Source organism: Dendropsophus ebraccatus, chromosome 11 (genome assembly GCF_027789765.1).
Source record: "Dendropsophus ebraccatus isolate aDenEbr1 chromosome 11, aDenEbr1.pat, whole genome shotgun sequence".
NCBI classification, from domain to species: domain Eukaryota; kingdom Metazoa; phylum Chordata; class Amphibia; order Anura; family Hylidae; genus Dendropsophus; species Dendropsophus ebraccatus.
The window spans coordinates 87289897-87532309 of record NC_091464.1 but is presented as its reverse complement, the minus strand read 5'-3'; the positions used below and the strand labels follow the sequence as shown (position 1 = coordinate 87532309).

The window sequence follows — 242413 nt, the reverse complement described above, 5'->3', positions numbered from 1 at the left end:
TTCACCTGGTCCCTGCTCCGGCTTGCTGAAGACATCGGGAACTGCCGGAGCCGGGATCAGGTGAAGTATCAGCTCCCGCGGCCGGGGGGTTAATGGGGTGGGCTGCAAACAAACTCGCAGCAGGGATGTACATCCCTGCTGCGTGTTTGTCTGCCATTAAAAGCATAGGGCCGGGATCTGCAGCGAGTCTCGCTGCAAAAACGCAGCATGGAGACTCGCTGCAGACCCGCCAAGTGTGTTTGCAACCTAAAAGGGATTTTGGTTATCCCTGGAGAAAATACTTAATGGGGTCATCACATGGCACATGGCACAGCAGTCGAATGAGTGTTGGACTCCCAACAGTCAGCTGGCTGGTATATACATAGCTATAGTATACATATCTATATATTATAATAGTATAGTATATATATACACACTATGGGGCTGATTTATTATTTTTTTTTTGTAAGAAAAATGCTGTGTTTTTGTCCATTTTCCTTGGTGGTTTAGTGTTCCGCCTTATTTACTTATGATGTGGCATACAAAATTTACCAAAACCTGAACAGGCCGTTGTTTCTGTCCAAAAACCCGAAAGGTGGCCATGTCCTTTAAAACCTACCATTAATAACATATTTTTTTAAATAAAACGTCATTTTTTTAGGGGTTTTCTATACTAAATAACAGTCGCTTCTAGTGAGACAGGATGGTCGGGTTTTAGTTTTACTATAAGCAATAGGAGATATTATTGAATTAGATGCAAAATAATATAACACAAAATTATGGCATAATGGGAAAACAAGGATATTATCTTGTAAATAGGGCCCAATATCTCTATATATCTACACTGAAACTCTCTCTCTCTCTATATATAATATATATATTAAATATATATATAAATATATATATATATATATATATATATATATATATATATATATATACATACATTTGACCGCTTTCCAGAGTAATGGTCAGAAATCTAGGCAGTGACCAATGAGATGGAAAGAGCATCAGGAGGAGGGAAGTTATTTAAAGCGTAACTGTCATTTCAGGGTCATTTTTAAGAAACTCAAGCGATTTTAAGAAACTCTGTTATAGGTTTTATTTACCAAAAGAGTTTCCTTCTGTACTCATAAGGCTGTTTTTCTAGCTCCCCCCTCACTTCAGAAGAAGCAGGATTTCTGTGTCTATTATGCTCTATGGAGAGGGGAGGGGTTGAGAGGAGTGAGAGAGCAGGGGGCAGTCCTGCACAGCACAACACCCTACAATCTTCTCTCAGCAAGTTCCTAGATAAGCATTGACCTTTCTGACCCCAGCGTTTTAGGTGCCCAAACAGTCTACAAACAGCTGACCTTCATGTCTCTTCTTCCTGTACACCCATCTCCCTCGGCCCCTCCCCCATCCATATAATGGACACAACAGAACGCATCTTCACTGGCATCTCTTTAATGAAGACGGATTTGCCTCATAAGGCACAGATAAGAAGTGAGGGGGGGGGAAGGCTGGGAAAATGCTTTTTGAGTATCGAAAGAAGCTTTTTTGCCTAATGAAACCTATTATAGAGTTTCTTAAAATCGCCTATACTACTGATTTCTGCAAAAAAAAAAAAAAAGGAAAAAAGAAAATTACAGTTACACTTTAACCCTTTGAGGACCAGGCCCTAAATGACCCAGTGGACCACGTAAATTTTGTTCTTTGCGCTTTCGTTTTTTCCTCCTCCCCTTCTAAAAGCTCTAGCACTCTCAGTTTTCTATCTACAAGCCATGTGAAGACTTGTTTTTTACAGGAAGAGTTGTAATTTGTAATGGCGTCTTTCATTTTACCATAACATGTATGACGGAATCCCAAATATATTATTTATGAAGATATAAATAGGTGAAATCGTAAAAAAGAATGCAATATGGTAACGTTTGGGGGGTTCCTGTGTCTACATAATGCACTATATGGTAAAAGCGACATGATACTATTACTCTATAGGTCAGTCCGAACACAACCATATGCAGGTTACACAGATTCTCTAATGTTATATATTTTATTTTAATGAAATCCTTTTTTTTTGACAATTAATTATTAATAAAATGGGCCTATTGTGAGGCTTATAGCGCTTTTATTTTTACACCTACGGGGCTGTATGGGGTGTCATTTTTTCCGCCATGATCTCTAGTTTTTATTAATACCATATTTGTGAAGATCGGACGTTTTGATCACTTTTTATTGATTTTTTTTTTTATATATAATGTAACATAAAATCGGTAATCCGCGCACATTTTTCCCTTTTTTCGTCTACGCCGTTCTCCGTTCGCAATGACGCTTGTTATATTTTAATAGATCGGACAATTATGCACGCTACGGTATATTATATGTTTATTTATTTTTATATGTTTTATTTATATAATGGGAAAGGGGGGTGATTTCAACTTTTATTGGGGGAGGGGTTTTGGGGTAGTGTATTAGTGATTTTAACTTTTTTTTTTTAGACATTTTAAGTCCCTTTGGGGGACTTTTACATACACTACTTTGATTTTCATCACTGATCACTGCTATGCCATAGGCATAGCATTGATCAGTGTTATCGGCGCTCTGCTCATTGAGCCTGCCTGTGCAGGCTCAGTGACCAAAGCGCCGATCGGACCGCGCGGAGGCAGGTGAGAGACCTCCGGCGGTCCGTTTTAACGATTGGTAAGTGTCTAATTCATTAGACACTTGATAAAGAGACCGGACCAGTCTCGAAACGCGTTGTGTCGCTGGCATAATTCTTTTAATAAATTTTATGATATTTTATATCACTATTACCTCTTGGACCTGCGCCTGTTTTACCCGCCTTGGAGTGGAGGAGGATACTGATTATTTTTAATGAGAGATACTCTTAGTTGAGATGGAAATACCCCATGAAGGCCTTTTTCCAGATGGTCAACCAATAATTAGCAACAATTTCAGTGATCTGTGCTTTTATAGTAAACCTTCACAAGGCTAGATCAATCATGTGAATGGGCCACACAAATGATCACTGAAATATTAGTGTGGTCCTTAAAGTGTCACTGTCATTATAACTTTTTAAAATCTAAATCAACAGTAGACATGATATAAAGCAAATTTGCAATATACATTAATTATTTTCTGTTGTTGTTATTATCATGCTGTAAAACAAATTTACCAGAAATCCAGGTCCAGTCTCCAGAAGGCATTGTTTTTTATGATAACAAAAAAAGAATGTATATTGCAAACTTGCTTTATATCACATCTACTGTTGATTTAGATTTTGAAAGTTATAACGACAGTGACACTTTAAAGGGTATCTGTGAGCACCTGTGCCCTACACGAGGTGCTGACAGTCCTCTAGTGAAGCATGTTACCTTATAGTAATTTGTCTGTGGAGTCTCCTACGGTAATGAAGAGTCAAAGAGGAATTGTGCCTTAGCATTTGTGCCGCACTCTGGCACACCTCACTGCTCCTTCCTCCTCTTTATGAATAATCTCTGCTGCCCAGCCTCCTGCTCGCTCATCTGTCAGCCAGTGTCTCTGATTGCAGATCAGTCTTCTTTAGGCGGTTTATGTTTGAAAGAAACACTCAGATATAGTTGAATCTCAGAGCCCAAATGTGTTGGAGCTGTGGCCTAGGGGTAAATCACTTATCTAGAGACCAGCACCAGTAGTTATTTATTTGGTTTGATTCCCCTAATGGAAATGAAATTGAATTATTAGTATTTTTTTGTAATTTAAGTTATTTTATTTTGTTTTTAACACAATGATGAAAAAAAAAATATATATATTCTTTTTCTCATCATATTAAAAAAGCTAAAGTAATTTGGACCTGTTTGGGAAGTCTTTGCACTTGATACAATAATAATAATATAAAAAAAACAATAATAATAAAAATAATAATAATAACAACAACAATAATTATATTTATTTCCACCAGGGGAATCGAACCAAAGAAAGAACTGCTGGTGATTTATCCCTAGATCACAGCTCCAACACAGGCCAGGAGTTTCAACTATATCTAATTTCAGATCAGTTCTCTTTTAATAGATACTAACTGACAGCTGAGTGAGAAAAAGGCCGGGCAGCATTGGTTATTTATGAAGAAGAGGGAAAAGGAAGGAGTGGTGAGGTGTGCCAGAGAGCGGCACAAACACGGAGACCCAACTCCTCATTGACTTTTCATTACAGTAGGAGACCAGAGATTGTGCATAATTCGCTCCACGGAAAAATTAACAAACGATCCCATGCTCACTAGGGGAGTGCCAACTACAGTACACTGTTAGCACCAGTGGTAGGGCCCAGGTGCTGACAGATTCCCTTTAAGTTCATCACGGTTGGCCACATCATCCTCTGCAAAGATGATTTTGATGAAAGCACAAAGGATGCGATCAGCCAAGTAGATCGTTGGCCCATTCAAACAGGTCAAATATTGAAATTTAATCTTCGAAGAAATGCTCATTCAGCCCATAACTGGTCCAAGTAAGGCTGCTCGTACACCGTGCTGTTTTAGGCTATGTTCACACTGCGTATGAGACTGGCCGTTCCGTGACCCCGGCCGGGTCATGGAACGTCCGGTCTCTGGACGGATCATCTCGGCCGGTACTTAAGTACCAGCCAGATGATTTTTCGTCCGCAGAGCTCTGATGCGGGCGCATCAGCGCGCGCCCGCATCAGAGCTTCCCATAGCCCACAGTGAAGCAAGCGGCCGGAGCCGCTTGCTTCACTGTGTGAACTGACAGGTCTTTCTGCGGCCGGAATTCACTGAATTCCGGCCGCAGAAAACTGACCTGTCAGTTGTTTGCGGCGGCGTATGGGATCCCGGCCGGAGCGCATCGGCATCGGCAACAACGGCCGTACTTTTAGGTAGTGTGAACATAGCCTTAGGCTGGGTTCACACACAGTATATTTCAGTCAGTATTTTGCAACCTCAACCAGGAGTGGATTGAAAACACAGAAAGGCTCAGTTCACACACTGTTGAAATTGAGTGGATGGCCGTCATATAACGGTAAGTAACTGCCATTATTTCAATACAACAATACAACAGTTTTAAAATAAAAGCAAATATTTGCCATTAAATGACCCACTTGATTTAAACAGTGTGTGAACAGAGCCTTTCTGTGTTTTCAATCCACTCCTCGGTTTGGTTGCAATATGAGGACCACAATACTGACTGAAATATACGTAGTGTGAACCCAGCCTTAGCATGTGTATTCAACTCAAACATAAGTTTTCATAACATTTCCTTCCATACTTACAGTATTATCTTTTCAGTCTCCTTCCCCCAATTCTGAGCTGCTTTCTGCTGATGACAGGAAAAACTGTGGGTGAATTTCTCTCTCCGTCTCCCCCTTCCTTCTAAGACGGCTGATGTAAACAAGTCCCTATCTGCAACTATCTCTTCTTGTACTAGTCTGCATGTCTGCACAAGTATGTAAATCCGTAAATCAGATATCACTTACTGATACCAGATTGGTAACCAAGTGACATAGCCACAAGCAGAGCTCAATATAGTGACTGTGTTGTTAACAACCTTGTATTGTTACTACCTTATGAATCCCAGCAGCAGCAGGAGGAGGAGGAGACTCTTCACAGGTACTCTCACATTCTTGTCTCTATATAGATGCTTGTAAAGGCAGGACGAAGTACTAGTCATACAGTATAACCTAACTGTAAATATAAATGTAAGGATGTCTCCCTTATATATGTTAGGTATCCGGACTGTAAAATGTAAGCATTTCATGATAATTTTAGCGAATGATAAATTTTAGTTTGGAATTCACTGTATGAATAAATGCTGTCACTGCTGTACCCTGACAGCACTGCGATTAACCTGCAATGGGAACACTTTGCGTAAAAACACACAATCAGATTGGGTTGTGGTTGCCCTGCGGTTTGTATCTGCAGCACATCAGTTTCTAATAGTAAGTAGAGTATTGTTGTACTGTGTTATGCTGCGTTTACACGGAGCGATAATTCGCTCGATCGTACGATTAACGATTTCGAAGTAACTATTTTTTTTTTAAAACGATCTGCGTTTAGACGGAACGATATATCGTACGGAAAAATCGTTTTGCGATCGCTTAAGCCTATCTCGCACATAGGTTAAATCGGTGAACGACTGTTTACACAGAACGATCTGCGATTTTTTTGCGAACGACCAAAGACGATTTGAGAACTTGTTCAAAGATCAAAATGAACGATTTCTCGCTCGTCGCTTGATCGCTCGCTGCGTTTACACGTACGATTATCGTTCGATGTTGATTGTTATCGTGCAAATTCGCACGATAATCGTTCCGTGTAAACGCAGCATTAGCCATAGAAATCAGTAGAATAGAGTAGAAATCAGGCGATACCTTTTGGAGGCTTACTGAGTATATTTGATTGTAAGCTTTCGGGAGTCTAGCCCCCTTTGTCAGACATGATGTTATACAAAACTGAAAAAAATCACAGAATTATATACACACTAGACAGAGCTCAACAAAGGGTTTTAGGAAACTTTACAAATAACAAAATGCAATATACACTGGGTCTGCTATTTACAACAGGTCAATAAACTAAAGTAAGTAATGGAAGAATTTGGAACTACAATGCAACTGGATGTTCATGTTTCACTTTGTAATATAACTTCTTTAAAATAAATGTATATACAGAGGTGCCTTGGATTACGAGCATAATTCATTCCAGGACCGCGCTTGTAATCCAAATCCACTCTTATACCAAAGCAAAACTTCACTTAAGAAATCTCAGATATGCAGACAATCGGTTCCACACCCCAAAAATAATGATTTATTATTCTGAATAACATGTAAGACAGATGAAAAAAAAAAAAAACTATGAGAAACAGCAGAATATAGGATATTATAAGTTACTGTACAGTATAGCAGCATGTGGTGTATAATGTATAGTAACTGTATAAACCTGATAACCGTATAAACCTGATGCAGGGAGCATGAAGGAATGAGCAGGACAGATGTGGGTACATAGAGGGGTTACAGCTATGAAGAGATTACCTCCACAGTCCTGTCCCCTGATGTAAGCCCCAGCCTGAAGTGGATCTGCTATGATTTGGAAGGTGAGGGAGACTTTCTTGGTCAGAGTACAGTGCTGCAGACCCCGCTATGCAGGCCATGCCCCTCCTCCACTCCCCCTCCAACCCAGTACAGGGAGCTCATACACCAAAGCAATGCTCTTAAACCAAGTCACAATTCTGAAAAGCTGTGAGCTCTTAAACCAAAACGCTCTTAATCCAAGTTACTCTTAAACCAAGGTACATATATATATATATATATATATATATATATATACAGTGGTACCTTGGTTTGATTTCTACTCTGAATGGTCCCCGGTTATAAGTGGTGTACCCCAAGGGTCAGTACTGGACGCCCTTCTGTTTAACTTATGATATTGAGAATGGAATTAACAGCAATGTTTCTATCTTTGCAGATGACACCAAGCTTTGTAGTACAGTACAGTCTATGGAGGATGTGCAGATGTTACAGGATGACTTAGACTCAATGAGTGTTTGGGCGTCCACTTGGCAAATGAGGTTCAATTTGGATAAATGTAAAGTTATGCACCTGGGTACCAATAACCCACATGCATCATGTGTCCTAGGGGGAGTAATAACCTGCAGCATCAGATGTCCTGGGGGGAGTTACTCTACCAGGCCAGCAGGATATTGTCATGTTTATGACAGGCATGGACTCTCAGGACAGGGATTTAATATTACCGCTTTATAAAGCTTTGATACTGTCTCATCTGGAATATGCTGTTCAGTTCTTGGCACCTATTTATAGATAGGATGTTCTAGAGCTGGAGAGGATACAAAGACGGGCAACTAAACTAATAAGGGGAATAGAGCATCTTAGTTATGAGGAGAGATTAAAGGAATTGCTGTATATTTGTTTAGTCTCTGGAAGAGACGTTTAAGGGGAGATATGATTAACTTATTTACTAGTGATGAGTGAATACTGTTCGATCGAATAGATATTCGATCGAATAATGAGATATTTGAATATTCGATATTCGTACGAATATCCCGCCCAGGGCGAATCTTGCTAAAAGTCAGTGACTCACAGGTGACGTCTTCTTTGATCTGAGGCGTCATTTTCCTTTCCCTCTCCATCTGGCCCAGGCCTCCATGATGATTTCTTGCAGCAACAATTCATCTCTTCTGAACCTGCCAGACAAACATCTTAGGCTCCGCACTTTTACAACAACTTCCCCTTTTTATGACATCTGGGCTCTGCCCCATAGTAATAACCCCCCCTCCCGTGCTGTCCCTATACTAATAATACCCCCTGTGCTGTCTCTATAGAAATAATCTTCCCTGTGGTCTGCCCCATAGTAATAATCCCTCCCCCCCGCGCTGGTGGCACCTTCCCAGACCTCACCTAGCTGCGCACGCCCCCGCCGGCCGCCAGCCCTCCCGCCGGCCACATTATCTGCCTCCGCGCCCAACGGCCGCAAGATCTGCCTCCCCCGCACGACCGCAGCTCCTGCCTCCGCGCCCGCCGGCCACATTATCTGCCTCCCCGGCCCGACCGCAGCTCCTACCTCCCCCGCCCGACCACAGCTCCTGCCTCTCCGCGCGCCGGCCGCATGATCTGTGCAGATTGCCGGACTGCAGCTCCTCCCCGGCCCATCACCTGACAGCAGGCCGCCGCCCCCGAACACATCTTCTCTATCCTCAAGCAGGTGAATGACGTCATATCACGGCGCCTGCTTGAGGATAGAGAAGATGTGTTCGGGGGCGACGGCCTGCTGTCAGGTGATGGGCCGGGGAGGAGCTGCAGTCCGGCAATCTGCGCAGATCATGCGGCTGGCGCGTGGAGAGGCAGGAGCTGCGGTCGGGCGCGGAGGCAGGAGCTGCAGTCGTGCGGGGGAGGCAGATCTTGCGGCCGTTGGGCGCGGAGGCAGATAATGTGGCCGGCGGGAGGGCTGGCGGCCGGCGGGGGCGTGCGCAGCTAGGTGAGGTCTGGGAAGGTGCCACCAGCGCCCCCTAGCTGTCGGCACCCCGTGCGGTTGCCCGGCCCGCCCGCCGCTAGAAACGGCCCTGATCCCGCCAATATTCGATAAATATTCGATAAGCGTTCAAATCCCCCAGGTTCAATCTCCGGAGGCGACAAGCCTTCTTTACCATGAGAACTGTGAATCTGTGGAACAGTCTACCACAGGATCTGGTCACAGCAACAACAGTAGAGGGCTTCATAACAGGGGGAGACAAGGTCTTACAGCAAAATAACATTAATACATATGTATAGAACCTATCATCATCTGTCCCCTTGCCTGTATACATCCCCTCCTTGTATATCTCCCTTCCTCCCATCCATCCCCTCCTTGTATATCCCCCTTCCCTCCACCCCCTCCTTGTATATCCCCCTTCCCTCCACCCCCTCCTTGTATATCCCCCTTTCCTCCATCCCCTCCTTGTATATCCCCCTTCCCTCCCCCCCCTCCTTGTATATCATCTTCCCTCCATCCATCCCCCTCCTTGTATATCCCCCTTTCCTCCATCCCCTCCTTGTATATCCCCCTTCCCTCCACCCCCTCCTTGTATATCATCTTCCCCCCATCCATCCCCTCCTTGTATATCCCCCTTCCCTCCATCCCCTCCTTGCATATCATCTTCCCCCCATCCATCCCCTCCTTGTATATCCCCCTTCCCTCCATCCATCCCCCTCCTTGTATATCCCCCTTCCCTCCATCCCCTCCTTGTATATCATCTTCCCCCATCCATCCCCTCCTTGTATATCATCTTCCCTGTATCCATCCCCTCCTTGTATACCCCCCTTCCGTCCATTCATCCCCTCCTTGTATATCTCCCTTCCCTCTATCCCCTCCTTGTATATCCTCCTTCCCTGTATCCATCCCCTCCTTGTATATCCCCCTTCCCTCCATCCCCTCCTTGTATATCTCCCTTTCCTCCATCCATCCCCTCCTTGTATATCATCTTCCCTCCATCCCCTCCTTGTATATCTCCCTTCCCTCCATCCCCTCCTTGTATATCTCCCATCCCTCCGTCCATCCCCTCCTTGTATATCCCCCTTCCCTCCATCCCATCCTTGTATATCTCCCTTCTCTCCTTGTATATCCCCATTCCCTTCATCCGTCTCCTCCTTGTATATCCCCCTTCCCTGTATCCATCCCCTCCTTATATATCCCCCTTCCCTCCATCCCCTCCTTGTATACCCCCTTCCCTCCATCCATCCCCTCCTTGTATACCCCCCTTCCCTCCATGTATATCTCCCTTCTCTCCATCCCCTCCTTGTATACCCCCCTTCCCTCCATCCATCCCCTCCTTGTATACCCCCCTTCCCTCCTTTTATATCTTCCTTCCCTCCATCCATCCCCTCCTTGTATATCCCCCTTCCCTGTATCCATCCCCTCCTTGTATATCTCCCATCCCTCCGTCCCCTCCTTGTATATCCCCCTTCCTTGTATCCATCCCCTCCTTGTATATCCCCCCTTCCCTGTATCCATCCCCTCCTTGTATATCCCCCCTTCCCTGTATCCATCCCCTCCTTGTATATCTCCCTTCCCTCCATCCCCTCCTTGTATATCCCCCTTCCCTCCATCCCCTCCTTGTATACCCCCCTTCCCTGTATCCATCCCCTCCTTGTATATCCCCCCTTCCCTGTATCCATCCCCTCCTTGTATATCCCCCCTTCCCTGTATCCATCCCCTCCTTGTATATCTCCCTTCCCTCCATCCCCTCCTTGTATATCCCCCTTCCCTCCATCCCCTCCTTGTATACCCCCCTTCCCTGTATCCATCCCCTCCTTGTATACCCCCCTTCCCTGTATCCATCCCCTCCTTGTATATCCCCCTTCCCTATATCCATCCCCTCCTTTTATACCCCCCTTCCCTGTATCCATCCCCTCCTTGTATATTCCCCTTCCCTCCATCCCCTCCTTGTATACCCCCCTTCCCTCCATCCATCCCCTCCTTGTATATCCCCCTTCCCTCCATCCCCTCCTTGTATATCCCCCTTCCCTCCATCCCCTCCTTGTATACCCCCCTTCCCTCCATCCCCTCTTTGTATATCCCCCTTCCCTGTATCCATCCCCTCCTTGTATATCCCTTCCCTCCTTGTATACCCCCCTTCCCTCCATCCATCCCCTCCTTGTATATCCCCTTTCCCTCCTTCAATCCCCTCCTTGTATACCCCCCTTCCCTCCATCCATCCCCTCCTTGTATATCCCCCCCTTCCCTGTATCCATCCCCTCCTTGTATATCCCCCTTCCCTCCATCCCCTCCTTGTATATCCCCCTTCCCTGTATCCATCCCCTCCTTGTATACCCCCCTTCCCTCCATCCCCTTTGTATATCCCCCTTCCCTGTATCCATCCCCTCCTTGTATATCCCCCTTCCCTCCTTGTATACCCCCCTTCCCTCCATCCCCTCCTTGTATACCCCCCTTCCCTCCATCCCCTCCTTGTATACCCCCCTTCCCTCCATTCCCTCCTTGTATATCCCCCCTTCCCTGTATCCATCCCCTCCTTGTATACCCCCCTTCTCTCCATCCATCCCCTCCTTGTATATCCCCCCCTTCCCTGTATCCATCCCCTCCTTGTATATCCCCTTTCCCTCCTTCCATCCCTTCCTTGGTTCAACTTGATGGACATGTGTATTTTTTCAACTGTGCTCACTATGTAAGGCTATGTTCACACTACGTATAAGACCGGCCATTCCGTGACCTGGCCGGGTCACGGAATGGCCGGTCTAAAAGATCATCCCTGAAAAGATTATTTCTTGCGCCGCTAAGTTTTGACGTGCGCGCATCCGCACTTGCAGGCATCGCACTGGAGTGAGCGGCTTTCGGACCGAAAGTTCCGTGCATCTCTACTTATCAGCTGCTGTATGTCCTGCAGGAAGTGGTGTATCCTTTCCAGTCTGACACAGTGCTCTCTGCTGCCACCTCTGTCCATGTCAGGAACTGTCCAGAGCAGCAGCAAATCCCCATAGAAAACCTCTCCTGCTCTCCAGACTGGAAAGAACCCAGCCTACCCCTTTAAGGCTCTATTCACACAACTCACGAGTCTCCAGTTGTGTTGCATACTATACTATTGTTTCTGTCAAATGGAGCCCAATTATAAGTCAGCACAGCTGTCCATTGCTCAATGTATCCTTGCTTTATCACCATGACAGTGGTGTGAGGAGGTTTTATGGTACATCTGTAGACTGCTGGGAGTTGTAGTCCGGCAGCACCAGTTCTCTGTACCAATCACCTAACAAATCCCAGCGCCTCTCTCCCGCACCATAACAACGCTACAGTCCTCCGGCCAGCCAATCACAGCTCTTCTATCATCCGCTGGTCGTAATGACGTATAAGACACGCCTTGCTATTGGTGTATTGTTATCAGGACATCGATTGGCTGCCTGAGAGAAAGGGGCGTGGCCAGGAGCCGCAGGAAAGTGTTTGCTGGGTTACCATAGAGTCGGCAGCTTCCGGTGTACACTACGGTGTCCGTCAGTCTGTCTGTAGCCGTACATCACAGGCTGTGGAGGACTGTCCGCTATGTAGACGGCTCTGTGTATGGCGGCTGGCCTCTCCACCTCTTCCTCACGGCTGCCGGGTAGGTCGTGTTGTGAATGCTGAACTACGGGCTGTACTGGCTGGATGTTGTCTATAACGGATTGTAGTGTGATCGGATTTATGTCACGTGTCAGTGATGGTGACCCAGGTGCATGCTGGGTGTAGACATTGGTTGATGTGGTGAAGTGTAAGCTCTCAGGTCAATAAGGAGTCCAATGGATGTGACAAGATGATTCCCAATGATATGTATGGTGTATGACATGCATTGGGCAGGTATATGGGGGTATATGCCAATCTGCCCTGGTCATGTGATCTGCTAGTGTGGCGGCATCTGCCCTGGTCATGTGATCTGCTAGTGTGGCGGCATCTGCCCCGGTCATGTGATGGTCTGCTAGTGTGGCAGCATCTGCCCCGGTCATGTGATGATCTGCTAGTGTGGCAGCATCTGCCCCGGTCATGTGATGATCTGCTAGGCGTATGTGGCGGCATCTGCCCCATCAATGTGATCTGCTAGTGTGGCAGAATCTGCCCCGGTCATGTGATGATCTGCTAGGCGTATGTGGCGGCATCTGCCCCATCAATGTGATCTGCTAGTGTGGCAGAATCTGCCCCGGTCATGTGATGGTCTGCTAGGCGTATGTGGCGGCATCTGCCCCGGTCATGTGATCTGCTAGTGTGGCAGAATCTGCCCCGGTCATGTGATGGTCTGCTAGGCGTATGTGGCAATGGTTACATGATGCGGATCTGCAATAAATGTCATGTACCTATGTTAAATTGGCAAGTGGGCGGTCCTTACTGTCCAGTGATTAGGGGAGTTCCCCATCCTGTGGGTGTCAAGCAGTTCCAAAAACTTTAATTCCCCTCATGCCCTGATAGCCAATGGGGGGTGTAGTCTTACAGCAGCTGGACATCCACAGGTTGGGGATCCCTGGTCTGAGGGGTACACACTCCCTCTGTTCTGGTGGAGGTCGGGGAGGGAAAGCAGGAGGAGGCTGCGGTCAGGACAGAGCGTGATCTTGTGATTCATAGCAGTGCTAGGGTACCCTAGGCCCCGCCTCCTTGACACTTTTCATGGTTTAAGAAAAAGGCTTGTTTAATGAAAATAAAAACACAGACCCAGACAACAAAGGTATGGTGTGAATGCGGTAAGTGATATCTGCCCAGTAATGCTGCCAGCTCGGCAGGTGATACAGTATTGTGAACTATTGTTCTGGTTGGTATCCCAACTACTTCCAGAAGCCACAAGCAGGTTGTCCTCTATGTCAGGATGTGCACAGGTGCCAGAGGGGGGACTTGCATCTAGGTGATACTTACCGCACATCCTATAATTATGCATTAAAGTGGAAGTTCACCAATTTATTTTTTTCTTTTGAATCAACTGGTTTGAAAAAGTTATATAGATTTGTAATGTACTTCCAGTACTTATCAGCTGCGGTATGTCCTGCAGGAAGTGGTGTATTCCAGTCTGACACAGTGCTCTCTGCTGCCACCTCTGTCCATGTCAGGAACTGTCCAGAGCAGTAGCAAATCTCCATAGAAAACTTCTCCTGCTCTCCAGACCAGATATAATACACTACTTTCAGCAGGACATACAGCAGCTGATAAGTACTGGAAGACTGGAGATTTTCTAATAGAAGTAAATTACAAATCTCTGGCACTTTTTGGCATCAGTTGATTTGAAAGAAAAACTATTTTGGTAAACCATTCCTTTAAATAGCCCAGATGAGCATAATCCTTTAAAGTGTTAAACAGCTGGATCTGGTGGCCCCCACTAGACGTCCCCCTCTGCTGAAGACATTATACGTGCACTGTGATACCACATGTTCATTTTATCAGATCCTCATTTGCTTCATCATTTCTTTATTTCAGGGTTCCTCTTTAGAGAACTTCATGAAGTGGAGGAAAGTAGGAGCGGCTATAAGGCGTCCATGATGTTGAAGCCATCTTAGGAATATCAGCACAAAGCACATCCTATTCCCGTCCCTTGTATCTCTCATGTTTAGCCTCATGGCGAATTGCTGTCGGAATTGGTTTAAACGCTGGCGTCAGCCGGTGAGGTGAGATGGATTGCTGACTCTATATACATTATATACCCATTCTGTGGTCATCCTCTGCTCGGCCTCCTCTCATTCTCCCACTGGCAAGGCCCATGCTGCTGTATAGAGAGCACAGCGAGGACTCTAATCACATTATATAGCACCAGGCACCCCTTTTTTGCATTCTGACTTCTCTTCATAGATGTAAAGGGTAAATTCAGCAGTTTTCATACCTTATTTTATATTATACATCATGGTGCCTGTTCAAGTGAAAAGTGATCGCTTATCATCTAAGGATTGTGCTTTATGGGGGGGCTTCATGCCTGAAGCGCAACTTAGCCCGCCCACAACACCACCATTGGCCCCCACCCCGTGACGTCATCGGCACATAGGCCTCGCCCCTCGACAGCCATTGGAACAGGTTAGCCTAAAGGTCTAGGCCCCACCCCTCTAGGTCGGCCCATACCAATGGCCACAGAGGGGGTGGGGCCTATGCGCTGATGATGTCACGAGGGGCAGGGCTAAGAGGGTTGTTATGGGTGGGGCTGCCCATGAAGCCCTGCCCATATAGCACAATCTGCAGTTGATAAAAGATCACTTTTTACTGGAACAAGCACCATGATGTATGATTTAAAACAAGGTATGAAAACTGCAAAATTTACTGTTTTCCCCTGTGTAGAGATGTCAGAATTCAAAAAGGGGGGACAGTGTCACTTAAGGGGTATTTCCAGTTCAAACATTTACAAGCTACAAGTCTCAGCTACAGTCCACATGATTGTGTAAAACGTGTACGGCTTTGACTCATGGCTGTGCCTCAGTAGTTAATTTATATTTATTTTTCTTAACATAATTTTATTTATTTTAATTCATACAGAAAAAAGGAAAACATTAATAAATAAATACCCAAATACAGTTCCCAATAGTTAAAATGAATCATGTAGGGCTATAGAAAGTAGCAGTGTAGCTCTGGCCTTAGCCATCAAGTCTAATACATGCTGGTCTCACCCTTGTGAGCCTCACAGCCAGTCATGAAGGGTCAAGATTTTGGGGACCCCCTTTTTTTACATAGAGACGGGACCCTAATCTATCAGAGATTTATGGCACATCCTGAGGAGACGCCATAAATGTCCATGTTGGGAATACCTATTCAACTGCCCATTGGCCTCTTATAGATCAGGACCCAACATACAGCAAACACTGTTCTGCTTGTGTGGGTTTTTTTTTTTTTTTTTTTTTTTTTTTTAGTATGAGCTTAGGGTAGAAGGGAGGGATTAGATTAAATGGGCTCTCCAGGCTTTTTTTGTCTTGCTGGCCTAACCTTAGGTAGACTATTAATATGCGATTGGTGGATCCAAACCAATTATAGTCTGATATAGGGACTATTGTGCTTTTGTGAGCACTGTGGCCTCTTCTCTTTCTACCAGCCAGTGCCGCACGCTCTGTAGCAGCTCTCAGGAACAGCTACTACTCATTGTACGGAGCAGCGGCTGATATGAAGTGAGCTAGTCAGCTGAGTGCAAGGAATTGACCCCCACCATTAAGGAGAGTATTTTAGGTTAGTCTATTGATGGCCTATTAAGGGAACATGTCCTCTAAATTTTCTTTTACTGATTAGAGCTAGATACTAAAGTTCTTTTTTTCCAATCTATTTCTATTTTCTGATTGTATTTTTTTTATATCACCCTTTATACATTGTTATGGGAGGCTGCCATATAGCCTGTGCTATTTTAACAGCGTTTAGTGACATGCTTTACAGCAAGCCTCATGGACATAGACAACAATAAACAGACTCTGTCCCCTTGGGATAAATGTACATTTTTTTCTGAGCGCGCTCTGTGACCTGTGAAGAGGTCATTCCACAAGGAGTTGCTATTGTCTCTATTATCTACTGGTGTCACATGACGCTGCAATGCTGTACAGATCACTTTACAGCAGCCTCCTCTTATCACCACAGACACAACAGGAAGTCTCAGCTTAGATTTAGCCCCAGTGGTGAGAATGAAAACTGCAAGATCTCAGGATTATTTTAGAATAAAGATAGAAAAATGGTAAATTTGAAAAAAAAATTTGCCCAAAATTCTTTAAAATATGTTTGACAGGACCCTTGCACTGAACTTAGGGGAATTCTGTGGTTAGAGATAAGTTTCTATCCTTGGTCAGTCTCTCAGAAGCTGTTGTGTGGGGATGTCAGAGAACTAGTGCCTTATAATGTGCACTGTGATGAGATTCATGGCTTTACTAGGTACATACAGGCCCTGAGTGTCGGAGATCCTTTGCTTTGTGAACCAGAGGACTTAGTATGGGGTTCATGGATGTGTTCATGTATTAGTGATGTATATCTCATAGGGACCCTTCTGCTGGTGTGGCTCAGGTACCTGATACTTGGTTGTACAATTAATAGTGTATGGCCAGTGCCCTCCAGCAGTGTGGTCAGTGTGAATGATCTATAGGCAGAGAGTTGCTGTGTGTTCCCAGCCTCCTGTGGAGTCAGCTGATCATCCTAAATCTCTGGTAATCTGTATGATCCTGTGTATTAGTTATTATTCATGTCAGCGGCTGTGTCTGAAGCTGGGGCATATGAGGTTACAGGGAGGCCGAGGCAGCCTGCTCCACATAATGGAGGGTTTAGAAGGGAGACAACATTGGAAATGTCTCTTTTGATTGGTTATATCTCCTCCAGTCAGAGCCATAGATGTAACTTCATAAGAGTCACTGTTTTTTGTGCATTGTTTTGCAATAGAAGCTGAGTTGCAGTTACCCAGCACGACCACTACACAATAGATGGCGCTGTCTGCACCCTGCTCTGTTTACTGTGTATTGCAGGTATTGTGGCTCTGGTAGATGTCTAACAGCAAGGGGTACTGGGTGTTGGTCCCTCACTGATCTAATACTGATATCCTGTTCTGAGAACATATAGATGAAAAAATCTCAAATCTATTTAAATCAGTTTTTTCCCCCCTTCTTTATAGAAAAGTGACCCTGGTTATGGTGGGTTTGGATAATGCTGGCAAAACTGCAACTGTGAAAGGAATCCAGGGAGGTAAGTCCCAGAAAATAATTTATGTGTGGGGTACAGAAGATATCGGTTAGCTGTGACTCCATGTACTCCTTTTGTATGTTTAGTTCATTTCCATTAGGTTACAGTTGTCATTTTTTGTTTTGTTTTGACCAGTCTCCTGTGCTGTTCCATCCAATAAAAATAAATAAGTAAAAGTGGAGCTACACAGACTAATATATAGTAAGTAGATATGAGCAAATTTACATTAATAACTAAGCATTTCAACACCTCAGCAGTCAATTTATCCGCCTGCTGCCTTTGAAGTCCGTGCAGCTCTGCTTCCCTATTACTGTAAATTTGTTTATCTCTAATGGTAAGGTAGGTCTCCTACACATGACCATAGTGTTTTTTCCTGACCGTTGCTACTCGGTGTCATCCCTGTGCTGCCCATAGTCACAGACTGTGCATATAATGCAAGTATAGGAGCCCAGGCCACTGCAAGTCACGGTTCTGTACATTGGCATGTAGTGGGTCCTATCCTATTCACAATTGAAGGAGTGTTCATGTATGCCTTTTAGTTTTATGCCTGTTTTAAGATCTATAGTTTGAGGCGAATCTGTACCGGCACGTAGCTGCCCCCAAACCACCGGTACCGCATTGTAGAGGTTCTCAAGCCACGTCTGGTTCGGGGGTCGGCCTTTCTCTTGATGTCGGTATTTTTAAGAAAAACTACTTTTGTTGCTGTGGCGGGAGGGGAGTCAATCTGGCGTGGCCTAGAGCATCCATGCCTTTCTCCCTGGCACCCTTCACTTTGAGCACGCCCCTTGGCTGGTTGGAGGCGTGGAGAGAGGCATCGCAGGCCTAGGGCACAGATGCTCTAGGCCAAGACAGATTGACTCCCCGCCTTGCCGCGCCACACCAATAAAAATTGTTTAAAAAAAAATAATAACAAGACAGGGAGAAGGGCCGTCCCCAAAACTAGGTGCGGTGTGAAGGGCACCTACATGCCCGTACAAAGTCTATTTAAGGGGTTATCCCAGGATAAACAGTTATCTCCTATGCACAGGATAACTAATAACTAGCTTATTAGTGGGGGTTTGACGTCTGATCACAGGATGAGATGTTCCCCATTCCTGTGATTAGTGGGGATCAGAGTGTTCTGACTAGGGATGGTCCGAACAGAGTTCGGTTCGGGTACGAACCCGAACCCTCTGTAATGATTCCCGCTGTCTGCCCACTCCGTGGAGCGGGCGGATCCAGCGGGAGGACCGCCTGGAAAACTGTGATACAGTCATAGTCTGTATCCCAGTTTTCCAGGGGTTCCACGGAACGGGCAGACAGCGGGAATCTGCTGCCGAGCGTTCGGGTTCATACGAACCTGAACCTCGGCAGGTTCGGACCATCCCTAGTTCTGACCACCACTGATACACCAGTTATTATTCATCCTGTGCATAGGGGATACATTTTTATCCTCAGATAACCCCCTTTAAAGTGACCCTTTTTGTATTCTGACTTCTCTACACAGGTGTAAAAGGTAAATTAAGCAATTTTCATACCTTATTTTTTATCATACGTCATGGTGCTTGTTGAAAGAAAAAGTGATCTTTTATCAACTGCAGATTGTGCTAATTGGGCGGGGTATGAAAACTGCTAAATTTAACTTTTACACCTGTGTAGAGAAGTCAGAATGCAAAAAAGGGTTGACAGTGTCACTTTAAGGTCTTAGAGCTTCAAATTATTTCATTTTTTTGTTTTTTATGTTGGGTGATGGTGGTGGTGGGGGTCCTCCTGGAATCCCCACAGATTATCTGAAGGGGACATAGTTCTGTGGCCTCTTCATTGTTTACCAGGCACAGCGCCGTAGATATTGTAGTGGCTGTGCCTGGTACTCCTCCATACACGGATATAGTGTATACATTACTGAGTGGTCACTGGAGTGTTAATCATTTTATTGTAACAGTATTGAAGTCTATAGAAACACATCCAGCGGGAGACTTTTTTTCTTTTGTCTTGTACAACAACAACCCCCGTGGTTACATAAAACATTGTCGGCACTCGTTCGTACAGCATCCATCCCGCTGTGTTATTGGAACATGGTGTCTGCATTCTTGACCATTGCTCTTTTGTAACAGAATCTCCACAAGATGTGGCCCCGACTGTGGGCTTCTCCAAAGCAGACATTCGACAGGGGAGATTTGACATCACAATGTTTGATCTCGGCGGTGGCAAGCAGATCCGGGGCATTTGGAAGAACTATTACGCTGAGTCCTATGGAGTGGTGTTTGTTATTGATTCCAGCGATGTCGACAGGATGGAAGAAACAAAGGAGACTGTGGCCGAGGTCCTGAGGCATCCCCGGATCGCAGGGAAACCAGTATTAGTGTAAGTAAAGCATCTGCTAATGGCCTGTGCATTCTTGTAGGCGCTGATGACTATCTTGGCTGTAAGCTTTTCCTGTGCAAAATATAAGACACGACCCAGAACCCTTAAAGGAGAAGTCCGGTTAAAATTTTATTATAGTGTTGTGTTGCCCCCCAAAAGTTATACAAATCACCAATATACACTCATTATGGGATATGCTTATAAAGTGCTTTTTTCCCTGCACTTATTCCTGCTTCAGGGCTTCACTTCCTGGATAACATGGTGATGTCACTTCCTGGATAACATGCTGATGTCACTTCCTGGATAACATGGTGATGTCACTTCCTGGATAAACATTATGATGTCACTTCCTGAACAAAATGGTGATGTCACTTCCTGGATTACATGATGATGGCACTTTCTGAACAAAATGGTGATGTCACTTCCTGTATAACATGGTGATGTCACTTCCTGGATAACATGGTGGTGTCATGACTCGACTCCCAGAGCTGTTCGGGCTGTGGCTGCTGGAGAGGATGATGGCAGAGGGATGCTCAGTGTCCCTCCAGTGCCCTGTGTCCCTCAGTGTCCCCTCCATCATCCTCTCCAGCAGCCACAGCCCGCACAGCTCTGGGAGTCGGGGCGTGACATCACCATGTTATCCAGGAAGTGACATCACCATATTATCCAGGAAGTGACATCACCATGTTATCCAGGAAGTGACATCACCATGTTATCCAGGAAGTGACATCACCATGTTATCCAGGAAGTGAAGCCTTGATGCAGTAGTAAGTGCAGGGAAAAAAGCACTTTATAAGCATTTCCGATAATAAGTGTATATTGGTGATTTGTATAACTTTTGGGGGACAATATAATTCTTTAATAAAAATTTTTGCCAGACTTCTCCTTTTAAGAGATGTAAGAAAATATGTCTGATAAAAAGTAATGGTTTGTGAAAGGCTATGTCCAATTTTTTTACTGTCCCATTGCATCTGAAGTGCATATTATTTTGTGCTTACAGCTCCAGAACAATGTGTAACCGACTGCTAACAAACTTTGCTTGGTCTGATCCTACAGTCACACCTCCTCCCATCTGCCCCCTAGTGACAGATTGGGTTAAGCTAGGAGATGGCACTTATTTACAGGGTTGCTTAGTCCCACTAATATGGCCTTAAAGAGGTTGTCCAGGAACATATATACTGTGGATAGGGGAAAAGTAGGGGGAGGTCGCGTGGGGTCCAACCTGTGTACTCACCGACGATCTCTGTATCAGAACCTGGCTTATGTATTATGAATAGAGCCGTGGGTATGGCAAGTGACGTGCGGCTCTATTCATTCCTATGGAGGTGCCGGAAAGAGCCGAGTACAGCGTGCGCTTGGAATGAATAGCACCGCAGGTTTGTGCAGTACCCACGGCTCTATTCATAATACAGAAGCCAGGGCCTGATACAGAGATCGTCGAGGGGTACACAGGTCGGACCCCCCGCAATCTCCTCCTTTCCCCTATCTTGTGGGTAGGGGAAACATTTATTTTTCCTGGAATACCCCTTTAAAAGATATATCAAAATGTTTCTTTTTTTTTCCCATATCGGTACTGGGAAAAGTATACGAAGCGGTTCCGAAGGAAGAAACCTATCTCTCTGTCGCCTCCTGTGGGTAGCTACCTTTGACATGTTTTAGAGTCCTCTGTTGAGTTGAATGTTGAATTACATGGTAACACCTATAGAGGGCACTGGAGAGACACTTTTCTATTACACTGCGATTTTTAACGACTAATGATAAACGATCGCTAACTAGATTGTTTATCGTTAATCTGAAATCGTTCACCATATTACACGGAACGATGGTTGTTAGTTACGACCGTTACTATGATCGTTATTGCGATCGTTACTATGATCTTTTATTCCTTCTAATCCCAGGAAAAAAATGAACAATGTGCAATTACACTGAACGATTATTGAAAAAATGCGGAACTTGAGCGAGCGAATGTGGAATTACAGTGAACGATTAGCGAACAAGTAACGATAATTTTAGGTTCAGATCTAAATCAACGACATACAAACGGTTTTTGGATCGTTGCCTGCAATTACACAGAACAATTATCGTTTAAATTTGAACGATTTAAAGATTTTTTACACGATAATCGTCCTGTGTAATAGGGTCCTGAGTCTGCAGGACAGTTATTTTATGCATGAGGAGGGTGAGTATCTCTCAAGAGTCTTGAGGAAAGAAATTGTGGGGTCCATCCCTCTTCTCAAGATTACAGGGGTCTCAGAGGTCAGAGGCATGTTATAAGAAATGTGATTTCCTGTGGCTTACCTGTTGGTAATGGAGCAAAACAACCATCAATCTCTCTAGAATTTCCATGCAAGAACTAAATCTAGATGATACCTGCTTTACTGGCAGTTACCTAATGAATGTAATTTTAATGTTCGTTTCTTTAAGGCAGCTATACACTTTCAGTAACTGATAGCCGAATGATCATCCAGCCATTAGTTAGCTCTTCCGTCCTCCCCATACAAATGAACATTCATCACAGATGAACTATCCTGTGTTCTCTATGGGGAGAGGAGGGGTAAGCTAATGCAAGAAAGCTCTGGTTGCGGCTTACCGCTCTCAGAGAAAGAAGTTTCCATCACACCCAACTCCTCCTTATCTCCGCCGACATTAACTGTTGGTGGACAGCCAGGAGAGCCCCATACACTGTATACTGTACCAAAGGCTGAATCCGCTGCAATCAACAGGCATGGCCGACTAAAGTATAAGCTTTATGGGGACCTTTAGATTATCGGCTGACCAGTGAAAAAGGCCAATGAGCTGATACACAAGAAAATGTCAATTCATATAGGTTCCTGCCCTCCTAAAAGGACTCTTACTTGTCACCTATTGAGGGATTTTTGGGGATGACAGATTTTTTAAATATAATTTTGTAACCTCTGGTGCCCTAATTCCAATGGAGTTTACTATTTGGTTGACTATATGCACTTTTCCCTGAATTGTCAGATAGTTTGGAACTTCATTCCAAAAAAGGTTTGTGATTGGTTCACACCCTCTTAGGGCCTTATTACACAGAACGAGAATCTGCCGACTCACCCATCATCAGCTGATTATGTCTTTTGGTCGTGGCTAAAAATCAGCGGCTGCCAACCGCACATCTTTATGTGTAATCGCAATGTGCGGCTGATGACTGTTAAAAGATATTAATAACAAATTACAAACTTTATACATATCTCTCCCCGCTCCTTGGTGTTCTTTATAACTTCTGCCCACTCACCACTGAACCTTCTACACCTTTCTTTAAAGTTACAGGCCGCTCACCCAAATTTGCCTATCACTTCAGAGACCAGCTCTAAGGTTCCAGCGGCGGCTGCGGGGAGCGGACAAAGTGAGAAGAACACTGGGGAGCGTATATACTTTATTATTTATTATATACAGCAAGGTCTGCACGGACCTCTCTAACAAAATATATATACACAACCCTTGTTGCACGATTATCGAGTCATGTAATAGAACGGTTCTCGTTTACCGAGCCTATCGCATCGATGCTCGCTCATCTGGAATATCGGACCAGCCCCATGCCTCATATTCACACCTGACGTTTCAGGAAATCGTGGAGTCAACCAAATGATAAGACTTCTAATATCTGTTAGTAGTCATATAGGGTGAGCACTAAGGGAAGAGATCAGGAGTAGTTACTTTCTGTATGATAGAAGTTCTGGCATTGGATATTGTTTGGACGCCAGTTTTTTATTTTGTCTGTAATGTGTAAGAAGACGAAGGAGAGAGTTACTGTCTCCATGCAGGAAATTTTCTTTTCCTCCCTTCCTTCTATAGCACTCTGCACGAAGAAGGATGTTGACGTCCAATTTCTCATGGACAAAAATGCTTAAAATTTCCAAGTGCCCTTGAAGGGTCTACTTGGTAAACAGGAGATGAACCCTTTGCAAGTCCAGTCCTATTGTCTACAGTAATAAGTCCTCATTGGACACGTCTCACTATATGGCAAAAACATTTTATTCTGCAACACAAACTATACAAAAAAATACATGCGGAATAAACAAATCGGTAGCTTATAAAAGGTGAAAGAATGTAAACAGCAGCCAAAGTCAGGTGACCCATCAAGAACATGGACAGCAGCAGCAGAACAGCATCTTGCAGGGGTTTTTCTTCTTGTATTTCACAGCTAGCTTAAACTTCTCATTGGTCCTTTGGACGTACTCCTCCGTGCCCTTTGTAACCATCTCTATGTTGTTTATAGCCTCTCCTTGTTCATCTACTATAATGTAAATTTCAAGGAAAATGTCTCTCAAGTCCCTGATCTGATTCTCGAGGGTGACCAGCTCCTTGTGTCTCTGCTCGATCTCGTTCAGCTGTCCTTTAGTAATTTTGACATCCGTGAGGAGGTTCTCATTGAACACGTCCCATTTGCCCTGGTCCACCATGTTGTTCACTTCCTCCTCGCTGACTTCTTTGCCAGCCACTTCTAGTTGCCTTACGATGAATGTTTTACATCGGGCCTGCTTGACCATTATGGCTTCATTATAACGGAACATGATGGACTGGAAGCTCCTGAACAGGGCGGCGTGGTGGTTTTTTAGGATCCTGGTAAGACTAGACGATGACCCCGTTTCGGTTTCCGCCTTCTGAATTTCCACCGATAAGGCGTCCAAGCGCTTTTTGATGCTTTCCGCTTGGACCTTAATGTCCTTTGTTACATCGCTCTCTTTCTTTAAGACACTGAATCGTCTCATAGAGGAAATGAGAACTTTTTGCTGCTGACCAAACCTATCCACGTTTTCCGATAGGTCTGTAATAGCATTTTGTATCTTTCTTATTTCATGCAAGTAGCCCTCAATGACGGGCTCTCTTTCAAAGACAACGGCTTGTTGCTGGATGACTATAGCTTCTTCTCCATTGTTCTCCTGCCCTTTGGACTCTTCTTCCAGCTCTTTTGCTCTTTGCAGTAACTCTTGGAGACGGTCCTTCATTGTTAATTAGTTCGCAGGTTAATCCAGGAGTAAAAGGCGGTGTAGTTCTAGAAAGGAAAGAAAGACGTTACTACATATTGCATGTATCAGGTCCTACTTATATAGTCACTAATAAAGGAGTTTTCTATGAATGGACTATTCTAATGTTCAGAGTTTAGACAAATCGTTAGAAAAATCGTTATTGCGATCGTTTTTAAGATTGCTTAAGCCCATCACACACATAGGGTGAATCTTTGAAAGACTGTTTACATAAAATGATCTGCGAATTTTTAGCGAACGACCAACGACGATTTGAGAACATGTTAAAAGATCACAATGAACAAATTTTCACTCGTCGCTTGATCATTCGCTGTGTTTACACGAGCCGATTATCGCTCAAATGCCATCGTTATTGAGAAAATTGGAAGGATAATCTTCCATGTTAATGCACCATTAGGATAACCCATCCATATCCAGTTGGTGGAGGTCGGATGCCTGGCACCTGCAGTAATCACATGACTGGTGGGGCCCCTTTCAAGGGGTTATCCAGGGTTAGGAGAAAATAAAAAAACAGAACCACCCCTGTCCTCAGGTTGTGTGTGTGTGTGTGTGTGATTACAATTCAGCTCCTTTCACTTCAGTTGAGCTGAGCTGCAAAACCACATCCAAACTAAGACGCTGTTTCTGAAAGAAAGTGGCCACGTTATTCTTAGCCTGGATAACCCTCTACACAGCCTTTCTGTCTGCAGTTCCAGACTGTATAGTACGCACAGCAGTCCATGAGCCTATGCACTCAACGATAAATGTCACAGTCCATGCATTGTCCGGGTTCTGTAGCTAACCATAATCACAGACCGTTCATTTCAGTCTCGTCTACAGATGTGTGGACATTTCGTAGATGCTCTTACTTGACTTGATGTAGTAAATATGGAAAGCACTCACTAATGTTTTTAACTAGGGTACACCAATCTGTACTTCCTCACCTAACATGACAGACATCTATAATTGTGGTTTCCAGCATTTAAAGCAGGGATGGGGAACCTTCGGCTCTTCAGCTGTTGCAAAACTACAATTCCCATCATGCCTGGACAGCTAAAGCTTTGGCTGTCCAGGCATGATGGGAATTGTAGTTTAGCAACAGCTAAAGGGCCGAAGGTTCCCCATCCCTGCTTTAAAGAGATTGTCCAGGACAAATTTACTTTTCCCCTATCCACAGAATAGGAGAAAAGTAGGAGATTGCAGGGGGTTTGACCTCTGTACCTCCCACCGATCTCCGTATTGGACCCCCCCCCAGCTTCTGTATTATGAAAAAGAGCCATGGGTACGGCATGTGACCCGTGGCTTTGTTCATTCCTATGGAGGTTTCGGAAAGAGCCGAGTACATCGCTCATGAATGGATATTGCAGTGTGAACAGTTAACCAAGTAATCCATCCATTCTTGCATTGCCCTGTGTGTTATGTTGTTGATCACTAGTTCATGCTATAATGGTATATGTGGTTTTCAGTCCTTATGCTCTGATATTTGGGCACAGGACATACTATGTGACCGGGCATACCATTTAATGCTGATTATAATTCCTCTCTCTCCACATTAACTAACATTAGTTTATGATATCCTGGCAGGAGTCGGTGACTCACAATAAAGTTCAGTTGAAGGGCATGTGAAAGTAAACTTACTATCAAGTGCCTGAGATACTGACTTCTCCATACCAGATACAAGCACATTCTTCTGCCAAAAGACTTTACATTAGTTGGCCTCCCAAATCTTCCCCCGATGAGAAGAATCGGGCATGTTGGATTTCAACTGCCTGACTCTCCAAAGCCCCTATCACATGGGGGACTGAGAGGAGAAAACAAGCGCTGTCAGTGCTCGTTTGCTCCTCGTTCCCCGCTCGCTGCCATCACTATTACATGTGTCGGCAGTGAGCGGGTGAGTATAGGGGAGGCCGTGGGGAGCTGCAAAGGGGCTGCCCAGGTGATCGCTAGATTGTCCGGGCAGCCCATAGAGGATAGTGGCGGTCTGCTGCCACCGCTCCTATTCCACAGAGCGACGGCAGCAGTTCGCTGCTATCACAGTCGTTTGTTTTTCAACATGGCCGATAACCGTTCCGTGGAATAGTGCCTTTACTTTCAGGGAGATAAGGCGCTGTCAGAGCTGTCTGGCAGTGGCTTATTGTTCCTCTTCCTATTAAGAAGACATAAACATTCAGCTGAGCTGAATATTTATGCATTGGGGTGAATGGGAGAGATGGCGTCGGCATAGTTGTTGAGGGTGCATGAGCTGCTTTACACAGAAAGGCATCAGATCCCCTACTGGCCCCTTTTACCAGTCCCATTAAAGTCCACCTGTGCAAACTGTTATTCTTTTAATGGGAATTTGTCATCAGAAAATGAATCTATATCTATAATATATAATATAATATATTCTAAAATTTTCTGGAAATCTTGCAGTTTTCATTCTCACCACTGGGGCTAAAACTAAGCTGAGACTTCCTGTTGTGTCTGTGGTGATAAGAGGATGCTGCTGTAAAGTGATCATTACAGAATTGCAGTGTCACGTGACACCAGTAGGTAGATAGCATCAGTACAAGACAATAGCAGCTCCCTATGGAATGACCTTTACAACGGTCACAGAGGTGTGCTCAGTAATTTTTTAATTCATCTTAAGGGGACAGAGTCTGTCTGTTGTCATCTATGTCCATGAGTCTTGCCGAAAAGCATGTCATTTAATGCTGTTAAAGCGACTCCGTACCCACAATATTACCCCCCAAACCACTTGTACCTTCGGATAGCTGCTTTTAATCCAAGATCTGTCCTGGGGTCCGTTCGGCAGGTGATGCAGTTATTGTCATAAAAACAACTTTTAATCCGGCAGCGCTGTGTCTAACGGCCGGGGCTTACATTTGTGTATGCATTAGGCTGGCACAACCTCTCCGTCCTTCCTCCCCACCCTCCACATCATTATGAATACTCCAGGCAGATTGCTTCCTATTCCCCATCTGTGGCAGCCTGGCACATGGGCTGGATCGTTAATACACCTGTGCAAAGCTCAAACAGCAGTAAATGTTCCTGGATCATTCCTAATAATGAGGAGGGTGGGGAGGAAGGACAGAGAGGTGGTGCCAGCCTAATGCATATACAAATGTAAGCCCCGGCCGTTAGACACAGCGCTGCCAGATTAAAAGTTGTTTTTATGACAATAACTGTATCACCTGCTGAACGGACCCCAGGACAGATCTTGGATTAAAAGCAGCTATCCGAAGGTACAAGTGGTTTGGGGGGGGGGGGCGGCAGATTGTGGGTACGGAGTCGCTTTAAGAACAGCTCAGGCAATATACAAATAGCCATACCCATAACAATGTACAATGTATCTATGACAATGTACAAATAGTGAAATAGATAAAAAGATTTGAATTTTTAAAAAAAGTATTTGTATCTGCCTCTAATCAGTAAAAGAAAATTTAGGTGATACTTTCCCTCTAATTTAATGCAAATAAGTTCCACACAGCTCATTATTTTAAGAAATTCCTGTTTGTTTCTACAGCTCCTGTGCAGATTATGTGTCTCCAAGGTAACAGACAACAAGCTAACCTTATGTAGTCTGATCCTGCAGTCATAGTCTCTTGTCTTAGTCTCTTCTCAGAAAGTAGAGAAGAAATGGAGGAAAGTATCAGTCTGCAAGATTACACTATGAATTTGTTTGCTGCCTGTATAGTTTGCATAGGAACTGTTGAAACAAAAGTATAGGATGTTTCTAAAGGGGTTGTCCCAAATTTGAATGTTATCTCCTATTGACAGGATAGAGCATAGATACCTTATCGGTGGGGATTCTACTGCTAGCACGCCCACTGACTACAAGAACTGAGGACAGTGGGAATGAAGGGACAGACCAAAAGCTTTTCCACCACTCCATTAATGCTTTATAATACTTCCAAACATTGCAGAGCATTTAACCCGGCAATATGTGGAAGCCCATTGGAGAATTAGTAGATCGGTGGCCAACCACACTTGACGCCCTTCCATTGACTTACAGACCATTGTCCCATTCTCGTGATTGGTGGGAGTCCCAGCCGTCAGACCCCCACTGATCAACTAGCTGTCCCCTATCCTGTGGATAGGAAATATTTAATTACTCTTGGGACAACCCCTTTAAGTAAGACCTATTGTAAAGCTGCTATATTTTTTGGGAGAGCATAGAATGGTTGTGAAGCTACGTATGTGTATTTATGAGCCCAACCATATCATTCCCAACTGCATTGGTAATTACTGAGGTATAGCGATTGCATGTGCTAGAATAGGATTGTGTACACTGCCAATACCTTCTTCCTTCCCCCAGCTTATCAGGCTGCCCGTCTGGTTATATTAATGAAGGGCATAGCAGTCACATAGTCCTCAGCTGTGTAACCACACAGAGCATGTGAAATATTCCTGCAAGATATGGGAATGAGGCATGAGGCAGACGACGTAATCATCTAGGACTTAAAGGGAATCCACATTCCAAACTGCTGACACTATGGGGAAGATTTATCAAACATGGTGTAAAAGAAAACTGGCTCAGTTGCCCCTAGCAACTAATCAGATGGGTGGGGAAGCAAGGATTCCACCTTTCATTTTCCAAAGAGTCTGTGAGGAATGAAAGGTGCAATCCTTGCTCCCCCACCCATCCCTGTCTGTGCTTGGTACTTGGCTTCCAGCCAGTCGAGATTGGTCAGGGAAGGGAGGGGGAGCGAGGATTTATTACAGCATGCAGCAGATCAGGAGCCTCCTTTACAAAGCCTTCTTGACACTTTGCACTGGAGTCATTCAGCCCAGAACGGCCATACATTGTGTGAACAGTAGCGGCCGGCACTAGTGGGCGCAAAGAATTAGCAAGTCAATTATTTGAGCAGCTCTAGCGAATAACGACCATTGTTCAATACAGCGTGTGAACAACGGCCGCTGTTCCCATAGTCTTCTATGCAGTGCAGTATTTTATGGCAACAATGGCCGTTCTCGTCATAAAAAATACACAGTGTGAACATGACCTTGTACTCCATCCAGTGCTCCGTTAAAGGGGTTGTCCAGCGAAAATCTTTTTCTTTCAAATCAACTGATATCAGAAAGTTATATTGATTTGTAATATACTTCTATTAAAAAATCTCAAGTCTTCCCATACTTATCAGCTGCTGTATGTCCTGCAGGAAATGTTCTATTTTCAGTCTGACACAGTGCTCTCTGCTGACATCTCTGGCTGAGACAGGAACTGTCCAGAGCAGGAGAGGTTTTCTATGGGGATTCATAGAAAACCGAGACACAGTTCCAGAGATGGCAGCAGAGAGCACTGTGTCCGACTGAAAATAAAACATTTCCTGCAGGACATAAAGCAGCTAATACTTCTATTAAAAAAGAGATTTTTTTAATAGAAGTAAATTACAAATCTATATAACTTTCTGATATCAGTTGATTTGAAAGAAAAAGATTTTTGCTTAACAACCCTGGTGAATGGTTGGCATGCAGAGCCTTCAGGAATTGTGTAACCTCTATTTACCTACATTGCAGACGGCCACCGTTTATAGGACGTCGTGCTTTGTCTAGTAGCATATTGGTTGCGCAATTTCAGGTTTTGGAAACAGAGTTTATTGTGTTTGTACTGTCCCCGCCCTTGTACCATGTGCACCCTATGGCCCATAGAAGTCAGTATAACATCAGCACATATTAGCTGCAGGCAGAAGCTATTTGTGTATTCAGAAGTTGCTTTTTAATCGTTTTTTTTTTTTTTTTTTTTAATGCATTTGCTGCAGTAACTCGGGTTTGTAAGATATATGATAGTATAAAGCACAGGTGTCAAACTCAGGCTCTCCGGCTGTTACAAAACTACAATTCCCATCAGGCCTGGACAGCCAAAGCTAAAGCTCTCCCCATACCTCCCCTAGGTATGGGGAGTATTTCCGAGAAAATCATAGCGCAGTAATAAGAGAGCCAGAGTCGTGTGTGTATTCATAGGACCACATTCACACCCAGAAATCTGGTGCTGTAAGTTGACTTCAGATAAAAAGTGCTACAGGTCTAATGTATATCTCCCATACAGGGGTCCCCATGTTCTTTCTCCATTAAAGGGGTAGTTCACCTTAACATATTTTCTTTTCAATCAACTGGTGACAGAAAGTGCCAGAGATTTGTAAATTCCTTCTATTAAAAAATCTTCAGTCTTCCAGTACTTATCAGCTGCTGTATGTCCTGCAGGAAGTGGTGTATTCTCTCCACTCTGACACTGTGCCCTCTGCTGCCACCTCTGTCCATGTCAAGAACTGTCAGGAGCAGCAGCAAATCCCCATAGAAAACCTCTCCTGCTCTGGACAGTTCCTGACATGGACAAAGGTGGCAGCAGAGAGCACTGTGGCAGACTGGAGAAGAATATACCACATCATGCAGGACATACAGCACCTAATAAGTACTGGAAAACTTGAGATTTAATTTTAATAGAAGTAAATTACAAATCTCTGGCACTTGCTAGGACCAGTTGATCTGAAAAAAAAATCTTTTGGTGAACTATTCCTTTAAAAAGAAACCCAACCACGAGGCTTTCCTGTTACTGTCTATCCCACAGGCTATATTACAGAGTGCTGCTAAGCAGGTTTTTGCGCCCGCTGCCTGGGGGTATTCTGGGTAATTGTGGCTGTTAAATTTCTTTTCTGTTGATCAGTAGCGGCCCCAGCGGTCTAAGGCTGCGGTCACACACAGTATTTTGGTCAGTATTTTATCCCTATTGTCTCCAATATTAGCCAAAACCAGGAGTGCAACCAACACAGGAAAACGAGAAAGGAAAATGTGCTCCTTTTTATGTGTTTTTGGACCCACTCCTGGTTTTGGCTAAAAATCCTTAAGGAGTCACTGTCGTATTTTTTTTTTTTTTGCAGAAATCAATAGTCCAGGCGATTTTAAGAAACTTTGTAATTGGGTTTATTAGCCAAATCTGCCATTATCTGCATGTAAAAAGCCTTTTCCCAGGTCCCCCCCTCCTTCCTCTTTTTCATCCACTCTGAAAAATCTGAAAATTGTGACTTGTTGCAGGAGACGTACCCTGTCTGCTCTAGGGAGAGGGGAGGGGGGAGGAGGAAGGAGGGAGTTAGCCGGCAGCAGAAAGCAGATAACAGAGGATTACAGGCACGGAGCTGGGTGACAGCTGTAATCAGAGCTCAGACAGGTCACTGGTGACTGTCACAGGAGATATCCCGTGAGGGATTTGTAGATTAACTCTTTGTTGTCCTGTTTTGGTCTTTTCTTTAGCTCTCTCCATAGGAGAACAATGAAGACAGGGGGGAGAGCTTCAAACTGCTTTTTCATGATAAAAATGCATTTTTCGGATAATAAACCCAATTACAAAGTTTCTTAAAATCGCCTGGACTATTGATTTCTGCAAAAAAAAAATTCACGACAGTGACACTTTAACAAATACTATGTTGTGATTTGCATCATGTATGGGCTGTAAGTCCTAGATACTGGCAGAAAGTTAGGCTGACATTTACCATTATAACTACTAGTGTCTGCATCCAGTCTTCATGAATACATGTACGTATACATTGAAGAATAGGCTAACAATACACACTAGTAGGCTACATCTGGTTTATTAAAGGGGTGCTCCGGCAAAAAAAAAAATAATTCAAATTTTCTTCTCCCAAAAGTATACAGACTTCTAGCACTTATCAGCTGCTGTATGTCCTGCATGAAGTGGTGTATTTTTTTCCAGTCTGACACAGTGCTCTCTGCTGCCACCTCTGTCCATGTCAGGAACTGTCCAGAGCAGTAGAGGTTTTCTATGGGGATTTGCTGCTGCTCTGCACAGTTCCTGACATGGACAGAGGTGGCAGCAGAGAGCACTGTGTCAGAATGCAAAGAATACATCACTTCCTGCAGAATATACAGCTGTTGATAAGTACTTGAAGACTTCAGATTTCTTAAAAGGAAGTAAAATACAAATTCATATAACTTTCTAAGGTCAGTTAATTTGAAATAAATGATTTTTTCAGTCAGTTATCTAATTAGATAACAGCCAATCACAGCTCAATCTTAGAAGCCAAATCAGATATGTGATCGGTTTCTATAAGAGAAGAGCCTCGAGCGTGCAGCCTTTCATCACCGGTGGCTGCAGAAGTTTGATGCAGTCTTGAGGCTACCTGGAAAGCATGGATACAGCCATAGGCCATAGGCTGGATCCTATTTTCTGTCACTCCTTAGGGCTGCATCCAACGTCTGCAGCCACCGGGGATCAAATACCAAGACTTCCAGGTTAGAACAAACCCAAGCACGCTCAAGGTTCACTCATCTTTACTTATTATCTGTAAAAAATCAGACAAAGTGTTCTCTCAGATGGATAACTCTGGGCCGATGTGTACATCCCAGTATATGTCAGCACATATTTTAGCTGGTATTCTCACACATACCGGCCACACACTATGTGACTCCGGCCTTTAGATCTTTACATCATTCCTCATCACTTTAAATAGATTATTACCCCTTCAGGCTGAAATCATGCAAGCAGTTTCATTTTCAGCCAAAGCCAGAAGTGGCATCAAAAGTAATGGTAAGTTCTCTCCTCCATGGAGATGGAAACTCAGGCTGTGATGGATCATGGACACTATTCTGTAATGGTCGCCATTGGGTTATATCATGATGTCCATCATTTAACTGGAAACAGTTTTTGTGTAAAATGTGGCAGAATCTGCAACTGAGCCCTTAAGGGTACGTTCACACTTACCGGATCCGCAGCGGATTTCATTTAAATAACTGAACACAGCATCAAATCTGCACCGGATCCTGTAGGTGTGAACGCACCCTAAAGGGGTTATCCAGCGCTACAAAAACATGGCCACTTTCCCCCTACTGTTGTCTCCAGTTTGGGTGGGGTTTTGAAACTCAGTTCCATTGAAGTAAATGGAGCTTAAAGGGGTACTCCAGCGGGGGGGGGGGGGGGGGCACTTTTTTGCTAAGACCGGGGAGGAGGTGGCCGAAGGTAAAGACGTCCACTCACCTCCCCGGTCCCAGCGGCAGGTCCCGCATTGCGGCGCTCCTGTGCCCGGATGCTTCCGGGTTTCTGACGTCTCAGGTCCGCTCAGCCACTCAGTGAAGGAGGTGGGATCCGTTTGAAGTCCGCTCAGATCCCGCCTCTGTCACGTATCATCTCAGGCCCGCGTCAGACACCCAGAAGCGGCCAGGAACCGGGCACCGGAGCGTCGCGATGCGGGACTCGCCGCTCGCCGGTCCCAGCAAAAAAGTGCCACGCCCCCGCTGGAATACCCCTTTAATTACAAACTACACCTGAACTGGAGACAACAGTAGGGGGAAAAGTGGCCATGTTTTTGGAGCGCTGGATAACCCCTTTAATGTGGATATAAGCGCAGCCTATAGGCCCCCATACACATTAGAATGTGTTGCCCAAACCATTTTTTGCATTTTGATTTTTTGGCAGTAATTGGTGATGTATCCCAAATGCAGATACCCCAAATGCAGCGTTTTAACATATAAACGGCCCATAAAAGGACTAAATGACTGTAAAAAAAAAAAAGCGACCTATGTGAGAAGGATTGTTTATGTCTCAAAACTTCCCAAATACCTATTGCCTTGGTGTTAGAGTATGTACACAGGTACTATGTACACCACAGATTCCTTTAAAGTATGTACATTGAAAGGGGTTGTCCAGCAGAATCTTTTTCTTTCAAATCAACTGGTTTTAAAAAGTTTTATATAGATTTGTAATTTACTTCTATTTAAAAACCTCCTGTCTTCCAGTACTTATCAACTGCTATATGACCTGATGGAAATGTTGTTTTCTTTCCAGTCTGACACTGTGCTCTCTTCTGCCACCTCTGTCCATGTCAGGAACTGTCCAGAGCAGTAGTTTTTTTCTATGGGGATTCGCTGCTGCTCTGGACAGTTCCTGACATGGACAGAGGTGGCAGCAGAGAGCACTGTGTCAGACAGGAGACAATACATTACTTCCGGCAGGACATACAGCCGCTGGTAAGTATGGGAAAATTTGAGATTTTTAAATAGTAAAAATACAAATTAGTAAATTACAAATCTATATAACTTTTTGAAACCAGTTGATTTGAAAGAAAAAGATTTTCGTTGGAAAACCTCTTTAAATAGCATGAAATCTGCAGCATATACAGTACATGGGAAGATAGGCTGGGTTCACACTGTGTTGTTGCAAACAGTTTTTTTTTTTTTCACCCATCTTATGCAAAAAAACGCATGCATTTGTGTGCCTCCGTTTAGGTCGATTTTTTTTCCAATGACTTTCATTATAAAAAGAAAAAGATTAAAAATGCTTCCCTTTTTTTTAACCATACACAAAATCTGGTCAACTACGTTTTTGTGTATGCTAAAAAAAAACATACATTTTGATTTTTTTTTTTTTTTTTGTATGAAATGCATGTAAATGCATTTGTATGAAAAATGCATGTTTGTTTTTGTTTTTTTTTGCTTAAAATGGATGAAAAAAAATGCATTGCAAAAACGCTGTGTGAACTCAGCCATACTCTAAAGGAAAGTCTGATCTATCAACTCTTTTTGGATCCACTCCAGAGTTTGGCTTAAAAAAAACTGTACTGAAAACTGCATGTTTATTTTAATAAAACATAACTTTTTTTCCAGCGGTGATAGGCCTATAACTTACTGGCTTCTGTCTATCACATCTGGCTGATAACAGTCGCGGCATAGTCCTGATATGACTCACGCTATGGCAGTGTTCACACACTGTTATTTTTTATTAAAATAACGGCCGTTCTTTTCAGTCTGCAATGTGTTCCATTGAAGTCTATGGAAACAACGGTGGTTAGTTCACACAAGGCTGTTTGTAAATTAATGTTTGTATTGTTAATTCGCCGCCGTTACTTGTGAACGGCGGCCATTATTTTACGTTCACACAGATTTTTTTTCCCATCGTCTTTTTAATTAAATTCAATGGACCTTTTTAAAATCAGCCTCATCCAAAAGGGCCATCATCCACCTGAACTAGAATAATGTACAAGCGTTATAATAACGGCCGCCAAAGTATGTTATACAACGGCCGTTATTTTGACTGTCAAATAACGGCCACTGAAAATCATTGTGTGATCATGGCCTATAAAGCACACACTTGTTCCCATCACACGGTTTATAGTCAGTAGCCCCCCTCCCCATGGACCCCGACCCTATAACCTCCATACATAAAGCCCTGGATGCTGCGGAATGTCCAGTTTATAAGTTTGTGGAAGTTTTACAGTTTAAGAGAACAGTACAGTCAACATCACTGGTGGCTGATAACAGAGAACAACAGATAGCACATTTAGAAATTCTAAGCTTTCAGTATCCTGTATTCTGTATATCTCCTCTATAGACTACAAGCAGCAGGTGAGATCGTCCCACTAGTAAGTATAGCCTCATTCGCTTACCCTCTGGCCGTTGTTGTCCTCCGTTAGTTTACTAGGAATCCATGGCGATGGTCACTTTCCTCAAGTCCAGCAATGTCCGCAGTCTGTTCCATGAGAGGAAGAGTAAGTATTTGCGGAGAATGACCTAGTGCTTCACATTCACGTTACTGCTAGGAATCTGGTCCTGCCTGTTACAGGGCTGTACTGGGTATACGGAGGAGGGGCAGGCTATATACCAGCCAGTCCCAGCACAGCAGGGCAGGGCTATTGTTGTACTGGTTGTACAGTAAGAATGTAGTCCTTCTGCTTCATGCTGATCACAATTACATCTAGTATCTGCTTATTTGCATATGTGTAGATGTAGCAGAGCTCATTGTGAAGGTGCGATGTATAGGTGATGATGTACCCCAGCATTCCCCAACCCGTCACTGTTGTAAAACTACCATTCCCAGCATGCCTGGACAGCCTTCGGCTGTCCAGGCATGCTGCGAGTGGTAGTTTTGCCACAGATTTGAAGTTTTTACAGTACACCGTTCACACTACCACCATGGCAGCGATGCCAAATATGTTATCATTTCGATCCTGATTCATCCCATTAACCTATATCAGGTTCCATCACGGCCGGTCACACCTTCTCGATTACAGCTTCGGCTCTGCTACATCTGCTGTTTACGGGACTTAGAAAGTTTATCGTATTTACTTTCTAAGGTGCCTCCCTGGCTGAAATGGTTAAAGGGCACAAATTCGGGAGCAGGCGGACAGATCTAGCAGACCGGTCGGGCTGGTTTGTGCATTCACAGTTATAAGGTAGGAACAGTGGTAGTGTTTGTGCCATGTGTTGGCTTCCGTGCCAGGCACCATCAGTATGGAAATTTACAGTGACTGTCAGATAGACGGCATGGGGGGGTCCAGTATAGGTTATTAGTTACTGAGATTATCCCCCTGGATTGTATTGCCAGTATATGGCTACGTGTACCGCGCTGCGGAGGAGTATATACATGTGTACTGCGGATAGTGTACCTGATTCCATCTCCCTATTGAAAGCAGCGAAATCTGCATGGAAAGATCAGCAGAGATCTCATTCACTCACAGAACTATAATCCGCTGCATTTGTACAAACCTGACAGTAACATCCACAGCGTTTACACCACATGTGACGTAGAAGATTGTCGACCACCAATAGGTCCATCTAGTCCGCCCTTTTAGTATTTCCCTTCTTATATAGATATATGTATACACCAGGCAGGCTGTTGTAGATTTACCAACCACATCTGCTGGAAGTTTGTTCCAAGCATCTACTACTCTTTCAGTAAACTAATATTTTCTCATGTTGCCAACTAACCTGTCACTGTGTTCTCTTGTGTGGCCCTGATGGCGTCACAGAGCATGATGCTGAGTCATTAGATCTATCTGTTATCTGCCTTCTTTTCCCTTTTCTTCCCCCTTTCCTTTCTTTCTTTCGCTCTCTCTTTCTCACACACGCACTCCCTCGCTCATTCTCTTCGTATCACTCTCTCTTGCTCACTCTCTCTCTCACACGTACATATAAGCACTGAACACACCTGAGTAGATCTCCCTATATTGGAGATAAATAAAGGTATATGACCAGCCTCAAAAATTATAAGGCTACGTTCACAAGTGTTTTTGACGTACTGATTTGTGTCTCAGAAACTTGTGTTACCTCTCCCATTTACTTCAATAGGAGCAGCTGATTGTAAGCTGTTATGGATCCTTATTTTTTACAAGCGAAAAAGATGGAATTTTATTGTGATCAAACAATAAAGTTACGTACCCTAAGAGGGCCTTCACACATACCGGATCCGCTGGGAATTTTACTCTCGATCCAGTGCTATTTCATCCCTATGAGAATACATACAGCAGGATTGACATCCCGCTGCTAGTATGTAAGTTAACACCGCGGCCGGAGCAAACATCGCCTGCTCCCTGCTCTGGCTTGCTTCGGGGGTTGCCGGCGTCTGCTCATCCTTCTTAGTCAATCAGTGCACTGCCCCGTCGCAACCACTGATTGGCTAAGTGGGACGTCCTGCTGTTAATCCCGCTGTGAGTATGTATTCTCATAGGGATGAACTGGCAATAGATCTGCTGCGGATATAATTTGTGTGAATGTACCCTAAGTTAGAGTATATCTGTTTGGCCGGCAAACCCAGCCAAAACCCAACACAAAAAAAGTCTTCCTGTGTTCTCAGTACATCATGTTCAGCCTTGGCATAAGGATCAGCGCCTACGTCGGTATCCTAAAAATGTCCCAAAGACAAGGCCGGAGCTCAGGCACAAAGTGTTATGAGACATAGATGTAAACCAGCACATGGATTGAATAAAAAGAAAAAAAAAAGGAAAAAAAAAAAAAAAGACACTGACCAAAAAAGTAAAATAAAGGGAAAGCATAAAGACCTTACCCCCTCTCATGTATCAGCATCAGGGTCAGTTCACACTGAGGAATCGGCACTGAAATTCTGAGCGGAATCCCCGTCGCGGACTCTTTATGGGACAGGTTATCTTTATTCTTGAGGAACAGTTTTTTCTTCTTCTTTTTATTGCTTGGCTTCTTGATCAACAAGGGTGCTAGGACCTGGACACCTATCATAATAACAGGGTACCAATACTACAATCCAAGAATACAATATAAAGACAGAATACCAAACCTTCTAAATATAGGATACACTAGAAAATGTACCCGGCGCTGCCCGGGTATAAAGTGTCAGTGTGTTAATTAGATTTGTTCTAAGGTGCCCAGGAGGCCAAGCTAAAGGTATTGTTTCATCTGAGTTAATCAGTGGAATTAGTGTATACCTGTAGTGCATAGTTGGAGGGGTTCTGTATACCCACAATGTATAGTTTTTAGGGGTCTCGCATATCTGTAGTGCATAGTTGGGGGGGCTGTATACCTATAGTGTATAGTTGAGGGAGGTCCTGTATACCTGCAGTGTACAGTTGGTGAAGGTCCTGTATACCTGTACTGTATAGTTTGGGGGTCCTGTATACCTGTAGTATATAGTTGGTGCTGTATACCTGTAATGTATAGTTGGTGGAGGTCTTGTATACCTGTAGTTTATAGTTTGAGGGTCCTGTATACCTGTAGTGTATAATTGGTGGAGGTCTTGTATACCTGTAGTATATAGTTCGGGGGTCCTGTATACCTGTAGTAAATAGTTTGAGGGTCCTGTATAACTATAGTATAGAGTTGGTGGAGGTCCTGTATACCTGTAGTGTATAGTTTGGGGTCCTATATACCTGTAGTATATAGCTGGTGGAGTTCCTGTATACCTGTAGTATATTTGGGGTCCTGTACACTTGTAGTATATAGTTGGTGAAGGTGCTGTATACCTGTATTATAGAGTTGGTGTAGGTCCTGTATACCTGTAGTGTATGGTTTTGAGGTCCTGTATACCTGTAGTGTATAGTTTGGGGTCCTATATACCTGTAGTAAATAGTTGGTGGAGTTCCTGTATACCTGTAGTGTATAGTTTTGGGGTCCTGTATACCTGTAGTGTATAGTTTGGGGTCCTGTATACCTGTAGTATATAGTTGGTGGAGGTCCTGTATACCTGTAGTGTAAAGTTTGGGGTCCTGTATACCTGTAGTATATAGTTTTGTGGAGGTCCCGTGCACTTGTAGTGTATAGTTTTGGGGTCCTGTATACCTGTAGTGTCCTGTATACCTACAGGGTTGTATTTACCCGTATGGCAGTGTTATTCAGTCACAGTGTGTCGGTATTGGTCATGTCTGGTATGGGGGTGTTATCCAGTCACAGTATGGCGGTATTGGTCAGGTCTGGTGTGGCGGTGTTATCCAGTCACGGTATGGTGGTATTGGTCAGGTCTGGTGTGGCAGTGTTATCCAGTCACAGTATGGTGGTATTGGTCAGGTCTGGTGTGGCGGTGTTACCCAGTCACAGTATGGCGGTATTGGTCAGGTCTGGTATGGAGGTGTTATCCAGTCACAGTATGGCGGTATTGGTCAGGTCTGGTATGGAGGTGTTATCCAGTCACAGTATGGCGGTATTGGTCAGGTCTGGTATGACAGTGTTATCCAGTCACAGTATGGCGGTATTGGTCAGGTCTGGCAGTGTTATCCAGTCACAGTATGGCAGTATTGGTCAGGTCTGGTATGACAGTGTTATCCAGTCACAGTATGGCAGTATTGGTCAGGTCTGGTATGACAGTGTTATCCAGTCACAGTATGGCGGTATTGGTCAGGTCTGGTGTAGCAGTGTTACCCAGTCACAGTTTGGTATACCTGTTGTGCCCTGTATATACATGTACTGTATAGATGGAGTAGGGGGTCCTGTATATACATGTACTGTATAGATGGAGTAGGGGCTCCTGTATATACATGTACTGTATGGATGGAGTAGGGGGTCCTGTATATACATGTACTGTATAGATGGAGTAGGGGGTCCTGTATATACATGTACTGTATAGATGGAGTAGGGGGTCCTGTATATACATGTACTGTATAGATGGAGTAGGGGGTACTGTATATACATGTACTGTATAGATGGAGAAGGGGGTACTGTATATACATGTACTGTATAGATGGAGTAGGGGGTCCTGTATATACATGTACTGTATAGATGGAGTAGGGGGTCCTGTATATACATGTACTGTATAGATGGAGTAGGGGGCCCTGTATATACATGTACTGTATAGATGGAGTAGGGGGTCCTGTATATACATGTACTGTATAGATGGAGTAGGGGGCCCTGTATATACATGTCCTGTATAGATGGAGTAGGGGGTCCTGTATATACATGTACTGTATAGATGGAGTAGGGGGTCCTGTATATACATGTACTGTATAGATGGAGTAGGGGGTCCTGTATATACATGTACTGTATAGATGGAGTAGGGGGTCCTGTATATACATGTACTGTATAGATGGAGTAGGGGGCCCTGTATAAACATGTACTGTATAGATGGAGTAGGGGGTCCTGTATACATGTACTGTATAGATGGAGTAGGGGGTCCTGTATATACATGTACTGTATGGATGGAGTAGGGGGTCCTGTATATACATGTCCTGTATAGATGGAGTAGGGGGTCCTGTATATACATGTTTTGTATAGATGGAGTAGGGGGTCCTGTATATACATGTTTTGTATAGATGGAGTAGGGGGTCCTGTATATACATGTACTGTATAGATGGAGTAGGGGGTCCTGTATACATGTACTGTATAGATGGAGTAGGGGGCCCTGTATATACATGTACTGTATGGATGGAGTAGGGGGCCCTGTATATACATGTAGTGTATAGATGGAGTAGGGGGCCCTGTATAAATGTACTGTATAGATGGAGTAGGGGGTCCTGTATGTACATGTACTGTATAGATGGAGTAGGGGGTCCTGTATATACATGTACTGTATAGATGGAGTAGGGGGTCCTGTATACATGTACTGTATAGATGGAGTAGGGGGCCCTGTATATACATGTACTGTATGGATGGAGTAGGGGGTCCTGTATACATGTACTGTATAGATGGAGTAGGGGGCCCTGTATATACATGTACTGTATGGATGGAGTAGGGGGTCCTGTATATACATGTACTGTATAGATGGAGTAGGGGGCCCTGTATATACATATACTGTATAGATGGAGTAGGGGGCCCTGTATACATGTACTGTATAGATGGAGTAGGGGGTCTACCAGTTATTACTGTGGATGTTGTGAGGCAGCTTTCCTAGCAACCATTGCTCCCTGTGAAAATGAAAGCAGTAATCCTATTGGTTGCTAAGGCTCCAACTGCCGTCTCTGCTGCAGCTAATTATATCACCTGTGTTTGCAGTGAGGAGATTTTCCCATTCATCTCTATGAGGCGCCTCTATTTCCCCTCCCCCTCCCCTCCTGTACATCTGGCGGGGACGGGACCTTCGCAATAACCTTCCCGAGCACCCAATGTATCTGTGGGCCAAATTTGGGGTCAAACGGTTCAGGCGTTTGGAAGTCTATAGAGGACAGACAGACAGACAGACAGAAGGACAGACAGACAGACAGACAGACAGAAGGACAGACAGACAGACAGACTTTGATTTTTATGATATAGATGATTAAGGGTCAGTTCACACTGAGGAATCAGTGCCGAAATTCCGAGCAGAATCCCCATCGTGGACTCCGCTCTGAATTCTTCCTGCCCAGCGCCTCAATGTAAGGTATAGGGCGCCTCCACTCTAAGAAATGACATATCAGCTCTTTGAATGGAGAGCCACGGAGGCGCCCTATACCTTACATTGAGGTGCTGAGGCAGGTAGAATTCCGAACAGAGTCTACGACGGGGATTCTGCTCAGAATTTCGGTGCCGATTCATTGGTGTGAACTGACCCTTAATTGTGTATCCTATATTTAAAACATTTGGTATTCTGTCTTTATATTGAAGTATTGGTGGCTTGTTATTATGATAGGTGTCCAAGTCCTAACACCCTTGTTGATCAAGAAGCCAAGCAATAAAAAGAAGAAAAAAAAACTGCTCCCCAAGAATAAAGCTAACCTGTCCCATAATTGGCATGAAGAGGCTGCCCTATACCCGGAAGGGCTATGTACTGCCTGGCAGGGCACCAGCGAGCAGCCAATGCCTCCAGTATTAGTAATGTTCTCTATTTTAAGCCATAATCATTTGTTATCAGGTATTTGTCAGCAAAGCCAACAGAGCGTGGGTGACGTTCCCTCTGTGTATCCTGCCCTCTCCTGTAACATGAGGAATAGATCACATATCCGCCATGGTCAAGGCAGCACAACCATACATTATACTAATGGAAGCCTGGATTATATATTATACGTTGCTCTATGTAGATGTTTCAGGGCTGCCTGATACTAGACTAGAGCGCTGTTCCCATTGTGAGTGTGTGAAGACGGTGACCGGGCTGCTTACATGTGAATGAAGCCTCAGGAATGAGGAGAGTTTCATTCTCTTTCATATATAAGTGAAGAAACAATGGACGTGTTGTGCCGTGTCATGTGTTTGTTGTCATTGTGTCGTTGCGTTGTTTTGTATCACGCCTTGTTGTCTGAGCTGATGTTTATGTCCCCGGTGTGTGCTCTCTATACATTGTAATCCCATTACATACTCCAGGTTTTACATATCGGCCTCGTGGGATAACTATTACCCCATTACCAAGAGGAACAGCCCATTACTCAGTCCTAATAGTTTAGACTCCCCTACTTCACCACTGCAAACAAAGGATTCTAATCTGAAGCTTGTATGAATGGCGGCTGATGACATCATGTTTTATTTATCCTCGGTTTGTCTGAATTGTATGGACAGCTGATCATACAAGCCTTAAAGGGGTTGTTCACAAAAAAAAAAAATCGTTCAAATCAACTGTTACCAAAAAGTGTCAGAGATTTGTAATTTACTTCTAGTAAAGACACATTATACACAGGACCAATTACTTTTTAAAGGGTACTCCGGCAACAAACATTTATTGCAAATTAATTGATGTCAGAAAGTTATAAAGATTTGTAATTTATTAAATCTCAAGTCTTCCAGTACTTATCAGCTGTTGTATGCTCTGCATGAAGTGGTGTAATCTTTTCAGTCTGACACTGTGCTCTCTGCTGCCACCTCTGTCCATGTCAGGAACTGTTAATTGGACTGACCACTACAGTATCCCGTCCGGTCTCCCCATGCATGTGAACAATTGGCATGGCTGAACATTAGTAATGATAAGTGAGGCGCCTCCGTTAGTATCAAGTCTGGCTGCATCTCGAGGGGGGGTATTGTTTCACTAGGGGAGCACAGGCCGAAGTGCACATGAAGAAGCCAGCTCTGATGGGGGGGGTGGAGGGTGGGGAATCTCTGCGCCAACCAAGTAGTGCAAAATAAAAATACACTAAGCGAACTGATCCATTCTCTTTAATGGTACTAAGAATGAATTCTGCTGGTACTGTAATGATTTTGTTGCATAGCATTTTTTCCGGAGTTCACCAGTTGTTACTGCAAAGTTTTCCAGTTTATTTATTGGATCTCTGAGCTTAGAATAGTGATAATATACAAGGTCTGGAATATCAATAACCAACAGGGGATTTCTATTTTTTTTGTATTTTAACCTATAGTTTGGCAAATAAACAGGATCGGGAGGGTGCGATGGCCGAAGCCGATATCATAGAGTTTCTGTCTCTGGAGAAATTGGTGAATGACAACAAGTGCTTATGTCAGATCGTGAGTAGTATTTCACTTTGTATATTATAGTGTTGTGTACTGAGGTTTATATAGATTGTGTGACCCCTCATATCTATCTATAGTGTGTATATAAATAAATATATACAGAGGTGCCTTGGATTACGAGCATAATTCATTCCGGGACCGTGCTTGTAACCAAATCCACTCTTAAACCAAAGCACATTTTCCCATTAGAAATCATTGATATGCAGACAATTGGTTTCACACCCCAAAAATAATGATTTTATATTCTGAATAACAGGTAAAACAAATGAAACAATGAGAAACAGCTGGATATGTGATATATAAGTTACTGTACAGTATAGCAATCAGCATGTGGAGTATAGTGTATAGTAACTGCATAAACCTGATAGCACAGCAGCAGTTTGTAGATACAGAATGGAGCTGTAGATCCCCATAATGCAGTAGGGTAGTACAACAGGCTAGAATAAATAAGCAGGGCTGCTGTCAGAGGTCTGAGTGGTCACATGACTGCAATATGGAAGGGTGTGTGTTCAGCATGGACCAATCAGGAAGTGAGAATCAGAGCTGTGCAGGAGGACAGTGACAGAAACTTTATATACAGCAGTGTGAATGGCTGAGAGTAAGTGCAGGCAGATTATAGCAGCAGTGTGTATAGCTGTGTGAGTGCAGGCATAATATAGCAGCAGTGTGTATAGCTGAGTGTAAATGCAGGCGCATAGCAGTGTGTATAGCTGAGTGTAAGTGCAGGCACAATATAGCAGCAGTGTGTATGGCTGATTGTAAGTGCAGGCACATAATAGCTGGAGTGGAGAGGATGGGAAACACAAGGACTGGCAGAGACTGCAGGGAGCATGAAGGAATGAGCAGGGCAGATGTGGGTACAGTATAGCAGCACTCTCTGTACAGGGAGAGAGGGGTTACAGCTATGAAGAGATTACCTCCATAGCCATGTCCCCTGATGTAAGCCCCAGCCTGAAGTGGATCTGCTATGATTTGGAAGGTGAGGGAGACTTCCTGGGTCAGAGTACAGTGCTGTAGACCCCGCTATGCAGACAAGGAGCTCTTACACCAAAGCAATGCTCTTACACCAAGTTACAATTTTGAAGATATTATACAGATATTATAACTGTATATGTTCTTTTGGTTATACTTGCACTCTATTTTTTATTTTCTCTTTTTTTCTTGATGTTTAGGAGCCGTGTTCAGCAGTTCTCGGCTATGGGAAAAAAATTGACTCGCATATAAGGAAAGGTCTTAACTGGCTGCTAGAGGTCATAGCAAAAGATTTCGAAGCACTTCATGATCGTGTCCAGAAAGAGACGGCAGAGCAGCGAGCCCAGGAGGAACAAGATAAGCAGAAAATAGCCGAGCGAGTCAAGAGGCTGCGCGAGGAACGGTAACTTACCCCATACTGTGATAATACGGCCTCGCCATAAACTGCTGATCATGTCTGATGTATACATTGAGGTATACAGAACACATTGTAATATACATGGGGGTCTGCACAGCACATTTTTGTGGGATATGTATCAGCTGTAACGTACTAACAAAACTCTTAGGTTCTGGCTGTTTAACCCCTCAAATACCGAGACATTGGTAGCCCAACATAACAGTGAACTCTAGATCTACCTTCCACACAAGCCCAATGGGCCCTGATCTTAAAAGAGGTTTGCCACCATGGACATCCTTATTCCTGATCCACTTAAAGGGGTTGTCCAGCGAAAATCTTTTTCTTTCATATCAACTGGTGTCAGAAAGTTATATAGATTTGTAATTTACTTCTGTTAAAAAATCTCAAATCTTCCCATACTTATTAGCTGCTGTATGTCATGCAAGAAATATTTTATTTCACAGTGCTCTCTGCTGACATCTCTGGCCAAGACAGGAACTGTCCAGAGCAGGAGAGGGTTTTTATGGGGATTCAGAGAAAACCGAGAGATGTCAGCAGAGAGCAACAATAAAACAACATTTCCTGCAGGACATACAGCAGCTAATAAGTCTGAGAAGACTTGGGATTTTTTAATAGAAGTAAATTACAAATCTATATAACTTAATGATATCAGTTAATTTGAAAGAAAAATATTTTTAGTGGACAACCCCTTCAATGGGCATAAATATCTGATTATGTATGATTTGACCTCTGCCCACCCCTCCCTCCCTGGCAGTCTCACAAATAACACCCGCACTAAATGGTGCAGCACTGGTAGTTAATTGCTAAAAGTTACCAAGAGCAAAGCTTGACTATCTTTAGCACTTCCCTAATGGGTGAATGGAGCTTCAGGTGTCCCGTTCTCAAGACCTTGGGGGTCTGCCATGGCTATAGAGCATCTAGATATTGATAGACCCCTTATTTTTAGCAGCCCATATACGTCTGTGTTTTTGTTTTGTTTTATTGCAGAACTATCTTTAGCAGTAGATATTTTTGATGCCTGAAGGCTACAGCCGTCATTCATACCTGTGGGGAGGTTGCGGAGGGAATTAGCAGTGTTGGATTTATTTGGCTCATCCTATACTAGTTTACCTGGGAGTGAGTCATGGGCTGTGTCACTATGTTTACCGGGACGTATCAAAACACTGACCATAAGTCACGTCAAATGATGATTCAGCTTCGCTGTATTGTTTGGCTACATCTGCATACTCTCTACCATACAAACAACATTCGATCTGCTACAGAGTTAAAGGGGGACTCCGGTAATATATATATTTTTTATATTGAACTTTTACTAAAGTTTTCAATCACAAAAAGAAAACAGGAAAGCGAGTAAAACAAGCTCCTTATGTCTGTCAGAGATGATATGGCAAAAAAATAAAAATTATACAGGGGGAGTGGAGGCAAACCAGGAGAGGGGAAGGTACCTGGGGAAGCTCTGGTAATAATATTTATTTATTTCAGATCAACTGGTGTCAAAAAGTTTTATATAGATTTGTAATTTACTTCTATTTAAAAATACCAAATCTTCCAGTACTTATCAGCTGTTGTATGTCCTGCAGGAAGTGATGTATTCTCTCCAGTCTGACACAGTGCTCTCTGCTGCCACCTCTGTCCATGTCAAGAACTGTCCAGAGCAGTAGCAAATCCCCATAGAAAACCTCTCCTGCTCTGGACATTTCCTGTCACAGACAGATGTGGCAGCAGAGAACACTGTGTCTGCACTGCAAAAAATACCCCACTTCCTGTAGGACATACAGCAGCTGATAAGTACTGGAAGACTTGAGATTTTTAAATAGAAGTAAATCACAACCCTGTAGAACTTTTTGACTTACTGCCAGTTGATTTGAAAAAAAAAACCAAAAAAACACTTGAGTACCCCTTTAAGGATTGTTCAGAAAGATTTGCCAAACCCGAATCTAATAAATTTATTTAATCTTGTTAAAGTTGTTCTAACTTGTCTATGGTTGAGTTTCCGTGATGGTAAATCCAGCAATTATATGTGTTCAAGCTAAATTTATCTTTAATTCTGCTACCTATAGAGAAGAAAGGGAGAGGGAAGAAGCCGAGCGAGAGGGACGACAACTGGTCGATGAAGACACATCTGTCCCTATGGTCAATCCATTCCAGCCGATATCGACCGTTATCATTGAGGTATACATAGTATTACACAGCGCTGTATTTACTGTGTCTTATCTTTATATCCTATTGTATTGGACTTTGATCTGGTTTTTATCATTCTGAAATCTTCTTCACAAACCGTCCATTCATAGAAAGTTGGCAGATGACAGCTTTATAGCCGTCTCCTAATAACTTCCATAGAGAACACCTGTCTAGCTGAACTCCAGGGATGCGCGGAGAAGAAGCTGTATCTATCTGTATATCACAGCATTATATTATATAAGAGACAGCTGCACAAACAATACACGCCCGTTTGACCAAACTTCTTTACTTTATGACCAATGTTACTCTGCAAGTTGACAATAAATTTCCCTTTTTTTCCCCTCTTATTTTTGTTAACAGAATGAAGAAAAAATCCGAAAGGAAAAGGAGAAAAAGCGTCAAAAAATGGTGAATGGCCAGAATGGTATAGACATTGCCCTGGAGCCTAACGCGGAAGAAGAGATGGATTCTGGAAGTGATGGGAATGAGAGCGGCCGGACGTCTCAGGATGGACAGTTATTAGAATCATACAAAGATGCTTTGGCCCAGAAGTTGGAGCAGGATGATTCAAGTGTAGATCCCTCTGAACGGAGGGAATCGGGTACTTTTATTTTTTTTTTTCTGTCTGCTTTGCTATGTAGATTGGGACAGAGTCAGCAGAGGATGTGCATTTAAGGGGGGGGGGGGGTATGGAGAGATAAGCATAAGATGTTTATTATAATTTTTTATAAGGGCAGCAAGATATAAAAAGTTTTAAAATGCCGGAAAACCCCTTTAAATTTAAAGGAGTTTTCCTAGGATAGGATATCAGAACGATGGGGTGCTGACAACTCCTACCCTGTTGATCAGCTGTTTGCTAGAGCTCTCAACACATCATGAACAGGCATCCTGGAACATAACATGAAAAATGACATGATACTTTGTTTAAAATTAACTATTTGTCTTCTGGATTTTTTTTTTTTCATTAGCTCAAAGCAAAAAGAAGAAAAAGCTTAAAATGAGAAGAAATAAAATAGAACCTTTAAGCGCAGAGGAGTCTGATTTAAAGAGCCCAGCTACACCACCGCCACAGTTACCCGGTGAGTAAAGAAGTGCGCCTCCTGCTGGAAGGATATCCGAGCAAATTACAGACTATTAGTTTTATTGTGGACAATACTAAAGAAGGCTTCTATATCTACCTTGCTGTAACACCTGGGCACTGACAGTCTCTATCAGAGCTTAATAAAACGCACATCTACTAGATCATACAACGCGAACTACATCAGACTGCGATAAAATCTTGACGTTTTTAGCCGCTCTTAATGTTGCCTGTTGAGAACTTGTATTTTATATGCACAATTATTGTATATACTGTTTGTCAGTGTAATATTATTGCAGATTTTTACTATGTAATATTTTGTTAAAGGGGTTGTACCACCAATGAGCTGTATCCCCTATCCTGTGGGTTGGAGTTGGGAATGATTGCAAGGGGTTTGAACACTGGGAGCTTGTACAATCTCAATAATCTATAGCGCTCTTATAGACCGTGGAATGGCAATGGGCATACTCATTGGGAGCTTAGGAGTCCTCTTCTTCAGATCATGGGAAAGACGGGTTTTGGCAGTCTCGCCCCCTGCGATCTTACACTTTCCTCCTATTATGTAGAGATGGAATTGAGTTTTAGAGGGGTTGTCCAGGCTTAGAAAAACTAGGCCACTTTCTTCCAGAAATAGCACCACACTTGTCCTCAGTTCGAATACGGTTTTGCAGCTCAGTTGCATTAAAAGTAATAGAGCTGAAATGTAATACCACACATAACCTGAGAATAGGGATGGTGCTGCTTTTTGCAAGAAAGTAGCTGTGCTTTTTGTAATCCTGGTTAACCCTTTTAAGGGTGCCATAACCTATTTAAAGGGGCACTCCAGTGAAAACCTTCTTTTTTAATATTCAAATCAACTGTTTTCAGAATGTTATATAGATTTCTATTAAAAAAATCTCCAGTCTTCCAATACTTATCAGCTGCTGTATGTCCTGCCGTAAATGGTGTTTTCTTTCCAGTCTGACACAGTGCTGTCTGCTGCCACCTCTGTCCGTGTGAGGAACTGTCCAGAGCAGTAGCAAATCCCAATAGAAAACCTCTCCTGCTCTAGACAGTTCTTGACATGGAGAGAGGTGGCAGCAGAGAGCACTGGAAAAAATGCACCACTTCCGGCAGGACATGCAGCAGCTGATAAGTATCGGAAGACTTGAAAATATTTAAATAGATGTAAATTACAAATATTTATAACTTTCTGAAACCAGTTAATTTAAAAGAAAAAAGTTTTCACCGGTGTACCCCTGTAAAGAGGTTTTCCCATTGCTGACTTTTATAATATGTCCAGGCAGCCGATTCTCTCTCCTGTGTAGTAACAGAGTGGTTTGGAGGCCTGGCCACCTTAATTTAAAACTGGACACAGGAGTCCTGTGACAAGGTATTTTAGGGTTCAGTATTTATAGTTTTTTTCTAACCTGTAAAATGTATTATTTGAAGAGTAAATTATTAATCAGTTTTATAAGATTTTGACAGGTTTTTTGTCTTTTTTATAGTAGGTTGTTTCCATATTGTAGTTAACCTCATGTTTTATGCATTTACAGCCTCCGCAGAGCCATTTACTAGCAACTTCATATCTATTAAGTGAAATTCTGTTTGTTTTCCTGTAGTTGGCTGGGGAACCCCAAAAGTTACTAGACTTCCAAAACTTGAGCCTCTTGGAGAAACACCTCATAATGGTAACTGTAGAATGCCTTTATCTTCTGTTTCTTCGCATGCAAACCCCTCACCATCCTCCATAACACGGCGCTCTTGTTAACACATTGCTTTCTTCACGTGTGGCGGTTTTATTAACAGGCACAGCTATCTGTCATCTCCGTTTCCTGTACCTCACATTTCTTTCTGCTTCACCAGTATGTTAGATACTAATCGCATGAATCCCCAAGAAGGTCATGTCATAAGGCATCCATGTTGGGAAAGCACACAACATGTACCGAAACTCATAAGAATTGGTAAAATCCGTCGACTAATAACTCACTCAAAAAGCCTCATAGAGTTCTATCACTTCTATTGCTTAGACATAGTGAGACCATAAAACTCCTGTATTTCTTTATGCAAGGGATGACTGAATTACAAAAAGGGCTGAGCCCACTAGGGTAAGGGCCCTATTCCACCGGACGATTATCGTTTGCATAATCGTTAGCGATTAATGATCTCAAACGACCGCTATTGCGAAAGACCTGAAAACGTTCAGTCATTTCCATGGAACGATAATCGTTACTTATGATCGTAATTGCGATCGTTTCTCTTCGCTATTTATTCGTATCTATTGCGAACGACCGAACGATGTCTTATTCAATGCGAACGATTTGCGAACGAGCAACGATAAAAATAGGTCCAGGTCTTATAAAGCGATCAACGATTTCTCGTTCGGTCGTTAATCGTTAACTGCATTTTAACCGAATGATTATCGTTCAGATTCGAACGATTTAACGATAATCTGAACGATAATCGTCCGGTGGAATAGGGCCCTAATGCCCCTATTCCACGAGTCGTTTGAAGGAGCAAACGAGCGCTATTAGCGCTCGTTTGCTCCTCGTTCCCCGCTCACTGCCGCCGCTATTCAACGCGGCTGCAGCGAGCGGGTGAGTGCGGGAGGGGGCGGCAGGGAGCTGCCCGGGGGATCGCTGATCGTCCGGGCAGCCCATAGGATACAGCAGCGCCTGCTGCCGATGCTCCTATTCAACTGAGCGACGGCAGCAGATCCCTGCTATATCAGTCGCTTGTTTTTCAACATGTTGAAAAACAAGCGACTGCAACGATCAGCCGACATGAACGATGTCGGCTGATCGTTGCACTCTATTCCACGGGACGAATATCGTTCGTAGCGGTCGATATCGGCCGAATACGAACGATATTGCTCCTCTAAACGACCCTTGGAATAGGGCCTTAAGGCCTTTAGGGTGCTAACACACATGACTGATGCGCAGCAGATTTGATGCTGTGTTCAGTTATTTACATCAAATCTACTGCGCATCGCAGCAGAAAATTCACTGCAATACGGTGTGTGTGTGAAGCTACCCTTAAAGGGGTTATCCATTGCTACAAAAACATGGCTACTTTTGTTCAGAGACAGCACCACTCTTGTCTCCAGTTTGGTTGCAGGTTTTGTAATTCAGTTCCATTGAAGTGAATAGAGCTTAATTGCAAACCGCACCTGAACTGGAGACAAGAGTGGTGCTGTCTCTGGGAGAAAGTGGCCATGTTTTTGTAGCAGTTTTATTCCTGTTCTTGTGATAGGTGGGGTCCCTCTTGTAACAGACGCTATTACTGCAAAAGATTATCGGATGGAGCTGCTGGTAATGGGCCAAGTACGGACGATAATCATTTGGTGTAATAGGGCCTTTACTCAGGTCTGTATTTCAGTGAATATTGACATTCCCTTGAAGCATCTCTCATTAGATCTCTGCATTGTAGCATCCCGTTTTTTTTTATCCTTGGGTGTAGCTATGCAGAGTTCAATCCTATCTGTGTAAGGTCACGCCCCATTGACAAGCTATTCAAATATTTCCTGGAAGAATAATGGGGAACAGCACAATCCTGGTTAATTATACACTTAAATTCCACTGGACATGCACCACCTTTTCTCAGTATAATACTAACTAAATGTCCATTTAATCAAACTTTAGTCCATAATAACACCTTATATACAAAAAAAAGGACCAAATATAATAACAAGAAATCTTTATTTATCAATAACACAACTCATAATCAAAAATATTAAAAAACTACATTACATGATGTTTTATGGCAATCCAGATAAACTGACACAGTGAGATGGGTAGCATAGGCTCAAACAGGCAACTGCTCCGAAAGTGCTCAGTGCAGTATAAACATGGGTTATACACAGGGGGATTGGATAAAACTAAGTACAAGCTTCCCACAATTGGGACTATCCACCTAACTTGCACCCAAAAGAACCATAAACCCTGTAAGCCTGTAATCAAATCACCACTCACCCATGCCAGCGTCTCCCCAACGTACGTTTCACATTTGGCGCTTCCTCAGGGGGCGTGTCTACAAACTGTCATGTGCCACTTAAATATGCTGTAAGATGGAGCGTCATTTCCGGGGGTAGCGGCGCTTGTCCGAGAGAGTAATGTAGTTCTGCACAGACAACAGATCCTCTTTACAGTCACTAAGAGAAAATAAGGAAAAGCCTAGACCCTACCCACTCCTCGCCGCTCTGGGTATTGGGTGTGTTGGCACTGGCTGATGCAGAGGACCTAGGACTGCTCTGAAGTACACGTCACTAGAGCATGGAGACCTGCTGGCTGGGTCTAGGTGTCTGCCAGAACTCATAAAAGGAAATATAGGGCTTATTTATAAGGAAGTCTGACTGGTAAATCCCAAATAATTCCATACAACAAGATGACTATTGCACTGATATTCCTATTATATAGAACTAATTTTATAGTAATCCTATATTTTTCTATATGGTTTGTTACACCTTTAATAAATCAGTTTTCAGCCTCTTTTGTGTTTTGTGATATTCATTTACTTACACTTGGTTACCCCCATGGTCAGAGTAAGCATGGCATTCTTGACGATGTTAGGGTAGTATCACACGCAGCATGTTATCCAGAATGTTTACTTATGCCCTGTAAAATGGAAAAACCCAAATATTAAAGATTTGTCTCACCCTGTAGCATTCTGATGCTACGCGCTCAGTAGTGTAGAGAAGGTGCGAGTAACTGAGTACCTTACACATCAGTTTAAGGGGCCATTTACACAGAGAGATTATCTGCCAAAAATTTAAAGCCAAAGCCAGAAACAGACTATAAACAGAGATCAGGTCATAAAGGAAAGCCTGAGATTCTTCCTCTTTATAAATCCATTCCTGGCTTTGGCTTCAAATCTTTGGCAGATAATCTGTCAGATATTCTTTCTGTGTAAATGGACCCTTAGTTGGGGCCTGTATAAATAGGTTGGATAATAAATATATTAAATATTCTAGAAGAGGAAATGGAAAATGAAAGAGGTTTACATAATGGAGTAGTCCTTTCCATTATGTGCATGAGCCCAGTAGTCCTGGATATTCATGGGAAGCAGAAAACTCCCACCAGCTGCTGATTGGCAGTTATCTATCTATGCTGTGTATAGGCAGTCACCTGTCAATCAGCAGCTGGAGGGCGGGGGAGGGGTGTGGCAAGAATCCTATTCTCCTGCATATTAGGAGAACAACTGAACAGAATTATACAAGTAATACACTGATCTGCTCAGCAGTTATACCACTAGTTTATGCTGCCCTTCTTTAAGGCAGTAACCTAGTGACAGATTCCCTTTAACCTAGCACATTCCAATCTGCTTGTAAAAAAAGAAATCCACCATTTAGATGAATGGGACAGTCAATGAAATTCCTGCAACACATCTGCTGTGAACTGTACATAAGATGCCTTGTCCAGGATTTCCTGGTAACATTTTCCATCCATCTGACTAACCCTCATGGATTCCTTTTCCATGTAGCTCTGGTTCATACTGCATCTGCATGCGCTGCCTATACCAGTGGGGATGCTTGCACCTTATAACACTAATCGGACCATTCTTTCTTGTGTTTTGCCGTTTGTCTATTTATGTCTTTAGATTTTTATGGAAAACCACTCCCGCCATTGGCAATGCGGCAGAGACCCAACAGTGACACACATGATGTCATCTCCTGAATCACACAACAGTGAATGGTAACTTTACACGTGTCCTCGCACTGGTGACCGTCCTATGACGTCAGTATTTTATACTTACAGAACTAAGAGGCAACTACTGAGTTGTGTCACCAGTCAATGGGCCCTCTGTGGGTTGGCAGATTCTGGGTTACTGGAATGGCCGTTGTGAATCGCCACTAAGTAAGATGGTAAAATGGCACCTCGGATGGAACAGCGTGGGACACCGTCTGTTTTCTTCGACCAAAATGTCAAAACTATTTTGATCCAGTATTAAAGTTTTATATTGTTTTCTTTAAAATGAAACATTTTACAGGTTTTAAACTTTTTTTTTTTTTTACAGCATAAAAGCACAATGCCTACCAAGTGTTTTATCATTGCTAAATGGGGTTTCCTCTGCAGTATTGAATGACTGTCTATGTAATGTAACCATAGCTAGATAGAGTCACTACAACGGGAGCTGCTTATAGAGGAGCCCCCCTTTATTATGCCCATATGCCCCATCATAGATTGGCTTCTAATGCTACTGAATTGGTACAATTTTTTTCTACAGGTAAAAATTTTTAGTTGTTTTCTGCAGTGTGATCTCAGCCTAAGGCCGGGCCTACAAGGTGAAACATTGCACCTAAGGGAAGTAAATGGAAACTCACTAATGGCTGCAACCCAGCGCTTACAAGAAACTCCTCTCGGATTGATTTCTTGCAACTGCTAGGTTGCCATAACTGACACTTTTGGGTTAGGCTGGGTTCATGCTACATTTTTGCTGTGTGTGTTTTTTTTTTTTTTTTTTTTTTAATCCATTTTTGCCTAAAAAAAAAAATAAAAAATGTGTTTTCTTTTAGCACACACAAAAATGTGGCCAAACACATTTTTGTGTACGCCAGAAAAAAAAAACATCTGTTTTGATCTGTCACACATACACATCCGTTTTCCATCCGTTTTTTTGCAAAGACGGATTGAAAAAAAGACTGCAAAAACGTAGTGTAGCCGTAGCCTTATGGGGGAACCGTTTCTGGTTGTGTGACCCCTGTTGTGGCCAACATTACTGTATCCCGGCCTTTACGGTTCTGTTACAGGGAAGTAAATAGAATATAACCGATTTATCCATGTGATTTGGAAAGTGCAACTCCCATTTCTGCTAACAGACATTTAGAGGAGAAAAAAAATCTATAGCCCTGTTCGCACTGTGTAGTTTGATGTCATTCTTCCTACATTAATGCAGAACTGTAAGTTAGGCTCTGTTTATATCATGTCTTCTATACAGTCCTCCTTAGGTACATAGTGGATGCTGACGGTGCCCTTATGACATACACCAGGTCGGTGTGTTTTTTACTTTATAGGAAGGCCTAGTCTGGTACGATTTCCTATACAAAACGGTTCAGTTCAATAACTCCTACAGTATACTGTATAATATCAGGAAAGAAAAAAAGATCTGAACAGAGGCCTTGCATCGTCATCACTTCTCTTATTTAAAATTTTGACCTGGTTCCATAGGCAACATAGATAAATTTCCTTAAAGGGAGTCTCATCTGAAATTCATGTTCCAACCTGCTGACCCTGTTAGATGGAGGAAGGACATATATCCTTTCCAGAAAGTAGACAAATGCTTTTATGTTTTGGTGCTTAGTGTCAAAGAGCCCTTTCTGAGCCCCTGAAGTGTTGGAAGCTGGGAGGGGGAGCGAGGAGGCATTCCAGCATAATTATCAGATGATTTCTGCTTCCAGACCTCACTGTGCTGTACATACAAATGGTGTGCAGGTGTAAGATTTGGTAACAGGACCCAGCTTCCGGCTAGCTGTCAATCAAGCAGGGATGGGATGCGGAGCGGTGGGGCATTCCAGCCGGCAGCAGTAAAGCTAGGTGTCAGTGTCAGAAGTTTGAAACGTGATTTGCAGCTGACAGATTTACTTTAAGGGTGCCCTCACACCTACCGGATCAGCTGCGGATCCAGTATCAATTCACCCCTATGATAGCACATACTCGCAGCGGGATTGACATTCCGCTGTGAATATGTGCTTTAACCCCCCGCTGTCCGCAGCCCCGCTGCATCCCCCATCCCTGGCCGCATCCTGCAGCCCGCCGCCGAGAGCATACAGTACCTGCTCGGCGACGCAGCTGCAGTGAGGCTGCCGGCTTCGATCCCGCTCAGATCAGCTGAGTGGAACCAGAGCCGGGAGCCTCACTGCAGCCGCACCGCCGAGCAGGTAATGTATGCTCTCGGCGGCGGGCTGCAGGATGTGGCCGGGGATGTGGGATGCGGCCTGGGATGGGGGGATGCGGGCGGCGGCGGGCTGCTGGATGCGGCCGGGGATGGGGGGATGCGCCAGGGATGGGCTGATGCGGCGGCGGGGGGGCTGCGGACCGCGGGGGGGGGGGGGTTAAAGCACATATTCACAGCAGGATGTCAATCCCGCTGCGAGTATGTGCTATCATAGGGGTGAATGGTACCGGATCCGCAGCGATTCTCGCTACGAATCTGCAGAAGTGAGACCCGCTGCGGATCCGGTAGGTGTGAAGGCACCCTAAAGCGTTGTCCAGGAACGGTGCTCACCTTCCCCAATAACCTGCTGCTGTTGTTCCATTGGTGCCCAGTAGAGCTGAGCTAACTTCAAGCATGCGCAAGCCTGTCCGAACTCAAGCGTGCAGTATTTGATTACTGGTGAATGCTGAAGTTGGATGCTGCCCTAGGGAGTCCATAAAAAACATGGATACAGCCATAGGCCATAGGCTTTATCCATGTTTTCCAGACAATCTTAGCACTGCATCCAACTTCTGCAGCCACCGCTAAACAAATGCTGCACACCAGGGTTCGGATAAACTCGCGCATGCTTGAAGTTCGCCCAGGTTTAGTGCCCAGTCCTATGGTGCAGCAGCTCCTGTTCTTAGTCTTGACATAAGTCCCTGCTTAGACGATCATGGCTGAGGTATACCCCTGCTGTGATTGGCTGAATGAGCACTTCTTTGCGGACAACCGAGACCAGGAACTGTTGCACCCTGATCCCGGCACTTTTGAAACAACAGCAGTAGTAGTGGGGCATCTGGTTGGGTGAGTACACACTTTTTTTATGCCAACTTTGGCATATTTACTATAGAAAAAACCAAAAAGCTCTATCAAACCCCTTTGAAAGCATAAAGGCTTCATGTAGCCGATAAAACGGTTTGTCTGGTTTTAGCAATGGGGGTAGCAGCAAAGTCATGGGGGCGGAGTAATCTTATTATTTAATAAAATTGTTCCCTGTGACAATTTAGGCAACACCGCAACATGGGTCCCAAGACCAACATATTATTGCACCTTGTTACTGTGCAACTTTGTTACAGTTACAATTGGACTGTAAAAAATAAATAAAATTGTAGACAAATGTGACTGCCATTGAGGTGAGTGCCAGCGTTACCTGACACATTGTGACTGGCAGCCTGACCACATAGACACTTGTATGATGCAAAGTCACATGACCTAGTCTGCCATATAGTCCGCCTTATCCATACCATTTTGGTTTTCTGGCCTTCACCATTATGTAGCCACTATCTTTCTACTGCTATATATACTCTGCAATGGTACTGTATATAATAATTGTATAGAATTTTATCAGATATATTGGTACACTACAGAACCTGAAGTAAAGCTGTGTAAATAATGCAGTGTGCACTGTATCTTATCTCTTTCTATTGCTGATAGACAAAGTGTGCAAAACATAGCAGCCAATCACAGCTCAGGTTTCAGCACTGGTAAGGCTGGGTTCACACTACGTTTTTGCAATCCGGTTTTTTTTTTTTTTTTTTTGTTTTTTGTTGCAAAAAACGGATGCAACTGTGTGCATCCGTTTTTCCATTGACTTCCATTATAATAATAATAATATTTAAAAAAAAAAACGGATCCGTTTTTTTTTTTTTTTTGACGGACACAAAAACATGGTCGACGAACGAAGTCAATGGAAAAACGAATGCACACAGTTGCATCCGTTTTTTCCATCCGTTTTTTGTGAAAAAAAACTTATTGCAAAAATGTAGTGTGAACCCAGCCTAAAAGGAGAGCGGTGCTGTGATTGGTGGCTATGGGCAGATTACACACATTGATAGACTTGGGCTTTAGGCGGCATGCAGACATATGGGATACATGGTTTGTCTATATGCGCCATCTGAACTCTTGACCTTCAGTGGAATTTTTTGTATCATAATGTATTATGATGCCGGGAGCTACTAAACAGTAAAGGCTCCGTGCTCCTGTACTGACACAGCCGTGTCAGTTCACCAGCAAAGAAGTTAAGCTGTTTCAGAGCTCTCGGCATCATAATAAATCATGATACAGAGAGACCCATAAAAGGTCAAGAGTTCAGTCCATGACATAGAGTCGGCTTATGCACTGTAGGCCCTGTTCACACTACGGAATCCTGCCTTCTAGCACTTTAAATGGGAGGGCTCACGCACCTCTGCTCTTCTCGTCTCTCCACTCAAAGAATTGACATGTCAATTCTTTGAGCAGAGAAACGCAGAGGCGAGTGAGCCGTCCCATCCAAACTGATAGCAGGCAGGATTCAGCGCTGAGTCTGCGCGGTGGGGTTCCACATGGAATCTTAAGCCTAAGTGTTGTGGGTTAACTTTTTTTTATTTTATTTAGGTCTCTGCTAATTGTGGGCTAAGCAGTCATGGGGGGGGGGGGGCAACTCAGTGACAGCTCTCTATGCACAGTTAGGCTGTGTTCACACAACATATCTTTTGTATCAATCAGGGCTGTTGTTACTGATTTACAACAACGGCCGTGATTAATACAAAAGATACATGGCATAGAAGTCAGAGGGAATCCCGGCCGCAGTGAATACACATATGGGGGCAGATTTATCAAACATGGAGTAAAGTGAAACTGGCTCAGTTGCCCCTAGCAACCAATCAGATTCCACCTTTCATTCCTCATAGACTCTTTGGAAAATGAAAGGTGGAATCTGATTGGTTGCTAGGGGCAACTGAGCCAGTTTCACTTTACACCATGTGTGATAAATCTCCCTCATAGTATACACTCCAGCCGGGATCCCAGCCGGCCGCATGAAAAACGGTCATGTCAGTTTTGTGCGATTACTATTCATTGAATAGCAGCCGCACAAACCACTGTCAGTTCACACGATGGAGCGTGGGGCTCCGAATAATGGACATCCTGACAGGTTGGCTCAGCACTACTTCTGACCCATTATTTATCAGCTGTGTGAACATGGCCTAAGTAAAGTGTTACAGCCATAAAATAAAGTGCAAGGTCCATTGGTTGCCCAAAAATGGCAGGTTTGCAGTAGCAAAAAAAACAAAAAAAAACGAAAATAAATTGCAGAAATGGAATTTTTTTTATTTTTATTACCTGTTACAATGATTCTCCAGATAGCTCAGTGTGCTGTTGCTGCTGATACTGGATGATTGTCCCGTCCGGTGAGTTTCATGCGTTAATCCTTTTAGGGTGCGTTCACACCTACAGGATCCGCAGCAGATTTGATGCTGTGTTCAGTTATTGAAATGAAATCTGCTGCGGATCCGGTAAGTGTGAACGTACCCTTAATAGGGCTCTTGCATGGGACTTATTGGACGTATCATATTCTGCAGTATATTTATAAAATTAGCTTCTCTTAAAAAGAAGTCAGGCCCCATTGTGTTTGTGATATTTTGGGGCCTGCTGGGACTAGTAGTTCTATAACTGTACAGCTCTCTAAGGTTATAAGCCTTTGTCTTCTGTACTCTAGTAGCGGCCTGTAATAATAGCATAGTGATATTATAACCAGCAGTCTCGGGATTTAGAGTGAAACATTAGCCCAAACAACACTGATCCTATATGACGTCCACACTGCTCCAACCCTGCAGCTGTGAATACAACAGGCTGCCAGGAGCGACCACATCGTTCTAACAGGAAGACGGCCGGTTGGACTACAATTCCCAGAATGCAGCGGTCCCGGAAGTGACGTATAACAGTAAGCGGTCACATGATCACTAAGTCTCGTCTGGATGTGACCCTTTCCGTTCCGGATTGTTTTTGTACACGTGGTTAGAGGAATAATTGGGCCGCTTGTAAAAATCGCGATATAATTGGAATCCCATCGCGATAGGTGAGTGATCAGGATTACAGAGCTATCCGTCCCCGTGTACACCGTGCACTACCAGTTCTCTATAGACAGGTCAGTGTGTAGGAGATGACACATAGGAGGACCAAACCGATAGGATAAGACACGCCCACAATAAACCACGCCCTATAAAAAAAAAATCAAGCTTTGTATCGGGCAGGGAACCTTGGCTGTTGCAAAACTACAACCCCCATCATGATAAAGCTTTAGCTTGATGGGAGTTGTAGTTTTGCAACAGCTGGAGAGTCAAGGTTCCCTACCCCTGTTTTATATACATGCTAGCATTGATCCTCAACCTGTGGTTCTACAGCTGGGCATGCTGGGGGTTGTAGTTCTGCAGCAGCTGGCAGGCTATAGGTTAGCTTTGGCTGTCCAAGCATGATGGGAGTTGTAGTTGTGCAACAGCTGGAGAGCCGAAGGTTCCCTATTCCTGTTATAGGGCACAGTACTACTGTATATACTCATATACTAGAGCTATAAGAGGGGGGATAAGCCATCACTAATACAGACAGCTCCACAGGGGGGACACGTTAACGGTGAACATACAGCATTCTCCACACTTTTATGGTATACATTTCTCACATATACATGTAACATGCACTAAAAACATTATACAGCATTAAGATGCAATATTCAGTATATACGGGGATATATATGCTACAATACTATTACTCACAGTACAATGCAAAAATTTCTCCTGATCCATTAGTGTCCATAGCTGTAATATCCGACTGTATTACCCCTGTATTACTGAGGTGCATGCACTGACTGGCAGTGTACAGTAGGGGGGGACACCACGTGTTCTGTACTACTCTGTACCTCTACCAGAACGAGCTCCCCCCCCCCCCCCCCGCCTAATGGTGTGTACTGTACAGCACCTTGAAGACTATCCTGCCCTTAACCCCTTAAGGACCGGGCTAACTCTCGTTTTTGCATTTTCGTTTTTTCCTCCTTGTGTATATAAGGCCATAGCACTTGCATTTTTACACCTACAGACCCACTTGAGCCCTTATTTTTTGCGTCACTAATTGTACTTCGCAAGGACAGGCTGATCTTTTGCATAAAATATGCTGCGAAACCAGAAGAAAATTATATGTGCAGTGAAATTGACAAAAAAAAACAACACAATTATTTTTCTTTGAGGGGGGCTTCATTTTTACGCTGTGTGTCCTATGGAAAAACGTATTTGTTATAAATGTTCCTCAAGTCGTTACGATTACAACGATATATAACATGTATAACATATATTTTATCTGATGGCCTGTAAAAAATTCAAACCATTGTTAACAAATATATGTTCCTTAAAATCGCTCCATTCCCAGGCTTATAGCACTTTTATCCTTTGGTCTATGGGGCTGGGTGAGGTGTCATTTTTTGCGCCGTGATGTGTTCTTTCTATCGGTACCTTGATTGCGCATATACGACTTTTTGATCGCTTTTTATTACAATTTTTCTGGATTTGATGCGACCAAAAATGCGCAATTTTGCACTTAGGTTTTTTTTTGCGCTGACGCCGTTTACCGTGCGAGATTGGGAATGTGATTAATTAATAGTTCGTCCGATTACGCACGCGGTGATAGCAAACATGTTTATTTATTTATTTATTTATTTAATTTTTATTTGTAAAATGGGAAAAGGGGGGTGATTCAGACTTTTATTAGGGGAGGGGGCTTTTTATTAATAAAAACACTTTTTTTTACTTTCACTTACAGTAATATGAAGCCCCCCTGGGGGACTTCTATATACAGAAAACTGATCTCCCATTGAGATCAATCCTGTGTATATAATAGAGCAATGATCCATCAGATTATGGCTCTATTATAATGGTCTGCTGCAGACCATCTGAATAGATTGCCGAGTCGGGAACAGCGTCGGAGCGACGCTGAGCCCCGGCCGGCTCAGTACAAGTGATCTCCCCTCCGTGATCGCATCGCAGGGGGGAGATCCCCCACTAGACACCAGGGACAGGGAGCACATATACTATCCAAATGCAGCTGTCAGCTTTGACAGCTGCATTTGAATAGTTAATTAGCCGGCCGCATGACGGGTATACCCGTCATGTGTCATTAAGAGGTTAAAGGAGAAGTCCGGTGAAAATTATTATTAAAGTATTGTATCGCTCCCCCAAAAGTTATACAAATCCCCAATATACACTTATTATGGGAAATGCTTATAAAGAGCTTTTTTCTCTGCACTTACTACTGCATCAAGGCTTCACTTCCTGGATAACATGGTGATGTCACTTCCTGGATAACATGGTGATGTCACTTCCTGGATAACATGGTGATGTCACTTCCTGGACAACATGGTGATGTCACTTCCTGGATAACATGGTGATGTCACTTCCTGGATAACATGGTGATGTCACTTCCTGGATAACATGGTGATGTCACAACCCGACTCCCAGAGCTGTGCAGGCTGTGGCTGCATGAGAGGATGATGGCAGGGGGACACTGAGGGACACAGGGCACTGGACGGACACTGAGTATCCCCCTGCCATCATCCTCTCCAGCAGCCACCGCCTGCACAGCTCTGAGAGTCGGGTCGTGACATCACCATGTTATCCAGGAAGTGACATCTCCATTTTATCCAGGAAGTAACATCACCATGTTATCCAGAAAGTGACATCACCATGTTATCCAGGAAGTGACATCACCATGTTATCCAGAAAGTGACATCACCATGTTATCCAGAAAGTGACATAACCATTAGAGATGAGCGAACCGGATTCGGGTTCAAGTCCAGCCGAACCCGAACGATCGGCATTTGATTAGCGGTGGCTGCTGAACTTGGATAAAGCCCTAAGGCTATGTGGAAATCATGGATATAGTCATTGGCTGTATCCATGTTTTCCAGACAACCTTAGAGCGTAATCCAAGTTCAGCAGCCCCAGCTAATCAAATGCTGAACGTTCAGGTTCAAATGGACTCGAACCCGAACCCCGGTTCGCTCATCTCTGATCACCATGTTATCCAGGAAGTGACATGACCATGTTATCCAGGAAGTGACATCACCATGTTATCCAGGAAGTGACATCACCATGTTATCCAGGAAGTGACCTCACCATGTTATCCAGGAAGTGACATCACCATGTTATCCAGGAAGTGAAGCCTTGATGCTGTAGTAAGTGCAGGGAAAAAAGCACTTTATAAGCATTTCCCATAATAAGTGTATATTGGTGATTTGTATAACTTTTGGAGGGCAGTACAATAATTTAATAAAGGACTCCTTTAATGGAGTATTCCATCAAATTCCAATTATTATTATTTTTACCTTTCTTTCATAAAGTTATATAGCTTGTAATATAGGGGGCACTCTGCAGGGCTGTGTCTGGCCTGGAGTTCACAATCCATTGTTTTTCTCAAGCCCTGTTCCCCGTGTACTGACTATTCTTATGTACAGTACATAGGGGGCCGGGGGGCTCTGCAGAGGGAGCGATGATTACTATTACTGCTTACTGTGCTAGAAGCTAGAGGAAGGGTGAGCTGTGATAGCAAACATCACTCCGCCATGTGTATTGTAAACAAGAATATACAGTATATCAGGGGAGTGGGACTGTACTCTAAAACAGAGCAGGGGATCGAGAACCAGAGGACTTTATAGCCCTGCAGTTCCCAACACGAACACTGGTGGCAGCAGAGGGCGCCTTGTGGCCACTTACTGCTAAAAGTACATCTGTAAATAATGAAAAATAATTAATTAAACCCATATAACAAAGTAATATAACTTTATTTAGAAAAAAATAAAAAATTAGTCTCTGGAGTACCCCTTTAAAATATTTTTTTTTAATTTATTTATACATAGACTGGTCTGGCTGCAGTAAGAGGCACTTCTGGCATTACTAGTGAATGTGCATGGTCACAGTCCACACGCATCTATCTACTATCTATCTATCTATCGCATCTATTCATTATAGGTCTATGGAGTTATTACAGTTTTCACTGAAGTTTCCTTGTAGCATCTTATAGAAACTCCAGTGTCTGTGGTGTCATCCTGCAGTATCTGCCATCAGGAGGATTGGCTGACAGATCCTGATTGTCCTATAGCATTCCACAGGTCACATATGAAACTGATCCCGATGTGTCACCCGCTGCTGCGTCACTGTACAGATCAGCATTACACTGATCTCATGTGATCAGGCAGTGACCTGTGTGTAGCTGGAGATGGATGATCCCTCCTCGGAGAATGAGGAAGAGACTGCCATTGCACAACACTTTTCTCCTTCTATATTCATGTGCACAACCCAGACATCGATGGCTCATCCACAGCTACTAGAAAGCTTGTAAATACACAAGTGTGGTGTAAAAGGAGAAGTCCGACAAAAAAATGTCATTTAAGTATTGTATTGCCCCCTAAAAGTTATACAAATCCCTAATATACACTTATTACGGGAAATGCTTATAAAGTGCTTTTTTTCCTGCACTTATTATTGCATCAAGGCTTCACTTCCTGGATAACATGGTGATGTCACTTCCTGGATAACATGGTGATGTCACTTCCTGGATAACATGGTGATGTCACTTCCTGGATACCATGGAGATGTCCCTTCCTGGATAACATGGTGATGTCACTTCCTGGATACCATGGAGATGTCCCTTCCTGGATAACATGGTGATGTCCCTTCCTGGATAACATGGTGATGTCACTTCCTGGATAACATGGTGATGTCACGACCCGACTCCCAGAGCAGTGCGGCTGTGGCTGCTGGAGAGGATGATGGCAGAGGGATGTTCAGTGTCCCTGCAGTGCCCGGGCGTCCCCCAGTGTCCCCCTGCCATCATCCTCTATTCAATGCTATCCAATGCTACTTCTGCCTTTATCATTATGTTTGTTTTTTTAAAGGGGTATTCCGAGGGAGAGGAAAAAAAGTTACTACAGTTAATACAGGATTTGGAAATTACTTCTATTAAAAATCTTTATTCTTCCAGTACTTATCAGCTGCTGTATGTCCTGCAGGAAATGGTGTATTCTCTCCAGTCTGACACAGAGCTCTCTGCTGCCACCTCTGTCCATCTCAGGAACTGTCCAGAGCAGCAGCAAATCCCCATAGAAAACCTCTCCTGTAGTTCCTGGCAGGGGCAGAGGTGGCAGCAGAGAGCACTGTGTCAAACTGGAAATAATACACCACTTCCTGCAGGACATATAGCAGCTTATTAGTACTGGAAGGCTTGAGTTTTTTTTAAATTGATGAAATTTACAGATCTATATAATTTTCTGACACCAGTTGATTTGAAAAAAAATTGTCTCAAGAGTTCCCCTTTAACAATACATATTTGTGTCTGTTTTGTGTCCTCTGCAAACCAGATGGCGAGACTGAAGAGACAGATTTGCCAGGTGGTGCTGGATTACTTTGATAAAACTTATACCAATGAACTGGGGGATCAGTGGAAAACAGTCAAGTAAGTTCAATAATCCAATTATAAGATGTTTGCGGTAATAAGTCCAGGGATGAATATCGCTTCCGAGAGAAATGAGCCTTGTTGCTACCTATCCCTATAGGCCGCCACACAGTAGCACAATCTCAGATGTCTTCACTGTTCAGCAACCCTTCTTCGCCACCATGTCACTGAAATATTGATTGGGAAGCTGCAGCCGCATCCCCCTCCTCCCTCTCTACTATGTGCTACTACCCTGTTTCCCCATAAATAAGACGGCCCCAGAAAATAAGACGTGGTAGAGGTTTTGCTGAATTGCTAAATATAAGGCCTCCCCCGAAAGTAAGAAATAGCGAAGTTTTTTTCTTTTTTGAAGCATGCCTGCAGAACAGAACACGAGGGCGCGCAGCTGGGATTCTTTTTAGCCCTCTGCAGTTGTCCCCTAACTTCACCATGCGTTGCAGAGCAGCTGCATGCAGGAAGTGAAGACCGTCACCTGCTTACAAACCCCATGTTCCCTTCCGCGGCCGTCACTTGTAAATGTGCAGGTGTGTCAGTGGTGTCAGTGGTGTGCGCCTCCCATAATAAATGACATGATAAATTGCTATGATATGATTAAACCCCAACCCATGTAATAGCCCCCCCCCCAATATTGCCCCATGTAGTAGCCAACCCAACCAAAATTGCCCGACTTAGTAGTCAGCCCTCCTAGTAGTGCCCAAATAGTAGCCAGCCCCACAAGTGTCTTATATAGTAGCCAGCCCTCCCCATAGTCTCTTAGTAGCCAGCCCTCCCCATAGTCTCTTATATAGTAGCCAGCCCTCCCCAGTAGTCTGATATAGTAGCCAGCCCTCCCCAATAGTCTCATATAGTAGCCAGCCCTCCCCAGTAGTCTCATATAGGAGCCAGCCCTCCCCCTTAGTCTCATACAGTAACCAGCCCTCCCCCATAGTCTCATATAGTAGCCAGCCCTCCCCCATAGTCTCATGTAGTAGCCAGCCCTCCCCATAGTCTCATACAGTAGCCAGCGCTCCCCATAGTCTCATATAGTAGCCAGCCCTCTCCAGTAGTCTGATATAGTAGCCAGCGCTCCCCATAGTCTCTTATATAGTAGCCAGCCCTCTCCAATAGTCTCGTATAGTAGTCAGCCCTCCCCAATAGTCTTTTATATAGTAGCCAGCCCTGCCCCATAGTCTCTTATATAGTAGCCAGCCCTCCCCAATAGTCACTTATATAGTAGCCAGCCCTCCCCAGTAGTCTCATATAGGAGCCAGCCCTCCCCCATAGTCTCATACAGTATCCAGCCCTCCCCCATAGTCTCATACAGTAGCCAGCCCTCCCCCATAGTCTCATATAGTAGCCAGCCCTCCCCATAGTCTCATATAGTAGCCAGCCCTCCCCAATAGTCTCTTATATAATAGCCATGGCAGGCCAGATGTAATTCAAACTTGGAATTGCCTGGCGGGCCAAAAATAGTGGCACCACGGGCCAAAGTTTGACATGACTGCTGTATACTGTCTTTGCTGTGCTGTATGAGTGTGTTGTGGTGAGCTCCCCCTGGTGGCTGGAAGCCGCCATACTGTACGCTGTCCCTGCTGTGCCTGTGACATGTAAATTCTGCTTCATGGAAAAATAAGACATCCCCTGAAAAAGACCTAGTGCATCTTTGATAGCAAAGATTAATATAAAACACTGTGTTATTTTGTGGGAAACACGGTGTTACCTTACAGGGTAGATACATTATCCTTGCAGAGTAGATACAAACTACCGGAAGGTGGAATGTTGTATTGCTATGAGATATTATAGGTATTATTTTAAAATTCTAGTTACTCTTTAATTTTCTGAGGATAAGATAGACAAGGTCTTTGCACCATACAGGACAGCAGTTCTTTGAAGCCTGAAGTCACTGTGAATTGTTACAAGATTAAAGGGGTTGGGCACTTTATAGTAATGGTTCAGTATACAGTATCAGTCAGTGTATTCACTGCACTTACTGATAGCAGCTCCCTGTGTACCTCATAGAGCTAAAACCAGACTCCCTTCTCCAGGCTGTTCTGTCCTGCTCTGTGGTGATTCTGTCCATAAGATGGCTGGCGTGGAGGACCATGTGACCATGCCCAACCCCCAGTGCCCTCCATATGCATGTACAGGCTCAGTGGTGGACACAGGCATGGTAACATGCTCCTCCATGTCGGCCATCTTATGGACAGAATCACCACAGAACAGGACAGCACAGAAGGGGAGTCTGATTTTAGCTGCTCTATGAGGTACACAGGGAGCTGCTGTCATTAAGTGCAGTGAGTACAGTTACTAATACTGTATACTGAGCAATTACTAACACAGCAAATCCCTTTAAATCCGTGTTTATGCTGCAAATATTAATATACATGTATGTAACCCACAGGGAGGTGCTGACCACCCCTGGCCTCTGGCAGTATGCTGTGTTACTGAATAATCTCCACTGCAGTTCTGAGACCAAGAAGCAACTATTGCTGCGCGGATACCAGCGGCTCACTCATCATACTTTCCCAGAATCGTTGGACTGCTATATTAGTAGGAATCCTGGAAAATTTCCTTCTCAGCGCCATCAGACTGGCAGGATTAAAGGTTACTACATCCTGAATGCCTCTTCCCTGCTGCCAGTGCTGGCAATGGATGTCCAGCCTGGAGAGAGAGTCCTGGATATGTGCGCTGCCCCCGGTGGCAAGTCTATAACAATGCTGCAGTGTGCCTCACCAGGTAACTGGCTGGGATTGTCATCAAATTTGTGGAAAAGATTTTCATCTGCTTTTTAATTTGCTTGTCTGGAAAATCTTTAAGGGGTACTTCAGCAAAAAAAAAAAAAAAAAATCAACTGTTGACAGGAGATATGTAGTCTTCTGTAGTCTTCTGAAGTCTTCCAGTACTTATGAGCTGATGTATGCCCTGCAGAAAGTGGTATATTCTTTCCAGTCTGGAGAGCAGGAGAGGTTTTCTATGAGGATTTGCTACTGCTCTGGACAGTTCCTGATATGGACAGAGGTGGCAGCAGAGAGCACTGTATCAGACTGGAGAGAATACACCACTTCCTGCAGGGCATACAGCAGCTAATAAGTACTGAAAGACTGGAGATTTTTTAATAGAAGTAAATTACAAATCTGACACTTTCTGGAACCTGTTAATTTGAAAGAGATATATATCAGAGAGTTACACAGATTTGTAAATCACTTTTATTAAAATGAAAAAAAAACAAAAACAAAACTTAAGTCTTCCAGTACTTATCAGCTGCTGTATGTACTACAGAGAGTGGTGTTTTCTTTCCAGCCTGGAGAGCAGGAGATGTTTTCTATGGGGATTTGCTGCTGCTCTGGACAGTTCCTGACATGGACAGAGGTGGCAGCAGAGACCACTGTGTCAGACTGGAAAGAATACATCACTTCCTGACTTCCTGCAGGACATACAGCAGCTGATAAGTACTGGAAGACTTGAGATTTTTAAATAAAAGTAATTTACAAATTATAACTTAAAGTAATTTACAAGTATAACTTTCTGACACCAGTTAATTTATAAACAGTAATTTCTCTGGTGTACCTCTTTAATCTTTGAGAGAGGGTGTGGGATGCCCTTGTTGCTACCAAAAGAGTTGTCTCCATCTGGGGCTCGGATATAGGTTGCCATCACCAAATTGTGGTACCGAGGCAGCGAGCAGGAATCCAAGCCAGCCAATCCAAGGGCAGAAGCCATAGGCTATAGACTGGCAGAGGTCAGGACAGGTGTCAAACAAGAAGATTTCATCAAGAATACAAGCCAGATTGATACCAGATATCAGAACGGTTACCGTTCACATTGTTCCCAATAACAGTATAATAATTATTTTCCACTGTGTTCTGTACCTTCTTATAGATCTGCTTACCCACTTGATGTACAGTGTTGCCCCTTGTATTATATGCCTATAGGTTATATGTATTGCTGGGTTTACCTGTGTCTCTATGGTGGCGCTTAGGAGAGTACAGAATCCTAAAGGGACTCCTCTCATGTTCTCAGCAAAATGTGCAGGTAGCTTCTTCAGTCTGATAAAGTATTTTTATTACTTTGAAATCCATCTTTAGGACTGTGGATAAGATATGATTGTCTGGGATGATAGAGAGGAGCACTTGAAAAATTTTTGTTGCTTTTTTTTTTTAGTACATGTTATTCAGTGACATTGTTATCACTTGTCTTCTTGTTTAGAAGAATAAACTGTCAAGGACAGGTATACATGGGGTGGGGGGCACATGAAAGTTACACTAGTCCATTCCAGCCCTGGTTTGTTTAAATGGGTACTCCACATAAGAAGACTTTTCCCTGTTTGATCCCCACCCATAATCTAAGCTTGTGTGTAATCGGTCTCTATTACATGAATTGGGCCGTTTGTCTGCAGCACATCCTGACTCACAGCCTGAAGCTGCAGAAAATCCTCACTTCCTGGTCCACCTGGTCCAATCCTCTGTCCTCCCCCTCCCTTCTGAGACCAAAGTCACATGATCTCTGTTTGTACTGTTGCCAGGCAAGCTGTAACACCTCATCTGTAACCGCACCCACCACTGACATCACACCAATCAGTGAGCACCTTGCTAAGGATGAGGGAACAACAGAAAAGTCACAGCCTTCTGAGCAGTGTAAAGGAAAGGAAAAACAGTTGTTTTCTCTCTTTTTATCTTTTTAATCTATCTATGTAGATCAGTAATGGGGAACCTTCGGCCCTCCAGCTGTTGCAAAACTACAATTCCCATCATGCCTGGACAGCCAAAGCAAAGTTTTGGCTTTCCAGGCATGATGGAAATTGTAGTTTTGCAACAGCTGGATGGCCGAAGGTTCCCCGTCCCTGTTGTAGATGGATAGATAGATGATAGATAGATACATACATAAATGATAGATAAATAGATACTGTGTTTACAGTGTAAAGCAGAAGCAGATTGAGCCAGCAATGGGCAGATACTTGGCAGTTTTGAGGTATAATGCATACTGGGATATGTAGTTTCCTGGCCGGTGCCATCTTGGATTTAGATCGTCTTTCAGAAAAACTTGTAACTCAGGAACGGCGGCAGCTAGAAAGACGGTACACTGCTCAAAATACTCAGCGGGACATGGTAATTAAGACCAGCTAGGTTTGGGAGTATTTTATTTTTAACTCTTGGGTGGAATACCCCTTGAAAGTGTCAGGATTGTGTCTAATGAAAGTGGATCTCTGGCCTTTACCATTGTGCCATTCAACTGGTGGGACCCCTGACACGAACCTGGTTTTCCTTAAGTAAAGGTTCTATTTGAAGGCCTTAGGCCAAATATACTCTACTTGCCCAAAAGGTAAAACTTAGCTTTTATTAGTATGTTTGTGATTGTGTATATACAGTGTTAGTTTAAGATAGGCATACGCTGATATATCATACTTGCGATTTTGGGTCTTGCAACTAGGAGGTATTGTAGTACCACAGTGTTCTTGTGGTTATATTTATTGTATAGTGATCCAATCAAGGGTGTATGTCTTATTCAGATCTTGATTAATATGTAAGGGTTAATAGATCTGGTATTGTGATATCGCGGGCCCGCGACAGCTTCACCGAGAAAAGATAAAACCTCTCACATATAATAGGAGTATTGGAGTATTTGCATACCCTCGATATGTAGGATCAATTAGCCTGCTAGTGCGTCGCACAACACAATTAGTGCATATACTGTACGGTATAGATATGTGTATTCAGAAGCAGCAACTGCAACCGCCAATACTTTGAGAAAGTCGGTGATGACCGATGAAACTAGTTAGAAAGATGGCAATGGCAAATTTTAATTAGTCATACGCTGTATAGATATCATGTTATAGCCGATAAAAATCGGGAAGATACAATAGGCAGATAGAGGTGACACTAGAGGGAGTCGGGGGATTGGAGTTAGACCGCAATTCACAAACCCGCCGTTGTGAGCGGTCAGCGTTATAAGAGGCCACACGGCCCACAATAGGGTACAGTCAATAGTCCGCTTCTGAGAATTGTACGCGCAGATAGCGATCAATTCCAGTCGGACTCTGACTCCACCAACCCTTTGACAGCGGTTAGCACAAACTCAGACCGCATAGTCCATTATCAATAGTCCGACTCTGGAAATTGTGATCGCATATTTTAAGCGGCGATCAACTCCAGTTGGACTCTGATCCCACTGCTCCTTTGATAGCGGTTAGCACAAATATTAGACTACACAGCCCATGTATGAGGCGATATCTATAGTCTGCCGCAGTGAGCAGTGATCGCATGCAGTCAGCGGCGATCAATTTTTATCCGGACTATCCCGCAATAGTGTACCCTCAGAAGTGACTACTGTACCGGTATCTACACTGAGGCTGTATACCACTGCCAGCCCCTTAACTAGGTGGCAGTGATACTATAGCAGACAACAGTTCTATGCCATAAAGGCAGTTGCTGCTTCTGAATACACATATCTATACCGTACAGTATATGCACTAATTGTGCATATACTCCAATACTCCTATTATATGTGAGAGGTTTTATCTTTTCTCGGTGAAGCTGTCGCGGGCCCGCGATCTCACAATACCAGATATATTAACCCTTACATATTAATCAAGATCTGAATAAGACATACACCCTTGATTGGATCACTATACAATAAATATAACCACAAGGTCACTGTGGTACTACAATACCTCCTAGTTGCAAGACCCAAAATCGCAAACACTTTTTGATATATCAGCGTATGCCTATCTTAAACTAACACTGTATATACACAATCACTTCTTCTCTTCACTTTTATAAACATACTAATAAAAGCTAAGTTTTACCTTTTGGGCAAGTAGGGTATATTTGGCCTAAGGCCTTCAAATAAAACTGTAATCTAAGTAAAGGTTCAGTGGGTTATTCTTCTCCCCCAGCTGTGGCCTCCATCTAGGAAATATAATATTCATAGCAGTCATTCAGGTGTATGCAGGTCAGACACCCTTCGCTCCGGAGCAGGAGACTCCCCCATCATATGGATATTATTGTGTCACTTTTTTGTACAATAGAAAAATGTTGAATTATGGCATAAATGATCCTGTGGATATACACTGTATATATGCCATTAGTCTATTTGCCTCAGTGTCAGTACAGTAGCTTGAATATTTAAACTGATTCCGTGCTCCCGGCATCATAATGAATCATGATGCCGAGAGTTCCTCGGTCCGTAACACACCCGTCTGTTCACGGACTATGTTATCAAAGAACGTGTAAATGCCCCTGTTATGGTGGCCACAAACCTTAAACAGAAGTCAGCCACACCTGTCTAATGTAGGGGGGATTCTTCAGCTGTCTATGTATATGGGGGTCTCCCAACTCTCCCCCGACAGATGATGTACTGAGTGTTCATATATATTGGTAGGTCGGGAGATGTAACTGTCGGCTGAACTGTCTAGGGTAGATTGACATTGAAATATATGACCTCCATATGACTCTGCATGCCTTTTGGTTAGGGCTGGGCGGTATACCGCAAAAATACCGATACCGTCACTGGGGTCGGTTAACCGACCTCAACTCTGCCAGGACGGTATCTGCGGTAATTTTTGGATTTTTAGCTCCCAGAGTACCTTCTTTCCTGTATCCTCAGAGCGCTCCTGCACGCAAACTCGCGGCCCGGCGTGATCGCTGCACTGGTGCCAGTCTACCCCCCCCCCCCCCCCCCCCCCCCCCGCCCCGAATCCCCCGGCCGCGTGAGCACTGCACATGCTAATGTCCTGTGTGTGCAGGAAGGAGGCCATGTCACAGCTGAAGGTGGAGGAGCAGCACGTGGGGGCGGCTGTCCTGTAGTTCCCTCAGTAACAGTACAGGACTATAATATAGGAGGGATAATTGGCTGCAACAAGCAGTATAATAATTGGCTGCTGCAGCCCATGCATTCCTTCTATGTTACAGCCCTGTACTGTTACTGAGGGAACTACAGGTCCCAGCATGCAGCTTTCTGTATAGTAATACACCCCTGCCCGCCCCCCTATACAGCAATACACCCCTGTCCGCCCCCCCCCCCGTATAATCATACACCCGTCCGCCCCCCTGTTTACCCATACACCCCTGTCAGCCCCCCCCCCCCGTAGTCATACACCACTATCCACCCTCCCCTGTATACTCATACACCCCTGTCTGCCCCCCCCCCCCGTAGTCATACACCACTATCCACCCTCCCCTGTATACTCATACTCCCCTGTCTGCCCCCCCTGTATACTCATACACCCTTGTCTGCCCCCCCTGTATACTTATACACCCCTGTCCGCCCCCTCCATATAGTGATGCACCCCAATCTGCCCCCCCGTATACTCATACACCCCTGTCTGCCTCCCCGTATAGTAGGGCAGAGAGATAGATAGATGGATAGATAGATAGATAGATAGATAGATAGATAGTACTGTACTGTCACCTGTATATACTATATACCCATCATATATACTCTGGGTACCTATAGTACATGGCTATATACCTGTATATAAACGTCCTGTAGTGTGTACATAGCTGTATGCTGTATATCTGTATATACACGTCCTGTAGTGTGTACATAGTTGTATGCTGTATACCTGTATATACACGTCCTGTAGTGTGTACATAGCTGTATGCTGTATATCTGTATATACATGTCCTGTGGTGTGTACATAGTTTGGGTTGCTGCTCATTAAGTTACTGTACTTTTTTTTAACTTTATAGAAACAAACTATCCCCAGTTTGGCACGGCCAAGTGGGTGTGGCTTGTAAAAGGGTGTGGCTTACAAAGGGGGCGTGTCATAGTTATCGTCCAATTATCGTTACCGCAGCTACATATGCGATAAACCGCGATATTAATTTAGGCCAATATCGCCCAGCCCTACTTTTGGTGCAGTGTACGGAACTCCCTTGAACGCCATAGATTGCATTGCAATGCACGTGCACTGGCTCAGTTGCCCCTAGCAATCAGATTCCACCTTTCATTCCTCACAGACTCTTTGGAAAATGAAAGGTGGAATCTGATTGGTTGCTAGGGGCAACTGAGCCAGCGTCACTTTACACCATGTTTGATAAATCTCCCGGAGCAGGAGTAAAACATGATAAATCCGACGTGGGAAGATGCTATGCCTCCTCCCCTCTTTGCCGCGCCCCCCCTGCCCACCCATCAGGCGAGCAGGCCTTACGTCGGGGGAAAAAGCACCTTTTTCCTGGTGGACACAATATTGGGAGAGATTTATCAAACATGGTGTAAAGTAAAACTGGCTCAGTTGCCCCTAGCAACCAATCAGATTCCACCTTTCATTTTCCAAAGAGTCTGTGAGAAATGAAAGGTGGAATCTGATTGGTTGCTAGGGGCGACTGAGCCAGTTTCACTTTACACCATGTTTGATAAATCTCCCCCTATATTGATAAGTTCCCCTTATTGTCTCTAAACGTAGAACTCAGACCCCGGCACTTATACGGTGATGGCTCCAGGCCGATGCTTTTTGTTATATATTTTGTTTATTTAAACAATATTCGTTCTGTGTAATTGCAGGCAACAATCGAAAAATCGTTCGTATGTCGTTGATCGTTAATTTAGATCTGAACCTAAAATATCGTTAATCGTTCCCTGTAATTCCGCATTTTTTCACTAATCGTTCAGTGTAATAGCACATTGTCCATTGTTTTCTTTAGATCAGAAGGAATAAGGCCTTATTCACACGTTCCGTAATTTACGGATCCGTATTTCCGGATCCGAGTTAGTGCACATTGAAGTCTATTGGGCTATTCACACGATCAGTAGCAGAAATGGATGAAAATCAATCCGTAAAAAAAAAAGGACATGTCCTAGTGCGGACCCGGTGCGGACCCATTTTTTTTTGCGGATCCTCTCATTGAAATCAATTGGTTACGGATTGTTTACGGATTGTAACATGTTGGCATCCGTATTTCCGCAAAAAAATCCGGATGAAGTGCATTGAAAAGCAATGAGTAGTAAAAAAATTGAATTACGGAAATACAGATGGAATACGGATGGAATACGGATGGAATACGGATGTCCAATCCGCAATTTCTCACGGGTTGTTTCAGGACCAGAAAAAAATACTGAACGTGTGCATAAGGCCTAAACGATCGCAATAACGATCGCAAAAACCATCGTAATAACGATCGTATCTAACGACCATCGTTCTGTGTAATATGGTGAATGATTTCAGATTAACGATAAACAATCTCGTTTGCGATCGTTTATCGTTAGCCGTTAATCGTTAAAAATCGCTCTGTGTAATAGGACCCTTAGCTGGTTGTTTTAGTGAGCAGACAGATTGACCTGTTGAGAATAACTTTATTATCTCTTCGCCCCCGTAATCTTTTGTCTATTACTGAAGGACTTCATTATACGCCGCTAATGTTCGAACCCTGCAATTTTTTCCGCCACATCTCTAATTCATCTTTCACGGTCGGTAGCGTTGACCCTTCCCTACCTGCGATCTGCACTCTTGTGGTTATACGGACATATTGCAATCTCAGAAATGACATTTGGGAGAGAGTGATAGTGGAGTCAGTCGGGCGCAGGGGAGACAATAGTCCTTATCTAGCTGCCAAGATCAACTCACTTGTCAGAATCTTTGCTCTGCACGGGCGCAGCCTGCTGATAACTGCGTCTGAAGTGCATCGCTCCAGCAGTGATTAATGTTACACCGTGTCAGGCAGGAACTGCTTACTAGGACGTTACGGGGAAATGAGCTGAAAGAGACATGACCACTTTCTGCAACCGCATCAGCATTTTCCAGATTTCTGCTCTGTAATTAAGTGCCAGTAAGTTCCTGAGCATTTTACCTTCAGCTAATTGTCTTACTTCCTCTTTTTTTTATGTTACAAGGTATATTGATAGGTCTCCCGCCGGCTCCAAAGTTCTTTGTAGTTCATGAAAAAAAAAGTTAAAAATTATCTTCACAATTGTATTAGGAACAAAGCTTCAGCTGATGACTAATATATATTACTAATAACAGGCACGACATTGACTTAAAGGGAACCTGCCACCGGGGACGCGGTCACAGAGCCCGCCCAACCCCCCGGTGCAGCCCCCGGATACTTACCCTTTCCGACGAGTCCCGTTCCTGGAGCCGGTCCCAGGACGAAGATATCAGCGCCCGAAGCTGTGTGCATGCGCCGCTGAGATGAATCCGATGCCCATAGAGAATGCTGGCACAATTCATTCTCTATGGGTGTCGGACTCAACTCAGCAGCGCGCGTGCACGGCTTCTGGCGCTAATATCTTCGTCCCGGGACCGGCTCCAGGAATGGGACTCGTCGGAAAGGGTAAGTATCCTGGGGCTGCACCGGGGGGTCAGGTGGGCTCTGTGCCTGCCCCCCTGGTGACAGGTTCCCTTTAAGGCCGTACACAAAGCGATTATCGACTGTATTTGGCCAATATCGTCCGTTATGGCTGATAATCGTCTCGTGTAATGGAAGACATTGATCAGTCAACATGAACTATGTTGGCGGATGGTTGTCTGTTGTCTTTCAACATGTTGAATAACAAAACGACTAAGATAGCAACGATCTGCTGCCATCACCCTGTGCAAGAGACCGCCACTATCTTCTAGCGATCACCTGGGCACCCCCCCTTCAGCTCCCTGCGGCCCCTCCCACACTCACCCGCTCACTGATGATGCTTGTAATAGCCCCAGCAGCGAATGGGGAACACTGACAGGTCGGCGCTCGCTTGCTCCCTCTTGTCGCCCCGTGTAATAGGGGCTTATTCTTAGTAACATAGTTACTAAAGTTAAAAGAAGACAAGAGTCCATCAAGTTCAACCTAGAGAAACCCTACTGTGTTGATCCAGAGGAAGGCAAAAAACCCCTATGAGGCAGATGACAATTGCCCCATCACAGGGAGAAAATTCCCTCCCCAACTCCAATGGCGATCAGAATAATCCCTGGATCAATGTATCACCAGAAATCTAGTACCTAGTTATTTAATGAATCAGCCATGACAACATCATATGGCAAAAAGTTCCACAGTCTTACCGCTCGTACAGTAAAGAATCCACGTTGATGATGATGATAAAATCTTCTTTCCTCTAGACGTAGAGGATGCCCCCTTGTCATGGTTACAGACCTAGGAGTAAAAAGATCGGTACAAAGATCTCTGTACTGTCCATTCATATATTTGTACATTGTGATCAGATCGCCCCTAAGACGTCTTTTTTCTAGCGTAAATAACCCCAAGCTTGATAACCTGTCCTGGTCCTGTAACCCACCCATTCCCTTAATGACCTTTGTTGCCCTCCTCTGCACCCGCTCTAGTTCAGCTGTGTCGTTCTCATATACCGGTGCCCAAAACTGTACACAATATTCCATGTGTGGTCTGACCAGTGATTTATAAAGAGGCAAAACTATGTTCTCATCTTTAGCATCTATGCCTCTTTTGATGCATCCCATTATTTTATTAGCCTTGGCAGCTGCTGCCTGGCACTGATCACTAAAGTTGAGTTTACTTATTATTTCTACGGCCCAAATGCATAACCTTACATTCATCCACATTAAACTTGATTTGCCATTTCTCTGCCCAAGCCTCTAACTTCTCCAAATCCCTCTGTAATATGATATTAGACTCCTCTGTGATGATTACTCTACCCAGTTTAGTATTATCTGCAAAAATGGAGATTCTACTCTGTAGCCCCTCTACAAGATCAATAATAAAAATATTAAAAAGAAGTGGACCCAACACTGACCCCTGTGATACCCCACTAGTAACTAAAACCCAATCTGAATATGTTCCATCAATGACCACCCTTTTTTTTCTGTCACACAACTAGTTACTTACCCATTTGCATATGTTTTCCCCAAGTCCCAGCATCCTCATTTTGTAGACCAACCTTTCATGCGGCACAGTATCAAATGCCTTTGAAAAGTCCAGATACACAACATCCACAGCCTCCCCCAGGTCCAGTCTATAACTTACCTCTTCATAGAAGCTGTCATGTTTTGAGGATTTCTTTGGTATTTCACAGGTGATATAATTATACTCAGTGCATCAGGTATTATCACAGCCATTCTTTGTATGGGATATCCTCAAAACCTGACCTGTTGGTGGCCGTGAGGACTGGAATTTAGAAGCACTCAAGGTCTTATTACACAAAGCAATTATCTGCTCAATTGAGTAGGTAGCTCACCAGGTAATAGAGACGGCGATCAGCAGACGAGCAAACAAACCTGATATCCCCTTTAACTTTTATTTAGGTGAGAATTCTTGGAAGTAGTGGCTGTACAGACAGGCTGAACGCTTCCTTCAGACCTCAGCAATCAGCTTGCTATCCTCTAAGGGATAATGAGCTAAAATTGGAAAACCCCTTGGTTAATCAGTATGTAAACGTTTCTTGTGTGTAGGTCTGTGCTGTGCTGTTCTTCTGCTATTCTTATCAGAAATGTATAACTAAAGTGTCAACTGGGTGGGACCAGTGGGGGCGTGTCCCTACTCTCAGTTTTGATTGATTAGTTACAGGTGGTGTCGGGAAGTAAACATAAGCAGTGGAGTGGTGTCAGAATACAGGTAAGTATTTTATTATTTTATAGCTAGCAGGCTGTAATTTATATCATAAAATCCCTTTAATATCACGTCCCAGCCATATGCAGTCATTGTCTGTGGGGGGCGATGCAGGAGCGCGGGCATCTTGCATCTTTAGTGTGGAGGACAACCCTCCGTGACACTGTGACCACACCACAAAATGCATCTTTATAAATAAACTGGCTTCAGAAAGTTATATAGATTTGTAATTTACTACTATTTATAAATCTCAAGCCTTCGAGTACTTATCAGGTGCTGTATGTCCTGCAGGAAGTGGTGTATTCTTTCCAGTCTGACACAGTGCTCTCTGCTGCCACCTCTGTCCATGTCAGGAATTGTCCAGAGCAGGAGAGGTTTTTTTAAGGGGATTTGCTACTGCTCTGGACAGTTCCTGACATGGACAGAGGTGGCAGCAGAGAGCACTGTGTCAGACTGGAAAGAATACACCACTTCCTGCAGGACATGCAGCAGCGGATAAATACTGGAAGACTGGAGATTTTAAAATAGAAGTAAATTACAAATCTATGTAACTTTCTGAAAACAGTTGAGTTGAAAGAAAAATATTTTCACCAGAGTACCCCTTTAATACAGAAACAGCCACCGGAAGCTTTGATACCATTGTTACTGTGCGTGGATATTACTATTTATACCTATTACTATTACTGTTTATGTCACTGGTTAGTTTATAAGTGATTCTATGATGACACAGTTTCCCTTTAAGTGACTCACTTCGTGTAAGTGAAAACAACAGGAAAATTGTAAAAGAAAGAAGTGTCTGCCAGACATTGCTAAACAATCAGTATTCATTGTGCTTGCGTTGTTATTGTTGTTTTTTTGCCTAGGGCATCTTCATTGTAATGAACCGGATAGCCACAGATCCCGATGGCTGAAGGAGACATTGGAATCCTTTGTGCCAGCGCCCCGCATGAATACCATCTGTACTTCTGAACTGGACGGGAGACTCATAGGAAGATTACATGCCAATTCATATGACAAGGTTTGCATTGTGTTAGGGTGACATGTTTTCTTCTCTCTGCATAGTTGGGGTTTTCATCTTCTGGCTATGTGCTCAATGCAAAAAGGCAAAAAAAAGTAAGCATGTCTGTGGCTTTATAAGTGCATTGGAGGTGATCGGAGTTCCCCTTTAACACTATTTCTATGGGGTTCTGTTAACTTAAATAGGTACTTCATTAAAAATCTTTTTCTTTCAGATCAACTGGTTTCAAAAAGTTATATAGATTTGTAGTGTACTTCTATTCTCAAGTGTTCTCATACTTATCAGCTGCTGTATGTCCTGCAGGAAGTGGTGTATTCTTTCCAGTCTGACACAGTGCTCTCTGCTGACACCTCTGTCCATGTCAGGAACTGTCCAGAGCAGCAGCAAACCCCCATAGAAAACCTCTCCTGCTCTGGGCAGTTCCTGACATGGACAGAGGTGGCAGCAGAGAGCACTGTGTCAGACTGGAAAGAATACACCAATTCCTGCAGGGCATACAGTAGTTGATAAGTGCTGGAAGACTGGAGATTTTTAAATAGAAGAAATTACAGATCTTTATAACTTTTTGAACCAGTTGATTTGAAAGAAAGTGATTTTTCCTGGAGTACCCCTTTAATCAGCTCAGACTATTAGATCCAAATATAATATGATGAGTTAACCCTTTATATGTTGTTTGTATGTATTTGTGCCCTAGGTCTTAGTAGACGCCCCATGCTCCAATGATAGAAGTTGGTTGTTCTCATCTGATGCTTTACAAGCAGCCAAACGAATATCCGAAAGGAAAATCCTCCCTGCAGTACAAGCAGAGTTACTCAGGTACAGGAGGCCCTTCATTTATTCTCCCATATAGATTGATGTCTTTCTTTACTCTGTTATATGTATAGTAGTTCTATACACTTATACTGATATTCGTAAATTATTCCATTTGTGACGCCTGTAAATCTGTTATCCCACTTTATTGCACAATTGCAGCATGGGTGAGAAGTAGTTAGCGTCCTATGCAGAGATGAACCATAGGTTGTATCCATGTTTCCAAGCAGGGGGGTTGGAATGGAAGACAACGATCAGCTGACATGCACAATGTTTGTCTTTCAACATGTTAAATAACGTCAACAATCTGGATGGTGGCAATCTGCTGCCATCACCCCAGGTTATAGGAGCGGCGGCAGCACACCGCCGCTATCTCCTATGGGCTGCCCGGACGATCTAGCGATCACCCAGGCATCTCCACGAGCATCCCCCCTGCACTTACCCACTCACTGCCGATGCATGTAATAGCGCCGGCAGCGAACGCGGAAGGGGACGAACAGAGGGAGCAAGCGAGCAACGACCTGTCAGGTCAGCACCTGCTGGCTTCCTCTCTTCGCCCCTTGTAATAGGGGCTTTAGTGACCCAATGCTTACTTGCATCCTGCAATACAAAAAAAGGTTAACAAGCAGAAGACAAAGAGATCTCTGCTTCCCTTCACTGATAACCCCTGACCTCTGTTCTCAGCTGCCTGCTGCAATCAAGTAGGAAAATGTGCAACGCTCTGTGAAGAGATCAGGAATTATCAGTGCACCAGCATTAAAGCAGATCACTCCTTGTCTTCTGAATTTTGGGTCACTTACACACTGCAGTACATAAGGGGTTAAGCAGAAGGTAGTCTGCTCCTGCACCTATGTATTTAATCATAAGGGCTCCTAATGGGCCCTTATAGTTAAAAACAGTAGACTGGCAGAACAAGGAGCCATTGGCTCTCTGCTCTATCAGTCACTCTTGTGGCAAGAGATTTTTTATTTTTTTTTGCCACATCATATATATATACTCTGTATACAGTCACACAGTACTTTGTGTTGTGCGTAGGGGAGGGGGGCCCTTTACAGTTAGTTAATTTGGCGGGGCGGGGGGGGGGGGGGGGGGGGGGGGAGGGGGGAGACACCGCTTCTAGCTTGCCTGAGTGTCAGCTTTATGAAATTGGTGGTGGTGGGGGCCGATCAGCGGAAAATTGTGCTGATATGGTTCCCAAATTCATAGTATACAGCTGCTGTGCAGAAAACTGTATGGACTGTTCACACAAATTTGGGAAGACAGAGAGTCCCAGTTACTGATTCTTATACAGAGTATTATACAGTTATAATGGATTTGATGGCAGTTCTGCCATACTTAGTCTTTTAGGCTTATTTAGTCATGTTTAGAGATTAAGATTATTACACTGGAAGATAGTACCGGCTCTAGCTGCCAATGTGATGCCGTACAGAAGCGCTGTGATGAAGTTTTTAATCTGAAAATTAAGATGGTGGCTGATCAGAGGCCACATGAGACAGATGCAGTAATGAAATTTACTGGATGCAGCAGAGCTGCGATGAAACAGATGACACAGCAGGAATAGTGGTGCTGAATGTGCATTATATGGGCAGAATATTGCTTCTTTAAAGGGGTATTCCAGGAAAACTCAACTTTTCTATAGGGGAAAAGTAGGAGATGGCAGGGGGTCTAACCTCCATACCCCCCGCCAATCTCCTTATTGGGCCCCCAGCTTCTGGACTATGAATACAATACAACAAATGACCCCCAGCTCTATTCATTTCTATGGAGCCGACAGATAGAGTACGCCGAGTATGCTGAAAGAGCACTGTACTCAGCTCTTTCCGTCAGCTCCAAAGGAATGAATAGAGCCGTGGGGTCACATGCCGTACCTGCGGCTCTATTCCTAATATGAAAGCCAGGGGCCCAATACGGAAATCAGCAGGGGGTACAGAGGTCCGACACCCGTGATCTCCTACCTGATAAAGGGGTAGTGCGGCACTAAATAATTATTCACAAAATAACACACATTACAAAGTTGTATAACTTTGTAATGTGTGTTATGTATGTGAATGGCCCCCTTCCCCGTGTTTCCCACCCCCCCCCACCCCCCCCACCCGTGTACCCGAAAGTGTGCATTATACACACCGCATCTGGTGTCGACCCCCGTCCGCCATCTTGGGACAATGACGTAGTCTTCGGGAGGCCGGCTGAACCGCTCCATCCGTCCCTCATGCCGGCCTCCCTCTGCCGCGTCATCAGCAGCTCAGCCGTGATTGGCTCAGCATAACTGTGCTCTGCCAATCGCGGCTGATCACAGTTATGACGCGGCATAGGGGGGCCGGTATGAGGGACGGATGGAGCGGTTCGGCTGGCCTCCCGAAGATTACGTCATTGTCCCAAGATGGCGGACGAGGGTCGACACGAGATGCGGTGTGTATAATGCAGCACACTTCCGGGTACACGGGTGGGGGTGGGGGAAAACACGGGGAAGGGGGCCATTCACATACATAACACACATTACAAAGTTGTATAACTTTGTAATGTGTGTTATTTTGTGAATAATTGTTTAAAGCCGCACTACCCCTTTAATTGGGGAAAAGTTGTGAAACTTTGTGACTTTTGTACTTCTGGCGTCTTTGACTTTCAGATTGTTTTCCTTCAGGTTCTGCTCCACTTGTATCATCTGTGTTAGCTTTACATTTGTGATAGTTTTTTTTTATCCAGGTAGCTTTATTTTGGTTGCTGCTAGCCTCGTGCCCCTCCACTACCTTCCATTTCCCAGAGTCTGGCAGCATCCAGCGTGAGAGCGTGACCTCTTGTTCTTGCATTTGTCTTCCTCTGAAATATGCTTTCCTACTGGACTGTGTTAAATCCATTAACGTTCTTGAGAGCTTCTATCCCGTCCACTTCTCCTCGCTGTCAGCCAGCCAGCCCTGCTATATGGAAATGGGTTGGGATATTTTTAACAAGATAGAATGTGTCTTGAGTTTTTTTTATATAGAATTTATTTGCTTGAATCTAATAACAACCTGTCTGGCCTCCATGACTTACTTTATATAGGTTCCCTAATTCATTTATAGGTGAGTACAAGTTTCCTGTTTAATACAGAATAGTTACTAAGGTCTCCAGTGCCCTCAGCTCACAGATTGCCGCAGATACAGACACCAAATTTTATGTCGGTATCAGCGTATATTCGCGGTTCGCACTACGGCCGAAAATATATGTAGTGTGAACATAGCCTAAGGCTGGGTTCACACTGCGTTTTTACCATACGTTTAACGGATCCGTTTTTTTTAACGGACAAAAAAAATAGTGTCAGTAACGTTTGTGTCCGTCAAAAAAAACGAATCCGTTTTGATCCGTTTTTTTATAATGGAAGTCAATGGAAAAACGGATTAAAACAGATGCACACAAATACATCTGTTTTTGCAATCCGTTTTTCATCCGTTTTTTTTTTTTTTTTTAAACGGATTGCAAAAACGCAGTGTGAACCCAGCCTTACATAGTTAATAAACATAAAAGACGACAAGAGTCCATCCGGTTCAACCTACAGAAACCCTACTGTGTTGATCCAGAGGAAGGAAAAAACCCCTATGAGGCAGATGACAATTGCCCCATTACAGGGAGAAAATTCCTTCCAGACTTCAATAGCAATCAGAATAATCCCTCGATCAGCATCCTATCACATGTAATTTAGTGCCCATAACTTGTAATATTATATTTATCGGGAAAAGCATCCAGGCCTCTCTTCAACTTATTTAATTAATCAACCACAACAACATCATGTGACAAAGAGTTCCACAGTCTCACTGCTCTTACAGTAAAGAATCTGCATCTGTGCTGCTGGTGAACCCTTCTTTCCTCTAGACGTAGAGGATGCCCCCTTGTCATGGTTACAGACCTAGGAGTAAAAAGATCACTACAAAGATCTCTGTACTGTCCATTCTTATATTTGTACATTGTGATCAGATCGCCCCTAAGACGTCTTTTTTCTAGCGTAAATAACCCCAAGCGTGATAATCTGTCCTGGTACTGTAACCCACCCATTCCCTTAATGACCTTTGTTGCCCTCCTCTGCACCCGCTCCATTTCAGCTGTGTCCTTCTTATATACTGGTGCCCAAAACTGTACACAGTATTCCATATGTGGTCTGACAAGTGATGTATAAAGAGGCAAAACTATGTTCTCATCTTTAGCATCTATACCTCTTTTGATGCATCCCATTATATTAGCCTTGGCAGCTGCTGCCTGGCACTGATCACTATACATAAGTTCACTGTCCACCAATACCCCCAGGTCCTTTTCCCAGTGTTTTATTATTTATTACCTAACTGTACTTACTATTTCTATGGCCCAAATGCATAACCTTACATTTATCCACATTAAACTTAATTTGCCATTTCTCTGCCCAAGCCTCCAGCTTCTCTAAATCCCTCTGTAATATGATATTATCCTCCTCTGTGATGATTACTTTACTATAGTTTCTATGAAAAGCAGAAACCACAATGCTAATGTGAACGGAGCCTTTAACCCCTTAGCGACCCATGACGTATCTGATACGTCATGGCGCCGCGGGGGGTGTTCAGAGCGGGGTCCTGCCGGGACCCCGCTCTGAACGGCGCTGATCCCGGCTGACACGTGCAGCCGGGCAGTGCCTCTGTTAGCCGGCGCGGGTCCCGTTGCCGCGCCGGCTAATTAAGCACTTCAAAGCAGCTGTCAAACCTGACAGCTGCATTGAAGTGCTTTATGCACAACATCCCTGGTGTCTAGTGGGTCGGATCTCCCCTCCGCGATGCGATCGCGGGGGGGAGATCCGTTCTTCTGCCCGTGCCGGGCCTCAGCGTCGGAATGACGCTGATCCCGGCTCGGCAGTAGATTGCTATGGCCTGCAGCAGGCCATAGCAATCTATGACCGATCTCATGGATCTTTGCTGTGTATATACACAGCACTGATCTCTCATAGAGATCAATGCTGTGTATATACAAGTCCCCCAGGGGGGCTTCTAGTCCATGTAAAAAAAAAGTAAAAAAGTGTTTTTATTAATAAAAAATCCCCTCCCCTAATAAAAGTCCAAATCACCCCCCTTTTCCCATTTTATAAATATAAATTAATAAATAAACATATTTAGTATCGCCGCGCGCGTAATCGCCCGAACTATTAATTAATCACATTCCTGATCTCGCACGGTAAACGGCGTAAGCGCAAAAAAATCCCAAAGTGCAAAATTGCGCATTTTTGGTCGCATCAAATCCAGAAAAAATGTAATAAAAAGCGATCAAAAAGTCGTATATGCGCAATCAAGGTACCGGTAGAAAGAACACATCATGGCGCAAAAACTGACACCTCACACAGACCCATAGACCAAAGGATAAAAGCGCTATAAGCCTGGGAATGGAGCGGTTTTAAGTGACGTATATTTGTTAACAATGGTTTGAATTTTTTACAGGCCATCCGATACAATATAAGTTATACATGTTATATATCATAGTAATCGTAACGACTTGAGGAACATGCATAACAAGTCAGTTTTACCATAGGGCGAACGGCGTAAATGCAAAACTCCCCGAAATCAAAACAAATTCGTTTTTTTTTCAATTTGACAGCGCAAATGATTTTTTTCCGGTTTCACAACATATTTTATGGAAAAATTATGCCTGTAATTGCAAAGTACAATTGGTTTCGCAAAAAATAAGCACTCATATAAGTCTCTAGGTGAAAAAATGCAAGTGATATGGACTTTTAAACATAAAATGGAAAAAGCAAAAGCGCAAAAACGAAAATTGGCTTGGACCTTAAGGGGTTAATAACCAGCCTGGTCCCTGTTGACAGGTGTCCCTTTAAATGTCAGCACACGCATCGATTATAACATATTCTCTTCTTTTTCTGTGTTTATTTTCCAGTCTATGGAGTGGCGTGATTTAGACATTGAAAATATTTCATAAAATGGAACATAAAAGCCACCGTGGAATTCTTAACAATGGTGATTTTTTTCCTTAGTAAAATGAAAAATGCTGAGTTCAAAGAACCTTCTGATTGATCTGTGAAATACTGGAGTGTCTTATTGGGGTAATGCATCATGTCACTTATTTCTTAGGGAGGAATCAATCAAAAGCCTTAGCCCTCCTTTATAATTTTCTCACTCCGTATTTGACATGAAAAATCAAATCTGTGAAGCTGTAGGGAAAGCTGAGGCATACATCATTGTTACTTGGGCTAACCCTCCGTGTTCTGCCGACACGTCACTGCGAATATCTCTCCAGCTGGATGATAGTGCTGATCGCTATCCTAAGATATTAAGCCTCTGCCGAGCTTGTAAGCCTATGTGACTACATGTTGGAAGGTCTATTGGTGGAAAGAAACTTATAGTGGGAATTGTGTGCAGTGTCATTGCATTATTTAGGTATCTATCTATCTATCTTCTATCTATCTATCTATCTCCTATCTATCTATCTATCTATCTATCTATTATCTATCTATCCATTATCTATCTATCTATCTACCTACCTATCTATCTCCATTATCTATCTATCTATTATCTATCTATCTATCTGTCTCCTATCTATCTATCTATCTATCTATCTATCTATCTATCTCCTATCTATCTATCTATTATCTATCTCCTATCTATCTATCTAAAAATTCTATCAAATCCGCGGCACTCAGGTGATTGGTGATTTGCTGGGTGCCAGCTACCACACCTTTGATCCAAGAGGTGTCTATTCAGATAATGCAAACAAAGCGGTTGCGGCACTCCAGACTTCAGTGAAAAGGTGTTTATTGCATCAAAACACACGGAAAAAACAGCGACGTTTCGCTCTCACACTGAGAGCTTTCTCAAGCCAGTGAATACATTCATGAAAAGCAGTGCTATATATATGTGACAAAGTGATTACAGAATCTAGTGCATCTGTGTATGCGTGATGCGTCAACATTGTTGACCAATCACGTTATATTCAATTAACATAGTGTGTAAGGGGAGATTTTCCACAAGCAAGTGAAAGTGTACATATAATATATGCTCATAATCATACAGTGAATAATAGACATAATACTAATCAGAGTAGATCTGGTTCGCTCACAGGTACGGCAGCAGTTCCATCAGCATCAACCACATGTAGATTACTTGGACCACACGCTCGGGTGGAACGCACGGCCATCTTGGATGTGTCAAGGACAAGGGGAGGTGTTATAGTATCCAAGCAACCGTATACAACCATATGAATTGTGTGAATCTGTGAGCTGAGGGCACTGGAGAACTTAGTAACTATTCTGTATTAAACAGGAAACTTGTACTCACCTATAAATGAATTAGGGAACCTATATAAAGTAAGTCATGGAGGCCAGACAGGTTGTTATTAGATTCAAGCAAATAAATTCTATATAAAAAAAACTCAAGACACATTCTATCTTGTTACAAATATCCCAACGTACAGCATCACCAAACATATAAATTTTTCAAGTTTCTGTTATGAGGTGTGAATATCAACCAAGATACTGACCGAATTGGAACAAGGCAACTGTGTTTTGGATCCTTGGCCGCTGCATAACGAGCCCCCACAGATTACTGGGGATATCCTGACGTGTGTGCTCCCGGTAGTAGGATGCCCTCGGCTCGTGACTCCCCTTTGCCCATCCTTCCATCGATGGTGATCTGTGCTAATCGGTAGGTCTCAATACAGCACAACTGGCCACATAACGGATTCTACATATGCCTCCAGTACAATTCATATGGTTATATACGGTTGCTTGGATACTATAACACCTCCCCTTGTCCTTGACAAATCCAAGATGGCCGTGCGTTCCACCCGAGCGTGCGGTCCAAGTAATCTACATGTGGTTGATGCTGATGGAACTGCTGCCGTTCCTGTGAGCGAACCAGATCTACTCTGATTAGTATTATGTCTATTATTCACTGTATGATTATGAGCATATATTATATGTACACTTTCACTTGCTTGTGGAAAATCTCCCCTTACGCACTATGTTAATTGAATATAACGTGATTGGTCAACAATGTTGACGCATCACGCATACACAGATGCACTAGATTCTGTAATCACTTTGTCACATATATATAGCACTGCTTTTCATGAATGTATTCACTGGCTTGAGAAAGCTCTCAGTGTGAGAGCGAAACGTCGCTGTTTTTTCTGTGTGTTTTGATGCAATAAACACCTTTTCACTGAAGTCTGGAGTGCCGCAACCGCTTTGTTTGCTCTATCTATCTATCTCCTATCTATCTATCTATCCATCCATCTATCTCCTATCCCCTATCTATCTCCTATCTATCTATCTATCTATCTATCTATCTATCTATCTATCTATCTATCTATCTATCTCCTATCTATTATCTATCCAACTTCATATCTCCATATCTGCCCCTGGCTTCTGTGTTATGAGTAGAGCCGTGGGTACGTTAAGTGATCTGCAGCTCTGTTCATTCCTATGAAGATGCCAAAAAGTGCAGAGTAAGCCGGTAAAGCTCTGTACTCGGCTCTTTATGGTGGCTCTATAGCAGGGGTACTCAACAACATTTAGTGAGGGGCCACTTACCAGGGTCTTTTGTCAGGTGAAGGTCCGAGATGCACATCAGTAGGAAACGTGTTTTGTTACTTTTCACAAACGTTGTTCAACTATTTACATACAGAATTGATGCTTATTAGTGGGAAAACTGGCATTTTCTCTCTCTCACCAGCCCTTTCAAATTAGGTACAAAGGGGGTGACTGCCCTAGTAGTATATAGCCCCCCTGTTGCTCCCTCCTGAAGTATATAGCCCCCCTGTGCGCTCTTCCCTGTAGTATATAGCCCCCCTGTGCACTCTTCCCCTCCCATATAGCCCCCCTGTAGTATATAGCCCCCCTGTGTGCTCTCCCCCTCCCATATAGCCCCCTTGTAGTATACAGCCCCCCTGTGTGCTCTCCCCCTCCCATATAGCCCCCTGTATTATATAGCCCCCATGTGCTCACCCCTGTAGTATATAGTCCCATGTGTGCTCTCCCCTGTAGTATATAGCCCCCCTGTGTGCTCTCCCCCTCCCATATAGCCCCCTTGTAGTATAAAGCCCATGTGTGCTCTCCCCCTCCCATATAGCCCCCCCTGTAGTATATAGCCCCCCTGTGTGCTCTCCCCCTGTAGTATATAGCCCCCCCTGTGTGCTCTCCACCTCCCATATAGCCCCCTTGTAGTATAAAGCCCCTGTGTGCTCTCCCCCTCCCATATAGCCCCCTGTAGTATATAGCCCCACTGTGTGCTCTCCCCCTGTAGTATATAGCCCCCCTGTGCGCTCTCCCCCAGTAGTATATAGCCCTCATGTGTGCTCTCCCCCTTTAGTATATAGCCCCCCTGTGCTCTCCCCCTTCCATATAGCCCCCCTGTGTGCTCTCCCCCTGTAGTATAAAGCCCCCCCATGTGCTTTCCCCCTCCCATATAGCCCCCCTGTGTGCACCAGTGACCTCAATGTACGCCGCCGGCCTGTACTTCCGGTGCGCGCTCTGCTGGGGAATCCCCGGGACGTCCCCAGAGAGCGCGTATCAGCCGGGGGCCGGGCCGACACTGCCCCCAGCCCCACAGGCGTACTAAAATCTAAGGACAGTACGCCTATGGGGCGGGAGGCAGTGCGGTGGGGAGCGGGACATATGGGGGCCACCGGATCCGGGCGGTTGGGAGGTCTGGGGTCCGGACAGCTGGCCTCCGCCAGTTGAGGACCCCTGCTCTATAGGAAAGAATAGAGCTGCCAGAAAGAGTACTTACTTTGCTCTCTCCTGCACCTCCATAGAAATGAACAGAGCTGCAGGTCTCATGCCGTACCCAGTTATTTTTTCTTCGAATAAACCTGGAAAGGATAGTTTCTTATGCCAGTGTTCGGTGCTCTTTTCCTCTTGACGTGTTGGCGGCTAACTGTTCACTGCAATGAATATTTTTAGAGGGCGATGTCTGGAAGTGACATGTTCAGAGGGAAATGGAACATCAGTTTTCATTACACCTTACATGCCCATGGGATATATATAGGTTGTTCTATAAGTGTAGTACGGAGGATTTCGGTGAAGGCAATGGTTGAGTCTGTTCAAGTGAATATGAAAGTTTTTCTCCAAAGTGTCTTCTTAATATGCAGTCACTTGTGCTGGGGTTTCTGCGTTCTTTCCTTTGTTACTCATCCTGTTATTGTCTCCTTGTAGACATTAGTAAGTCAGATTCTCCGTAAGCAGATGTTGTAGTCTCAGAACTGCGCCTGATGGGGTTACGCATCAGTCAGACTATTGTCAGCGCTTGTTAAAGAGAGGAGATCATGTATTTCATATTAGTTTCATTAAAGGAATATTTCCCAGGATATGGTATATATGCCTGATACGGAACTTTACTTATGAGTCACTTACTGCCCAATATAGCCTCCGCATATATGTCGGACTGGCCCACCAGAGGAATGGGGGATCCTCCAGTGGGCCCCCAGCTTTAAAACCTGCACAGACACTGACTGACATGTCATTTCTTACTGGTTCTTCATTGGTGGGCCCCCAGGATCATGTCCTCTGATGGGCTTCAGATACCCCAGTCCAACACTGGTTAGAACCCATAGTGCGAGACTAAGTCGTGTCTAAGTTCTAGAAACTAGATAAGGAATACTGATGTACTCCTATAATCAGCCAATACACATGGACATATACACATATTCCTTATAATAAGTAATACCGCCAAACTGTACACGTAAATCATCACTCTAAATGTTCTATATCCATGTGCACAAACCAACATTGCTCCATACAGTACAGATGGGTAGAGCGACCTCTATCTATCCACCTATTTCATAGCTCTCCTTTTTTGCCTTCCTCTAAATCAAACACTACAGGATAATAAGCTGAGCTGCATGGACTTATGTCTTTTTTTCAGCCTTATAGTATTTAATCATAGAAACATAGAAGATTGTCAGCAGAAAAAGACCACTGGGTCCATCGAGTCTGCCCTTTTAGTATTTTCTTTCTTATTATCTTTGGATAGATGTATGTTTATCCCAGACGTGTTTAAATTCTGTTATTGTAGATTTACCAACCACCTCTGCTGGAAGTTTGTTCCAAGCATCTACTACTCTTTCAGTAAAATAATATTTTCTCACATTGCTTCTGATCTTTCCCCCAGTAACCTCTCACTGTGTCCTCTTGTTCTTGAGCTCAGTTTTTTTTACTAAAAACACTTCCCTTCTGAACCTTATTTAGTCCTGTAACATACTTAAGGGTTTCCATCATGTCCCCCTTTCCCTTCTTTCCTCCAGACTATACAGATTCAAATCCTTAAGTCTTTCCTGATATGGTTTATGCCTCACACCCTCCACCATTTTTGTAGCCCGTCTTTGGACCCGTTCTATTTTATCAATGTCCTTTTTTAGGTGAGGTCTCCAGAACTGGACACAGTATCCCAGATGTGATGTCACCAGAGCTCTATACAGCGGGATCACAATCTCCCTCTTCCTACTGGTTATACCTCTAGCTATACCGCCCAACATACTATTATATATACAGCCCAGCATACCATTATATATACAGTATACAGCCCAGGACACCATTATATATACAGCCCAGCATACCATTATATATATACAGCCCAGGATACCATTATATATACAGACCAGCATACTATTATATATATACAGCCTAGCATACCTATATATATATAGAATTGTAAAGTGCTGCGGAATCTGTTGGCGCTATATAAATAAAAATTATTATTATATTATATATATATATATATATATACAGCCCAGCATGCAATTTGCTTTCCCCACCACCTGGTTGCACTGGTGACTCATTTTAAGGCTGTCAGAAATCACTACTAGAGATGAGCGAACCTGGAGCATGCTTGAGTCCATCCGAACCCGAACTTTCGGCATTTGATTAGCGGTGGCTGCTGAACTTGGATAAAGCCCTAAGGCTATGTGGAAATCATGGATATAGTCATTGGCTGTATCCATGTTTTCCAGACAACCTTAGAGTTTTATCGAAGTTCAGCAGCCCCAGCTAATCAAATGCCGAAAGTTCGGGTTCGGATCGACTTGAACATGAACCCGGTTCACTCATCTCTAATCACTACCCCTAGATCCTTCTCTTCTGAAGTCTTTTCCAACACAGAACTGCCGATGTGATACTCGGATTCCTCCTTCCCAAGTGCATTATTTTACATTTGGAAACATTGAACTTCAATTTCAACAGTTTGGACCACTTAATGCTTCTTTCTCCTATCTATCTATCTATCTATCTATCTATCTATCTATCTATCTATCTATCTATCTATCTCCTATCTATCTATCTATCTATTTGTATCTATCTATCTATCTCTTTGTATCTATCTATCTATCTATCTATCTCTTTGTATCTATCTATTCCATATATATTCATGTCTCTCATATCTATCCCTTTTTATTATTATCAGTATTTTTCTATCAATCCTTATCTCCTTTCCGTCCTTCCACATAAAAATGAAATACCTGCATCCTCCATGTTATTGGCCTACTTAAATAAAACCCTGGGTTGCGCACGAGACTTACACATTTTATTTTCAATTGACTTAGAGTTTATGAACATATTCGGCTACTGCTCCTGGGAGTAGATTGAAATGTTTTGTGTTGAAATAAAAAGAAAAAGGTAATTGGAAAAAAAAAAAAAAAAAGAAAGTAGCATCCTTGCCGCATTGGAAAGCAAACAAAATAAAACTGTAAAATGAGCATTAAGCAAATAATTGAAAGAAAGCCGTGAATGGCTGCAGATATGAGCCGTGGTGGAGAGGGCAGTATTTCCGAAAAGTTTATGAGCTGTATCGAGCGGCTGTACAGTAAGGTCTGCAGTGGGGTGTAATGAGGGTGGTGGACCAGAAGATGGCAGTGTTAGCACACCTATGCCATGCCGGGAATACGAGGGAGGATTTAGCCGGAGTGACTTGTTTCAACTTTCTTTTAACATTGAAAACGGTTAAATTATAGTATCATTAAATCTGACCCTTTTCTCAGAATACGGCATATCTGTTCTTACATTAGAGTATACTGTATATTTAAGGAGACAAAATACCAAGGACGGAAAATACAGGTTTAACAAGTCAAAGGAAAAAGGTCTTTTTTCCCCCCTTGCTTTTTTTAATCTCTTTTGACAGAGGTTTTTATGCCGGACATGTTTAAAGGGACCGTCTCTTCTGGTGTGATTGGTGTGGTGTATGTTAAAGGGGTAAATATATTACGTATTCAACAAGGTTTGTCCAGCGAAAAACTTTTTCTTTCAAATCAACTGGTGTCAGGAAGTTATATAGATTTGTAATTTACTTCTATTAAAAAAATCTCAAGTCTTCCCATACTTATCAGCTGCTATATGTCCTGCAGGAAATGTTTTATTTTTAGTCTGACACAGTGCTCTCTGCTGCCACCTCTGGTCGAGACAGGAACTGTCCAGAGCAGGAGAGGTTTTCTATGGGGATTCAGAGAATTGAGACAGAGTTCCTGTCTCAGCCAGAGATGTCAGCAGAGAGCACTGTATCAGACTGAAAATAAAACAACATTTCCTGCAGGACATACAGCAGCTAATAAGTATGAGAAGACGAGATTTTTTTAATAGAAGTAAAATACAAATCTATATAACTTTCTAACACCAGTTGATTTGAAAGAAAACGACCGTGTGAACCGCGAATATACGCACGTAGTTTTGAGGTTGATGCGTTTGCTTGAAAGTATACGATATACGGCTGCACAATGCACACTACGTATGAGCTTACGGCCGGATCATATACGGCGCCGTGAAAAACAAGACCATTGTTTGAGGACGGAAATGTTCCAACTCACGGCCGTGGATTTCCATGCGCTCCCTCCCGTACGGAGTACTTATTTCAGCCAAATTGAACGTGATTTTTCGATCCAAAAGGTTCTGTGTGGTTTATTGGGCTGGGCGAAGATTTCCAAGTAAATGACCTGTTTCAGATCGCTTCGAAACAAGCTAGGGAAGCATAACTCTACTACGGGCGTATGTTCGCGGTTCGCCCGCATGTTCGCAATCCGGCCGCATGTCTATTTTTCCCTGGCCGTACTTTCAGCCGCACATGTACGGCTGCGTACGAACTACGGCCGGACTCATACTTAGTGTGAACATAGCCTGACTCTGTGCTCCCTGCTGCCACCTCTGTCCATGTCAGGAACTGTCCAGAGCAGCAGCAAATCCCCATAGAAAACAACTCCTGCTCTGGACAGTTCCTGACATGGACAGAGGTGGCAGCAGAGAGCACTGTGTCACACTGGAAAGAATACACCACTTCCTGCAGGACAAACAGCAGCTGATAAGTACTGGAAGAGTTAAGATTATTAGATAGAAGTAAATTACAAATCTATATAACTTTCTGAAATCAGTTGATTTGAAAGAAAAAGTTTTTCGCTAGATAATCTCTTTAAGCTCCATTCACTTCAGTAGAACTCAGCTGCAAAGCCTGCAACCAAACTGGAGACCAGAGTGGTGCTGTGTCTGGAAGAAGGTGCCATGTTTTTCTAATGCTGGATAACCCCTTTAAGAGACAGTAAGTTTAATAAGAGATGACATTATAGATGCATGAATTTGACAAGGGTTTATGGGTGATCTGTGAGTATAGGTAGTGAAAGTTAAAGGGGTACTCCAGCAAAAATCTTTTTCTTTCAAATCAACTGGTTTCAGAAAGTTATATAGATTTGTAATTTACTTCTATTTAAAAACCTCCAGTACTTATCAGCTGCTGTATGTCCTGCAGGAAGTGGTGTATTCTTTCCAGTCTGACACAGTGCTCTCTGCTGCCACCTCTGTCCATGTCAGGAACTGTCCAGAACAGGAGAGGTTTTCTATGGGCATTTGCTACTACTGTGGACAGTCCTGTCATGGACAGAGGTGGCAGCAGAGAGCACTGTGTAAGACTTCCTGCAAGACATACAACAGCTAATAAGTATGGGGAGACTGGAGATTTTTAAATAGAAGTAAATTACAAATCTATATGACTTTCTGAAACCAGTTGATTAGGGGAAAAAACTGCCAGAGTACCCCTTTAAATAGGAAGATTGCAGCAGGGTCCAAGAGGATCTGCTGGAATAGATATTCAGGTAAAGAGCTGACATTAAACCCAAAGGAGACTATCAGGGGCAAGACCAGAAAGTGTTGAGGGAGTGTAGGAGTGCGGGTGTATGGTACCAGTGAGTAATAAGCTAATACAGATGGAGGTCTTGGATGCCTGTTGAGAGGGGGTGTCCCATTTTTCCATGTACATAAGGTGTCGCCTTCTAAAGTGGAAGGGAAAGAAGCTGATAGATAAGCGCTATGAAGCCCGTTGATGATTGGTGTAATCTGCAGCTATTTATTACACTGGCTGCTCATATATTTATGGGACGGGTGCACAATATTTCCTGATCCAAGGGCCACATTCCCAAGGACGTAACATATTTTCATATTGACCACTTCCTGCAGGACATACAGCATCTGATAAGTACTGGAAGGCTTAAGTTTTTTTAAATAAAATAAAAATTAATCTGTATAACTTTCTGAAACCAGTTGATTTAAAATGTTATTTTTTTCCTTTGTAGTGCACCTTTAACATAAGAGATAGGTCCCAATTAGGGATGGTCCGAATCTGCCGCGGTCCGGGTTCATATGAACCCGAACGCTCGGCATCAGATTCACACTGTCTGCCGGCTCCGTGCCGCGGGTGGATACAGCGGGAGGACCGCCTGGAAAACTGTGATACAGCCTATGGTTATTGCTGTATCCCAGTTTTCCAGGCGGTCCTCCCGCTGTATTCACCCCCTCCACAAAGAGGGCAGACAGCGGGAATCATTTCCGAGAGTTCGGGTTCGTACGAACCCGACCCGAACCAAGTTCGGACCATCCCTAGTCCCAATGCATATGTTAAACATATCCATAGACCACAATATGCTCAGTAGAAGCCAAAAATGACTAATTTTGGCCTGCAATGGGGTCTTTTGTATGGATTAAGGCCTCATTCACATGTCCCGTAAAACTGCCTGTGGTTGCGAATCGCGACCACGGACAACTTTAGGGGCCATTGAATCCAATGATACCATTCACATGATCTGTGCCCCAATAGAAGTCTATGGAATCCGTAGCTGTCTGCTGTCCTTTCACAACCCTCCACCGTTAACCCCTTTACTGACCGGAGGAGGGGGGCTAGATTCACTCGCCGTTCTCCCCACATCTACATGGGGTCTCCCTGTATGCTGGCCCCAGGAGGGTCCTTCCCCTCTGCCAAGGGCTGGTGGCAGGCTGGGCTCTGGAGACTGAAGTGTGGCTGGGGGACTGCCCGGTGCTGGATCTCTGCTGCGTCTGCTACTCCCTGGGTACGTGGAGGGTCCTGCCATCTCCCTCTGCCGGGGCTGGAGGAAGGCCAGGCACCAGAGACTAAAGTGAGGGTTCTGCAATCTCCCTATGCTGGTGCCTGGGGTTGCAGGCGGATCAGTCACCGGAGACCAGAGACTGTACTATGGCTGCAGGATCACTAGACCTGCATAGGTGAGGACAGGGGAATTAAGGGGACTACAACGCTCAGCACAACATGGGAGGGGACAGCATGTTATATACAGGGGGACTACAGGGCTCAACATGTCTTCTGTATGATGCCTACACATTGTAGAATATATACTGGAGTGATGTGATGCACATCAGTGAAAAAAACCAACAAGGAGGTGAAAACGGATGCAATCACGGACTGTTTTTCACTGATCACGGATTAGCCAGCTGATTAAAATGATAGTCCTTTAAAAACACTAAATGTATGATAGAAGCTTAAAGTAGAAGTCTGGCGAAATTTTTTATTTAAGTATTGTATTGCCCCCCAAAAGTTATACAAATTACCAATATAAACTTACATAAAGAGCTTTTTTCCCTGCACTTACTGCTGCATCAAGGCTTCACTTCCTGGATAACATGGTGATGTCACTTCCTGGATAACATGGTGATGTCACTTCCTGGATAACATGGTGATGTCACTTCCTGGATAACATGGTGATGTCACTTCCTGGATAACATGGTGATGTCACTTCCTGGATAACATGGTGATGTCACTTCCTGGATAACATGGTGATGTCACTTCCTGGATAACGTGGTGATGTCACTTCCTGGATAACATGGTGATGTCACTTCCTGGATAACATGGAGATGTCACTTCCTGGATAACATGGTGATGTCACTTCCGCGATAAAAGGGTGATGTCAGGACCCGACTCCCAGAGCTGTGCGGGCTGTGGCTGCTGGAGAGGATGATGGCAGGGAGACACTGAGGGACACAGGGCACTGGAGGGACACTGAGCATCCCTCTGCCATCATCCACTCCAGCAGCCACAGCCTGCACAGCAATGGGAGTCGGGTTGTGACATCACCATGTTATCCAGGAAGTGACATCACCATGTTATCCAGGGAGTGACATCACCATGTTATCCAGGAAGTGACATCACCATGTTATCCAGGAAGTGACATCACCATGTTATCCAGGAAGTGACATCACCATGTTATCCAGGACGTGACATCACCATGTTATCCAGGAAGTGACATCACCATGTTATCCAGGGAGTGACATCACCATGTTATCCAGGGAGTGACATCACCATTTTATCCGGGAAGTGAAGCCTTGATGCAGTAGTAAATGCAGGAAAAAAAATTTAATGGGTGCGGTCACATGTACAGGATCTGCAGCAGATTTGATGGCGCATATTTGAAGCTGCAGATTCAAAGCAAATCAATTCTGGGCCATCAAATCTACTGCAGATCCTGTACATGTGAACGCCCCTATAAGCATTTCCCGTAATAAGTGTATATTGGTGATTTGTATAACTTTTGGGGGGCAGTACAATACTTTAATAAAAATTTTCGCTGGACTTCTTCAACTTGGACCTCCGCCCTATTCTGTTTAGCCACATACATCAAATGGGCAGATACTGAGAAGTATACGTCCTTTTACTATGGGCCCCTGTATATGACGGCCACCACTAAGTGGAATCCATAGTGATACATTAGATAAAACATCAGGGTGTGATAGCAGCCTTACTCCATTATGGATTTGCTGTACAATAAGTGCTGCCCGCAGAACTGAAATATCCCGCGTTCTTTCTTCTAGCATTTCTGTATGACCTTGGAGGCTGAAGTTCAGCTAAGTCCTAACCATGTCAAGCTGCTTATTGTTTTTTAGTCTCTTTGCAATTATTTCAGTTCCGGTATAATAACAGCATTGAGCCTTGTGCGCAGCGTGTAAACTACAGAGGACTGGCTGATAGATCGCAATGTATCCGAGCGGCCAGGAGAGATTTATGAGAGTGGAAACCGGACTCGGGCTCCAAGTCACATTCAGTATTGATACCGTTCCGTTCTAGTCTCCTGCGGCTTTCCAGCATTGCCATTTTGTGGGATTGGCAGAAAACAAGAACTTGTAGTCTAGAGTCACTTCTTGTGAATTATTCAACCGTTTCCAGCCTTCTCATCAACCGTTATTAGAAGAAAAGACCGATATCCTGTGCAAATATATCTACCCATACGCTGACTTTATGCTACAAATGACCACCACCACCACAATGACCGATATTGATGTTTTTTTTTTTTTTTTTTGTTGTAGCTTCCTGATCAATAACCCCCAAATGGGGAGTGAGCCGCTGGTGGTCGGGGGGGGGCTTCCTGAAGACAGTGTAAACTAATGTAATGACAAAGTCATGGCGGATAACAATGACAGAACGTACTGCTCTATAGCTCCGGTCTCACTATATTGCGTCCAAAAGAGGGAAATATTATTTGTTAATGGAATAATTGCCTTAAAGGGGTTACACCTCTGTGATCCGACTGCACAGCCTGAGCTCCAAAACACCAGATTTTCCAATTTCGCCAGCCATATGTTCTGCCAGCTAGGGAAAAGCAGGACTGTTTACAGAGAGAAGCCGGAGCAGCCCCTGTGTGACCATACCGGACTGTTTTGGCATTTCTTCTTACACTTACTGATAAATAAAGTGTTGCCACTTGCATTTAACTATTAACGTGCCCTGCGATGAAAGCACATTTTCCATCATGTACTGTACAGCACCGACAGATAGTGCCCCATAGTGTAGTAATACTAGGAAAAAAGGAATTGCTAGGAAACAAAAACATTTAAAAAAAAGTTTAAAAAAGATTCGGAAGGGGCAGGGTTACTAAAGTATGGTCTCAATAAGATATGATGATACAATGTTAAAGGACAAGTCTGGCCAAATCCTTTTTTTAAAGGCTGGGGGGGGGAGGGGGACACATAATAGCCAGTTCTTAATTGGCATTTGAATACTGGTGGCTGAAGAAGTTGGATGCAGCCCTAGGGAGTCTGGGAAAACATGGATACAGCCTATGATATGTTCAGTATTCTCCTCCACTCCAAGGCGGGTAAAACAGGCACAGGTCCAAGAGGTAATAGTGATATAAAATATCATAAAATTTATTAAAAGAATTATGCCAGCGACACAACGCGTTTCGAGATCGGTCCGGTCTCTTTATCAAGGGTCTAAGGCAAGTGTCAAGTCAAGCGTTGTGTCGCTGGCATAATTCTTTTAATACATTTTATGATATTTTATATCACTATTACCTCTTGGACCTGCGCCTGTTTTAGCCGCCTTGGAGTGGAGGAGGATACTGACTGTCTTTAATCCCTGTGGGGATTAGTCAGGAGTGGCTGTGGTTCATTCACATGCTATCAGTAAGAGTTGTGCCTTACATCAGCACAACCTACTCAGGTGAGAGTTCTATGTGCTTTCTGTCACCACTTCAGCCCTGTCTGAATTACGCTATGGAGCGCTGTCTTATATTTTGTTCCTAGTACTTGGAAACTATGATATGTTCAGGTTGTGCTCATCTCTAGTTAAAATGCATTGTTTTCCGCAGTAAAATAGCACACTCCGCACTGTGTAAACATGGCCTAAAGATTTTCTTACACTTTGGGGAAGATTTATGAAAGGGTGTAAATTTAAACCTGGTTTAAACTGCCCACAGCAACCAATCACACCTCAGCTTTCAGTGCTGGTAAAATATAAGAGGAGCTGTGATTGGTTGCTGTGGGCAGTTTACATCAGGTGTATCTTTACACCCTTTCATAAATCTCCTCCTTTGAGTATAGTGATGGATGGGCTACTGAACGATCATTTTGAAGACACAACTCTACACTCTTTATTGTCACTGTTATAACTTTCAACGTCTTAATCAACAGTAGATGTGATATAAAGTAACTGAACTATACATTGTTTGTTTGTTTTTTGTTATCATGCTGTAAAACAAAGCTATACTTACCAGAAATCCAGATCCAGTCTCCTGAAGGCTGCTATATAACAGCTATACTTACTGTATCCAGGTCCAGTCTCCTGAAGGCAGCTATATAACAGCTATACTTACTGTATCCAGGTCCAGTCTCCTGAAGGCAGCTATATAACAACTATACTTACCAGAAATCTAGATCGAGTCTCCTGAAGGCTGCTATATAACAGCTATACTTACCAGAAATCCAGGTCCAGTCTCCTGAAGGCAGCTATATAACAGCTATACTTACTGTATCCAGGTCCAGTCTCCTGAAGGCAGCTATATAACAGCTATACTTACTTATATCCAGGTCTAGTCTCCTGAAGGCAGTTATATAATAGCTATACTTACTTGTATCTAGGACCAGTCTCCTAAAGGTAGCTATATAACAGCTATACTTACCTGTATCCAGGTCCAGTCTCCTGAAGCTTTTTAGTCTTGTTTTGGTTGAAAAAAAAAAACAAAAAACTAAACACTTGATGTCCCAGCCAGTACAGAGAGTCACAGCTCAATGTGTCCATCATTCACTTAACGTCCTGTGTTTAGACTCTTTGGGGGGGAAAAAAGACTCAGAAGACAGGAAGTGTCGTGTTCTCCATGATAACTAAAAAAAATATATAATGAATGTATATTTCAAACTTGCTTTATATCACATCTACTGCTGATCTAGGTTTTGAAAGTTATAAGGACAGGTACAGATAGGCTGCTGTGCATAAGCACAAGCCCACCGGGAAGTACAATGGAAGTCTAAACTACTACAACAAGAAGTGAATGGTTCTAGACTGCTAGTAATAGTAAGACCACCCGAGAGCAAGTACTACCAGAAAGGCTCCACATATATACTGTAGGAAAGGATCTACTTTAAATATTCACCTAAAAGAGTCCCAATAGTCTAATATTAGTGAGTGGTGTATTATCCTCTCCGGAGTTTGACCTCCTAAATGACCCTATTTGTTTACAAAGTTCTTTGCTCTAAATTGAAGGACATTGAAATCCAGGTCAGTTGTTAGTGAGGGTCAAACTTGCACCATTACAGGTTAGAACATAAATGTTTGAGACCTTATCAGATGATGGACTTTTTTCTGTGCCCTTGTATGCAGGATAATCTCCTTTTTATAACACTAGTTTGTCTTGGCTCTTGTTCCTAATTACACACAGGTCTGCCATCCATGCCCTTCGCCCTGGAGGATCGGTGGTGTATTCTACCTGCACATTATCCGAGGCAGAAAACAGTGCTGTGGTTTCCAATATCTTGAACTCTTGCAGAGAAGTCATCCCTGTGGACCTGAGGGACATGGCCAATACATTATCTCATGAGTTCACGTTTGCAGCTCATGTAACTCATGGACTTTTAGTTCTACCACATAAAGGAAAATCCTGGGGACCCATGTTTGTATCTAAGTTAATAAAACTATAGTTTCTTGTATATGTTTGGTGATCTTTTATGCTGCCTGAACCATGAGTCATTGGGGCGGTCCCCAACAGCTTTGCCCCACCCTAGCAGCCTTGATTGACAGATCGCTCCCTATTTGGTAAAGGGTCTAACAATTATGTTTGTGCAAAACTACTGACAGCCCTATAAAGAAGTTAAGGAAAGGAGTGTAACAACAGTGTCACGTGATGCAACTTGCATGGCCAAAGAAAACCATTGTTTAATCTCAAGTGCCCAGGAGGCCGGCTCTTCTCTGTAGGTCCATAGGCTCCCTGGACTCTCTGTATGGGGAGCATTCCTGGCCTCTCCTTTTAGTTATGATTGACAGCTGTAGTCTTCAGACTGGATGCATACTAAAGCTGTCAATCATAGCTGAAAAGTTGGACTAAAGAAACTCAGTACAATGAGTACACTACTATAAGAACACAGGGCACTTGCCTTAGGGCCCTATTACACAGAGCCATAATCTGTCGTATCAGGGAGATCCTTACTCCGTGTAATAAAGACAACGATCATCGACTGATTGGGTCTTTATGTCCTGACTTAAATCATCGGCCACCGGGTGCGCATCGCTATGTGGAATAGGGGATGTGCGGCCGACGGCTGATGACTGTGTAAAAAGAAAATAATAAACTTATACATACCTCCCTGGGCTCCCTGCCAACGTCGGTCCGCTCCCCACAGTGTCTGAAGTGACTGCTCAGCCAATCACTGGCCACGGCACTGTCCCAGTGATTGAGCAGCCTGTTATTTCAGACACTGCAGGGAGCGGTCAAAGCTAGTAACACATTAGGGAGGGGGGGAGGTATGTAAGACTTTATTATTTTCACTTATTAAGGCAAGGGCTGCATGGACATCGGCAACTATATATATAGCCCTTGCTGCACGATTATAGAGTCTTATATGGAATCAAAAAAGCACAGATCTAGCAGAACGGCGCTCCCTTACATAAAGTCAATGAGCCTTAGTGGCAACTGGAAAATTGACATCCGGTATCATTACATTCCCCTCCCTCTGTATAGGGCTGCCAGTTTACAATTACTGACAGATTCCTTTAAAAATAAGATAAAAATGATTGGACTACAAGACTTTCTTGCTTCAGCTGCACTGATCAGGTCAGGATCTGGCCTAGGTTACACATACCAGGTAATCCAGTATCAATAACATGTAATAGAAGGCATCTTATTAGCTGAAGCAGTGGAGATGTTGGTAAAGCAATGTATGGAAGAATTATTGGGTCTTTTATTTATTGATAATCTAGTGTATGGGCTTTCCAACCTTTCTCACGGGTGAGGGGACATTTGGCTGTTAGATTGCTATTACAAAGGATTATTATTGGCTGAACAGGCTGGTATCATATGAGCAATATCGATCAGGTCCGTCTGTCCTGCTGAAAATCATCTCCCAGTGTAATAGGTGATGTGCAGCTGAGAGCAGGAAACGGCCACACGAACGATCCAGCACTTGTTTATATGACCTGGACACATGACTGATCACACCTTGTGAAGGCTTTGTAAACGATTACCAAATCCCAAGATCAGCACTCGTTTCCGAATAGATCCACCCATCTAACACGGCCCTTAGAGATGACTCTTCCAAAGTCTGTTGTTTCACAGGAATAGAATCCAGATAAGTAGGAATAGAGCAAGTAACAAAGAAGCACACAACTATGCCATTTGGTCACACAGTTTTTTTTTTTTTACAAGAACGGCTGGTTTTTTTTGTCATAGAAAAACATTTTGCATTGAGGTCAATGCAAACAAAGGCCGTTGTTTACACAGGTTATTGAACAACGTCCGTGAAAATAATGTAAATTGTTTTAAGCCGTTGTGCATTGATTTCAGTGAAATTTTTAATGCAGCAATGGCCGTGTGAACATAGCCTTAATCTAATGTCTATGAGGGTTAAGTGTAAATTACTATCGGTGTGCTTGTTTTTTTCTTTTCTTTTTTTTTTTTTCTCCAATTGGCAGTTTATCCCCTGCGTTTTTTTTAACCACAAGTCATGTGATTCTTTCATCGTGTGATTCCAGAATTTCTATTGAAGAATAAACACCCATATTCCTAGGGACCTCTTATTGCTAACCAAAATCAATAACTCAAATTGCCCTCAAAAATAGATCACACAATTAATAAAAACAGGACCTTAGAGGTGGGAGACTGGGACATAACACGGAAAAAGTGCATGTGCAATTAATGAACAGCCCTTGTGTAAACTCATCAGCATAAATGCATTAAAGGTAATAAAGTGCAAGTGCCTAAAATGCCCACAGTACGCTGTACAGAGTATATGCGAAATGCAATCCAACAAATTACATGCAAGGAATAGAGTGTCCCAGTCCACTGGCCTCCCACCTCACTCCCAACCCCGTTTTGCTTCCGCTTCCTCAGGGAGTTGCCCGGTGGGATTTTCCCCTAAAAATGATCTTTACATTTTTTTTGCTAAAACAAAAATATATATTTTTTTTTCAAAGCTAGCTATCCTGTATCGATTATCCCAATGATATGTTGATAGGAAAGGTCGACCACTATCTACTATCTGTCTTTTACTAAGGAGTCCGCTGTCTGTTTGTCTGGAGCCCACTCCGTATACCAAGATTTCCATTTACACAAGATGTGTGATACCTTGTTGTGGCTCTTTGTATCCCTAATACAATAACATACCGACAATCGGGGACCCTGAGAAGTAGTAGTCTCTATCTGCCATTACCATCATTCTTGTTTCCGTTTTTTCAGTCAAGCTTTATGTATACATTAAAGGGAACCATTCACCCCGTGGCGCCCGGCAGAAACTGACATACAGTGACATAAAGGTCAATATACTTACCACATCGCTCCCGGTCCCGTCCCGGATCCCGTTGTTGACACGGAGAAATCGCCGATTCTTCTTCTCCCGCCCATTATGGTAATGAGCTGAGATGAGTCCAACGTCCATAGGAAACGACGGACGAGTCCAACTTATTAATGAGGTCCTCTTCTCGTCGCCGCCCATCCACGCCTCCTGGAACTTGATTGACGTCTTCAGTCTTCTGCCGAATTCCCGCACAGGCGCCGCTGTGATGGTCTCGTCACCTCTTCTGCGCCTGCGCGGTAAACAGGATACGGTCTTCGAGCAAATCGGCGCACGCGCAGTAAACAGTGAAGCTGCGGAGCGGCTTCAATTGTGAACTGCGCATTCGGCAAAAACGACTGTCACGGCGCCTGCGCGGGATCCGGCGAGAAGAAAGAAGACGAGGAGGAAGAGGACCTGGCGTCAATCAAGTGTCGGAGGCGGGGAGAAGGCTGGACTTCGGACCCGGCGGCGCTCATTACCATAAAGGGCGCGAGAAGAAGAATCGTCGATTTCTCCGTGTCAACAACGGGCTTCGGGACGGGACCGGGAGCGATGTGGTAAGTATATTGAACTTTATGTCACTGTATGTCAGTTTCTGCCGGGGGCCACGGGGTGAATGGTTCCCTTTAACGTTAACTGCAGATGCTGTACTATAACTCATGCGTGAACATTAAGCCTCCTTTCATTTTAAATTCATAAAGACCTGTATTTTAGACCGATGATTTATATTCAGCCGCTGTCATAGGAAGCCAAAAACGCCGTATTTGCTAAGTTGTTTACTGGTAACGAGAGACTTGTGTTTACTGCAAAGGTCAAAGCCTCCATTGACATTGCCTTTCATCTCTCTTAGATTTACTAAATAGGAATTGAAAGGTTAAACTATGTCGAAAAAATAGTTTGAAGCTTCCGCCTCTTGCTTTAAGGAATCGGTTTCAGCCAGGATGTAAGTTGAATTACCAAAGATGATTAGTAACAATAATTGTTTTGTGCTCTTTGTGTTTTGCATATAAAACCCTCCAAGCATGAGAAACACTTTATAGTCTGTGCCTTTTCCCTTTGTAATTATCATGGTTATGGTTTTTTATAGCCATCACCCTTTTCTATATACAGTGTACTTTAGCTAGCCTTGGTCTATGCTCGCCAGCATGTTCAGTAGTGCTGTGCTGAGTGCTACCATTCTCATGGTTTGGATCCAGTGGTTTTATGTTAAATCAATTAGGATCTAGAGTCTAAAGGAGCTTAAAGGTTTGGACTTTAGTGCAGACTACTGTATCCCCAGGTTGCAGTTTTTAGAGAAACCACAGGTTTGCAGATGGATGTAGCAGCAACGGAACGTGAACATGACCACGAGACTGAAGTGTGAATCACATAACGCAGTGAATACAAATCTATACATTTTTTATATTTAAATTTTTAATATCTACAGAGCAGGTGTTTGCCGTGTGTATGCTGGGAGGAGTATATACGGTAAGCCCTTGCACCTGTGGGTTGCTGTTGCACCTTTTGTTTTTTGTCTAAAAATATATACAAATCATAAAAGCTAAGTGATTCTAGTAAAAAGAAGAACCCCACAAACATCAACAAAGACCAGAAAATAGAATCAAAAAGGCACATCAAAGTACACGTTATAGTAACTAAAAACACCAGGAAAACACACCATCATATCAAAAACTGTCAAGTCATCATTATTAGGCAAAAAAAAAAAAAAAAAAAAAAAAGTACAAATGAGGGTGGGATATTGGGTAGGGGTGTCTTGCATCCTGGGTTTGGGACCACCTTCCCTTGGTACACCATATGCAGGGGAAATGTTGTTACTATCGGGGTGGATTAAGGGTTCCATGGACTCCAGGCTGTACAGAAATTGTGGGCCCCCTGCTAACCATGCCCCATCTAGCCCTGCCCCCACATGAAGGGAACGTAAAAACTCCATGCAGATGTCCTTTGTCATATTTGAACCCAGGACTGCACCACTATTATGCAGCGGGACAGGCAGGGTTATAATGTAGACAATTTCCCTGGGCCCCCTGCAGCTAAGGGCCCCGGGCAGTAGCCCAGATTGCCCTCATTATAATCTGCCTATTGTTACTACCCCTACTCGCACTGGAGGGAAGCAGGGCACTCTCCCTAATAAGAGGGCGACCCCTACCCTCAACTACACCTTGGAAACCGACCCCTAGTAAACCCTGAAAGAAAAGTCGTTCTTTTACCCTCCAAGGGCAAAAGTGGGGTTTGCACTGGAGTTGGAACATAGGAAAAGAGTATGTGTAGTACTTCAGGTACCAGGCAGTAAATAGGATAGGATAAGTGTGCTGACACTCAGGCAATGAATGAGAGTACTAGCTGGGTTTATATAGCAGTTCTTTATGAGATCAATAAACCAAATGGTAGTACAGGAGCCAAGTATAATGGTGTGAAGAAAGACAAAACAGAATCACTCTTATAAATTACTCCAGGATAAATGCCAGTCTGATATCGCGGCGCAACTAGTGGCACGAAGGAGGGTGGCCCTGCAATGGAAAGCTTCTTTGGGACACCGCTTTAGACATGCACATTCTTTTCAAAGCAGATAGACGTTATACTTCTAGACACATTTTGCTGTGGTGTATCTCCCGGATACTTTGTTCCTATAGGTGATAACCCAGAGATGCCACTTTCCATAATGTCTGCCATGTCAAGAGCCAACAGACATGCACATGATTATAGGTCAATCCTACTAAACAGTTGAAATATCAATATATAGTCACCTGATCTGAGAGGATAATCGACAACAGGAATGGTACATGGAGTTTTCTAAATTAACCCAATGAGCTTTTGTAACCAAGTCATATGGGATAGGACATGCATGTCAGTCTATGACTGTTTATGGCTGCCCTTACGCTGGCCATTCATATTTTCTCACATTCTCCTTGTCAATGACCAATTGTCTTTTCCTATAGATACAGTTGGATCAAACCTTTCGAGTATATTCACACTGACAAAATCCAAACAGTGTCAATGTCGAAAACTCTGGTCCCATTGACTTAACTGGGAGAAAGGGAAATCATACAAAAAAGAAGAGACACATCAATTGTTTTCTACCTGGATACTTACTAAAGCTTCCACGGAGGTCAATAGAAGCTTCATGGCTCAGAGAAAGTCACAGCTTTCAAATGTCCAATTATTTGCCCATGTAAATATACTCTCACAGCAATGGGGGTGGTGCAAGATTGTCATGGGGTCAAAGAATGGAACACAAGCTGGTCATACACAAGGTTTCCTTTGGGCACCCCCATAAACTAGCATGCTCACTTCAGTGGGGGCAGTATATTCTTAGATACATGTGGCAGTGGCTTGTCATGGGAACAAGGGATCATGTACGTTGGATTTCAGCAAACCTCACACTTTGTTCCCCTTGGAGATAAAACTGGCAACATCTGCCATCGCAAAGGGGTCTGGAGCCATCAGAACAATACCAAATTGTCTGTCGATTTCACCAAAATCAGCTTCTTTGGACAACTTTGGTTCTCCATGCATGTTCTGTTTCCAGGTATTGTGAGATATTCCAGTTTTATGTGTAATCAATGTTTATTAAGTTTCATAAAGTGTCACGGTCGTTTCAATTTTTTTTTCTTCCAGAAATCAATAGTACAGGCGATTTTAAGAAAGTTTGTAATTGGGTTTATTAGGCAAATATGCCATTATTTGCATTAAAAAAGACTTTCCCCAGGTTCCCTCCCTCCCTCCTCTCTCATCCACTGCTCATTATCAGGAAATCTCGACTCTTTTCCTTCAGTCGGGCCCTGTGTAATCTATGGAGAGGGGAGGGGGGAGGAGGGAGATTAGTCGCCAGCAGAGAGCAAAGGATTACACAGCGGGACCTGTGTGAAAGCCAGTATTCAGAGGTCAGAGAGGTCAGAGCTGACTTCAGAGGAGATGGCCCTGTGATGTAGCTGTAAATTAACTCTTTGTTGTCCTGTATTGGTGCCTCATCTCCCTCCACCCCTCTCCTCTCCATAGAGAACCATGAAGACGGATATATATATATATATATATATATATATATATATATATATATATAACAAAGAAAGACTACTTCTGTAAGGTGAACGAACTCCTAATCCAGCATCTATGTCCTTTTGCCTTTTGACAGCAACAGATCCCGAATACGTCTCCAAAACTCCCATCTGTTTGAAAGTAGTTCCAACATGCTAATATGATGGAAATTGCGGCTCTCAGAAATAGAATCTCCTATATTTGAAAGCCTCTTGTTGTTGCTGCAGTAAACCATTAGACGTAACATGGGTCGCCAATGATCCTCGTTGTTTTTCAAGGTACAATGTTATGTTCAGTTGGAATAATCAAAACAGTGTAATTACATGTAAATCGTATAATTTCCATAGTAAACGCATGGAGACAAAAACCTATTGTGCCCGAAATAGATCCATATTTTTCAGTATGAACAATTCTGTATGTCGATATCATTATCGTGTTTTCCTCTTCGGCGTGCTAATCAGTCACGGCTGATCTTTCATTATGCAGGTTGTCTCTGGAATAAGATTGAGCTTTTACCATAAAATGACAGGCTCTGTCCCTGTTAAATCACTTTGTCCATTCCATGATACAGCCTGTAAATCATCATAAAAAACATAACCATTAGCAAAGCCCATTACTAATTCCCACTCTGGGTGATGGATCACGCTCAACAAACCTTTACTCTACGCTTCTCAAATGCGCAAATATGACTTGCCCCACAATTATCGGAGAACATCCTCCTTCCTGAAAGTCGTACTGATTCTAGTCTGCTGTAAAAACTGATAGAATAAAAGTTAAAAATAATGCCAAATTGTAACTAGTGTCATATAGCCCAATGGCCAAATTTGGCCAAAAAATCATCATAAGTAAAGATGATCGAACAGCGAAACCTCGAACCTTGTTGAACCTTCCGCATTTGATTCCCGAGGCCTACCCGGTCCGTGGGAAAGGAGGAGACAGCCCGGGTACTGCCTGGAATTCCGGGATTCAGCCTTGGTAATAGGTGCTCGGGATGTCTCCTCCTTCCCCACGGATCGGGAAGGCCTCGGGAATCAAATGCGGAAGGTTCGACAAGGTTTTCCGCTGTTCGATCATCTCTAATCATAAGCCCATAAATACAGTAAACCTGCAAATTTAGACTTTACTACAGCTCCTACTTCATGTCATACAAAAAGGATCAATAGCGGCCAATCAGCTGTCCTGCACAGGCAACAGCATATCTTAAAGGAGAATTTTAGTGTTGAACTTTTTTTTTTCCAAAAAGACCCGGGGAGAAGGTGGAAGAATATAACAACATACACTTACCTCCCCAGCTGCTGTCCCCCACTCTGTTTCCCGGTCCTCCGGCAGCTGACTAGCTGAGCGGGGATGACTCAGGTCCTTGCTCAGTCCAGGAAGCAGCTAGGGGCCTGGGAGCAGGGACAGCGGACCCAGCGCTGCAGCTCGGTAGGTTGGTGCATGTTGTTATGTTCCTCCACCTCCTCCCCGGCTCTTTTGAAAAAAAATGTCTTGACACCGGACTTCCCCTTTAAGGTGCCCATACACATTATGCTAAAGGCGGGCAAATGCTCCCCTGTTACCAGATTCAAATGACTGTCAGAGATGTATGGCAGCCTCCTGAATGTTCACCGACAGATACTAGACCTTTATTTTAAATTAAGAAGGAATAAATTAATAATTTTTTTTTTTTTGTTAATGTGTTTTCCCTATGTCCCATTGGCAGCACAAGGCATGTGGTATGAGTGTTGCGCTGCCAATGGGAAGTTAGGGAACCTACTAAAACCTAAACTTCAATACCTTTCCTAGCTTACCGCGGTGTCTCTCTTTTCCCAACCTCTTAGTAGACCTCTTAGTATCAGCCAGTGTCTCACAAACTTTTGGGCATTTCAGCTTTAGGCTGGCACCCTCCGTGCCCATACTGATCCAGAAGACTTACAATCTTCCTGCCTGCCAGCAGAATGCCTGCCTGCCACTGTGCGGGGCCTTTCTGCACATCATCAGACTCTCAGGTTCTTCTCTATCCGAAGACCATTGCTCTGTCTTATGGCAGCTATACTTGGACCCCGCTGCACAGCCTTTGTCTCCGGTCCACCAGTGTTCCTCACAGAATTTGTACTTAGATTTAATTTCTCAATAGATCTTCATGTGGTTGCTTCTCCTCTCTGGTGCTAAACTACATTTTCCCGTCCTCCCCTCTCGGCATCACAAGAGATTATTTTTTCCCATTGCCGGGTCTGTAAAACTATAGCAGAGAATCTGAAATTCCTCACAGTACCAAAGGAGTTAATAGAATTGATCACAATGGTAACATTATATTAGAGACTGTCGATTCAGTTTCGTTGTGCGCGCTAGAGCTGAACTCCGCAGCAAAGTGCCCCTCTAGTTTGGAAGTACGCAGTGTAATATTCTAGGTAATTGTATTGTATGAAACTCCCTCATGTAGGTTCATTAGCTGAATTACTTCTCGTATAAGCAGAAGGAACTAGAGCATAGAAGACATGAGGAAGTCCAATTTCCCGTAGCGTAATAATAGCCTGCCAACAGAACTCATACGATTTTGTAATAGTGATATACAACTGAATACAGACCATAGGAGCAGACCATGGGACTGCTATGGGGCTATTGGAGAATGAAGGCCCCGATCTGTTTGGTGGCATGAAAAGTGGTGGGGGACGGGCCAAAGGGTCATGGAGAGGACGTGGACCAGAAAAACATCAGGACCTTCTGTTCTTTGTAAGAAAAAAATATATGTTATAATGTGAGACCCATTTTGAGATCTCCACATGTCAAGGGCAGGTCTGGGGAGTTATTGCTTGTGCATATTAGAGAACTACATATAATAGAGTTCTTTAATACATTATCTATACAAATAAACTAAAGGTATACAGCTGTCTGTATTAGGAAATGCTTCTTCCTGAGGAGAATTCCTTAACTGGGAATTCTGGGAAAAGGGATATGCAAAATAGTTCTCTGGTGCCACCTTTTAGTTGTAGCTTACAGATGGGTCATTTTCCCATATAAAAGCTTTCTGAATTGATTTGTAAAATCCCCAATATCAATGCTTGATTCTCATAAGAAGCGTTAGAACATGACATTCTAAGGCTTCTTATGAGAATCAAGCATTGGTACTTCTACAGAGTGGTGCCAGAGAGCTACTTTTTACCCTTTACCTACTTATATGTCTCCTTTATTAACAGGCACTCTAGTTTGATACGATCCTAGTTCAAGATATCTGGTACTAAGGCTTCCTAACCCCGTAACGCGCGGCGACCCCGCTCTGAACCGCCGCGGTCCGGAGTGTCGCATGTAGCCCGGGACCGCGGCTATTAGTGGGCACGGTCCGATGGCCATGCCCGCTAATTAAGTCTTCAGATGCAGCTGTCAAAGTTGACAGCTGCATCTCAATCCTTTATGCAGCCGATTCCCTGGTGTCTAGTGGGGTGGATCGCAACGTCCCAGAGGAGCGATCCACACATCCCGCTCAGGCCGGGGTCTGTGCCGTAATGGCGCTTATCCCGACTCGGCACTCGATTGCTTCCAGCTGCAGCAGCCTGACGCATTCCACTGCTTATCTCATTGATCTATGCTGTATAACTATACTGCATAGATCTCAATGAGAGGTCAGTGTGCTTATACTAGAAGTCCCCCAAGGGGAATAACCCTAACCACAGGGGGAATAACCCTAACCCCAGGGGGGCTTCTAGTATAAGTGTAAAAGAAAAAAAAAAAGTGTTATTATTAATAAAAAGCCCCCTCCCCTAATAAAAGTTTGAATCACCCCCCTTTTCACATGTTATCAATAAAAATAAATAAATAAATAAACATGTTTGGTATCGCCGCGTGCGTAATCGCCCGAACTATCAATTTATCACATTCCTGATCTCCCACTGTAAATGGCGTAAACGGAAGTGCAAAAATTAAAATTGGCCCGGTCCTTAAGGGGTTAATGAAGCCAAGCATTGCTAGCTCTCTAAGGTGGTGCCAAAGAGCTACCTTTCTTCCCTTACCAATGACGTGTCTCTACACAGTTTGACCCATCTTCAGATCAAACGCCCCCCAACTTTGGCGGCTGGAGGTGGTCAGATGCCAGACTATTTAACAGGTTAAGTACCAACCATTTATGTTATTAGTAGTTGCTGCAACAGTAAAGTGCCACAAGTGCTACATTGTTTTGGCAACTCCCATTAATATTAATGAGAGCTTTGAAAAGTCTATTGGCTATTTCAAGCTTCCTGGTCACTTTCCGCATCGGCGACCAGTCTGGTGGTCCTCCATCCTGATACATGAGTTGGTTTCACATCAGACTGTGAATATGACATCCTGTGGATATGTCACAAATGCTCAAGATGGGAATAAGCTTTTCCATCATGACGCACCCATTTAACTCTATGATGGGATCTGGCTTGGGACAGCTGTTGGTTTCCGCACTGGAAAAGTGTCCATCAGAATGAATGGGTTAAACTATGTATGTTATTTTTAGCTGCTTCCGTCTCAGGAATCTCAGTGGTTTGCAGAAATCTTTTCTTTGTTGCATTTTGTCCGTTGTTCACATTTCCCTGCCCGTGACACTCACTTAAAATACACAATTTCGACTACGTGCTGTGATTTTCTCCCCACAAAATCCTAATCTTTTGACTGCTTGCTGGGATTCCCTTTTTGTGCTCTGGGTAGAGACATCATTTCTGAAAGCTACATATTGGCTGGAGTCCCAGAAAATGATTGTTAATGTCCAACTGAGACAGAATGGCACCTCCAGCTATAAAGGTTTTGTATCTCTCTTATCCGTGCCAAATTGTCTACAGCTAAATCCTAAACAAATCTATAAAAGTGAAAATGTTATAAATGCTTTTTTACAGAGGAGTAATATGCTAATGAAATAATCCGTATTGTCTTGACGCGAACGCAACGGCCGAAAACTGACAGGCGGCTGGTGGATGTAAAGAGTATAATACAGTATAGTGGCTAGTATATGAAGAAGTATACATAGTATTACACACAACACAAATCTCACTAAGAACAGAATGACACAGAGCCGTGTATAACCCTCAGCCCTAGAGTTGTAGATAGGATAATTTTTTACTCACCGTAAATTTTCTTTCCTGTAGTCCGAAGCAGCAGCACAAATGGGGAAGATCCTATTTTCCTGCAATGGTAGGACAGATGGTACTAATAAAAGAAGATTGACTAGGAGCCCTATAAGAAGGCCATACAGACCCCTCCTCCTTGTGTCAATTCTAACGACCAAAAAACTCATAATAAAATTTTAGTTAATAAGGCATTGAAACAATCAAGTTATGCTGCATAAATAATAGTTTGTTTAAATCAGGGCGGGAAGTCTGTGCTGCTGCTTCGGACTACAGGAAAGAAAATTTACAGTGAGTAAAAAATTATCCTTTCCCTTACGTCCTCAGCAGCAGCACAAATGGGGATATAGCAAGCTCTGAAAACAGACTAGGGAGGGCCATTACATTACAGAAGACAGAATGGCTGAGCCAAAAACTGGTTGATCAGACTCGTGAATATCTAGTCTATAGTGCTTGACAAAGGCAATGACGGACGACCATGAAGCAGTCCTGCATATTTGTTCCAAGGGTACAGATCTTTTTTCAGCCCATGTGTATGATATTGCCCTCATTGAATGTGATTGCATCAGGTACTTGTAATCCAGCTTCTTGGTAGCATATGGAGATGACTTCCCTTATCCATATGGACAGAGAAGCTTTGGATGACTTGCATCCTTTGTTTTTCCCTGCAAAGGATAAAAACAAGTGGTTAGATTACCTGAAGGAGTTTGTCTGTTCAATATACATGCTCCAAGCCCTTCCCACATCTAAGGGATGAAGCTCCTCCTCTCCAGTGTTGGCAGGAGTAATGGATTGTAACAATGTAAATGTGGAAGAGACTTTCACCCACCAGGCTTCAAACTTCTTCTTTACCTTCAGGTAGGTTCTGTAGGCAGTTGTGGCTCTGGACTGCAGAAGAGTGGTCACCACTTTGACAGCATATCAATTTCCATCTTGTTGATGGCAGTCAAGCTTCGAACAGGCCTGCCCTCTTAAGTTATTAACTGAGGGTATACAGAAGCCTCCAGATTATTCCTATGGAATTATCAGGAGAGAACGCCCCAGTAGCTGGGGAGACTGGGAGACTTCCCAGAAGATTCTTAGGCGGGGGCTCACCATTGTGAACCACACCCTCTTGGGTCAATAGGGGCAAATAAGGCTGACCAAGGGCCAATCTTGTCTCAGATTCTGCAAGACTCTGGGCTTTATAGGAGTGAGAAAAAAAGGGTTCCCAATTTGAACCTTCAATAGGAATAGGTCCATCCTCCATGCGATTTACCAGAAAGCTTCTGGTCCATAGACTGTTCCTCCGACAGGGTTACATCGCAGCATAGATTGCCAGCAGACAAAATGCCCCTGCCTCCAGTAGTAATACTACTGATTTAGTGCCCCTATAAAGATCGATATGCGCCATCCTAGATGCGGTTTTCATCTCATACTGATAGCTTTCCATAGATTGGTGTGCTGGAGTGGACTAGTATTCCCTTCATATGTTGGATGCCAGCAACATCTCTGATGGGGATTAAGGCTCCTTTGCTGGTTGCTCCTGCATACAAGCGCCCCACTGCTTAATATATCAATGGTTTTCTCTACCCACTTCATTGGGAGACTGTTGCCATTGAGCAGGGAAAGCTATCCTTGTCTCTGGGTGTAATTTCCAGAGCAGACCTAAGACCCAAGGGTATCAGATGAAGTGACAGCAACTGGGGAGTACTGAGAACCCCGACTTGTGTCAACTTCTCTAATCTCTCTGGAGGAAGAGAGAGTCACAGACTGGGGATCTATTCTCTTCTCTAGGAATTGTCCCATGCCAGAAACAATGATGAGCTTCAATTTTCTCAAACAGTCAAAAGTACAATAGACATCACCTTGGTGACTGTAGATGGAGCCAAGATGATTCCAAACAGAAGGGCTGTAAATTGAAAAGAATGCCGATTGCCTTGTACAAAGGGTCTTGATGTAAAGGAATATGCAGCTTTTGTCTGTAGACAGGTACATGCGGGTATACATGGTCAGGTGATCATATACCCTCCATACAGGTACATGCGTGTATACATGGCCAGATAACGTCCTTCTTCTAGGAGGGAACTACAGAGCATAAATCCTCCATACAACTGCTTTCTCAGAGGAGGCTGTATACAGGTATACACGGTCAGATAACATCCCTCTAGGAGGGACCCACAGATCATAGATCCCACATACAGCACCTTCCTCAGATTGTGAAATTCAATATGGTAGCCTTTCCTATCATATAACACTGGTACAGACCTCTCTCATTATGGAAATAGTCAGAAAAGACGTAGTCACAAGTTCTTGTCCCCATCCCCAAGGCCTCCGAGACGTCTGGTCCTTCTTGTGCAGGATCCTTTACCTTCCGTACTAGAATTCCTACGGAATGGGGAACAAAAGTAGAAGTTCCTTCGCCTCTTATTAGACTGGGGCAGATAATGGACCTGATCATAAGAAAAAAAACACTTTCATGAGAATGTCCAATACAGATCCAACTATCTTTATATTGGAGTGAACATCTGCCCCCAGGACCAGTCTCCAAACTGTGGGGATCGGGCAGCCAATTATACTGCTCAACTGTAGTAAGAGACAATTATTTATTTATTTTTATTTTTTTATTTTTTGAAAATTTCTAAGTTTTTTTTTTTTTTTAAACAAGGTCTTTGTTCATCTGAAGGAGCCATGACCTCTGACTCCATCCGGTTCAGCCTGTAGATTATCATTCAGATGTAAAATCTTAAGTTGCAATCCACAAATAAATTCTCTGCCACCTGAAAGTGGAATCTTGCTGGATCTGTACGCCAAAGAAAGCTTTTTCCCCTCCAGAAGTTCTGTCACCAGAATCCTGCAACATCCAAGGATGGAAATTGTGCCGACTAATGGTGCGTTTACACAGACAGATTTATCTGACAGCTCTTTGAAGCCAAAACCAGGAACAGACTAAACAGGGATCAGGTCATAAAGGAAAGACTGTGATCTATCCTCTTTTCAAATCCATTCCTGGCTTTGGCTTCCAAAATCTGTCAGATAAATCTTTCTGTGTAAACGCACCATTAGGTTACAAACCCACTTGGCGGGTCTGCAGCGAGTCTCCATGCTGCGTTTTTGCAGCGAGACTCGCTGCAGATCCCGGCCCTATGCTTTTAATGGCAGACAAACACGCAGCAGGGATGTACATCCCTGCTGCGAGTTTGTCTGCAGCCCACCCCATTAACCCCCCGGCCGCCGGAGCTGATACTTCACCTGATCCCGGCTCCGGCGGTTCCCGATGTCTTCAGCAAGCCGGAGCGGGGACCAGGTGAAGTATATGCTCCAGCCAGCCCCCCGCAGCCCCGGCCGCCCGATCGCACGCCCCCCCCCCCCCCCCCCGCAGCCCCGGCCGCCAACCCCCCCCCCCCCCGCAGCACCGATCGCTTACACGCCCCCCTGCAGCTCCGGCCGCTCGATCGGGGGGGCGTGCGATCGGTGCTGCTGGGGGGCGATCGGGCGGCCGGGGCTGCGTGGGGCTGGCTGGAGCATATACTTCACCTGGTCCCCGCTCCGGCTTGCTGAAGACATCGGGAACCGCCGGAGCCGGGATCAGGTGAAGTATCAGCTCCGGCGGCCGGGGGGTTAATGGGGTGGGCTGCAGACATACTCGCAGCAGGGATGTACATCCCTGCTGCGTGTTTGTCTGCCATTAAAAGTATAGGGCCGGGATCTGCAGCGAGTCTCGCTGCAAAAACGCAGCATGGAGACTCGCTGCAGATCCGGCAAGTGGGTTTGTAACCTTAGGGTGCATTAACACAGAAATATTTATCTGACAGATTTTGGAAGCCAAAGCCAGGAATGGATTTGAAAAGAGGATAGATCACAGTCTTTCCTTTATGACCTGATTTATAGTTTGTTCCTGGTTTTGGCTTCAAAGATCTGTCAGATAAATCTGTCTGTGTAAACGCACCATAACAGACTAGTGCAGAGTGCCTGGAATCAGACACACAGGTGCACTGAATATGCAACCAGCAATCCTAAAGCAGTGTTCACACATAGCAGCTTCATAGCTTTACTGCATCCTTCAGTACACAGAAGTTCCATAGGGTCACTGCATCATCTGATATCAGTATAACAGAGAGTAGCTAGACAGCAGGTGTACACAGTATTACAGAGTAATTATACTGCAGGTATACACAGTACACATCCAGCATCTCTAAGGATGTAGCTTCGTAGGTCACTGCATTATCTGATAACAGTACTAAAGTAATCAGATAGGATTGTAGATGTGTACATCTGTGTACTAAGGCCATGTTCACACACAGCAGCTTTACTGCATTCTTAAATAGCAGCACTGGAACAGCGTAAAAAAGCTCCATAGAATCACTGCATCATCTGATGGCAGTATTAGGCAAAATAATCAGATAGCAGGTGTATCCAGTACACATCCAGCAGCTCTAAGCATCTGCTCACACATATATCTCTATATGGTTACTGTATCATCTGATAGCAGTATTATCATGTCATAGCAGTATTAGTGGAAGTAATGAGACAGCAGGTGTTACACAGTACACATCCAGCAGCTCTAAGGCTGTATTCACACACAGTAGTCTTGTATGTCTACTGCATCATCTGATAGCAGTATTAGTGGAAGTAATGAGACAGCAGGTGTTACAAAGTACACAACTTCAGACTCCAAGGCTGTGTTCACACACACAGTAGCTTCATAGGGCACTGCATCATCTGATAGCAGTATAGTGAAAGAAATCAGACAGCAAGTGTACACAATACACTACAATTCTAAGGCAGTGTTCACACACAGTGGCTTCATAACTTCACTGCATTCTTAAATAGCAGCACACAGAAGGTCCACATGATAACCATCATCTGATAGCAGTATTAGTGAAGGTAATTAAACAGCAGGTGTACATAGTACACGACTAAATTCTAAGACAGTGTTCACACACAGAAGCTTCACTGCATTCTTAAATGTCAGCACACAGAAGCTCCACATGATCACTGTATCATCTGATAGCAATACTGGAAAAGTAATCAGAGAGCAGGTATACACAGTACACAACTACAATTCTACACAACTACAATTCTAAGACTGTGTTCACACACGCAATTAGCTTCACTGCATCATCTGGTAGCAGTACTATAGAAAGTAATCAGGCTGCAGGTGTTCACAATCCACAAATAGCAGCTCTAGGGTTGTGTAAACACACACAGTTTTATAGCTTCACTGCATCATCTGATGGCAGTACTATAGAAAGAAATGAGGCAACAGGTGTACACAATTAGCAGCTCTAGGGCTGTGTTCACACACACACAGTTTCATAGCTTCATTGTAGCAGTACTGGAGAAAATAATGAGACAGCAGGTGTACTAAATACACAACTAGCAGCTCTAAAGCTGTGTTCATGTACACACATTATAGTTACATAGGTCACTCATATAGTAAAGCAGTCTAACAGGACTTGCACAACAAATTTTAAAAAAGTGAAAGATATTGAAACGAAACATTTGAGGCGTAAAAGCCTCATACAACATTATATATATATAAATATCCGATTATCCTCCTGACACACAGGCCAGGCTTCAAGCCTGTTTTTTCCTGCTCTGCTGTATCAGAGAGGAGATTTACTTTTTAGTAGAGCTATCACTCAGCTTTTCTGCTGTATGGAGCCGCTGTGTCAGGGAAGCCATGAAGCTGCTGCAGTAAGTATCATGGTGCTGTCAGATCTGTGTCCTCACCTGGGTGGCTGCTGATGTTTCTTTATACTTCAGCAAGGTAAGATATGCTGCTTTTTCTTTTTGAGCTTGAAGCCTGGCCTGTGTGTCAGGAGGATAATCGGATATTTATATATATATATATATATATATATATATATATATATATATATATATATATATATATAATGTTGTATGAGGCTTTTACGCCTCAAATGTTTCGTTTCAATATCTTTCACTTTTTTAACATTTGTTGTGCAAGTCCTGTTAGACTGCTTTACTATATGAGTGACCTATGTAACTATAATGTGTGTACATGAACACAGCTTTAGAGCTGCTAGTTGTGTATTTAGTACACCTGCTGTCTCATTATTTTCTCCAGTACTGCTACAATGAAGCTATGAAACTGTGTGTGTGTGAACACAGCCCTAGAGCTGCTAATTGTGTACACCTGTTGCCTCATTTCTTTCTATAGTACTGCCATCAGATGATGCAGTGAAGCTATAAAACTGTGTGTGTTTGTGTGTGCACACAACCCTAGAGCTGCTATTTGTGGATTGTGAACACCTGCAGCCTGATTACTTTCTATAGTACTGCTACCAGATGATGCAGTGAAGCTAATTGCGTGTGTGAACACAGTCTTAGAATTGTAGTTGTGTACTGTGTATACCTGCTCTCTGATTACTTTTCCAGTATTGCTATCAGATAATACAGTTATCATGTGGAGCGTCTGTGTGCTGACATTTAAGAATGCAGTGAAGCTTCTGTGTGTGAACACTGTCTTAGAATTTAGTCGTGTACTATGTACACCTGCTGTTTAATTACCTTCACTAATACTGCTATCAGATGATGGTTATCATGTGGACCTTCTGTGTGCTGCTATTTAAGAATGCAGTGAAGTTATGAAGCCACTGTGTGTGAACACTGCCTTAGAATTGTAGTGTATTGTGTACATCTCAGGCTCCCGGAGGTGCAGCGCAGCCAATCTGCACAGCCCTGCCGCAGTCATTGATCTGGGATCTCTGGAAGCCTCAGAACTGCATTGTGGAACAGGTAATGTATGACCCCGGCGGCAGGGGGTTACCCCAGATACCAAAACCCCATAGGCTGACCAATCCTTAGCACCCCTTACCCTAACCCTTACCCGTTACAAAGAGCTAGAAAAATTTTAGTGAACTGCCCTTTCAAAAGCGTGTATCTATGGGAGAGTGTAAAACCCTTCTCCCTTAGATGCTGGGTTACCATTGGAGAAGCAGATCACTGATCTCAGGGAGACCAACCAAAGATAACACTGTTGGCTGCTGGCTAAAGCGCTTAATACAGTGAAATCCTAGGTGCATTGCTCCCTGGGATAGATGAATATGCAAAAAAGAGTGGAGCCTTATTTAAGAGTGTTGAAACACAGGACTAGCCAGATATCTTTCCAGGAACGACCAAGCCAAGGGGTGGCTCCTATAGGGAAACCATCATAACCACCATATTAAGTGGCCCTATAAGTCAATGTAATGACAAGGGAAAAACCAAGGTCAGGTATTCATCCACAGACAGCTGTTTCGGGGAGTTGCCCCTCATCAGTGGGGACCAGGATTCTAGCTAGGTGGGAACAATGCCTAGTAGAGCCATAAGAGAAACTGATCACTGATATCAGGGAGACCAGCCAAAGATAACACTGCTGGCTGCCGGCTATAGCGCTCAAAACAGTGAAATCCTAGGTGCAATGCTTCGACTTACCATTGGCCTTTTCTAACCTCACCTTTCATGATGAGAGCTCTTCACCTTACCGACTAAATTAACACACTTACCCCCCCTCCCCCGCTCCTTGCTGGATATCCCTTCATGTTAATCCCTCCATAATGGTCCGGGGTTAACCAGAATATTTCCAGCAGGTAACCATAACTTATAACCGGCAGGGTATTCACCCTCCTTGGCACCTATAGAGACAGTTAAATGAGCACAGTGGAAAGTCCTTAGGCACGTCTCACACTTGTACAATAAATATTAAACACTACCATCCGTGTTGTTACGTTTCACGCCACTCCATGAAGATTAGGGACGATTTAGGACCCGACTCCGTAGGCATATTGTCTTAGATTTCAGCGTGATTTTATCCGTTTACTATCAGGAAAGCTGGAAAATAAATATGAGACTTATTCCGTTACCCAAGTAAATCGTATCTTAAAAAATTCTTGTGGTAGCCTTGAGGGACATTTCCAGATGAAAATTAGCGATAAACTTTTCCCAGGTAATAGAATAAGACTCGGCCAAGAGGGAAAGTTGTCATTTCATGCTAATGTTTATGTTAAGAACACGAGGAGCGCGGCACATTCTTCAGGAAGACGGATGAGGAAATATAAGATTATTGTCTGCCGCTCTGACACTTATGTGTACAATCAGATTTAGGAAGAGCTAATGCAAATAAAATGTCTGTGCAGCCAGCTGCCGAGCTTCAGTTTAACAGTTTGATATTTTTACGTCTTTAAGCCTTTTGTGTTAGACAAAAGAATGATTTGGGGACGAGCACTTACCAGACTCCTCACGTGTCTCCATTTTCTTCGGCGGTGTCAGGAAAATATGATGCCGCTAATGTGGTATAGAACCTATTTGGAAATTGACAGATGTTATTTGGTGGTAAAAGTAAAGCGCTTCGAGATACCTTATGAGATTGGAGCGACGAACAATTCTGATGATTTCAACTTTACCATTCTGAGAGAAATTGTTCTTAAAGAGAAGCTGTCGCCGGTCCTGATATATCTGTTATACTAAATAATTGCTTTCCCTATGTAATATAAATGCTGGCACATCTCTTTGTAGAACTCTTCTTCTGCTATCCTCCCTTCTCGGAGTGCTCCACCCAATCACACTTCCAGTTGGATGCCGACACTGTAAATGGTGGCTATTTATTCTCTTCTGCAACTGTTGTTTTATTTTTTAAAGGAAAAGTCCCATGGAAGAACAAAAACTGCAGGCAGGCTGCTGGGGGCAGGAGAAGAATAAAGACATGAACTCACCCGTCCTCGTACCTCCGATGAGCTGCTCCCGGGTCCCGTTCACTGTAGCCAGCTATCAGCTTCAGCTGGAAACCAGGTACATCACGAACCTGTCTTCACCAGCTGAAACGTTACGGTCAGGCTGAGCGATCGCCCGCTCAGCCAGTCAATGACTGGGGAGTGTCCCACCCCAATCACTGATTGGCTGGCCGGGCAATCACTCAACTGGGGTCATGACGTTGCAGCTAGCAGAGCTGCAAGTCACCAGCTGATGTAACAGGACCTGGGACCAGCGCATTGGAGGTACAAGGATGGGTGAGTTCACGTCTTTATTATTTCCCTGCCCCTCACCAGCCTGCCTGCAATTACAATGACTATTACTTTAAAAACTATTGACATGCCGCACAGTCAGGGTCTGGATGTTCAGACCTCTAGATAGACCCAGGAGATTTGCTCGGCTGAGATCTTCACTCCCTGCTGATCTTAGGATAGCAGCACGTCTCAGGCGTGAGCAATCTGTAACTTTAGACTTAAGAGGTCTTAATTGAGAACTGGAAGTTACTTGAAATAAAATTAACACTTTTCAAGTTTATTTTTCTTCCTTGCATAATAAAAGCCATAACATTTTTATATTCACATGCACATATAAAGTCATATAAAGACTTTTTTTTGTACTTTTCAAGCCACCCTTCACTTCTCCAGAAAATTTATTATAAGGGGAAAAAAATGTAGGGTTACAATTGTGCAAATTTGTGAGACATTTGTTTTCTGGGCAGTTACCTTTATTGGGACCATTTATGGGTAAATGCAAACTTTTTAGTCCATATTCTTGGGGATGTAAAGTGACCACAAAAAATGCAATTCTGGCATTGAGTGTTTTTTTTTGTTTATTCCATTCACCATATAGGATCATGGTAGATTAATTTGTTTAAGAAAGTTGGAGGGTAATTAGAATTTTTATTCTATTTTTTTTTAAATATATTTCTACAAACCTTTATTTTATATTTTACTTTGTAGTACAACATGCCTATAGGAGGCTACACCGGGAGGTCTAAGAAGGCAGTTGTGGAAGTCTTTAGACAGAGAAGTTTTCTGAGTTATATAAGTGAGTATAGGCTCTTTGATTTATTTTAACATGTTCTTAGTGAGTAGGGAATATTTTTAAAATACATTGGACTATTCTGAGAGCAATTTGTGATTTTTTTTTTCAATTTTTCCAACATCATTGTATTACAGTAGGACCTTCTTTAACTCTGTAGTGGCATCAGCCATCTTTTTCGGAGTGGCCTGCTGGGGAGCAGCATATCGACCAGCGATAGGAACAAACTGGACAAGCCCTCTGGAACCGGTGCAGGTGGTGGGGGAGCGAAGGATTTTGTTAGTGGTCAGCTCCATACTGGAGAATGACTCCCATCCTATGCACAAGACGTGATAGCACTGGGCAGTACTCTCAGTGACCGATTAATTCACCCAAAGTGCGAGAAGGAGCGATATCGGAAGTCTTTCCTTCCTGCAGCGGTTAGGCTGTACAACCAACACCGACCCATGCAGAGATCACTCCATAAAAAAAAAAATAGTGTAATGTTTTTTATTGTATCTTTGTTAACTTTTCTTATTCTTCCTTCCCTTGTCTTCCTTAATCGTAATGCCTTTACTTTACCTTTTAGTATGTATAATACCTATGCTGCTGTAACACTCTGAATTTCCCCATGGTGGGACTATTAAAGGATTATTTTATCTTATCTTATCTTTTAAAGGCATTCCTATGGCAGGCCGTATGAGCAGATCTAGCATGGCAGCCACAGAGGCCTTCAGAAGACCTCAAGCTGTTATGACAATGAAAAGGCATGCAAGATGCTGGTGAGAACCTGGACAGCCCCCTTGAAATAATGGCCCTGACCATTGCCTGTGGCATTTAGTATATCGAATGGACTGATCTCTGTTGCAGATAGTACCCACTATATATGAGGTGGGATCAATTCTTCAGCCTGCTTGATGTCATATATGTACGTCATACATTGTACATTGGACAGAGTTTTATTGGGTTGTCCAGAATAAGGGAAATTTTTTTTTTGTGTGATAGCCCCATCCTTGTCCATGGATTGTATATTGAAGCTCAGCTCCATTAAAGTAAAGGGGCATCAATACCACGCATAACTGAAAGACAGGTATGATGCCGTTTTGGAAGAAGGCCGCCATTTTTTCCAATCTAAAAAGACAAACACAGGTCAACAAGTCACCGTGAATCCCGTCTCTGCGTTGACCATCTCCAGCCGCCGTTCCTGAGTGACCTATTGTTTTGAAAACACATTGATTTAGCATTCCCAGAGATATATTTAGAAAAGATTTAGCTGGTTACATACACGGCTGGCTCCATAACACTGAAAAATAAATCAGGACTTGCAGCAGATGTCAGGAGTCTTGAAACGAATCTATTCTCTCTCTGCTAGCAGATGTCACAGTGTGGTGGAAATTTATAGGAAACTATAGGGATTCTTCCAGAGATTCAAATTAGCGGCACTGAAAGATGTCAACAAAAGGAGAAATGCTACCTAAGTACCTTGTGTCAACATCCTAACCTAGACATATGCTTATTTGTATTCATCTCCGAATTTTTTGCATAATAAGGAGTTTAAACTCTACTAAAAGCTCCATTTGTCTTGCTGTGAATGTGAAGAGAATTGTAACTGAACTTAAGATTCAGACACATTCTATCTCCCTGTCTTGCTTGATCACTTTGAGTATTGCACCTCTCATTACACAAAGCTGAAATTATTTATGCCAGGGATGCTACCTAGCAGAACATAGGACTTTTAAGCTGGCGTTGAGAGCCCAGGGTTGAATGGTTGTCACAAGTAATGTAATTGGTAGAGAAATGACAGTCAATATGCATAGAGAGCTACTTTTTCTGTTCGGTTCAATGGGAAAAGTCTTTAAACTAAGTTATTTGTGCCAGGACCCAGGCAGTGTATAATTTATATCAGAAATTAGAAAAAAAAAACATTTTTTTTGAAGAAGGGATGATAGTCTTGCCATGACCAAGTGTCATATATTTGTAGAACCAGATATGCAAAAGTCTGGGGTTGTCTAATACACTACATAGGCAGTTTATGTTTCCACGAGTAGGAAACATGTTCATGTTTCCACCAATCTAGCATTAATATCAGCACAAAATCTGTGCCCTGTGGGAGCTTCCCGGCATTGGTTTCCATGGTCCAGCAGCTGTATGCAAGCCTTATATCACCAAGCACAATGGAGGGGTGTAGAGATGTCACCACTGCACTCTGTGGCCTCCCAAAGAGGCACTATGTCTTATTTTTGGGGGATGTGTTAATTCTGTCCCCCGGCCACTCCCCTTGGCTCTCTCCCCCTAGCTTATCCCTGGGGCTCTCTCCACCCACGGCTCTCTCCCCCCACAGCTCTCTTCCCCTGGAACCCCCCCAGCACCCCCCGGCATACTCACCAACATCCTGTAGAAGTGCAACAGGACCAGGAGTGTGCGGCAGGACATCGGGATGTGTGGTGGCGCAGCAGGACATCAGGATGTGCGTACGGACGTTAGGGCCATGGACCATGGCCATGTCAATTGTCCAGAAAAGGATTAGGTGAGTGGGGGGGCATGGCTGGGTCAGTTGGGTGGTTAGAAGCCTTTCTGTTGGGGGGTGCCCTAGTTCAGGGTGGGGGAGCCTTACTTTTTGGGGGGGTATGCCTTATTTTAAGCTAATTGGTAGGCTAGCTGGGGTGTCTTATTTTAGGAGGATATCTTATTTTCGGGGAAAGACAATAGTTCCATTAAATGGAACCATAATGCTTCAACATGCCAATATCTGGGAACAGTTTGGGTTTGGCTCTTTTGTGTTCCAGCAAGACGGTGCCCCAGTGCACACAGAAAGGTCCATAAAGACTGCGAGAGGAAGTCTGGTGACTGGTTGTAAACAGTCCTGACCTCAACCCTATATAACACCTGCTAGATGAACAAGAACAGAGATGGTGAGCCCGGCCCTCTCATCCAACATCAGTGCCCGACCTTACAAATGCTCTTCTGGATAAACACCTGGACACCACCATATCTTGTAGAAAGTCTTCCCATAAAAGTGGAAGCTTTTCTAACTACAAAGGGGGAGCAAGTCTCAATGAATGGACACAGAATGGGAAGTCCTAAAAGCTTCTGTAGGTATAACGTGTAGGTGTCCTAAAACTAATGTCCGTATAGTATGTGTATATATTTATAAATTCCTTTAGTCTGACACCATTGGGTCCTGCCAGATACTGAATAATCAAACATGTTGAGTTTTTGGATGGTCAAAGAAAAGCATAAAATACTTGCTTGTAAGTGTCGGGAAACTCTTGGGATTCAGCCTTCAATAACATACTAACACACTGACAGAGTATATGATGCTATGAAGATTTTTTATTCAGACAAGTCTCGGTTGCTCTCCTGCCTTTGCATTTAGAAAACTCCAGATTATTTCTTTAGAGCTGTGCCAGGCTAAAGGCAATTCTGTATTATTGAATTCAGCATAAAAAAAGAAATTCTGGTGTATAAATCATATTGATAGTATATATTCATCCAATTATAGGTGCTGAAAATGTGCAAAATATATTGTCATATTTAATATCCTTTGATAGAAATGATATAAAGAAACATTCTCTAACATTCTCTGACTATGTCTATTATAAGATGACCATGTCATAATGTAATATACATCAGGAGCATTCCTGAAGGGGCAGTAGACATTTGCAGGGTGTCAGGGGAAGAAGGGACTCACTGGGGTATTCCGATACAAGTAAAGGACAATAAACTGGATCTTTGTCCTGGATGAATCTCTTTAGCTACCACTCTGCTATAGCCATTATGTTTATTACTAAATGTTCCATTTCCAATTGCTTACAGCAAGCATATGTTAAAGGACTCCTAAGGGTTAAGTGTGTACGTGACTTTTTGCACAGAACTTGTCTGCCACCCACTTGTGGATCCGGCTTGTCTCTTTCCATCTCTCCTAGTGAGTTTCCTCAGGTCTTTCTCCACCAATAGGGAGAAAGCCCCCTTAGTCTATAAGCAGGATTAGAGGGGGTCATGTACTCAGTCTAGTCTAGTCCAGTTTATTTTAATTTTATTCTATGTAGGTGTTAAGGTGTATAGACTGCTTTCTGTTCCTGATTCCTGTATTCCTGTAGACCAAAGCATGGCTTGCTAAAAACACTAGAAGTGCGACTACCACCAGAAGGATCCAGCATGTCCACGCTGCTAGGGTCATCAGTGTCAAGTCTTCAGTTAAGTTCTGCATTCCACAGTGTTTCAAGTCAGAGACTAGAGAATCTCTATCTCGCTGAAGGGCCTCTAGGTAGAGTCACCATAGCACTCCAACTTATTTTATTTATTCATTTATTTTATCCCAGGCAAAAAAGTAAGGTTTCAACTCTTCATAGGATTCTTTTTTAAGCAGTGTTTGAAAAAGACTCCTATGAGGAGTTGAAATGTTACATTTTTTTGCCCGGGAGAAAATAAATGCCTTTTGAATTGAGAGTTGGAGTGCTGCAGTGATTCTATTTTCTTCTATCTGTGGTGTCCCACTATCAAGTGCCTTAGGCACCTGTTGGTAAGTTCTCACTCCAAGTAAAGTGGAGATGAAGGTATTTCTATAGTTTCGAAGGAGTAGACGTGTGGTAGGTCAGTTCAGTTCAGTGAAGTCTAGTCTAAGACAAGAGTGTGTAGAGATGCAGCTAGAGACGACCAGTTCTTTCAGTACTTCTACTCTATCTACTATGCGGTCTAGGAGAAAAGTCTAGGAACATCCTGATCCATGCCATAAATCAGTCTTAAAAGTGCAGGGCAGTATCCTAATACACAAAAGGAACTAGCCTGGATAGGACAAACCTACAAAGGAAGGTCTACCTATCCTACATATCTCGCAGTGCAGGTTACTGGGACACCCCCGGGAGCTTAGCTTCACCCAGATAACCACGGCTGGGGCTTGTATCACTCTATTAGGATGGGTCACTCGACACTGTAGGGCATAAGGTGGTCAGACCAGAGTCTATACACGGGTACAAGTAAACTTCTCACTACAGTATGGGAAAGATTTATGAAGACCGGCGTACAAGTACGCCGGTTTTATATAAGGCCCGCCCCCTTTTCCCCGGCAGGATTCACTAAGAGATGCATGCCTCTTAGTGAATCTGGCTGGCCGGACACCCGAACCTTTGGCCGGCTTCCAGCAGGCGAGATAAATGAGGCGAGGGAGGAGGCCACGCCTCCTCCCTGCCTTGTCACTCCCCCCAAGCTTCCCCAGCCTGCCCATCAGGCGTACGCCAGGGAGAAGGGGTGAATCTGCACCTTCTCCCTGGCGTATGCCTTGGGCGGACCATTCATAGTTCCAGCAGAGTACATTGCTACATTGGGTTAGGACTCCCTCAACAAACTCTTCTCCTCTACTCTACTTTTAACTCTCCAAGCACCGCTGCAACTACCTCTCTACTCATCTATTTTACTAAAGTGTATTGTACTACTAAGAGACTGTACAGTAAAGCTGTCCTATTTTTTATATCACTGGGACTATTATTATCAATCTATCTATCTATTTATTATCTATATCTATCTATCTATTTATCTATCTATCTCCTATCTATCTATCTATCTATCTATCTATCTATCTATCTATCTCCTATCTATCTATCTATCTATCTATCTATCTATCTATCTATCTCCTATCTATCTATCTCCTATCTATCTATCTCTCTATCTATCTCCTATCTATCTATCTATCTATCTATCTATCTATCTATCTATCTATCTCCTATCTATCTATCTATCTATCTATCTATCTATCTATCTATCTATCTATCTCCTATCTATCTATCTATCTATCTCCTATCTATCTATCTCTCTATCTATCTCCTATCTATCTGTCTATCTATCTATCTATCTATCTATCTCCTATCTATCTATCTATCTATCTATCTATCTATCTATCTATCTATCTATCTATCTCCTATCTATCTATCTCCTATCTATCTATCTATCTATCTATCTATCTATCTATCTATCTCCTATCTATCTATCTATCTATCTATCTATCTATCTATCTATCTATCTCCTATCTATCGCCTATCTATCTCCTATCTATCTATCTCTCTATCTATCTCCTATCTATCTATCTATCTCCTATCTATCTACCTATCTATCTATCTTGAGGTATAATCAGCAGCACAGTTGCAAGTAGCGGGTGCCAGTGCACAAGTCCTCCAACCACAGGATTCTCAGTAATATTCAAAGTAGTTGTCACGGCACTCCCAGTAGGATGTAGCAAAAAGGTGTTTTTATTCAAACAAAAGTCAGCACAGCAAACATGAAGTGGCAACGTTTCTGTGGCTTGAAAATGGTGGCGAGAGGCCACAGAAACGTTGCCACTTCATGTTTGCTGTGCTGACTTTTGTTTGAATAAAAACACCTTTTTGCTACATCCTACTGGGAGTGCCGTGACAACTACTTTGAATAATACCTATCTATCTATCTATCTATCTATCTATCTATCTATCTATCTATCTATCTCCTATCTATCTATCTCCTATCTATCTATCTATATATCTATCTATCTATCTATCTATCTATCTATCTATCTATCTATCTATCTCCTATCTATCTATCTATCTATCTATCTATCTATCTATCTATCTCCTATCTATCTCCTATCTATCTATCTATCTATCTTTCTATCTCATCTCTTTCTTTAGTTCTCTTAACCCCTAGACGACCCTGGGTGTACCGGTACGTCCTGACCTATGAAGCACGCTCCGCAGTAAGCAGCCCGGTCCTCACTGTATTGACAGGCTGCAGCAATCGCGCTGCAGCGTGTCATTAACCCCTTAAATTGCGGTGCAACTGCTGCGTTTAAGTGTAAGCGACAGGGGGAGTCCCCTGTCACTTAACGTTTGGGACCCCCGCAGTGTGACTGCAGGGGTCCAGATCGTTGTAACGGACCGACCGTTGTAACGGTCTCTCACCAGCCTCCTTGCAGTCTGAACGGCGATCTGCTCACTGAGCCTGCACAGGCAGGCTCAATGAGCAGATCACCTATCACACTGATCAATGCTATGCCTATGGCATAGCAGTGATCAGTGTGAATAATCTAATAAATGAATGTAAAAGTAAAAGGGACTTCAAATGTGTAAAAAAAAAAAAAGTAAAAAAATCATTATTACTCTGCCCCAAAGTCCCTCCTCCAATAAAAGTTTAACCCCTTAAAGACAGAGCAATTTTGATTTGTAAGTTTTAATTTTTTCCTCCTTGTGTTTAAAAGGTCATAGCACTTGCATTTTTTCACCTAGAAACCCACATGAGCCCTTATTTTTTGCGCCACTAATTGTACTTTGCAATGACAGGCTGAATTTTTTCATAAAAAACACTGCGAAACCAGAAAAAAAATAAATGTGTGGTGAAATTGAAAAAAAAAAAGCATTTTGTTTATTTGGGGGGTATTTGTTTTTACACCATTCACCGACATGTTATATATGTTCCTCAAGTTGTTACGATTACAACGATATGTAACATGTATAACTTTTATATTATGTGATGGCCTGTAAAAAATTCAAACCATTGTTAACAAATATATGTTCCTTAAAATCGCTCTATTCCCAGGCTTATAGCGCTTTTATCCTTTGGTCTATGGGGCTGTGCGAGGTGTAATTTTTTGCGCCATGATGTGTTCTTTCTATCTGTACCTTGATTGCGCATATGCGACTTTTTGATAGCTTTTTATTACAATTTTTCTGGATTTGATGCTACCAAAAATGCGCAATTTTGCACTTTTGGATTTTTTTGCGCTTACGCCATTTACCGTGCGAGATCAGCAATGTGATTAATTAATAGTTTGGTCGATTACGCACGCGGCGATACCAAACATGTTTATTTATTTATTTATTTTTATTTTAACCTGGGAAAAGGGGGGTGATTCAGACTTTTATTAGGGGAGGGGGCTTTTTATTGACAACAACACTTTATTTTTTTTTTAAACATATACTAGAAGCCCTGGGGGGCTTCTAGTATGTACACTCTGATCTCTCATTGAGATCTTTGCTGTATAGATATACAGCAAAGATCAATGAGATAGGCACTCGTTTGCTTTCGCCTGCTGCAGCCGAAAACAAACGAGTGCCGAGCCGGGGACGGCGCCATCTTGGAGAGGTCCCCGGCCGGCATCAGGTACAGAGATCGCTCTTCCGGGACAACGTCCCGGAGGAGCGATCTCACCCACTAGACACCAGGGAAGTGCTGCAGCCGGTAATCGGAGGCAGCTGTCAACTTTGACAGCTGCCTCCGATTACCTGATTAGCGGGCACGGTGATCGGACCGTGCCCGCTAATAGCAGCGGTCCCGGGCTACATGTGGTACCCGGGATCGCGATGGTTCAGAACGGGGTCGCCACGCGGCCCCGTTCTGAAGCCCCTTACCGGCAAAGGGCGTAAATATATGCCCTTTGTCGTTAAGGGGTTAAATCACCCCCCTTTCCCATTATATAAACAAAACATTTAACAATAAATAAACATATAATATACCATAGTGGGCATAATTGTCAGATCTGTTAAATTATAACAAGCATCATTGCGAACGGCAATGGCGTAAACGGAAAGAAGGAAAAAAGTGCCAGGATTATCGATTTTTTTGTTACATTATATATATAAAAAAATGTATAAAAAGTGAAAAAAAAACGACCGATCTTCACAAATATTGTATTAATAAAAACTAGAGATCATGGCGGAAAAAATGACACCCCAGACAGCCCTGTAGGTGAAAAAATAAAACTGTTATAAGCGTCACAATAGGCCCATTTTATTAATAATTAATAAAAATAATTAATAATAATAAATAATTAATTAAAAAAAGGATTTCATTAAAAAAATATATAACATTAGAGAATCTGTGTAAACCTGCATATGTTTGTGTTCGGGCTGACCTATAGAATAATGATATCATGTCGCTTTTACCGTATAGTGCATTACGTAGACACAGAAACCCCCCAAACGTTACCATATTGCATTCTTTTTTACGATTTCACCTATTTATATCTTCATAAATAATATATTTGGGATTCCGTCATACATGTTATGGTAAAATGAATGACGCCATTACACAGTACAACTATTCCTGTAACAAATAAGCCCTTACATGGCCTGTAGATAGAAAACTGAATTTTTGTGCATTACCCTGGTATATTTCTCAGTCTCAGATAACTTACATTGCCTCCTTCCTAGATGAAAAGTAAATCATACCTTTCCAGCTCCCTGATCTGCTCTGGACAGTCCCATCCTTTAACCTGTGGCTGCGGGATCCGTCCTGTAATTATAGAAGGTCCCGGGTAGTGACATGTGGCATGACCCCGCTGATAAAGCTAATTGAAATCAAAGGCTGAGGAGACTCCGGTGTTAGTGTGCTGGCATCGCACGGTAATGTGTCCTGCCACGTCCTATTTCCCTCTAATGAAATTACCTTGCATTTGGAGGATAGGACTTGAATAGGAGCAGGTAATGAAGGAAGTGAGTACCAAATCAATGGGTGCAGTTGGCATTTCCATTAATGCACTGAGGCCATTATTACTTTCATCACTATAACGGTGGAGATTAACTCCGGCATGCGCCACTATTGACAGATGGTGCAAGTTAAATTAAAGTGTTTCATATCTGTTTTTTTCCCCAAACATATTCTGGCAGATCTAAGTGCGCTTCACCCAAAAAATGTGTATTTTTATTGAAGCTATCAAGATCTCATTACATTAGGCAAACAATGTGCTATGAGAGGAACAGAACGTGTAAGTAAGCCTAATATTATTCATGATTTTTGTCTTCTGCACCAAATAGGAAATATGATACACACATTCTCATACACATGACCTTGTCCCGTAAAGTGGTTTTATTAACTTTTTATTTAGGAATTCAGAGTCTGTCTTACTAAATGCCAATATGTCAGACTCAATGGCAAGTATCTGTCATCTGCGGCTCATTGTACAGGGAGTATGGACCCAGGTATCAAGCAGCGTATTAGAGAATAATCGGGAAATGTCGGTTTAAAGGACAACGCCATTGTCTCTTTAAAAAAAACTGTGACAAATATATTTTTTATACTTACCCTCACTCCTGGGTCCATCTCCATTTGAATTTCTTGGCAATCGCGGTTCCCGGGAACTCCCGTCGGCATCTTCATCTCTCCAGCACTTTCTTGTTCTTTGGCTGGAAGTGTCAGATGACTGACAGCTTGCTCAGCCAATCGGCAGCTAAGCAAACTGTGAGTCATAAAGAGAAACTAACAGCAGCTTAGAAGCATCTAACCTGCTGATATGTCCCTCTGCAGTGCTGAGTGCCAGAATGATGTCACTGCAGAGAGAGATATGCAAAAGAACACTGCAGAGACACCATCACGTGTCTCGACGTCAGTGAACAAGCCAAACCTACCTCCAGGAAGGAACAACCAAGCCAAGGAATGTCTCCAATTAAGGAAACCACCTAAGCAAGGTATCTATCCACAGACAGCTGTTTCGAGTTTTTTGCCCCTCATCAGTGTGGAGTAGGTTTCTGGCTAGTGGGAGCAATGACTAGTAAGTGCATGCAAAAGGACGCTGGTTGACCTCAGGGAGATCAACCAAAACACCGCAGAGACACCATCACGTGTCTCAATGTCAGTGTATTCTAGAACATTGCCCCCCGGGAAATCAAATATGCAAAAGAACACTGCAGAGACACCATCACATGTCTCGACGTCAGTGAACTAGCCAAACCTACCTCCAGGAAGGAACAACCAAGCCAAGGAATGTCTCCAATTAAGGAAACCACCTAAGCAAGGTATCTATCCACAGACAGCTGTTTCGGTTTTTTTGCCCCTCATCAGTGTGGAGTAGATTTCTGGCTAGTGGGAGCAATGACTAGTAAGTGCATGCAAAAGGACGCTGGTTGACCTCAGGGAGATCAACCAAAACACCGCAGAGACACCATCACGTGTCTCAGCGTCAGTGTATTCTAGAACATTGCCCCCTGGGAAATCAAATATGCAAAAGAACACTGCAGAGACACCATCACATGTCTTTGCGTCAGTGTATTCTAGAACATTGCCCCCTGGGAAATCAAATATGCAAAAGAACACTGCAGAGACACCATCAGAGTGTGTCTCCGCGGTGTTTTGGTTGATCTCCCTGAGGTCAACTAGCGTCCTTTTACTGCAGAGAGAGAGAGACGGATGCATATTCTTTAGAAGGGGCTTGCCAGATGGGGTGCTTTGGTCACCCCAGTGCACCAAACCACCTCACATATATAATAAACTATGAAATTTCTGATAAAGAGCGCTCAGGATCAAGGTAAAAAATGTTTTCCAGTGTCCTGGTATGCAGTTTACCACCTTCCCCTAGTTCCAAATGTGGCTTCTGTTGGAGTGTCCATCCCATTAATATATATTGAATGTGAGGATGCTGCTGGCTTCAGAAGCTCTCCTACCTGACACAACTTTTTCCCGTACTGTTTTTCTCTTTCTACCCCAATCCGCACCACAACGCACAGTTACGTCATGGTGTTGGTAAGGAAGTATAAAAAGAGCTCACGACTCAAAAACTCTCTATACCAGCGGCTTCCGACTCCTATTAACCGGAACAGTTATCCCAGATAGGAAAAGAAGAGTTGTTTTCTTCCAAACACAGCACGCTGTGTGTGGTTTTGTATCTCAGTTCCATTAAAATTAATGAAGTTGATATGATATACCACACACAACCTGAGAACAATGGTGGCTCTATTTTTTTTTTTTTTTTCAGCAACCAACAAGAAGCTGGTGACGGCAATAGGAACGTTGCTAGTCCTATGGCTCAGGGGGCTCAGTGTCAGTCCAACTCATGCAAGATATGTATGTAGAATAAAGATGTGGCACTCACCTTTACGGTTAAAAATAGACGTTTATTCCATACATGGATGGGGGAGCAGAGACTTGTGGATGGGAGCTTTTTTTTTTTATAAACCAACTGTGTTTTCAAAACCCATTAAAGGGAATCTGTCACTAGTTAAAGGAGAAGTCGGGAGAAAATTTTTATTGAGGTATTGTATAGGCCCCAAAAGTTATACAAAGACTAGTGACAAAAACTAGTGACAGAAATTCTGAACAGATGTATTACTTACATCATTCTGTTCAGCCATTCTCCTAATATGCAGGAGAACAGGATTCTAGTCACACCCCTCTCCCCGCCCTCCAGCTGCTCATTGACAGTCGACAGAGTTTTTCTGCTTCTCATGAATATACAGGTCTACTGGGCTCATGCACATAATGGAGAGGACTACTTATTGTCCATGTTATTCAGGAGGAGATCTCTGAATAAGCTGCACAGAACAATGTAAGTGATACATCATTCTGTTCAGCTTCTCTGTCACTAATTTATGTTACCCTGAGATAGGACACCACAAGCCTACTGACGAATCTCTTTAAATGCTCAAGTATAGATGTATCCTGTAAATTCCCTTCAATGCAGGATATGTGCCTAGTAGTAATGTGCCACTGTGGTAGAAATGTGGCACAGACATTAGAGTTCAGCATCATGGCCTATGTGTAAAATATCTATTCCGTATAGCTCCACATTTATTACATTGCCTTTTACATGACATATAACGGCACTTTATCAGGCCTCTGAACTCTATTCTTTAGTAAGAAGTTATTATAATTAGTATAAGGCATGGTAGAATCCTCTGTAATTGGATTGGGATAATGGGTCAGTGAACCAGAACATTTTTTTTCATTGTATTAATTACATTCTCATTTGGCATGTTTTTTTCTTAATTTGCAAGTCAGCAATTAGTATGTTCCCTTCCATTCTGCTAAGAATCTCTCATTGTCCAGGAGCAGCAGAACAACACATTACACTTCATTCTAATGCCGAGGAATCCCTCTCAATCAATTACTTGCTAATGCTCATTAATGCAAACCTAGAGGAGCTGTAGAGCGATGTATCATCAGTGTGCCAGAAGGGCTTAGCGTCCACCTTATCGGCTGAGCTATTCATAGTCAGACCTGATAGAAGCCTTAGAAGCAGATTTCTTTATCAATTTAGAGCTGCTCATAGTTTTTGCAGCTATAACGCCCCAGCTAGGATTAAAGCCTTCTTCACACACTTTATTTATGCTATCCTTTTATATTCCTTGTTAAACTTGTCATAAATAGCATGCATTTTTTGCCTTTAAAAATAATAATAATAAAAAAATAATATATATATATATATATATATATATATATATATATATACAGTATATATATATATGTGTGTGATAATCCTTTAATAGTCCCACCATGGGGAAATTCAGTGTGTTACAGCAACATAGATATTAAAGTAAAGGTAAAGTAAAGGCATTACGGTTAAGGTAGACAAAGAGAAGAAAAGATAAAAAAAAAGGTACAATAAAAACATTAGACTATTTTAGCTCTTTTAACGGAGTGATGGGGGCGATGGGGGCGTTGTGCAGCTTCGGGGCCGGCCGTGCTGAGCTTCTGGCACACACTGCCTCTATTACAAGCCGGAAGCTCATAGCTGCAGCCCCGCGGTCCCAGACTTCTCTCCTGCTCGGCGGCATATGTGACGTCATCGCGCCGAGCAGGAGAGAAGTCCGGGACCGTGAGGCTGCAACTATGAGCTTCCGGCTTGTAATAGAGGCAGTGTGTGCCGAAAGCTCAGCACGGCCGGCCCCAAAGCTGCGTGGGAGGGGACCTGCCCAGTCTTCCTCCTAGATGCTCCCCAGCTGCTCTTTCTGCCCCCCAGGTTATCCCGCTGACCCCACCCCCATCTTCTCTCCCTGCACCCCCCAGCTGCTCTCCCTGCCCCTCAGCTTCTCCCCATGCCCCCCAGGTTCTCCCCCTGCCTCCATCTGTTCCCCCTGCCCCCCCCCCAGCTTCTCCCCCTGCACCCCCATCTGCTCTCCCTGCCCCCAACTTCTCCCCCTGCCCACATCTGCTCCCCCTGCCTGTCCCCCTGCCCCTCCAGCTTCTCCCCTGCCCCCCAGCTTCTCCCCTGGCCCCCTAGCTTCTCCCTTGCCCCCCAGCTTCTCCCTTGCCCCCCCGAGCTTCTCCCCTGCCGCCCAGCTTCTCCCCTGCCCCCTCCAGATGCTCCCCCTGCCCCCGAGCTTCTCCCCTGCCACCCGAGCTGCTCCCCCTTCCACCCCCAACTTCTCCCCTGCCCCCATCTTCTCCCCTGCCACCCCAACTGCTCCCCCTGCCACCCCAGCTGCCCCCATCTTCTCCCTGCCACCCTAGCTGCTCCCCTGCCCCCATCTGCTCCCCCTGCCTGTCAGCCCAGATGCCCCCCAGCTGCTCCTTCTCTCGACCCACAACCCCTGTCCCTGCCTACTTGCCCCCTAGGCTAACCCTAGGGCAGGAACTGGGTGACAGCTGTGGTGTCCCACCACGGGTGGTGCTATTAGTTACAAACTTCATAAAAGCCTGTATTTTATGAATGTAAGTGGTGATGCAGTAGTGTTAAAGTTTCGCCACAAGATGTCGCTGTTGTAAGTACTGTATGTGTACAGCTGTAGTATTGGAAAGGTTTATTGTTTATTTGTGTGTCACATGGATCTGTAGACTAATGAGAGTACTTTCTTCTTCTATCCTATCATTACTCTCTTTACTTCTTACCTATGCACTCTTCACCCATTCACAGCACACCTTACAAATCTGTCAACTTTCTGACACAAGTAGATTAAACAAAAAAAAAACTCTGGAGTACCCCTTTAAATGAAAGAGCCTTGAGCTTGTTTCTGCCCCAGCCTTATACCTCCATGTAATAAAAGATGATATTTGCTGTTCTGGAATGGACACTTAAAGAGGCACAATCAGCAAGTTAGACAAATCTAACCTGCTTATTTGTCCCTTTTGCACAGGAGACGCAGAGGAGGAAGGTATGTCTCTTACCATCATCCTCGGTGCTGTTCCGGTGGAGTTAGCCGTGTGCTCCGAGGTCCGTTGAGACCGTTAGGAGCACTGGAGGGGGGGGGGGGGTTAGGAGCACTGCTCGCCCCCATAGCGCTGATCTGGCCTGCCCCTGGCCGGCCCTCTCCATACATTATTATTAGAAAGGGACAGGACAGCTAAGAGCCCTACCCCCCCGTAAACTCCTAACACGCCCCCCCCCCCAGTGTTCCTAATGCGCTTCCCTCCAGTGCTACCAATGCGCCCCCCTCCAGGGCTCCTAATGTGCCCCCCTCCAGTGCTCCTAATGCACCCTCCTCCAGTGCTCCTAATGCGCCCCCCCTCTAGTGCTCCTAATGCGCCCCCCTCCAGGGCTCCTAATGTGCCCCCCTCCAGTGCTCCTAATGCACCCTCCTCCAGTGCTCCTAATGCGCCCCCCCTCTAGTGCTCCTAATGCGCCCCCCCTCTAGTGCTCCTAATGCGCCCCCCTCCAGTGTTCCTAATGCGCCCCCCTCCAGTGCTCCTAATGCACCCCCCTCCAGTGCTCCTAATGCGCCCCCCCCTCCAGTGCTCCTATTGATCTCACAGTGAAGTACAGGACTAACTGCACTGAAAGGGTGCCGCGGAGGAAGATAAGAGACATACTGTAAGAGACATACCTTCCTGCTTGGCGTCGCCTGTGCAATAGGGACATATCAGCAGGTTAGATTATCATTGATGAGACAAAGCTTATAAGTATTAATCAATACTTTTTCTTTGATATATACCAAACTAGAAATAATCTATTCAGGCGCTGAGACTTTTCTCCTCATGGGAAAGCACACATTGTTTTTTGCTTTGGTGACATTATAAGTGTTCAGCGTGTGATATGATGTAGACACTAATGTGCCAGATGGTGTCAGCCGTCTGCACCTGTAGGTACCTCCATTCATACTGTTCCCTGATGATCATAACTTTCACTTGTCAAAAAACATTCTTTTAAGTCTTACTGACTGATTCAATGTCAAATGTAATTGGGCAAATAATCTCCAAAATATGTTTCCTGCATCACAATGATACAGTGGGGATTATAAGGTTTCTGCCATGTTTGTGCTGATAGGGCTGAAGTCACACGTGTGGTCACTATGACAAATGGTCATTGCAGTCAAGGACTGGAGATGTGGATCCTCTAGGATGTAATCGATTTGGTGCTGGCTACAGTGGGGGGGGGGGGGGGGGTAGTCTAAGTGATCTCCTGGTCTTTACCCTCAACCCTCACAATGGACTTTGCCGCAGCCTTCAGGGAGATTCCAGGTCACGGTCGCACAGTCAAGGATTGATGGTTGTAATCCCGTAGTAATATAGGCAGGAAAGGACCTAATGGTTGTCACTAGGAGAATGGTCAGCAATGAGTAGTAAAAAAAATGGAATTACGGAAATACGGATGGAATACGGATGGAATACGGATGGAATACGGATGTCCAATCCGCAATTTCTCACGGGTTGTTTCAGGACCAGAAAAAAATACTGAACGTGTGCATAAGGCCTAAGTCAGTCCAGGAAACAGGGCAAGTAGTGTAGTCAGGGATAGAGCCAATGGTCAAAGCCAGAAGTAGAATAAAATGTACAAGATAAACAATCCAAGGGGTGAGGCTTAGAGAATATTAACCCTTAGAGGACCAGGCCAATTTAAATGTACGCGTTTTCGTTTTTTTCCTCCTTGTGTTTAAAAGGCCATAGCACTTGCATTTTTCCACCTAGAAACCCACATGAGCCCTTATTTTTTTGCGCCACTAATTGTACTTGGCAATGACAGGCTGAATTTTTTTCATAAAGTACACTGCGAAACCAGAAAAAAATTCAATGTGTGGTGAAATTGAGAAAAAAAACACATTTCTTTTATATGTTTTTTTTTTTGTTTTGTTTTTACGCCGTTCACCCTGGGGTAAAACTGACTTGTTATATATGTTCCTCAAGTTTTTACAACTACAACGATATGTAATATGTATAACTTTTCTTTTATCTGATGGCCTGTAAAAAATTCAAACCATTGTTAACAAATATACGTTCCTTAAAATCGCTCCATTCCCAGGGTTATAACGCTTTTATCCTTTGGTCTATGGGGCTGTGTCAGGTGTCATTTTTTGCGCCATGATGTGTTATATCTATCTGTACCTTGATTGCGCATATGGGCCTTTTAAATTGCTTTTTATTACAATTTTTCTGGATTTGATGCGACCAAAAATGCGCAATTTTGCACTTTGGGATTTTTTTGCGCTTACATTATTTATCGTGCGAGATCTGGAAGTAATTAATTAATATTTTGTGCGATAACACACGATGCCACACAACCAAGCATGTTTATTTATTTATTTTTATTTATAACATGGCAAAAGGGGGGTGATTCTGACTTTTATTAGGGCTTTTTATTGATAATAACACTTTTTTTTCTTTTACACTTATACTAGAAGCCCCCCTGGTGTTAGGGTTATTCCCCCTGGGGGACTTCTAGTATAAGTGCACTGATCTCTCATTGAGATCTATGCTGCATAGATATGCAGCATAGATCGATGAGATAGGCACTTTGATTGCTTCCGGCTGCTGCAGCCGGAAGCAATCGAGTGGCGAGCCGGGATCAGCGCCATTACGGCGTTGACCCCGGAAGCAGTAATATGTGTGGATCGCTCCTTCAGGTAACGTCCTGGAGAAGCGATCCACCCCACTAGACACAAGGGATGGCTGCATTCAAGTAATCGGACTTCGACAGCTGCATCCGATTACTTTATTAGCGGGCACAGCGATCTGACCGTGCCCGCTAATAGCCACGGTCCGGGGCTACGAGCGGCACCCGGGACCGCGGCGGTTCAGAGCGCCACCGCCGTGCGGCCCCGCTCTGAACACATGGAGGCGGCCCTGGACGTACGGGTACGTCCAGAGTCGCCTAAGGGTTAATGTGGTATTCCAGGGGTAAGTAGGAGAATGTGGGGGTGCAACCTCTGTACCCCCCCCCTACGATCTCTGTATCGGGTCCTGGCTTCTGTATTATGAATAGAACCGCAGGTACGGCCTGTGACCCTCGGCTCTATTAATTTCTATGGAGTGATGGAAAGAGGCGAGTACGCCAGAAGAGCACTGTACTATTTATATTATATATTTATTTTTCCTGGAAAACCTCTTTAACCCCTTCACGTCAGCAATCTGTATATATACGTTCCTATTGCACATACCGCGTGCAGTAGGAATGTATACGTTCCTGCTCTGACGGGGCTTTATGATGAGAGCGGGATCGCTGCAGAGATAGCAGATAACAGATAACAGAGTACAGCACCGGAGATAATGAGAATCAGCTGCGATCCCGCAGATGACCCCCATTAACCCCTTAGTGACCGCCGAAACTAATGGGCCGGTGCCGCCGCTGTATTTCATCTCCCCCCACCGTGAATCTACGGTAGGGGGAGATGAAACAAGTAAAATCAGACCCCAGATCAGCCCCCCTTGTGCCCCGATCACCAACCCCCCCTCCCCGCCGGGGCCATCTGATCCTAGATGGCCACCACCATCACTGTGAACAGATTGTCTGTAACCACCCCCCGTTGCCTCTAACCACAGCAGGTTGCCTGTAACCACCCCAGATTGTCTGTAACCACTGCAGGTTGTCCGTATCCACCCCACGTTGCCCGTAACCACCCCAGGTTGCCTCTAACCACCCCAGGTTGCCTCTAATCACCCCAGGTTGCCGTAACCACAGCAGGTTGCCCGTGACCACCCCATGTTGACCGTATCCACCCCAGATTACCCGTAACCACCCCAGATTACCCGTAACCACCGCAGATTACCCATAACCACCGCAGATTACCCGTAACCACCTCAGACTGCCCGTAACCACCTCCAGATTACCCGGAACCACCCTAGACTTTCCGTAACCACCCCAGACTGTCCGTAACCACCCCACATTACCTGTAATCTAATTTTTTTATTTTATTTTAGTAACTGCGCTATTCTAATAACTATTACTAGCTGCGGTTTTGCTCCAGCAAATTGGCGCTCCTTCCCTTCTTAGCCCTGCTGTGTGCCCATACAGTGGTTTATGCCCACATATGGGGTACCGTTGTACTCAAGAGAACCTGCATTACAGATTTTGTTATAGATTTTTTCTCCTGTTCTTTGTGAAATTTAGAAATTTCAAATTAAACCAACATATTATTGGAAAAATTCAAGTTTTTCATTTTTACTGGCCAATTTTGAATACTTTCCTCTAATACCTGTGGGGCCAAAATGCTCATCCTACCCCGAAATGAATTCTTTGAGGGTTGTACTTTCTGAAATGGGGTGACTTTTGGGGGGGTTTATTCTGTAGACATTACAGGGGCTCTGGAAACGCACCTGGTGCTCAGAAACTTCTTCAGACAAATCTGCACGAAAAATGCTAATTGGCGCTCCTTCCCTTTTGAGCCCGGCTGTGTGCCCATACAATGGTTTATGCCCACATATGGGGTACCGTTCTACTCTGGAGAACCTGCGTTACAGATTTTGGGGTGAATTTTCTCTCCTGTTCCTCGTGAAATTGAGAAATTTCAAACTAAAGGAACATATTATTGGAAAAATTTGAGTTTTTCATTTTTACTGTCTACTTTTGAATACTTTCCTCTAATACCTGTGGGGTCAAAATGCTCACCACACCCCAAAATGAATTCTTTGAGGGTTGCACTTTCCAAAATGGGGTGACGTATAGCGAGATTTTACTCTGCTGGCACTACAGGGGCTCTGCAAACGCACCTGGCGCTCAGAAACTTCTTCAGCAAAATCTGCATTGAAAAAGCTAATTGCCGCTCCTTTCCTTCTGAGCCCTGCTGTGTGCCCATGCAGTGGTTTATGCCCACATATGAGGTACCTTTTTACTCAGAAGAAGCTGCGATACAAATTTTGGGGCACTTTTTTTCTGTTGTTCCTCGTGAAATTGAGAAATTTCTAACTGAATGAACATATTATTGGAATTTTTTTTTTTTCATTTTTACTGCCTAATTTTCGAATACTTTCCTCTAACACCTGTGGGGTCAAAATGCTTATCCTACTGCAATATGAATTCTTTGAGGGGTGTACTTTCCAAAATGGGGTGACTTATGTTTTTTTTTTTCTCTCTGCTGACACTACAGGGGCTCTGCAAATGCGCCTGGCGCTCGTAGACTTCTTCAGCAAAATCTGCAATGGAAAAGCTAATTGGCGCTCCTTCCCTTCTGAGCCCCGCTGTGTGCCCATGCAGTGGTTTACGCCCACATATGGGGTACCGTAGTACTCAAGAGAACCTGCGTTACAAATTTTGGGGTGCTTTTTCTCTCATGTTCCTTTTGAAAATGAGAAACTCTAATCTAAACTTATATATTATTGGAAAATTTTTATTTTTCATTTTTTTTACGGCCTAATGGTGAATACTTTCCTCCAGCCCCTGTAGGGTTAAAATGCTCATTATACCCCTAGATTAATTCTTTAAGGTGTGTAGTTTCCAAAATGGGGTCACTTATGGGGGTTTCCAGTATACAAACCTCCTTAATCAACTTAAAAAAAGAACTGGTCCCTAAAAAAATCAGTTTTGGAAACTTTCACGAAAATGTGGTAATTTGCTGATAAATTTCTAAGCCCCGTAACACCCTAAAAAAGTAAAATATGTTTATGAAATGAAGCCAGAATAAAGAGGACATATCGGTAATGTGACTTAGTAACTAATTTATGTGATACGACTTTCTTTTTTTAGAAGCAGAGAATTTCAAAGTTCATAAAATGCTAATTTTTTTTATTTTTTATGATATTTTGATGTTTTTCACACAAATTTTGCCACTAATATAAAGTGCCATATGTGACGAAAAAACAATCTCAGAATCGCTAGCGTATGTTAAAGCATCATTGAGCTATAAGCGCATAAAGTAAGACAGGTCAGATTTTGAAAAATGAGCCTGGTCTTTTAGGTGCAAATAGGCTTGGTCTTGAAGGGGTTAAAGAACAAGGTTGTGGTCAGGTACAGGACAGTCAGAAGTCAAACGAGGATTGATAGCACAAGGAATGAGAACCAAGTGACGGTAAGTTTGATAGTAGATGGACAGACTGCTGCCTGATGCCAATGGGGAACAGTTTCATCAGCGATTGTTTAACCCTTAGACGACCCAGGGCGTATAGTTACGCCATGGAAGTCTGTCCCCAGACGACCTAGGGCGTAACTGTACGCCCTGGGTGTTATTCCCGCTATGAAGCGCGCTCCGGAGCGGAGCGCGCTTCATAGGAGGTGGGGGCCGGCTGCAGTGAGCAGCCGGGACCTCACCGGCAATGACACGCTGCAGCGATCGCGCTGCCGCGTGTCATTAACCCCTTAAACGCCGCGATCGCGGCGCGACCGCGGCGTTTAAGTGTAAGTGACAGGGGGAGTCCCCTGTCACTTACCGATCGGGACCCCCGCAGTGTGACTGCGGGGGTCCCGATCGGTAAAACGGACTGCTGGAGGTCTCTTACCTGCCTCCATGCGGTCCGATCGGCGCTCTGCTACTCTAAGCCTGCACAGGCAGGCTCAATGAGCAGATCGCCGATAACACTGATCAATGCTATGCCTATGGCATAGCATTCATCAGTGTAGAAATCCAAGTAATGTATGTAAAAGTCCCCCAAAGGGACTTCAAATGTGTAAAAAAAAAAAAGTTAAAAACACTAACACACTACCCCAAAACCCCTCCCCCAATAAAAGTTGAAATCACCCCCCTATCCTATTATATAAATAAAACATATAAAATAAATAAATAGATAAACATATAATATACCGTAGCGTGCGTAATTGTCCGATCTATTAAAATATAACAAGCGTCATTGCGAACGGTGAACGGCGTACACGAAAAGAGGGGGAAAAGTGCGCAGATTACCGATTTTATGTTACATTATATATATAAAAAAATTAATAAAAAGTGATCAAAACGTCCGATCTTCACAAATATGGTATTAATAAAAACTAGAGATCATGGCGGAAAAAATGACACCCCATACAGCCCCATAGGTGAAAAAATAAAACCGTTATAAGCGTCACAATAGTCCCATTTTATTTATAATTAATTGCCAAAAAAAAGGATTTCATTAAAAAATACATATATAACATTAGAGAATCTGTGTAACCTGCATATGGTTGTGTTCGGACTGACCTATAGAATAATTGTATCATGTCGCTGTTACCATATAGTGCATAACGTAGACACAGGAACCCCCCAAACGTTACCATATTGCATTCTTTTTTGCGATTTCATCAATTTATATCTTCATAAATAATATATTTGGAATTCCGTCATACATGTTATGGTAAAATGAATGACGCCATTACACAGTACAACTATTCCTGTAACAAATAAGCCCTTACATGGCCTGTAGATAAAAAACTGAAAGTGCTAGAGCTCTTAGAAGGGGAGGAGGGAAAAACGGAAACACTAAGATCAAAATTTGCGCGGTCCACTGGGTCATTTTGGGCCTGGTCCTCAAAGGGTTAACACCAACCCTTATTATTATTATTATTATTATTATTATTATTATTTCAATAACCTTCATTGCTGAAAGCAGAATATCCTTTAAAGTGTACCTATCATTTGTAAAAAAAAATCTTTTGACATGTGATAGAGACTGGTGCTGAACAAACATGTTTGTAACAAACATGGTGCTAATTGTTCGTGTTCGCTGATCACAAACAATGTGTTTGAGGATCGGAATGGCTATAAAGATAATTTTCGAATATATTCGACCTGCGAATATACATCTTACGCAACTGCGTAATTTATGCTTTGCACCTGGTAATCGGTACGCATGTGCGTAGACCGAAACGTACTCTTTTGCTGTACATTAGTTATTTGTTCGTGAATGTTCGGCGAACATAAACACAAACTGATGCTTTTTTTTTTGTCAAAAGTTTTTATCGGTCTGGGTCTGAGTGTGCAGACCCGTACCCAGGGCCGTATTTACCACTAGGCACCCGTGGTCCGGTGCCTAGGGCAGCACCTTGCAGGAAGGCAGCACCAGGGAGCAGGGGGAAAGGAAAAAAAAACATTTTTTTGTTTTTATTTTTTTATTTTCCCTCCCCCCGTTCAGATTTACCAGTAAATCTGGTGTCTTTTCCAGGGGGGTGGGGGGTATGGTGGTATTGGTCAGGCCTGGTGTCGCCAATAGGTCTTCAGGTTTAGTGCCTAGGGCAGCAGCAGCTGTTAATACAGCCCTGCACGTACCGGTATGGAGAACAAGCCGGGCAAAGACCGCACTGCAGCACGTCCACTCCCGCTCTGTGTAAGAAAAAAACTAAGAAAAAAACAATTGGATAGGATGAGGTGCACCCTGTCTTCTCCTGGCTCGTTCTCCCGATCGGTGTGGGTGTGAACTCTCAGAATCGGACCGATCAAAGCTTTTGACATGTCTATATGACATATGAAAAGTTTTCCCAAACCACAGTGACACTTTAAGTTGAAAGGTATGGCATTCACTTTATAAAACAAACAAACAATTGCTTTATTGGGAAGTCATATTTTTCTAATGGATCTTGCTCAAATCCCTGGCAATAAGCTTTAAGCTGTTAACATTTTCAGTTCTGTGCCGATGCTGGAGGGATAGATAAATGCTTTTACCACTCGGTGTTATCCTATGGGTCAGCCTCAATCTCTTTCAAAGCTGTATTGAAAGCTATGTCAGAAAGGGTTTTGTAATTAGTCGGAAAAGCACGCAATTCAGTTTCACTCTGCTGAACCCAATCTACGGGATTGACAGAGCTCCGCTAATAGATTCTTCCACCAGATAATTAGACCAGTGTAACGCAAGCCCAAAATGAATTAACATTTGCACTTGAGTATGAATATTCAATGGCGGAGTGTATCCGGTGCTGTTTGGCCTGTTTTCGATGATTACTGGTGTCGCTTATTAAAGACTTGTAATATTTATTGCTGCTGAATGGTTCCAATTAAACATTTTATAAAGTTCCAGGGGTCCGGTGCTAAAGATAGTTACAACCAATTTACCTGGTGGGGAATTAATGCTGCGGTGGAGACGGGAGAAAAATCCTCACTAAACAGCTGGATGCATACACAGCCGTCTACGTTACTGTAGGGTGTTAGTGTCTGGATAGAGCTGGTCTCCATATTCGTGAAAAATCTGTATTTAAGGGAGAGGCAATGCATCTCATTTTCTAATTATACAACAGAAACATTAGCTTACCCAGGCTTGAAGCCTGAAATGATAAAAAGATACAATTACAGCGGGATAACATTATGGCGCGCACAAAGTTATTTGTAATGGGATTTGTTTCTTTGTAATCTGCTCCTTAACAACAATAATATAGTCTCACTTGTCCGTAAGGGAGTCCTGGCAGGAGAATTCTCTTAAGGTGGAGAGGGCAGAAAGCTGGAATTTAAGTTTAATTGAAGTATGCGTCTAGGCCAGGGATTCGGGGTTCTGTCTTAGAAGAATTGAGCTTTGACTGCTAAAGAGATATAACAGAATTTGGGTGTTTTATGTAGAGTTTGGGTTTCATGGAGAATAAACGCATGGAAATACATTTCACAGCAGAAGTGTCCTGGAGCCAGAGCACAGGCGAATAATTTATGATATAGGCAAATATCCATTCAAAAAGTTTAAAGTGTCACTGTCATTATAAAAAAAACTTTTGACATGTCAAAAGTTTTTTATAACAACAGTAAGGGTGGTATTACATGGGACGATTTTTTGGCGATTAGCGATAAACAATCTCAAACAACCACTATGATGTTACTTAGGGTCATTCTTGCGCTCGTCCTTTCCTGGCTGATAGACCAGGGAACGATCAAACGATGTGTTATTGCACAGATCGATGTTCAAACGATTTGTGTATGATCAACGATGAAAATACAGTCCAGATTCCATCACCACTTCTCGTTGGTCATTTAATCGTTGCCTGCTATTACGCGAAACGATTATCATTTAAATCCAAACGAGCTAATGATTTTTTGAACGATAATCGTCCCGTAAAATATGGCCCTAACACTGGGGCAAATGTGCACAGGACTTTTTTTTTTATTTATGCACTGACATTTTTTATACTAAAAAATAAAAACATTTTTGAAACGTTTTAAAATTCATATGGGGACTTCTATTTCTTTTTGTATTAGCATATTTCTGTATGTAAATACATCCTGTGTGTCACTGCGAATCAGGTCGCCATGAGCCGTGGTCAGCGTGGTGGGATTTTGGCCTAAAGACCCCAGTTTTATCAGTGTTGTCGTTTGGCTGGTCTCCCTGAGATCAGTGATCTGTTTCTCTTATGGCTCTACTAGGCATTGCTCCCACCTAGCCAGAATCCTGCTCCACACTGATGAGGGGCAACACCCCGAAACAGCTGTATGTGGATGGTTACCTAGCCTTGGTTTATCCCTTGTCATTACACTGACTTATAGGGCCACTTAATATGGTGGATTTGGTGGTTTCCAAACAGGAGCTGCCACTTGGCTGGGCCCTTCCCGGAGGGATATCTGGCTAGTCCTGTGTTTTGAGACTCTTCAATGAGGCTCCACGGACTCCTCTTTTGCATACTCATGTTTCCCAGGGGGCAATGCACCTAGGACTTCACTGCATTGAGCGCTTTCACTAGCAGCCGGCAGTGTTGTCGTTTGGCTGTTCTCCCTGAGTTCAGCAATCTGTTTCTCTTATAGTTTTATCAATGGCAGATTCATAGCAGGACCATGTCTTTTGGTCATGTGAACCCTTTCTTTGCCCTAACAGCTTTAGGATCAGACAACCTGCACATGGTTTTCCAACATGTCTAGGTTACCGACCACAGCTCTGCATTAAAATCAGTGGTCTGACTGGTGTATATATAGCTATATGTACACTATAACTATATGTTTCCAAAAATATTCAGCTTGATAAGTCCTACAAGTAGAAATATGTTATTTGAGATTCGAGTACACCTTCAAAACAGCACTGCATCTGTCTTGCTAGTGTAAAATGTGCTTTACTGAAATATGTGTTTCTAGTAGTAATATAGAGGGCATATGATGATCAGAATATGCACCTGTCTCCTCCCTCTCTTGGAAGATTTACTTCTGAAATCACCAGAAGTGGGTGCCAGGGACCAGAAGGTTTCAGCTGTCTTCTGCTCCCCAATTAACCCATTTAACAGTACTATCCTTGGCCTTTAGTGCTCTTAGATAGCATTATATATGTATATTCACTTATTGGTGAAGTTCGGGTCTCTTATTTCTACTCCTAACAGAGCTGTTTATCCATCTGATCACCACAGGAGGCTACAGTTCTTCAAATAAGTGAACCCAAGGAGCTAGAAACCCCCCTCGACCAAAATATATAACTGCAGATTTAAAGAGGTTATCTGACATAAGCTGAAAATCTACTATTCTGGTGGGGCTGCGGTTGACACAGCAATGGGGAATACTTACCTGTCCTGCTGCACTGCAGCTGCCAGTACCCAGCTCTCCACTGCTGTCATTGTTTTGACAACATCCGCTGATGTGCCACTCCCACCAGACATGGCTACTTCACATAGTGTATAGCACAGTATCATACAGTCTATGTTGAACGGAGCACGTTAGCAGGAAGCGGATGTTATCAAGATGATGACAGCGGCAGAGAGTGGGCAGCATGGGAACAAGCAGCTGTGGTGGAGAGGGACAGGTTAGTATGCCACACTGTTTTGTCCCCCGTAGCCCGGGCAGTAGATTTTCAGTTTATGCTGGACTACCCCTTTAAGACCCACACCACACACCATGTAAAAACAGTGGGTGTTTGTTAAAGGGGTTATCCAGTGCTAAAAAAAACATGATCAGACAGCACCACTCTTGTCTCCAGTTTGGGTGAAGGTTTTGTAACTCAGTTCCATTGAAGTAAATGGAGCTTAATTGCAAACCACACCTGAACTGGAGACAAGAGTAGTGCTGTCTTGAAAGAAAGTAGACATATTTTTGTAGCACTAGATAACCCCTTCAAAGGGGAACTATCAGCAGATTAGACATATCTAACCTGCTTATAGCCCCCTATTGTGCATGGGACACTGAGGGTGAAGGTATGTCTCTTACCTTCCCCCTCGGGCCATTCCTGTGCTGTTAGCAGGGTAATCCTTGGTCCAGACCACAGTAAGGAGCACTGCCCCCTCCTCATTGCACGAGCCGTCCTGCCCGCTCAATTGATTATCATTATAAGGAGCAGGCCGACTTGTGCAATGGGGCGGGGCAGTGCTCCTACCAGTCCTCCAGACCAAGGATTAAACTTCTAAAAGCATGGGAATGGAGCACAGAAGGAAGGTAAGAGGGATACCTTCTTACTCAGCACCCCATGCGCAATAGGGGGCTATCAGCAGGTTATATTTGTTCCCCTTTAAGAGGTTAATCGTTTTTACCTTCAGAAACATCTCCTGCTTTTTCAATCTTGCTCCCAATGAGTTATGAGTTTTCATTGATCAAAAAAAAAAAACTTTCCCCATATTAAAACCCATTAATAAAAAGTAATGGCATCAACAGATCGTCTCCTTCTCCGAATGATTCAATGAGTGGAGGGCTTAGTTACCCTTTTGATTGCCAGCTGTTCCTCAAATGAAAGATGAAAGAACATATGGTTGCCAATCAATGAAATGTTACTGAACCTTAATTGTTTCGGCTTTAATGCTGTCGTAAAAATTCATCAGTGTTAACAGAGTTATCTTTTCCTTTTAAATTGTAATTTAAGAAGCGATGGGGGAAAAAAATTGCAGAGTTTTTCTTTATTTTTTTAAGTATTAAGTTTGATGTTTTACTTCTGGAAGTTATTTCATTTGTTCGCAATATCTATAAATCTGTGCAAGCTTCACTACCTACGAAAATTGTCTTTTTTTTCTTTCTTTGTTTCTAAATATATTTGCGGGTAAATGTTTCATTAAAGAAGAAGTTATGTGAATAGAAAATGTCATTATGTGAAGTGACCGATATCTCGCATGCAAATTTATTTTAGATTTACGGCCTGATCGGTGTAACATTTAAGGTTGTATATCCGGGACGGTTCAGCATCTAACGTTTTTTGGCAGAGATGAACAACATCCTATTAATGTATATAAATTAATTCATTGTACGGGGCTGTCAGCAAGCATCTCACTACAAAAAACACATTTATTAATGTTTCTAAGCCTCGATAAATAAAACTTCCAAACTCTTTTTAGTGCCGCTAAGCTATAAACAATGGAATAATTTCTAACAAAAACTACACATGAACACGCCATAATGTGTAATTAAGCAAATAAAAATTGATGAAAGTAAATTGAAACGCTGCTGCTTTCTGTAACCGGGCCGATGTTCCTAATGGATGGCACAATTAAAAGAAACTGTACGTCAGCGAAATTTTAAATCTACTTGGCAACGGAGGTAAATGCTAGGTGAAGCAATTGGAAAAATAAGTGATCAGTTTTTATTAGTGTAAGCCAAGCCCCCCCCCCCCCTAACGTTTTCCAGGCTTGGATCACACATGTGCATGTTCAATCTAAAAATACTGCAAGTACCTTATAGTGCATAGAGACCCCTGGGGTATACTTATGACAAATTGAGAACCTAGAATGTAGAGTATCCTATAGAACAGGGGAATTAGGATTGTGACTGACTAGGCCCAGAGGGGAAGGAGGACCCCCAATGCCTAATTCTATCTTCAACAGTGTCCTCATAACCAAGATCCATTGGCTTACTGGCCTGCCACTACTTGTTCAAGCCATAGGCAGATTAAAGTGGACTAGAAATGTAAACAGTCATCAGGATTTTGGGCGTACCTTTCTTATCTCCATCATTCTTTCCAGTGAAGAGATAGGCCTTTGAAGGTGTCCTGCAGGATCTGGCATCACAATATTAGTAGACATTTTAAGTCCTCTAGGTTTGCAAGAGTGACCTTTATGGAGGTTTTTTAGCACATTCCCTACTAATCGGTCCTGCTTTCTCTAAGCTCTCCCCTCTCCAGTCTATCCTGAACACAGCTGCCAGACTCATCTTCCTCTCCAGCCGTTATACTGACATCTCCCCCCTGTGCCAGTCACTGCACTGGTTACATTAAATACAGAACACAGTTCAAACTCCTCACCCATAAAGCTCTCCACAACTCTGCCCCTCCATACATCTCCTCCCTCATCTCCACCTACCATCCTTCCCGTGCTCTGCATTCCGCTAATGACCTTACACTAACATCTTCCATAATCAGAACCTCCCACTCCCGCCTCCAAGACTTCTCTTGTACTGCACCAGTTCCCGGGTTCAGCATTGGCATAACCTACGGTAGATGTCTTTCCTTGATGCTAATCACTGCATATCGGGAACACCACATGTGACCTGTTGCTTTGGGGACACTAACCAATTTATCTAACCAACACACATGTCAAGGTCCTTTTGACCCCTACACCTTCGCATTTCTCTTAGTTTAACCACATGAGTTTGAACAATTGCTACCTGTGGATGCTCTTACATGTGCATTGGTGGCTACAGATAGCACTTTAGATTCTCTCTAAATTGCTACACTGCATCAGGACTTGCACAGCAGGCCATTAGTGCTTAGTCACACATGCTCCCTGTGACTACTACTGTATGTGTAAGGGCACTATAATACATCTCTTGGCAGGCACCATTGATATAACATTTTTTATTCAATTTATCATTCAGTGGTTCCTCATTATGGATGATTGGTTGATGTTGTTTTTCTTTCTTTCTTTCTTTTTTGTTATGTGGTCATTTTCGCATTGTCATCTCGTGTTAAATTCATTGGGAAGACCCAATATTTGCCAGCCCTTGTCAAGGTTATTAAATTGAAGAACATCTAATTTTACATGGAGAGCAGTAGGATATTAATGATTGTCTTAACACAGACACAGGGTAGAGAGGAATTTTGTCTAAAATGTTAAAGATGTTTGACCTAAAAGGATCCACTGTGAGAATTTCTAAGTGAGTTCATGGATGTAATTCTCAGCATGCCTTCCTTGATTTATAATTGAACACCCTACTGAGAGACTTTCCGAGCATTACTTCACCTTGTAATAATTGCACTTATACTTCCAGCAGCATCTGCAGGACACGAATGCTCATACAGCAAATGGGATGATTAAAGACACCTTTGCCGCAGAATGGCAATCAGGAGATTTAGCCGCTAAGACAAAAAAAAAATCACATATAATCACAGCCTGCCAAATTGGACATGGATAGCATTTAGGACATATACTTAATTATTCAAAAGCTGAAAAATGACTTTATTATGGGCCTTGTGCATTCAAGACGACTGGAGTTTTGTGTGGATTCCAATTAATTCTTTTATGTTCTTCACTAACACACGCCGAGCCCTTGAATGGTAATACGGTATATTTTCTTTGATTTTAATACCCACACTTCTGTCTTCATGCAATATTTTTAAGTGTCTAGTATAGGACATGTGCCTTATTAAATATCCTGCACTTAGTCTATATTGCTACTACAGCTCACTAATACAATACCTCCAAAGAAAAAAATGCTGAAATTCCATAGCCCAAAAATTAATCTTTATTGAAAAGAAATATTAAAAACAATACATATAAAAAAGAGACAAAAAACCAACATTAAAGAACAGTGGCTATCCCGGAGGAGATGATAGGTTTATGAACAAATAATATTACACATGCCCGGTCCCTGACCAATTACACTTGCACAATGCAAATAAATAGGTAATAGTGCAAAAAAAATTCATTAAAAGGTGGTAGTAAATACTCAATATATATAATTCATTATCATATTGCACTTAACCCATAACTATTATTGACCCCAAAGGTCCTAGAGACGTAGCACAGATACCTATAGGTAAAACGTATTATGTATCCTCCGGGACGCCACCACCCCGACGTGCGTTTCGTAGTCTTCGTCCGGGGGTCAGACCCCCGGGTCAGACCCCCGGACGAAGACTACGAAACGCGCGTCGGGGTGGTGGCGTCCCGGAGGATACATAATACGTTTTACCTATAGGTATCTGTGCTACGTCTCTAGGACCTTTGGGGTCAATAATAGTTATGGGTTAAGTGCAATATGATAATGAATTATATATATTGAGTATTTACTACCACCTTTTAATGAATTTTTTTTGCACTATTACCTATTTATTTGCATTGTGCAAGTGTAATTGGTCAGGGACCGGGCATGTGTAATATTATTTGTTCATAAACCTATCATCTCCTCCGGGATAGCCACTGTTCTTTAATGTTGGTTTTTTGTCTCTTTTTTATATGTATTGTTTTTAATATTTCTTTTCAATAAAGATTAATTTTTGGGCTATGGAATTTCAGCATTTTTTTCTTTGGAGGTATTTTCTTTGATTTTAGAACGTTGCTTTTAAAGTGAACCTGTCATCTATTTCATGTTGCCTGAACCATGAGTCATGGGGGTGGTCCCTGGCGGCTTCTCCCCACCCACCAGCCTTGCTTTGTAGATCACTGGTAGAGATGAGCGAACTTGTCAAAAAAATCGGCTCGGCAGGTTCGCAGAACTTTAATTTGAAGTTCACGTTCGCACTGAACTAAGCTTTAACAAGCTGATCATTAGACATACATAAAGTACCCAGAGGGAACGCGGACACATAAGTATAATAAGCGGCTTGTTTGGCACAAACCGGAACTTTACATTAAAGTTCAGCAAAACTGCCAGACCAAATTTAAACAAACCACTTATTATACTTACATGTCTGCACTCCCCCAGCATCCTTTTTCTCTGGTCCAGTCCTGTCATCTTCTCTGGTGAAGGCCGCTCAGCCAATCACAGACTCACTGGGATGGGACAGCACAGCAGCCTGTGATTGGCTGAGCAGGCTGTCTCTCTGGTTTCTACAATGAGAGCTTGCTCAGCCAATCACAGGTCATGATGCTGTCCTGTCCCAATCAGTCTATAATTGGCTGAATGGGCTTCCACTTTTGTTTCAGGAGTGAAAGCACTGTCAGCCAATTACAGGCTCACTGGGACAGGACAGAATCAGTAGTGAGCGGCCAACCTGCAATGTGCTCTACTGCAGTAACAGCCTTTATAGTCCTCTCCTTTCCTTAGGTTGTTGACTGTCCTTTGTCTAAGTAAATGCAGGGCGTAGGCAAGAGGTGAGACTCCCTGTCTTCCCTGGGGGTGGGGGGGGGGGGGTTAATCTAACAACTAGAGATGAGCAAACCGGGTTCGGGTTTGAGTCCATCCGAACCCGAACGTTCGGCATTTGAATAGCGGTGGCTGCTGAACTTGGATAAAGCTCTAAGGTTGTCTGGAAAACATGGATACAGCCAATGACTATATCCATTGTTTCCACATAGCCTTAGGGCTTTATCCAAGTTCAGCAGCCCAGCTAATCAAATGCCGAAAGTTCGGGTTCGGATGGACTCGAGCATGCTCGAGGTTCGCTCATCTCTACTAGCAACCTATTAAGGTTTGGTCCTTAGCTTGAGAATAGGTGCAGCCCGTCCTCTCTCCTTTCTGTCTGGAACTAGACTAGCTAACTCAAGGAAGTGCTCACTAAAGAAGGAAGGTGTGTGTGTAGCTAAACCTGGGTTTGTTACCAGCTGTGCTGTGAAAGAGTGTGACACCTAGTGGTTTGAGTAAGGAAGAGCAGCTTACTGTCCTAACTGACAACGAATGGATACACTTTTACATAGGTGTAAGAACAAAGAAAAAACACGTAGTGGGACACTACAAAAGCGAAAGCCCCACTTTTCAAGACAGCTCTGCAACAACTGCCTTTGCCCTCTCTTAGGCTGGCTCAAACATTGGTTTATGTTCCTTGAGGAAAAGAGGATCAGGCAGCTAGAATCCAACATGGCGATCTTTTTCTTCCTTGACATCATCTCTCAGAGGAGTTGGAAGACACCCATACACTCTATAGTGAAACTTTGCCAAGCCTAGCCCCTTGAATGGATTTTTGGCATTAGTATTTGCACCACTGCTGGTTATATTATTGCATTTATACCTTAATGGCCACATTTGATTTACTTAGCAACTAATGTTTATATGGTGATATACTTTTTACTATTGAGACTTGTTACTCTTTTACATGTTCCATCTTTTTTTCTTTTTTTTTAAACAATAAAACTATTAAAATAGAAAGTTTTACAACATTATAGTAGACTTTTATTGAGAGGAATTCACAAAACGTGGTATCTGCTTCCTCTATTGCCTGCATTGACCTAAACTTACAGCAAAACCCATTATGGAGCAATATTACATGGTAAGATGTTCCCAATGAGTGCACTATGTGCTCGGTTTGTTTTATAGCAATTACATTCCATGTGAAATGATGATTACATCAATCAGACAGTAATGAACACATACGGCTGTTGCTCATCTGGTGCACTCATGTCCAGGTGCATCGGCATTGGCTGCAGATGCAGAGGGAGGATTGGAAATGAAGCAAATATTAAATTGTTCATTTTTAATAGAGAAATTCAGGAAGACCATGCTCATCGAGTGGATCTGTCACATATAATGAGCTGTAGATGCCATTTACTAGTGAGCTTTGTTTTACCATATTTTTATTATTGCTATTAGATTATTTTCCAGACATTGTACAGTAATATTACTTCGATCCCTTCCAGATCAGTTTACCAATTTTTTTTCGAAATAATGTGAAAATAGAATGTATTAGGCTGGGTGTCACAGAACGGACGGTGTCAGTTAAAGCATAACTGTCATTTCAGGGTAATTTTTTGGAAAACATTAAATATCAACAGTTCAAGCGATCAACAGTTCAAGCGAAGAAACTCTGTAATAAGTTTTATAAACCAAAAGAGTTTCCTTCTGTAGTGAAAAAGCAATCTCCCAGCCTCCCCCCTCACATCAAATGAAGCAGGATTTCTCTCTCCATTATGTGGCTATGGAGAGGGGAGGGGCTGTTAGGAGTGAGTGAGCACGGAGCAGTCCTGCACAGCACAACACCCTGCAATCTTCTCTGAGTAAGTTCATAGATAAGGACTGACCTTTCTGACCCCAGAATCCTGAGAGTCTACAAACAGCTGACCTTCATGTCACCTCTTCCTGCTCCCTCATCTCCCTCGGCCCCTCCCCCCTTCATAGGCTTATAATGGAGAGAGCAGAGCCCGTCTTCACTGGCTTCTCTGTAATGAAGACGTGTTTGCCTGATAATCCACAGATAAGAAGTCGGGGGGGGGGGGGGGGAGGCTGGGAGATTACTTCTTGAGTACAGAAGGAGGCTTTTTTGGCTAATAAAACCTATTACAGAGTTTCTTAAAATCGCTTATACTACTGTTTTCTGCAATAAAAAAAAATATGACAGTTACGCTTTAAGTTAATCCCTGCCAGTACTGCCGTTACCTTACCTTGTTACATTACCAGTTACGTTACCTTGCTGTCTATGGGATCCGGGCAAGAGCGTATACACATGGACCTGTCAGTTTTCTGCGGCCGCTATTCATTGAATAGCGGCCGTAGAAAACCATGTCAGTGCACACTATGGAGAGAGCGGCTCGGGACGCTCGCTCCATAGCATGCAGTGGAGAGTTCTGATGCGGGTGCACACGGATGCTGGTGCATCAGAACTCTGCGGCTGCAAAGATCATCTGGCCGGTACTGCAGCACTGGCCTGGATGATCTTTTCAGAGACCAGCCAATCCGTGACCCGGCCGGAATGTTGTGTGAACATACGTTGTGCGAACATAGCCTAATAGTGCATGCGCCAAGAGTTATGGTCATTTTACATGTCCCAATATGGGGCCATATACGGATGTAAATGAGTGCCAATCAGCAAGATAGGTGCTTGTTTGCAATGCCTCTACAAGGCAGGGAAAATCAAAGGATCGCTGAATCGTTTGTGTGGCCATTAACATTCATTGTTTTTTTTCGTTTACACAGAGAGATGTGCAATAACGATAAATCTTTCCACTGCATAAAAGATCCAATCGGCACTTTAACACTCTCATTGCTGATAGTCGTCTCATAGGAAAGACGGCTTGAATCACACAACCATAAAATGGCCCGGTACAGTAAATATATGATCCTTACTAAACTCCACAACAGCTACTATTGTACGTTTACTGAAGAACAGATGTTTTTTTTTAGTATATTCACTAATTACAAACGTGTGTAGAATAACGTACAAAAAAGTTGGTAATAGACAAATATAAAACAAAATAAGTTCAGCTCACCACAGATCCCAATGTCCTCCACCTGCACAGACCCAATTGACTACAAATCAAATAGAATAACATCCAGGAAAAAGACCAGCTTTGGCACAGAGGATCAAGTTTTTTGGTTACTTTATTTCTCAGGTTGAACATGCCATGTTTCTAAACAATTGAACATTAAACGAAAGGTCCATCAGACAAGATACTGTAGAAAACGGTAAAATTTGTTAAGCATCACTGTAACGCATTTCAGGAGACTCTCTCCCTTCATCAGATAAAGTGCATGGGAGAGCGCTGACCTTTGCCAGGACCTTTCTTTTAACCTTTTATTATTACTGCATTATACAGGCCCCATTCTGGGAGTATGCCGTCCATTGGTACAGTCAGCCATTGCAGTTCCTACAGTCCTGGAATTATGCCTGTTAACCTGGACAAAGAGAAGAGTACCTATCCAACTCCTGCATCGCAACGTACCCCATATCTGGTCAGGGGTGATATGCACAAAGCCCAAGGGGCAAATAGGGGAGCATTATTGCATGTATCTTCTTCTATATCTGAGGTAATACACGAGGCGCCTGGGCCTTTTTTCTTGTACATTTCATGGCATGTTTCTGGCATGGATACTGCCCTTAGGTTCCTATTTGACACAGCAATTTTTAACGATTAAAAATAAACGATCGCAAGCGAGATTGCTTACCGTTAACCTGAAATCGTTCACCATATTACATAGAATGATAATCGTTAGTTGCAATCTTTACAACCATTGTTACTATGATCGTTTACTCCATCTGATCCCAGCAAAAGAATGAACGATGTGGAATTACACTGAACGATTAGTGAACAAATGTGGAATTACGGCGAACAATTAACAATTATTTTAGAGTCAGATCTAAATCAACGATCAACGACACACAAACGATTTTTCGATCGTTGCCTGCAATTCCACAGGATAATTATTGTTTAAATTTAACAGTTTTACGCACGGTAATCGTTCCGTGTAATAGGGCCCTTAGTCTGCAAAAGTATAAAGTGTTTCATTCATCTATTGATGAAAATTTTTGACATCTCTTCAATGTGTCAAAATTTTTTTTTTATTTTTTTTTAAGTAACAGGCAAACTTTAAGGATTATTAGCTCTCTCCAAAGCAAGAAAAAACATCAAACCACTACTATATAGCTTCTGCCTATCCTTTGCCTACCTACCCTCCTAACTTTATTTCATCTATTCCTTTATTCTCACTTTTAGATACAAGTTAGGCTATGTTCACACAACATCAAAAATAGAGAAAAGACGTCCTATTTTGATATTTTGAAAAACATCCGTTATTGCTGCGATTTAACTGACTGCAATGTCAATGCATTGAAGTCAATGGAAAGACGGACGTCCAATGTGCACAATGTATTGAATAACGGACATTTTTACAGCCGACGTCAAAATAATGAACATGATCATTTCTTTTGGGCGTCTTTTGCCAACAGCGGGCGTTTTTTCTTAGTTGTTCACGCACAGTTTTTCTTTTTCCACTGTTCTCTCTCCGTTTTTACTATTAAATTCAATGGACTTTTCAATTAAGACACACCCAAAGGGCAATTAGTAACCAGACTAGAATAATGTACCAACAGCCGTCAAGGGGAGGCCAGGCAGCTAAATGACGTCCGTTATTTTACACTCAAAATGACGGACGTCATTTTAAACAGAGCTAAAAAAATGTTGAACATAGCCTTACGGTGTTTTAAGAAACCCTATCTATCAAACAGAAATAAGAGGCTTAAACTATGTAGAATCATCCTCCTCTCTCATTAGGTATACTTTACGTCTTGCAGGAAAACAGTTAAATAATCAGCCATGATTAACTGTAATTCCTGTTTTCCTACCCGATACACATAATTCCTCATGTATCCATCATCCATACTATCGAACTTTATGGACGGCCATTTCTGGGTAAATTCTATCACTTTTTCCATTTGTTAATAAAAAAGATCATTGAAATGAAATCCAAGACATCATTTTCTTTTATTCCATATCGTTGTACTGACAAGTATTTCCCGTCTCCTCCGGTAAGCGTACTATCCAAAGTTATTTTAATTATGTGACATTTATTACCGTATTTCTGCTTCCCGGACAGATCTATAGTCTTAATAAAGTTAGTTTTATTTAGATGTTTACTCATTAGGATAGAAATTTTAACACAAGTTGATGGTTTAAGCTAAAAAAAAAATAAATAAAAAAATCCTCATTTCACCCCAACAAGTTCTCATATCATTGAAATTAAGCAATGAGTCATGAAACTGTATGTTTAAATGAGTCCTTTGAAATTCCCCGAGTGCATTGTTTGTGTGTCTCTATTAAGCCATCCAAGAAGTGCTTAAATTGACTATTTACACGAGCCCTAGAGTTTGTTAGTGTTATTGTAATGTGGAAAACAGTATCACATAGAAAGATTGCACAGCTGCACGATTTGATGACTTGTACGGGGAATAGTAATCTCGACCTCTCGCCATTCCCGCTACTTTATTTTCATGTTTTCAGCTGAAATATTTTGCTTATGGAAAAAAAAATGACAATATACTGTAATTCATATACACTCAATGATGGGAATCAGAAATGTAGACAATAAAGACTAACTAGCGGTAATTTGTTAGCCCCAGAGGGTTCATCCATCTTCTGTGGACTCTAACTACCGCATTCTGCCTATGTTACGAGATTGTCTTTTTTTTGTTGTAACATTTGCCTGGATGAAATACTACTTGATATGTAATGACCCCAGAAATTGATGGCAAAACATTCATCCAGAAGGAAAAACACGCCTTATCAGCTGCAGGCCGGTACCGGCCGCCAGGGCAGTATAAACTCTATACTTCATTTACTCTCATGCTTTCTTTCAGTAGAGAAAAGCCTCGCTGTTAGAGAATCGGGACTAACTTAGGTTTACATACACTTAAAGGTCAATTTATTACAGACAGCCATCTAGCACATTGGGCCTCCTTGGTTTTCAGGATCGCAACCATTAGCCATAGCATAGATTCGGCTAGGTCATTATGTAGGGAAAACGGCCCGTGTGGACGGGATAGTGTTTGCAATTTCCTTTTAGTTTTAAGATCTGGGAAGTATAAAGGCTGGGGAAGCAAAGTCAGTCAAGTTGCTTGAACCAATCCATGACTATATGACCCTTGTTAATGGTGCATTATTCTGATTTTAAACCCACCTGGTAGAGACGAGCGAATCGCTCATCTAAGCAAAGTGAAGCGCTCCGCTCCCTGTCACTCCTCTCAGGATGCCAGGAAAAGCTGGATCCAATCTTAGGAAACACCCCAATTTCCCAGGATTGGATCCCGCTTTTCCCCGGTAACCAGAGTGGAGCGGCAGGGAGCGGCGCTTTGCGATTCGCTCATGTCTACTGCCTGGGATAAAGATATATCTTTCTTAGGATAATAAGAAAGGAAATACTAATAGAGCAGACTAGATGAACCAAGCAGTATTTTTCTGCCAACAATCTTCTATGTTTGTATGGTGAAAGTGTCCTTCATCTATAAGGTAAAGTTGTCACAAAGGGGTTAAATCGGTCCATTTCAATGCTTAAAGGGGTTATCCAGCGCTACAAAAACATGGCCACTTTTCTCCCTCTCTTGTCTCCAGATTGGGAAATTGCAAATTGCAAACCACACCCGAACTGGAGACAAGAGAGGGGGAAAAGTGGCCATGTTTTTGTAGCGCTGGATAACCCCTTTAACTTACTGTATAAACAGACTATGGTATGAGAGCACATGGGGTGTGTTAAAATTCCCCACAACATGATGCCACCTCCACTAGCCTGAACTGGTGAAACCTTGCAGGAAATGTTCATCGATCCATGCTTTTTGCTTCAGATTCTGACCATCCTATCAGCCAGGTGCAATAGAAATCTAGATTCTCCTGACCATTTTTTTGTGAATTTTTGTGCTTTTTTTTTTTTTTTGTTCTCATCTAGACAGAATTGGCACTCATGTTGGCATCCATGCTTAGAAATGACAAACTGTGAGTTTGGATATGTTAGTTGGACACCAGCATTGTATTGATATACTGTTACAACCATCTAATCATCAGAACGATTCTTGTTATCAAATCCCTTTTGTCGATGAGACATATACCTACTATAGAGCTCATTGCAAGTGCTAGCCCAGATGTCTGCAACCCTTTTCATAGACATAATATCATGAGCTAACAATAACCCACTGTCCTTTTCTCATGCATAGGATTCATTTGGCCGTGCCAATATTGGGATTGTAGTGGCGAGAACCTTGAAAAAGTTTAAGCACCACATATTAATTTTGCTATTGGGCCCCTTTTCAGAATGTAAAAAAGTTGGTTCCAATGTTGGTGCGCTGCCACCCAACCCTTTTAGTCTTTTTTAGTTATAACATTGGCTGGTAAGTGATCAAAACTGGTGGAGGAATTACATAGTAATAGAAATAGAAAAATGCTTACGGAAATTTTTGCTATATGGTCCCTTTTTTTATTTCCATGCCCCTTCTTAGAACCAATAGAAAACAGAATGATTCTATGTTTTCTTTGTCTCAGAATCCCATAAGCTCCTTCTGAATGCAAATCAGCAACTAACTGGCATCAGCTAGCTTCTTATATGCATACATTTCTGTGTGCCCAGGGTACAAGGAATAAGATTGATTAAATTCCTACAGACTGTGAAAGGTACGTACTTATAATCTGTGAACGGTGCATGGCTTCCGTGAACGTCCATTGACTAACTGGCCTGTTTCCATTATCGTCTGATCATTGTGACTACAGACTGGGACTGTTTATTTACTTGGCTCCTTGTCTCGGACTTCATTCTTATTTTTTACTCTATGGCAGCGTGGAGTCAGACTAGGAGTGCGGAGTTCCTTCCTAAGTAAGATGCCGTGCCAAGAAAACAAGAGCAACACAATTGATGAGGTTCTCAGCTTTGCTGATAAATTGGGTGGCCTCATCAAAAGGTTTCAGTATATCACCGGCATCTCTGATCAGCTGCCAATGCCAAGGATTTAAAGCAGTGTTGGTCATCCTCAACCGCTTGTCTCTGCTCGTACAACCTGGAGAGCAGAGGGAGAACATGAAGCAGATAATAGGAAACCCTGTCACTCTCCAGAAGGCTGTATAGAGCCTGGTAAAATAGAAATTCACCCTCCTGCATGGCAGCAATCTTCTCACTCCTTTAACCCCTTCCTGTTGTCCCCGTTTTGTTACTCACTGTGTTCCCGCTAATAGATTCCCCCCCCCCTACAGACACACATGAGCCCTTATTTTTGTAAAACCAATGGTACTTTGTAATTACATGCTTCATTTTTCATAAAATATGCTGCAAAAACGGAAAAAAAATGTAAAAAGCAATATTATCCGTGTTTCTCAAGTCAGTATAATTACAACAATAGGCAATTTTTATAGCTTTTATTTAAATAAAAAAACGAAAAAAAAAAAACAAAACAATGGGAGACATGTATAAAAAGGCGAAAATGTCTTTTTTAGGCACAGATGGGGCTGTTTGGCATAAAAATATTTGCAAAGGGTAATTTTTCTTTTCACATCTGCCCCATCTGCGCCACCTTTGCCAGTGGGGAGGAGAGGGGGTGCTACGCGGGGTGCGGCAGCATGCAGAGGGGGCGCGGCCTCTGCGCGTGCAGCATTTATCATTTATTCATGATACTGAAACCTACGCCAGCTCAGAGCTCAAAATTTCTGCACAGACGGGAGTGCGCCTTTACATAAATCCCCTGAGCTCCGGAGCTGCGGGGACATTTGTAAGCCCGGTGTAAAAAACACCGGACTTCATAAATGACCCCCAATGTGTTTAAAATTGCTCTATTGCCATAACGGACGGACATAATTTTTCCATTCAATATGCTGTGAAACCAGAAAAAAATTATTTACGCGCGTCCTATGAAATTGCGCTTTTTTGGTCGCAGATGCAGAAATGCAGAAAAACAGTAATAAAAAAACTATCAAAAAGTTGCATATGCGCAATCAAGGTACCGATATAAAGTACAGATCATGGCGCCAGAAATGACACCTCACACAGCCCCATAGACAGAAAGGATAAAAGCGCTATAAGCTTGGTAATGGAGCGATTTTAAGGAACATATATTTTTTAAAAATGGTTTGAATTTTTTAATAGCCATCAAATAAAATAAAAGTTATACATGTTACATGTCGTTGTAATTGTACCAACTTGAGGAACATATATAACAAGACAGTTTTACCCCAGGGCAAACGGCATAAAAACAAAGACCCCACAAATAATTTTTTTTTTTTTTTTAAATTTCACCACACATTTAATTTTTTTTTCTGGTTTTGCAGTGTACCTTATGCTAAATCTCAGCCTGTCATTGCAAAGTACAATTAGTGGTGCAAAAAATAAGGGCTCATGTGGATTTCTAGGTGAAAAAAATGCAAGTGCTATGGCCTTTTAAGCAAAAGGAGGAAAAAGCGAAAACGCAAAAATAGAAATTGGTCCGGTCTTTAAGGGGTTAACCATCCTGGGGTTAACCACCATGCTTTTATTTGTTGGTCTATGGAATTGTTTGAGGTGTCATGTTTTACGTCATAATCTTTACTTTCTATTGATGCCTTGATTTCTTATATGCGACTTTTTAATTACTTTTTATTACAATTTTGCACTTTGGAATTTTTTGCACTTATGTTGTTTACTGTGTGACATCAGGAATGTAATAATTTAATAGTAAGGGTTATTTTGCAATGCGGCGATACCAAATATATTTATTTTTATTTTATTAAATTGGAAAAGGGGGGTGATTCAAACTTTTATAAGGGGAGGGAATTTTTTTTATTTATAAAATCATTTTTCCCCCTACTTACATTAATTAGAAGCCCCATGTGGGATTTCTATATACACAGTGCTGATCTCCATAGGGATCAATGCTGTGTATATAATACAGCACTGATTGATTAAATCAGTGCTGTATTACTAAGGGTTGCTGCAGCCCAGATCTATGGATTAGCGAGCCAGGATCAGCGCCATTCCAGCGTAATTGGCCAAGTGGGCAAAACTACATGCTGTCCTCAAACCTGGAAGCCTAAGATGTGGGACTAGAGGTGGGAGGGTGGACGAGGAAGGTGAGTATAGATTTTTTTTTAGTATTTCCCACCTGCCTGAGCAATAGTTAAAGGGGTATTTTCATCCAGTAAACTTTTATTATAGAGAAATAAAAGATATAATACAGAAGTAATTTTTTAAGTGCTTTTTATTAACAAAGATTGCTTACTTCTGTATTTTGTCTCTATCCTCCTGTCCTAATGTGTACAGCTTTGTTGCCTATGCTAGTGACCACCTTTTCCTAGTGGTGACCGGGCCGCTGAAATGCTTGGGTGGACTGGACCTCAGGAGATGGTAAATATGCTTTTCCAGCTCCTGTTTCACACACATGTGTAAATTAGGTGGGAGATGCAGATGGGGCATAGCTAGAATTTATTGGGTCCCATAGCAAAAGACTGTAAAGGGCCCCATGAATCCTGTATGCTCCCTCCCAATTCTTACCTTGCCTGGCACATTCCCAAAGCATTCCTTTGTTCTCCCAACTGGTGCAAGCAACTTTCCCGGGTGAAGGGAGGCCTGGTTAGGGGTGCTGTCAGTGGAGTTACATGAAGACAGACCACGCTTTGTTTACCCCCCAGGCCCCCTAGCAGTTGCATGGTCTGCCTTTATGGTAGCTACGCCACTGGATGCAGAGATGCAGAGCTGATTCAGCTCAGCATTCCTGTGTCCTGTCCTCATTCCACAGCCCCCCTCCCCCTGTGAAACAGGAAGCCAGAACAGGGACGTGGCTGTGCTGAGCTGAATCGGCCAGGTGAGAATACTCCTTTAAAAAAAGTTACTCCTTGGAAACCCCTTTAAAATCACACGACTCTGTCATTTATTTAATATTTTTAATACATAATAATGATATGAAGCTATCTGCTAGATAGATTGATTTAAAGATATACTTCATGCTGTACTTTAGGTTATTATTTTTTGCTTTTATTTTACTGCAAAACTAAATAGGACTTCCTGGCATTTCAGAAGTGTAGCCATGTAAATTGGCAGATAACACAAATGTTAGCTGCATGAATTTTAATAAGGTCCCCTAGACAGATGAGGCATACGATGACCCAAGGATAGCGTCTGGTCCTGGTGGTGAAAAGAATTGTTCTGATAATGAGGACATAAGATGGAATGTGCTGTAGAAGGAATTCTTTAAGGCTGACTTTATAGACTTTTTATTTGATATGGATTCATTTTTTATAAAAGTGCAAAAGGGTATTTGCTCTGCGTCCATCAGTATGAGGATTAAACTTCTTAAAGGTCCTCAAGATCTTTTTATCCTGGCCTCTTTATTTAATGAGTAGAATATGGTATTTCAGGTGCTCAGTATTAATTTTGATTTTGGATGTAACCCTGGCTTTACCCTGAACCGAACACTCTTTTGCTCTTTGCCTAATTCCTAACGTAAGACATAGGTTATGCTTTAAAAATGTTCCTAAAACAAGTATTTATTTTGTCTCATAATATAGAAAAATGGAACTAACTTTTTATATACTTTCAAAAAGTTCTGGCTTGTATCCCATCTACTGGTTACATTTGTTATATATGCAGGGAAAACCTTATATGTTAACATAATCTTGAATGCATTGTACCAGTAAACTGCTGAAACATCTTCTTTTATCGGGGTGCTCCCACTAGCTGTCTAAGGGTCAATTAGTAAAGGGCATTGACTAGCAGCACCTGGCCACTACTTACCCTCTTAATTCCCGCAAAAGCATTAAATGTGCGGGCAAATGGTGATAAAAAGATTAAACAAATTATACCTCTCTCTTTGATGTAGCATGCACGACTCCTTCGTCACCACCCTACCTGCCCTGCATGATTGTTGTACAGGGCATAGGGAGGAGGCATGCATGCTGCCGCTCAGAACCACTTTTTTGGCAGGTATAATTTACCTCCCTATTAGCTTCCTGTCCATGTTTGCAGCTCTTGGCATGATATAAAGTTGACATAATCCACTTCAATTTTCACACATGGATTTTCCTAGTTTTTGTTAAATAAGTAAAAAAAATAAAACGTGAAATCTGTAAGACCTTTTATGTCCTTATATGTAAAATACAAGTAAAGTTCATAGCAGCACAAACCAAAAAATAGAATGGGGCGGGTGCCCGCATGTCTACTCCGGCACCCGCCCCATATGATTTTTAAAAATTGTAATTTATTTTTCCCATGACTGTGTATGCCGTAAACTTACATCACCAATAGACTGCAATTTAAAATGATTGTATACCACAAAGGAAACTATACCTTAAAGGGGTACTCCATAGTAAAAAAAAATGTTTAAATCAACTGGTTTCAGCCCCTTATACAGATTTGTAAATTATTTCTATAAAAAAAAAATCTAAAAAAACTTATCAGCGACTGTATGATCCACTTAAGGTAACCAGACCATCGTGAGGAAGGCTAGAAAGAGAGTAGGAAGTTTGTGAGGTAAATATCCAGGTTGCTGTGAGTGAGAGGGTACCAATAAGGTACAAAATAATTTCATACAAGAAAATGTTCTAGTCTAAAAAAAAAAAAAAAAAAAAAAAAGGGCACAGCCAAAGGCTTAATACCAATCCATTATCAGGATTGCATCCCTCTAACGCTGACTCCTTATGCCTTGCTCACCTGCAACCACAATGTGCCCAGACCACCCATACTACTTAAAGAAGTAGTCAAATGAAATAAAATAATCGACTTCAGGCAGGAGGGTGCGGAAGCATAATAAACAATGTATACTTACCCACCCCCTTGCCCTGGTAGCGCCACTTTCACCTATTCTGCACAGCCACTGAGGTCATCTTCTGACGAGTTCCATGTAGGTCATTGCCCTGGCTCCTTCTGCTGCAACGTCATGAACCAGTTGATGGATTGAGGAAATCCATTAGCTAGTTATGTGACGTTTCAGCAGGAGCTACTGGAGGCTGGCGGCATAAGGATATCAGGAAGGCAGCGCTGCCAGGGCATGGGAATGGGTAAGTATACTTCTTTATTATGATCCCGCACTCCCCTGCCTGCCTCTTTTTTTTTTTAACTCTCCTGAGACTTCTCCATTAAGCTCCACCCCAGCAGAGCACCACCTACTGGTAAGCATAGGCTGTCCATAGTCCTGGGGGAATTAATAGTGTTATATCCTGTACATACAGTTCTCCTTCCCTCTCAGTCGTGTGTGATCAGAGACCGTCCACCAAATAAAGCAGAGGGCTGTTGTTTATGCAATTCCCTAATGTATTCATCCGAGTTCACCGAAGGTTTAAGTGTGAATATATTTATACGTTTTTGTATGCACTGATGTACCGTATGAAGATTTCCCTTAATTCTGATTAAATAAAATGACATTTTCCTTTGATGTGGAATCACTAATGAATTATTAGAATATCTGATATATTATAGGAATGTTTCAGGCTCAGAATAATTCAGCTTCTTTTATTTATAAATGGTCTGATGTTTAACAAGATAGCAGTAACGGGTAAAACATTTCTGACAACTGGAACCTTTCTATATTCTCTCTGTTCTGTTCTGTGGAGAGAATTTTTTATTTTTTTTTGCCACACATGCAGCAAATGTCTCTGCAGTAAGGTCATATATATTCTGTGTGTTGTTCCATCGATTTCATTCACTTCAATGGAATCCTGACCGGAGTGTATACACTCTGTATACACTCTGGACGAGATTCCTTGCAGCTGCAGAAAAAACTGACATGTCATTCATGCTATTCATTGAATAACGGCTGCACAAGACTGACAGAGCAGACAATGTAAAGTGTGGCTCCGGACATACTTTACATTGTCGGCTATGAGTAATTGGAATGCGGGCACACTTAAATTATTATTATTTTGGTATATACTACAATAAAATTACTGAATACTTAATTTGAGTAACTATTTTCCCTACTGTGCATTTGTGTGTGTGTGTGTATATGTATATATATATATATATATATATATATATATATAATTTTTGATTCTTTTTAGGAGTTTCATGACTAAAGAAGTGTATAGCTATATCTCATTGTTATTGGCACTTTTCAGAACTCAGCTTAATCTTTAAACGGTTAATCCGGATTTCTCCATGATGACGGCCTAACTTTTCGACTCCCTACTATCAAAACTTTATATAAAAGTCAAAGAGATTTATAACTTTGCATAGAGAAACAAATCACTATGAAGTAAGGTAAAAATACAGTAACATTAATAATAATCTTGCAGCTGCTCTACCCATTAATCTATGGAGGAAGTTTCAAACTCTTGCTAGGTGAGATAATAATGTGTCATTTACTAAGTACCAAATAGACCGCTAGGTAATTGAGTAGCTGGCATGAGTTCTAGCTGCAAATGAAAAATGCTTACAGTATGACACTTCCTCAGGAATAAAAATCCCAAGAGACCAGGCTGAAAGGCAACTTGCACAATCTTAAATGCTGTATGGCTGCCAGATCTGTGTGTGTGTAAGACAGGAGAAACGCGTGTGTAAAGTGCAAATCATGCGTGGAATAAAAAACTTATTTTATAAAGTTATTCTGAAGTCATTCATTTTGTTGAGCAGATTTTATGGACTTTGTAATCTCTTCATTAAAGGGGTACTCCAGGGGAAAATCTTTGTCTTTCAAATCAACTGGTTTCATAAAGTTGTATAGATTTTAAATTTACTTCTATTTAAAAATCTCCAGTCTTCCAGTACTTATCAGCTGCTGTATGTCCTGCAGGAAGTGGTGTATTCTGTCCAGAACAGGAGAGGTTTTCTATAGGGATTTGCTACTGCTCTGGACAGTTCCTGACATGGACAAAGATGTCAGCAGAGAGCACTGTGTCAGACAGAAAAAAGCACCACTTCCTGCAGCTGATAAGTACTGGAAGAATGGAGATTTTTAAATAGAAGTAAACTACAAATCTATATCATATTTCTGATACCAGATGATTTGAAAGAAAAATATAAGTACCCCTTTTGTAAAGGTTCTCATTGAATCCTTGCATGTACAAGAGTGATAAACTAGACCTGGAGTGTTTATCCAGATGGAACTTAATCTTTGGTGCTACAATAGTAGTTTGGATCACTTCTGATCAATCCAGCTCTTTAAAGCATTCTCTAAGTAACTGAAAAAACTCAAATCATATTCTTCATAGCTTCATTCATTCAGAGGAGACTTATTGCAGTCCTTTACTTCCTCCCTGCTGATAATAGACAGGGGCAGTCCCCAAGCAAAGTCATGTCCAGGGCCTCCCACCGCCCCCCTCGACATGCGCTCCCCCCCCCCCCCCAGTAGTCCTCTTATAACCCTCCTACCACCATTTAGAGATTACAAATTTCCTCAAAACTGCTCTGAACAAAACAGGAAGATATTACCAATGATACTATTACATAATACTGCCACTCTATGACCCCTATCACTACAAGCCTATAACAGAGTGCAGTTACATCCAGTCACTCACAGGGGGCGTCTTCTCTGATCGGCGTCTTTTACTTCTTTTTCTTTCTCTCTCCACTAAGCGTGGGCCACCTTGGAGTCTGAGAAATATTTTAGGCTCCAACACATACAGTAGTTAGGTCCCCTGTACCCCTCTATAGTAGTTACACACCTCTGTGCCCCCACAGATTTAAGGTGTCCCCGTGCCCCCACATAATAATTAGGTATGTTCTGTGTCCCAGTATAGTAGTAAGGCATATTGGCACTTCTGTGCAGTCCCAATGTAAGAAACGACGCTGTGTGCTCCCCCCAGTTATATAGACCACTTGTGTGCTGCCCCCAGTAGTATATACCCCTTGTGTGCTGCTTGCCAGTAGTATATACCCCTTAGCATACCTCTGTGTGCTCCCCCAGTTATACATAGCCCCCCTGTGTGCTTCTCCAGTATACTATATAGACCCCCTGTGTGCTGCCCCCAGTCGTATATACCCCCTGTGCACTGCCCCCAATTGTATATACCCCCAGTGTCCTCCCCCCAGTTGTATATACCCCCTGTGTGCTCCCCCCAGTTGTATATACCCACTGTGTGCTCCTCCACTAGTATATAGCCTCCTGTGTGCTGCTCCCAGTTGTATATACCTCCTGTGTGCTGCCCCCAGTTGTATATACCCCTGTGTGCTCCCCCACTTGTCTATAACCTCCCTGTGAGCTCCCCCACTTGTATATAGCCCCCCTGTGTGCTCCCCCTTATATAGCCCCCCCTGTGAGCTCCCCTACTTATATATAGCCCCCCTGTGTGCTCCCCCGTTCATATAGCCCCCTTGTGTGCTCCCCCCCCCCGTTTATATAGCCCCCTGTACACTCCTCCCATTTATATAGCCCCCTGTACACTCCTCCCGTTTATATAGCCCCCCCTGTGTGCTTTCCACATTTATATTGCCCCCCTGTGCGCTCCCCCCATTTATATAGTCCCCCTGTTCGTTCCCCCCGTTTATATAGCCCCCCCCCCTGTTCGTTCGTTCTCCCGTTTATATAGCCCCCTGGGTGCTCCCCCGTTTATATAGCCCCCCTGTACTCTCCCCCCATTTATATAGACCCCCTGTGCGCTCCCCTCCGTTTATATAGACCCCAGCTGTGTGCTCTTCCTTTCATAAAGAATATAACACAAAAAAAAACTAACACTTTTACTCACCTGGGTCCGGGCGTCTCCTCTTTTTTTGTCTCTTCTTTTCCCTCTTGTGGCCGCGGGAAGTGTTTTCCCTGCGGTCACAAGAGGCTGCTCTCCCGATGTCATGGCACCGGCGCTCCAGCGACTCCTCTAGAGCGCCGGCACCAGAGACACAGAGTATCTTGTGACCGCAGGGAAAACACTTCCTGCGGCCACAAGAGTGACTGACAGGGAGGGAGCCAATGGCACCGGTCTTGGGCACCAGAGCAGGGCCCCCCTGGATGTCGGGGGCCCCAAGCAATTGCATGGGATGCTTGGTGATAATCTAGGACATTGTTTTATTAGTCCCCTGGTCTTCAAACTTTAACCATTACCAGTTGAGCATCTAGATTTCACTTCAGGGGGCTGCCAGGCCAGCTGGTCAGCTGTAGGTTAAGACACTGCTGCAAGGCACCAAGGGAAAAGGGAAAGACAGGTAGAGGTGGAGGTCTGATACAGGCACTGAAGAGGTAAGTATGGTACAAAGAAACAGGCAGAAAAAAACTGAGAAACCAGGCTGGCATTATACATAGTGATGAGCGAACATGCTCGTCCGAGCTTGGTACTCGATCGAGTATTAGGGTACTCTATGGTACTCGTTATTTGGACGAGCATCTCGCGATACTCGAGAAAATCTCATCATCTGTTTCCTGTAAGTTTCGGTGCTTTTTCTCAGCCAATATACATGCAGGACACTCTTTGGTACATCCTGCGATCACGTGGGACTCATACATGTCGATAGCAGCGATTCGTTGGCCAGATCAGATGACCCTGCCATATAAAAATCTCGGCCGCTGAGGCTCGGCTCACATGCATGCTGGAAGAGATTAGGGACAGAGCTGCTGCTGGTCAGGGAGAACGTTAGGGAGGGAATTAGCGTTCCAGTAGGCAGGGAGTACTAGTGAAACAACCAAACAGCCCTTGTAAGGGCTTCAAATTGTTTTTAGATTGTATTACTACAGACTGCTGGCTGGGACTTGCAGTGCAGCTACCACGATTTCAGCAGCACACTGTGGTGATCGGCTGCTGGCAGAAAGGGGACATAAGGTGTTGCATACAGACGCCTAGGAAGTGCTCAGTACTATTTTATTGGGATCTCTACTATATTTTCTGATTTCTGCATTTCTTACACAAGGCAAATCTAAGTTCACTACAGCTTGCACAGTGTAAAGGGGGCATTACAGAGTGTATATATGTGTAGCCACCAACAGATTGTATCCCACAGCCCCCTAAAAACTAGTGGGCCCTCTACTATTTTTCCTGATTTCTGTATTTCTTACGCAAGGCATATCTAAGTTCCATACTGTGCAGTGTCCATAAAATGGTGAACCCCAGGGGTAAGGGTCGAGAACGAGGGCATGGGCGTGGGGTTCCAAGCGATGCAGTTGGCAGAGGCCATGGTTCAGTGCAGGGTGACCCAGCAGCACCCGTTAAGGAGGTAGCAGTGGCACACCGCAGACGTTCACTCCCTAGCTTCTTCGCCCAGCTTAGGGGTCTCATGGTAGACCGATATTGAAACTGCAGCAGTGTGAACAGGTGATCATGTGGATAGGCGATAATGTGTCCAGTAACTTATCCACCACCTAGTCTTCCACACAGTCCACCCACGTTACTCATGGGAGTGGAACCCTTGCTCCAGCAGCTCAGCCTCCTTCCCCACAGCCTGGCCCCTCTGTCGACCACCTAAGAAAAGGGATGGACAAACTCAAGACTGGACCTGAAGTACAGTACAGTGCAAGCTCAGCACCTCGATATTGACAGGACGCTCAGCTTTGTAGGAAGGATACTACAAGCCGGCTCCACCCAGAGCAGAGACCTGGGACTCGTACTACCCCAATAGGAGGCCAGTGCCCATTAACGCTATATATAGACTATAGTGGTTGTCTAATTTTTTGCATTATGGACTGCTGTAAACATCTATGGCAAGATACTGTAGATTTAACTGTGTGACTTCTGCTGCCAACTACTGAAGAAGGGATATTCCTATCACAGAAAGTAATGCCATGACCTAGGATATTCTATCACATATTTTCATTAATGACAGTCATTCTGCAAACAGAGCTATCTCCAAAGTTGTTAAGGCAGAAGTCACTCTGTTATGTTTGTAACATTCTTCACCAAGAAGAAGAGCATCTACTTGCACAGTGTAGGGAAAACCAGTTCCTAATAGTAATGTCTCTTTAAGGCTATGTTCACATTGGTGCAATTTGCAACAATGGCCGTGATTCATTCAAAAGATACTTTGAAAATAAATGCAATCCCGGGCGGAGCGTGTACACATAGCATACGCTCCAGCTGGGATTGCAAGCGGCCGGATGAAAAACGGACATATCAGTTTTGTGCGGCTGCTATTCCTTGAATAGCAGCCGCACAGAACTGTCAGTTCACACAATAGAAAGTGTGGCTCCCGCCACACTTTCCATTGTGTACTATGGTGAATTGGGATGTGGGCGCATCCGTGTGCCCAATTCAGCATAAATGAATATCATCCTTCCGGGACTGCAGTACTGGCTGGGATGATCTTCACTGACACTAGGGTTACAGAACGGCTGGTGTCATACAGCGTGTGAACCCAGCCTAAGGCTATGTTGACACTACGCAAAACAACGGCCGTTGTTTTGAGGCCAAAACAACGGCCGTAGAATTACGAACGTACGACTCAGTAAATTTTTTACATTAAAATCAAGTTTAATTTGGGCGAAATTTTTTTTACGTGTCGGCTGCATTGAAATCCACGTCCGTAGTTGTAAAATTACCGGCCGAAAATAAATGTCATGTTCATTTTTCACGGGTCCGTACAAACTACGACTGTAGTCTTATATGTAGTGTGCATCGTACAACCGTAGTTCGTACGAATTGCTGTATCGTACCATCCTCAAAACAACGGCCGTAGTTTTGCAGTGAAAACTACGCCCGTTGTTTTACGTAGTGTGAACATAGCCTAAATATCTAATCTGGTGATAAACCTTTATCTAGCATGATTTCCCTGTTGCAGTTATATACCTGTGCAATATATTTGCTCTACTGTTCCAGTCCCGTTCTGTTTTCCACTCTCATCTACGCCCTCGGTACGTTCGGTAGTTCATTTTTTTCTTACTGTCGTCCCCTATCTATATGTTTCTCTCTGCGCCATTTTATGTCAACGCTCCAGCTGCTTTCGTAAGATTGAGGTGGGTCTATCACTTCAGCTAGCATTCAGATACCCCTCTGTCTGCCGTATCCTCCTTGCATGGGTGTAGTGAAGATGCGACAGGAGGGGCCATGGGCACAAGTCAACACTGCTGTGGGAGTGTAATGTGGGATTTAAAGGAGGGGACAAGAGAAAGTGGGATGTGCAGAGGACGAGTAGGAGTTGCAGAGAGAATGAAGCAAAGTCGCAATGCATGCCGGCAGCTGTAAAATAGCGAGTCAGACCGAAATAGGAAATCAGGGAACGGCTGCCCCAAGGTCAAGGAAATGCACGTTTTCTAGCCAGAATGACCGCACGTTAAAAAGTTAAAACATAACGACAATGTCCGTAGTTTTTTTTTCCCCCACACATTGGATAACCCCTTTAAGGCAACATCATTATGCAAATGACTTTAGTGTAACTTTTAGACAATCTTATAAATGATGGACACTTCTGCCTCTTCATTAAAACCGACTTTCAAATCTGAGCCTTCTGTTTATGTGTTTTTTATTCTCTAAACAACTGTAAAAGTTGGCGATAATAGGCACCACTCACATCATTAGGTAAGGCATCTCTGACACATTGTTATTACAGAACAATAAACTATGCACGCTCTACGAAACAGAGTGCAAATGTATTAATTGTAACACTGTTGATTTCAGCCACAGCTCGGTGTTTTAAATTTGCATAATTAGGCTTAAATATTTTACTGCTGACTTGATCTTAACCTCACAACAGCGCTAAACAGATCTCCATGCTAATGAGTACTTTGTTATAATTTCCAATCATGGCTAATGAAGTGTTTCTGTTTTGCAATGAAATAAAGTTTTATCTGCTACTTATTAAAAACCATGTGTTATGCTCTAACTCTATAGAAAACCAACCATTCCTGTAAGTTTTTTTTTTTTTTCCCTTGCATTTTTGCTCCATTTACTCCATTCTTCATTTCTTCATATTCACAAAGGTTGAAATGGGAAATGAAATGAAGAATGAGTTACTATGGGCAATGAAAAAGGTCATAACATTCTCGCTGGATAGTAACTGGTAGAAAGTGACCTAAGTTTCTAGAGGAAAGTAATGTAATTAAAAATAAGTTTCATACTTATAAAAAGAAGAAAAGAAATTCGCCATTTTGGTTTTATTTAATATGTAGACAAGAAGTCTCGATTGAAGTGTTAACTGCAGCAGCTTCTTAACCCTTTAGGACGGGGACAATTTTCGTATTTTCCTCCTTGTGTTTAAAAGGCCATAGCACTTGCATTTTTCCATGTAGAAACCCACATGAGCCCTTATTTTTTGCGTCACTAATTGTACTTTGCAATGACAGGCTGAATTTTTGCATAAAGTACACTGCGAAACCAGGAAAAAATTCAAAGTGTGGTGAAATTGAAAAAAAACTACAAAAAAAACGCATTTCTTTTATTTGGGGGGAATTTGTTTTTACGCCATTTGCCCTGGGGTAAAACTGATATGTTGTGCATGTTTATCAAGTCATTACGATTAAAAAGATATATAACATGTATAACTTTTATTGTATCTGATGGCCTGTAAAAAATTCAGGCTTATAAACACCAACACCAATTATACTTTGCAAATAAAGACTTAATTCTTCTATAAAATATGCTGCAAAACCAGAAAAAATTATATTTGCAGTGAAATTGGAAAAAAAAGGTGGAATTCTTTTTATTTTGAGGGGTTTTGTGTTTATGCCGTTCGCCCTATGGTGAAACTTACATGTTATCTATGTTCCTCAAGTCAGTACAATTAACTTTTATAACTTGTATATTATTTGATGGCTTTTAAAAAATCAAAACCTTTAAAAAAAACAAACAAAATAAGTGTTAAAATTGCTCTATTCCCATCCTTAGGCTATGTTCACACAACGTATCAGACTGGCCGTTCCGTGACCCCGGCCGGGTCACGAAACGGCCGGTCTGTGCCCGGATAATCGCGGCTGGTACTTAAGTACCGGCCGGATGTAGCATCAGTGCGCGCCCGCATCAGAGCTTCCCATAGCGTTAAAAGGGGTTATCCAGCGCTACAAAAACATGGCCACTTTTCCCCCTACTGTTGTCTCCAGTTCAGGTGTGGTTTGCAATTAAGCTCCATTTACTTCAATGGAACTGAGTTTCAAAACTCCACCCAATCTGGAGACAACAGTAGGGGAAAAGTGGCCATGTTTTTGTAGCGCTGGATAACCCCTTTAATGAGAGCGGCCGATTACATTGCAGCCTACGAAACCACAGCCGTAGTGTATACTCACTGTATATGCTACGGCCGGGGCATAAAATAATTGAAAGGTCTATTTTGTGCAGCCGCCATTCATTGAACACAATGTAAATTAGGGCTCCCGGACGTACCTTACATTGCACCCTATGGCTGAATGGAGTGCAGGCCCACCCGAATGTGCCCGCATTCCAATCAAAATGAAGTGATGCAGTATCAGCCGGATGGACGTCTGAGACATTAGCTGTTGATTGACACGTCAAACACTGGCCGTGTCAAACAACGGCCAATGTTCACACTGTATGTGAATATGGCCTAAAAATAATTGTGAATGCTTGGCTCAGGGGATGTGATTATAAGAATGTGGGGGCATGAATCAGGCTCAGGGGGTGGGAATATGAGACTGAGGGGGCATAAACCAGGCTCATGAAGTGTGAATATAAGACTAAGCAGCATGGATCAGGCTCAGGGGGTGTGAATATGAGGCTGAGGGGGCATGGATCAGACTCAGAAAGCATGAATCAGACTCATACCCCAGGGCCTAGCATTCACACTAAATATAATTATCATTGTGTTTACACAGGTTACAAAGTTTTCAAGCAAGTATACATTTTCTGTTTATGCTGAACAGTAGGGCAGCTTTTATTAGCTGGATCCAATTAATATTTTTAAAATTCTTTATCGTGATTTCTTTACCCCTCTTCTCCTGACAAAAGCAAACACCTATTATACACACTATTCAGTGTCAATGTGACTAGCAAAATACAGATATTAAGATCTTTTTGATACATCTCATAAGCTTATTTGCCTTAGCGGCAGCTACCTGGCGCTGGCTGCTAAAGTACAATTATTTCCCCTTTACTCCTTTCTCACTGTATCCAATATTCTGCAATGTCTTAAAGTATTCTTACATTTATCTTTTCCAGCTTGTTTCTTTTTTTTTTTGGCATTAGTATTATCTGTATACTATAACCTCTCCTTTGGTTTATCCCAGTCGCACACTAGGATATTGTATTTCAGACATCTTAATATATCATCCGAGGTTATTCATACAGTATTGTCACCAGAAGAAATGTTCATAATCCCACTGTCAATATCCACCTACAAGGACACATTGCTGCTCATTACTAGGGGGTTCGATAAGGATATGTCCACCCTTGGTTACAAACCACACTAGTCCTGCCTTTGTATAGATTCACAATTGTTGCTCGGTTTCCCTAAGCTTCTTTTATCTCCATACTTTAAATGGAACACACAGCAGTAGCTCTCTGCAACATATGCTCCTCTCATTGGATTCCAATGAGTATATTAACAAAGCAGTTGTTACGGTTTTTCTGTTTTATAATCCATTGCAAACAACACTTTTTGATTAGCTTTAATTCCCTCAAATAGACCAGGGGGCCCTGTCTGCTATGCAAAACATTTATTGGGCTATTACATTGTAGTTTGGCAATGATGTATGTATAGACACTGTATGCTGCAACATCGCAAATTTCTTGGCTGCCGCTCCCATAACCATTCAGAACCTGCTCCATTTAGCTGTCAAGTTAATATTTTCAGCCAGAAATCATTTCTCTTTTACCTTGTTTATATCCCTATTACGATGTTAATGAAAAATTCCCTCTAGGTTGTGTCTCGGGATATTGGTTGAAATATTTCCTATCCTTTCGTAGCCTTGTCTACTGTATATTAAAGTTATAACCTTTTATTGCTTTGGGTTGTCCAAGAGTAAAAAAAAAATCATAGCTGCTGTCTTCTTTTCTTCCACGTCCATTTATGAGATCAGCTCCATTGAAGTGAAAGGGGCTGCCACCAGTAAGCCACCAAAGCCACCAAAGTAACAGAAACCTGATGAAACAGGAGGTAACTGTTGCCGATTGGTGGCGGAAATATCCTACTGAAATCTTAAACGGGTACTCTGGCCAGAATTGATATTACATTGCCCCACAAAAGTTATATAACATCTACAGTAAATATACTATCTCTACTGCTTCCAGCTGTATAGTGCTAGACTATCTGCATTTACCTCAACCGGAAGTCTTGTACTCCTTAGGCTAGGTTCACACTGCGTTTTCAGCATCCGTTTAAAGGATCCGGTTTTTTTAACGTCCAGAAAAATAGGGTCAGCAACGTTTTTGGTACGCCAAAAAAAACGGATCCGTTTTTTTTAATAATGGAAGTCAATGGAAAAACGGATGCACACAAATGAATCCGTTTTTTGCAATCCGTTTTTCATGCGTTTTTTGCAAAAAACGGATGCGTTAAACGGATGCTGAAAACGCAGTGTGAACCTAGCCTTAGGAAAATGTTTTAGTCACGTCTCGCTGGCTAGGAGCTGGTGCCATCTTGTGTCCATGACGTGTCCAGCGTGACGTCTTCTTGGTAGGCCTGGTCTTAGCGTCGAGGCGTGTAAGAGGCAAGGAGACCGCCTTTTTCCTGTCCCACTTCCTGTGTCTTGCGAGACCTGGTAACTCATCAGATCTCACAAGACACAGGAAATGGGGTTGGAAAAAGGTGGCTTATTAGCCTCTTACATGCGCCGACACTAAGACCAGGCCTACCAAGCAGACCACGCTGGAAACATCATGGACCCAAGATGGCACCTAATCATAGCCAGTGAGATATGACGAAAGCATCTTCCTGTGAAGTACAAGACTTCAGTCATGGTAAGAGGAGATAATATAGCATTATAGAAGCAGTAGAGACACTATATATAGATGCTATATAACTTTTATAAGCAATACAATAGTTAAATATTAGTTTTTGAGGACCCCCATAAGGGCTGTTAACGGAAATAGGTTTTTCAATTAAAAATTAAAATTATATTGGGAAAAATGTACAGTAGGTGTGACCCTATTTGCTACAAAAATGGGTGCGTGGAGTAATACTACTGACCCTATCTACAAAGGGAATTGTGTCCATAATGATGTCTATAGATTCTTTTTTGTGATGTTTATAACATGTTCCAGTGTACTCCATTTATAGAATGGAGAGAAGACTTTTAAGCCAATGAACAGTCATTCCCTATTATTGCCACCATCAGCTATGGATGTTGTTTCCACAATATTGACTCATTAACTCGCCCTTCAATAGAATAAAGAAGAGATACAGAGAAGAACATGTTTTTTCAAATCTAAAACTTACCATTAAGAATCAGTTAAGATGCCTTCTCATCAAGTAAATCCACTTAAAATTGAAGGTATCCCAGCTATTTTCTGATCACTGCATGTCTGCATTATAAAGAACCCTTAAAGGGTCAAACAATGAAATCCATTGATGGTTCTATTCCACCAAAACAAGAGGCACGCTTTGTCATCAGCCCTCTGCTATGGCTAAGAGAATACAAAGTCACCCTTATGGACATATACAAAGGGATTGTCTTTAAAAACCAAGTATGCCCTCTTATCTCTATTCCTCTCCTTTCTGAAACATGCTGGAGACGGACTATCAGCTTACTGAGGGATCAGGTCACATGCTTACCATTAGGTTTATGAAGAAGGAAAGGGGAAGAGAAGGGGTGGAGACATCCAGAAGTAAACAGACTGCAAAAAACTAGAGGAGTTTATAATATAAACTCACCCAAGGGTTTTATTGACAGAGTAGACTACTCAGTATTGTTCTATAATGTCCTCCATGCTGCTTCTGCTTTTAAGAGTGCACTATAAAGACATAAGGGAACAAAAGCTCCTCCTCTGTACATGCAGAGCAGAGGAGACATCTAGATAGCTAGGCTTCCCCAAATTGATCAGAAACAATTAACATTGGAAATGCGGTTCATAAGGGTATATAAGATTATACTGTGGGTTAAACAAGATTTTAAATTGGTCATGGAACTTTACACTGGAAATTACTGAAAATAATCTTCAGTGGATTGTTTATTATTAGAGATAAGCAAGCACCAAAATAATCCAATATTTGTTACTTGAGTGCTTGATTTGAGTAACAAGCCCTATTGAAATCAATTAGTGACTTGAGTATTTAACCAGGTGCCCCCGGCTCGGGAGACCTGACGGTACCTGGTTAATCTTAAAGTGACAATCTGGCTCTCAGGGGGTTTAGTTAACCCCTATTATTTGTTGGTGGGGAGGGGAGCAGGAAAATTATACTTACGGCTCTGGTCTTCCATCTGTCTTTACAATTGCCGTCCTGCTTTAGCTGCTGATTAGCTGTTCTCCGATAAAGATAGTTAGAAGACCATTCTGGTAAAATGATGGGGGCCTGCGGTATGATATATCCAAATGCCATTTTCCTTGGAGGCACAAACATAGGGGAAGATTTATCAAATTATCATTCAGATTCCACCTTTCATTTTCCAAAGTGTCTGTGAGGAATGAAAGGTGGAATCTGATTGGTTGCTGGGGGCAACTGAGCCAGTCTCACTTTACACCATGATAAATCTCCCCCATAGTGTGTATCTTGAGAACAAGAAGGGTCCAAAAAGTAAGGCTTCATTCATAGTTTTACTTCTACATCTTAGTCTATGTTACATTAGTTAACCCCTTCATGACTGAGGTCATTGGTGCCCAGATGTCAAATTGAAGCAATGTTTCTTCTCGCCTTCTAAGAGCCATAGTGCTTTTATTTTTTCACCTACAGGGTGGTTGGGGTGTCATTTTGTGCACCATGATCTTTAGCTTTTATTGGTATCATATTGGTGTAAGGAATACAATTTAATTCTTATAATTTTTTTCTAATATATAATTAAAAAAAACTTTTCACTTTTCATTTACGCTGTTTACCGTGCAGGAACAATATGTGATATTTTTATAGATTGGATAATTCTGTACGCTACGATATGTAATGTGTTCATTTATTTATTTATTTAAATATTTTTATTTGTATAATGGAAAAAGGGGTAATATTAATCTTTATTGGGGCATTTTTCTTAGTTTTTTTTTTAAATATGTTTTAAGACTTTTTTTAATTTTCCTTTTTACACATTTTGTATTGCATATATATGTCCCTTACGGACTGCCAAATGCCAACAGTTTTTGACCGTGGGGGGGTTATCAGTTTGTAGCTATGTCTTTTGATGATGAGACTCCACATGTAGTAATTTACGTTTATAGACAACATGTCTTTCCATGCAGCTTTGTGACACTAAACGTAGTTAATAGACATCCAGATGTCAGGGGTGATACTGTACATCAGTCTCCCTAGACATATTTTCCTTTAATTATTTTCTTCATCTGGACAATTTTGGTTGTTTAGCCATCTCCCCTGATGAACCCCGCTTCCAATTTTACAGGGGGAAACGCGTTGGGAGGATTATGGATCTTTTTATCGCCATGGTGTTAATTTTCTTTTTTTATATTTATTTATGTTTTGGTGGCCTTCTTTTATGGGAGAGGGACAGACTAGGGAAAGATATTGGTTTGATAGGTAGGGCAATAGGATTTTTCAGACTAGCCTTTTTCCCGAGTATCAAGTGCCTTGGCCTATTTTTGATTATTTTCTTACTTTACAGCAACCATCTGAAGCATTCAAGATGTAACTAACCTGGACAATCATGCCACTCTATATTTAGGTACCCTTGTCCCGTAAAGAAGGTGCCTTGTCTTTTTATTTGCTTATTATTTGATGTATTGGGGGCTTTCTATCTGTTAGCTCTAAGTCATTAAGGTTTTTAATAATTAAAATTAAAAGCTAAGTTTTAATTAAAGGAGAACTCCAGATAAGGAAAACTTGTTTTCTATTAAAAGTACAGTAAAAGTTATATAGATTTGTCTATACAATGTATTACTGTATCTGTGTGGTTCTGCCTCTCTGGTAGCTGATAGAAATCCAGGAAGTGAGAAAACTGGCCCCTGTGCCAATCCACTTTGTCTCCTGCTCCCACTGCTCTCCCACCTTAGGAGACAAGGATTATATGCTTCTGTCTGACATTGTGTGTGTGTGCTGAGTGCAGGCTGATGATGCAGACAGGGGGCAGGGCGTGATGTCACAGGAGGCTTGGCTGGATCCCCCAATCCCTTGAGTGATTCACCATCTCTGACCAGCCAGAAGCAGCTGCTGCAACTTCACTGAAATTCTGCAGTGAAATTAGGGCTGTGTTTACACATGCTGGAGTTTCATTGCAGTATTCACAGAAACGATGCAGTAACACAATTAAATCATGCTTAATGACAGAGAGTATCAGAGCCCACACTGCCAATCCCACCTGGAGAAAAAACTAGATATAAACAGTATATCCATTGTAAGTTAAAATCGGGTAAAATTCTTTTTGTGGGGCTCAACTTTAGAGATAAAAGATGCTTGAACATGATATGTGCATGGAAATGAAAAGAAAAAAAAATAAATTCAAAAAGTTCTTTACTTTATTCCAATATCAGCATTACAGGAAGAGAATACAGCGTGCTGTGTGGTGTTACAGGTAGAGAATACAGCGTGCTGTGTGATGTTACAGGTAGAGAATACAGTGTGCTGTGTGGTGTTACAGGTAGAGAATATAGTGTGGTGTTACAGGTAGAGAATACAGCGTGCTGTGTGGTGTTACAGGTAGAGAATACAGTGTGCTGTGTGGTGTTACAGGTAGAGAATACAGTGTGCTGTGTGGTGTTACAGGTAGAGAATACAGCGTGCTGTGTGATGTTACAGGTAGAGAATACAGTGTGCTGTGTGGTGTTACAGGTAGAGAATACAGTGTGCTGTGTGGTGTTACAGGTAGAGAATACAGTGCTGTGTGGTGTTACAGGTAGAGAATACAGTGTGCTGTGTGGTGTTACAGGTAGAGAATACAGTGTGCTGTGTGGTGTTACAGGTAGAGAATACAGCGTGCTGTGTGGTGTTACAGGTAGAGAATACAGTGTGCTGTGTGGTGTTGCAGGTAGAGAATACAGTGTGCTGTGTGGTGTTACAGGTAGAGAATACAGCGCGCCGTGTGGTGTTACAGGTGGAGAATACAGCGTGCTGTGTGGTGTTACAGGTAATGAATACAGTGTGCTGTGTGGTGTTACAGGTAGAGAATACAGTGTGCTGTGTGGTGTTACAGGTAGAGAATACAGCGTGCTGTGTGGTGTTACAGGTAGAGAATACAGTGTGCTGTGTGGTGTTACAGGTAGAGAATACAGTGCTGTGTGGTGTTACAGGTAGAGAATACAGTGTGCTGTGTGGTGTTACAGGTAGAGAATACAGTGTGCTGTGTGGTGTTACAGGTAGAGAATACAGTGTGCTATGTGGTATTACAGGTAGAGAATACAGCGTGCTGTGTGGTGTTACAGGTAGAGAATACAGCGTGCTGTGTGGTGTTACAGGTAGAGAATACAGCATGCTGTGTGGTGTTACAGGTAGAGAATACAGTGTGCTGTGTGGTGTTACAGGTAGAGAATACAGTGTGCTGTGTGGTGTTACAGGTAGAGAATACAGTGTGCTGTGTGGTGTTACAGGTAGAGAATACAGCCTGTTGTGTGGTGTTACAGGTAGAGAATACAGCGTGCTGTGTGGTGTTACAGGTAGAGAATACAGCATGCTGTGTGGTGTTACAGGTAGAGAATACAGTGTGCTGTGTGGTGTTACAGGTAGAGAATACAGTGTGCTGTGTGGTGTTACAGGTAGAGAATACAGCGTGCTGTGTGGTGTTACAGGTAGAGAATACAGCACTGTGTCATGTTACAGGTAGAGAATACAGTGTGCTGTGTGGTGTTACAGGGAGAGAATACAGCGTGCTGTGTGGTGTTACAGGTAGGGAATACAGCGTGCTGTGTGGTGTTACAGGTAGAGAATACAGTGCTGTGTGGTGTTACAGGTAGAGAATACAGTGTGCTGTTTGGTGTTACAGGTAGAGAATACAGTGCTGTGTGGTGTTACAGGTAGAGAATACAGTGTGCTGTGTGGTGTTACAGGTAGAGAATACAGTGCTGTGTGGTGTTACAGGTAGAGAATACAGCGTGCTGTGTGGTGTTACAGGTAGAGAATACAGTGTGCTGTGTGGTGTTACAGGTAGAGAATACAGTGCTGTGTGGTGTTACAGGTAGAGAATACAGCGTGCTGTGTGGCGTTACAGGTAGAGAATACAGCGTGCTGTGTGGTGTTACAGGTAGAGAATACAGTGTGCTGTGTGATGTTACAGGTAGAGAATACAGTGTGCTGTGTGGTGTTACAGGTAGAGAATACAGCGTGCTGTGTGGTGTTACAGGTAGAGAATACAGTGTGCTGTGTGGTGTTACAGGTAGAGAATACAGTGCTGTGTGGTATTGCAGGTAGAGAATACAGCGTGCTGTGTGGTGTTACAGGTAGAGAATACAGCGTGCTGTGTGGTGTTACAGGTAGAGAATACAGCGTGCTGTGTGGTGTTACAGGTAGAGAATACAGTGTACTGTGTGATGTTACAGGTAGAGAATACAGCGTGCTGTGTGGTGTTACAGGTAGAGAATACAGCGTGCTGTGTGGTGTTACAGGTAGAGAATATAGCGTGCTGTGTGGTGTTACAGGTAGAGAATACAGTGTGCTGTGTGGTGTTACAGGTAGAGAATACAGTGCTGTGTGGTGTTACAGGTAGAGAATACAGTGTGCTGTGTGGTGTTACAGGTAGAGAATACAGTGTACTGTGTGGTGTTACAGGTAGAGAATACAGTGTACTGTGTGGTGTTACAGGTAGAGAATACAGTGTACTGTGTGGTGTTACAGGTAGAGAATACAGCGTGCTGTGTGGTGTTACAGGTAGAGAATACAGTGTGCTGTGTGGTATTACAGGTAGAGAATACAGTGTGCTGTGTGGTGTTACAGGTAGAGAATACAGTGTGCTGTGTGGTGTTACAGATAGAGAATACAGTGCACTGTGTGGTGTTACAGGTAGAGAATACAGTGTGCTGTGTGGTGTTACAGGTAGAGAATACAATGTGCTGTGTGGTGTTACAGGTAGAGAATACAGCGTGCTGTGTGGTATTACAGGTAGAGAATACAGTGTGCTGTGTGGTGTTACAGGTAGAGAATACAGCGTCGTTACAGAATCGTTTATGCGAAAATTCAAACGATAATAGTGCCGTGTAAACGCAGCATTAATTAAGATGGTAAAACCCCTTTAAGTTGTAGATGGAGATACTAAAACTGAATATTTGCTAAGAATCCATCAAACCTATTGGGTCAGCTCACCTCCTTCTTCCTCTCTCAATGAACCTTATAGACCAGCACCTCGAAATGGAGTAAAATCACAACTTCTTTATTATCATAGAGTGGTAAAGAGGAAACGTCATACTCTTGGTTGACGCGTTTCCACCAACTTGTCTTGCTGACAACTTCTCAGGTCTATGGTGAGCAAGGCAAGTTCATGGAAACGCGTCAACCAAGTGTATGTTGTTTCCTCTTTACCACTCTATAACAATAAATAAGTCACAATTTTACTCCAATCGAGGTGCTGGACTAAATGTTTGATATTTGATAAGAATGTAACAAATTTGAGAAAAACTTGACCAAAGTTTTTAGCCAAAAGATTTGATGGTGAGTAACCGAGATGCTTTCTACATACAGCTTACACAGTCTCTTTTTCTTACAACAACCAAGAGTACAAAGGACCAGCAATATCCATTGTTCATGTCAGTGTAACCTGCTTTTATCATTTGCATCATCATCATTGTCAAGAATCAGGAATAGAAAATGCAGCTTGGCAAGGTTGAGAGACCATTACATTGTGTTAAGTTTATTTCATGAAAATCACTGGTTTTGCTATTTTGGTGTGAGTGGTTAACATTTTTTCCAGTTGTAATTTCCCTGTTCTGTTATGTGTAAAGGTGACCGCTCAGCAATGGATCCTCAGCAGTTTCCAGTCGACAGCTAATCACGTTGATTCATTTAGTGATCTATCTGAAATCTCTGACTCTCTGCAATAGTGCACCAAGCTCCGGCAAAGAGTTAGACCACAGCATGTGAAATCCCTTCAATTACTGCGGTGCCAAAAAATGGAGGTAAAAACTTACAGGAGTGAGAGCAATTCCAATTTTTAAATAGAGTATTTAATGCCAATGATAATTGGTTACGTTTAAGTACCCCCCCCCCCCGACACTTCAAATTTAATGGGAAACTGTCAGCATTGTGCAGTAACCTGGTCTGAATTGGGTCTGTTTTGCTTTTGTGTGACACACCCGCTTGCTTCTCAGCTTCCTGGCTATGCAGGAGTTAAGCTGAGAAGCTGTGGGACTTGATTACACAGCTGAATTGTCTGTTTGATTGAAGGGTTTCTCTGCGTTTCTGCAGCCTGGAGGATCAGAGCGCTGGTCCAATGAGGATCCAGACTGGGCTCTTGCTCAGCATAAAACAAAGCTGAGGCAGAGTTCCAGCGCTGGCGATTAAGGTTAACCCCTGGCTCCAGCTTCCCAGTCTATTCCTGCAAACCCCTTTCCTAATCCCTCTCTTTGACTCTACTTGTTATCTGACCTTCTGCTTGACTATTTGACGATCCCTTTGCCTGCTGATTTTGTACTGCGTTGCCTGTATGGATTTGACCCGGCCTGTTTACCATTCTTTTATGTTTGTTCGTCCGTCTCGTTCTGTGTGCACTTTATCAGCGTAGGGAACGTCTACGTGGTTTTCCACGGCCACCTAAGGCCGATCGAGACAAGCAGGCAGGGACAGTGGGTGGGTTCAGACCTAGGGCCCACTGTCTTGTTGTGTCTGTATCACCCGATCCTGACAGAAACTATCAGCAAGTTAAATAGAAGTAACTAACCTGCTGATGCTTTATCTCTCTATAGTATACAGGGTGGTGAGGATGAAGGTAAGAAATTTACCTTCATAAAGAGTTTAATGTTCTTACTAATTAAGTGTTTTGGTACACGCAAAGTAGTACTACTACACCCAGTGCACCGATCCACCCCCCAGTGCACCAAAATGCCTTATAAGTATGAAGAGTAAACTTTTAACAGCTTGGAAATGGTGCAGAGGATGAAGGTAAAAAACGTACCTGCCTCCTCAACGCCTCGTGCGCTACAGGAGGATTTAAACTGTGATCTGCGCAGGTCATCAGATTTAGCTGGGAAAACTTGCTCTGTGTGCTCTTGTTCCTGCTTCTTGGCTGCCTGTGGTGAAGACCTACACTGGACAAAGTGTGTAAGCTTAGATCACAGTTTGAGGCCACCAGCAGGTCAGAGCACACACGCTGCTGGTGAAAGTACAGGCTTCTTCCTGTCAGGTTAGAGTCTGTAGATGTATACTGGTGAGCCTGGAGGGTTAGTGTAGTGTAAAGGAGCTGAACTTTGTTGGGTTTTTGCAGCCCAGGAGAACACCCCTTGGGTTTCATCCCCTATTTGTATATTATTTCTAACACTGATATCTCAGAGCTGGAGCACTGGATTGCAACAAGAGTGGCAGGATAAGAGGGGCCCTATATACATGATCTTTTTATACTGCTTCTTTAACCCAAAATGACAGGGGAGTTACATGAATATATGACAATCCTGGACCTTTTCCTACAAAACTATATATCGATCTTCTTAGCTACCCCTGTTCTATAATGTGCAGAAGTGTATCTCTGATCCCCTGCCGCTAATCTTGTGCATCCCTAGACATCAAGTGGCATTATCACTAAGGAAAAAACTCATAGATAACAGCTCTAACGGTTGGACAGCAGAAGTTCAGGGTCACAATAGGGTTAAATACATGTATTATACAGTTTCTAATATTCTTATGTTTCGCGCTTAAAGGGGTAGTTCACAAAAAAAATATTTGAAATGAACTGAAGCCAGAAAGTGCCAGAGATTTTTAACTTAATTCTATTAAAAAAATCTTGTATTCCAATACTGATCAGCTGCTGTATGTCTTGCAGGAAGTGGTGTATTATTTTCAGTTTGACACAGTGTTCTCTGCTGACACCAGTGTTTGAATGATTAATTGAAAGACAGATTGACCGAATCAGCCTTCAATGATAGAAAGAGTTATCCAGCTTTACAACCTGTTTTCCATTTTAATTCCAATTGACTTTTGTGGCAACAATAATCAATCTGCAACGAATCCATTGCTCTCCCTTTTACTTTATGTTAAAAAAACATAAAAAAGAGTAAAACCTAAATATATATTTTAATACATCAATTCTTGTATCAGTTTGGAAAAAGAAGGAAAAAATAATAAACACTTTGTGAGCACATTACTCTTTCTGACCACTTGGTGGCAACCACCAATTAAATTTAAGCAGCTTCTATTTTGTGTAAAAAAAAAAAAAAATAGTCTACACAAACTTGAATTGTTAGAATAAAAATACTTTTAATGTTAATCAATATATCATTTTTCCTCACCTGATCCTTTCTCAGACTTTAATCGGCAACATTGTATCCCAATGATGAAGATAAAAAAAAAAAAAAGAGAGCAAAATAACTAAATAATAAACTATGAATTAATTCAATATATTTGTCTTAAGGACATCGGTTCATTTAAACAGATTCTGGTGCTGGGATTATATGGCGACCTCGTAGACCTTCACATCCTGATAGAATTCTAGTCTAGATAATAATGGCTTATATTAACTTTACCTAGGGGCTATACTTATGCTAAGCTTGGGAGCTTTCTCCAGAATGAGCTAAATTGAGATGAATTTATATGATCCCTATCTATGGTATTAGTAAAAACACTGTCAATTTCACAGCAAATCTGTAAAGTAGTCATTTTGATCAGAATCGGTGCAACCCTGAAGCATAATAATAAAAAAAAAAATAATAAAAAGAATATATATATATATATATATATATATGAAAAATAAAATAACATATATGAAAAATAATATATATATATATATATATATATATATATTTTTTTTTTATTATTATTATTTTTTTTTCCTTGTTGTTTCAAGTCCTATAATTAAAAAAGATGTCTCCTGTGAACTGTAACAGCCCCTGACAACTCCCATCTCTTCTTTATCTCCATCCCATTTATTATGTGTCCCAGAAAGATCCCGTGTTGCCCTTGGGTGCGCAGTCACACAATCTGAGAGGATGAAACAGATTTTAAGCTGTTTTCGGTCTCACCATTGCCCTTTTACTGAAAGAGTCAGATAATGACAAATGGCAGCAGAAAAAAAGTGGAAATATAATAGTATAGTCATATGAGAGTAGTATCATTCCATGGTATACCTGTGATTTGATTTTTTTTTTATGTATATTGTGTTCCCAAAATGTCAGTTTATGAAAACATGTTTTGTACTGTCCATATGTTATCTATATCGGTTGTATGCTTCTGTTTTTTCCCTTTAAATTTACGCCTATGAGAGGTGATGACGGTGTGTGTGCGTATGTGTGTGTATGGGGTGTATAGGATTTTCTCCAGGGGGTTCATACACATGAAGAGATATATACACATATGAATGCATGATAAAACAGCTTTTGGCCTGGTAGAAGTAAATATGCCCTCTAAATGAGCGTCAGCTCCATGGTTGCCCAATGGGGATTTAAAAGTTTCTTAAAAAGAAAATATGCATACATACATATTCAAATTTTGTATATTTCGTAGGATTTTTAACTTCTTCATGTCTGCAATACGTAGATATACGTTCCTGCTGCACACACCCTGTGCAGCAGGAACGTCTATGCACTTTTCCTTTTGATGCGTGCGAGACCGCTGTGTCTCGGGTGCATTAGTGTCTCGGGTGCCGAGGATAATGACAGGCAGCTGCGATGCCGCAGCTGCTTGTCATTAAACCCTTAAACGCTGTTATCCATAACGATCATGGCATTTAATATATTCAGTGACAGGGCAGTGACAGGACAAGCCATGCTGCGGGGGTCCCAATCGCTTATACCGATGGGTGGGGGTTTGCCACTTAACTCAGTCCTGTCGGAAGGGTGATCTATGTATAGAATCTGCTCTCAGGCAGGCTCTATACATAGATCGCCGATAACACTGATTTATGCTATGCTATGGCATAGCATAGATCAGCGCATGCAATCTAATGATTGCATATTTTACAGTGTTTAAAACCTTAGAAAGCCCCCTCAATAACAGTTTAAAATACCCCCTTTTAAATAAATAAATAAATAAATAAACATATTACATATGGAAGAGTGCAGAATTATCTGATCTATTAAAATATTACATTGGTGAACTGCGTTAAAGGAAAAAAAATGCACCAAGATTGCTCATTTTTTTAAATTATACATAAGAAAAAAATGTATAAAAAGCAATAAAAAAATTTCTTTTGCACCTTTCAGGAATGTGCAGTAGCCTGGTGTGAACTGGGCCAGGTTTTTGCTTTTGTGTGCCACACCCGATTGCTTCTCAGCTTCCACCAATGCAGGAGTTAAGCTGAGAAGCTTCTGGACTTGATTCTGCAGCTGTGTTGTCTGTGTGATTGACGGCTTTCTCTGCCTGTCTGTAACCTGGAAGATCAGAGCGCCGGTCCAATGGGGATCCGGACTGGGCTCTTGGTCAGCAAAATAAAAAGCTGAGGCATAGTCCCAGCACTGGCTATTTAGGTTCATACCCTGATCCCAGCTCCCCTTGTCTATTCCTGCGATCCCCGTACCTAATCCCTCTGCTTGCTCGACTTTTTTACCTGACCTCTTGCTTGACACCTCAACCAGCCCTGTAGGTGCAAAAATTAAAAGCGCTCCAGAAATAATAGCTATTCACACAATGTAAAGTCAACCGATTTATGGGCGCACCCAGCGGTGCCCGCAAGTCAATGTTAAAAAGAGGACGTTCCTGCAGCCAGAACAGAGGTATCGGCTGCAGGAACGTCCTAAATGCAGCCCGGCGGCCGTCAGTTTACCTATGCTATGCAACGGATGCTGTTAAGCGTTGTGAGAACATAGCCATATGCTTCATTTCATACATAGATTACATTACTCTGTTCTCCAATGTAAAGGTGTTGAGTTGAGCACCTTCAAGACAAATTTCAACAACCCCAAAAAACTTTCACAACTGGTTCCATGCTTTCCAGGACTCCATAGGGCTGCATCCAACTTCAGCAGCCACTGGTAAACAAATGCCGCACACTCAGATGATGGAAGTGAGCAAACTCTAATTGTAACATCTATCAAACCTGCAGACCGTGGAGAATGATCGGAATATTCCCCAGTGGTCCGGCCTGGAGATAACACTGTGCAGGTGCATCGGCATACATAGGTCACATTTGACACAGCTGATAAACTGTTTATTTCCTTTTTTTTCCATTTAATGGATGATTAAATAATTACATTTGTTAAATGAATTATCATAGATGTTGATTTATGTTTCAGAATTTTTTTGTAATACATGAATGTGAAAATGGAACAATGGAAGTGATATCAGAATGGGCAGTAAATTCAACAACTAACTTTCCCAACCACTGCTATTAAATATATTATCATTCTATCAATTTTTTATTATTTATCTCACTCGCCCCATTGGTACTTCAATGATGTGATTAGGTGTTGATGGGTTTCCATAGCAGCCGAGTACCTTTTGAAGCCCCCCAAAATCTAAAAATATATCAGTTACCCATATAAATTATTAAAAAAAATTAAAAACATACTTATTTTATATTGCCAAGTTTATAACAATTCAAAAATGAAACTTTATTTATTCCACATAATAAAATAACAAAAAAATCAAACGAAAAAACAAACAATGCGAGATTGGTGTTATTTTGTTAGGCTGGGTTCATACCGTGTTTTTGCTGTCCGTTTAATGTATCTGTTTTTAAATGGTTACTTCTAACGTGCACAAAAACGGGAGGGGGAAATGCTAAAAAATGAAGTGTGGGGGGGGAGCATCTGTTTTGATCCTTTTGATCCGAATGCACTTGGTTGCATTCGTCATTTTGCATCTGTCCCCCCCCCCCCCCCCATAAAACATATACGTTAAACTGACTGCAAGAAAAGCAGTGTGAACCCAGCCTTAATCAGCAAAACTGCAAAAGGCAATCAAAAAGTCATGAGTACTGGAGAATGATACCAATAAAGCCATCCAGCTCCGTAAAGAAAAAAAGTTACAGGTCTTGAATTTTTGTGACTCCCTCCACAATCCCTTAATGGTGCCCTACTGTCTGCATACTCCTAGGCCGCATTCACACGTTCCGTGAAGAACGTGAAATGCCTGTAATGGACATCCCCCCCCTTGTCCGGGCCGCATCTGGGATAAGATGCTGGGAGCAGGGGAACTGTATGAATATGTGCCACGCTGTAATGACACAGAACGTGTGAATGTGTAAGAACACAGAACAGATGAATGTGGCCTTATTTTGGATAGGGCATACGTATCCCAGATGGGTATATTCCTTTAAGTAATTTTACTCCAGGCATAGATTGAAGCACAGGGTCAAGCCATGTCCCTTTTGCGCAATTCCATAGCCCCTGCTGCCGACTTGGCGAGCGTGACGTAGACCCCACAAGTTAAAAACTTTTTGGCGTCTACACCTGACACACCCATAATAAATCTGGGCCCAAAATGTTACCAGTTAACTACCAGATTTTGTGTGTGCTGTGTTAGGAAAAAACTTACTTGATTGGTGTTGGCAATGTTGGTGTTTCTAGCTGTGTAGGCTGGTTGGGGTATGTCTCAGGCTTGGTGAGTAGCCTGACTGATGGGCAAGTGTGAGCTCTGGAGTAATGTTAAGCCCTTAGGGTGCTTGTTCATCCAGGATTAGGAAAAGCACAGCTATTGTTGTCAAAAACAGACCCCCTCCTGTGTCCTGCTTGTTTGTGGTATTACAATTAAACTCAGTTTCCTTCAATGAAGAAAATCGCCAAAACCCCACCCAAACTTAGGACAAGAGTGGTTCTGTTTCTAGAATAAAGTGGCCATGATTTTGTAAGCTTGGATAACCCACTATAAATAACTGTTGGGTTAGGTGTAAGCCACCATAGAGGCAGGGTAGGCAGCTGCTATGGGGCCCGTGCAGGAGGGGGGGCCTGGGGGACAAGGTAAGAGCGTGTGTTCTTCTGCTTAACCCCTTCTGCATACTACAGTGTGTAAGTGACCCAATGTTTACTTACTTGCTGCAACACAAAAAAAGGGTTAACAGGCAGAAGACAGAGACTCTGCTTCACTGCACTGATAAACTCTGACCGCTGTTTTCCAGCTGCACAATCAATTAGAAAAGGAAAATGTGCAGAGGTCAGGGGTTATCAGTGCACCAGCAGTAAAGCAGATTATATATATATATATATATATATATATATATATATATACAGTGCTTTGTGTTGTGGATCGGGGAGGGGGGCCCATTAAAAAAAATTGCTATGAGGCCCGATAAATCCCCCTGGCCACTACCAGACTGCTTTTGTGCAAAAATGTCAGGTGGGTTTAGTATAAGGTGTAAGGCACCTTTAGGGCTTATTTCCACATAAATTACAGGCCCTGTGGACGGGGAAGCCCAGTCATGTGTATCATATGCATATCATGAGTAAGGAAACTTTTTGAATCTCTGCGGCGTGTGTAGAGTCCGTCGAGTCCGTCATTTACGGGACGTGTGGCTAAGCCCTCATAGTTATACCGACATTACAGAAGTAGAGTGGATTGGACCTTCCATATCTGATCTGAAGTAATTTCTTAGTTATTCCACAGTGCAGAATAAGAATGGCCGCTCTGACCTCCTCATTCCCATCACAGTCACTAATGTAAAATACTTGACCTTGAATATGTGCACTTTCCAGTTGTTCACCTATACCTGGGAATAAAGGCAATGGTGCTTTTCGAGACGTTGACATGACTGAATTCTCCATAATGAACATTGGAAAGAATAAACTAGGTAATATGACTTCTTCCAGGTTTACTTAACCCCCCCCTTTTATTACACCATACAACAGCCGTAGCCTTGTATGAATCATCTCAATAGTACAGCATAATGGAGCACAACACTAACTGTTATGGTAAGAATGTTAGCTTCCTACCTGATTGTGCCCACAAAGGGCTTTATCGAGAAGAAAGATTGGCTTTTAACTTAAGATAAGCCTATGTAGCCGGCTTCTTGTGGTCTTCTATTTAAAGCAAATGGTGTAAAACAAGCGCACAATTGGCAAGTAGCATCATGGCACATCTGTTCAGGCAAGCTCTTTAGAAACCGATACAACAAAGTACGTAGCAGCGCTACAGCTTTATGTACTGAAGTAATGAGTAATATACGGCAAATCAGGCTTTTTTTTTTTTTTTGCATTGATGCAGCTGTAGATAAACAGCCCCAAACAAGTGGAAATGCTTGATTAAACAAGGTATCGGTAAAGTAAAGTGGATGCTATTTTTTTTTTCCGCCATCTGCTGCCTAACATATCCAATTAAAATACAATGTGTGTCTTATCACGGCAGAACTCATTGGCTGGAAGCCATTGAAATCTGACAGGACAATATCATTTCAGTATCATCAGGGAGAAGAAAAGGTGTCAAAGAAAAGAAAATCTGAGACGGTGATACGTAAGAGTTATCGGAAGGATGACATCACCTCGGCAAACTTTTTTTCTTTTAGAACCAAATAGATGTCCGGTGAGAGTTCTAGTACAAATGTGCGCTCAGTCTGCATTTATTATTACCAATGATGGATGCCAGATCTATTCTGTGATAATTTGCATTGGCTTTTCTCCATGATCTTCTCCAAGCAACACCTGCTGAAATTTTTGGCATCCGCTAACTCTTTTCTAACCTTTATGACATGCGTGATAATTGTCAGCAGGAACCACCTCGACTTTGCCAATTAGCAGTCGCATCAGATAAATTCATATATATTGCGGGAATAAGGGAAGAATTTGGGATCCCTTATTAGACTAAAATATTTTATTTCTTTTATATACCGTGTTTTCCCAGTGTCTTATAATCATTTTTGTTACCAAAGATGCATTAGGTCTTACTTTCAGGGGATGTCCATGAAGAAGAATTCACGTCACATGCACAGCAGGGTTAGAACGTGTGGTATGGTGGATTCCGGCTACCAGGGGGAGCTGACCACAGCACACTTGCACAGCACAGCAGGGACAGTGTATGCTATTGTGGGTTCTGGCCACCAGGGGGAGCTCACCACAGCACACTCATACAGCACAGTGGGGACAACGTACAGTATGGCAGCAGGTGACCAGATAATGGCAGACTGTGTGCAGCTCTACATCTACTGGTAGGGGGTAACGAGGATGGCGGCAAGCAACGGACCTCTTGATTCCTTGCCTGCAAATTTACAAGTGACGGCTGGGGTTCTCCATGCAGCTGCTCTGCAACAGACGGTGTAGGTAGGGGACAACGATGGCGGGCTACAAAGAATCACAGCTGCATGCCTTGGTGTTCTGTTCGGCGGGCATGCTTCCAAACAAAAACTTTGCTAGGTCTTACTTTCAGAGAAGACCTTATATTTAGCAATTCAGCAAAACCTCTACTAGGTCTTATTTTCAGGTATGTCTTATTTTTCCACCTCCCCTCTAGCTCTAGCTCTAGCTCTAGCTCTTTTTATTTTTCTACCTACTGGGCCATGTGAGGGCTTGTTATATTTCCCCAGAAACAGGTGTACTTTGTAATGGCGTCTTTCATTCTGCCATAACATGTATGACAGAACCCCCAAAATATTATTTCTAAAAATGCTAAATTGTAATACTTGGGGGGTTCCTGTGTCTACGTAATGCATTGTACGGTAAAAGCGACATGATACCATTATTCTATAGGTCAGTCTGAACACAACCATATGCAGGTTTACACAGATTTTCAAATGTTTTTTTTTTATAAAATTTTTAACTTTTTTTTTTCAGTTATTATTAATAAAATGGCCCATACCATATTTGTGTAAATCAGACGTTTTGATCACTTTTTATAAATTTTTTAAAAATATATAATGTAACAAAAAAAAAATCTGTAATCCTAGCTCTTTTCCCCCTCTTTTCGTTTAAGCCGTTTGCTGTACAGGATGACAATAGTTATATTTTAATAGACAATTAAGCTTGCTATGGGATAAAATATGTTTATTTATTTAATTATTTTTATATGTTTTATTTATATTATGGGTTATTATGGGTATTTTTAAAAACATTTTAAAGTCCCCTGGGGGACTTTTACATGCAATCATTAGTTTGCACACACTGTTCCTTGCTATTCCTTAGGCTGAGCATTGATCAGTGTTATAGGCGCTCTGCTCATTGAGCCTGCCTGTGACAGACTCAATGAGCAGAGCGCCGATAGAACCGCACAGAGGTAAGAGACCTCTGATGGTCCGAGACATCGATCAAGACCCCCACAATCTGCGGTGTTAAAGGGGTTAATGATCCGTGCAGCCTGTCATTAATGGTGAGGGCCCAGCTGCCCCCCCCGCTACGAAATGCGCTCCATAGTGGGACATACCTGTACGCCCAGGGTCGTCTGATGACAAGCAGCCAGGATGTACAGGTACGTCCAGGGTCGTCTAGGGGTTAAAGGGGAAGATTCTAACCTGCTGTTATGTTCCTATAGCAAAAAGGATGCAGGGAAGCACCTATATATTCTTAAGGAGGGGTGGTCTGGCACCTATGGGTGAACATAGTGCTTTCTCTGTGAACAAAGTGATTTTGTATCAAGGCCCTATCACCCCTGACATCTGTTGGTGGTTGTTGAGAACAACCCCATACACCTTAGATTAATGACCGAGTCCACCACCTATGGCTGGATCCATGTTTTCCAGGACTCCCTAGGGCTGCATCTAACTTCTCCAGCCACCAGTAATTATATGCAGAGTGTTCAAGTTTGTACAAACCTGAATGTTTGGTAAATTTTCTCATGACTGTTAACCAGTTATCTGAACTGGCTGGAGGTAGTGGAGGCCATTGTTAGTCCCATGCCCTATGTGGTAGGGGGTTATTGGGCCTCCAGGATTACGGGGCACAGTCACAACTACGATTACTGCGACTTCTATAGTTATACCAATGAGGAGGAGCTGAGCAGATTGATATATCATTTTTAAGAAAAAAATTTAGGATAATTTATTCATGTAAATCTGGTCATTCTGGGCTAAGTAGTCAAGATAGTGGTCCTACCGCCCACATGACTACTTAGCAGAGACTTATATCAATAATTAGTCCTACTGAATATTTTTCTATAAAACTACGCATTATTCGGCTCAGCTCCTCCTGCTCCATGGCGTGCTACCTACGGATCAGACTGAATATCCATCTTGACAGTTTCCCTTTAATATTTTTTCCTTTTTATGTCTAACAGTTAAAAATTGCTAATATTGTAACTTTCTAACATTGTAACTTCCAGCAAACTTTTCTGTTCACAGTTCCAAGTGACGTCTCTTCTTTGACAAATGTTGTCAGTGATGAAGGTGAACACCTTCCCCCATACATCTAGTCTATAATTTCTCTGTTCATTCTGTGGACAAAGATGTACACAGCGAAGCAGAAAACCTGCACAGAAAAATGAGAAAAGGAAACATATCTTCTTTTTTTTTTTCCTACTGCTCTCTTTACCTGGACCATTAATATGCATGAAAGACATATGGTCAGTGCCGCAGTGTGAAAACACCTCCTCAACAGACTGTGCTGCTAAGCTTTTACGTCTCTCAGTTCTGTCATGTTGAATTGATATACGACAACAATAAATAGATAGATAGATAATAGATGATAGATAGATAGATAATAGATAGATAGATAGATAGATAGATAGATAGATAGATAGGAGATAGATAGATAGGAGATAGATAGATAGATAGATAGGAGATAGATAGGAGATAGATAGATAGATAGATAGATAGATAGGAGATAGATAGATAGATAGATAGATAGATAGGAGATAGATAGATAGATAGATAGATAGATAGATAGATAGATAGATAATAGATAGATGGATAGATAAATAGATAGGAGATAGATAGATAGATAGATAGATAGATAGATAGATAGATAAATAGATAGATAGGAGATAGATAGATAGATAGATAGATAGGTGATAGATAGATAGGAGATAGATAGATAGATAGATAGATAGATAGATAGATAGATAGATAGATAGATAGATAGATAGATAGGAGATAGATAGATAGATAGATAGATAGGTGATAGATAGGAGATAGATAGATAGATAGATAGATAGATAGATAGATAGATAGATAGATAGAAGATTGATATATAGATAGATAGATAGATAGATAGATAGATAGATAGATAGATAATATAGATAGGTGATAGATCGATATACAGATATAGGATAGATAAATGATAGATAAATAATTATAGATAGACAGACAAGCAATTTGAACAGGAATTTAAAAATAGTAAAATAGATAGATGTGTTGTATCTGTAGACAGTAAATATTGAGGAAGGAAACCAGGTTGCAGACTAGAGCTACTGGTGAATGTGGCCGATGCAAATAATTACAAGCTATAATTCAGGCCGCTGCATCTGGGCTTCCCATTGTTTATAAGCTTTTGCCTTTTTCCGGGGTCAGTTCAATTACTCTCAGGAGTGTAACTGCTCCTGTATGTACATAAAGGCAGCCTCCTCTTATCACATATCATGGTATAGGTGTCACACAGAGCTGATCCCTCTAGATGGCTCAGGCACATCTATTAGTTGCAGGTAACAATTATTTACATGAGGGAGAGGAGCACACTCATTCTAATAGATGTGACTTGTCACCATGAGGCAACTTGATGTTATCTTGGATATTAGATATTGAATTTCTCTTTAATGACTGCACACACAGAGAAATGTCATATTCCTCTTATGAAAGTGACCTTAAAAGTTTGCAGAACAGTTAGAGCAGCTGATTCTTTCTGTTAATTTTGGTAATTTGATAGATACAAATTTAAAGGTAGCCTCAGTACTAAGCAGAATTTTAAAGGGACTACCTGGTTGTCGTCTTGAAAGTAAAGTCACCCAGGAGAGGCTTGTGATGAAGTGTAGTTCCCCTGAGGCCACCAATCATCAGCAAAAATGCTTCTGTTTTTGTATCTGCCCAGATGGTTTGTGTATAGTGCATCCACATAATAATGTTCTTTTAAATAATGCACTTACTATCAGAATTAAATTGACTCTGTACCACTATTCGCTGATCACTAGGTCCTATGTGGGTGGGTGGGGATACTGTATTGGGATGTATTTGCCACTGGTGTAGGTAGGTAAATTACTAACCAACAGTTGCCAAATGAATGTCTTGGGAAGCCCTGTTTTCAGTATGTTTTGAGTCACCCAGCATCTTGTACTCAATATAATGGGGTTCCCCCAGATTTTCCTGTATGTTACACTCTATATGATGGAGGTCACCCAGCTTTTCCAGCATCTTGTTGTCAGCAAGATGAAGGTCATCCAGCATCTTGTAGTCAGTATGATGTAGTTACCCAGCTTTCCCACCATCTTATTCATAGTATGATGGGTCTCATCCAGCTTTTCCTGCATCTTGTAGTCAGTATGATGGCATTCTAGCATCATAGCGTGCTAGCTTTTCTAGCATCATGGCTTGCTAGCTTTTCTAGCATCATGTATAGTACACAGTATATTGGTGGTCACCCAGCTTTCCCAGCATCTTGTATAGTAGTCAGTATGATGGAGGTCACTCAGCTTTTCCAGCATTTTGTAGTCAGTATGAAGGAGGTTACCCAGCTTTTATGCATATTATCCTCAGTATGATGGTGATCATCCAGCTTTCCAGAATCTTATACTCAGTATGATGGAGGTCAGGCAGCTTTCTTAACATCTTGTAGTCAGTATGATGGAGGGCACCAAGCTTTTCCAGCATCTTGTTGTCAGTACGATGGAGGTCACCCAGGTTTCCCAACAGAATGAAGTCAGTATCATGGAGGTCACCCAACTTTCCCAGTATCCTGTAGTCAGTATGATGGAGGTCACCCAACTTTCCCAGTATCCTGTAGTCAGCATGATGGAGGTCATCCAGCTTTTCCAGCATCTTGTAGTCAGTGTGAGGGAGGTCACCCAGTTTTCCAGCATCTTCTAGTCAGTATGATGGATGTCATCCAGCTTTCCCAGATCTTGTACTCAATATGATGGAAGTTTCCCAGCTTTCCAGCATAATATTCTGGGGGCCTGCTTATAGGGTCTGTAATATTCTGGAGACCTAATACTGGTGTCTGTAATATGCTCTGTCTGTATTGCCCTAACTGTAAGGCCCATAGAATGAGGAAAATATAGGGTAAAAATGCCCACCTTTGACAAGCCACACCCCTGCAACCCAAATCGCAATAGGCCACACCCAAAACAATTGGAGGGGCTGTCAGCACAGGAATGTTCAACCTTAACATGCCAATGTCTCTTCAAGGAAGCAGAAAAATGTGATTCAGCATTCAAGAAAACTCAACCAGTGTAGGTCCAGTACTGAGTCAAAATTGACGCCTTTTACGCTGATGCATCTTCATTGTTAGAGGTGCAGGGACCATACATCTGTTTGGGTGCCCCTTATGTAGTAGGGGTTACTGTCCTGTCATTCTTCACTCACATCTGCTAGCCCCTTTGTTCCTTTTGGTGGTAAACTTCTCCACTGTAGTGTGTGGGTTTGTGGGCCAACATCCACGTCTCACATCAATAGCACTTGGTGTTCCGCAGTTTCCATTTCACTTATTCACCACAGCAGCATTAGACCAGTTCAAAAATTGAGCATTTTCAGCAATTTCGCCACTCGTTGACTGCTGCCCAAAATAAACTCAATGTTTTATCTTACTACTGATTTTTATAGACATGGAATTATGTTCTCCTCATGTGCGTCTGAACCTTTTTCTGTGCCTTCCATGATATTATTTGCTTTGGCAGCAGCTACCTGGCACTAATTGCTATAGTTTACTTTGCTGCCCACTAAGTCATTGTACCCATTGGTTTTTCATTCAGTATGCAATGCTGTTATTTTCCCTTTTCCAAAAACACGGCATGGAAATGTTACTATCTATATCTTTATAATACCAATAAAATATTAAAGCCTGAAAGATAAATTTTTGATAACCAGATACGGAGCAGAAAGCAATTTTCATTTTTGACATTTTGCAACTCATTGATGGGCTATGTTCACACTATGTTCAATAAGAGAAAAAGTGTCAGATTTTGCTGCAATGCATTGAAGTCAATGGAATGATGGACGTCCAATGCACACAGGGGGACATTTACTAAGGAGTCTAATAAGTGCAACTATTCTAATGGAGATTGGTGTGTATTTTGTTCCAATATCTTGTGACTGATTCATTAAAATGTAGCACTGCCATAGTATCTAATGTATCTAATTAAAAAGGCGCAAAAAAGGCGCAAGTATGAAAAAATTTTGCAGTTTTATTCACCTGGTACTGACCAGACGTAAGCCTGCGCCTGTTTATGCGACTTTTTAAAAAGTCACAAATGATAAATTGGGCGCTAATCCCGGATTATGCAAACTTTTGGGTGAATACTTAAAACAGGCAGATTAAAAAAAAGTTGCATCCAAAAAATATTTATCTGTAGAATACTGGTTCAAAAATAGAACTTAGCCCAAAACTGGGTGAAAAATGCAATTATTCACCGAAAATTAGGCGCAAAACCATTGATAAATGTCCCCCATAGTGTATAAAATGATAGATGTTGTTTAAGACGTCTTTTGCAAACAGTGGACATTGTTTTTAAGTTGTCCACACAGAGTTTTTCTTTTTACTGTCCTTTGACCACTTTTATTATTAAATCCAATGGACTTTTCAATTAAAGACACATCCAAAGGGCAATCAGTTCACCTGAACTAGAATAATGTAATAACGGTTGTCATTGTACTGAAGGGCAGCCAAATGACGGATGTAATTTTTTCTTTTCAAAAATAGAGAGGAAAAATGTAGCGGGAACATAGCCATGGGATGATGAAATGATTATAAAACAGGTAAAATATTATAAATATAATAATATTTTAATATTTATATTATTATAATAAATAATATAAATATAATCTAATTTTCTATCAGTATTTGTGTTGCTGCAACTATATAAGGAAATATAAAAAAAAAATAGAAATTCCCATGTTTGAAATCAAATTCTAAAGTAATAAATTGTAGAAAAGGAAAATCACATAGAGTTGAACAAGCCTGAAATACCAATATGAAAAAAAGAAACCTTTGATTTCAAAATCCCATTACAGACAGGCACAGTTCAGACCAAAGACGTTACGCATCAACTCAGATGACATTAAAGCATCAAACTCACAAGTCAATTTCAAGTTAATTTACTTTACTCTTCTCACTTTTGTGTGTGTGTGTTTTTAAAGAGATTCTTTAAAAGGTAAAAGTTCATTCTCATTTTAATCTTGAGCTGGAAATAAATGATTTTAAATGATTTTGCAGTAAACATTGAACGGAAGAAAACTAGCAATAAATAAATGAATAATTAAAGAAGTAGAGACAAGTGAATCTTGACATACTAGGTTTCGTCCGAACCTGAACACTCTAAATTTGATTATCGATGGCTGAAGAAGTTGGATGCAGACCTAGGGAGTCAAGGAAAACATGGATACAGTCTATGGCCTATGGCTGTATTCATGTTTTCCATGCAGCCTTATAAGGCTATGTTCACACTATGTATGTGTGCGGCTGTATTTTTTATGCGGCTGGAAATGTGCGGCTGAAACTCCGGCCGTGGGAAAAAATAGACATGCGGCTGAAAACATACGGTCATTTACTTGGAAATCTGGTTCAACTAAAAATAACAAATAAAATCTTAAGAAAGTGATGGAAACACCTCTGGATGCATCTGGGAAAGCAGGGAAACAGTTTACATGAATTGCTATTACCGGGGTTTGCGATCCTCTGCACTATAGCCGATGTCTCTCATGGTTAATATATTGAATTAATAAAACACATTTTCGTTGTAATAAAGTCCCTTTTATTGTTCAATAATTAAATTTAAACGAATCCATCATTTTGCAATTAAATATACTGTTAAAATATATATATATATATAAATAAATGTATATTTATATATATATATATATACTAGAAAATGTACCCGGCGCTGCCCGGGTATAAAGTGTCAGTGTCCTGTATACCTGCAGGGTCGTATTTACCATTAGGCACCCATGGTCTGGTGTGTAGGGTAGCACCTTGCAGAGGGGCAGTACCCTCCTGTTCAGACTTGCCAAAAAATCTGGTGTCTTTTCGAGGGGGGTATGGCGGTATTGGTCTGGTATAGCGGTGTTTTCCAGTCACAGTATGGCGGTATTGGTCAGGTCTGGTGTGGCTGTGTTATCCAGTCACAGTATGGCGGTATTGGTCAGGTCTGGTATGGCAGTGTTATTCAGTAAAGTGTGTCGGTATTGGTCATGTCTGGTATGGCGGTGTTATCCAGTCACAGTACGGCGGTATTGGTTAGGTCTGGTGTGGCGGTGTTCTCCAGTCACAGTGTGGCGGTATTGGTCAGGTCTGGTATAGTGGTGTTATCCAGTCACAGTATGGCGGTATTGGTCAGGTGTGGTATGGCAGTGTTATCCAGTCACAGTTTGGCGGTATTGGTCAGGTGTGGTATGACAGTGTTATCCAGTGACAGTATGGCGGTATTGGTCAGGTCTGGTGTGGCAGTGTTACCCAGTCACAGTATGGCGGTATTGGTCAGGTCTGGTATGACAGTGTTATCCAGCACAGTATGGCGGTATTGGTCAGGTCTGGTGTGGCAGTGTTACCCAGTCACAGTATGGCGGTATTGGTCAGGTCTGGTATGGCAGTGTTATCCAGTCACAGTGTGGCGGTATTGGTCAGGTCTAGTATGGCAGTGTTCTCCAGTCACAGTGTGGCGGTATTGGTCAGGTCTGGTATGGCAGTGTTATCCAGTCACAGTATGGCGGTATTGGTCAGGTCTGGTATGGAGGTGTTACCCAGTCACAGTGTGGCAATATTGGTTAGGTGTGTTATGACAGTGTTATCCAGCACAGTATGGCGGTATTGGTCAGGTCTGGTATGGCAGTGTTATCCAGTCACAGTATGGCGGTATTGGTCAGGTCTGGTATGGAGGTGTTATCCAGTCACAGTATGGCGGTATTGGTCAGGTCTGGTATGGCAGTGTTATCCAGTCACAGTATGGTTGTATTGGTCAGGTCTGGTATGGCAGTGTTATCCAGTCACAGTATGGCGGTATTGGTCAGGTCTGGTGTGGCGGTGTTACCCAGTCACAGTTTGGTATACCTGTCCTCTAGTGCCCTGTATATACATGTACTGTATAGATGGAGTAGGGGGTCCTGTATACATGTACAGTATAGATGGAGTAGGGGGTTCTGTATATATATATATGTACTGTATAGATGGAGTAGGGGTTTCTGTATATACATGTACTGTATACATGAAGTAGGGGGTCCTGTATATATATATATGTACTGTATAGATGGAGTAGGGGGCCCTGTATATACATGTACTGTATAGATGGAGTAGGGGGTCCTGTATATACATGTACTGTATAGTTGGCGTAGGGGGCCCTGTATATACATGTACTGTATACATGGAGTAAGGGGCCCTGTATATACATGTACTGTATGGATGGAGTAGGGGGTCCTGTATATACATGTACTGTATAGATGCAGTAGGGGGCCCTGTATATACATGTACTGTATAGATGGAGTAGGGGGTCCTGTATATACATGTACTGTATAGATGGAGTAGGGGGTCCTGTATATACATGTACTGTATAGATGGAGTAGGGGGTCCTGTATATACATGTACTGTATAGATGGAGTAGGGGGTCCTGTATATACATGTACTGTATAGATGGAGTAGGGGGTCCTGTATATACATGTACTGTATGGATGGAGTAGGGGGTCCTGTATATACATGTACTGTATAGATGGAGTAGGGGGTCCTGTATATACATGTACTGTATAGATGGAGTAGGGGGCCCTGTATATACATGTACTGTATGGATGGAGTAGGGGGTCCTGTATATACATGTACTGTATAGATGGAGTAGGGGGCCCTGTATATACATGTACTGTATAGATGGAGTAGGGGGTCCTGTATATACATGTACTGTATAGATGGAGTAGGGGGTCCTGTATATACATGTACAGTATAGATGGAGTAGGGGGCCCTGTATATACATGTACTGTATGGATGGAGTAGGGGGTCCTGTATATATGTACTGTATAGATGGAGTAGGGGGTCCTGTATATACATGTACTGTATAGATGAAGTAGGGGGCCCTGTATATACATGTACTGTATAGATGGAGTAGGGGGTCCTGTATATACATGTACTGTATAGATGGAGTAGGGGGTCTACCAGTTATTACTGTGGATGTTGTGAGGCAGCTTCCCTAGCAACCATTGCTCCCTGTGAAAATGAAAGCAGTAATCCTATTGGTTGCTAAGGCTCCAACTGCCGTGTCTGCTGCAGCTAATTATATCACCTGTGTTTGCAGTGAGGAGATTTTCCCATTCATCTCTATGGGGCGCCTCTCTTTCCCCTCCCCCTCCCCTCCTGTACATCTGGCGGGGACGGGACCTTCGCAATAACCTTCCCGGACACCCAATGTATCTGTGTGCCAAATTTGGGGTCAAACGGTTCAGGCGTTTGGAAGTCTATAGAGGACAGACAGAAGGACAGACAGAAGGACAGACAGACAGACTTTGATTTTTATGATATAGATTTATTTTTTGACAGTATATTTAATTGCACAATAATGGATTCGTTTAAATTAAATTATTGAACAACGAAACTGATTTTATTACAACGAAAATGTGTTTTATTAATTAAATATTAATTAGTACAGGAAGCTCCATTAATCCGTTAATTCATATTGCCGGCAATAGAGCATTCTGTACTAATCATCACTTTACTTTAATTAAAACATCAAATGTTTCTTCTAATTATGTTATCACAATAGCATTATTAGAAGAAACATTTAGAATTATATGTGCGCTCAGCTGATTGGCTGATCGGCTGAGCGCACGTATACGGGTCCGCAGCACAGTGACTTCATTGTGCTGCGGACCAGCGAAGAGACAACATCGGGGTGAGTATGAAGCTCTCCCCACCCCCTCCCCTACACTGCACCCCTCCCAGCAAGGAAGGGGGGGTCACTTAACCCCTCCCTTGCTGGGATGGGTGCAGTCTGACATCATTCTGGCCCCCAAGGGGTTAAGGGGGATACAATACATCCTCCCTTAACCCCTTGGGGGCCAGACTGTAAGCAGCAATCTGTAAAGATGCTGCATACTGTAAGGAGCACAACACCGCTCACAATGATGGGTGTTGTGCTCCTGTTTGTGAGTTTTTTGTGTGTTTCTCCCTTTTTGTTTTTCAGATATCGGTATCCTGTGGATTACGTCGGATTCCGTGGACTACGTCGATGACCATCGGTTGTTTGTTGTTTTTTTTTTAATAAAATGGTCAATGAGGGGTGTGGGGGTGTTTTTATTTGAATAAAACATTTTTTTAACTTGTGTCTTGTCTTTATTTCTTTACTTTATAGACTTAGTAGTGGAAGCCGTCTAATAGACGGAATCCATTACTAAGTCGGGGCCTAGTGTTAGCCGGTATAAAATGGCTAACACTAAACCCCCATTATTACCCCAGTACCTAATGCCACCAGGGGTACTGGGAAGAGCCGGGTGCCAGTGGTCCCGGAGCGTGAAAATTGGCGCTCCTGGACCGGGCGGCAGCAGGCTGGTAAGATTTAGGCTGGGGAGGGCCTAAACCAATGGCTCTTCCCACCCTGGTAGGCAGGACTCTAAACTCTAACTTTGATTGGCTGGCTAAACTAGGTCACCTCCTGAATATAAGAATAGTGGATTTCCGATTTGTGTCACTTGCTGGTTGGAGCTAGAGAGGGACAGACTGTATACCAGAGAGAGAAAGCTTTTAGGTGAAGTTAGGTAGGAAGGGACCCCCAAAAGCACTTGTTAGGGCTAAAAGTATAAAAATCTGAGATTTAGAAGCTGTTGTGAGACAGGCAGTGTGTTCAGACATCTACTGATAGTCTATACGGCTGTATACTGTGATTGCAGGATAACACCTGTTATCTTGCTACTACTGATTTGCGCAGTCTGCGTCCTGTAAAGGAGTTGAACGGCTCTTTCATTTTATTATTGTAAAAAACAATTATAAATCCAGTATTTGTCTGTATACTGTGATTGCGGGATAATACCTGTTATCTTGCTACTGCTGAGTTGTAGTTATCGTTAATTTTCGTTATTACATATTTTACACTGGACCTGACCTGTGCAGTACTGCTAGACCGAAACATATGCTTCTACTTTACGTTTATAATTTGTTCATGAATCTTCAGCGTACACGTGGGATAACTGGGATGTTCGCTCATCACTAGTGTTAGATACGCTAAGGCATGCTTCCCCTGCTGTCCTATATGCATCCAGAGGTTTTGGCATAATTTTCTGAGGTGTCATTGTGGACCTAGTGGTCGAATCTTGATTTCCCGGTCCCAAGTATTTTTCTTCCATAGACTTTAATGGGATTCGATATTCGTTAGAATATACAAGCATCAGGAGCTATTCAAATCGAATTTCGAATTATCGAATATTTCACTATTTGCTCATCTCTAATCTCTATAAATAAGCAAATACAATAAAATTCCAGACAAATTAATTTTGTACAGACAATTACATTTTAGATCTTTCTGATCTTACATCAAAATATCTACACTCTTCCATTCATAAGATTACAGACATGTATGGCAGATGCCTGATTTCTTCTGGATCAACATGGTCAATTTTTGGACCTATAGATTTATTGTAATAAAGTGAACTATACACAGTATATTTATGTATGTAATAGTATTCTTTCTTTCTATATATATAATATTTATCTATAAATATTTATATAACTAATGTATTCCTTAAACAAAAAAACAAGTAATTAGACCATTAGCAAACCATTAGAAAACCAGAAAGGTCCCTGCCAATACTGACTTCACCTATGGGGTCATCTGACTGGCTAATGTATATAGCGATCTCCTAGCTCTTCCCTGACTGATGATGTTGGTTGGAGAAGGGATGGGCATGGTGGATTACAACTACCTCTTTTGTTTTTGGAGAAATGACCTGCAACCACAGCTGTCAGATAGCGGCGTCTCTCCATTTATAACACATGAACGTTCAGAGGATTGGTCATGTGTATTGGGGAATCAGATAGCTGTTTGCCAGACAGCTAACAAAGTTATAAGAGCTCCTTAAAGGGAATCTCTCAATAGGTTTATCCTGCCTTAAATGAGGGCAGCATAAACTAGTGACAGAAATGCTGAACAGATTAGTGTATTACGTTCATCATCCTGTTCAGCCGTTCTCCTAATATGCAGGAGAATAGGATTCTTGCTGCACCGCTCCCCCACCCTCCAGCTGCAGATTGACAGTTAACTGCCTATATACAGCATAAACAGATAACTGCAAATCAGAAGCAGGTGGGCAAAGTTTTCTGCTTCTCATGAATATCCAGGACTACTGGGCTCATGCGCATAATTGAGAGGACTACTTATTGTCCATGTTATTCAGGAGGATATCTCTGGATCAGCTACACAGAACAAGATAAGTGATACATCATTCTGTTCAGCTTCTCTGTCACTAGTTTATGCTACCCTGAGATAGGACACCATAAACCTGCTGACAGAGTCTCTTTAAGAGTTCACATTTAAAATGAATAGTGGAATGATACAATAAGTACAATGAGCTAGTTTGGTGATGAGACCAGTACTTTGTGCTACTTAGTCCTCACTGTGTAATTCAACATTTGATCTTTTAAAACATTTATAAGATAAACAGCTAAACTTTAGGTTCTAATAGAAATAATTATACCGTCTCCATTTAGTAAAGCATCACATTACGGAACAGACACACTTAATTATGTCCCACTGGTCATTTTCCGAAGTATTAGTAGATACCCATTACATTCCCTCACCTCATTTACTTTGGATTTTCCATTTCGATTCGATACATTTGATGACGGCCGTTGCAGAATGTAATTCAACTAAAAACAACACGCCTGTTGTTGTAATTTTCCATTAAGTTGGCTTTCATGGTGAAGGTTAATTTTTAAGAACACTTTAAGTTGTTCGTTGCCTCTTAAGGAAGTCTCTTACTGTTTTGCATGCTACTTGTTTCTGGAGCCGAAGAATCACTGCTCAAAAGGATTAATTTGGCAGGCACTCCAGAGATTTTAGAGGGTAAACAACCGTTTCTTTTTTTGTCAATATGGCAATTAAGAGCAGGGAGATTAAAGAAGAGAAAGTAAATGCAGCTTTGCCTCCTATTATGGATTGATGGCTTAGTAGCTTGATGAATACCTATTAGGGTATCAGATATTTGACAATAAAAGTGGGATTTTCGCATCAAGATCAGAAGTCATTTAAAAAACTCTTAGTTTGATAACAATGTATAATGTTTTTTTTTTTTTAACTTGAAAACATAATAACATTATTACTCATATCCAAGGGGCTCGGATACCCATTCACATCTATCAGATTTAATTATCAGCTTAGTATGCGGAGATGATAAACATCACAATCTAATTAAGCAAGCGCCAGGGAAGAAAAATTAGCTTTATAGAAAAAAAAAAAAAAAAGTATTAAAATAGAGTAGACAGGTAGATACTTTAAGTCCTTTGAGTTTAATGTAGAGACATGGTCAACAAAATAAACCCTTAGCTCAGTCTATAGGAAAATGCATTACACAATCTTTCTTTAGGCAGTTGTAGATATATATTAGATCATTGTACTAAATATATATTTTTTTGTCTTCCTGTTTACAAAATTTCTTAAACTTAATTTTTTTTTACTCTTTGTAACTGGATTTGGCGGATAGGCCCTACCAGTGTGGATCTGCGGAGAGTTGCTTGTACCAGATAACTCCGCTTTTTCTTCTCCTCCCAGAGGCGTAGCTTGAAGCCAGTTGGCCCCAGTGCAAAATCTGTCAAAGGGACCTTCTATAATGCTTTATTATAAGTATGCCTCCTGATTAGGGGAAGAGAGTCCTTATGGTTCTCCTTCTGAGCTTAGAGGCGACTGCACTCCCTATAGCTATGCCCCTGCTTTAAAGGAGTACTCTGCCCCCCCCAAAAAAAAATAAAAACAAACACAGACACACACAGGATATATACTTACCATCCCTCTGGTGACGATTGCTGTTGGAATTTCCGGCTGTCTGCGTCCCCGCCATCTTCGTCCACCGTCCTCACGGGTCCGTGTACAGCAAAAGGGAGAGAAAAGGCTGCTGGTGTGCATACGCACCGACAGCCTTTTCATTGGCAAAAGCGCATCACATGGCTTCCAGCAAGCTCAGCCAATCAAGGCTTAACAAGTTGGAAGCCATGTGATGCGCTCCAGCCAATGAAAAGGCTGCTGGTGCGCATGTGCTCCAGCAGCTTTTTCCTCTCCCATTTACTGCTGTGGAATACGGCGAAGAGGAGGGAGACCAGGACCGCCCCCTGCTGTGACAACACCCGGGAGAAGTGCTCTCCCTGGCACCCCCCTGCTCTCCCTGGCACCCGGGAGAAGAGGATGGGGTAGACAGTTATTTGGTATGTATAATTTATTTAACTTCCTTAAGTATTATTTACTGAAAACAAGCTTCTTGGGTATTGAGGAGGTTCCACATGTACTGCTGGTTTATGTGAAATAATGTATTGGCAATAAATGCTTTAATGCCCACCGGTACGCTTTTTTACTTCAGTCCTTAAGGGTAATTCTAGGCCACCGTCTTTTCACAGCAGGATTAGAATAAGTGATTGTGCGCCCCTTGTGAGGGAATAGCGGGAGCTTGGCTCTCAGTATGACAGCTGGCCCCCACTGTATCTATCAGAAATGGATAAACCTCCATTCTTGATACATTAACCCTTTACATGCTGTGGTCAGATAATGACCATGACATGTAAAGCATTTACTAAAGGAGATGGCCTGTATACTCACCAGTCAGCAAGGATCTCCAGTCCACGTATCTCCATGGTAGCCAAGGGGCCCCAAGGGCTGCCATGGATGCCTGTGTACTTGGCTATGCCCACGCTGACAGATTGAATCAAGCCTTTTGCACTAGGTGGATAGTAAAGTGAAATACAGTGGTAAACCCCCACCCACCCACAAACAACAGCAAATAATAACAATAAGAAAAAGTCCCACGTATTCCAAAATAGCACCAATAAAAAGTACAATTTGTCCTGCACAAACAAACCCTCATATGCCTAGGTTGAAAAAAAAAATTGTTATGCCAGTTATGAGGCAACCATGGAAAAATATTGACGTTTTTGTGATGAGCATAGTGACACTATGAACACCTATCGAGCTAGATAGACTGATACTAGACTGATACTAATAAAAGCATTCAGAACATATCTTTGTTGCATTTGTTTGTGTTTTTATTTTCATATTAAAACCCTTAGATTCATGTCATGAATAGTGTCAAGAAGGCGGGGCCTATTGTTCCCTGACACCTGAAACTGCATTGCTTCACTGTGGTGTGTGCCTAGTGCATGACCCTTGTTATGTAGAGGGGCAGGCACTCAAGGCTGGTGGTGGTAGGGCCCAGAAAATTATAAGCTCCACCTCCATGACCCAAATAGAGGCAGTCTTTTTTTTTTTTTTTTTTTTAATGAATTAAAACCATAAAACACAGACAACAAAGGTATGTTTTCAATACACACAGTACAATTTCCAACAGTGTCAGCAGTTTCGAACCTGAATTGCAGCTGACAGATTCACTTTAATATTTAATGAGGTCTAGAGCGGCTTGGCTGTTCACATGTAATTTTATACATTTCATTAAACATTTTGCCTAGTTTCCTAGTATTCTAGTTTTCACATACAGTATATCTAGATCCACAATCCATAAAGGGCTCATTGGTGTAATATACAGTATATTGTACACACAGGTATGCTAATTCTATGAAATCCTTGCTTTACCCTTCGAGATATGGGTTGAATGAATGTATAAGAAGTGGTTAAGGCCTTCACACTTACAGAGATTTAGGAAAACACACTAGTTACCTGCCAACCATAAATGTGATGGAAACCATTTTGCAGAGTGGAAATTAATGAAAACCTTTTTGAACATGACAGATTTACTTGTGCACTGTCCCATAAACCTTACCGCTAATGGGAAAACACCTATTAAGGAAAGGTTTTTCAAGATGTAGTATATTATAATACTTTATTCACCAGTTTATATGAATTCCAGCATCTCCTAATTTATATTGGGAACAAAAATATGCTCAGTAAGTACTAACATGGTAGAAGGTTTCAAGGGCAATCTTCTAACAGCTATGGAAGACACCATCCATAACCTGTCATCTTGCCATTGTAGTGCTAAATTAGGGTAGCCCAATTTCTTACGCGTTATACAGTTTTAGACAATGGAAAAAAGTCTTGGTCAGAAGGTTAAAACTTTGTCTAAACAGTCAACTAGGGACCAAACTAGTAGTGTATAATCATTTTCTGGATTGCATTGCTAATACATAAGTTTTTCCTAACACTTTCCAGTCCTGGTCCAGCAAACTGCAGAATGTGTTGGTGCTGTATGAATAGTAATAATAAAAAAGAAAGATAAAATGAAATAAAATAAATCGAGTTGAGACTTTTACAAGATTTTCCCTAAATCCTATTTTATTCAGTCTGGCATAGGAGAAGTTCAGGGTCAGATTCTTTTTCATCAGAGAGGGGTCACGGCTATTACTATAGGGTGGTCTAGTAGTGGGATCACCCTCACCTCTGCGTGATCCAATCTCTGATACATGTATTTTTGTTACATTTTCTATTTTCACACACACACAAAAAAAAAAAACACAATAAAAAACAACCCAATTCCCCCTTTACCACCTACCGCTTGCTTCTTCCATTTACATAATCTTTATGGTAATTATATTTTGAATTCATTCAATTCCCTATATTGAGCCCATAAAGCCCATACATCTCAAAATCTGTCATTATTTACCCTTAACTGTGATATAAGATCTTCCATTTTATAGGTTTTTTACCTCTCTTAATCAATCTCTGCACTTTACATGTAGTTTTGTAAAACAAAATTGCTACCGATTTCCTCAAATTGCTCGACATGTGTTTTATTTGGTGCAACGTGCTTGGCCACTTCATGATATGTGTACTCTACCCTATTTGGGAACAAAGATTTACAGCACTATTTGGAACTTCCTGCAGTGTACCCCCTCTACAGACTGGAAAGCTCTTCTTTAGGAGAAGCAGGGAGCAGAGCAGCGATGAAAAGCTGGCAGCTTGATAAGTGAAGTGCAGACAAAGCGCTTTGCTTAGTTTAGATCTGTGATTTACTCATCTTTACTCTACACACATCTTAATGATGCCCTTCTCAGGTGGGCGGGGAGGGGGTGTGAAGGGGGCGGAACGGGGTGTGTGGAGTCTGCTCAATTCATTATTTGGTTCGCAAAAAAATAGTCAGTAAACCTACTCCAGCTCTGAGCTGGTGTAAGTTTCCTGGTGCACGAACTGTAGAGGCAGTACGCTTCTACATAAATCTCCGTACTGTTGGAGCTGCGGGGAAATTTTTAAGTCTTACCTAATAAATGTAATTTGTATATATACGTTCTTACTGCACATACCCCGTGGGATTTGTGATGAGAGCGAGATCGCTGCAGGGAGTGTGATCCTGCTCTCATCTGTGTCCAGTGACAGAGGTAGTGAGAGCCAGTTGGGATCCTGCAGCCTACTTTCATTAACCCCTTTAACGCCGCAATCTAGAGCGATTGTGGCGTTTAAGGTGCTCAGTGACAGATCAGTCATCTGTCACTGAGTGATCGGGACCCCTGCAGCCATGCTGCGGGGGTCCTGATCGCATGTGCCGACAGACGGGGGTAAGCTCTCAGGCAGGCTCTATACATAGATCGCAGAAAACACTGATCTACGCTATGCTATGGCATAGCATAGATCAGTATATGCAATCTAATGATTGCATATTTTACAGCAAATAAAAGTGTTAAAAAAGTGTAATAAAAAAGTTTTGAAAAGTATGAAAAAAAACCCTTATAACCCTCCCCCCCATAAAAGTTTAAAATACCCCTTGCCCATAAATAAATAAACATATTACATATCAAACCCAAAAAAATAAGCATTCTATTGTCACTATAGAAGATAACAATAATATAGTTACAACAACTGAAGGAATTCTTGAAGCTTTTGTAAAATATTATGCTAACCTGTACTCATCAGAATGTCACCAAAGCGAAGAGGAAATAATGGCCTACTTAGATAAGTTCCAGGTGCCATGTTTGTCACCACAAGAACGTGAAATACTCAATGCTCCACTAACTAGGGCTGAGTGCTTTCAAGCATTGGGTGGTATGGGTGATGGTAGGGCTCCGGGCTCCGACGGAATCCCTGTTGAGATCTATAAAAGAGTGGGAAGTAAGATTGTGGATGAGTTGTTGGGAGTCTTTAATTATTCCTTGGAAGTAGGGTATATGCCCCAATCAATGAGAGAAGCGATCATTACATTGATTCCCAAGGAAGGGAAGGATCCTCGGAGCCCGGAGTCATATCGCCCCATATCACTAATTAATTCTGATGCTAAAGTGTTAGCTAAGATTCTGGCAAATCGCTTGAATAAGGTCATGAGTCTGCTGATCCATGAAGACCAATCTGGCTTTATTCAAGGGAGGGGGGTATATAGGAATATAAGGAGAGCATTTACTAATATTCAGGAGGGTGGCCAGTCTCCCAGAGGTAAGGCCATCATTACACTCGATGCTACTAAAGCATTTGATAGAATTGAATGGAATTACCTATGGGCAGTACTGAGGAAGATGGGCTTGGGTGATGAATTTATTAAGTGGATTCAGTTGTTGTATAGAGACCCAAGCGCGAGGGTATTAGTAAACTCCCAAATGTCATCTGCTTTTTTTCTTTCTAGAGGTACAAGACAGGGCTGCCCTCTTTCCCCCCTTCTTTTTGATGTGGCTATGGAACCTTTGGCCATTGCCCTTCGTGAAAATAAGGAATTTACTGGTTTCCAATATGGGGATAGGGAAGAAAAAGTGTCTATGTTTGCAGACGATATAATGCTTTTTGTCTCTAACATCCAGTCATCTCTAGCTAGGGTCATGAGTTTAATTGATGAGTTCGGTAGCTTTTCAGGGTTCTTAGTGAACTGGCAAAAGTCATCGGTTATGTTCTTGTCAGAAGAGGATAGGGGTATATGCGGCCGACTAAATGTAATTATGCCGGGTGAACCTTGTAAATATCTTGGTATTAATATAACGACTGACTTAAATCAATTTCTAGAAGAAAACTTGTTTCCTGTTATAGATAAATTGTATAAGAAGATCAGAGTTTGGAATAGACTACCTATTGGTATGGCCGCAAGAGTAAGTTTGGTCAAGATGGTGATTTTGCCCCAAATTTTATATGTTATATCTAACAGCCCTATATGGATAGATAAAGAACATCTTAAAAAAATAACAAAGATGTGTAACACCTTGATATGGGGTGGTAAGGTAGTTAGGATTGGGTATGCGGCCTTGTCTCAGGATAGGGACAAGGGGGGACTAAAACTACCAGAGTTTGATAAGTACTACGTAGCTGCACAAATGGCCTATATAGTTCGGTGGCATAAGTTTGATTGCACTGGTAAATGGCAGAGAACTTGTAATAATTTCCTACCGGATTTGCCTACTATTTTAGAGACAGGAATTAGATTTGGTAGAAGAACTGAGCCATTATGGTATATGATGAGTAAAGTTTGGTTTGGTACAAAAAGAATGCTTAATTTAATTCACAGTACAGAGTTCACTCCGCTATGGGGGAATCCACAAATTGCACAACTATACAAAATACGTGATTACACATTTTGGGGGAGATGGGGGGTGACTAAAGTAACGCAATTATTTGATGTTCAGGGTGAGTTGAAATCACTAGATACACTTATTACCGAGTATGGGGATATACCATTGGTCTTATATAGATATATGCAAGTTGCACATGCGATAAATTGTACAGAGGATAAAACTATTTTTTTGGTACAAAAACACAGGGTTTTTGGGGAGAATGTGACTAAAGCCACAAAGGCAATCACAGGGAGAATATACAAGATATTAAAGAAAAATGATGAAAATAGTAAAGTCACAAGGCACATGGGATTTAAAGAAAAGTGGGAAAGGGATATGGATCAGAAAGATGTAAATTGGGATAATGTATTTTCAGCAGTTAGGTGGTGTAGTGAAATACCTAGTCACAAGATTTCACAGTTATTTATTATTTATAGAGCTCATTATACACCGAAAAAATTATACCAAATGAAATTCCGGCAAACTGATGTGTGTAATCGTTGTAATGGCGAAGGTGGGGATTTGTTACACTTATTGTGGAGATGCCCGAAATTGCACCGATATTGGAGTAATATTAAAAGTGTGATAGAAAACAAACTAGAGATTGAGATCGGTGAAGATCCCGGACTATATCTGCTATCTGATCTAACAAAATTAGAATGTTCTGTTAAAAAAAAAAAGGTATTGCATAAAGCTCTTTTTGCAGCAAGGATGTGCATCCTACGGAAGTGGAAATCACCACAGCCCTTGGTAGTAGGAGAGTGGAGAAGGGAGATGTATAGAGTTATAATTGCTGAACAAATAAAAGCAAACAAAAGTAAGAAAGTTCAGGAATTTAAAAAAACATGGGGTGTATGGATGAATGAGGAGGGTATTGATATAAGTGATGAATAGGGGAGGGGTGGGAGAGAGGGAGGGAGTGAGAGGAGATTACTTTAAAAATAAATAATTTTATTTATTTATTTATTTTTATTTTTATTTTTATATTTATTTGTTTTTTTGTGAAAAGAGGTAAAGCCTAGTGATTTAAGGATTTGGTGATTGTGAACTGGAGACTGGATCGGAGACCCCCGAAAGAGCATAATGATGGGATAAGGGGTGTAGGAGGGGTCTGGTCCCGCTTTGGGGGGAAGGGGGACGGGGTGGTAGTGGCCTAGTTGGAGGCGTGAGGTCGAGCGGAATACTATGGGAGGAGCCATGGACCTGTGACGCTTGATTACCTAAGAAATTTAAATAATGAGTACGTTTTAATATCAGTTGATAACTTCCGGTTAAAGCATAATAGGGGTGATACTGAGAGCTGTTGGTTCATTATATATGGATCGGGGCTTGAAGTGATGCCCTTGAGTCTGGGAGTTTACTATTATTGATATCAGTTAAGGTTAATAATGAGAAGCTGGAGTGTGATTTAAGGGGGAGTAACAACGGGGTTTAGTGGTTCATTATATATGCACTTCTGCCTCGGAGTGAAGATCCCCTATATATATGCGTATATGTACTTGTTGTTTTTTTTCGTTTAATAGTTGTTATAACGTGTATTTCAAGTGACTAGGGGTACCTGGCGTCAGAATGGTGACCTGACTTGACCTTGCGACCCTGTGGGTCCGTGTCCTTCCGTCCTCCGGCCCAACTTGGGGGGATAGGATTCTCTCATTAGAGGAGGGTTTTTCTCTTCTGTGCTCTTCTTTCTACTTTTTTGGGGTTGTCTAGATTTCATTATGGGTAAATAACTAGTAGGGGGTAATTAGGGGAGTGGGGGGGGGGGGGGGGCCTCCGAAACAGTCTCTGGAAGGTTGTACAATGTTATGGTAATTGAGTATAGGAATAGACCAATGAAAGATCAACTCAATGTCTATGTAATGGGAATCAATGGCAGAGAGAAAATCTGAGAGGTTAATGTTTAGAAAGAAAAATGGAAGATATTTAAAGTGTAAATATTTGTGGTTTGGATTTTGCCTCTTTATATACTTATTTTTATTATTTATTTATTTTCATTTTTTTATATATTTTTTTTTTATTATTATTATTATTATTTTTTTTTTTTGGGGTGGGGGAGGGAGGAAGGGAGAGGTAATTTTGTTGTAATACATTGTGATATGGCGTTTTTCTTGTCTTGAAATGTAAGTAAGGATAAAATATTTAAATAAAGATTAAAAAAAAACAAAAAAACATATTACATATCGTAGCGTGCTGAATTGTCCGATCTAATAAAATATAACATTATTGTTCCGGCACGGTGAACGGTGTAAGCGGAAACAAAAAAAATGCACCAGGACTGCTGATTTTATTAAATTAGATATCACAAAAAAATTAATAAAGAGCAATCAAATTTTTTCTGTTACACTAATATAATATTTATAAAAACTAGAGATCATGGCGCAAAAAATTACACCCGACCAGTCCTGTAGGTGGAAAAATAAAAGCGCTATGGCTCTTAGAAGGCGGGGAGGAACATCGCGTTAATTTGACCCGGACTTTTGTGCATCAAAGGGCTCTGTCTTGAAGGGGTTAATACATCGACACATTTTTAACATTAACATTTTTAACCATGGTCCAATATGTCTAAGACTCAGCAAATTTGATAGTTGTCTATTCGTGTAAGTACCCCCCCTCCCATATTTTAGGGTGAAACTTTATTCTATTGACTTTTCTCATCCATCAATTTAGTATTGCAATATGTCAAGAAAAGTCATTGTAATGGACTTGCAGCACTACAGCTTCAACATTGATGGTCACGCATACTTATTTTAAGTGCACAGTGATACTTTTCAATTTTTATTCATTAACCACAGAAGACATAGCAATACCGAACAAATTATACATCTCCACGTAAGCACCTGCAAATAAATGCATCAATACTCTTTCCCTAAGGTCTTTTAAGTCATATAAAACCACTTGCGTTCTTTCACCCACCATTAGCATAATGACTGCATCCTTTGCCAAGCTGCTGCGGGTAAGAGAAGATTATAACATTTAGCTTTACAGTGATATTTAAAATCTTAAAGATTGCTGCATTCTGAAATGCAGCTAAGCCTGTCTTGCCCAGAAAGCCTATAATATATCTTAATACTGAACAAGTGTATATTTTGGTTGCAAAACATTTAAAAATCCTTTTCAAGAAATCAATAACCTCATCTTGCGCGCTCATCTTTACAAAGATTTATACCGGGATCATCTTCAAGTAAATAACTTTGTTCAATCTTGTGCCGAGAAAACTTTCAAAAACTTAAAGAAAAGGAATAAAAAAAAAAAAGAAGAAGAAAAAACACTGTCAGATGGGATTTTATTAGAAGGATAATGGAAAACAACACAAAGTTTACAAGAATGGAACAGCAGGAGTGACGAGAATCCACAAGATCACGGAATAAGAATGTCTGCTGCATAGAAAGGTAGTTGGTAACAGTACAACAAGGCAAATGTTACAAACCCATATAAATAAAGAAAGTGGGTCTATGAGCAGCACAGTGGGGCTTATTTGTACTGTTTTTTTTACAGTCTTAAGGTCACCATACACTTTAGACTTTTCAAGGCCATACCCACTACTCGTGGCGAGTTCGGACGCTAGTATACCTCGTATGACCATTCACAGACAGATGATGTTGATGGAGAAAAGGGTTGGGCATTATGGAATATCACTGCTTGACCCCTTATTTTAACCGCACTATATATACATATATTTTTTTTTTTGTAATAGAATACCCATTTAATTGTTTTTGCTCATGTGTATATAAGTGACTGTTTATGCTTTTACATTGTAGGTTAATCGAAAGGTGGGTCTTGATATGCTGAGATTAGAGATGAGCGAACCTCGAGCATGCTCGAGTCTATCTGAAAGTGAGCATTCGGCATAGCGGGGGCTGCTGAACTTGGATAAAGCTCTTAAGCTGTCTGGAAAACATTAATACATGGATATGTTTTCCCACATAGCCTTAGGGCTTTATCCAAGTTCGGATAGACTCTAGCATGCTCGAGGTTTGCTCATCTCTAGCTGAGATGCTTCTATGGCGGACTGTAGGATTGATGGTGATGGATTGGTGAATGATTCATATGTGGTGTATACTGGAGTTGCTGTTGGCCTTTTACATATGTTGGCCGGTGATTTTTTTCGTTCCACCCATAAAAAACAAATGGACATCTGGATTATGGGTGGGCAGAAGGCTGACAAAAGATTGAATGCCAGAGGTGAAGTATACTGTATAAACATCTAGTGATCACAAAGATCGAAAGGAATAGAAAAGAAACATAAAAAGCCCAATCAAAATTCCCAGCTGTCCCAAAATGTAAGTAAAATTAGAGTTCAATATGCAAAAAAACAAAACAAAAACCTACAACTACGTAAAAGAAAAAGTCAAAAAGTTATAGGGGTTGTAGTGTTGTGGCATTAAAAAAAGGACATAAATTAATAGAGTTACAAAAATATCAAGGAGAACAAGAGAACAGAAAAGTCCAAAACTTTGCATTTGCACATGGTAAAATCATTTGTCTGCTCCCAGGAACATGGCCAGAAAGTGTACATAAAATCCCATTTGTTATGACCGACTTTCATGGAATTGGAAGGAATTGTTATTGGGTATAAAAGCAAATAAAGATACCAATTAGTTAACCACAAGCACTTGAATGGCAGCAAAAGAAAATTTCCATTTGGTGCTAACATTTATGGACTTCATGATACGCATCTGGATCATGGAGATTTTCGGTCTCTTCAGGTCAGATGACTATGTGATGATTTGCCCATGTAGACATTACCGTAAGTGGTATGAGTGAACTCTGAACATACTGTTTTAGTAGTTGTTTTGTATCTCAGGCTTTGTATGGCTTAGACTTTTAGCCACAAACCTGAATTTTAATGTGTTTCAATAAAACTCTACACTGATAAAAAATTTCATGAAGACGCCCATGATTGTATAGTGTTGGATGACATTTTTACAATGTGGCAGGTGTCAGTACATATACAACACATATAGGCATGGGGGAGTAATATGATTTTTTATTTTTTTTTGCGTTTTTATGTTTGTCAATCTTCTGGAATAGGGATGGTCCGAACCTGCTGAGGTTCAGGTTCGTATGAACCCGAACTCTCTGCAATGATTTCCGCTGTCTTAAACCTCCGTGCAGAGGGTGGATACAGCGGGAGGACGGCCTGGAAAACCGGGATACAGCCACAGCCATAGGCTGTATCCCAGTTTTCCAGGCGGTCTTTCCGTTTTATCCACCCTCTCCACCGAAGTGGAAGACAGCGGGAATCATTGCCGAGAGTTCGGGTTCATACGAACCTGAACCTCAGCAGGTTCGGACCATCCGTATTCTGGAAAAAAAAAAAGTTAAGGAAAGAACACACCATAAGGCTACGTTCACACAACGTCCAAAAAAGGAAAAAGGCATCTGCGTCCGTTATTGCATCATTTTAAGTGTCTATGGAATAATGAACATCTTTTGTATTGAATGATATCCACCACAAAAGATATCCGTTATTCCATAGACTTCAAAGCAATTTATGGAAGTCAATTTAAAGTAATGCAATAACAGACATCATTTAAAAAAACAAAAAGCGGACGCTGTGTGAACATAGCCAAACAATCCGATGATTTGATTTTAAATAAATAGCCTCCAAACGTAATTCCTTTCTTCTATGTTAAAACATTGTCAATCTTGTGTCACCACAGTAAAATAAGTTTAGCTTCCGAAAACTTTAAGTAGCTTAAACTATACAAATACTTGCTTTACTCAGTGGAAGTAGCGCTTTATTCCTTTTCAGTTCAGTGTACCCAACTAGACGTGTTTTGTGCTTTTAATAGGGTGGCCGTCACCTTTCTCTAAGCTCTACATGGCAATTTCCCACGCAACAGCTTTACTTTGCCTTTCAAATGTCTTCTGGCCTTCTTCCACTGTCTAATGATACCTGTTGGAATAATGCCTCTTTGTGCATGCCTTGTTCTGCTAAAGGCAATTCAGGTTTGTGCCAGTCTAGGCGTTGTATGCGTACAAACAGCAACGTACAATAATTATTGAAGGCTGTTATTTATCTGACATTAGATAAGTAACACCTGCCATGGCTTTATCCACCAAGATTTCCAAGAGCAAAAAATAACCTTTTACCTAAGATAAGTTAGAATAGCTTTCCCTTTGTTCTCAAGAATTAAAGATTTTTTCCTTAAAAATTGAAGTATTCAAATCTAAAATATTTGTACATGTTATATCATGATGATTGTGGCAAAGAGGCAAATCCCTTGGATTCCACGGAAGGGAGGGGGTACAGCTTATCGATTTGAAAGAAAACCACTATGACTTTAAAGGGACTTTAAAAATAGGATAGATGATTACACTGAAAGTGGCAGGAGTCCAACTTCCAGCATCCCAATTGATAGTGTTTTCCCATTTACTTGAAGGGGACAATGGGCCTCTGGAAAAAAAATTGGAAGTTGGATAATCCATTTAAATATCTTATGTATTCAATCAGACATGTTGAACTTGCACCATAATAAAAAGGGTCAAGACTTGTCTATGACTCCTCCATGTGTGCAGAAATCCACCGGAGTTTGTAATTCCTTTATCTTTTTTTGATTGTGTTCTTCTAGAGAACTTTCTGTTTGTTTGATTGATTTGCTTGTATTTGCTCATTGGGTATTTTTGCTCCTATAGCAATGATCCATAATCTCATCACCGGAGGCCATCCCCTGTATGTAAATATATATAAGCAAAAATTGTAATCGTGTCTGGCACTGAAAAAAAACAACAAAAAACACATGTCCTAGGGACAGGTCTGAGTACTCCCCATTTACGAGAATGAACCAAGAGAAGTCTATCCCTGCCCTGTAAAGTCTATGGGCAGAAATACTCGCAGGGGGACAACCACGAAGACATTCCCTACACTACGTAAGTGAACACACAGAACAGTACAGACAGACAAACACAATAAAGAGTAATGGAACAAGCCAGGTCAAACCACACGGACAACGAAGTACAAAATCAGCAACACAACGGGATAGTCAAAAGTAAGGCGGAAGTCAGAACACGGGTACGTCAGGCAGAAAAGGAATAGGACGGGGTTCGCAGGAGTAGGACAAGGGGAGCTGGGACCAGGAGTGAACCTAATTAACCAGCACTGGAACTCTGTCTTTGCTTTGCTTTATACTGAGCAAGAGCCCGGTCCGAATCCTCATTGGACCGGCGCTCTGATTCTCCAGGCTGCAGACAGGCAGAGAAACCAGTCAATCACAGAGACCAGACAGATGTAAAATCAAGCACAGAAGCTTCTCAGCTTAACTCCTGCATGTCCGGAAGCTGAGAAGCAATCGGGTGTGGTACACAAAAGCCAAACACCAGGCCCAGTTCAGACAAGGCTACTACAGATTCCTGACAGTACCCCCCCTCTTATGAGGGGCCTCAGGACCCTTATTGAACGGACCTGGCTTAGACGGATTCTGGGCATGGTATAGTCGGACCAAGTGAGGAAATTGCATGTCCCTAACTGCCACCCATGTACGCTCCTCTGGTCCAAAGCCCTTCCAGTGGACTAGGTATTGCAACGAGCCCTGTACCCAATGAGAGTTCAGGATTCTCTCCACCTCATACTCTAACTCCCCCTGAACGACCAATGGGGCAGGGGGAAGTGACGGGGACACCGGCTGCACATATTTTTTCAGTAGAGCCTTATGAAATACGGGATGAATCCTTAGAGACGTCAGTAGTTTAAGTCTGAAAGACACAGGGTTAATAACCTCTACAATAGTATATGGCCCAATGTATTTGGGCGCTAGCTTCCCTGATTGTACTCTCAATTTCAGATTTCTAGTAGAAAACCAGACCTTATCACCTACTACATATTGATGGCCAGATATGCGTCTTTTGTTAGCTTGTTTTTGGTACGACTCTTGGGCTTTAACCAAGCTCTGATGAGCTTGGGCCCAAACTGTGCACAGTTTTGAAAAAATAGCCTCAGCAGAAGGATTAATAGATTCAGCAGAGTGAACGGACGAGTACCTGGGATTAAAACCATAGTTACAAAAAAAAGGCGACATCTTAAGAGAACGTTGCTCATGGTTATTAATAGCAAACTCAGCTAGAGGAATGAAATCTCGCCATTTGTCCTGGGTATCAGCCACGAAACACCTTAGGAATTGCTCCAACGACTGGTTGACCCTCTCAGTCTGCCCATTCGTCTGGGGGTGGAAGGCAGATGAGAAGGACAAAGAGGTCCCCAATTTACCACAAAACTCCCTCCAGAATTTAGCCACAAACTGGACACCTCGATCGGAAACAATGTTTTCCGGGACACCATGTAAGCGCAAAATATGATTGATAAACAGCGTGGCCAGAAGACGAGCACTAGGAAGTTTACACAGTGGGATGAGGTGACACATTTTCGAAAACCGATCTACCACTACCCAAATGACAGTTTTACCCTTAGACACAGGCAAGTCAGTAATGAAGTCCATAGATAGGTGCGTCCAGGGCCTCGTAGGAACCGGCAGAGGATGTAACAGTCCCTCCGGTGGTCTACGGGGAACCTTGGACCTAGCACAGACCTCACATGCATCAACAAACGCTTTAACATCTCGGGCCCAGGTTGGCCATTAGAAATGACGCGAAAGCAGATATTTGGTACCTGCTATGCCTGGATGTCCCGCCAAGACGGAACTATGGATTTCCTCCAAAACCCGGAGGCGAAAGTTCGGCGGCACAAACAGGAGGGACTCAGGAGTGTTATGGGGTTCCAAATCCTGAGACTCCGACACCAGAGTCACCAGATCCGGCTGCAGGACAGACACAACCACACCAGGTTTTAGGATCGTATCGATCGGTTTCTCGGAAGCATCTTTGAGGTCAAAGCTGCGAGAGAGGGCATCAGCCTTGATATTACGAGACCCAGGCCGATACGTGGTCTCAAAGTTGAGCCTCGTAAAAAATAACGCCCATCTGGCCTGCCGTGGAGAAAGACGTTTAGCCGTATCAAGATAAACCAGGTTTTTATGGTCTGTTAGCACAGTGACTTTATGTTTGGCCCCTTCCAAAAAATGCCTCCACTCATCAAATGCCATCTTAATGGCCAGTAGTTCTCTATTCCCAATATCGTAATTGCGCTCTGCTTGAGAGAACTTCCTCGAGAAGTACGCAATAGGCCGAAGATGGGTAAGAGTGTCTGATCCCTGGGACAAGACTGCTCCCACCCCCACCTCGGATGCATCAACTTCAACAATAAACGGGCGCTCGAATTCTGGCTGAGCCAGTACTGGAGCCTCTGAGAAACAGTGCCGAAGTGTGTCGAATGCCTTGATAGCCTCAGTGGACCAGTGGACCAGATCCGCCCCCTTTCTGGTCAAATCTGTGAGAGGTTTGGCGATGATTGAGAACCCTTTAATGAATTTTCTATAATAATTCGCAAAACCCAAAAACCTTTGTAAGGCCTTTAGGTTGTTAGGTCGTTCCCACCTTTTAATAGCTGCCACTTTAAGTGGATCCATACCAAATGAATTGGGAGTAATGTTATAGCCCAGAAATGAGACCTCCTGGATACCGAATTGGCATTTTGACAACTTGGCACATAGGTTATTTTGTCTCAGAAGCTCCATCACAGTACGAACATGCCTCACGTGAGACGACCAATCTGAGGAGAAAATCAAAATATCATCAAGATAGACCACAAGAAAGCGTCCAAGATGCTCACGGAAGATGTCATTGACAAAGTGTTGGAAGACTGCCGGGGCATTGCATAACCCAAAGGGCATCACCAGATACTCGAAGTGGCCCTCTGGGGTATTAAAGGCAGTCTTCCACTCGTCACCTTCTCTGATTCTAATTAAATTATAAGCCCCCCGCAAATCAACCTTGGAAAACCACTTAGCACCCACGATTTGGTTAAAGAGATCAGGAATTAACGGCAATGGATGTTGATTTTTAACAGTAATCTTGTTAAGTTCCCGGTAGTCAATACAGGGCCGGAGACCCCCGTCTTTTTTGCCCACAAAAAAGAACCCTGCCCCCAGAGGAAAAGAAGACGGACGTATGTGGCCCTTGCGTAGGCTGTCCTTTATGTACTCTCGCATAGCTTCTCTCTCAGGGCAAGACAAATAAAAAATTCGACCTCGAGGGTATTTGGCACCGGGAACTAAATCAATAGCACAATCATACGGTCTATGGGGTGGCAACCCGTCCACCACTTTTTCGTCGAACACATCAAAATAATCAGACAAGAATTCTGGAATCTCCCCCTCCCCCGGGGAGCATTCCGCAAGAGACACAGCAATACAGTGAGAAGCGCACCCAGGTCCCCACCGAACAAGTTCCCTGCTGGACCAATCAAAGACCGGGTTATGTGTTTCCAGCCAGGGCAATCCCAAAATAACATCAGAGGACAAGTTATGCATAAGAAGGAACTCGAGGTTCTCAATATGGACAGACCCCACCTTGACCTTTAGACATGGGGTCATATACCGTACGTCACCTTGAGAAAAGGGGGCAGAATCTGCTCCAGTGACGTTAATTGGATGCTGAAGTAGTAGAGGACATACCTCCAAGCCTGAAAAAAACATGAGGTTAATAAAATTCGCAGAAGCGCCAGAGTCGATCTGGGCATACCCATTAATATTTTTATTTCCCAATAGCAGAGAAATAGGTAACAGCAATTTATCTTTGAAGGTTACCTGTGCGCCTGAGAGACCCCCTCGATAGTCTCTCAGGCGCTGGAGTTTTTCCGCTGGTGGTCCTGGCCTGGACGAACACTGACGAACCCGATGACCTGTCTTCCCACAGTACAGACAGAGATTGTTCTGTATATGTTGTTTTTATGGGAAAGGTTTGGGATTTATGTATGAATAAAGGATTCAGATTTTGGTCATATCTATTGGTATGCAATTTCTTTATTTAATCATTAAGGGTTGTTGGAGCTTATACATTACCTGCTCCACGATCTGGCTTACTTTAGGGGTTCCCAGGTGCACGTCCCGCTCAGCCAATCAGTGTGTGAAGGCACCCTTAAAGTGAAGTCCAGCCAAACCCATTTTTTTAGCAAGTGTTGGTGAGGGGGAGGACAAAAGAAATACAGTGCTCTTACCTCCCCCGCTCCAAAGCTGGTTGCTGCATCCTGCTGCTCCGGTCCCCGGCTGCTTCCTGATCTGAGCCAGACCTGGCGATGTGTGTGGTCCGCTCAGCCAGTCAGCATCCAAGACGGGACCTCACTACTAGTGTTGAGCTGATCTGTCAAAATGTTCGAGTCTGGCAAGTGGAATGCTCTGCATTTGATTACCAGTGGCTGAAGAAATTGGATGCCGCCCTAGGACTTGTAGGAAAATATGGACATGACCAAAGGATGTATCAATGTTTTCCTGGCAGCCCTAGAGGGGCATACAATTTCTGCAGCCATTAATAATCAAATGCCGAGTGTTCCAGTTGCCAAACTTAAACATTTTGACAGATCAGCTCAACACTACTCACTACGGCCGCTGACTGGCTAAGCAGACCTCACATGTCATGACCTGGGTCCCGGGGATCAGAGTGGCGGCATGTGGCCACCATCGCTGGAGTGAGGTAGCTAAGAACATGTTATTTATTTTATCCTCCCCAGCACTTGCTAAAAAAAGGGTCTGTCCGAACTCCTTTAATAAACAAGACTTTTATGATACAAATAAGATGTGGAATATTTGAGTGAGGTGACATTCGGAGATTGATTTAAGGAAAAGGTTCTGAGTTATTCTGTCAAGTATTTCAAATGTATTTCACTGTTTAACAGCATTCCCTTGACCATTCTTTGCAAGGAAAATTCTCCATTTCTAATCTGAGGAAGACAGGAAAGTGATCTTACAGGGTCACTGGTTCAGTCTCTGAAGACAGAGCAATTTATACTAAGTGTTGGAAAATTAGAATGTAGTCGAGTCTCTGAAAGAAAAGATGGGCCGCTGAATTAGAAAAACTCTTCTATGTTTGAAGGATGTAGCCTCCAGATGTCAACAATTCTGAATTCATGGGCAAGGGTTTTTTTTTGCCTTTTTTTAACATAGTGAAGGAAATGTTTCTGGTTTTAAAAGTGAACGGACAAGGTTGAGGGCACAGTCAAAAAGGCAATGTCATCACTTTTGATATAGAGTATGTGTTTTATTAATACTTTATTCCAAATAAAATAACAGGTCTAGAGCCTTTCCTTACAGCTTTGCACTGGACCAATTCTCTGTTATTTCTCTTGAAAAAGTATGAATCCCCTGACAGCTGGATCTCAGTCAGGATTTCAGCTTTAGAGATGAGGGCAACTTAACCCTTAGGCGACCCTGGACGTACCCGTACGTCCAGAGCTGCCTCCATGTGTTCAGAGTGGGGCCGTGCGGCGGATGCGTTCTGAACCGCCGCGCTCCCGGGTGCCGCTTGTAGCCCGGGACCGCGGCTATTAGCGGGCACGTTCCAGTCGCCATGCCCGCTAATAAAGTAATCGGATGCAGCTGTCAAAGTTGACAGCTGCATACGATTACTTGATGCAGCCGTTCCCTGGTGTCTAGTGGGGTGGATCGCTCCTTTGGGACATTGTCCAGGAGGAACGATCCACACATCTTACCCCGTCCGGGGTCTGCGCCGTAATAGCGCTGATCCCAGCTCGGCACTTGATTGCGTCCGGCTGCAGCAGCTGGAAGCAATCAATGTGCCTATCTAATCGATCTATGCTGCATATCTATGCAGCATAGATCTGTATGAGAGATCAGAGTACTTATACTAGAATACTAGTATAACTGTAAAAGAAAAAAAAGTGTTGTTATTAATAAAAAGCCCCCTCCCCTAATAAAAGTCAGAATCACCCCCTTTTCCCATATTATAAATAAAAATAAATAAATAAACAAACATGTTTGGCATCACCACTTGCGTAATCACCCAAACTATTAATTAATCACATTCCTGATCTCGCACGGTAGATGGCATAAGCGCAAAAAAAATCCCAAAGTGCAAAATTGCGCATTTTTGGTCGCATCAAATCCAGAAAAATTTTAATAAAAATTGATCAAAAAGTCGCATATGTGCAATCAAGGTACCAATAGAAAGAACACATCATGGTGCAAAAAATGACACCTCACAGAGCCCCATAGACCAAAGGATAAAAGGGCTATAAGCCTGGGAATGGAGCGATTTTAAGGAACATACTGTATATTTGTTAACAATGGTTTGAATTTTTTACAGGCCATCAGATACAATAAAAGTTATACATGTTACATATCGTCGTAATCATAACGACTTGAGGAACATATACAGTATAACAAGTCAGTTTTACCCCAGGGTAAATGGCGCAAAAATGAAAAAACCTGGTTTTCTGGTTTCGCAGTATAGTTTATGAAAAAATTCAGCCTGTCATTGCAAAGAACAATTAGTGGAGCAAAAAATAAGGGCTCATGTGGGTTTCTAGGTGAAAAAATGCAAGTGCTATGGCCTTTTAAGCAAAAGGAGGGAAAAACGAAAGCGCAAAAATAAAAATTGGCCAGGTCCTCTAAGGGTTAAAGGCGTTGCCCAGGGAAATTCATTCTTTTTCAAATCAACTGGAGTTAGAAAGTTATATAGATTTGTATTTTACTTCTATTTAAAAAAAAAATCTGTCTCAAGTCAAATCCTGAAGATTTTCATGGGATAACCCCTTTAAACATGCTCGAGCCTGAATGTTCAGAATTTGAATACTGGTGGATGGATGCAGCCCTAGATGGACCAGGAAAACATGTATACAGCCTATAGTCTATAACTGTATCCATGTTTTCCAGGACTCCCTGTTTTTGTTCACACAATGTAATATTTTTGAAAAGAATGGCTGCTGTTCTTTTCCACTTGGGTGGCATTGCATCGAAATCAATGCAATGCTGTCTGTTCCATGCACACACTGCACCAACAACGGCCATTGCTTAGGGGGGCAGTGCAAAAAAAAAATGAGCATGTCAATTAATAACAGCCGCTGTTTCACAAATAACAGCCGTTATTACTCTTCTACACACACATGCAATCTGTTCATCCGTAGTGTGTATGGAAATCAAAGCTTAATTGATTTACAGACACACCCCGAATGTGCCATTTGGAAATAAACGTTTGTGCATCTGTCAGAGCTCTGGAACATTCAAACACCGGCCAGTATAACAACAGCCATTGTAAGCAACAGCCATTGTTATACAGTGTGTGAACATAGCCTAAGACTGCATCTACCTTCTTCAGCCACTGGTTATCAAATGCAGAGAGTTTGGGTTTGGATGAACCCTAGTGTGCTCGAAGTTCGCTTATATCTAACAAACATTTTTCATTCAAAACTTCCTTTTCCGAAAAGGATATGATTTCAAACAATAGTGCTATACCATTACTTTATGAAATTAGCCTTGGACACAATTTATAAAAAGTTTGTTCAAAATTAGAAAGATACATAAAAAAACCCTAAAAAAGCCTCAATCTTGTGCCTGGGCCTTGTCTGGTATTGCAACCCATCTTACAAGGCTAAGCTGCAATATCACAAAGTGATCTATCGTTGTGTATTGAGTGACATACATTACTACATTACTTCTACTTTCCATTTCCATTCCAAGCACAATTAAATTTCTTTGTGTAGATGCAATACAGTTATATAAAATATATACTCTTCTCACATTATTCTCCACAATAAGATTCATTGACTTAACATGCTAAATTCTTGGTAATAACTTTTATGATGAGGATAAATTGCTATGGAACATATATCAGTTTTACCACCTGTATTCGAGACTGTGCTTGCCAAAACTTCTTGGCGTCTTTCTAAGTTGATCTAATCTACCTTAGCAATGGATGTTCTGTAAAAATATCTTTGTGAATTGCCTCGCTTCTCTGGACAAGAATAAATTGTATTAGTTAAGCCAGAGAAAATGTCAGATATTGTCATTGTTAGTTGCGGATGCGCGTGCTGTTTTTGGCCAGTCAATACTTTTAATATTAAAAATTTCATTAAACTGTCTCTTAGAATTCATTATCTAATATGTATTGGTTTTCCTTTAGAATACAGCAAAGATGTGTTGTCGCAGAATATGCTAAATATGCTTTCTTTAATCTTTTCTTACCAACCTATGCTTTGCTAAATGTGCCATCTTTAATAGGCAAATTCACTTTTACCATTATACAGTGGTACCTCGGTTTTCAAATACCTCTGTGTTCGAACAGTTCAGTATTTAAACCACAATTTCCCCCAAATTTTTGTTCTGTACTCGAACTTCATTTGGCGTCCAAATAAACCGGAGCGAAATAACTGTCGGCTGAATTATTGTTCAGCCAACAATCATTAAGTGTTGGGGCACCAGTGCTTACTAGAATCTCCACTCTAAATGCTTCTTCTCCTGAGTAGGACATGTTTGTACTGCTGCTGAGCAAGATGCATACACTATATGTATGTTTTCTGCTCAGTTTATTAGCTAGGCAGGGGTTAAGTGGGGATGCACATCATCATCACTTAACCACTGGCTGGCTGGCAAACTGAGTAGGAGGCATATATATAATGCATGTATTCCGTTCAGCAGCAGTATGCAGAGTAGTGGGGACTCTCATAATAAAGGAAATCTCCACTCTAAACAGGGTTTTCAACTCAAAAGCAGAAAGACTGCTTCTAAGGGGGCCCCATCTGTTCTGCTGCTAAGCCAGTTCAGTTTGTCAGCCAGGAAGGTGTTAATAGCTTATGTGGTACACATTATCACCATTTAACCGCCTAGGAGGAGCAGAACTCAAAAATCATGGATGTCACTTACCACTCCTGTCTCCTGGCTGTGTGTATTGCTGCCTCTAGTGACGTAACACTATCCTCACTAAAACCTGCAGGAATGGTAAGTGACATCTCCAAGGAGGAGCAGAACATCTATCATTTTGGGGTTAAATGGCGATGCTGTGCACCCCTGCCTGGCAGGAAAACTGAGACGGCTAAGCAGAAGTACAGATAGGGCCCCCTCCAGAGCATAAGCTTTTTGCTCTTGAGTGGGAAACCCTGTTTAGTGCTGGGATTCCATTCATTGAGATTCCTCACCCCTGCAATGCACTACTGCTAACTGTATGACCAGAGGTAGTAAGTGGTGATGCTATTGCTATTACTTAACTCTTTACACTCTGTGGGTAAGGCACTCTGCACCTGACTCATGGTGTGTAAAAATAAATTAATAGATTTACAGTATTCCCCATGGGAAATCTCAATTCTCGAACTGTTTGGTTCTGTGACTGCCTTCTAAAAGCGATTGTGCGTAAAACCAGAAGTATATTTCTTTAAAAAAAAATTCTTTAGTGTATTGCATTGAGCTATTAGATTAATGCACTACCGGTGCAGCCTCTCTATGGCAGACTGTCTTAGTAGCTCAGTCATGGCAGCCATGGCAGCTGTCATTTCAACTGGTCGTAACGCCATGATTACAATGCCCGGGAGTGTGGCCCATTGGGCCTTTAGACTACCAAATATGGGTCACAAACTTGTATTAAAACTATGACTGTTACTGATTACAAGATTTATAAAGTTATATAACTGGCATCTGTGTGACCTCTGATGTCAGTCATTAGTGGTACATGAGGATTATGCTAAGCATCCGATTCACCTACCACCCAGCTACCGTACATGTAAGGCAGTTGAGTGTAAATAGTTCAAATGGCAATATAAAAGTCTTTCTCAATATGCAGTTTAGCCAAACAGAAGCCCTTTTATTTCCAGCATAGAAGGTACAGCAGAACTAAAAACGCTAATGGCTTGACTTCAGCAAAACAGAATATAAAGTCCAAGTGGACGTCACAAACTCACAGTTCCTTTTCAGTTGCGGGTTCACCCGCTAGGATGTGGAAAGGTGGGATGGCACAGCTTCCAGACACCCACCAGCTTCCCAGCTGACACAGTCCAGCACTGCAAGTCCCACAAACTCCAGAGTTGGAACCATACCCTCAGCTCTGCTGAGCTACCTGGATTTTATCCAGCCACAGAAAACCCGGCCTGGAATACGTGGGAGCAGTCATCCCACCCAGATCTAAGACTGCTCCAGTGAAAGGCTGGCCCGGATCAGCTGTGCAAACAGCCATACTATTCAGAAGAGAAAAAAAAAACACGGTGGATCAGCTCACCTTGCTCCTGGGAAAGTTCTTGGTGATTACTGAAATAAGGGAGGGTGCACGGATCCCGACGGCAGCCGGACGTGGGTTCACACAAGGGGATTAGTAGAGCAATTGTTTTGGTCCAGCACTCCAAACATGTAGATAGTATTGTTCAATTAAAACATAACTTTTAATAGTTCATAAAAATTGTTAAAACCAACGCATTTCACGCAACAGAAAATACATACTGAGACATCCTTAGAAGCTAGTCGTAGCCAATCCTAATCGTGCACGTGCCCGTGCACATATGTGGGTTGATTAATGAATCTACACGTAATAAATCTTAAGTTTCATGACTATGAATAGGTTATGCATAAATACATTAGAAAAGAAATAGAAAAGTTAGTTATGATAACGATTCCACACATAATTCCAAACATAATAGCTAAGTGGCAAGAAGAGGTCGTTCACTAAGGGATCTTTTGTCACCTAGCATGTTACCTACAAAAAGGGAAGAAACGGAACAATTGCAACATAACATGGTAAAGGGTAATTTCAGGTGCGGTTTAAACAGGTGCCAAGTTTGTAAATATTTGGACACCAGAAAGTACTTTAATGACAGCCATAATGTCGTGTACATAATCAAATGCACCATTTGCAACTTAAAATATGTGGGGTGCACAATTCGACCCCTGAAAAAACAAATAAGCAAACACCTACAAAGTATCAGAAGCGGATGTGGTCTGAATACCTCCGGAGCCTCAAAGCATTTTTTGGATTACCATGCAGGGGACATCACAGGTTTCTCCTGTTATGGAATTAAAAAGGTTAAATAACCACATCGGGGTGGAGGCTGGAGAAAAAAAACTTCTGCATATAGAAGCAGAATACATTTTCCAATTAAACACACGAGCCCCATGGGGGATGAACTACAAGAACAATCTCCTGTATTATTACACTTAGCTATTATGTTTGGAACTATGTGTGGAATCGTTATCATAACTAACTTTTCTATTTGTTTTCTAATGTATTTATGCATAACCTATTCATAGTCATGAGACTTAAGATTTATGTCACATCTGCGGCCGCGGCACAACATACCTCTCGCCGCGCCTCTGCTGCCCCTGTCAGCTCGACTGTCTCCTAGGGGGTGCGCTCGCCGGCTCTGCTATAATTTAAAGGGTCAGTGTGCCTTTAATTGGCTGCTGCTCTGAGGCTCTCCTATAAATTGCAGCCCTGCCCCACCACAGGTTTTGGAGCCTCTGCATGCTTCCTAGTGTGTTCAGTCCCAGCTACCTGTTGTTCCTATCCATTGTTCCTGCACTTTGTTTCTGCCGCCTGCAGTTCCCTGTATCCAGCTGCCTACCTGCCTGTCTGCCTGCTTGCCTACTGTTCCTGCTACACCTTGTGCACCATCACTAGCAAGCCAAGCCAGGGATAGCGACCTGGGGGTCGTCTGCCACAGCAAGTCCATCCCGCCTTGCGGTGGGCTCTGGTGAAGACCAGCGGCTCCTTAGACTCGGCTCCCTGGTGCTGCTTACGCCATCGCTAGTGACGGTCCAGTGGATCCACGACTCCAGTCGTTACAATTTATTATGTGTCACGTGCACGATTAGGATTGGCTACGACTAGCTTTTAAGGAAGTCTCAGTACGCATTTTCTTTATGTGACCATGATTAAGCGCTGTTGCGCGAAACGCGTTGGTTTTAACAATTTTTATGAACTATTAAAAGTTATATTTTAATTGAACAATACTATCTACACGTTTGGAGTGCTGGACCAAAACAATTGCTCTACTAAAGCCATACTATTCAACAAAAGTGTCAGTAACCTAGGGTTACTGACAAAAGCTACCGGCTCACTTCATCGAGGCCAGGCACCTCGGTGACACGTATCTGTCATCTACTATGACACCTTGTACCTTCTCACAATAGGGTAAGGCACCCTTTAAAATTTTACCACACTGAAATACCACAGATGTAGGAGATTTCCGCTTGCCTAGACAGGGCTGGTACTAGCTGTAGGAGCTAGGGAAGCTTAGGCTTTTTGAGGTTTAAGCTGTGGAAAGTGGCTTAGATTTAAGAGGCATCTTACCTAGTTTGTGAACTGTCACACAAAAAAGATAGCTGTGATTCAGAAGAAGAGAGCAAGACCTTCAGTGAGAGAGATACAGCTGCATATCCTGAGGCCAATACCAATAGTGAGTTATCCTTCCAAGCCAACACTAAAGAAGGCATCGAGCCAAGATAAGAACATCTGCTGGGGGAGACCATCAGCCACTGGTCTGCTGTTGTAACTATTCCTAAGACTGTGCCTCTAAGTATTCAGAAAATACCATCAAGCAAAGTTGTTTGCCTGAAACTACTTGTCTTTTGGACTTTATTCACTGAGGACATAGGACCAGCTGCTGGGAACAGTACAGCTGGGTGATTTCTGCGTGGAGCGAGTGTGGTTCCCAAAGGATTATGTGACAAGGTGCATTTGGCGGGCCAAACCAGTATAAGGAAAAGTTAGCCCCATCTACTAGGTCCTCCCTACCACACTCCCCACTGTTCCCTTTCCTCTCTCACACAATAGTCTTGTACACAGGCTCTTTTATCCACCACACCATTCTCTTTTTGACTTTTGTGCTAGTTGTTTGATGATGGTGGATTTAGTCTGACTATATGTACTGGAGATGAGCGAATTGCATACAAACAAATTTAATTAACCCTTAGACGACCCAGGGCGTATAGTTACGCCATGAAAGTCTGTCCCCAGACGACCTAGGGCGTAACTGTACGTCCTGGGTGGTTCTCCCGCTATGAAGCATGCTCCGGAGCGGAGCGCGCTTCATAGCAGGTGGGGGCTGGCTGCAATCAGCAGCCGGGACCTCACTGGTAATGACACGCGGCAGCGATCGCACTGCCACGTGTCATTAACCCCTTAAACGCGCGACCGCGGCGTTTAAGTGTAAGTGACAGGGGGAGTCCCCTGTCACTTACCGATAAAACATATAAAAATAAATAAACAAATAAACATATAATATACCGTAGCGTGCGTAATTGTCCAATCTATTACAATATTACAAGCGTCATTGCGAACGGAGAACGGCGTACACGAAAATAGGGGAAAAAGTGCGTGGATTACCGATTAAATGTTACATTAAATATAAAAAAAAATTATAAAAAGTGATCAAAACGTCCGATCTTCACAAATATGGTATTAATAAAAACTAGAGATCATGGCGGAAAAAATGACACCCCATACAGCCCCATAGGTGAAAAAATAAAACTGTTATAAGCGTCACAATAGTCCAATTTTATTTATAATTAATTGCCAAAAAAAAGGATTTCATTTAAAAAAATATATAACATTAGAGAATCTGTGTAACCTGCATATGGTTGTGTTCGGACTGACCTATAGAATAATAGTATCATGTCGTTTTTACCATATAGTGCATTACGTAGACACAGGAACCCCCCAAACGTTACCGTATTGCATTCTTTTTTACGATTTCACCTATTTATATCTTCATAAATAATATATTTGGAATTCCATCATACATGTTATGGTAAAATGAATGACGCCATTACACAGTACAACTACTCCTGTAACAAACAAGCACTTACATGGCCTGTAGATAGAAAACTGAAAGTGCTGGAGCTCTTAGAAGGGGAGGAGGGAAAAACGAAAACACTAAGATCAAAATTTGCGCGGTCCACTGGGTCATTTTGGGCCTGGTCCTCAAAGGGTTAAAAATAGTGGCAAACATGTTAGTAAATGTTTGTATGTTCGTGCGTATAAGCCGCTAATTGTCAGCGTTCATTGATCGGATGTTTGATGATCGGAATGGTTATAACAATCGAACGTTCGAAGATGTGAATGTTTAACTCGTGATATACGCAACTGCCTAATATTCATAGCTGCGTAATTTTCACAACTGTGTAAGTGTAAGCTAACGTGTGTGTTCGCTGGCGAATTCATCAAATCGCAAATTATACGCCTGAATCGCTGCAAATCGGAATTCGTCAGATTGGCTTCGCTGATCTCTAATATGTGCCATCAATACATTTTGATGTTCAGTACGATCACCTGTCCATATCTTATATTAGGGACTGCAGCCAATCTTTACATTTTCGTGCGGCAATTTGGCAGAAAATGACAATTTGCAGGTATAGTCGGCTAGTAGAGATGAGTGAACCTGGAGCATGCTCGAGTCGATCTGATCCCAAATTTTCGGCATTTGATAAGCGGTGGCTGCTGAACTTGGATAAAGCCCTAAGGCTATGTGGAAAACATGGATATAGTCATTGGCTGTATCCATGTTTTCCAGACAACCTTAGAGCTTTATCCAAGTCCAGCAGCCCCAGCTAATCAAATACCGAACATTCGGGTTTGGATCGACTCGAACCCGAATCTGGTTCGCTCATCTCTATCGGCTAGGTATTGAATACATCAATTCACGTGTATCCTCTAAGAACTACACCACTGAAGAGAACACTAGGTCAATGAGAACTAGAATTTTAGGCTCAGGGCTAATTTACTACTTTTTCTAGCTCTACAAGGTTGATTTCAATTCCTCAGTGACAGCTGCAGTCCACAAAATTACATACAATTTCTTTGGAGCCCATAAGATTTCTTAAGACTACAGTTCGATAATTGAAGGGGTTGTTTAGGATTAGAAAAACATGACTGCTGCGTTCTGCTGGAGACACTAAAATCTGTGTGTGAGCTTTTCTCTCCCTCACCTCCTCCCCCCTCCCTTCTGAGACAGCTGATGTAAGTCCCTGGCTGGCTTTTTTTGCAACATTGTATCTTCTTTGTAATACTGGGAGGGTTAATCTGAGGTCAAAATGCTTCTGAGATCGAAGAAGCTACAATGTTGCAAAGCCAGCCAGGGCCTTGTTTACATCAGCTGTCTCAGAAGGGAGGGGGAAGGAGGTGAGGGAGAGAAAAGCTCACACACAGATTTTAGTGTCTCCAGCAGAAAGCAGCAGCTCAGAACTGGGGGAAGGAGACTGACTAGATAATAGCAAGTATGAAATGAATAGTTAGTCTCACCATGGGCAGCAACATGGAATGAAAAGTTACATTCGAGTGGAATAATCCTTTAAATATAATACCACACAAAACTGAAGAAAAGGGGTGTTGCTATTTTTGCAAGAAAGTAGTTTTTTTCTGCTCCTGCTCCTGGAAACCTCTTTAAAGTCACAATGAAGCTATATTCCCACACCGTCAAAATAAGGGCTATTTTCAGTTCTTGGCCATCATGTATCGGCAAATAACGTCCATTATTATATGAACGTTTGTTGTTCCAGTAAATGATGGCCGTCCACTGAAAACGGCCATCGTTTTAGCAGTGTATGAAGTCACAGTGTAGCTTTGGCCTAAATGGATTAAAGTTCAATTCTATATTGCAATTAATATTGTGTGTGCAATAGACAGAAAAAGATGAATGGATCATTTGTAAAGCTGGGGTTACCCTTTTTGTAGCGCTCATCTTGTTATGGTCACTTTGTTATATCATAGTACCATACAGTATCTTTGCCCATAAATAACAAATAAATGATGACTTGGTAGAATGACCATCTTAGGGGATCATTGAACAACATATGATTTAGATCACTGTGGTAAAACAGGAAAACAATAAGGTTCCCTGCTGATGCTCTCTTCTGCTTGAATGTACACTCAGCCTTTCTGCTGTATAGCAAGTGACAACTCCAGGCTCTTGGGGATCCGTCTGTGTGACCTGTAGTTTCTTTTACTAAGCAAAAGCTAGCACGTATTTGGGCCATAGCACTTATAAAGTGCACATAAAAATTATTGGGATGAAAAAAAAAAAAAATAAATAAATAAATAAAAAACCTAGACATAGAGGTTGCAGGGTTAGAAGTGACCTCCAAGCCCTGTCACTTGAGGAAACCTGATGGCCCCTTTTTCCACATAAAGGTTGTCATACACCTTCAATATTAATTAATCACATTCCTGATCTCGTACGGTAAACGGCGTCAGCGCAAAAAAATCCCAAAGTGCAAAATTGCGCATTTTTGGTCGCATCAAATCCAGAAAAAATGTAATATAAAGCGATCAAAAAGTCGTATATGGGCAATCAAGGTACCGATAGAAAGATCACATCATGGCGCAAAAAATGACACCTTACACAGCCCCATAGACCAAAGGATAAAAGCGCTATAAGCCTGGGAATGGAGCGATTTTAAGGAACGTATATTGGTTAACAACGGTTTGAATTTTTTACAGGCCATCAGATACAATATAAGTTATACATGTTATATATCGTTTTAATCGTAACGACTTGAGGAACATGCATGACAAGTCAGTTTTACCCCAGGGCGAATGGCGTAAAAACACATTTCCCCCAAATAAAAGAAATGCGTTTTTTTTTTCAATTTCACCATACTTTGAATTTTTTTCTGGTTTCGCAGTGTACTTTATGCAAAAATTTAGCCTGTAATTGCAAAGTACAATTAGTGACGCAAAAAATAAGGGCTCATGTGGGTTTCTAGGTGGAAAAATGCAAGTGCTATGGCCTTTTAAACACATGGAGGAAAAACCGAAAACGTAAAAACGAAAATGGGCCATGTCCTTAAAGGGTTAAAGGGATACTCCGGCGAAAAAAAATTCTCTTTTAAATCAACTGGTGTCAGAAAGTTATATAGATTTGTAATTTGCTTCCATTTAAAAATCTCAAATTTCCCAGTACTTATCAGGTGCTGTATGTCCTGCAGAAGTTGTGTTTTCTTTTCAGTTTGACATAGTGCTCTCTGCTGCCACCTCTGTCCATGACAAAAACTATCCGGGAAAATTTTTTTAAGGGAATGTATTACTGCTCTGGGCACTTCCTGACATGGACAGAGGTGGCAGCAGAGAGCACTGTGTCAGACTGGAAAGAATACACCACTTCCTGACACCAGTGATTTGAAAAAAAAAAAAAAAAAAAAATCACTGGAGT

At 42.5% G+C, this 242413-nt stretch overlaps 3 protein-coding genes across 8 annotated transcripts; 2 read left to right on the top strand and 1 right to left on the bottom strand.

Annotated features, from left to right (window-relative positions):
- Nucleotides 1-12370: 12370 nt before the first annotated feature.
- Nucleotides 12371-55510, top strand: ARL13B (ARF like GTPase 13B). The gene is made up of 11 exons (XM_069944564.1): nucleotides 12371-12539; nucleotides 14369-14556; nucleotides 17505-17575; nucleotides 19666-19915; nucleotides 44319-44424; nucleotides 45603-45805; nucleotides 47881-47992; nucleotides 48362-48602; nucleotides 48970-49080; nucleotides 50681-50749; nucleotides 54654-55510. The coding sequence occupies exons 2-11, from the start codon at nucleotides 14495-14497 to the stop codon at nucleotides 54728-54730; spliced, it is 1302 nt and encodes a 433-aa protein (XP_069800665.1). The 5' UTR covers nucleotides 12371-12539; nucleotides 14369-14494; the 3' UTR covers nucleotides 54731-55510.
- STX19 (syntaxin 19) lies at nucleotides 23887-207954 on the bottom strand. Of its 6 annotated transcripts, none has more exons than XM_069944569.1 (4): nucleotides 207937-207954; nucleotides 38669-38849; nucleotides 36273-36355; nucleotides 23887-24929 (listed from the first exon to the last, which is right to left on the bottom strand). In XM_069944569.1, the coding sequence occupies exon 4, from the start codon at nucleotides 24880-24882 to the stop codon at nucleotides 24013-24015; it is 870 nt and encodes a 289-aa protein (XP_069800670.1). In that variant the 5' UTR covers nucleotides 24883-24929; nucleotides 36273-36355; nucleotides 38669-38849; nucleotides 207937-207954; the 3' UTR covers nucleotides 23887-24012. The 6 variants fall into 6 exon arrangements, with proteins under 6 accessions (XP_069800670.1, XP_069800668.1, XP_069800667.1 ...); XM_069944567.1 differs by lacking the exon at nucleotides 207937-207954 and adding an exon at nucleotides 41926-41959; XM_069944566.1 differs by lacking the exon at nucleotides 207937-207954 and adding an exon at nucleotides 41916-41954.
- On the top strand, nucleotides 60688-103212 carry NSUN3 (NOP2/Sun RNA methyltransferase 3). Its single transcript, XM_069945227.1, has 6 exons — nucleotides 60688-60804; nucleotides 66124-66218; nucleotides 68599-68933; nucleotides 80557-80711; nucleotides 81406-81527; nucleotides 102945-103212. Exons 2-6 carry the CDS (start codon nucleotides 66124-66126, stop codon nucleotides 103201-103203), a joined length of 966 nt encoding a protein of 321 aa, XP_069801328.1. The 5' UTR covers nucleotides 60688-60804; the 3' UTR covers nucleotides 103204-103212.
- Nucleotides 207955-242413: the final 34459 nt, after the last annotated feature.

Coding starts and splice junctions, on each gene's coding strand:
- ARL13B (XM_069944564.1), top strand. CDS start 14,495: ATGTTTAGCCTCATGGCGAATTGCTGTCGGAATTGGTTTAAACGCTGG. Junction 14,557..17,504: donor CGCTGGCGTCAGCCGGTGAG/GTGAGATGGATT, acceptor CCTTCTTTATAG/AAAAGTGACCCTGGTTATGG. Junction 17,576..19,665: donor TGTGAAAGGAATCCAGGGAG/GTAAGTCCCAGA, acceptor CTTTTGTAACAG/AATCTCCACAAGATGTGGCC.
- STX19 (XM_069944569.1), bottom strand. CDS start 24,882: ATGAAGGACCGTCTCCAAGAGTTACTGCAAAGAGCAAAAGAGCTGGAA.
- NSUN3 (XM_069945227.1), top strand. CDS start 66,124: ATGGCGAGACTGAAGAGACAGATTTGCCAGGTGGTGCTGGATTACTTT. Junction 68,934..80,556: donor GCTGCAGTGTGCCTCACCAG/GTAACTGGCTGG, acceptor TTTTTTGCCTAG/GGCATCTTCATTGTAATGAA. Junction 80,712..81,405: donor ATGCCAATTCATATGACAAG/GTTTGCATTGTG, acceptor TTTGTGCCCTAG/GTCTTAGTAGACGCCCCATG.